Consider the following 245,000-nt stretch of genomic DNA (forward strand, 5'->3'; position numbering starts at 1 on the left):
AAAGTATTGCAAGTGATTTTTAGGCAAATAACAGATATATCGAAGATGAGGAGTTGAGTAATTGATTTGTTCGATTTTGATGGTTGAAATTACTTTTTTGAAATCTTAATGGTTTATAACAATTTTAATGCTGTCAAATTTAAAGAAGAATACATTGAATGAGATTTATTCTGAAATGTGCATGAAATTATATGCATTTAGTAAAATGATTGATACGACTTATTGGGTTAGGTTGAAAGGATGAATAGTTTATGATCTAATTTAGGGTCTAATATAAGGACAGTCTATGGACTAGTCTGTTGATTAGTCTATTAACTTCTCTACTGCTAAATATATTGAAAAGTCTACCTGCTAGTATATAGAATAATCTAGGAATAAACTATAGACTAGTCTAGTACCAGATAAATACCACCATTACATATTAGGTTAGGTATTAGATTATAGACTAGATTATGGACTATTGGATTAGGTTAGGTTGAATGAAGGAATAGTTTATGATCTAATTTAGGGTCTAATCGGCTAGTATATAGAATAGTCTAGGAGTAAACTATAGACTATGGTTTAGTTTAGTATCAGATAAATACCACCATGACATATTAGGTTATGTATTAGACTATAGACTAGATTATGGACTATTGGGTTAGGTTAGGTTGAATGAAGGAATTGTTTATGGTCTAATTTAGGGTCAAATATAAGTGCAGTATATGATCTGAGAAAAGTCTATTAACTTTTCTACTGATAAATATATTGACTGCTAAATATATTGACCAGTCTACCGGCTAGTATATAGAATATTCTAGGAATAAACTATAGACTATGAACTAGTCTAGTATCAGATAAATACCACTATGACATATTAGATAATGTATTAGACTATAGACTAGATTATGGACTATTGGGTTAGGTTAAGTTGAATGGAGGAATAGTTTATGATCTAATTTAGGGTCTAATCGGCTAGTATATAGAATAGTCTAGGAGTAAACTATAGACTATGGTTTAGTCTAGTACCAGATAAATACCACCATGGCATATTAGGTTATGTATTACACTATAGACTAGATTATGGACTAGTCTAGTACAAGGACAAAGGAGGATAAATATATATAGTATCAGATTCAAAAAAAGGTAGCTATAAAACCTGTTTTACTCTCTTCTACATGGAAAATGTTATTCGTAAAACTTTATAAAACGACTTATGATTGTATGTAATTATAGTATCAGATCCAAAAAAGGTAGCTATAGGACCAGTTTTGATCTCCTCTACGTGGAAAATGTTATTCGTAAAACCTTTCAAAGCGAGTTATGACAGTATGTAATTACCGTCTATTATTCTGAAACTCAGTTGCCTGTAGTTTTCCAATCATATATTTGTACATAATTACGACAAAAGCCAAAAAGCAGACAAAGTGTTCGAGCACTTCTCTGTTCTCTCAACAGTCCATTCTCCGTTCGTCTAATTTTGTATAGGTTTACATGTAAACCTGAACGTCTATTTAGTATTCGTATCATATTAAGAAACTCAGTTTCCTGTAGTTTTCCAATCAGATATTTTGACATATTTACGACGAAAGCCAAAGAGGCAGACAGAGTGTTCTAGCACTTCTCTGTTCTCTCCGCAGTCCATTCTCTGTTTTGTATAGTTTTTCGCGTAAACCTGCAAGTCTATTAGGTATTCCTACCATCATTCTATCCTCAATTGGGTCACCTCATAAGTTTTTAATGGTTCCTCTCATAATTCTAATATTCCAAGAGTCCTTATAGGTTCTCTCGTATGTATTTTCAGTTAATTACTAGTTACGTCGAAAGTTTTAGCTCCCTTACCTTTACAGCAAGTACATTTACTTTTTCGTTGCCTATTATCACCGAGTAGACTGAATGTAGACCTTACCACTACAGTGCACTGGAGAAGTATTCAGTTATGGTCCTCTTACAGCTTAATACAGTCTTAGATTTAACTAGACCTTACCACAGCTTACAGCTTACAGCTCATTACGGTCTTAGATTTAACATTATCAGTTAATATCTTCCTAAATGCTTCCTGGCTAACCTATGTTGGCACCATAAACAATCCAATCCAACATACTCCCCGATAGAATGGACTTCCACTGTAAGCTAGTGTTGTGATTAGGAAGACGATACTCAGACCTTATAGTAATCTGTTATGGTCCTCTTACAGTTTAATACGGTCTTAGATTTAATCTTATCTGTTCATATCTCCCTAAATGTTTTCTGACTACCAGAAAATGTGTTAACCTTTGATGGCGCCATAAATAATGCAATCCATTTTACATATTCCGTAATAGAATGGATTTCCACAGTAAGTTAGGGAAAACGATTTCCAGAAGCCTTTTGTCTCTTAATTTAAAGCCATCAGTGTAGCAACAGATTCAGGTATGTTTTCCGATTGTCCACAATCTATTATCAGTAGCAATCTCTCAATCTCTCCCAACAATTTCTGTATCCGTTTGAGACCGAGAGCCGTCCCGAATCATTCATGCGTTTTGAACAGAGGAATATTCTCTAATTTTTTTTAAAAATTTGGTCGATATAGTGCTCATTATCTCAATCAAATCTCAGTAATATGTACGCTAGGTTATGTCCACTAGGTTATAGAATCATAAGTTAAAATTTGTTAAATAACGCTTTTATAAAGTAATAGTTGGACTAAGAGCCAACCGTTTTTTGCATAGCGTCCAACATCAATACATTTTGTTGGTTCTATTGGCATCATAAACAATCCAATCCATTTCACATATTCCGTGATAGAATGGACTTCCACTGGATGCTAGTGTTGTGATTAAGAAGACGATTTCCAGACCATTGTTGTCTCTCACTTTATAGCCATACGTTAAGGTCCTCTTACAGTTCAATACGGTTTTAGATTTAACCTTATCTGTTTATATCACCCTTGACTATCGGAAAATATAGCTGATGGCGCCATAAATAATGCAATTCATTTCACACTGCATTTTTACTGGAAGCTAGTGTTGCGATTAAGAAGACGTTCCCCAGACCCTTTTTGTCTCTTAGTTTATAGGCATTCGTGTAGCAACAGATTCCCGCAGATGTTCCGATTGACCACAATCTATTATATGAAGCAATGTCTCAGAGTTCCCCACAATATCTGTATCCATCCGGTTGTGAAAGCCACACTGTATCTTATATTAGTTTTGAACTGAGGAGATTATAGAATCGTAAGTTATAATGGGTCTAATTATGTTTTTATAAAGCCACATTTAGACTAAGAGACAATTTTATTTGCATAGCGACCAGCATCGATAGGCTTTATTGGTTCTCTAATCTATGTGGTACTACGACGTATTAAATCTTATGGACTTGTCGGTAGAATAGCTATGTATATTGTTCAATAACTAATCAATAGACAAGTATTTAGACAACTAAATAGACCAGCCCATAGACTTGTCATTAAACTTGTCAGTGAATTAGTCTATAAACTAATCCATAGGCTAGGGCACATATTAGTTAATAGGCTAGTCTTCAGACTAATACATACACTAGTCCATGGTAGGCTAGTCTATATAGATAGCATCGAGTGGGAAGCAATAAATACCCTTTACAAATAGCTAATAACTTGCTTAATACTCATCCTACTTACTTGATATCGATCTACTATGTACCTAATTATGTGTCTATATTTCTAACACATTCTTCTATTGCCCCGAAACTTAACAAATCTCTCACCCCCATTTCGTAAAACTAAAATGTCCCATAAATCTTGTAAAACATATAAAAATTTTCTGTTTCATTTCTTTTTAAATACTTAAACATAAAATGTAGATTTGATGGATTATATTGTGTTAACTAATCGATATTATTTATATTACTTTAACATTGTCGTTCGTTTTATTATTCTACTAACAGCAACAACAAGAAAATAGTGTAACAAATATGTCTGAAGAAATTATTAAGTTAGCTGATTTATGTCTGCTGTAATGTCTGTTGACATTTACAGAATTTGTTTGTTGGTTTTGTAGTTTTTCTGTTTTTTTTTTTATTTATTTTATATTTTGTTAAATGAGTATCAAGTAGTATTTATTTGTTTTTAAAGCTGTTTTCTAAATAACTGAAAGAACAACCAACAAAAAGTCAGGGAAGTCCGATTTTGGAATACCCTACACTAGCTTTGAATGTATTCAAAGTGGTTTTTGAAAGCTGATCTATAATGAACATTACATAGTATAAGATTTACAAAGTTGGACAATTTCATTCTATTAATGAAATTGTTCATTGTATTAAAAGTTTAACATATTTCTAACAAAAAACTCTTAATGATCGCGTTTCATTATAAAAACGAAAGATTTTGCTTTTGGTGCAGTTTGATTAAAAAAATTTAACATTCTGTAGGGAATTTTAAGAGTCATCTTTTACTCATCCAAATTCGTCTTGTTTTTGCTTTTGTGTGTTTCTTGTTTTAAATTTAAATATCTTTCTGACGTCTGTCTGTAAATGAGACATGCATATAAACAAGAACAGAGCAACAAAAACAAAACAATATGTGTGTTCAACCTTCTTGTATTACGTTAAAAAAAAAAAAAAATTTATTTTAAAATTAAGAGTTGACCAAAATTTTTTTATTTAAACAGAAAAGACACACGCATACGCTCACGCCAAAAAATTAATGATTGTGTAAGACAAATGTTTGTATTGTTCTTAAAATTTTTTATAATTCTTTATAAATATTATTGTTGTTTATTTATTTAGTTTTGATAGATTTTGGCGGCTGTTAGTGTTTTGTACGAGATTTATTAAAAGAAATTTTAAATAAATGACATTTTCAAATATTAAATATTTTCATACATAAATACATATTATGTATGTTTGTGTGCACATATTTATGTATGTGCTATTTTCAAAATAAATATAATTTAAAACACATATTTTGTTAAATATTTATAACATTATATTGTGTTCAAGTTTAATTAGACATAAAATATCTGCTTGTTGTTAATGTTCCCAATTATATTTTTGTCATGTCAATAATTAATAAATTAAAAAAAATTGTTAAACTATCAAAAGTTTATAGCAAATTTGTATGAAGGGATTGCTTTTAAAAATAATTTTGTACTTCAAACCAGGCATGGAAACTATAGACTAGACTATAGTCTAGACTCTAGACTATAGATTAGGCTATAGACTAGACTATATACTAGACTATAGACTAGACTATAGACTAGACTATAGACTAGACTATAGACTAGACTATAGACTAGACTATAGACTAGACTATAGACTAGACTATAGACTAGACTATAGACTAGACTATAGACTAGACTATAGACTAGAATATAGACTAGACTATAGACTAGACAATAGACTAGACTATAGACTAGACAATAGACTAGACTATAGACTAGACAATAGACTAGACTATAGACTAGACAATAGACTAGACTATAGACTAGACTAGACTAGACTAGACTAGACTAGACTAGACTAGACTATAGACTAGACTAGACTAGACTAGACTAGACTATAGACTAGACTATAGACTAGACTATAGACTAGACTATAGACTAGACTATAGACTAGACTATAGACTAGACAATAGACTAGACTATAGACTAGACTAAACTATAGACTAGACTATAGACTAGACTAAACTATAGACTAGACTATAGACTAGACTATAGACTAGACTATAGACTAGACTATAGACTAGACTATAGACTAGACTATAGACTAGACTATAGACTAGACTATAGACTAGACTATAGACTAGACTAAACTATAGACTAGACTATAGACTAGACTATAGACTAGACTATAGACTAGACTATAGACTAGACTATAGACTAGACTATAGACTAGACTATAGACTAGACTATAGACTAGACTATAGACTAGACTATAGACTAGACTATAGACTAGACTATAGACTAAACTATAAACTAGACTAGACTATAGACTAGACTATAGACTAAACTATAAACTAGACTAACTAAACTACTAGACTAGACTATAGACTAGACTATAGACTAGACATAGACTAGACTATAGACTAGACTATAGACTAGACTATAGACTAGACTATAGACTAGACTATAGACTAGACTATAGACTAGACTATAGACTAGACTATAGACTAGACTATAGACTAGACTATAGACTAGACTATAGACTAGACTATAGACTAGACTATAGACTAGACTATAGACTAGACTATAGACTAGACTATAGACTAGACTATAGACTAGACTATAGACTAGACTATAGACTAGACTATAGACTAGACTATAGACTAGACTATAGACTAGACTATAGACTAGACTATAGACTAGACTATAGACTAGACTATAGACTAGACTATAGACTAGACTATAGACTAGACTATAGACTAGACTATAGACTAGACTAGACTAGACTATAGACTAGACTATAGACTAGAACTATAGACTAGACTATAGACTAGACTATAGACTAGACTATAGACTAGACTATAGACTAGACTATAGACTAGACTATAGACTAGACTATAGACTAGACTATAGACTAGACTATAGACTAGACTATAGACTATACTAGACTAGACTAGACTATAGACTAGACTATAGACTAGACTATAGACTAGACTATAGACTAGACTATAGACTAGACTATAGACTAGACTATAGACTATAGACTAGACTATAGACTAGACTATAGACTAGACTATAGACTAGACTATAGACTAGACTATAGACTAGACTATAGACTAGACTATAGACTAGACTATAGACTAGACTATAGACTAGACTATAGACTAGACTATAGACTAGACTATAGACTAGACTATAGACTAGACTATAGACTAGACTATAGACTAGACTATGACTAGACTATAGACTAGACTATAGACTAGACTATAGACTAGACTATGACTAGACTTAGACTAGACTATAGACTAGACTATAGACTAGACTATAGACTAGACTATAGACTAGACTATAGACTAGACTATAGACTAGACTATAGACTAGACTATAGACTAGACTATAGACTAGACTATAGACTAGACTATAGACTAGACTAGAGACTAGACTATAGACAAGACTATAGACTAGACTATAACTAGACTAGACATAGACTAGACTATAGACTAGACTATAGACTAGACTATAGACTAGACTATAGACTAGACTATAGACTAGACCATCATGTCTAGTCTATATTTCGGAAAAAATCGTGTAAGTTAGTTGTCTTTTAGAGGGTTTAAGTAGATTTGGACATGCGAATGCTCTGCTTTTTTGACGAATCCGCTGCTAGTTTTGCTTTCTAGAGAGATCTTGTAGAGTTTCACAATTCACCATAGACTGCGGTGAGAAATCGATATGGTTTAACGCCACTTTTTCAAATTAACAATATAAATCAAAAATCCCCATAAATGACGCTTTGTTATTACAAAAAAAAACCTTGTTGTTTACACAATAATTTTTAAAAACGAAGTTAGTCCACAATTTTATTCAATTATTTAACAAAACCTTCTTTGCTGAAGTCCACTAAAAAACTGTAATTAATTTGAAACGTTATTTTTTGTAATATTTAATTATAAAAAAATTTCTAAACAATTATTGTTCTTTAATTTTTAGCTAATATTAGATTGTTTCTTTTTTCACAATGTTGTCAATTTAATTAGCTTATTTTACACCAATTTTATTACGCACTAGCTATACCCAGTGTGCTTCGCTACCCTCATCGTAATGGAATAAAATAAATATTATTGTAAATGTATATATATCTGCAATATCAAAAAGTCCCCTATTTAAATTTATGTTTATATATTCAATATTTTAGAAAACTCAAAAAGTACCAATGAAGTACGAAAAAGTAACAAAAGACCTCTTTTATTTAATTTCATGTTCCTAAGTTCAATATTATAGAAAATTAAAAAAGTACCAGTTGAAGAACGAAAAATTAACAAAGGGTCCCCTTTTATAGATTCTCATTAACTCCGGGCTCCACATGGTTAATTTCATGTTATAAACAACACAAAAAGTGCCTTTTGAAGAACGAAAAATTACCAAAAAGTCCTCTTTTATATGTTCTCACTTACTCCGGGCTCTACGTACTTAATTTCATGTTTCTAGGTTCAATATAATAGAAAATTCAAAAAGTACCTTTTGAAGAACGAAAAAGTACCAAAAAGTCCCCTCTTATAGATTCTCATTTACTCCAGGCTCTTTATGCTTAATTTCATGCTCAAAAAGTACCAATGAAGTACGAAAAAGTAACAAAAGACCTCTTTTATTTAATTTCATGTTCCTAAGTTCAATATTATAGAAAATTAAAAAAGTACCAGTTGAAGAACGAAAAATTAACAAAGGGTCCCCTTTTATAGATTCTCATTTACTCCAGGCTCTACATGCTTAATTTCATGCTTCTAGGATCAATATTATAGAAAATTCAAAAAGTACTTTTTGAAGAACGAAAAAGTACCAAAAAGTCCCCTTTTATAGGTCCTCACTTAATTCGGGCTCTACATGTTTAATTTCATGTTTCTATTTTCAATATTATAGAAAATTCATAAAGTACCTTTTGAAGAACGAAAAAGTACCAAAAAGTCCCCTTTTATAGATTCTCATTTACTACGGGCTCTAAATGCTTATTTTCATGTTTCTAGGTTCAATTTAATAGAAAACTCAAAAAGTACCAGTCGAAAGACGAAAAAGTACCAAAAAGTCCCCTTTTATACATTCTCATTTACTAAGGGCTCTACATGCTTAATTTCATGTTTCTAGGTTAAATTTTATAGAAAACTCAAAAAGTACCAGTCGAAGGACGAAAAAGTACCAAAAAGTCCCCTTTTATAGATTCTCATTTACTAAGGGCTCTACATGCTTAATTTCATGTTTCTAGGTTAAATTTTATAGAAAACTCAAAAAGTATCAGTCGAAAGACGAAAAAGTACTAAAAAGTCCCCTTTTATAGATTCTCATTTACTAAGGGCTCTACATGCTTAATTTTATGTTTCTAGGTTAAATTTTATAGAAAACTCAAAAAGTACCAGTCGAAGGACGAAAAAGTACCAAAAAGTCCCCTTTTATAGATTCTCATTAACTAAGGCCTCCGCATGCTTAATTTCATGTTTCTAGGTTAAATTTTATAGAAAACTCAAAAAGTACCAGTCGAAGGACGAAAAAGTACCAAAAAGTCCCCTTTTATAGATTCTCATTTACTCCGGTCTCTACATGTTTAATTTCATGTTTCTAGGTTCAATATTATAGAAAATTCAAAAAGTACCTTTTGAAGAACGAAAAAGTACCAAAAAGTCCCATTTTATAGATTCTCATTTACTCCGAGCTCTACATGCTTAATTTTATGTTTCTAGGTTTAATTTTAAAGAAAACTCAAAAAGTACCTGTGTAGAACGAAAAAGTAGCGAAAAGTCCCTTTATTATTAATTTCATGTTTCTATTTCAATATCATAGAAAACTCAAAAAGGACCAGTTGGAGAATGAAAAGTACCAAAAAATATCACTTGGTACCGGGGTTCCAAATAACACCCCATTAGCTTATTTAGTATTTCTAAATCTAAAAATTCTATCTAAATTCGATCATTGTGGTTGAATAAAATCAAATTTCCCATTTTTACCCCTTTTGGTACTTTTTTCCTCCCCATTAACGAAATAAAAATTCTATTCCAAAAAGTTGCAACATCGTCGTGGGAGCCCGTTATTATGTATTCATATGTATAAGTTAATAAACCAAAAACAATGTTTTATGAAAAAAGTACCAAAAATAGGTACAATTTTAACCCCTTAAACGTCCGAATATCCAAAAAGTACTAAATTCATATTTTTATTTTTTCGTTAAGTTATGAAGGAGTCAAAAATATTTTTTGAATGTGCACTGGTTTAAAAGATACATGGGGTGCGAAAAAAGTACCAAAATACAGTTTTTACCCGTTTATTCCCTAAACGGGCCGAATTTTAAAAAAGTACCAGACACCTGTCCGTTTATTTTTTAAATGAACGGCGATAAGCTTTAAACTGTTTTTGTATCTTTTCTAGTTTAGGAGATATAAGGTTACCGAATTTACCCGTTTTTACCCTTTTTTACCCCCTAAACATTCGAATTTCTAAAAATCCCGTCTTAGTGGATCTATTTGGCGGGAGACCAACCTCCTGTCCAAATTTCAGCTCTTTAGCTTCAACCGTTTAGGCTGTGCGATGATGAATCAGTCAGTCAGTCAGTCAGTCAGTCAGTCAGTAACGTTAGAATTTTATATATATAGATTATTAATTATATTATAATGTACATATTTAAAAGTTAAACTATTTCTAATAAGTATATTAGGGAACTTTACTTAAAAAAAGTTTAGAAATTATCAAGTACCTAATCTGTGCTTTAAAAATCCTTCTATTTAAGGCGTTTCAATTATAGGTTTCCACGATGTAGCTTTGAATCAAACATTTGGAATTAACGCAAAGTTATTACAACAAATATTTCCTTATTTGGGTAGTATTTTTCAAGAATGAAGGATTTTTAATATATGGATCCAAATTTCAGTTATAGCCCTAATAGTTATATAACTACATTAATTCATATATATTTTCTACCTCTATAAAAACTATTTTATTTACAATTATAAATAAATTATGGAAAATAATTTATTATTGTTGTATTTTTTTCCAGCAGTTTTTATTATGTTGCTAATAAAATATTGATTTAATTTTTGTTTGTTTGCATTAAATATATAAAAAATTTTTAATTTATTCTATTAAAATCACTCCATAAATCATTGTTCAATATGTTTTTTTTTTTAATTATTTAAATTTTATTAAACAAATAAATATGTTTGTATAGGAATGAAAAAAAAAATAGTGTTAATTTAATCACAGATTTTTTTAATTTATAAAATAAAAATTAATTATAAAATTAAATGTATTTAATAATAAAAGTACTTTAGTTATTAATAAGTTGAGGCTATTAAATGGCCATATTATAAAGGTAAATTAAATTTTGTGAAATATTTAAGATTTGTTGTCATATTTAAACTTTATGTGACAGCCAATTAAAAAACTAAAGCTAGAAAATGGAGAAAAAAACAAATAGTAGTCGGCCGGGAGTGGTCTAATATATAAAGCGGATGAGACAAAGTTTCCCAAATACTTCTTTCTGAATTCCTTTACTTAGATCACAGGCAAACATGGGTTCGAGCATGGTCATAGTGGAATATTACGCATTCATGTCTGACCTCTTATTCTGGGTGATTTTCATCTGATTCTCGCTTTACAGTTCCTTCATATGGTCTGGTTTGACTTCAACGGCTTATAATAGATAAAACCCTTTTGATCTCATCAAATACGGAGCATTTTACCTTAGAACCATGGCTTTTATGTTGTTGGAACATTTCGAGTATGACTTGACTATGACTTTCAGACTTCAGCAGCTCATAGTAGATAACTATCTTGTGGTCCCATCAAATACCGAGCTTTTTATCTTAGTGTCATGGATATTTGAATTTAATGTTATTGCAACAATTCGACTATGACCGATAGTTCTTTTATCGGGAAAAAACTTTCGGACTTGAGACTTCAGCAACTCATAACAGATAAAATTTTTTTTGTTCCCTTCAAATACAGTGCATTTTATCTTAGTGCCATGGATAATTGGCTTTAATGTTGTTTTAACCGTTCGACTATGACCTATAGTTCTTTATTCGGGAAAAAACTTACGGACTTAAGACTTCAGCAGCTCATAATAGATAAAACCTATTTGGTCTCATCAAATACAGAGCATTTTATCTTAGTGCCATGAATATTTGGCCTTAATGTTGTTGTAACAGTTCGGCTATGTCCGATAGTTCTTTTCCAGGGAAAAACTTTCGTACTTGAGACTTTAGCAGCTCATAACAGATAAAACCCTTTTGGTTCTAGCAAATACAGAGCTTTAATGTTCTTATAACTGTACGACTTTGTCCGATAGTTCTTTTCTCGGGGAAAAACTTTAGGATTTGAGACTTCAGCAGCTCATAACAGTTAAAACCCTTTTGGTTCTAGTAAATATAGAGCTTTAATGTTGTTATAACTGTTCGACTACGATCGATAGTTCTTTTCTCGGGGAAAAACTATCGGACTTGAGACTTTGAGCCATTGATATTGTTGTTGTCATAGTTCGACTATGAATCATAGTTTTTATTTTTTTCGGGGACAAAAACTATCGGTCTTGAGACTTCAGCAGCTTTTAGTTCCACCAAATGAAGAGCATACCTTAGCGTCATGGATCTTTGGCTTTAATGTTATTGTATAGTTCTTTTCTCAGGAAAAAAACATTCGTTTGATAAAGCTATGGTTGTCTTGACCTATTATAACTCGAGTCGTTCCGATAATAATATCAAACTGTCAAGAGAAGGTAGCTTAAGTGTCGACTCGGCTGGTTGGCCGGACTTCACATACGATCTCTTATGTTTCGGGTTATCGTAAGTACTGATTGGGTGCAAGAATAAATAATTCGTTGGTATCCAATTTCCCTGATTTTGAATGAATCCAGATGCTTGAAATTGCTGCATGAGTAGGATCTAACGATTTTGCAAGATCAAACGTTTTTTGTTTAAACTAAACGATCTTTGTCTTTCCTATTTCCGCACAAAGAATCTTCTTTTCTCAGGAAAAAAAACTTTCGTTTGATAAAGCTATGGTTGACTTGACCTATTATAACTCGAGTCGTTCCGATACTAATATCAAACTGTCAAGAGAAGGTAGCTTAAGTGTCGACTAGGCTGCTTGACCGGACTTCACATACGATCTCTTATGTTTCGGGTTATCGTAACTAATGATTGGCTGCAAAAATTTAATTTATAGTGTTCAAATCTGCAAAATCGTCTTTAAAGTTTTCTCGATTGCGATTCGTTGGTACCCAATTGCAGTGCTTGTGAATGAATTTTGATGCTCGAAATTGCTGCTTAAGTAGCATCTAATGATTTTGCAAGCTCAAACGTTTTTGGTTAGCCTGAACGATCTTTGTCTTCCCTATCAAAATCACTACTTCTGAACATCGCACATTACAGCCGATGGAGTACATTTACGATAAGCTGCTGTGAGCAATAGGCGTGCTTTAGCGTCATTGCTTTTTTGTCAAATTAAAAAAGTAAAAAAATCTTCGATCTATAAATGAATGCCAGCTAATCAAAAATTTCTCTCAAGAGGAAAGAGATTTTCATTTCTTAAAATAAACAAATTTTTATCAAACTGTTGCTAAAATAATTAATAACTCTCGACATCAGTAGCAGCATAATGTTTGTGTTGCCAATAAAAATAAAATTCCAGTTGACGTCAAAAACCTTTAACAAACATTTTAACTAAAATAAAATCTAAAAATAATTTTGAAAAAAGAAAACAAAAACAAACTAAAATTATATTTCTATCTGACGCTGTCTGCACTAGTAGTGGGCTTTTACTTTTCAAATATTTTTGATTTAAAGTCATTTATTGTTTTTGTTCTGAAAATAATTTCAAAGTTAAAATAATTTATGTTTGTTTTCTCGGTGTGTAGGCGTTTTGAAATTTTGCACACACCACTTTCCTTTTTGCCAAATACTAGAAAACTGAATTTAATTTCTTCAAATTTTTAATATCTGTTTGCCGTTTAGCAAACAATTAGACAGTTTTTTTGTTAAATTTTTTTTTTTTTACTTTTAGGTTTCATAATGAACTTAAAATTATTTTGGCTTTTAGCAATTTATTTTTGTAATAAATTCCCATTTCTCATTTAATTATTTTTCTTGGCAAGTGTAAGGTTAGCTATTCCTATTACCGTGTAGTTTGCTAGAGCGTGTCTTTCAAGGTTAAGGGCACTTGAAATATATGTACATATTCAAATACTAATTAATGGCAATGAAATGTAAGGTAAAACAGCAACAATTGTAAAATAAACAAAATAATTAAACATAAATTTATTTAGATTTTTTTTCTAGTAGCAGAATAGAAATTGTTCAAAATTTCAATTTTTTAATACTTTAAGTTAAATTTATTTCAAATATGCTGCAAGAGAGCAAGAGGTGTTTTTTTGATCTACTTTTGCTTTAACGCTTACTCTCTCCCTTATCCAAGAAATAGGATAGCTTAAGCGTCCTGCTTGCTCTCCATTTGCTTAAGCGCTTACCATCAAGTTTGTTTTAAGTGCTTCGGGAACGTCTCTGAAATTGTCAATAAAACTGAATTATAATATATATGTATCTTGCATTTCTTATAAACTCCGTATATAAATTTTTAAAGCATCCATTCCATTTCCTACTTACTTATTGTTCATTTCGCTAATAAATTGTTTTCAAATAAATTTCAATTAAAATCGAAAAAAACAAATTACATACCATTTAGTTACCATGGATACACTTAAATATCGACATGCTAAAAACTTCTTTATCTCTTCACATTTTATGAATTTATTGTAAAACCAAAAAAAAAAACAGAAAAAATTTAAAGAAAAATAATATTCCCGATGAAAGTCATAATGAAAAATACCCCAGGCGTAAATCGCACAAAAAAATATTTTTATTGTTTTTTTCGAGTTGCAGTAATATTTGAAAACAATGATTAATTGCTGTACTAGACTACAACCATTGTATTGTATAACAATACATGAGAATACCTAAAAAGTATGCAATGAATTTTTGGCTTGCTAGCTAAAGTGAGAGTGGAAAAGTGGGGTTATAGTTGAAGGACTTTATGAAACACATATTTCTAAATATTTTAATATTAAATTTTAAGGAGCATAATTAATTGGAAAAACAAATTATTTAACCTTTATAAAATGTAAGCTTCCTGGAAATATGCTGCAGTTAATGTACGACTATATATCTGTTGTATATCAAGTTGTAGCGTAAACTTATAGGTTATAACTTAAATTTAAGGGAATTCAGAAAAATAAATTGATATCAAATATATAATGATTTTTTAAAATCTTTATATCGATAAGATAAACATTTTTAAAATATCCCAAAAAGTATGCAATATATATGGTATTTCAAATAAATCTTTTGGAAAGAGCGGGATGTTAGAACTTGGCTTATGGAAAAGTGTGTTTTTTAAGACACATTGTTCCAGTTCAGTTCTTGTTCAATTCTAGTTCAGTTCTAGTTCAGTTATACTTCAGAACTAGTTCAGTTCAGTTTAGTTCTAGTTCAGTTCTAGTTCAGTTTTAGTTCAATTCTAGTTCAGTTCTAGCTCAGTTCTAGTTCAATTCTAGTTCAGTTCTAGTTCAGTTGTAGTTCAGTTCTAGTTCAGTTCTAGTTTAGTTCTAGTTCAGTTCTAGTTCAGTTCTAGTTCAGTTCTAGTTCAGTTCTAGTTCAGTTCTAGTTCAGTTCTAGTTCAGTTCTAGTTCGGCTCTAGTTCAGTTCTAGTTCAGTTCTAGTTCAGTTCTAGTTCAGTTCTAGTTCAGTTCTAGTTCAGTTCTAGTTCAGTTCTAGTTCACGTTCTAGTTCAGTTCTAGTTCAGTTCTAGTTCAGTTCTAGTTCAGTTCTAGTTCAGTTCTAGTTCAGTTCTAGTTCAGTTCTAGTTCAGTTCTAGTTCAGTTCTAGTTCAGTTCTAGTTCAGTTCTAGTTCAGTTCTAGTTCAGTTCTAGTTCAGTTCTAGTTCAGTTCTAGTTCAGTTCTAGTTCAGTTCTAGTTCAGTTCTAGTTCAGTTCTAGTTCAGTTCTAGTTCAGTTCTAGTTCAGTTCTAGTTCAGTTCTAGTTCAGTTCTAGTTCAGTTCTAGTTCAGTTCTAGTTCAGTTCTAGTTCAGTTCTAGTTCAGTTCTAGTTCAGTTCTAGTTCAGTTCTAGTTCAGTTCTAGTTCAGTTCTAGTTCAGTTCTAGTTCAGTTCTAGTTCAGTTCTAGTTCAGTTCTAGTTCAGTTCTAGTTCAGTTCTAGTTCAGTTCTAGTTCGGTTCTAGTTCAGTTCTAGTTCAGTTCTAGTTCAGTTCTAGTTCAGTTCTACTTCAGTTCTAGTTCAGTTCTAGTTCAGTTCTAGTTCAGTTCTAGTTCAGTTCTAGTTCAGTTCTGGTTCAGTTCTAGTTCAGTTCTAGTTCAGTTCTAGTTCAGTTCTAGTTCAGTTCTAATTCAGGTCTAGTTCAGTTCTAGTTCAGTTCTAGTTCAGTTCTAGTTCAGTTCTAGTTCAGTTCTAGTTCAGTTCTAGTTCAGTTCTAGTTCAGTTCTAGTTCAGTTCTAGTTCAGATTTATTTCAGTTCTAGTTCAGTTTAGGTTTAGTTCTAGTTCCTTTTTACACACTGAATAATTTTTCTGACTTTTTATTTTATATACATATAAATTTGATTAATTTAAAATAATTTCCTTTACTATCAAAACAACAAATATCTTGCTGTTTTATAAAAAAACTCAAATTTAACTTAAGCCTCAAATTAACCTCATTTCAACTGCATTTAAAATGTTTAAAAAGAAGTCTACTTATTTGAGTGTGTCTATTGTAAGTATTTGCAATCAGCACAACCACAGCAAATAATTTTTAGTTTTTTTTTTCTCTTTTTTTGGTCTGTAAATCTTTCACAATAAAACCCAAGCAGACTTTTGAAATTACCTCACTTTAGTCACTTTGTGTAATCAAAATCTAAAAAATAACTTTTCTAAATTAAATGCAACAAATAAGAAAAATTGTTGAGCAGGCATTACAGATTAGAGAAATTCAGTACTTTATTTTTAGTTGAGCAGACAAAGTTTTTGTAATAGCAAATAATGAGAGCAGCTGACTCTGGTCGTAGGTTGTGTAATACTTATTAATTCAAGCAGTTGATTAAGAAATTTAATTGAGAACAAATTTATTTGTGATATGGATTTAAAGTACTGATTGAAAAATGGTTTCTTCAGAAAAATCTTTTAAAATCTCAATCATTATTTTTTGAACAAAAATCTCAAGAAACTTTTAGTACTTATAATATAAACTGTAGTTCACAGAGAAGAAAAAAATTGGGATTTATTGTCAAAGATTACCCAAAAAAAAAAAAAAAATCAACTAAAACTGAAAATCATTGTTAACCTAACAACAGACCTTAAATGTACAAATAATCACCCCACAAAATACTGAAAAAAGCACAAATAAAAGATTTAAGTTTCGACCACAAATTGACGCCTCTTAGTCTATTAAAAAGATTAAAATCTACGATTTTATGTTGGTAACAAAAGAAGTAAAAACATTTCGTCTGACATTAAATATGTATGTGCAATTTAAAAATTACAAAATGATTGCTATTATAGCAAGAGGAGACAAAAAAAAAAAAAAAAATTGCAGCCATATTTTCTAGGTTAGGAGTACCAAAAACAATTGTTAAGTACCACTTTTAATCTTGGCCAAAATCAAAATGACAGAGCTGAAGCTTTACTCTTAAAATGTAAATATAATTTTGTTTTAATTTAATGGTTGTAGATCAACACTTTTGCATGAATAAACATGCGTGGCTAGAAGTATAAGAAGAAATTTCCAAAGTTAGATTTGTGTTACATAACATTTGCTTAGAAGTCTATTTTTTAGAAATGAGTTAAAATTTTCAATTATTTGATATTTTTTTCTTTTATTTATTTGCAGGTAAGACTGAAATTTTGATATACGAAGAATTTTGATACTCACTGTAAGTAGTAAAATTTAAAAAAAAATGCAAGAGTATTAAGAAAGAACTGAATATATAAATTAGAAGACAAGACCTATACGTCTAGCATGATCATTATAGAACCAGTAACTGATATTAGAGTACCTAACTGAGGCCTATGAAGACCTCCAAGATAGGGTGTTTTAAAAATATCAATTCTAAGATAGCGCAAGAATAGTCTTGAGACCATTAGCCTTAAGTTTCCTTCAACATGTTTCCGTAATATGATTATTGACGCCTGAGAGGGGAACTCCATAAAACTGCTCTATCCAGTTCATTAGCAACATAGTTGCAGTAGTTATTTCCATATCCCTTGGTCCATATAAGGGTAATATTCAAATGTCTCACTGAAGAAAAAACTGAAAATAGAAATTAGAAGACAAGATCTACAAATACTCTGATGCCGCAGTACCTATATGAGGCCCATGAAGACCTACAAGATAGACTAAGGATCACAAGAAAACTCTTGAGACCATTAGCATGTTTCCGAAATAAGATTATTGACGGCTGAGCGGGGAACTTCATAATATTGGTGTAGCCAGTTCATCAACAGTTATAGTAGTTATTTTCGTATTACTTGGTCCATATAAGAGTAATATTCGAATATCTCACCATCTCATTTAAAGAAGCCCGGAATTAGTGAACTATAGAGAATGCTCACCGATCAGGGATTTTATAGCTGCTTGGCACTTAGTATAAATTCTGACATCCCTATCCATTAGTAGTTTATCCAATTCACTGCTTTCGTAATAGCTGATATTTTAGCTTAATCTTGTGTAGGCTGAGGGGAGAACTCCATAAAACTGGTCTAGTCAGTTCATTATAAATACAATTTCCGTAGTTATTCCCGTGTCTCTTGGTCCATATAAGGTTAATATTCGAATGTCTCATTTAAAGAAGCCCGGAATTCGTGAACTATATAGTTTAGATTTGGAATACACACCGATCTGAGATTTTACAACAGCATGGTTCTTGGTATAAATTCTGATATCCCTATCTGTTAGTCCTTTAGCCAATTCACTGCTTTCTTAATCGCTGATATTTTAGCTGGAAAACTTGTCTATCCAGTTCATTAGCAATACAGTTACCGTAGTTATCTCTATGTCACTTGGTCCATATAAGGGTAATATTCGAATGTCTCACTATCTCATTTAAAGAAGCCCGGAATTCGTGAACTACTTAGTTCAGAATGCACACCGATCAGAGATTATAAATTCTGATATCCACCACTGATATTCACTGCTTTCTTAATCGCTGATATTTCAGCTGGAAGAATACTGCAGTTATCATTTAGTCTAAATGAGATCTATTGTTCAAAATTACTCAATGATTATCACCAGTTCTAAAGAACAATTATCGAATGGACTAGGAAAAACCATGAACAAAACTAATAATTATTTTACAGCCGGTACGACCGACCTTTTCTGCTTCACGGAGCATATTGGGCCGAGATAAAGTGAAACGAAAGGCGTGAATAAAGACGTAGTGCTGTAAGTTTAGTAAGAATTTCAAATTCTGGAAAGTTACAAAGACAAAGGTTCTAAAGTACCTAATACTAGGGTGATATGCAGCTTGTACTCATGATAGTGCTCATGCGACCAATGTTCCTGAGCAGTGTATGACAAAATTCAAAAATGTGTCTTATGGCAAATAGGGGAACTCCCTACAGAACTGGAGAACTCCTATAGATTGTTTTATTTTTATTTTATTTGATTGTTCAATGAAATCTTGAGGACCTTGTTCACGAGCTGTATATAATTTGGAAACAGCTTGGTCTACAAGTGGACACTGGGCCTGCTACTCGTGTACGATGACATTTGAGCCAGAATTACACTAAATGAATATCCTTCAAGTTCTTATTTCATGCGCTCCCGCATAATCGTACTTAAAATGTTTATTTTTTTTTTTTGTCTGACAGTTCGATAAGAACCAGCATTAAGTGAGTCCATGTAAAAGTCTGCGAGATTTGAACTTTGTTTCCCAACTCTAAGAAGTTTGTAAGCCCCAAGGTCCCTCAGACCAAAACTTTGTAAACGTTGTTCTCTGAAGTTCTAAAATACAACACATTGTCATGTCGAATCACAGACTGATTCCGAGTATATTGGCATGACTAAAAACGAACGTAGACATTTCTTTTTAGGATCTGTTATATAGAATATTAATTCCCAATTCAACCACTCATATTAAATGGAAATAAATAACATTTGTACATATGACAGTACAACTACATAGACAACATGATATACATTTACGTATGTATACAAAAATGTCCTTTTTCTTTAACTAACACACATACTTACATATGTATAGTATGTATGAAGAGCTGTTTTTCTTTAAAGCGAAAACAAATTGTGCAATTTATGCCAACACTTATGACAACAACGGCAACGACTACATAACAGCAACAACAATAATAATGTCAACATCAACACTTGCAGCAAGAAGATACAAGCACATGTTGTAACTTTGTAAAAATACACAAACAAACATACATACATCCTCTTAAGCTCAAGAAAAAAGAAAACATGTTGTTAACATTAGATTTATACCTAAATATACTTTAGATTATAATTGTTGTTGCAGTCACTAGTGTGGCTGTTTGTCGTTGTTACAAATTGTTGTCAGTGTTGTTGTTGATGTTTTTCATTTTCTTGTTAAAGTTTCTGTTGTTGTTTGTTGCACACTTTAACACTTAATCAACATAAGTTTCGGTATGAGAAAATAGTAAAGAAGCCGACATTTAGAGTTTTCCATCTTATTGTTGTCAACGTTGTTGCTGTTGTTGTGGGGCGGCTGTTGCTGCTTCTGCTGTTGGCTAAGAAGGTGGTTTTTGTTGATCCTGGTTAACAGAGATTGCTTTCAATTGAGCTTTGTTAGCTAAAATTTTGCTGTTGTTGTTGTTTGTTGGTGATGATGTTTCTACACCCTTAAGCCAGGTTACACAGATACCAATGGGAACCTATGCATGTTTGTCTAAAGTATGTTTGTATGTGTATACTACAGATGCCCCAGCAGCTGTTCAATAACTCAAAGCATGATTCATGATTCTATAATATCCTTAAGGAACTAGGTATTTCAATAACCCTAAGTAATCTATTGTGTAGTCAATAGCACATTTATAAACAAAGTGAAGTGTGATAATTAGTTGTGTATGATCCAATATAATCAAAGGAAATGAATATGTTAATTATTATATGCAAAATAGTTATAATGGTAAAGCTACTCCCGAACTGCAGGGTTATGCAAACATACATTACATTTTACTCTTACAAAGTCTTTGATATTTGAAACATTTTGTATGAGTCGTCGCATGTATGTATGAAAGTAAAATATTACAACATATTTCAGTTTACAGTAAAAGGCTCTTTCCTTCTTTACTATTCATTATAATGAAGTCTCAACATAAACATCGATGTAAACTTTACATACATACATACATATGTAGATATACATATACATGGTAACAATTACAAACGACTCTATATATTCCATGAAGCTATTTTAAGATGCAGTATTTTTCCAAAATTTATAACTTGAATTTATATATTTTAACTAATTGATGAATAAAGTACTCTTGTTAATTCAAAGAGGAAATAGTCTATTATACACAACAGGTAATCTAGAGGGTAAACTATGTAATTTTTGTAAAAATAAAACAGCAGCTGTAAAGAATACGTATTCAATCAAGTTATTTTGCTAGCTAGCCAGATTTGCTGATAGATCAACCTTATTAGAAGCACCCTTTGAAGCAGTACTCTCCTAAATACATACCCATATATATTCACAGCGTTTGAGTTACAAGATTATTTCATATCCTACAACTTACACCATATTTTCTCAAGCTATGTGTTATTTCCCTGCAGTTCGGGGGAACTCTTCCGAACTAGCTATTTAACATACCACCTAGCCATCGAAGCCGAAGTGTCCTAAGAGTAAGTCAATCGGTTACCCATAGATTACAAAGAGACAGTCAAAAAGTTAGTCCAAAGGACTCAGTACAGTGCAAATGAACAATTCATATCATACAACTTACACCATATTTTATCAAACTACTTACTATTTCCCTGCAGTCCGGAGAACACTCCCGAACTAGCTAATTAACATACCACCTAGCCATCGAATCCGAAATGTCCTAATAGTAAGTCAGTACAGTGCAATGAACATTTTCGCTTAAGTTTGTTTTATAAGTGGCAACTCTCTAGATTACTTGGGCACAATAAAGTAACTACTGTTGCTTTTTTTGTAACTGGATGTTCTTCTTCTTCTTCCGGTTGATACAGCTGTTGCTGATTCGACAATCTTTGGCCAATTGGGAATCGGCTAGTTCCCGAGAGGAGATCCAATTGACTCCCCTCTCGCTAATAAAGGGAATTATGAAGTGACGACTGTTTTCATACTCATTTAAAAAGGAAACATTCATGACGAAAGACGATTAACTCTGTCATACTGCTGAGTTAAGTTTGTTGGTAGGATTTTTCTGTGTGTGTAACATATTACAAAGGCTTCATTTTAATGTACTCCATATTCCAACATTCAGATTGTAAGCATCATTATTAATTTGGCTATACACACTTTAGAGAGGGTCGTTTGAAATTTAAAATTAACTAAAATACATTTTATTCAGATTCAAACCAATATCTGGACCCAGTTTCCATTAAGTTAGTATGTTACATCAAATCCGAAGAAATACACCTATACCACTGTAGGGTCTCTTGTGGTAATCCTGACCTACGGACGGACAGACTAGAATATTACCAACTAACCCATCACCACGACAATAGGTTCTTAGCACTGGAACGACACGGAGTTTAACGAACAACGATCAAGGTTTGTCAACTCAGATGCACCGATTTTACAGGTTGCGCTTCATCAACAACAACCTACTAACCTATCTCTGGCACCCTTCCAGATATATGAAATTTAGTTTTTAATTCATTTGAGAGATACCATGCCCACACTATTGATAGTGCGCCCACTTTTTTATAGAAGTTCATGTGCATGTAGGTTTTGAGGATTCCAACTGTTGTATTTTCTCAGGTATACGGCTTTTAAACACATTAGGTTTTTCAAAAATCTGTAGACTAATCTATAGACTTTAATTGCTTACTTGCTTAATCAGCCCTCGAGTCTCTGTTTATATAGAAAATGTATCTTTTGAAACTTCCAAAGACTTCTTCTACTTTTTTTCACTTTTACTATTCATACTAAAAATTGTAGTTAAGTATCTACACATGCAGTTTATATCTTTAAATGTAAGAGTGTATGTGGCAATGTATAAGTGTATGCATTTATTTTGTTTCTTTCTTTCTTTGTATCAGTGTTAGACTCTTTTATTGTGACACTTTACAAAGTGCAGCAATTAGTATGACAAAGTACTGACTGTTACTATTTTAACAATTGCGTTAAAGGTTTCTATATATTTTCTAAGTGTGTGTGTGTGCATATAACTGAGCTTTTCCATATTGTTAATTTTATTTCCCACCACTCAACTTTCTTCGTCTTTTATATAACGTTTATATGAATAATATACAACCCTGCAGTTCAATAGGAGTCTTTCGCGTACTAGTGTTGTATAATTACCTACTATTATTATAAGGACTTGTTCTATGAAGGTGTCTAGTTTATAGTCAAATGAACAATTGACTCTGAATATAACAGTTCTGGAGGCTTAAATAACTACTTCCTAAGGACTACACAGAAGCGAAAAGTTTAAAGCGACATAAATAACATAGGAACACAATTGGCTTTCTATTTACATGTCAAATCACCCATTTGGAATGGTATACAGTGACTCATTCTAAAACTACTGGTAGTTTATAAACAATTTCTATGATTTTTTTTAGGAACATGCAGTAGTAGTATTTGGGGTGTTAAAAGGAAGTATTTGTTTATTTGTGAGCTTTTAAAAGTTTTTAGGGATTTTGAGATAAATTGCAGCACTTTGATATTGTGTGAAAGCCTTTTTAGAAATTTTAGTATCCATATACTTGACATATGTCCTAGGCATTGTAACACTTAGTTTACCCGAAGTTCTTTGCTAACGTAATATCAGAAAATATAAATGATGACTTCAAAAAGTACTTCCTATTGGATCCTTTTTTTAAATCACTTTCAATATAAGCAATGTTGTTTTGTTGTTGCTTTATTGTCAAATGAAAGGTTGTCTCGGATTTTTGCTCATATCTCCGTTATTTATGGAGGGATTTTTCTGAATTATTGAAGATTTCGATTCTAAAGATATCTAGATATATCTATATATTGATTTAAAATGGATAGACACACAGTCACACAGACATATTAAGTGCTTGAAGTCGGACACTGCTAGACCGATTTCCCTGAAATTTTCACAATGCCTTCCTGTATGTCTAAAAGGAATTATAGGTTAATTATACCCTACAGCAATATAGTGGGGAGGGTATTATGTGTTTGTGCTGATGTTAGGAACACCCAAAAATATTGGCCTTACACCCACATTAAAGTATACCAATCGGCTGAGAATAACTTTCTGAGTTTATTTAGCTTTGTCCGTCTATGTGCTCATATAAACCTTGGGCGCATTCTACAGGTCGCAGTTTTCAAGATAATTTGGTAAAATATGGCACATACTTCAAAAATCGGAAAAACTTAGTTTTGTATAAGTCTTAATGACATTGCTGATTTTCGTAATGATCGGGCCTCATTTGACCCTATCCCCCATACAAAGTTTTCTTCAGTCAAAATTCACTTATAAATACAAATATCATGATGATATTCTGCATCAATAACTAATGTACGCATAAATCCCTCTTCCATAGTGTATAAGGATAGGACCATATTAATTCTCTGTCCCCATATACATATGTAAGTCCTCTTTTAGAAAATCACTTTCTTGTCAACAAATTGTTAAAGTATTTCTGAATTAAGGTAAAAATATAATCACTGGTGTAGGGTATCATATGGTCGGTCATGCCCGACTATAAATTTTTACTTGTTTTCATTTTGAATTTCAAATAGTCCATTGCAATAAGGGTGTGTGAATTAAATAAAACAATTTGTCTGATTAATTATTACAGCTAGAAACCTGAAATTTTGCAAAAGTGGGCGTGGCACCTCCCATATGAATTAAATACGAAAATTTGTATATCTGGGAAACTATTAGAGCTAGAATCCTCAAATTTTACACAAACAACTTTTATATTCATATGAACATTTGGGAAAAAATAGAGGGACTTTCAATACGTTTGAAAGAAATGAGTGGACTTCAAATTGCAGGCGTGTGAAGTCAATAAAGAGAATATCTGGAAAACTAATCTAGCTAGAATTCTCAAAATATGCAAAGTAGCAAAGCACACTGGGTATAGCTGGTTTTATATAAAGCAACATCTTAACAAATTTGTATTTTTTAATAGATTTCTTTCAGATTTACATATATCTAATTTAAAGTATTAATTTTATATATTTTTATCTTTTCTTTGCAGGTAAAATTACAACTTTATTGTATACGAAATTTACTAACTTAATCTACTGTAAGTAGCACCATTTTAATACTTTTGCAAATATCATAAAATTTACTTTTCTCGAAAAAATACTTTCTGTAGAGTTCGGTCCATAACTAATTTGAGCCGATTCTTTGGAAAATTAAAAAAATTGCGGTATAACTGTAATTGAACTATACAAGATCAACCGAAAACCACAAGCATTAAGGTATATAATGGAATGTGATAGAGTTTCGTATTAGATTAATTATACTCTTTTGTAGTTCATCAATAAACTGTCAAGAATCTGACAAGTCATTACGCATTTATATCAGCAGCTTATTACATATAATCTGTATGTAGTTTCAATGCAGTAATTTATCTATTTAAATCTTTTAACTGACTTTATAGTTCGAATTTAGACATTAAATAACTTATCATGCTAATTTAAATAATGTTTGTTTTATTGAAAATTTATAAAATATAAGAACAACTTGTCCCACATCTTGGCATATATTTATATTACAAGTACAACAAGACAACATTTTAGTTGTATTTACACCTAAAAATATTTAAAAGTTTTTAATTTTCCCACACTAACGGCTAAAAAAGAAACTTATTTATAAGAATTTGTTTTATAGTTTTTTTTTGCTCGTTAGTATTGTTATTAAAAAAAATAAAATCGTAAATAAATAAATAATCATATTTCATCAAGATTTTTTTATACAATTTATGTTCACATACGCATTTTCGTTGATTTCAATAAAACGTATTGTACGAATGTGAACTCAACTCATAAGGTTTCTTTCTCCCTCAGGGGTTTTAGTAGCAGTGATTTTTGTTTTTATTCCAACAAAATCGTTTAATGAGTAGGGTATTAGTAGGGTAACCCCTAGATGAAAAATACATATATGTGTTTACACAATATTTCATCTTTATAGATGTTTCAATTCTCTCAGTTTTAGGCACATAATCTGTATTAAAATATTTGCCCCCAAGATTAAGAGCCTCCCTTATATTTTATACACACAATTACTATATGCAAACCCTGAGAGCATTAAACTATGTTTTTATACCCTACACCACTTTAGTAGCGCACAATAATATTGGCCCTATACCTATATAAACCTTGTAATCAAACTACAGGTCGCGATTTTGAAGATAATTCAATGAAATTTGGTACATGATCTTCTATTGTCCCAGGGACGAAGCCTATTGAAAATGGTTAAGATCGGTCGATTATTTTACCTAGCCCCCATACAACTAAACCTCCGAATAGGGCTTGTAAACTTTTTAATCAAACTACAGGTCGCAATTTTGAAGATAATTCAATGAAATTTGGTACACGATCTTCTATGGTATCGGACACGAAGCCTATTGAAAATGGTTAGCATCAGTCCATTATTTCATCTAGCCCCCATACAACTGAACCCCCAAATAGGGCTTGTAAACCTTGTAATCAAACTACAGGTCGCAATTTTGAAGATAATTCAATGAAATTTGGCACATGATCACTTAGCCCCCATATAAATGAACCCGCCGAATAAGGCTCTTAAGTTCATAATTATGTTTAATATACTCGTATCTCGTCAAAAAGCTGCAAAACCAAGTTCTATACTTGATGACTCTCATTAATTTTATAATTATAGGGTCTCATTTGACTATAGCCCCTATACAAAGCCCCCTTCAAAATTTGACTTAAATGTCCACAATTTTATTCAACAATAAATGGCTTAAATATATCTGAGACAAGGTACAACTAAAACTAAATCACATTTCAATTTTGTAACAAAAGTAGGGTATTGTAAGGTAGGCCTCGCCAGACTATAATTTCTTACTTGTTTTTTTTTTGTTTTTTGAAAACATTGAATTAATACCCCATTGATCTAGAAAGGAGAATGAAACTTAAAATAAAATATGTAAAAAAAAAATCTTTTAAAAAGGCATCAAGCATCAAAATTTGATGATGTCATGTTACTAATTTTCAAATATTTTTATAACAATCTTCTACAAGAATGAAGAAATGTGGCCCAAAGGTGTAATAATAAATTTTTTGATCAGCCAAAAAACAGAAAAAATATAAATAAGATATTTTTTGTTTTAATTACACACTTATTTAGGCGATTTTGTGTTGAGTCAGAACTTAGTTCATTTTGAAAATATCAAAGACTCAATGTTTATTTGTCAGATTATTCGATTACTCGCAGTGAATGGGAATTACGAGGGTAACGACAAAATATATTCTGAAAAAAAAAACAAGTAAGATTTGCATCGGATATAACCGAAGGCTTCTCTGACCATAGTCTACAGACTAGTCATTAGACTAGTCAAGACCCTAGCGGTCCTTAGACTTCTCCATAGGTAGGCCAATTAACCGATCAATTGACTATTCAAAAGAGTATTTAATAGACAAGTCCATAGACTAGTTCAAAGTTAAATCCTTAGACTGATCCATAGAATTTTCATTACAATAAATAGTCCATAGACTAGTCGATATAAAACTTTAGATGATAGTCAGCAAACTAATCGATAGATCAGTTTATAGACAAGCTTATAGACTAGTTAAATTAGTAGACTAATCACCGAAAAAATCCATAGACTTGTCATAGGACGCTTAAATAAGTAATAATTTTAGTAAAGTTTAGTATTATTTCAAAGTTTTAGTTTGTCATGCCAGATCAGTCTCTCAACCAGACAAATGTTCTCTTTTTTATGAGATCTACTGGCAAAAAATCTCATTAGAGATCTTCTTGCCTATTCCCAAACACTTTCCCAACAAGCCTCGTTATTCAGTTTCATATTGTGGTTCTTTAACCTTTAAAAAAACTTTTTTTGTTTACGTTTTCGAAAAAATGCAAAAATTTATAATATATTTAAATATTAATAAATAATAAACATGTACATTTAACACTTTTCTATATTTGCTTTAATATTTTAAATAAAATAAGTTTTTAAATATTGATTATTTAAAATTGAAATATTACATACTTATTTGCAAAAAAAATCGAACCCAATAGAAATTTATAAATAATGCGAATCTGGAAAGTGTACGGTTAACATATTCTTCCATCATCGGAGAGATTTGCCCTTGGAGTCGCTGCGGTGGACTCGGAAGAAGATCGTATCAAACCCATTGTAGATATTTCCCTTTGTTCTTCCCAGCGGCCTCAAAGATGCCTTATTAAGAAAAACTATTAAAGATCTTGAAAATCAATTAGCTTCTGAAACTCTTACCACTTTCTAATCGTGAGTTTGAAGCTGAGGGGTACACTACTGAAGGATTTCCAAGATCTCTACGGGGAGTGGAGGACTCAGATGATATTTTGGCAATTGACTTAGGCCAGCGTGGTATCTCCTCTGGAGTCACCATCTAAAGCTTTGATTTTGCCGATACCTCGCAAATAGTCGTTAATTTCACATTTCCCTGTTACCAGCCAACGTAATCGCATTGAAGAGCAGAACCTTTAGTTCTCTTTGAGAAGTTTTAACTTTGACCTGCGTGGTATCTCCTCAGACTCCACCACTCCAACTTCGATATCGCCCATACCTCAGCAACGCTGAGCGTTCGTCTGTACTCTCTTAGCGGCTTCAAAGTTTCCTTATTAAGGACAAAGATTAAATGTCTTGAAAATCCATCAGCTTCTAAAACTCTCACCACTTTCTAGTCGTGAGTTTGAGGCATACACTACTAAAGGTTTTCCAAGATCTCTACGGGGGTGGAGGACTTATATGATATTTTGACAATAGGCCTAGACATGCGTAATATCTCCTCTGAAGTCACGATCTAAGGCTTCAATCTCGCCCATACCTAGCCCAGTAATGCAACAGTAAACTCGATCCGTAAATCCGAGCATTCGTCTCCATTAATTTCATTCAAGCTTCAATAATGTCCATATCCAGAGCAGTAACGCTGACCATTCGTCTGCATAAGTAACTTATTTCACGTTAGTCTGGAACATAGCCAGCGTCATCGCATTGAGTAGGAATGTATGTTTAATATTTGTTTTATCACATCCCAGTTACTCTGGGATATGGATCCATTAACATTACTTCTGTCGATGACGGCCCACGCGATGCTGTCTTTAGCAACCTCAGTAAAGGGAGCGAGTCACCAATTGCTGGTTTGTTAAAACAGATTCCTCCTCTGACTGCTGCCGTTTAGAAGCCACTTATGTTTTGACTTTAGCAGTAGTTGGAACATTTTGTTGTGAGTTAACCAGCCTGCATCATCGCATTGAAAAGGAGAACATGTGTTCTCTTGAAGAAGTTTCCAGAATACATACAGGCAATTAACTTTGACCTGCATGGTATCTCCTCAGGAGTCACAACTTCAAGCTTCGCCGCCCATACCTTGAGCGTTCGTCTGCACAAATCATTAATTTCACGTTAGTATGGAACATAGCCAGCGTCATCCCATTGAGTAGGAATGTAAGTTTAACACTTCTGTTGATGACGGCCCATGCGATTCTGTGTTTAGGAACCTCCGTAAGACAGCAGGTCACCGATTGCTGCTTTGTTGAAGCAGTTTCCACCTTTGACTGCTGCCGTTTAGGCGCCACTTACGTTTTCACTTCGACAGAAGGAGGAACATTGTTCAAACCTGCTAAATGAACCTTCCAAGAAAGGAGTTTGCTTCAGTGTGAGTTCACCTGGCGGTTTAGAGCTGGTGGATGGTATAGCCCCATGATAGGAGGATTTTATCATTGAGTCTGGGGGTACAGAGGGAATACAGGAACCTGATTCATAGGAAGGCGAGCTTTGGAGGTATTTGAAGAGGGCACATCGCACTCTGGTGGAACAAATACAAATTGCACTAAACGGCATAAATACTAAGCTTTAATAAACTTTAGTTTTAGTACAACTTTAACGAAGTTCTATTAAGAGCTTTAGTTCTAATTAAACTTTGATAGTTTTTCTAAAGGTTTTTTAAAGCTTTTTTTCTTGCTTTAGATCTCAGTATAAAGTTTGATTTGAAGATTTATGTTTTACTACAACTTTAAGCTTTTAACCCCCTTATTCATAAACACAATTTTATTTTATAAACGATTAATAAATCAAATTTCGTATGGAAATTTTGTTTTATAAACCTTTTGTAAAATAAAATGTTGTTTATGAATAAGGGGGTAAAAGTTTAAAGTATATTTCCCATCGGGTCTTTTTGTTCGAGTTTAGTCATATTGTGTAAATTAATTGTGTAAATAATTAAATAATTTTATCTTTGCCAAACCATAAATTGTTGACAACTTGTTTGGGGTAATGATAAAATAATCGATGATTTAATCCCGTTCAATTGAAAGTACACACAAGTGTATGTATGTGGATTTGAATAAAATTTTAATCTAAATATTTGCTTAATTTTATAAAAGGAAAATATTACAAATATTTGTTTAAAATTCAATAAATTGTGTGTTAAGAAAAGATGAAAACGTAATGTGGTTTTGTTGTGGAAAATCCCTAAGTTTAATCAACTGAATAAATATGTTTAATATTAGGAGGGAGTCCTATAGATGTAATAGATGTTTCTAATGATGTATAAAGTTTTAGAACATGCCTTTTACAAATTTTTTTATAAAATATTAATAATATTAAATTGTTTAATAATAAAGCCCAGTATTGGCAAAAGTAATAAAATTTAATTTTGTAATAAACTACTAGACAGACATATGGAGTCAGACAGACTGGCAGTCATAACAACTGCCTACCTTCCTTCAGATTTTTATTAAAAATTATTTCATAATTAAAATTTTAATAAATCATAAGAAACTATACAATAAAATTATGGTAATAAAATTTTTATAAATAAAAAAATAGAAATAAATATTTATAAAAAAGGAATTAAAAAATATTTCTATAAATAGTTGTAAAAGGCCAAGGTGTGTATTTAGCATTAAATCCGTAAATAGTAAGGGTATTCATGTAAGTCAAACTTAATAATACTTAAAAATAAATACAAAAATCCTGGTTTTATTATTAAGCTTTTTTATTTTAACTTTATCTTATTTGTTTTTAATATAATTGATTTGTTTTAAGTTTTATCACCCACTATAACCTTTCCTTTTTTTCCAATGCACACCTTTATTGTTTTTTTATGGAGCTTAATGAAATATTTATCATTCGAAAGATTAACAGAAAAGTCAATATATTTTACAACTTTATTATAAAGATAAGAAAAATTATTAAGTCTACTTATAGCAGGGATTTAAAATATGAAAGGTCATGGTCGAAACAAAAGCATGTTATTGTTATAATAGACTTGGAAGAACTTTGAAATACCTGAGTCGCCTAAAGATGTAGTATATGTTATAGTGTTCGCTTACCCGGTAAGCAGTCAACTAATATTGGAGCAAACTGGAAGTACCTACTATATAAGTAAATAATTACTTATTTTTGTTCGAAGAAGTCTAATTTAAAACCGGCAGTACATTTTTTTCTCAATGCCCGATTATTAAGTGATTATCGCTATATTTGAAATGGACTAGGATTTAAAGCACTAAGTTCTTGTTTAGTGATTTAGAAATAATGTTATGGATAATTACCACACATTACCAAGTAATGTATGAAATAACTGCATTACCTATATGATACTGTAGCGCATTAACAAAATTGTATATAAAACTTATACAAGTCCAAGCTAAGTAAATCAATAATATTGATTTTTTTACTTTTTTGGCGCCTGGTAATTGTAAACAGTTTAAATTATACTTATTATATGCAGAAATAACACAGCAAACATTTTTTATGTATTTGGAGTATTTTCTATACTATAGTGATGAGAAGTTACAAAGAAATTAGCGGTATCTGAGGACCTGTTATGTCTTCCTGGTGGCGAGCGAATTCGGCTTACGGAATGCAACAAAAATGTTCGGGATGATAAATTCGCGACTCTATTTGCTCTATTTGCTAAGCAATCAATCCCGTTTATTGTCAGAGTGGCCATAGGAAGAAAAGAGTATTCCATAGGAAGAAATTTTCTATACGAAAGCAGTCTTCCATACGATTAAATTTTCATACGAAAAGAGACTTCAATAAGAAATCTTGTTTATATAAAAAGGATCTTCCATAGGAAGTCATTTCCGTACGAAAACAGTCTTCCATAGGAACACATTTTCTAAACGAAAACAGTCTTCCATTGGAAGATCTGTTCTATATGAAAATAGACTGCCATGGGAAGATCTTTTCTAAAAGATAAGAGTCTTCTATGGGAAGATCCTTTCTATATAAAAAGAGCCTTCCATGGGAAGATCCTTTCTATAAAAAAAGAGTCTTCCATGGGAAGATCTTTTCTATAAAAAAGATTCTTCTTTGGAACGATATTTTTTATATGAAAAGAGTCTTCCATGGGAAGATCTTTTCTATAAGAAAAGAGTCTTCCATTGGAAGATATTTTCTATAAGAAAGAGTCTTCCATGGGAAGATATTTTCTAGAAGAAAAAAGTCTTCCTTAGGAAGATCTTTTCTATAGAAAAAGAGTCTTCCATGGAAAGATCTTTACTATAAGAAAAGAGTCTTCCATGGGAAGATCTTTTCTATAAGAAAAAAATCTTCCATGAGAAGATCTTTTCTATCAGAAAAGACTCTTCCATGTTAAGATCTTTTCTATAAAAAAAGAGTCTTTCATGGGAAGATATTTTCTATAAGAAAAGAGTGTTCTATGGGAAGATCTTTTCTATAAGAAAAGAGTCTTCCATGGGATGATCTATTTAATAAGAGAAGAGTCTTCCATGTTAAGATCTTTTCTATAAGAAAAAAGTCTTCCATAGGAAGATCTTTTCTATAAGAAAAGAGTCTTTCATGGGAAGATATTTTCTATAAGAAAAATGTGTTCTATGGGAAGATCTTTTCTATAAGAAAAGAGTCTTCTTTAGGAAGATCTTTTCTATAAGAAAAGAGTCTTCCATGGGAAGATCTTTTCTATAAGAAAAGAGTCTTCCATGGGAAGATCTTTTCTATAAGAAAAGAGTCTTCCACGGGAAAATCTTTTCTATAAGAAAAGAGTTTTCTGTGGGATTATCTTTTCTATAAGAAAAGAGTCTTCCATGGGAAGATCTTTTCTATAATAAAAGAGTCTTCCATGGGAACATCTTTTCTATAAGAAAAGAGTTTTCTGTGGGATTATCTTTTCTATAAGAAAAGAGTCTTCCATGGGAAGATCTTTTCTATAATAAAAGAGTCTTCCATGGGAACATCTTTTCTATAAGAAAAGAGTCTTCCATGGGAACATCTTTTCTATAAGAAAAGAGTCTTCCATGGGAAGATCCTTTCTATAAGAAAAGAGTCTTCCATAGGAAGATTTTTTCTTTAAGAAAAAAGTCTTCCTTGGGAAGACATTTTCTATAGGAAAAGAGTTAAAATAAAAACGAATCTGATAAATTGGAGAATAAAGTCCTCAAATACTACAAAATATATTCTAGAGTATAGAAATTTAACAAATACCGTTTGGTCTGTTATGGAAACTTTTTTGACATTAAATTGTTTGCTGGGTTTTTATAATTTTTACGTTTTCCGCATTCAATTACACACTATATAAAAATTGTTTATGAAACAAACATTTTAAAGTGAATAATTTCTTTGTCACAGTCACTGCCACCTTAATCAATACACGTAAAATACGCAAAAAAAATACTCGTACAAAAATACTCGTACAAAGAAATAGATATGAAAAAAAACATCAAATATGCATGACAATAACAACCAGTATACATTCAGTAACAATAACAATTGACAGCAACAGAACAACAAAAAAAATATAGCTGTTCTAAAAAAAAAAAATATATATTATATTGCCAATAAAGAACAACTGAACTACCAATAAATTATGAATAATTGCAAATGTGTTGCAGTGTGTATGTGCGAAAGAATGTAAATTGTTGATTGGTGGTTTGTTCAAAAAAAAGAAAAAAATCACATTTAAAATCAGACTGGCAATGTGGCAAACGATGAAATTCAAAATAATCATTAAGGAAATTAAATAAATTATAACTACATACGTACGTACTTACACTGTAAATAATATATGCTTAATATTTACGACAAATATCGTACATTGTATGAAATTGTTTCGTAATATATACGAAATAGTATGAAATATTTTATTATTTTCCAACATAATTTTTAGAAAAAATTCTTTACAATAAAAATATGTCGTACATTGTACGAAATTCTTTCATTATATATACGAAATTTTTAGAAAAAAATTCCTTACAATAAAAAATATTACGAAAGGTTTTCAATTTTGCATAGATGTGCTCGTAGTCCTGTGTGTCCACTCAGAATACGTACCATCATACTATCTTCTGACTTGCTCATTTTGAGGAGATTTTTCGTCTTGCTCACATCAGGGTCACCCCATAGGATATTCGTGGTTCTACCCACTGTTTCATTATTCCAAGAGGCCATATAGGATTCTCTCACCCATATTTTTAGTTCAGCTTTTGTTGCGTCGAATGGTTTTGCGTTTGTCAGGGTAACTGCCTCGAGCTCCCTTCCCTTTAAAGCTGTTACATTCGCCCTTTCGTTACCGACTACTCCCGAGTGGGCTGATACCCATATGATGTGATCCTTACCTCTGGGAGAGTATTCAATTAAAGCTTTCTTACAATCCAATACGGTCTTTGATTTAGTTCTATCGCCTGATATCGCCCTAATTGCCTTCTGGCTATCGGTAAATATATTAAGCGCTGTGGGCGCCATATTTATTCTAATGCAATTTACGCATTCCGTTATTGCTCGTACTTCTGCCTGGAAGCTTGTGTTATGATTTGGTAAACGGTGGTATATTTCTGTTCATAAATATTACGAAAATTTACCAAGTTAAGCATGAATTATTTTCAGTGTACGTACAATTATTTTGTGTATATTTATGACTATAAGCGAAAATGTTGCTGGCAGTTTTTTTTATGATTTATAATAAATTTTAAGGTTGTTCAGAAATAGAATTGATTATTGACATGTTAATATTTATTAGTTATTGTTGTTGCTGCTATTTTTGGTTTTTTATTATAGAAAAACGTTAAAAATAATTGGTGTAACAAAATTTATGTAAAATTATTGACAATTTATGATGGGGACAATAAAATGCTTAAGTTATAGGTAAGAGTGTTGTATGTATTTGGCTTTGTAGTAAATGAACTGTAGAAACCCTCTAACTCCTTAATGTAGGAGCTAAATCCTATACAGGGACTGATAGGAACAAAAATTGCAAGAGTATAAAATGTTGATATTAAACTTGATAATAACATTGACTCAGAAAGCTATTTTAAATCGATAGGTTTAACAGCAAAAATTTGATAAAATGTAAATTAAAGTCCTTAGAATAAAATTTTAAACACAAATGTATTTTAATGTTTTTAACCCTTTTTAATTATATCTAAATAAAAAATATATTTTTTTTATAGAATACAATATTTTGACTAAAAACATTTTAAACATCAGCTACCACAAAATTTACGTTAATTAAACTTGTAAAGTTTTTCTTTGGCTTTTAAGCTATTCTATTTTCGACAACCCGCCTTTGTTTTTGAAACTGTACAAATATCTTTTATTTCTTCAAAAAACAACAACAAAAGTTACTTGGGGTTGCTCTAATAAAAACAGGGGAGTTGTTTCATATGTAATCACTGAACATGAAATACACGGGCTAAAACATGTTAACTCATATGACCGGGATGTGTGTGTTTTGTTGAGATAATCTTTTTATACCCTACACCACTATAGTGGGGAGTGTATTATGCGTTTGTGCTGATGTTTGTAACACCCAAAAATATTGGTCCTACACCCACCTTAAAGTCCTTCTGTATGTCTGTCTGTCTGTCTGTCTGTCTTTCTGTCTGTCTGTCTGTCTGTCTGTCTGTCTGTCTGTCTGTCTGTTTGTCTGTCTGTCTGTCTGTCTGTCTGTCTGTCTGTCTGTCTGTACGTCTGTATGTCCATGTAAACCTTGTGCGAACGCTACAAGACGCAATTTTCAATTTGATAAAATTTGGCTCTTTTTTGACTCTTCTTTTAACTCAAGGACTCAAGCCCATTGTTGTTGAAATCGGGCCATTATTTCTCCTATCCCCCATACAAACGTACCACCCCCAATAGGGGTTTTGAGCTTATAATAATGTTAAAGGAAATATTAATTCTATATAAGATTAAATGATACTGCCGATTTTCGTAATGATAGAACCTCATTTAACCCTAACCCCCATACAAAGTCCCCTTCTGAAAATGATTTGATGGTGGAAATTCTCCTTTAAACACTACTATCACATTGAAATTCTGCATAAATAAGTTTAATACCATCGTAAATCGCTCTACTAATATTTATACGAAAAGGACCATATTTACCTATGCCCCCATACAACCCCAGTTTCAGAAAATCATTTCTTTTGGTAACAAATTGTTAAAGTATTTCGGAATCAAGAAAAAATGGTTTACTATTAGCAAAATAATTAAAATTTGTAACAGAAGTAATCAATGGTGTAGGGTATCATATGGTCGGCCATGCCCGACTATAAATTCTTATTTATTTCTGACGCTTTTTTACATTTAGTCATATTTTTAATAGCTTAATGGTAAAAAAAGATAACTCAGTTACAAGATTTTAATATCCTTAATGTCAGAGGATGGAGGGTACATTTAGCAAATTTCTATAACTTGGTGCTGTTACGACAAAAAATTAAAAGTATTTTTTTTTCAACAATGACACTTTTACACACTTTGTATGTTTTAGTCATTTGGTACTTTTTGGGCTGCTAAGTTAATTATAAAAAATCTGGCAACATCCCACCCTCCCACAAACAAAATCCTTTTTATATAGAAGATATATTATCCTTAGTTCATAATATACATACTTACGGTTTGTTTTACAAAGAAAGATGATCCTATAGAAGGATCTATTGTTATACGAAGAGAATATTCTCTATAAAGAACTTTTCTATAGGAAAACTGTCTACACTAGAAAAAGCTTTCCTATACGAAAAGACCATTCTCACGATAGAACTATTCCATACTAAAAAAAACCCTTCTGTACCTTTTCTATAAGAAAATTATAATCTTATATAGGAACACTTTTTCTATACGTAAAGAGTGTTCCACAGAAAAATATTTTCTACAAGAAAAGAGTCTTCCACATTTTAAAGAGGAAGACATTTTCTATAAGAAACGAAAAGAATCTTCTTTAGGAAGATATTTTCTATACGAAAAGAGTCTTCCTTAGGAAGATCTTTTCTATACGAAAAGAGTCTTCATTAGGAAGATCTTTTCTATACGAAAAGAGTCTTCATTAGGAAGATCTTTTCTATACGAAAAGAGTCTTCATTAGGAAGATCTTTTCTATACGAAAAAAGTCTTCCTAAGGAAGATCTTTTCTATACGAAAAGAGTCTTCCTTAGGAAGATCTTTTCTATACGAAAAGAGTCTTCCTTAGGAAGATCTTTTCTATACGAAAAGAGTCTTCCTTAGGAAGATCTTTTCTATACGAAAAGAGTCTTCCTTAGGAAGATCTTTTCTATACGAAAAGAGTCTTCCTTAGGAAGATCTTTTCTATACGAAAAGAGTCTTCCTTAGGAAGATCTTTTCTATACGAAAAGAGTCTTCCTTAGGAAGATCTTTTCTATACGAAAAGAGTCTTCCTTAGGAAGATCTTTTCTATACGAAAAGAGTCTTCCTTAGGAAGATCTTTTCTATACGAAAAGAGTCTTCCTTAGGAAGATCTTTTCTATACGAAAAGAGTCTTCCTTAGGAAGATCTTTTCTATACGAAAAGAGTCTTCCTTAGGAAGATCTTTTCTATACGAAAAGAGTCTTCCTTAGGAAGATCTTTTCTATACGAAAAGAGTCTTCCTTAGGAAGATCTTTTCTATACGAAAAGAGTCTTCCTTAGGAAGATCTTTTCTATACGAAAAGAGTCTTCCATAGAAAGATCTTTTCTATACGAAAGGAGTCTTCCATAGGAAGATCTTTTCTATACGAAAAGAGTCTACCTTAGGAAGATCTTTTCTATACGAAAAGAGTCTTCCTTAGGAAGATCTTTTCTATACGAAAAGAGTCTTCCTTAGAAAGATCTTTTCTATACGAAAAGAGTCTTCCTTAGGAAGATCTCTCCTATACGATCTTTTCTATACGAAAAGAGTCTTCCTTAGGAAGATCTTTTCTATACGAAAAGAGTCTTCGTTAGGAAGATCTTTTCTATACGAAAAGAGTCTTCGTTAGGAAGATCTTTTCTATACGAAAAGAGTCTTCGTTAGGAAGATCTTTTCTATACGAAAAGAGTCTTCCTTAGGAAGATCTTTTCTATACGAAAAGAGTCTTCCTTAGGAAGATCTTTTCTATACGAAAAGAGTCTTCGTTAGGAAGATCTTTTCTATACGAAAAGAGTCTTCGTTAGGAAGATCTTTTCTATACGAAAAGAGTCTTCGTTAGGAAGATCTTTTCTATACGAAAAGAGTCTTCGTTAGGAAGATCTTTTCTATACGAAAAGAGTCTTCCTTAGGAAGATCTTTTCTATACGAAAAGAGTCTTCCTTAGGAAGATCTTTTCTATACGAAAAGAGTCTTCCTTAGGAAGATCTTTTCTATACGAAAAGAGTCTTCCTTAGGAAGATCTTTTCTATACGAAAAGAGTCTTCCTTAGGAAGATCTTTTCTATACGAAAAGAGTCTTCTTAGGAAGATCTTTTCTATACGAAAAGAGTCTTCCTTAGGAAGATCTTTTCTATACGAAAAGAGTCTTCCTTAGGAAGATCTTTTCTATACGAAAAGAGTCTTCCTTAGGAAGATCTTTTCTATACGAAAAGAGTCTTCCTTAGGAAGATCTTTTCTATACGAAAAGAGTCTTCCTTAGGAAGATCTTTTCTATACGAAAAGAGTCTTCCATAGGAAGATCTCTCTTTTCTACAGGAAGACCTTTCCTACAGGAAGACCTTCATTATTCTATAGGAAAAAAGTCTTCTTTAGGAAGATCTTTTCTGTACGATTTAGTATGATCTTTTAGTATAAGAACATCGTTTCTATATGGAAAGAGTCTTCCTTAGGAAGATCTCTTCTATATGAAAAGTGTCTCCCTCATGAAGATATTTTCTATACGAAAAGAGTCTTCTATTTGAAATCCCTTCTATTATATAAAATAATCCACCGCATTAAAGGAGTATAACCAGTTTCACATTTTATCTGTGCAGCAAAAACACTAACAATTTAAGCAAATATTTTGTTGCAAAAATGATAACAGACTCACATGCAACAAAGCATAAACACTTTTCACTTCATCTTTAAAATCCTTTACTGCTGCAGTATTAAAGTTTTTTCAGTTTTTTTTTTTCAGTCCTTGTTTTTTTAATTGTAGTAAAATTTTATTTTATAGTTTTAAAACGTGAGTGCATTATCATGGCAGAAACATGCATGAAAAACAGCAAATAAAAAAAATTAAGACAAAGAAAAACAAAATAGAAACATATACATACATGTGGCAGTATCTAAATGCTGCCACACACTTTTGTAACAACAATAAAAAAATACCACAATAGTTGATCCTTTTTAACACACTCTCTTGATTTTCTACGAAAAAAATATATATATAGAATCAACTAACTAGTACTGGTGTAGACTTTGTATTCTTTTTTGCTTGCAACATTTTGCGTGTTTAAGCAAAATATATGTAGATTTTTTTTGTGGCCTCCATAATAGAAGAAAAACAAAATCGACACAGGCAAACATTTAGTGGTAATATAATTCTAAGTTTTTTCTGTTTTGTTTGGCTTTTTGTACACACAAAGTATCCCATCACCCAGCAACAAAACACCTAATGCAACAAACTAGTATGAACATACTTACGGCTATAATGTCTTCATTATTGCAACGACAAAAATTGGTCCAAATGTAACAGAAATGAGAGGAAAAAACTATGACAAAAAAAAAATAACACACTGCTAAAATAGATTAACAAAAATGTGTGTAAGTAAAAGAGTGTGTCGGGTTTTTTCTCCAACTGACAAGTTATCGTTTTCATTGTGTGTTAAAAAACGAGGGTTGTTTGCTAATCAAACTTGCCACAATTTAAGGATTCACTTTTAAAACCGTCTTAAATTGTAAACTAAGCTAATTTAGTTAAAATTATAAAAACTTTAAGAATAAATTTCAAAATGTTGCAACTTGTTAAACCTGCCTCGTATGTTCATACGTATGTATGTTACTTAATAAACATTGTTGCATTTTCCAACAACATTTTCTATGTGTTGTCTTTTCTATAGTCTAGTTCTTTTTATTCCTCTATCTGCAAGTACCTACCAGCATTGCCTGCTTACGTGCATGTAGCATAGATAAACTTTAGTTAAATTTGCATTGCAAATGTGGCAACTAAAAACTGCATGTACAAGTGAGTAGTAGTAGTATACTATGTACTACATAGTATAGAAAACAATATCAACTTACTACACGTACTATCCACATAGAAAAAGAGCAAAGGCAGAGACACTTTTAAAAAGGAATACTATTATGAGATATGCATAAGTATGGTAGATATACAGAGAAGGATCAACTTTATTGTTCATAAAACATATAAGATTAGACACTATGGACCCAATTCTATATTTTTTTCGTCCAGAAAATATTTTCCCAAGGAAGTGTCTTTTTGTATAGAAACGATCTTCCTAAGAGAGACTCTTTTCATATAGAAAACATTTTTCCAAGGAAGACTCTTTTCATAGAGAAAAGATCTAACTTAAGAAAGACTCTTTTTATATCGAAAAGATTTTCGAAAGACTATTTTCGTATAGTAAAGATTCCTAAGATAGACTTTTTTCGTATAGAAATCATCTTCTAAAGAAAGACTCTTTTCATATAGAAAAGATCTTCCCTTGGAAGACTCTTCTCCCATAGAAAAGATCTTCTCTTGGAAAACTTTTTTCGTATAGAAAAGATTTTCATTTTGAAGACTTTTTTCGTATAGAAAAGATTTTCATTTTGAAGACTAGACTAGAAAAGATCTTGCTTTGGAAGAGACTTTTCATATAGAAAAGATCTTGCTTTGGAAGAGTCTTTTCGTATAGAAAAGATCTTGCTTTGGAAGACTCTTTTTGTATAGAAGAGATCTTCCTTTGGAAGACTCTTTTCATATAGAAAACATCTTCCTTTGGAAGACTCTTTTCATACAGAAAACATCTTCCTTTGGAAGTCTCTTTTCGCATAGAAAAGATCTTCCTTTGGAAGACTCTTTTCGGATAGAAAAGATCTTCCTTTTTAAGACTCTTTTCGTACAGAAGACTCTTCTCGTAGAAACGACCTTCCTTTGGAAGACTCTTTTCGTATAGAAAAGATCTTCCTTTGGAAGACTTTTTTCGTATAGAAGAGATCGTCCTTTAGAAGACTCTTTTCATATAGAAAAGAACTTCCTTTGGAAGACTCTTTTCGTATAGAAAAGGTCTTCCTTTGAAGACTCTTTTCGTATAGAAAAGATCTTCCTTTGGAAGACTCTTTTCGTATAGAAAAGATCTTCCTTTGGAAGACTCTTTTCGTATAGAAAAGATCTTCCTTTGGAAGACTCTTTTCGTATAGAAAAGATCTTCCTTTGGAAGACTCTTTTCGTATAGAAAAGATCTTCCTTTGGAAGACTCTTTTCGTATAGAAAAGATCTTCCTTTGGAAGACTCTTTTCGTATAGAAAAGATCTTCCTTTGGAAGACTCTTTTCGTATAGAAAAGATCTTCCTTTGGAAGACTCTTTTCGTATAGAAAAGATCTTCCTTTGGAAGACTCTTTTCGTATAGAAAAGATCTTCCTTTGGAAGACTCTTTTCGTATAGAAAAGATCTTCCTTTGGAAGACTCTTTTCGTATAGAAAAGATTTTCCTTTGGAAGACTCTTTTCGTATAGAAAAGATCTTCCTTTGGAAGACTCTTTTCGTATAGAAAAGATCTTCCTTTGGATGGCTCTTTTCGTATAGAAAAGATCTTCCTTTGGATGGCTCTTTTCGTATAGAAAAGATCTTCCTTTGGAAGACTCTTTTCGTATAGAAAAGATCTTCCTTTGGAAGACTCTTTTCGTATAGAAAAGATCTTCCTTTGGAAGACTCTTTTCGTATAGAAAAGATCTTCCTTTGGAAGACTCTTTTCGTATAGAAAAGATCTTCCTTTGGAAGACAATTTTCGTATAGAAAAGATCTTCGTTTTGGAAGACAATTTTCGTATAGAAAAGATCTTCGTTTTGGAAGACACGTTTCATATAGAAAAGATCTTCCTTTGCAAGACTCTTTTCGTATAGAAAAGATCTTGCTTTGGATGACTCTTTTTGTATAGAAAAGATCTTCCTTTGTAAGATATAGAAAAAATCTTGCTTTGAAAGACTCTTTTCGTATAGAAAAGATCTTGCTTTCGAAGACTCTTTTCGTATAGAAAAGATGTTGCTTTGGAAGACTCTTTTCGTATAGAAAAGATCTTCCTTGGGAAGTCTCTTTTCGTATAGAAAAGATCTTCCTTGGGAAGACTCTTTTCGTATAGAAAAGATCTTCCTTGGGAAGACTCTTTTCGTATAGAAAAGATCTTCCTTGGGAAGACTCTCTTCGTATAGAAAAGATCTTCCTTGGAAAGACTCTTTTCGTATAGAAAAGATCTTCCTTGGGAAGACTCTTTTCGTATAGAAAAGATCTTCATTAGAAGACTCTTTTGATATAGAAAAGATTTTCATTAGAAGACTCTTTTGATATAGAAAAGATCTTGCTTTGGAAGACTCTTTTCGTATAGAAAATATCTTGCTTTGGATGAGTCTTTTCGTATAGAAAAGATCTTGCTTTGGAAGGCTCCTTTCGTATAGAAAAAATCTTCCTTTGGTAGACTCTTCTCCCATAGAAAATAACTTCTTATGGAAGAATCTTTTCGATTAGAAAGGAGCTTTTTAAGGAAGACTATTTCGTATGAAAAACGTCTTTCTAAGGAAGTTCTTCTCTGTATGAAAAGGATCTTCACTGGGTCTTCTATTAGGGGGTGGAAAACTCATTTAGTATTGAAAAGTTCTTACGAAGACATATTATATCTCTCCCAAAAATAATCTTCTCTATACGAAAAGAGTCCGTTGGAAAGATTTCAGCAATTTTACTAAAATATAATTTAACTTCCATCCCTGACATCACACTCTACGAAACTGTCAACTTACAACTATTTTCAATTACTTGCACTCTCTTCTATGTACATTTTGCTGCAACAGAAACAACAACAAAAACTTTAATTCAAGAGTATTAAAAACTTATATTCAATTACTGGCATTTTTTTTTTCGTAAGTTTTGCAATGACTGCAGTATTCTGCACTTTTTTTTGTACTTTAACTACTTAATTAGTCATCAGAAACAATGATACAATTTGTGTGTAAGATATAGAGGAAGACAGGCTAAATAGTTATCTGTATTCGATAAATAATCAGTATTTTAGGAAAAAAATCGTTTTTTTTTTGAGAGTGGTTTTAACTTTATTTAAATAGAATTAGAACTTTTTTGAGTAAAAAAATAATTTTAATTTTCTTTTTCTTATTTTGCAGTTAACTACTAATTAAAATAGAAAAAAATGGCCCAACCACAATTGTTGCAAATTAAATTGTCCAGATTCGATGCTCAACCCTGGGGCTTTCGTCTACAAGGTGGCACTGATTTCGCTGCTCCACTTCTTGTACAAAAGGTAAGTTTTTTCTAATAAAAATTTTAATTAAAATTCTTTATAAAATAATGCTGAAAAGGAGTAACTTATTGAAGGTAAGAACAACAAAAGTTGCTTTGTAATAGCAACAAAAATTTATCTTTATTGAAGATAAGAACAACAAAAGTTGATTTGTAGTAGCAACAAAAATTTCTCTTTATTGCTCTGCTTTATGAATTAAAATTGTCTTGCGATTGCAATAAAATTTTTATTACAATAGCAGCAATATTTTTATGCTTACCACTAGCAACTAAAGTTGCTTTCTGGCAGCAACAAAAAAATCATTGAAAGTGGGAAAAATGTAGTATTTTACTAAATTAGCTTCCATTCCACTTTAGAGGTTAATTTATTTCACAGCCATACAGCTGTGTAAATAAAATCTTTCAAGTTAAAAAAAAAAACTGAAAATAAAAGTTTTACACAAAAACAATGGAAAATTCAATAATCATTTCATTTTCAATGAGAATTGGATGGAGTATTTAAGTCACAAAGTTTACAATGAAACTGAATTTGTTTATTTTGTATATTAAGTAATGTATACTGAAGTAAATAACATGACATGTTTATTTAACATTTAAAAGTAGAAATGTTAACGAAAAAGTAAAGAAAATTATTTGTAAAAATAAAAGAAGAATCATAAGTACCAAAGACTTAAGTATCTTTCGGGTTAAAAAATACTTCCTCTCTCTCTCTCTGTCATCGAATGGTCTTGAGAAAAAAGACACTTTTAGAATAGAAAAGAAACTCAACATAAACTCTTCTAATGGTAGTCTATTTTCGTAAAGTAATATAAAGTTTCTATATGAGAGATTCCTCCCATATAGGAACGGTTACGCCTGACATACTCCTTTCCCCAGAATACTCCTTTCACATTGGCTCTTTTCGTATAGAAAAGGTTTTCCCATGAGAGACTCTTTTTGGTATAGAAAAGGTCTTCCCATGAGAGACTCTTTTCTTGGAGAAAAGATTTTTCAATAAAAGACACTTTTCGTATAGAAAAGGGGATCCTCTGAGAGACTCTTCTCGTACAGAAAAATCTTTCCATGAGGGATTCTTTTCATATAGAAAAGGTCTTCACATGAGAGACTCCTTTAGTACAGCAAAGGCCTTCCCATAAGAGACTCCTTTCGTATAGAAAAGGTCTTCCCTTAGAAAACACTTTTCGTATAGAAAAGGTGTTCCTCTGAGAGACTCTCTTCGTATAATAAGGGTCTTCCTAGTACAGAAAAGGTATTCCAATAAGAGACTCCTTTCGTAAAGAAAGGGTCTTCCCATGAGGAAATCCTTTCATATACAAAAGGTTTGTTCATGAGAGACTAATTGCGTATAGAAAAGGTCTTCCCATTGTAGACTTTTTTCGTATAGAGAAGGTCTTCCTACGAAGGACTCTCTTCGTATATTAAGGTCTACTTTGAGAGACTCTTTTCATATAGAAAAAGGATTCCCATGGAAGACTCAGCTTCCCATGGAATACTTTTTAATATAGAAAAGGTGTTCCCATGAAAGACTCTTTTCTTATAAAAAGGTTTTCCCATGGAAGACCCTAATTATATAGAAATAGTCTTCCCATGAAAAACTTTTTTTATATAGAAAAAGTCTTACCATGAAAGACTCTTTTTATATAGAAAAAGTCTTCCCATGAAGGACTCTTTTTAAATAGAAAAAGTCTTCTCATGGAACACTCTTCGTATATAGAAAAAGTCTTTCCATTGAAGACTCTTTGTATATAGAAAAAGTTTTTCCATTGAAGACTCTTTTTGTATAGTAAAGGTCTTCCCATCGAAGACTCTTTCGTATAGAGAAGGACTTCCCATGGAAGACTCTTCTCATGAAAGACTCTTTTTATATAGAAAAAGTCTTCCCATGGAAGACTCTTTTTATATGGAAAAAGTCTTCCCATGGAAGACTCTTTTAATATAGAAAATGTCTCAACATGGAAGACTCGTTTTAAATAGTAAAAGTCTTCCCATGCACGTCTATTGTTATGTAGAAAAAGACCGCCCATGGGAAAGTCTTTTCATATAGAAAAGGTATTTCCATGGAATACACTTTTCATATACTAATGGTCGTCATGTCGAAGACTCTTTTAGTACAGTAAAGGTCCCATGGAGACACTTTTTGTGTAGAATACGTCTTTCTATGGAAGACTCTTTTCGTATGGAAGGGTGATACTTTCCATGGAAGACAACTTTCATATAGAAAGGGTCTTTCTATGGGAAGTCTCTTTTAGTTTAGAAAAGGTCTTCCAATAGGAAATATATTTTCCCATTTCTATAGGGTACCATTTACTCTTGTATATTCTTTAATTTGTTGCAAACAGCAAGAGCAACTAAACTTTTCTCTATAACTTTAAACAACATATAGAGTGTTCATAGCTGCTGGTAAACAAATTGCCAGCAACTGTTTAAACTCTAGTATCTAGAAATAACATACAAGTGTGTATATTTACAAAAAAAAAGAAAAACTAAATATGTCCATTATTTAAATATGAATTTATAATTAAACAAACAGAAACAACAATAATAAAGATGATAATAAAGTTAAAGTTTCTAAAGTTAAAACAGCTGTTGCTCTAGCTGAAGATGATAATGATGTTGGTGGGTTCTTCAAAAATAAATAAAGAAAACAACACCATGAGGGTAGAAGTGAAAGATTTTTTTCAAGGTTTTATTTTATATAAAAAAAAGCAAACGCAACAAAAAAAAGCTTAACAAATGTAAAACCTACTTGTTAAGGCGGCAAGAAGATGGACGGACGGACGGACATACAAACAGACATAATATGGCTGTCAAGCATAAAGATAGACAGACAGTCAACTTCTCAAACTAGCTGCAAGTCTGATAAAATAAAAAAAGAAGTACAACCTACTACAATACCCTCGTTGAAATTTTACATGGTTCACTGATGAATCAGCAAATTCTTGCTGCTGCTGCCACTTTTACACACTCTTTTAAATCAAAGAAATAAATAAAATTAATAATAATAATATAATTTTTCTGTTTACTCTGCACATATTTAGTTTTGTTTGATTTGTTTTTTTCTTATTATTCAAATATTTTTCATAATAATATTATGGTCAAAGTTACAAACTTTCAGTAGTTTTTAGTTTTTGCGCGGTGGTGTGTCAGAGAGATGGTCAAGTCAATTTGTGTGATTTTTTTTTTCAATTTTCGCTGGGAAGTGGGTTATAAATTTCTATACACATATATATGTTTTGTTTTTTAGTGAATCATATAAATAAATTTAAATAGAATTTGTTTATGACTAAATGATTTTAAAGTAGTTGCTTTAAATATATTCATACACATACATATTTATTTATGTATATGAATATCCAAATGAAATTTAAAAACAAAAAATGCTTGCAAATTTTATGGAAAAAATCACGTTTTTTTATATAGTATTTGATAGCTTAGGTAAATAAACATAGTTTATGGACTATTAAATATTTTGTTTATAAATAAATTTGTTTATTATTGATTGCTGAAATCTAAAGCTGCTTAAAGTTTGTAAGAGCAAGTTAGTCATAACTAGAGAGGGTTCTAAATATAAAAAGATTCTCTAAGTTATAGTTGTGATTTGAACTTGGCTGAAAAAATCCTTTTAATTTAATGTCAAACTTTAAAGCTCCTTTTATAAGCTATCATGGCTATTTGATTTTCCTCTTTTTTTTTTCCTCTCTTTTAAAGTTTCGTTTATAAAGCTTTCATTTGCACATATTTTTCATGGATATTGATTTCCCTTAGAATTTCATGGTAAGCTTTAAAGCTCATTTTAAAAGCTATCATAAAGTTTTCTAAACTGGAGTTTTTGGAACTTTAATTTAGTTTCATTAAAAGCTTTTACTTAGGAAAAGACTTTTAAAACATTCTTTCGAAAGGTTTGTTTGAAAAAGTTTTTATGTACACATACAAAACTTTACTTTTAGATTCATGAAAAGCTTATTTTATAAACTCTCATGGTTTTTGATTTTGACTTTTTATAATTTAATGAAAACTTTGTAGCTCATTTTAAAAGCTATCATTGCTTGTGATTGATTTACCTTAGAAAAAAGCATTTTAAAGTATCGATTATAAAGCATTCATTCCTATAAATGGGATATTCTAAAGCTTTTTTTGAAATAAGTTTTTATTTACACATACAGGATTATGGAAAGGTTTCCTAAAGTTTTATGGTAAGCTTTGAAACCCATTTTTTAAATTCCCTAGGGCTTTTAATTGATTTTCCGTAGTATTTCATTGAAGCTTTTTTCATAAAGTCTAACAGCTTTTGATAGATTTTTCTTAGAAAAAGACTTTTAAAGTATATGTATATTATAAAGCTTTCTGTCTAAAGAGGATATTTGCTTGCCATTTATAATAAAGCTTTTATTTATATAAAGCTTTGTTTCTAAAGAATATATTTTAAAGCTTCTATTTACACATACAGGACTAGGGGAGTTTTCTTTTAAGTTTCATGGTAAGCTTTGAAGCTCATTTTTTAAATTCTAAAGGACCTTAATTGATTTTCCTTAGAATTTCGTGGTAAGCTTTAAAGCGTATTTCATAAACTCAAGTTTATCCTTATAAAAAGACTTAAATTATGGGTTATAAAGCTTTACTTATAAAGAGGATATTTTAAAGCTTTTTGTTAAAAATTTTTGTATTCACACACTAATATTTTTTTTAGACTCATAGAAAGATTTGAAACTTATTTTTTAAGATTTTATGGAAAACACTGAAGCTCATTTTAAAAGCTCTAATAGCTTTTGATTGATTTTCTTTAGCAGAAGGCCTTTAAAGTATAGATTATAAAACTTTCTTTCGAAAGAAGATATTTTGAACCATTGTATGAAAAAGCTTTTTACACATATAGGATTATAGGAATTTTTTATTAAGGTGAAAAGCTTTAAAGCTTATTTCATAAACTCTCGTAGTTTTTTTTTTCCTCAGAAAAAGCCTCTTCCTTAGAAGAAGCACTACCTTTTCTTTTAGACTCATAGAAAGATATGAAATTTATTTTATGATTTACTTTTCTTATAATCTTAAGCTCATTTTATAAGCTCTAATGGCTTTTAATTGATTTACCTTAGAAGACGCCCTTTAAAGTATAGATTATAAAGCTTTCTTTCTAAACAATATAAAGAATATATGAAAAAGCTTTTTACACAAACAGGCTTATAGGAATTTTTCATTAAGTTAGAAAGCTTTAAAGCTCTAATCATAAACTGTCATAGTTTTTTTTTCCTCAGAAGCCTTTCAAAGTATTGGTTATAAAGCTTTCTTTCAAAACGTGATATTTTAAAGCTTTTTATGAAAAAGCTTAAATACTAGATAATGAAAAATTTCCTTTAAGTTTCATTGTAACCTGCGAAGTTCATGTTTTAAATTCTCATGGCTTTTAATTGATTTTTCTTGGAATGTTTTGTATTTTCCTAAGAAAAAGCTTTTTAAAGTATTAGCTATATATATTTTTAAACTTTTCTCATACGTTAGTTCAATTTAACAAAAATCTAAAAAATCTTTATTTAAATCTCTCTAAATTAAAACTAACTTTTATATTAAAACCCAAATCTTTTTTTTTTTTTTTTTTTTTTGCCACAATTATCTGCCATAAATCTAAGACTTAAAAAGTTTGAATCCATTTCTTTTTTTTTCAACTATTTCAACACCTTGCTGTAAGTTTAATCTCTATACATAGGAAAAACTTTAACACATCTTAGTTATTCATTTATATTTTTTCTCTATTCAACTAAGTTTTACACTTATGTATAATGTTTTAGTTCAACTTCATCCTTTTTTTTTCGAAAAATTCTTGCTGCTGCAGACATAAGCAAAAATTTTATATATTAGATAATTTTTGTGGCAACATACAGACATATTTCTATGTTAAAACTAATTTTTTAACATACAGACAACATATTTAAAAATCTTAAGGATAATATATTAAACAAACATGCAACACCGACACATACAGACACACACAAAATTATAACCAGCATTTACATACAGACAGTTTTACATTTGCAAATTATTTGCTTGAATACTCAACATATTTATTTTATTTCAGTTTTTTTTTTCTTTTTTGTTAACACAAAAAGTTTAAATAAAATAAAAAGTGAACAACTAGCAAATGTAATGTAAATGTGTTGTTAATGTTTATTTATGTAAAAGTTTAATACTCATCCTTTGTCTGCTGTTTGTTGTTATAGTATTCAGTTTTTTTTATTAAATCCCCCAGCAGACTCCCACTTATAAATACAGAAATGCTGCTTTTCTGTATTTTCTTTAGTAGTTAAGAAGGGGGGTTGTAAAAACAAAATACACCAAGTCAATATTGTAAATCTTGCAACAACAACAGCCTGTTTCCATTCAACAATTTCAACCTCTACCCACAAATCTACGTCTTAGTAACATGCATCTAGAAAAAACAAATACAACAACGTTAAAACAGACTTATAGAAAATACAACAAACCATAATGCCAAGAAGCTTAAGGCTTAAGCTATAAAAATCATATATACTTCATATGGATATCAGTGATCGTCATATAGAGAATATGCCGTAATTTTAATAATATCAAAAATGTATATTATAAACAGCTTTTTAAAATGCTTTAAAGCTCTTGGTTTCATTTGGTATTATTACCAACAACTTTCAAAAAGGAATCGGTAGACAACACCGAACAATTTAAGATTTTCTGAACCATCTAGCAAAAGTTTAAATCAAATGTTTAAAAACATGTAAAAGCTTTAAAGAGCTTTGTTACCAGATCACAAATTTATATCGATCTTGTAGATTTTTTATTATACCCTTCACCGCTATTGTAGGAATGGTATTATGCGTTTGTGCTGATGTTTGTAACACCCTAAAATATTGGTCCATCTTAAAGTATACCAATCTGCTCAGAATTACTTTCTGAGTCGATTTAGCTATGCCCGTCCGTCCTGTCTGTGTGTCCATGTAAACCTTGTGCGCACTCTAAAGGTCGCAATTTTCAAGATTATTAGATGAAATTCTCATACAACTCTTCTTCTGAACCAAGGTCGAAGCCTATTGAAAATCGTTAAAATCAGTCCATTATTACGTTTAGACCCCATACAACCGAACCCCCCGAATAAGGCTTTTGAGCTCATAACTTAGACAAAACATAGTTTTATATGATACTGCAGATTTTCGAAATGATCGTTCCACATTTGACCCTATACCCCACACTAAGTCCCCTTCAGAAAATGACTTGATGGTCAAAATTCACTTATAAACACTAATATCACGATGATATTCTGCATAAATAACTGATATAGGCGTACATCCCTCTACCAACATATATAAGGATAGGACCTTATTAACCCCCTGCCCCCCTATAACCCCTCTTTTAGAAAATCCCCTTTTTGTCAAAAAATTTTTAAAATATTTTTGAATTAAGGTAAAAATTAAAATTTGTAACATAATGACTGGTGTAGGGTATTATATGGCTATGTCCGACTGTAAATTCTAACCTTTATCGAACGACTTCCCTCCGAGTATATTATTAGGCAAAAAACCTACCTAGTTCCTTTCTTCGAATGACCTGTCATCACTCAGATGCGGTAATTCCATATTGCTCGATCATAAAATCTTTCCCCTCACGTCTAAAGACGCGCCTTAACGGCAACGTTAGGAAGAGGCTCTGGGTACATCACAGTAGCCCATATTATACGCCAACTGGAATACTGTGCGTAGAAAGCTGATGGGGATTTTTGGCGAGATCTCAATGAGAACCCAAGTTCCCCCATGAGTAAGATGATTTTGACGGGTCCCGTGTTAATGCTTGACCTACCTCGGCATAATCGGGCAGAATCGAAATTTTCTGGACTTAAATAGCTCTGGGTACATCACAGTAGCCTATATTCCACGTCAACTGGAATACAGCGCGTAGAAAGCTAATGGGGATTTTTGGCGATCTCTCCAAGAGAACCCAAGTGCCCAATCAGTACGACGATACTGGCTAGTACCGTGATCTGGTTTTTTATGCCCATTACATTACTAATACATGACCTACCTCGGCATAATCGAAATTTTCTGGACTTAACTGGCTCTGGGTACACCACCATATTCCACGCCAACTGGCAAGATCTCAAAGAGAACCCAAGTCCCCCAGCAGTACGACGATGCTGGCTGGTGCCATGATCGGGTTTTTCTTACGTCCATTACATTACTAATACATGACCTACCTCGTCATAATCGGGCAGAATCGTAATTTATTGGACCTAAATGTGACATGGCTATACAGCAGGTCCGATTGACATGGGAGTAGCCAAGGAGTATTCTAGTTCATATTTGAATAAATTGCCCTACAATTTCTCCAGAAGAGATCTCTAAGTGGGGCACGTTCGATATAAGAATCTTTTAAAAGAAGTGCCTTTGCAAAACTTTTTATATTTCCCAAAAAAGCTCTGGTAAATCTTGAAAAGACATGCTTGCGTTTGCTATTTATCACTCATAATTTCCAAGTTATAGAAATTTTTGTACATATCGGTCGAAGTTTTCTACAGATTTACCAATATTTTTTTAATGGACAAGAAATGTTTAATCACACACAAAAAGTATTTTATCTATAGTTTATAAATATTTCAACTATGGCCCACATGATTTAAAAATCCAATGCTGGGATTACAAAACAGAAAGCAGTGGACCCTATTGACAAAATTTAAAAAATAACAATTGAGGTATTCCCTTCGATCTTTTGATATGTTTTTTAAAGATAAATCATATGAAATTTGGGTATAGAGTTCCTTAGAGATCAGTCCATAACACTATTGCCGTTTCGACGCTTGCTGCTTTTCATTCGTTTAATTCGCATTTAAATTAGCAACCTAGCAAACACGAAAGTTTGAGTACATATTGAGTAAACTACTTCATAAATTTCAAAAGTTTGTAATGTCTTGAAATATTCTGAAGCGATCTTGAAAGTCTATCTGCATGTCTATTTAAAACACAATAGAATCCGAATTGAGAGTGCTAGAAGACTAAAAATGTATACCACCAATCCCTATTGATAAGGTTAATTTAGTAATGAAAATGGGTAATATCGGAATCCAATACAAATTCAGTAGAGCTCGGTCCATAATTAAACCAAGACCGGTTAAGGCCATATTCTGACATTCAACAAGATGTTTATATTAATATGGAAGTAGTTCTCAATGAAAGATATGGAACATCGCAGCACCAACAAGTGAGTTTTTGCCTGAAGTTTTAAATATAATCAGAATGTTTGCTGGGTTATACTACTGTCTTAAATGGCTATGCGTAATTTGGCTGCTGGTTTTTGTTGTTATTATGTAGCTATTTCCCCCTCTTTTTTTTTTTTGTTATTACATACATATTAGTTGTTGAATGAACAATAAATGATCTTTTTACATGCAACTTATAATGGGATTTATATGTTTTGTGTCATTGTTTGTGGATATATTTATTATTGTTTTTTTTTTAAATTTTGTTGTTGTTCTTATAATATTAAGTGTCTGTGTGAAGAAGTTGAAGACATATTGAAATTTTTTTCTGTTATAAAATTTAATTAAAATAAATATTTAATTAGAATTTAAACCTACACTACTTCGAAAAGGGAGTATTATGAGTTCGGGTTGACTTTTGATGCAAAACCCAGAAGAATTTTGAATTATCTATAAAAGTAATAAACAAACTATAGGTTGCATTTTGACTCCATGATAAACCCAATTAAAAATGGTCAAAGTTGGTCACATAACCTCTTCGCAAATAGGTTTGTTAATGGTGCCAATTACCTTTTAAATGGTGAAAATCTGAACACATTCAATTGTAGTCCTTCTTTAAAGCTCAATTCAGAACCTCTTACACTTTTTTCTGAAATTCATTCAAAAATCTTTAAAAGAAATTCTTATTTTAATATAATTAGAAGATTATAAAAATTTTAAACTAATTTATTAATTTAAGAAATATTTCATCTCCTCTATAACAATTTCTCAGTTTTCTCTTAATAAAATGACAAACTGCCTTTGGCGGCTAATTAAATTTAAGCCATTGAAATTTTTGTTCTTTAACAGCAAATGTAAAAAAAAAAGTAAAATTCAAAAGCTTTTCCTTTTTATTAACTTTTGCAATTTTTTATTATGTTCCATTTTCTTTTTTTGAAAGCTGTGTGTTTATACTTCATAATAATGCCATCTTAGAGAATCATATTTATAGGAAAAGGAAACAAAATCAACAATACCAGTCAAACTAGCGAAAAGAACGAAAAATATGGCTAACAAAGAGTTGTGAAAGAAAAGAGAGTGAAGAATTAAAAAACAAACAACAAATTCTTCGTTGACCTTAGTCATTCTTTCTACAGTTTCTCTCATTAAGCTTAATTTTTTCTTAGTATGAGTATTCCTTTTCTGAAATGTGAGGCAACCCTGTAGTCTAGGGCGTCTTTCCTCATTAATTATACATACTTAAGAAATCAGTTAGATCTTCATACTTGAATAGGTCACAAGCAGACTTCACATTAATTAGACGAATAACTTTGCGGAAATATCTCTGACAGTTAAAATCATTATTTTCTTAAGCAGAATACCAATAAAATGGATTCTATTAAGCACTTAGAGACAATAAAGTGAAGATTGACTTCTTGCTAGATTACCTGGGAACGATAAGGTAACCATTGAGTGAGAAAAAGAGTAATTGATTCAAAAGAGCTACATTATATAATTCCTTAAGAAACTGCTGGGTAATATTATTTTTTTATATTTACTTAAGCCGACCAGGCCAAAGTCCCCAGACACACTAGACCCAGTTGTTCCATTTTTGTTTCTTTCATACTTAATACACAAATATACATTCAAGTAATGAAATGAAAATTGTATAGATGTATTTAAGTGTATGTGTTTGGTAGCCAAAGTAAAGCTTTATTAAGGTTGCAAATAATAAAATAGAAAGAAAAATAATTTTTATAACAAATTTTTTTATTTATTTGTTTATTTTTCAAGTTCGTTACCAACGTTTCTTTGAATTGTCCAGCCCAAGCCCAATGTCTGCATGTGTATTTATCTGGTTGCTAAGGTCCACAGAACTTTGTCTATGGCAGTAGCCAAGAAAAAAAAAAAAAAAAAAAAAAAAAAACAGTAATGAAGCCAAGCCCTCTATACAAATAATTTCTTCACAAAAATAAGCTACTCATCCGCTTAAATAGGATTAATTTATGATTTTTTTCACTCTCCTTTACTTTGCTCATTTCAGTTTGTCGTTTTCAGTTATTTTATTTTCATCTTTATTATTTTTTCAACATTATTTATATTTTGTCTACCGAACATGTTTTATTCGTAGATTATAATAAAATTGAGAGTGGTATGGGTTGGCCAAAAATAAATGACGGTTACATAGATACATGTATAGATACGATATACATACATACACATATGTATATACATAGTTATAAGAGGTGTATAAACAAAGGCGGCAATCTCCATGTTTGTAATTTTCTAAATAAATAAGAATAATTTCCGAACACATTAGAACAGAACTAAAACTAGAACAGAACTAGAACAGAACTAGAACAGTACTAAAACAGTACTAGAACAGAACTAGAACAGAACTAGAACAGAACTAGAAGAGAACTAGAACAGAACTAGAACAGAACTAAAACAGAACTAGAACAGAACTAGAACAGAACTAGAACAGAACTAAAACAGAACTAGAACAGAACTAGAACAGAACTAGAACAGAACTAGAACAGAACTAGTACAGAACTAGAACAGAACTAAAACAGAACTAAAACAGAACTAGAACAGAACTAGAACAGAACTAAAATAGAACTAGAACAGAACTAGAACAGAACTAGAACAGAACTAGAACAGAACTAGAACAGAACTAGAACAGAACTAGAACAGAACTAGAACAGAACTAGAACAGAACTAGAGCAGAACTAGAACAGAACTAGAACAGAACTAGAACAGAACTAGAACAGAACTAGAACAGAACTAGAACAGAACTAGAACAGAACTAGAACAGAACTAGAACAGAACTAGAACAGAACTAGAACAGAACTAGAACAGAACTAGAACAGAACTAGAACAGAACTAGAACAGAACTAGAACAGAACTAGAACAGAACTAGAACTGAACTAGAACAGAACTAGAACATAACTAGAACAGAACTAAAACAGAACTAGAACAGAACTAGAACAGAACTAGAACAGAACTAGAACAGAACTAGAACAGAACTAGAACAGAACTAGAACAGAACTAGAACTAGAACAGAACTAGAACAGAACTAGAACAGAACTAGAACAGAACTAGAACAGAACTAGAACAGAACTGGAACAGAACTAGAACAGAACTAGAACAGAACTAGAACTAGAACAGAACTAGAACAGAACTAGAACAGAACTACAACAGAACTAGAACAGAACTAGAACAGAACTAGAACAGAACTAGAACAGAACTAGAACAGAACTAGAACAGAACTAGAACAGAACTAGAACAGAACTAGAACAGAACTAGAACAGAACTAGAACAGAACTAGAACAGAACTAGAACAGAACTAGAACAGAACTAGAACAGAACTAGAACAGAACTAGAACAGAACTAGAACAGAACTAGAACAGAACTAGAACAGAACTAGAACAGAACTAGAACAGAACTAGAACAGAACTAGAACAGAACTAGAACAGAACTAGAACTAAATTAGAACAGAACTAGAAGTGTACTCTAACATAACCATTCGATCCACTAAAACATCCCTTTTAGAACTGAACTGTAACAGAACTAGAAATAAACCCCTTTCGATCCCCACAAAAAGGACCCTTTCAAATTTTCACAATTATTTAAAGTCAACCAGCACATGAGTAAAATAAATCTTTCTCCAATTACTGCTGTCTAAGTTCGTTTTTTTTCACATATCATTCTGGTTATTAGCGCAATTTTACATTCAGACATTTGTAAATGTAAAGGATTTTTATATATTTCAGCATCCATTTAAATGAACCCAACAAACACAACATTAAGTAAATTTTAATACAACATTTTTCGGTAAAGTTAAAAAATTCTCAAAATTTACTCAAGCCTACTAACAGGCGTTCTTCTTTTGAGTTAGACACTTGATGTTTAGTTGACAATTAAGGTTGCGAAACTGGGAATAAAAAATCATTTATGAGTTAAAAATTATTACCAAACTTTAAATATTTATAAAGTAGTTAAAATTTTAAAAATTCCCCAACTTATGTTAAGTATGCAGCGTTTGCTGGGCTGACGCATATCCTTGTTAGCCTCTTAATGTTTGTTGATATGTGGGTTGGGTTTTTTCCCTATATTTGACTCACTTTTTGTGCTTCTTCCGTTTAGTACTCTATTTGTTTTTTGTTGATTTTCGGCACTATTTATTTGTCTGCGGTAACATTTTTCATTATCAGTAGCTTTAGCTCTACAGTTTACATTTGTTAGTAATTTAGCAAAAAGGACATTTGGTGATTTGTTTGCATTTTGCTATATATTTTTTGTTGTCTTTTTTGTATAAACACATGGATTTAAGTTAAATAAGTTGTGTGGCAGTTTGCATGTGTGTTGAAAGAGAAATAAAGAAAAAAATGATAAATAAATATACTTACCACACATGAATGAAAAAGGACTAAATTGGCAAACATCGTGCATATAAAACTCTTTGAGCTGTTAAGTTTGTAAAATAAAGTCTTTAATTTATTTAAATTTTTTCCAAAATCTCATAAAACATATAACCTTGTTCTTTTTGTAAGACATTTCATGCTGTTAACAGGCCCTTTATTTCATTAAAATATTTTACACAAAAATTTATTACTCATTAGTTCTTAATGACCTTCCATAAATATTACAAAATCATTAACAAAAGATACCAAATGAAAAAAAAAACTAAAATAGAAATCACTAAACACCTTCTGGTTTTTACAAGTAATTAACCCATGTTGTAAAGGTAACAATTTGCCACCACACAAACACACACCCAGACAAACAGACGGACAGACCAACAGTCGAAAAGACAGACACACTCCACTCTCACACATCCTCTAGAAAACATTGCAACACTTAAGAAACCATTAAAACCATAAACAAACAATATAACTTGAAAAAAATCTTAATCTTTGGAGGTTTCCACCAATAAAGTAAAGAAAAATTAAATTAATTGTTTTACATTTAGAAGGTGGAAGAAAGAATCACAAAAGATCCCATCATAAATAAAACTTTTAGTTTTTTTTTTCTCTTTTCAAAACAAAAACAACTAAATAGTGGCCTGATTGGTGTGCCTCATGTTGCACTGCAGCTATACGTAAAACATTTCAAGCATTTGGAACTATCAAGAGTGCTATTGATGTTCATTAGATGTTGTTTATGGCATTTTATTGTTTTTTTTATGTTGGAACAAAAATATTTAATAAAATTTCCTTCTTTATTTACGGTATGTTATACATAAAATTAATTTAAAGGGAAGAAAATATATCTGGAATTGCACTCTTTTGTTTCAAATGTTGAAGGGTAAAAAAAGTTGCTTTTATAGGGTAAGAAATTCAGATTAGTTCAAAATATTATAATTATTAGTTGTTAGGTGAGCGGATTTTAAAACAGGCCAAAAATATTTAAATAGACAAATGCGACCCAGTGGGAAGATCTTGCAGCAATAACTCACTTAATTTTAGGGTACTTTACTTTGAAAATATAAGATAAATTAATATTTTATTTAATACAAATTTATTATTAATATATTATTCTCTACTTTCAGGTAATTTAACATGAAATTATATACTAGTATGTAAGTACTGATTCATATTGTCAACAACTAGAACTGAACAAGAACAGAACCAGAACAGAGCTAGAAACGAAATAGAACAGAACTAAAACAGAACTGGAACAGAACTAGAACTGAACTAGAACTGAACTAGAACTGAACTAGAACTGAACTAGAACTGAACTAGAACTGAACTAGAACTGAACTAGAACTGAACTAGAACTGAACTAGAACTGAACTAGAACTGAACTAGAACTGAACTAGAACTGAACTGGAACTGAACTAGAACTGAACTAGAACTGAACTAGAACTGAACTAGAACTGAACTTGAACTGAACTTGAACTGAACTTGAACTGAACTAGAACTGAACTAGAACTGAACTAGAACTGAACTAGAACTGAACTACAACTGAACTACAACTGAACTACAACTGAACTACAACTGAACTACAACTGAACTACAACTGAACTACAACTGAACTACAACTGAACTACAACTGAACTACAACTGAACTACAACTGAACTAGAACTGAACTAGAACTGAACTAGAACTGAACTAGAACTGAACTAGAACTGAACTAGAACTGACTAACTAGAACTAGAACTGAACTAGAACTGAACTAGAACTGAACTAGAACTGAACTAGAACTGAACTAGAACTGAACTAGAACTGAACTAGAACTGAACTAGAACTGAACTAGAACTGAACTAGAACTGAACTAGAACTGAACTAGAACTGAACTAGAACTGAACTAGAACTGAACTAGAACTGAACTAGAACTGAACTAGAACTGAACTAGAACTGAACTAGAACTGAACTAGAACTGAACTAGAACTGAACTAGAACTGAACTAGAACTGAACTAGAACTGAACTAGAACTGAACTAGAACTGAACTAGAACTGAACTAGAACTGAACTAGAACTGAACTAGAACTGAACTAGAACTGAACTAGAACTGAACTAGAACTGAACTAGAACTGAACTAGAACTGAACTAGAACTGAACTAGAACTGAACTAGAACTGAACTAGAACTGAACTAGAACTGAACTAGAACTGAACTAGAACTGAACTAGAACTGAACTAGAACTGAACTAGAACTGAACTAGAACTGAACTGAACTAGAACTGAACTAGAACTGAACTAGAACTGAACTAGAACTGAACTAGAACTGAACTAGAACTGAACTAGAACTGAACTAGAACTGAACTAGAACTGAACTTGAACTGAACCTGAACTGAACTAGAACTGAACTGGAATTCCAACGCTCATAAATTTCACGTTAATTGCGATTTAATTCAATAAGGATCGGACATAGCCTCCACCATAGACCTTTTTTTAATATATAATTTTTAAAATCTTTATATTTAAATCTTTATAGCGTTATATATAATTATTTGAGTGCCATAGTAAATTGTTTGGACGGCATTTGGTTTTCTTTCCAAGCTCCATTAATTCATGCACTCTAAATAAAATTTTGAAGGTGTTTTCCTGAAAATAGCTGCGTAAAAGAGCTAAAAGAAGGAGAGCCTTCTCGTATTGTACATATGTTCAGTATCTTTAACACCTCTTTGGTTAATACATATGTTTAACAACACACACCCCTTTCTAACTATATTGAAAAATATTTTCTTTAAGAATCCGGCAGTTGTACAAGAAGTAGATGTATCGTCCTGTAGTCATTGCACTCTTTCTTGGTCGTATAATTTGAATCCTCTGGATTATTTAATAGGTGACATGAATTCTAGAGATCCATTGGTACTTTAAGTGTTGCCATTTAATGAAATGTAGTTTAGATTCATTGTTTATTTAACATATCATAGGTAATGTATCGTATAATCTAAGAAATCTTTTCAAAATTTGTTCACGGATTACTTCGAAAACGATCATTGCATATGAAATTATTGCTTTACAATATAGTGTGAGTGATAGTCACCCAGAAATACCGTGCTATGTAATTTACTCTCCTACAACACACTTACTCTTGAAATCGGTAAGAATGTATCTTCCTGCAACAAAGCCATTGATAGTGTTTGTTTTTCGTTGGTACGTGTGTTGCGTTAAAAGATTTATAGTATTTTAAGTGGCAACACATGTATTATCAGGTACATACAACGAAAATTAAAAACAAGTAAGAAATTATAGTCGGGCGAGGCCGACCATATGATACCCTACACCAATTGCGAATATTAAATGTGATTAATTTCAATAATGAAGCATTTCTGTTAATCTTATATAGGTTCCAAATAATGCCTGTTCATGTTCGGTTGTAAGCTGACTAGGAGAAATAAAAGACCGATTTCAATAGCCATCGTCAGTGGATCCAGAGAATAGTATGTGAACCATTTTAACAAATTATATTCAAAATTGCGATCTGTTGCGTGCACACAAGGTTTACTCGGTCACAAAGACGGACATAGCTTAATAAGGACAAATATTTTTGAGTGTTACAAACATCATCACATTGTGCCGACTTTTGGATAGATAGTAGTATATTAGACGTAGTTAAAAGATAAACGGCCGAAATCGGAAGGTCCGGATGTATGGAGGCTAAGGCAGAAATTGAACCGATCCTTATAAAATGTATTATTGGGAATTATCTATATACATATATAAAAATGAATGTGTGTTTGTTTGTATGTTTATATGTTTGTGTGTTTATATGTTTATATGTTTGAACGTTATAGACTACTAAACGGCTAAACCGATTTTCTTTAAATTTTCACAGCACATTCCTGTAAGTCTGGCAATAGGCTACTTTTTATTTCCGATCATGGCGAAAAATTACAGTGTTATTTATATTTATATCAAACTTGGTTGTGCCAATTTATGGGAAGATAGTAGTATATATATCGCGTTATGAGCTAAAAGGCTAAGGGTAAAAATTGGTCCGATCCTTATAAAATTTAATGTCGACATTTATGTTTATTTAAAATCTATTTGTGGCAAATTTCATCGTGATATTAGTGTTTATAAGTGAATTGTGGACATTCAAGTCATTTTCTGAAGGGGATTTTGTATGGGGGATAGGGTCAAATAATGCCCGATCATTATAAAAATCGACAGTGTTATTTATAATTGTATCAAACTTTGTTGTGCCGATTTTTGGAGAGATAGTAGTATATTTGACAAAGTTATGAGCTAAAAGGCCCAAATCGGAAGGTCCGCTTATATGGGGGCTAGGGTAGAACTTGGTCCGATCCCTATAAAATTTATTGTTGGAAATTATGTTTATATAAAACTCATTTGTGCCAAATTTCATCGTGATACTACTGTTTATAAGTGAATTGTGGACATTCAAGTCATTTTCTGAGGGGGACTTTGTATTAGGGCTAGGGTCAAATAATGCCCGATCTTTACGAAAATCACTAGCGTTATTAAAATGTATATAAAATTAAATTTTTTCAATTTTTGTAGAGATAGTAGATCATTTAACATAATTATGAGGTCAAAAGCCCTATTCGGGGGGTACGGTTGTATGGGGGCTAGGTGAAATAATGGACCGATTTCAACCATTTTCAATAGCGTTCGTCCTTGGACCAAGAGAAGTGTATGTTCCAAATTTCATCAAATTATCTCAAAAATTGCGACCTGTAGAGTGCGCACAAGGTTTACATGGACACACAGACAGACAGACAGACAGACAGACAGACAGACAGACGGACGGACGGACGGACAGACGGACGGACGGACGGACGGACGGACAGACGGACATAGCTTAATCGACTAAGGAAGCGATTCTGAGCCGATTGGTATACTTTAAGGTGGGTGTAGGACCAATATTTTTGGGTGTTACAAACATCAGCACAAACGCATAATACCCTCCCCACTATAGTGGTGTAGGGTATAAATATATATATACATTTTACTCGTCGTTATATGAAACAATTATGATTCATTTTAAATTATAATGGCTCAAGAGGGGTTTTAAATTTTCTTAATGCACGGGGTCATTTTTATAAGACGCTACTATGGAGCTGTGAATAACAACATTTCTGATTGTTTCGAGAGAGGGGAAGGGTTGGAATAAAAAGATTTATGTGTGAACAATTTGGTATATTGTGGAATGTTATTTAAAATATATGAATGAAAATAATATTACTCATTGTAAGCTATTTAGACATTAAAATTTATTTAGCGATAATAAAAGGGGTCGATATGAATGAAGTGTTTTTGAATTGAGCAAGGAAATGGAAAATGATAAACAAATATATATAAAAGTTCTGATAAGTTGAGAAAAGGTTAAGTTTTTTTCAAGAAACAAAATATTGCTAAAGAAATAAATTTTAATAACACGATATCGTGAAGAAATTTCAACTCAAATTACTCTGAAAAATATATAGTTTTTTTAAATATTTTTTGTATAAATTTAATTCTATACATTTTATTACTTTATTATAAACCTTTAAACTGTTTATTTTCTTTCTGAACTATTTCTTTCTTTTTTATTTGTTTATTTCATGCCAACAATAACAAATAAATTTGGTAGATTGTTGTATTTACAAATTGTTATAGCATCATTGACCAAAACAATGATGCTCTAACGTTGAATGGCTAAAAAAGGAAAAAAGAAATAAATAAAAAACAGAAAATAAAACAAATAATAAAACTAAATGACAATAGCCAAAAAACTAACATCCGTTAAAGAGTGTGTTTCCGGTTTCCGCTCTATAACACAAACATATACATAAATACTTACGTATGTATGTGTATTAGGAGGTGTCTGTTTAAATGATGAAAAAATGTTGTAAATTTTTTAAAAGAATACACAAAGGGAAAAAGAAATATACACGCCTGGTACCAAATTGACACCAAACTGTTTATAATTGTTCAATACAATCCGTTGTCAAAGTATATACACACATACGTACGACAACACTATGTAATGTTGACAACATTGCAACAATTCGTTGCCGAAATCTAAATTTTATACACATCCATTGTTTAAATGTTAACAAACGTGGTAAGCTTACTATTGACAAACAATGTGTTGCCAATAATGAGCTTACCACTTTTGTTACCATTTAGACAACGGATGTGTATAAAAATTAGATTTTGACAACAAATTGTTGCAATGTTGACAACGTTACGTTGTAATCTGGTATCGGTTATTATTGGGAACTGCAAATCTGGAATCTATGCTATAAGCATTGGCCCTCAAGTTGTCAAAATGAGAATGAAGATGAGAATTCTAGGGTCAGCCTTCTTCAAAGATCCACCTGATCTATTAAATGTTCAATTTGGATAACTCATTCATTCTTGCATCTGTCAAAATAGACTGAATGTAATCTGCATACCACGTCTTTATTCAACTACATGTTCATCGTTTCTTCCCTCTTATTACTTTTTCTTAACTTTTATCTCTCTCTCTCTGTACTTTTACAAAGAGATCAAATTGGACCCGAGTCAATTTCAAACATTATCGACACAATACTCCAGCAAAATTGTATTTTGATGTTTGCTATGACATGGAGATCTGTGCTCCGAAAGTACCCGAGATTCACATACTAAAATATTGGACTCATGAAATGAGTAGTATGAACTTTTATCAAAAAGAGTACTTTTTAAAGATTTAAAGTACTAATTTACTTTTCGGTATTTTTATAATCTATTAACTAGTTCACTGAATAATCTTTTGAGTAGACAAGTCTATGGACTAGTCTATTGACTAATCTAGAACTAGGCTATTGACAAGACCATTGACTTGCTTATTGACTACTCTATTCGCTATTCTATGGACTAGTCTAGTCTAGACTAGCCTATGAACTAGACTTTTCTATGGACTAGACTTTTCCATGGGCTAGTCTATGCTGTTCTCGGTCTATTGAGCAGCCCATTCTATGGACTAGTCGACTGACTAATTTATGAGCTTTATTCTAGTCTGTGGTTGATTCTGTGGTCATGTCTATGCTTTACTATATGGTCTAGCCTAGTCTATTGACTCTAACTCATGGACAAAAGTACATTAGTACTCAATCGCCCATACCTTGTCAATACCCACAACCATTAACTATAGTGATTTTGAGTTCTTTACAATATCCTTAAAGTATGCTAAGAAATTTACAGCTCCAGCACTAATAAAGTGTGAATTTCCTTCAAAGGTTTGAGAAAAACTTTTTGTTGTTGTACACAAAATACACAAAACAAATAAATACTTCACACCACTAGATTTCCTGGATCTTTGCTAGATGTTTCCGTTCGTAGTTTTTCTTTTGTAAATATCCTCACTGGCTTAGTGTTTTTGTTTTATTGTTCTTTTTTCGTGTATTTTTTTCAATTGACCACAAAGTACCAATACTATTTACCAAAAAAAAAAGAAGTTATAAAAACTGTTTATCCATTTTTCATGCAGGCACCTAAGAGGATTTTTCAACAACTGCATTCAATAAGTGGTGAGTGGTTAGCAGAAGTATTAGGTTAGAATTTTATAAGGGAATTTTTTTCTGTATACATGCAGTGAAAGATAAATATGTTGCTTTATTTTATAAATATCCTTCTGTGGGGCAAGTTGTATAAAAGCAAAAATTTCTAGAAATGAAAAGCTTCTTCCATATAAAGATATTTATTATAATGTTTCAAAATTCTCGAAATTATATTCCAAAAAAGAAAACTTTTATTTCCTGCACTGTTGTTAACTCTTACCACACATTAGATTGTTCCACATCCTTTAACTGAATCTTTGTCTAGGTGTATAAATACAATCACATAAATCTATGCATGTAGCTGTTGTTATTTAAAGTAATCCTTGTCTCAGCATGTGTTTTACAATTGTGGTTTTCTATTATAATCTAGAGCCAAAATATTTAAAGATATCTCTCTACAAAGTTGTAGTTTTTCAACACACCAACAACAAGGACGACAAAAATATACTTCGAATTATAAAAAAAAATTTAGATTGTGGTAAGAAAAACATTGTTTTTTTACTTGATTTCGTAGTTCTTTTCTTAAGAATAAGTAAAAAATAGGAAGAAAGTAACGTAAATCCTTCACTATTAAATTGCTGCTTCAATGAATACCGGTTTCACAACACTCATACATCTCCACTTATCTACTTCCTTTTTCACTCGAAATACAAACTCACACACACAGGAAAAGAAACGATTGCTCTATTCTTTATTATAAAAATGCATACATGTATAAAGTACATACTACCCAGCAGTTCTGGGGGACAGTCCCGAACTACCTATTTTGCTTTCTACTTAAGGTTAAACCTAGGCACTGACTTGTACGAGAAGGAAGTCAATCGTAACTCCATAGATTACAAAGAGACGGACGGAGAAATCTAGTCCAAAGGTGTCAATGCATGACAATGAATCTTTTCGCTTAAGACTGTTTTTAAAGTGTATATACCTTAGATTACTTGGTGACAGTAAAGTGAATACATTCGTGACGAAAAACGTATTAGAAGCTTTCGGATGGCATGACGGCGGCAATATATCTTTTTTAGATGGAATATTTTCTAAATATTAACTATTTGGTAGATTACTTTTTGTAATGGGGGCGAGAAAGTCAATAGTCAGTATAATCAGATATATAAACCTAGATCTACCAGGTAATATAAGGAAAGGGTATGAACTGTCTCTTTTACCATTCATTCTATATGTAATTTCCACTATTCAACACTATAAGACAGACGATTCAGGCAGTCTGAGTCCTTACTGATTATGAAATCGATTTAACTGTTTTTATCTAACTATAAGCATGTTTTTTGGAAACAATTTTATGTTTTTAATTTTATTTTTTTGCCATAGTTAGCTGATTATAACATTCTTAGTAAGTAGTTATTTCACCAATTAGAAGTAATCTATATCAGAGTTAATTATTTATTTGCAATCAAAATGTCATTTCTCTTCTAGTAGAAAGCTTCTAATACCAGAAAAGAATGTTTGGCCATCCCGAACTGCGGGGTTATTACTCTTATATACTAAGGTGTGTTGGTGTTAGTTAAACTTTACCTACAACTGTATGGAACTAGCATTGGTTATGGAAGTAGTTGTATTAAAGTTTATGGTTAAAATACATTTATTCTCTTATTTGTTTGTTCTTTTAAGAAGAGAAAAAAGCGGGAAGGTTTCCAATTAGAACGAACTAAGCTTACAATAAAGAGTGTATATTGAGAAGCTTTTGCACACTTTGAGATTCCCATAAGAATTCGCATATAAACTGAAGCAAGGACTTACCAGGTTCGCTTACAAATATGGAGTAAGGTAATCAGTAACTACGATCGCTTGCAAATGACAAGTTAAGTAAGTAGTTTTGATTTTGATGAAAAACGTGGAGGATACGTTCACTTCGTTTACGTTCACTTCGTTTGTGTAAGAAACAAAATTCGAAAACAATATGTCAACAAAACAATAGTATGTACTTTCATATTATATAATTTGTTAGTCATTACTAAACTCCTTCTAAGTAAAGCAGACGGTATGTAGTAGTCAATGAAAAGTTAGTTGTTGAGTAAGTAATCCTTACTCAACTATGTTACTGAGAATAAATAAATTAAAACAGGCTGCAATATTTTTTCTCTTTTAAACTCATGATTGATCTATAGTTCTATTATTAGTAGAATTTATTGGGAGACTGTCATCTTCTGCATTATTGTATTTTTCTTATATGCTTGAATAGAGTTGTTGTTTGCTTATTGATGATTGTTGTTGCTGTTGATATTTATATTTCTTTAAGCAGGTATAATAAGTTTATGTCATGGATTTGTGACATTTTAATGGTGTTATTATATAGTTTATATCACCGTGCTCATAAATTTGAAGTGAATGTCTGATGGGAGTCCTTAGGTTATTATTGATCGATCCTTTTGAAATTGATTACAGCATATATCGGTTTATAGCTGTAAGAGCTGCAGGGTGATTTCCAGAAAGATACCTTTGGTCAATTGTAAACAGAACTTTAAAGAATTGGAGATATTTTTAGGATTTTCTCTAAAAGGAGTTATATAAGAGGGATAGGTTCAAATATGGACCAATGGAGAAATTTAGTTTTCGGTAAACTTGTTTTTGTTAAATTTTATCGCTGTTCTAGTATTTTTAGAATCAAAGTTATTTGAGTTTGGACCTGTGCCTATTCTATGTATCTACTTTCGACATATTTGAGTTTAAGTTTTTTATAAAAGGGATAATTTACTTTATGGGGCCCATGAGCTAAATTTCAATGTGTTATTTACGGAATGACAAAATCATTATACCGCTTTCAGGTTTTGGTGCTGGCTATACAAATTGAACTACCTAGGGCTAATTAAGTGGGAACAAGGCATATAGTATAAAGTATCTAAAGATCCCAAATACACAATAAAATTTTTTGACGTCTAACACTTTCTAATAACAGAGGCCGACAAAATTTGAAAAAAGTCGAAACACTGAGACATTATTATACACTATTAAAGGATTGATTCACGCTTAATCCGAATCTGACTGGGTTTCTCCATCACATGTTGTTTATGACGAGCAATAAGGATGTGTTAATCGACTGAATATCACTTTCTGATTCGATTTAACGATGTCTGTCCAGTCGTCAACTTTAACTTATTTTAAAGCTGACAGAATATGGAATGTCTTGGCGTTGTTATAATGTCTCAAATAGGACCAACAATTTTTTTTTTTTTCAAATTTCCTGACACGATATCTCGAATCCCAGATGTGATGGAGAGATTCGTACACAGAGGGAAACTGTTTATAATTTTTCAATACCGTTATCTAAATGTAAACAAACGTGGTAAGCTCACTATTGACAAACAATCCGTTGCCAACAGTGAGCTTACCACGTTTGTTAACATTTAGACAACGGATGTGTATAAAATTTAGATTTCGACAACGAATTGTTGCAATGTTGACAACGTTGTCAACATTACATAGTGTTGTCGTACGTATGTATATACTTTGACAATGGATGTTAATGAAAAAGTATAAACTCTTTGGTACAAATTTGGTACCAGGTGTGTATATTACCTTTTCTCTCTACGTAGGTCATTTGTCGGCCTGTGTTATTGTAAATAATTCAGACATCTGTCAAATGATTTTCAAATTTTCCAAAAAAATTTATAGCCTTTCGCCTCTCCTATATATCTGAATATGTACCTCAGTTCATGATAAAGCAGTAACTTAGACAAGTTTCTGAAATACAATTGCGTATTAACCTTTATCTTATGAGATATTTGGTTTATTTTTAAACAATTATAAATAGTTCTTAAATATTTAATTCGATTTATATTTTTTAACCAATTTTTATTATTTTTATATTTTCAGGTAAGGAAATTTTGACTGTAATACTTATATTGCTGTAAGTAGATTGAATTTTCTTCGTTTAATTGAATTACCACCGAAATCGAGATTGGTGCTTTGCTAAGAAATTTCTTACAGAAAGAAGGTCGGACGTGCGTACATCGTTTAATCGAATCGCGTTTTTAGTATATCGGTGGTACCAATATTTGGCGGAGTACCTTCCCTACTATAGTGGTGCCTACGTACATCGTTTAATTAGATCATGTTCTGAGTACCTATATCTGAGTATACCTATATAGGGCAGTACCAATATTTGTTCTCCGTAGGTTAGTTGTTAGAGTTCATGGGTTCTTGTAAACGTGTGCTTAATGTGCCCGTTAGTGTCCTAACTCTCTCTATAGTAGCTGCTTTCAAAGTCGTTTTATATCAGAAATGTTTCTTGCACACCTACTACTTTTATTTACACTTAAGTCTAAATATAAATACAAATTTCCTTGCAGTTCTTAACGTCTTATTGTTATCTCCTTTTTTAACTTATTTTCTCCTTTTGATTCTTTAAAAAAGACGGAAAAAATATATAAATAACATCTTAAAGGCATATATACTACGTAATTTTCTTCCATTCTCCCACTCACCTCTTTCATACTTTATTATTTGTTATTGCTTCCAATGTTGATAGCTTTACTACTGATAGAGGTGTTCCACAGGAATAAATGTGTGTGAGTGTGTGTTTTTTTTCCTACAAATTGAAATTCTGTTATTTATACTCGTATTTGGTTTCCGGTTAAAAAGGAAGTAAAAAAAAAGAAAATCTCTATCAAGTGTAACATTATAATAAATTCACTTGCTTGAAATGTGTGAAAAGATCATGAGAGTGTAGAAATGAGCAATTATTTGTAATGTTTAAATGCAGTTTGTTAAAGCAAAAAGATGGCTGCAAGAGATGTATAATAAAACAAGTATAGTCGGGCATGGTCGACCATATAATACCCACCATTGAGTATATTAAAAATGTGGATTATTTTTAATAATAAAGCATTTAAGTTGTTTACCTTAATTCCGAAATATTTTAACAATTTGTTGAAAAAAGTGATTTTCTAAAAGAGGGATTACATATGTATATGGAGGCAAGGGTAAATATGGGTCTTTCCTTACAAATTTTGGTACATGGCTTTTCGTTTACATTAGAGTTATGTATGCTGGATTTCATCGTGATACTAGTGTTTAGAAGTGAATTATTGACCTTCAATCATTTTCTGAAGGGGACTTTGTATGGAGTCAAATAAAGTCCGATAATTACGAAAATCGGTAGTAGTATTATTAAGACGTATATAGAACTAAGTTTTGCCGATTTTTGAAGAGATACTACAATATTTAACATAATTATGAAATCAAAAGGCCTTTTCGGGGGGTAGGGTTGTATGGGGGCTAGGTGAAATAATGGACCGATTCCAACCATTTTCAATAGGCTTCGTCGTTGGGCCGTTCATCAAAATATCTTGAACATTTAGACTTGTACCTTGCGCACAAGGTTTACACGGACAACCAGCCGGACAGACGGACGGACGGACATAGCTTAATCGACTCTCGAAAGTGATTCTGAGTCGATCGGTATACTTTAAGGTGGGTGTAGGACCAATATTTTGGTGCGTTACAAACATCAGCACAAACGTATAATACCCTCCCCACCATGGTGGTGTAGGGTATAAATATGTATGTTGAGCAAAAGATAGCAAGAAAAGGTAATGTGAATACGAATGTTAATTTATGCAAAAGCTGAAATTGGATTAATTTTAAAGTTGAAAATTCTTTAAAGAGAATGATGATAGAAATACTTTTGGAACTATAAAATGTTTATTATAGGATTATAGTATTAATTTGATTCTGTCATATTAATATAGATCTCTTTAAAGATCAGTGCGAATAATTTGAAAATGTTCTAGCTTCGAACACAGTACAAGACGTTTATATGACAGAGATACAAGCCGATGCAAAATGATCGGCGACGGCGGCTTATTAAAGAAAATATCGGCAGCGAATAAATTGTCGGCACAATTTAACTTTATCTTCAGAAATTGACCTAATAAGCGTTTATTATATTGAAAAATCTCTGTATAATAGTCTGTTATATAGAAACTTGTTTCTATATAAGTTTTTTCTGCAGAAAATGGACATTTATAGTAGTTTTCACTCTTTTAATATTAGCACAATATTGTGTGGCAACTCTTTTCAATTTGCCATAAGAATTTAAAATAGTGGCAACTCCGTTCAAATTGGTGAAATTATTTTCGGAAATACATGTGCGATTCCAATCTTTATCAGCGGCTACGTTTAAGCCGGCTTAGCTTTTGAGCCGAAAGAAGTCGGCGGCCAGCCACCGCCGCTCTCTGTTACATGATCCTATCTTGAAAATATGAAAGAGACAGCTCTAAAACAAGTCCACTTATGAAATCATGCTTTGATTAAGATCGATTCTCCCAATTTCAAAACTTATTTCCATATTTCTTCTTCCATTTCTAAGTTTTTTTCTCTTTTAGCCAAAAACAAATCTATTTCATTTATAACAAAAAAATAAAAAAAAAATATTGCCAAAATACTTTTGTATATTATTTGGCTTTGATGACTTTTCCTGACTTGTGTTCAACCGCAATTGAACTCGTTTTGTTAATTTAGAAAAAAAATCTGTCTAGCTTTTGTGGTTTTCTCTTATGGTAAGTGACTAAAAGACAGACAGACGGACAGACATACAAACAGACCAAGCAGCTTAGTTTGATTCATTCATAGTCTGTTAGTAAAAACCGATATACTAAGCCATTTGTGACTCAATTATTAAGATGATACTTGTAGTATTTTTGTTTTTGTTAAGACCAAGTTGTCATTGCCTCAATTTTTATTGTACATATTTTTTTATTGTTTTTTAGTTTAGTTTAATTTATTACACAATGTTTGAAGAAAAAAGTAAATAAATATGATTTCAATAACTTTGACATATTTGTTGTGTAATCAATTGTTAAATTGCTAAACCACAAGTGTCTAGAAAATACACAAAAGAAGACAGAAAACAACTCTTTAATACATTTAATACAATTTTTTTATGGCAATAATATATGAAATAAGTAATATACTATGAAATTGATTTATTTTATAGATTTTTTTTTTAACATTTTCTTGAAAATATAAAAATTTTATAGGAAAATTCCTTTTTAAGTTCAAGTGTTTTAAAGTAATTTATATATCAGCTTTTTATATGATATTAAAAATAATTGAAATATAAAATAATAAAAAAAAATAATAATTTAAAAAAAACTGTATAAATGAAAAGGTTAATTTATTTATATCACTTATATTATTATGTTCGAAACGAAAAATATGAGATAATTAAAACAAACGACTTTTGCATCAAAAGATGATCTTTTTAGAACATTGGCGGCCAAACATGCCCCTGCGGGCATTGTGTTATTCTCACTTAATTTAGTTGCTCTCTTTATGAAATGATACACAGAGAATATTTTCAAAAGCCGTTACAAATAAATGTTTGTATAAATACTTTTGATAGATAGATTTATTATGTAAATAATTATTTACAATTATATTTGTATTGTCATTTATTCAAGTAATTAATCGCCAACATTTTATCGATTAACGGTTAATCATTTGAACACTTATAGACGGACATACATACATACATATGTACATGAATACATCAACATATGCATTAATACATTCTTACATCAATATATGCATCAATACTTCGTTTCGTCAATATATACATACATCGATGTATACATTCCCTCTGTTGTTCATTTATAATACAAATAATATGAATAACAGAAATAAGTACAAACATATAATTTTTTCAGTGCAAAGCACACATATTTTCATTTATGTACTCTTTCATATTTTACACTACACATATGCATTTTAAAAATTCTCTTTCTGGCCACCAATGTTTTAGAAGCAAAGTAAGCCATACTTGGTTCTTGGTACAGCTAAACTTAGAGTTCCAGTTGATACATACCACAAGAAGAGAGCCACAGAGTCCACCACAGTTTCTTCAAAAAAACATTTTTTAACGGCCAGTTTAGCATTTCGCTAAATAATAATTTCTAATATGCACCCTTTCGCCTTTCAAGTAGACTGTGGAGAGTGCTGGAAGATCAATCTTCTTGATCAGCTCATTCTCTCTGGAACGACGCTAACCAAGCACATTAATATGATAACAACCTCATGATAATTACACTCATGCTAACTCGCTACTCACTCTCTCTATTGCTTGTTTATTCGTAGAAGAGATTTCGTGATCCACTCTTTTATTGTTGACAATTTCTTCTACGCTACTGCACAGAAATTTTGTCCGTCCGGTCAGCACTATCTTATAGTGCATAGCAGAGCCGATCGTCCCGATATCATCTCTTGTCTTCTATGGCATAATATCACGGTTATATTCTCCTAAATGGATGTAACTTGTTCTTTCACGTTGATAGGCCCTTCTTTTCAGACAACCTTTCTTTTGAGGTTGAATCAGTTGACGTAATCGACTCGCTTTGCGTTATATCACCCATATATAGGATTCTCCTTTGAGAACGTTATCTCTTAACTTTTCCAGAATATTTAAAGACAGAGAACTCCATTTTATCAAGGGCATGTTCTCAGTGTTAAGCTCTTTGGAAGATCTAGTTCTCTTTGCCTTAAGGTGAGAGAGAATCCGATGTATCCTTCGGAGTATGCTGGAAATTTCAGCCTGAAATAGACCAAATATAATCATTTGAAACATTATATTAAACTTCCTTTTCTGTGCCTCAGGTAGTTGATATTATAGATATACTATCATTTACCGATTCCTCTTGCGTTCGCTCAACTTCGCTTTGAACGTGATGACCGCAACTTATACAGTGCATTGTGTTGGATCTAGAAAAATAGATTGTGAGAGATTGAGGATAAGGATAAGTATTGGTGAACATTTCATTTAAAACTTTTTACATTGAAAGTGTGGAAATACTACTGCAAGAAGTTTATTCCAGATACGAACAGTGCATTTTCCCTGTAATGTGTTTTGAGGTCCACTGGCCTATCTATCACAAATAGTTGTGTTCTTGACAAAAGATGTGTGTTGCTTATTGGGAACGATTTATCTAATTTTAGAGCAACATCATTCTAGTATCTATAAAACAGCGAAATACACAAGTTCAAGTGAATCAATAGAGTTGGATACCCCATTGTCACCCAGTAGTACCTATGGCTTCTTCTTTACGCAACTTATATATGAGAGTTGTATTCGATTTTCGTTCGGATATATGTAAGTGCTGTATATATGACTTACACCGTTTAAAATAACCGAGACACTTGAATGCTTCTTTCGGCACTTCAAAAACGGGTTTGGTTCTGCGGACATGATATTGTTGTCATTATCTGCTGAGGGTTCAGAGTCGAATACGGAGTCTTAATATCAAAAGGATAAGGTGTTTATAACTTCCTCGGAGTACATCCTGCTATTTTAAATCTAAATTTTTGACATGCTGTAGACTTCCCTGTTTGCCATGAATCCGAAGGTACCTCCATAGTAATCCTATGCTTAAGACTGTAGGATGACGTCGGCACATGACTCTGAACAGAACAACACTGTTATTTTAGGGAAACACCCTAGTACCCGCATTGAATACACGAATGTCGAAGAGCTTTACGTGAACACCTGCCATTTTGGCCTATTTCACGGTGGTCTTTTTCATCCACAGGGTAAGCTAAAATACCCTGTGGATTCACCGTTGGGGAAGGACAGGTGTCATGAGCATGCTCAATCTAACCCCGACAAGGAGAAGGCAATCACTGAGATGGCTTCTGTTGGTTTGGCAACAGCATCTGGAGACGTATTTGGTAGCCAGAAATACCCAAGATAATAAATCAGGATCCCTCTTCATGAACCGATCTGTAACAAAGGATGTAAGAATTTCCAAAGTCAACTGAACCCCATAATTGTCCCGACAAATAGTCGCGTAGCATAAATCAATATATCCCGAAGGTTAAAAAGGCATACTAAATAAGTACTAGTGTCCAATATATGGAGACTTTTCCAATCTTTCACCAATTTTTGCATCAGTTCCATTCCCATGATCATAAAGATCTTTTTACGGGATGACAGGCAACTACTGAACGCTAACCTGACAATTCCCCAGTATATACCGGCTCCCTACTACACGACCGCTAAGAAATACCGATCGGGTTCAGCAATCCAGCATATTGAAGACAATATCCCCTACGGTTGTCTACAATCTGAACTCTCTACCTTGAGTTGAAACCATTGGTGAGAGAGGAGAAGCAATTTCGATAGGAGATTTTCAAAACTACTATCGAGGACATTCCGTCCTCCTACCTATAGCATATATCAATATAGCCGATTTAAAGAAAAATAAATAAAAATCTTGGTTGATATCTAAATCTTTACAAAATTCTACTTATCTTGCAAGACTTTAAAAACTTTTAGCTTAAATCTTTAATAGTACAACTAAAGTATCCAAACAAAACAACAACAAAATCAAGTTTATGAAAATTTAAATTTAAACAACTTTCCTGCTAAAACAAATAGTCCAATTAACTTATTTTTGTTTCCTCTTAAATTCAGTCAATATCTAGAGAGATTAACATCTCTAAGGCTTCCAAAAACCTACAACAACAACAACACCCAAGTCTTAAAAACACTTATAAATTTTACACATTTGGCTTAAAAACCAAAAAGGAAGTAAAATAAAAAAGCTTAAAAAACTAACTTTTTCCCAAAGAATTTCCTTACAAAAAAAAAAAAAAAAACAACAACAAAACAGAAAATAAACGAAAAAAAATTGTAAAATAATCTCGAGCTTTGCAGAGCCTGTAGCTAAATGTTAATTCCTAACATTTTTTTTGTTGTTGTTATTTTTTGCGCCTTAAGCATATACGCACACAAATCAACACCTAGACAGTCTAAATACATTTTAGTTTTAGCCAAAAATAAAATGCCCTTTCCCACCCCTCGACCAATAAAACTGTTGTGTTGACTTTTTAGTGTTAGCAATACAGGTGAAGGTTATTATTACGGGCCTAGAGCTTAAAGTAGACATAAACAAAAACAACAAGGGCCAGTAGTAAGAGAAATTGCCTCAAGTATTTGAATTGAAATAGAGATAGAGAGCAACATATACATATAGAATGTAATGTGGGTGGGGGAAAAATCCCTATATTTGATAACCATTACTAGAAAAAATGGTATATTGGTATGAAAGAAAACAACATTTAATACTTACTTCTAAAGGCATTTGGGATTTACTTTTTGAGCTGTAGACATGGGGGTGGATGCTACTAAAATTTATCTATATCCTTTAGTATGCGTATAAGCTGGTTGGTTTTTCTTTATTAAAGTAAGGCTGTAAAGATTTTTAAAGGGATTTTGATTAATAGGAATACCCTACACTAAACAGGGGAACTTATTTACAAAATAGTTCAAAATTTCATACAAAGGTCAAAAAGCAAGTTAACGTCCTAATAGTATTACTTGTGATGTATTTGTACATCGTCCTTTAAACCTAAACTAGTTTCAAACTGAAAGTTTTATACAATACTCATATGAAAACTTACTCGTACTCTACCGATTTAGTCCTATACCTGCTCTCTTTTTAACAATCGCGTATTTCCAACAACGTAATAATAGGGTTCCACCTAATGCCTATAGTCTGTCTGAAATACTCTAGCTATTGTTTTAATATTTCAGTTACACAAACTATAGACAAACAGTCTAACTAAAATCATTGTTGTTTTATTTTCAAGGATGAAATTTTTTTAAATCTCTAAAATACCGAAAAAAATACTCTAATAAAGTAATTTTTTTCCGTTACGTAAACATCTCTTATTTTAACTTAGTAAACGTATCGGTGCGTAGTAAATTGTATTTGGACTGCAAAGGCTCTTCAAAAACAAATCTTTTTTTTCTTACAATTTTTTCAGATATTTTTTTATATTTATTGTTGGCCAAACGTTGATGTTCTGGTTATTTCCGTTTCTGTTCATGATGATGAAGATGTTCGACGAGTACAAGTTCAATTAGAAAAGAGCTTAAGTTTATTTTTGTTTTGTTGGAGGAGTTGTTGTTGAATGAGCAAAAAAAACGAGAAAAAATGTTAAATGTTTTCTCATCTAATCTGTCAAATTGGTTTTGAATTGAATTGCGAAGGATTTAAAGGAAAATGTAGGAAATATACGTTGAAACGTTTAGGGAAGCAACGAATTTTAAATATACTCTACAAAGAGCTACAATAGTCAAGGAATAAAAAGAGTTTGAAGATTGTCATAGAAAGAGAGTAAGAGAGAGAATTCATGAAATGATCTTCTAGCGATAATTTCATGAGAATGTTCTTTATAAATCGAGAGAATTGATATTGAATTTATTTGAAAAGATCAACAAAAACATGTTCAGTGTCTTTTAAAACCGGTATAAATCGAGAAAAACTAATAAGTTTTCTGATAGAAAGTTTAGCAAGTGGTTCTTAGAACAACGACAACTGCGGAAGCTGTACTGATTTCTGAACCAAATTTGACATTGTTATATACTCAAGGAAAGAGTACCATTTGTTCTATTAATGTTATAGGGTACCCAACTGATTGAAGGTAGAAGTTATAAAAAAACATTACCCTTGTACATGCTATGCTCAAGTTTAAAAATTTAAAAGTATATTAAATTTAAAATTTTGTTCGATTTATATTAAAGCTAAATTTAACTATAAAATTTGTGAGAATTAAGAACTCACACAAGAGATAATTTAGTGTAACTACTAAATCTATTTCTGGCCACCAGCGCCTTAAGTCTTCGGCTGACTAAACTCTCGATCGGAAATAATTTCAATATTATAAATATAACATTCAAGATGTAATAGTGTACATAACATTAGCTAAAGGAATAATTTTTGTACAAGGTGTTCCATAAAGCTCTTAAAAAGAAACAGAATATAGTCTATAGTAGTCTAGTCTATAGTCTAGTCTATAGTCTAGTCTATAGTCTAGTCTATAGTCTAGTCTATAGTCTAGTCTATAGTCTAGTCTATAGTCTAGTCTATAGTCTAGTCTATAGTCTAGTCTATAGTCTAGTCTATAGTCTAGTCTATAGTCTAGTCTATAGTCTAGTCTATAGTCTAGTCTATAGTCTAGTCTATAGTCTAGTCTATAGTCTAGTCTATAGTCTAGTCTATAGTCTAGTCTATAGTCTAGTCTATAGTCTAGTCTATAGTCTAGTCTATAGTCTAGTCTATAGTCTAGTCAATAGTCTAGTCTATAGTCTAGTCTATAGTCTAGTCAATAGTCTAGTCTATAGTCTAGTCTATAGTCTAGTCTATAGTCTAGTCTATAGTCTAGTCTATAGTCTAGTCTATAGTCTAGTCTATAGTCTAGTCTATAGTTAGTCTAGTCTAGTCTATAGTCTAGTCTATAGTCTAGTCTATAGTCTAGTCTATAGTCTAGTCTATAGTCTAGTCTATAGTCTAGTCTATAGTCTAGTCTATAGTCTAGTCTATAGTCTAGGTCTCTAGTCTAGTCTATAGTCTATTCTTAGTCTAGTCTATAGTCCTAGTCTATAGTCTAGTCTATAGTCTAGTCTATAGTCTAGTCTATAGTCTAGTCTATAGTCTAGTCTATAGTCTAGTCTATAGTCTAGTCTATAGTCTAGTCTATAGTCTAGTCTATAGTCTAGTCTATAGTCTAGTCTATAGTCTAGTCTATAGTCTAGTCTATAGTCTAGTCTATAGTCTAGTCTAGTCTAGTCTATAGTCTAGTCTATAGTCTAGTCTATAGTCTAGTCTATAGTCTAGTCTATAGTCTAGTCTATAGTCTAGTCTATAGTCTAGTCTATAGTCTAGTCTATAGTCTAGTCTATAGTCTAGTCTATAGTCTAGTCTATAGTCTAGTCTATAGTCTAGTTAGTCTAGCTATAGTCTAGTCTATAGTCTAGCTATAGTCTAGTCTATAGTCTAGTCTATAGTCTAGTCTATAGTCTAGTCTATAGTCTAGTCTATAGTCTAGTCTATAGTCTAGTCTATAGTCTAGTCTATAGTCTAGTCTATAGTCTAGTCTATAGTCTAGTCTATAGTCTAGTCTATAGTCTAGTCTATAGTCTAGTCTCTATAGTCTAGTCTATAGTCTAGTCTATAGTCTAGTCTATAGTCTAGTCTATAGTCTAGTCTATAGTCTAGTCTATAGTCTAGTCTATAGTCTAGTCTATAGTCTAGTCTATAGTCTAGTCTATAGTCTAGTCTATAGTCTAGTCTATAGTATAGTCATAGTCTAGTCTATAGTCTAGTCTATAGTCTAGTCTATAGTCTAGTCTATAGTCGAGTCTATAGTCGAGTCTATAGTCTAGTCTATAGTCTAGTCTATAGTCGAGTCTATAGTCGAGTCTATAGTCGAGTCTATAGTCGAGTCTATAGTCTAGTCTATAGTCGAGTCTATAGTCTAGTCTATAGTCTAGTCTATAGTCGAGTCTATAGTCTAGTCTATAGTCTAGTCTATAGTCGAGTCTATAGTCTAGTCTATAGTCTAGTCTATAGTCTAGTCTATAGTCTAGTCTATAGTCTAGTCTATAGTCTAGTCTATAGTCTAGTCTATAGTCTAGTCTATAGTCTAGTCTATAGTCTAGTCTATAGTCTAGTCTATAGTCTAGTCTATAGTCTAGTCTATAGTCTAGTCTATAGTCTAGTCTATAGTCTAGTCTATAGTCTAGTCTATAGTCTAGTCTATAGTCTAGTCTATAGTCTAGTCTATAGTCTAGTCTATAGTCTAGTCTATAGTCTAGTCTATAGTCTAGTCTATAGTCTAGTCTATAGTCTAGTCTATAGTCTAGTCTATAGTCTAGTCTATAGTCTAGTCTATAGTCTAGTCTATAGTCTAGTCTATAGTCTAGTCTATAGTCTAGTCTATAGTCTAGTCTATAGTCTAGTCTATAGTCTAGTCTATAGTCTAGTCTATAGTCTAGTCTATAGTCTAGTCTATAGTCTAGTCTATAGTCTAGTCTATAGTCTAGTCTATAGTCTAGTCTATAGTCTAGTCTATAGTCTAGTCTAGTCTGTCTATAGTCTAGTCTATAGTCTAGTCTATAGTCTAGTCTATAGTCTAGTCTATAGTCTAGTCTATAGTCTAGTCTATAGTCTAGTCTATAGTCTAGTCTATAGTCTAGTCTATAGTCTAGTCTAGTCTATAGTCTAGTCTATAGTCTAGTCTATAGTCTAGTCTAGTCTATAGTCTAGTCTAGTCTATAGTCTAGTCTAGTCTATAGTCTAGTCTAGTCTATAGTCTAGTCTAGTCTATAGTCTAGTCTAGTCTAGTCTATAGTCTAGTCTAGTCTATAGTCTAGTCTATAGTCTAGTCTAGTCTATAGTCTAGTCTATAGTCTAGTCTATAGTCTAGTCTATAGTCTAGTCTAGTCTATAGTCTTCTATAGTCTATTCTATAATCTAGTGTCTAGTCTAGTCTATAGTCTAGTCTATAGTCTAGTCTATAGTCTAGTCTATAGTCTAGTCTATAGTCTAGTCTATAGTCTAGTCTATAGTCTAGTCTATAGTCTAGTCTATAGTCTAGTCTATAGTCTAGTCTATAGTCTAGTCTATAGTCGAGTCTATCGTCTAGTCTATAGTCTAGTCTAATAGTCTAGTCTATAGTCTAGTCTATAGTCTAGTCTATAGTCTAGTCTATAGTCTAGTCTATAGTCTAGTCTATAGTCTAGTCTATAGTCTAGTCATAGTCTAGTCTATAGTCTAGGTCTATAGTCTAGTCTATAGTCTAGTCTATAGTCTAGTCTATAGTCTAGTCTATAGTCTAGTCTATAGTCTAGTCTATAGTCTAGTCTATAGTCTAGTCTATAGTCTAGTCTATAGTCTAGTCTATAGTCTAGTCTATAGTCTAGTCTATAGTCTAGTCTATAGTCTAGTCTATAGTCTAAGTCTATGTCTAGTCTATAGCTAGTCTATAGTCTAGTCTATAGTCTAGTCTATAGTCTAGTCTATAGTCTAGTCTATAGTCTAGTCTATAGTCTATTCTATAGTCTATTCTATAGTCTAGTCTATAGCTAGTCTATGTCTAGTCTATAGTCGAGTCTATAGTCTAGTCTATAGTCTAGTCTATAGTCTAGTCTATAGTCTAGTCTATAGTCTAGTCTATAGTCTAGTCTAGTCTATAGTCTAGTCTAGTCTATAGTCTAGTCGATAGTCTAGTCTATACGTCTCGTCTATAGTTAGTATTATAGTCTAGTCTATAGTCTAGTATATAGTCTAGTCTATAGTCTAGTTCTATAGTCTAGTCTATATATAGTCTATAGTTTAGTCTATAGTCTAGCTATAGTCTAGTCTATGTCTAGTCATAGTCTAGTCTATAGTCTAGTCTATAGTCTAGTCTATAGTCTAGTCTATAGTCTAGTCTATAGTCTAGTCTATAGTCTAGGTCCCTCCCATAGTCTAGTCTAGTCTATGTTAGTTATAGTCTAGTCTATAGTCTAGTATAGTCTATAAGTTCTAGTATAGTCTATAGTTAGTCTAGTCTATAGTCTAGTCTGTCTATAGTTAGTCTAGTCTATAGTCTAGTCTGTCTAGTCTATAGTCTAGTTAGTCTATAGTCTAGTCTATAGTCTAGTCTAGTCTATAGTCTAGTCTATAGTCTAGTCTATAGTCTAGTCTATAGTCTAGTTCTATAGTTAGTCTAGTCTATTCTATAATCTAGTGTCTAGTTAGTCTTAGTCTAGTCTATAGTCTAGTCTATTAGTCTAGTCTATAGTCTAGTCTATAGTCTAGTCTATAGTCTAGTCTATAGTCTAGTCTATAGTCTAGTCTATAGTCTAGTCTATAGTCTAGTCTATAGTCTAGTCTCTAGTCTAGTCTATAGTCTAGTCTATAGTCTAGTCTATAGTCTAGTCTATAGTCTAGTCTATAGTCTAGTCTATAGTCTAGTCTATAGTCTAGTCTATGTCTAGTCTATAGGTCTAGTCTATAGTCTAGTTCTATAGTCTAGTCTATAGTCTAGTCTATAGTCTAAGGTCTAAGTTAGTATCTAGTCTAGTAGTCAGTCTATAGTCTAGTCTATAGTCTAGGTCTATAGGTCTAGTCTTATAGTCTAGTCTATAGTCTAGTCTATAGTCTAGTTCTATAGTCTATCTTCGTTATAAGTCTAGTCTATAGCTTAGTCTATAGTCTAGTCTATAGTCTAGTCTATAGTTCTAGTCTATAGTCTAGTCTATAGTCTAGTCTATAGTCTAGTCTATAGTCTAGTCTACTAGGTCTTTAGGGTTCTTATAGTCTAGTTCATCGTCTAGTCTCTAGTCTAGTTCTATAGTCTAGTCTATAGTTCTTAGTCTATCACAGTCTAGTCTATAGGTCTAGTCTACTAGTCTAGTCTATAGTCTAGTCTATAGTCTCGTCTATAGTCTAGTTCTAGTCTAGTCTATAGTCTAGTCTATAGTCTAGTCTATAGTCTAGTCTATAGTCTAGTCTATAGTCTAGTCTATAGTCTAGTCTATAGTCTAGTCTATAGTCTAGTCTATAGTCTAGTCTATAGTCTAGTCTATAGTCTAGTCTATAGTCTAGTCTATAGTCTAGTCTATAGTCGTAGTCTATAGTCTAGTCTATAGTCTAGTCTATAGTCTAGTCTATAGTCTAGTCTATAGTCTAGTCTATAGTCTAGTCTATAGTCTAGTCTCTAGTCGTAGTCTAGTAGTCTAGTCTATAGTCTAGTATAGTCTAGTCTATAGTCTAGTCTATAGTCTAGTCTATAGTCTAGTCTATAGTCTAGTCTATAGTCTAGTCTATAGTCTAGTCTATAGTCTAGTCTATAGTCTATTCTATAGTCGTAGTCTATAGTCTAGTCTATAGTCTAGTCTATAGTCTAGTCTATAGCTATCTATAGTCTAGTAGTCTAGTCTATAGTCTAGTCTATAGTCTAGTCTATAGTCTAGTCTATAGTCTAGTCTATAGTCTAGTCTATAGTCTAGTCTATAGTCTAGTCTATGTCTAGTCTAGTCTTAGTATAGTCTATAGTCGAGTCTATAGTCTAGTCTATAGTCTAGTTATAGTCTAGTCTATAGTTCTAGTCTATAGTTCTAGTCTATAGTCTAGTCTATAGTCTAGTCTAAGTCTAGTCTATAGTCTAGTCTATAGTCTGTCTATAGTTAGTCTATAGTTCAGTCTATGGTCTAGTCTATAGTCTAGTCTATAGTCTAGTCTATTAGTCTAGTTCTATAGTCTTGTCTATAGTCTTAGTATATAGTTAGTCTATAGTTAGTCTATATCTAGTCTATAGTATAGTTCTATAGTTAGTCTAAAGTCTAGTCTATAGTCTAGTCTTAGTATAGTCTATAGTCTAGTGTCTATTAGTCTAGTCTAAAGTCTAGTCTATAGTCAGCTATAGTTAGTCTATAGTATAGTCTATAGTCTAGTCTATAGTCTAGGTCTATAGTCTAGTCTTATGTCTAGTCTATAGTCTAGTCTATAGTCTAGTCTAGTAGTCTAGGTCTATAGTCTAGTCTATAGTCTAGTCTATAGTCGAGTCTATAGTCTAGTCTATAGTCCTAGTAGTCTAGTCTAGTAGTCTAGTCTAGTCTATAGTCTAGTCTATAAGTCTAGTCTAGTCTATAGTCTAGTCTATAGTCTAGTCTATAGTCTAGTCTATAGTCTAGTCTATAGTCTAGTCTAGTCTAGTCTAGTCTATAGTCTAGTCTATAGTCTAGTCTATAGTCTAGTCTATAGTCTAGTCTATAGTCTAGTCTAGTCTATAGACTACTATATGGTCTAGTCTATACTCAAGTCTATAGTCTCGTCTACAGTCTAGTCTATAGTCTAGCCTATGTAACAATTTTCATTAAACGCATAAATATAACATTCTTCATTGTTGCGCAGGCATTTTTGGGCCACCTTGTACAAATAATGATTGTTATTGAAATGGAACTTTAACCACAGTAAATAAGTAATACAGACATACATAAATATGTAATGTTTATATAAATAGACATACTCACACATATCCGTGCATATAAAATTCTCACACTATCTCTCTCTTGAATAAGTTTATACTCCAGGGCATTGAATATGTTCGGTATCCTTTTTCCGGTTTTATTGTTTGTGCCATTAGTTTGTATGTATAGAGCGAAATGAAAAAGTATTAGGGGGTTGGTAAACCTGAGAACTAAGTAGTCCATAGACTAGTCAAAAGATAATTAATTTGGACTAGTTTAATGGATAGTGTATATAATTCTTGGAAGTGGAAGGTATATCTGCATTTTATCCAGTCATAGTTGGTCTCCTTGTCCTTGTGCTTGATCCCTTTAAAAGTTGTCGAGGAACTTGTGGCCTTTCCAATTTCGTTCTGTACCACTCTAATGTACATGCATATTTTGCTCTTCAGCAACTCATACATAAACAATACAATAAAAACGAAATAAAAATATTAAATAATATTATTCATACGCATGAGTGCTTATTGCAACGATTAGAATGTACTTATGTCTAGATATGTATGTGTATGTTTCAACATATAAACATTTTACTAACAAAAGTTGTTTGTCTATAAACATGTCTGTTGATTTTTGCTATTTTCTCTGGGTCACGCAAAAGATTTTGCTATTTTTGTTTATTTTCGGTATATTTTCCTAAGAAAATAACACGTAAATATTATTTTATTTATTAAAATACACTTTCATTTATACTGTCGTTTAGGAGGAAACGGAAATAGAATAAAAAAACAATTGTTTTCGATAAAGCTTTAAGGTATGCAGGACTTTTGGCTTGAATGTTTTGGGTAAAACAGATAGAAATAGAAACTAGTTTCTATAAAAAAAGTTGCGTTGCTGACCCACTGATCATCGCAAAGCCTAAACGGCTGAACCTAGAATCTTCGTAATATTTAGACAGTAGGGTCTAAAAACGAGTAAATTTAGTAGCATAATATCTCCTAAACTAAACTAGATAGAACAAAAATGTTACACTTATCGTTGTTTATTCATAAAATAAGCGGTTAGCTGTCTCGTACTTTTTCGATTCTTTTTAAGAGTAAACGAGTAATAAGTAACTGCATTTTGGTACTTTTTTTGGAACTCGTGTATCTTTTAAACCTCTTAACACAAAAAGAAAATTTATATCACATTTTTAGCTTATTGAAGAACTACGAATATAAGTTTGGTACTTTTGGCAAATTCGTACGTATAGGATGTTAAAATCGTACTTAGTTTGGTACTTTTTTATAAAGTATTATACTTTAATGTAAATTTTACACGAACCCAGGGAATGCTAGCCTAAGTGTAATATAATAGTGGATTTTTTGAAAATTTTAGCTTTTATTTTGAAACTAAATCCAGGAAACTAAAATTCTGAACATGGGACTTAATATATACATATATTCATAGACTACTACACAGAGGGAAAAAGAAATATACTCGCCTGGTACCAAATTGACACCAAACTGTTTATAATTGTTCAATACCATCCGTTGTCAAAGTATATACATACGTATGACAACACTATGTAATGTTGACAACGCGACGTTGTCAAATTTGCAACAATTCGTTGTCGAAATCTAAATTTTATACACATCCATTGTCTAAATGTTAACAAACGTGGAAAGTTCCCTATAGGCAACGGATTGTTATACACATCCGTTGTCTAAATGATAACAAACGTGGTAAGCTCTCTATAGGCAACGGATTGTTTGTCAATAGTGAGCTTACATCTGTGTACATTTTGAATATAAAGAAGTGCAAAACAAGCCCAGGTCTAGCTGTGTTATAACGATATAGTTTACTTACATCCACCTTTCAACCTAACCTATAGACGGCCTACTTTGGAAAACAATCTTCAGACTTTTATCTCTTAGTTTCTATTATTTAGGTATCCCTCAATTTTCCTTTCTTCAATGCTATATTTTATCCAAAAATTGTCCTTTATTGACACTTAGGAAAATTCCATAACTATTATTTTTATTTCTATATACAATAAACTAAACAAAACATTTATTTTTTGTTGTCCTTTCTCAAATTGCTTTCAAATCTGCTGTTAATGTTTTTCTAACTTCTTAATCCAAATAGACAATTTCATCACGTTTTCTCTAGCAATAGTTTTATGGCCACTTTATAACACCCAAGCAGAGAAAAACAAAAATAAAAAATAAAACAACTACAAAAACAGAGCAAATGAAAATTTATGTATCATAAATCCTGGGCACGCAAAGAGATTTAAAAACAACAACAACAAAACAACATGCATATATAAATAAAAATCATTATAATCCTTTTGTAGCCTCTTTGAAAGCTCTTAATTTCTTTCTTTGTTGGAATCAAATATCAGAGGATTTGCCAACAAATTGTTTTTGTTGCAGTAAATTATTAACATTGTAAGGTTATGGATGTGTGTGTATATGAAACAAAGAGTTTGTATGTGAGTACAAACATATACATATCTACAAACAATTATCACTTAAATCTGTGTGTGCGTGGCTTAAATACAGCTTTTGGTATTTAGCAAGTATTGCGAAAATGTTTGTGGTTTTTTACACACACACACATATATACACTCTCTTTGTTTTCCTCTTCCTATATCCTTATTCCGCAAATTGGGTGCGTGTGTAAAATTATGTTGAACTAAAATGGTTTTTGTTTGAAATGGCATGTGAAATAAACAAGTTTGTGCAAACCCAGCAAACATTAAGGTTAGCTCACAAATGTAAGCTTCTCTTGAATATAAAGCTTTAAGAATTTTTCTTGCCCATAGCTTTCTTAAATTTTATTAAAGATTTAAATTACATATTTTGACAACTCACTTGCATGAATGTTTGCTGGGTTATTTAATTTCCTTTAAATGTATTTATAAATGTAGGTATCTATGTGTGTAATGAAGCCGTGTGCTTTTCTCTAAGTGTTTTAAATTGTTTTCTGCTATTTTCACTTGAGTATCTATATATGTGTCTATGTTAGAGTCTTTTACTAATAAATAGTAATTTATCTTAAGTGTTCCCTGTACAAAAATAAATGTGTGGTTGTTTTCATTTTTTTTGTTTCTTAAAAATAAATTCTATTTTCTACAATTAAGCTTAAGTAATTGTAGCTTATTGTTTTCTGGTGTTCTTGTTTTTCTCTCTCTCTCTCTCTCTTAAATGAAAATTCTAAGGTAACATTGCTAAGGATTATTTATGGGTTTTAATGTAATAGAGTCAAATCCTTTTAAGACTCAACTATAAATTGTAAAACAGCAGATTTTAAGGCAAATAATAAAGTGGATCATGAAACGTCATTTAATTTTAATAAAATAAACTTAATTGTTATTAAACATTCATGATATTTTCATATTAAATTTTGCCTATTTTTGGAGAGATATTAGTATTGGCTCTTAAGCCCAATTTAGGAGGTCTGGTTGTTGAGGGCTACATGAAATAATGGACTGGTATCTACCAAAATCAATAGGGTTCGGCCTTGTGTAGTATTATATACCAAATTTCATAGAATTATCTTCAAAATTGCGAACTGTAGTATGATTACAAGGTTTACATAGACAGACAGACAGACATACAGATAGACAGATAGACAGACAGACAGACAAACAGACAGACAGACATACGGTCTTAATCGACTAAGAAAATGACTCTGAGCCGATTGGTGTACTTTAATGTAGATATACATATGTATAGAAAATCACAACTTATATTTACTCGTCATTATGTAGAGCAATGAAACTAAACATTTAAATGAAATGGAACTTAAATGTTAGGAATTTTTCAATTGAATTGTACTTACAGTTTTATTGCTTAAATACACATACATACATATTTATGTACATAATATACCCGGTAGGCTGAAAGTGGCCCCTCTACTTTCAGCCTAAGTTATTGTGGCCTTCTTTCAATGAGAAACGTACAGGACACGTACAAGACATGCAAGTCTGAGTAAATACCGTCACAGTTGCAAAGACAGGGAAAAAAAGAGACAGTCGTCTATCTTCTCTGCGATTGCTTTGCTCTCGATAAGAGAAACAGTTCCTTGGCAGTTACTTTATATCTAACCTTGGTGAGATATCTGGGTCTAAACTTAAAGACCTCCTGAGATTTCTCACTACTACAGGCTGGATTTAGTACTATGCAATGCAATATCTGTCGAGTAAAGTCCCTTCGACTCTACTTAACTGTTCGCACGCAGTGGACTAATAATAAAATATTAATAAGAATAAGAAGAATAAAATTTGACATAGGCCAAGTAGTATTCTAGTTTAAAATGGACCCAACAAATGCTCCAAGGGCCAAGCTATGAGAGCTAAAAGTAGGGAACCTTCGACAAGTATGATTTTTAAACGTGTACCAATTTCAAAAGTTTTTTAATTTTTGTATGGTTTCCCATCTTGTCTTATCCAATAAGCCACAATTAGTCGATGATAATTGTAGGAGAAAACCCCTCAGATTGCAACCGAAGTTTCATAAGGCGACCCAGAGCCGAAGTGTTTATCATGCCGAATTGGCTTCAATGGCTTACAGTTCTCACTCACTTGTCTATTGACTAGTAAAGTCTGAGGGTGCCTCCGCGTGTTAGTGTTTCTGTCCGTATGCAGACGGTAAGCAGTCGGTACGCAACGCATAACAGACCCGATAGTACCATATTATTTCTTCGGATCTGATGAAATATACATCCTATTTTCAAACTAACGAAATAACTAGTAGATATTATGAACTAGTAAATTGATTATTCTGTGGACTATAAACAAGTCTATGCAGATATCATTGGACTAAACTACGGATTAGTCCAATGACTGATCTATTGATTATTCTATTGACTAGTGTGTTAGATATTGTATGGACTCGTTTATTGGTAAGTTTATATAGATGTCTTTGGACTAGTCACTAGTATATAAATTAGTCTATGAACTAATTTACAAACTACAGACCTTTCTTCTATAGACTAATAAATTAAGACTAAGATTATCCTAGGGAGTAGGCTACTGAAATGTCCTTTGGACTACGCGAAGGGTTTTGCTTGTGTATCGAAAATGCTATCAAAAACGGGTAAATTTGACGCCTTGTAAAACTACTGGGAGCAGAAAACAACACAATTTTTAGCTTACATTGTTGTATATGTCTCCTCTTTAGCTTCATGTCTGTATAGAGAATAATCCTATACTTACACAGTTCCACTGTATCATTCCTGTAGACACCCAACAGTTTCAGGAGTAGTAAATATATCCCTTTAAGAGACTCATTTCAATATAACAAATTCATATGATATATACAAATAAAGCAATTTCAATGAAAAGTGAAATCATTTTTATTGTTTAACCTAATTTGGAATCAATCTAGTTTGGAATCAATCATTACTTTCGGGACCCTAAGTAATCTAGAAAGTAATAATTTTAAAAGTTTTTTACATTTCACTTTAATAATACAACTTATGATTAAGTTTCATTAAGTAACTTAAACCCATTCTTTTATCAGAGTTAGTTCGGCATGTTCACCCAGAACTTTGGGGTTTATATACACAAATATATATTGATCTAAATATAAAAAAATATTAAGAATTTTGTAGTTGTTTGTTTGTTTATTTTGACATATTTATGTAAACAGGATATTAAGGACTCACTCATGTTAAAGTAGATAAAATTTTTGTGTTCATAGAGGTTGATGATGAGCACAACGATGAGAGTACATATCGAAAGCATCGTACAAATTCTGAACTTAACATAAGTACTTTTATATATAGTTTTTTTTATACACATAACATTTGTGTACATATATTGATAAAGTACCTATAAACAAAAAGAATGAAAGAGGAGAGAGAGAGGAAAGAAAAAATACCAGGGAACAGGATTAATGTCATCAATTCATTTCGAGCAAAGAATTTGAACAAATATTTAATGTTCAATGCATTTTTAGGTCATATTACAAGGATTGAAATTGTGGGACAATAATATAAAAAAAGGAAAAATTTTGCTAAAAGAGAATATATAAAAAAATTAAAAACGAAAGGATTTATGAAGGAATTAAGTTATTTATGATATTCAATACTACGATTTCGTATGAAATTATTTTTGTTTTTTAGAGCTTCATATGTAGTAAAAAAAAGAAAGAATTTTCTTTTAGGAATTTAATAAATAAATTGTAAAGGATTTTAATTAAATATGAAAAGAAGGGAAGATAAATTTTATTTAGATTTTTTATAGAATTTTTTGGACATTATAGAAATATTTTACAAAATTTGTGGGAAAAGAGTTCAATAGCATCCCAGTAAATACTTTAATTACCATGTAAGAGGTTAAAATCCTAAAATTTACTTATACACTAGCATTTTAAGTCATTATTTTAATACGGTGATGTCATTGATGGCAAGTACTTACCACAAACGATTACAAGTAATTAGAAAAAGTAGTCATTGTAAATCGTATGAAAAAACGTATACAGCTTCTATATCTTTACTGGCAAGATGACTAATTAGTAAGATATGTAGTAGTCACTGAAAAGTATGTTGTTAGGTTAGTAATTACAATTGAAAGCCATTACCCAGTTTTTGCTGGGATAATATCAAAAAGAGAAAGTATGTCATGTAATTCCAAATAAAAAGTGTTTATAAGACCCAGTACATAAAATGGTGCTTACTTGTCATTCATAATTCATAAGAGAGTGAGTGTATTAGCGCTGCTTTTGCTCTCCTTTTGTTCAAGTGCTTACTCTCTAGCTTAAAGATATCATGATTTTTGGATTAATTTCCTATGTTATATTCACTTACAATTCTACATCTAAGAAGCTGTTTTTTTTAAGTACATTATTACTGTATAAATATTTTAAATCTGATATTAAATATGTTTTCCTTTCTTTCTATTTTCAGGTAAGATATTGATGATATATATTTCTCTAATATTTTACAAATGTAAGTAGCACTACTGCTAAAGTTATATTAAAAACATTAGTTCTATTTCCTCTTTAATAATCTATATTACTTCCTTCATTGTCCTATTTACAAAAACTTTGTTGTAAAGAAAACTGACAGTAATTTTTCTTTACAACATTTTTGTTAATAAATCTATCAATTTCAATTATTACAGCTTAAACTATTCAATATATAAATTATATTGTCTTACTGTTATACATGAACCAGAAATAAATAAAAATCTATATTTATCGAAAATATTTTCTTCCTTTTACTGATTTCATTGTTCGTTCAACAATATTTGCCCATAAAAATTCTATCCTGCAATGCGTGTAGTATTGAAATAATAGGAAAAAAAATATATAACCATAAATATACAACATAAATCATTATTATCGATTATTTGTTACATAGTACTAAGTATGAGTTTGATTGTCATATTTAAAGGCCTGATAGCCATCCCCCTTTTTCTGGTCCTATAGTTTGTAGCCCTTTTGTTGAATGTTCAATATCAATTGCCGGTTGCTTTTTGTATGTAATTCATTTCATTTATTTTAATAATTTTACTGCAATGAATCATCATTTATTGGTTTTGGCAATCAAATAAATAATTATAACAAATGATGCTTGTTTAAGTTAATACTTACTGCTGCATGCATGTAATAGTGCAAATTAATTTGTTATGAATATATTTTTCAAACAATGTTTATAAGTTAAAGGGAGTAGAAAAATTTGGAGCAATTAAGGCTAGAATATTGAAAATAAAATCGATACAATCTTGTAAAAATATGATTGAAAATATCGTTCAGTTAAAGATCTTCTAAATGCCTCTCATTTTATGGAAATAGGTCCAATACATATTTTGAATTTATTTTATTTATATACTTAGTTAGTTAGTTAGTTAGGTAGTTAGTTAGTTAGTTAGTTAGTTAGTTAGTTAGTTAGTTAGGTAGTTAGTTAGTTAGTTAGTTAGTTAGTTAGTTAGTTAGTTAGTTAGTTAGTTAGGTAGTTAGTTAGTTAGTTAGTTAGTTAGTAGTTAGTTAGTTAGTTAGTTAGTTAGTTAGTTAGTTAGTTAGTTAGTTAGTTAGTTAGTTAGTTAGTTAGGTAGTAGTTAGTTAGTTAGTTAGTTAGTTAGTTAGTTAGTTAGTTAGTTAGGTAGTTAGTTAGTTAGTTAGTTAGTTAGTTAGTTAGTTAGTTAGTAGTTAGTTAGTAGTTAGTTAGTTAGTTAGTTAGTTAGTTAGTTAGTTAGTTAGTTGTTAGTTAGTTAGTTAGTTAGTTAGTTAGTTAGTTAGTTAGTTAGTTAGTTAGTTAGTTAGTTAGTTAGTTAGTTAGTTAGTTAGTTAGTTAGTTAGTTAGTTAGTAGTTAGTTAGTTAGTTAGTTAGTTAGTTAGTTAGTAGTTAGTTAGTTAGTTAGTTAGTTAGTTAGTTAGTTAGTTAGTAGTAGTTAGTTAGTTAGTTAGTTAGTTAGTTAGTTAGTTAGTTAGTTAGTTAGTTAGTTAGTTAGTTAGTTAGTTAGTTAGTTAGTTAGTTAGTTAGTTAGTTAGTTAGTTAGTAGTTAGTTAGTTAGTTAGTAGTTAGTTAGTTAGTTAGTTAGTTAGTTAGTTAGTTAGTAGTTAGTTAGTTAGTTAGTTAGTTAGTTAGTTAGTTAGTTAGTTAGTTAGTTAGTTAGTTAGTAGTTAGTTAGTTAGTAGTAGTAGTTAGTTAGTTAGTTAGTTAGTTAGTTAGTTAGTTAGTTAGTTAGTTAGTTAGTTAGTTAGTTAGTTAGTTAGTTAGTTAGTAGTTAGTTAGTTAGTTAGTTAGTTAGTTAGTTAGTTAGTAGTTAGTTAGTTAGTTAGTTAGTTAGTTAGTTAGTTAGTTAGTTAGTTAGTTAGTTAGTTAGTTAGTTAGTTAGTTAGTTAGTTAGTTAGTTAGTTAGTTAGTTAGTTAGTTAGTTAGTAGTTAGTTAGTTAGTTAGTTAGTTAGTTAGTTAGTTAGTTAGTTAGTAGTTAGTTAGTTAGTAGTTAGTAGTTAGTTAGTTAGTTAGTTAGTTAGTTAGTTAGTTAGTTAGTTAGTTAGTTAGTTAGTTAGTTAGTTAGTTAGTTAGTTAGTTAGTTAGTTAGTTAGTTAGTTAGTTAGTTAGTTAGTTAGTTAGTTAGTTAGTTAGTTAGTTAGTTAGTTAGTTAGTTAGTTAGTAGTTAGTTAGTTAGTTAGTTAGTTAGTTAGTTAGTTAGTTAGTTAGTTAGTTAGTTAGTTAGTTAGTTAGTTAGTTAGTTAGTTAGTTAGTTAGTTAGTTAGTTAGTTAGTAGTTAGTTAGTTAGTTAGTTAGTTAGTTAGTTAGTTAGTTAGTTAGTTAGTTAGTTAATGATTCATTTGATATATGCTGAATTGTATTTTTTGCATGAATTCAGAATAGGACCTTAATGGGCGTTAGAGACATTTATAGACCAAGCTTTGCAAAATTTAAAAGAGTAAATAATTTATCATGGTTCTCAGGTAAACTGATAGTAAGTTATTGAATCATATGTTCAAGTCGAATTTAGTTCTTTTTTTTAAAGGGGGCTTTATATGGAGATTAGAGTAAAATGTGTCCCGATGTTCCTTATACTTTACAGTAGAATTTCTTAATACATAAAACTAACTTGTGTAAAGTTGTATAACGATATTTGAACAACCAATCGGAAGTCCATTTGTATTGGGCCTAGATGAAATAGTGGACCAATACGCATGGAAGGACATTGCTAGACCGTCTTTGAAGTTAATAAGGACCCTTGATATACATACATATACATTTGTGGTTTCACTACCAATATACCCTCCATCGTGGTTGATTATTAAAAGTGGACTTTATGTAGGTATTTCGACTATTTTTTATACTTCTAATCGTTCAAAACCAGTTTCGAAAGGAAAATTTCTTGCGAGATTTAAGTATGATCGTAATGAACGTAGACAAAATTATTTTTATCTGTAGACAAAAATTATTTTGAAAGATACTTCATAAAAACTATTCAGTGAGAGTTATTTATACCCCGAGATGAATATATCTCGAAGAATAATGAAGATATGTCAGCTGTTCAGTCTTTATTTTAAAGATGATAGATAGGACTTTCAGATGATATACAACATTTTATAAATAAAGTCGTTTTTTCAAACTTCAGGACACGATATCTGGAAATCCAGACGTGATGAAGAAATTCGGAGGCCTGATTCTGAGTTCAAAACTTATCGCAATAAATTTTCTTTACAAACAAGTTTTATAAAAACCTTTATATCTTCTGAAAATTTTATGAGAATCGATCCCCAACCCCCATATAAACCCTACTTTAGAAATATGTTTGTAGCTCTGTATATTTTAGTTCAAAAATTACCCAAGTCCCGATATAGTATCTCCTCTAGATCGTTCGCATTGTCATAAATTTCAAATGAAAATTAATTTGTAATAAAATTCAATATCAATATGTGGAAAAAATCATTACCAGGGGTCGCTTTTAAATTATTTGAATTCGACCTATGATCATATGAAGATTTCGAAACCGAACGATATCTCTTATGACTTCCGAAATGAATTTGACAAAGAACTAAACACTTGTTAGGTTCGTTGATTGTAGTAACCGATTCTTACTATACTTAAGGTGATGGATCAAGAGTCAAACAACTTTTGGGTTAGATTTGGAAGAAAACAACATATAGGTATGTATATGTAACAAACTATTTCAAAAGATATGTTCTTCTTTTTAAATTTTTACCTAAAATAATTCATCAATTTGTTACGCCACCCGAACGTAATGAATCACTTTAAAATTTAAATCAAATTCTCTTTAAAGATCTAACATTGAAGAATTATAGTTGAATGAATGATTGAAAAATGTTTCCTTTAATTACCCCCATTAATCTCTAAAGTAAAATGATTCTTTTTAAAAACTCAAACAAAAAAACTCAAGAAAATTAATTAAAAATTTAATTTGTTTAGTGTTGGTGGGCATTAGATTTTCTTAAATAAATATTTGTTGTATGCAGTTTGTTGCATTCATTCACAGCTAATGGCCTGTGTGTGAGCTGGGCCACAAAATCAAGGTGTTTAAACGTTTAAATGATTTTAACATGTTGTGTGTTGTATACATTTTTCCTTACAACCATGCATTAGCAGTTGGCGTACCTGCTCTGATTTTTTTTTTTTTTTTGGTGTCAGTTGGTAGAACCATACGAAAAAAGATAACGACAGAAACAGAGCAACAAATTATAGAGGAAAAAAATTCTAATGTAAATAAAATAATGTCTAAATTGCATGTTACAAACAGTTTTGCGACAATGATTATGCACAGAGATTAAGAGGGTTTTTAACGAAAATAGGCAGGAGTTTAGTCGTAATAAAATTCATTTTCATGAGTCTATCATTTAAAACTAATAGCTTACAGTCTTGGGAAATCTTTTACAATGTTTATTTCTTTTATAAGTTAATTTAATTTCATATGTGAATACCCCTAATGTTATAGCAAGTACACACACATTTGCTGCATTCTGCTGGTTCTCTAGTTCTGGGAGTTTGTATAAATGTGGCAGTTGTATAATTAGTATTTAATGTTTTCTTCTACTAAATATTATTATAAAAACACACAAAAGTAATAATAATAGTTGTACACTCTAAACTAAATGTCTCTACAAGTTAATGTTTTCTACTACAATACTACTTAGTACTTTCAATGTAGAATTTTATTATTTGTTTACAAAATGTATATTTAATACCAGCACGCACGTGTTATAATAATTGTGCATGTGTTTACCTACAAATACGAATATTTTAATTTCCATCTACTACTTCTGGTATTTATTTAGAAATTATCAAAGAGAAACTGTGTATATAGTAAACCAAAAGATTTTCTTTATAATTAATTCATTATTTTGGGATTTTAAACATTTTAAGTTTTAAATGAAGCTGCAAGATGTTAGACAAATAAATGGAAAAATTTATGGAACTGGGTTAAAGTATTGTTTGGGAGAAAAATTTATATAGAAATCATTAACATAGTTTCTCGGTTGTTTATTCTATGTCAATTGTTTACAATTGCCTTTTGTACATATGGAGCTCCATATAATTAATATAAATATTCGATCCACATCTGTATTTTTAAATTTTAATAAGTTATGATCATCATAATTTAAAAGCTTTTAGACTTATTGTTTAAGAAGAGCAAAATCGAGTAAAATTAGTACTTTGAAGGGATTTATTCTGAAACATTTGAAAAATAATTTATTCAAAATATTGGCTAATTCGCAAATTTCAGGCAACATTTGAATTTCGCTCCAAAAGAACTGTTTCTTTATTTGTTGAGTACAAGAATGAATCAAACTAATTTCGGATATCCAGTTCTAAAGTGAATCTTATCCTAGAGCGTTCTTCATTGATCGAAACAAATAGTATTCGTATAGGACAAGGTCTGAACTATACGGCAGGAGAGACAAAATAAACCGACCATTACATGTCTGGCCGCATATTCTGGGAGATTCGGGCAAAGTTCTCTTAAAAAAAAAAAACAGTTTGTTACAGGTTGCCTGTGATGGCGTACCACATTTCTGTACTTAGAGTTATTGATATTTTGCCTTTATGTCGATTCGGCTGATAGGTTGGTCACATTTAATTTCTTAAATCGAGTTATGGAGTGGATCGAATTTTCATCCCAGGTTACGAACCTGTTCAAAATTTATATTGTTTTATAGCGTTTTAGCAGCATTTCACAAGGTTTCAAGATTTATTGGCTTGTCATAGTACATAGACTAGTCCATATACTAAATAGTAGACTAGCCCATAGGCCAGTCAACAGACTAGTCCATAGACTAGTAAATAGACTAGTCCACAGACTAGTCCATAGGCTAGTCCATAGGCTAGACCATAGACAAGTCCATAGGCTGGTCCATAGACTAGTCCATAGGCTAAACCATATACTAGTCAATCGACTGGTCTATGGACTAGTTTATAGATTAGTTCATGGATAATTGATTAGTATATGGACAAGCCTATGGTCTAGCCTATTGCGTAGACTATGGACTAGACTAAGGACCAATCTATGGACTAGCTTATGGAATAGTCTATGGACTAGTCTACTGACTGGCCTATGAACTAGTCTATTGACTGGTCTATGGACTAGATTAGAATGTAGTCTAGTCAATAGACTAGTGCATAGTCTAGTCCATAGACTAGTCAGTAGGTTAGTCCACAGACTAGTCAATAGGGTAGTCAAACTACTGGTCCATAAACTAATCAATAGTCTATGAACTAACCCATAAACTAGTCTATAGACTAGTTAATAGATTAGTGCATAGTCTAGTCTATAGCCTAGTCAATAAGCTAAACCATATACAAGTCAATCGACTGATCTATGAATTAGTTCATGGATTATTGATTAGTATATGGACAAGACTATGGTTTAGCCTATTGACAAAACTATGGACTAGCTTATGGACTAGTCTATGGACTTGCGTATGGACTAGTCTATTGACTAGCCTATGGACTAGTAGTCTATTTACTAGTCTATTGCCTAGTCTGTTGACTCGCCTATGGACTAGTCTATGGACAAGATTAGTATATAGACTAGTGCATAGTCTACTCCATAGACTAGTCAATAGGTTAGTCCATAGACTAGTCAATAAGCTAGTCAAACGACTGATCCATAGACTAATCAATAGTCTATGAACAAATCCATAAGCTAGTCTATAGATTAGTACATGGACTAGTCAATAGATTAGTGCCTAGTCTAGTCCATAAACTAGTCAGTAGGTTATTTCATAGATTAGTCAATAGGCAAATCCATAGATTAGTCAATAAGTTAGTCCATAGACTAGTCAATAGGTTAGTTCATACACTAGTCAATAGACTCGTCTTTAGACAACTTTGATGTTGTTAAAATTTATTGAATTATCAATGAATTACTTTTCTATGGCGGAATAGAGTTAATATCGGATCCGACTCAATAGAATCGTTTATTTTGGTTTAATAAACAAATACACAGATGAACATCGATATATCGACTCAGAAAATTAGCATTTTGCACTTATGAACTCGTCTTTCAAGGTTTATTGGCTTCGATTCGTTTGTTACCCAATTTACCTGCTTTTGGATCAATCCTATTGCCGAAAGCAAATCGTCCAGTATGTGACGCTATGTTGACAAAAATTTCGACATTTTTGTAGCAAGAGAAAATTTTGCAAAATTTTCAAATTCGAAGTTATGTATAAACAAAATATTTTCTAAAGTCCACCTCCAGATTTCTTATGCATATCTAATGACCGTCTATAAATCTTCTACTAATGTAAATCAAAAGTTATTAAATTCCCTAAGTAACAAAATTTTCCTACAATTATTTTCTTTTCTTACTACTCCTTCAAAAACAATCACTTCCAATTCAATGGTTATGTTAAAAACCAACCATTCATAATCTTTGTTTCTCGAACAATTAAATTCTTTTGGTTTTGTTATTTTTCTCCAGAATCAAACCTTTCGAATTTCAAGTAAAAAAAAAAACAATAAAATCAAACAATTCAAAGCGGCTTGTTTTTTTTTCTACTGTACAAACAGGAGGTTCTTTGTTGCTGTTGTTGCCTGTAAATGACTTAACCAACAATTTATCAATTACACTTCTTATTGTTTGCCGTCTGTCCGTCCGTCTGTCTGTTTGTTCTATTCATAGTAAAATTAATGAATTGTAGAGAAGATGATTTTTTTTTGTATTTGTTTCTTCTTTTCACCAACTCTAAACCAGACAAACAATATTTTTAGTCGAAAACATCAGAAAAATCTAAAAATCCTTTTTTTCTTTTAAATATTCCTGTATTTTGGGTATAAAAATTTCCATCATTGTTTCTTGGCCACTAGAGAATTCCTTTGCTTTGCTTCATTTCTTTCTTTAGACTTCTTCTTGTACGTTATTGAACATGCAACATTTTGGAAAACAATTGAAATCAAGAAATCTATGATATTTTTATTGTTGTTGCTTTATTTAATCTTGTTACTGTCTGCAACAAATAACAACTACTACAGTCATAAGCCAGTTGTAGCACCATCACCACTACCTTTAACACTCTATTGTTTATGGCCAACTAACAACGAAATGCAAAAAAATAGTAAGAAATTTTCAGCCGGTAATGTTTGAACATATGACACCCTATAGATTGTGATTTTTGGAGGTTAGGCCAATAGACAAGTCTATAGACTTATGGTCCATAAAATAGTCATTAGACTACTCAATAGATTAGGCAATATATTAGTCATAAGACTAGTACTTAGTCTAGTCAATACACTAGTACATAGACTAGTCAATAGACTAGGCCAAAGACTAGTCAATAGGCTAGTCCAAAGACTACTCAATAGACTAGTCTCTAGACTATGGTCTATTGAACTAGTCTATGGATAAGTCTATGAACCAGTCTATGGAACAGTCCACTGAGTAGTCAATAGGCTAGTCCATAAACCACTCAATAGGCTAGTCCATAGACTAGTCAATATGCTAGTCCATATCATATTGACTAGTCAATTGGCTAGTCCATGGCATATTAACTAGTCAATAGGCTAGTCCATAGACTAGGCTAGTCCATAAAGTAGACAATAGGCTAGTTCATAGACTAGTCATTAGGCTAGTCCATAGACTAGTCAATAAGCTAGTCCATAGACTAGTAAATAGGCTAGTCCATAGACTAGACAATAGGCTAGTTCATAGACTAGTCATTAGGCTAGTCCATAGACTAGTCAATAGGCTAGTCCATAGACTAGTCAATAGGCTAGTCCATAGACTAGTCAATAAGCTGGTCCATAGAATAGTCAATAGGCTAGTCCACAGACTAGCCAATAGGCTAGTCCATAGACTAATCCACAGGTTAGTCCATAGACTAGTCAATCGGCTAGTCCATAGAATAGTCAATAGGCTAGTCCAACCAGTCCATAGACTAGTCAATAGGCTTGGCCATAGACTAGTCATTAGGCTAGTCCATAGACTAGTCAATAAGCTAGTCCATAGACTAGTAAATAGGCTAGTCCATAGACTAGACAATAGGCTAGTTCATAGACTAGTCATTAGGCTAGTCCATAGACTAGTCAATAGGCTAGTCCATAGACTAGTCAATAGGCTAGTCCATAGACTAGTCAATAAGCTGGTCCATAGAATAGTCAATAGGCTAGTCCACAGACTAGCCAATAGGCTAGTCCATAGACTAATCCACAGGTTAGTCCATAGACTAGTCAATCGGCTAGTCCATAGAATAGTCAATAGGCTAGTCCAACCAGTCCATAGACTAGTCAATAGGCTTGGCCATAGACTAGTCAATAGGCTTGGCCATAGACTAGTCAATAGGCTAGTCTATAGACTAGTCAATAGGGTTGTCCATAGACTAGTCAATAGGCTATTCCAAAGACTTGTCAAAAGGCTAGTCTGTAGACTAGTCAATAGGACAGTACATAGACTAGTCAATAGGTTAGTCCATAAACTAGGCAATAAGCTAGTCTATAGACTAATCAATAGGCTAGTCCATAGACTAGTCAATAGGCTAGTCCATAGACTAGTCAATAAGCTAGTCCATAGACTAGTCAATAGGCTAGTCCATAGACTGGTCAATATGCTAGTCCATAGACTAGTCAATAGGCTAGTCCATAGACTAGTCAATAGGCCAGTCCATAAAGTAGTCAATGGGCAAGTTCATAGACTAGTCGATAGGCTTGTCCACAGACCAGTCAATAGGCTTGTCCATAGTCTAGTCAATAGGCTAGTCCGTAGACCTGTCAATAGGCTAGTCCATAGACTAGTCAATAGGCTTTTTTATAGACTAGTCAATAGGCTAGTCCATAAACTAGTCAATAGGATAGTTCATAGACTAGTCATTAGGCTAGTCCATAGACTAGTCAATAAGCTAGTCCATAGACTAGTAAATAGGCTAGTCCATAGACTAGACAATAGGCTAGTTCATAGACTAGTCATTAGGCTAGTCCATAGACTAGTCAATAGGCTAGTCCATAGACTAGTCAATAGGCTAGTCCATAGACTAGTCAATAAGCTGGTCCATAGAATAGTCAATAGGCTAGTCCACAGACTAGCCAATAGGCTAGTCCATAGACTAATCCACAGGTTAGTCCATAGACTAGTCAATCGGCTAGTCCATAGAATAGTCAATAGGCTAGTCCAACCAGTCCATAGACTAGTCAATAGGCTTGGCCATAGACTAGTCATTAGGCTAGTCCATAGACTAGTCAATAAGCTAGTCCATAGACTAGTAAATAGGCTAGTCCATAGACTAGACAATAGGCTAGTTCATAGACTAGTCATTAGGCTAGTCCATAGACTAGTCAATAGGCTAGTCCATAGACTAGTCAATAGGCTAGTCCATAGACTAGTCAATAAGCTGGTCCATAGAATAGTCAATAGGCTAGTCCACAGACTAGCCAATAGGCTAGTCCATAGACTAATCCACAGGTTAGTCCATAGACTAGTCAATCGGCTAGTCCATAGAATAGTCAATAGGCTAGTCCAACCAGTCCATAGACTAGTCAATAGGCTTGGCCATAGACTAGTCGATAGGCTTGGCCATAGACTAGTCAATAGGCTAGTCTATAGACTAGTCAATAGGGTTGTCCATAGACTAGTCAATAGGCTATTCCAAAGACTTGTCAAAAGGCTAGTCTGTAGACTAGTCAATAGGACAGTACATAGACTAGTCAATAGGTTAGTCCATAAACTAGGCAATAAGCTAGTCTATAGACTAATCAATAGGCTAGTCCATAGACTAGTCAATAGGCTAGTCCATAGACTAGTCAATAAGCTAGTCCATAGACTAGTCAATAGGCTAGTCCATAGACTGGTCAATATGCTAGTCCATAGACTAGTCAATAGGCTAGTCCATAGACTAGTCAATAGGCCAGTCCATAAAGTAGTCAATGGGCAAGTTCATAGACTAGTCGATAGGCTTGTCCACAGACCAGTCAATAGGCTTGTCCATAGTCTAGTCAATAGGCTAGTCCGTAGACCTGTCAATAGGCTAGTCCATAGACTAGTCAATAGGCTTTTTTATAGACTAGTCAATAGGCTAGTCCATAAACTAGTCAATAGGATAGTTCATAGACAAGTCAATAGGCTAGTCCATAAACCAGTCAGTAGGCTATTCTATAGACTAATAGGTAGACTAGTCAACTCTAATGTTTTCTAAATTTATACAGATTTGGGATTTTTAAATTTAATTTTGGATGAGTTACTTTTCTGTGGCGGAATAGAGTTAATAATGGATCCACCACAATAGAATCATTCACTTTGGTATGATTAACAAATATACAGATTTACATCGATAAATCGACTCAGAAAATAATATTGAGATAAACACAAACTACCCCAAATTATACCATTATCTATTAGAGTAGTGTAGGGTACAATAAACAAGTAATATAATTTTCAGTAAATATTTTTATTTGCAGTTTCGGCTGCTGCTGCCTCTTAGAGTATTTGTTAATGCCATTTGCACAATTTTATTATTGTTACTGCCGCTGTTTAACTTGGCCTTTGCCTATGAAAAACCAAACATTTCATGGCCACATAATTTGTATCTGGCGTATATATTCCTCCGTTGTTTTCGGAATATCTATCTGTCTGTGTGATCTTGTAGTTAGTTGCTGTCTGTATAGTTATTGAACAGCAAAATTTCCTTATTTCGTTTTATTTTTTTGGTTAGTATGCAAGTAGTGAAGTCAAGCATTCATATTATTCTTGTTATTTGTTCTTTGGCTGCTTCTCATAGTCTTTGGGGAGTCTGTCTGTTGTTGATTTTCCAAACAGTATTGCAAATTTTCATTCATTTGTTACTTCATTTCTTTTTATATGTATTTGCCAAGTTCAGAACCCAAAAGAGTTATAATTTTATTATTTTACGACTGCATTGGAAATTAAGCAACGACAGCCGGGAGGGTATGGCAGCATATTTAAAAGATAATAGCTGAATGTGGAGAAAGAAGAAAATTAATTTTTAAAGTTTGCAGTAAACAAATTGTTTTCAGAAATGATAGAGAATTTATATTTATGATTATTTAATCAATTCATCATAGTTTTTTATTTCCAAATATGCATTTTAAACTCTTATGATCGCCTGACAGAGCAATTTTCTTGCGATATCCATGTAATAATATCTATCCCAGTACAGTTCCTTCTAATAACCAAAAATTCTAGTAATATTCCTGACAAAACGTAACACCGAATAATTTCTAACCAGTACAATTTCTATTCTATAAACTAGTGGACGGTCTAGTCTATTTACTAGTGTGTTGTCTAATCTATTGACTATTCTATAGACATGTCTATTAACTATTCTGCTGGCTAATATATGGAACAGTCTATGAACCAGCCTGTTTACTCTATGGACTCTACTGAGTAGTATATTGACTGGTCTATTGATTAGTCTAAGGACTAAGTTAATGACTATTTTATGGACTAGTCTATTAACTATTCTACTGGATAACTTTTGGAATAGTTTATGGACCCTAGTATTGACTATTCTATGGTCGCGACTATTGACTAGTCCATGGACCAGCCTATGGTCTATGGACTAGTTCATTCACTAGTATATGGATTAAACTATTGTCAAGTTTAAAGACTAGTCCTAACTATTGCACTGGCAATTGACTAGTATGTTTACTAGCCTGTGGTCTAGTCTATTGACTAGTATATCGAGCAGCCTTTTAACAATTCAGTTTAGTAGTCTATTGACTACTATTAACTAGTTTATTGACTACTATTAACTAGTTTATTGACAAGTATATTAACTAGTTTACTTACTAGTCTATGGACAAGTTCATCGACTAGTCTAAGGAATAGTCAATGGACTAGTCTATAGACTAGTCTATTTTCTAGTTTATTGACTAATCCATGGACTAGTCTATTTAATGGTCTATTGACTAATCTGTTGACAAGTCTTTGGACTAGTATATGGGCTTGTCTATGTCCTTGTCTAAGGACTAGTTTATGGATTAGTCTATGAATTAGTCTATGGGCTTGTCTATGGAATAGTTAATGGATTAGTCTATGGACTAGTCAGTTGACTAGTTTATTTACTAGTCAGTTTACTCGTCTATGGACTAATCTATTGACTAGTCTATGGACTAGTCTATTGACTAGTCTATGGACTAGTCTATTGACTAGTCTATGGACTAGTCTATTGACTAGTCTATGGACTAGTCTATTGACTAGTCTATGGACTAGTATATTGACTAGTCTATGGACTAGTCCTTTGACTATTACATGGACTCGTCTACAGTCTAGCCTATATACTAGTCTATTTTTGAATATTTTATCAATTGGTCGATTGACTGGTGTATGGACTAGTCAGTAGTCTAATGATATGTCTACGAATTAGTCTATGAACTAGTGTATACTCTAGTCTATATACTAGTCTAATGACAAGTCTATTTGCTAGTTTATTGATTAGTCTATGAACTAATGTATCGTCTAATGACAAGTCTATTTGCTAGTTCATTTATTAGTCTATGAACTATCAGCTAGTCGATTGATTCGACTATACCTGTTGATAATTTTTCTTGTGCTTATATGTTTTCTTTAAATCTTGTCACTATTATTATCTTTATTTGTTTCTGATTATTATTTCAAAGTTTAATCCTCATAAACTCTTTGTTTTCTTTATTTCTTTTCAAAATTAATTCAAAGTTTATACACTTTTTTTAATATTTTTCATATTCATTCGACAATAAACATACATCTGCATTATATTTACCTAGTTTTACTCTAATCTAAATAAATCTGCAAGATAAAAAGTTAATCTAACAACTAAAGTTTAGATGCATATGTATTATTAAGTATGTTTTTATTTGAAGTTGAAAATGTGGAAAATACAAAGGTATTTAAAGTACCCTAAATGTATATGAAAGAAATTTTTTACTAAAAAGCCTGAAATTATGCTTTAATTACTATATAATAACTAAGCCTAAAAGTATGCCTGTTAAGCCTGGATGTTTACATGATATTGCTAATAGGCAATATTAAGACTATTATAACATCTGTAGAGTATTTTAACCACAACTAAGTAAGGTAAATTAGAGCCAACATATCAGAATAGTATCTGCCAGTCTTGCCAGATGTTAGCATATTTGGCAATAACAACTAAAATTTTAATATATATTAAAAAATAATAGCTAAGACAAAATTTTCTATCCAAATCGTCTTCTCAGTTTTCACGAATTCCCTGTTACTATGAGAACAGATCATATCTGGTCACCTTTTTTTAAAGTATTACAACATTAAGAGTCTTACTGCAGTTTATTACCAGATTTTCATGTTTTTCTCTCTGTTCTCTGTGACAAGTCTGTATGTAAAATACGAAAACAAAATAAACTATTTTTTTCTTTCGGAGAAATAAAAAATTGTAGTTTTATTGTCATATTAAGGAAGAAAAGTACTGCAGTTACCATCATCGTCAACGTAGTCATCATCAACTTGAATATCATTTGCAACTGACATTACAGTAAAAGATACAAATCTAGGTAAACTTCATTTAAGAGGGGGAGGGGGGAGTTTTCTTTCATTTGTATATTCCTTACAATATATAATGATGTATGACAAATACAAAAGAAAAGTTTTTTGGAAAATATGAATACACAGAAAGAACCATTTTAGTTGCCATAATCAATGTCATTACATAACTTTAGTTGTGACAACTAAAATATTATATAAAGTTAGTTTTGTTTACATAATTTCTAAATCTTCATTAATCTTACCAAAGTCATTTCATTTTCATACAAATTCTATTGTCACAACAAAATTGTTTTGTCTGTATAACGAAAGTTTACCTTGATGATTGTTTACTTTTTTTGTTTTCTTTTTACTGCAATAACATACTTATTTTTACTACACTACTACTACTATCATTTTATCTCTATCTTTTTTTTTACTGCATATTTTTACAATTTTCCAAATACTGCTGCATTTGAAGATAGCATGTGTGTGTATGTGTAAAAATAGTTTTTCATATGAAAATTTTGCATTTTCTCAACTTTTAATAATGAAATTGAAGTTTATCATATTACTGTCATTATATAACTTCACATGATGTAAGAGATTGTCTCATTTGTAATATATGAAGTTTATTATTGTCATAATATGATGCAGGGAACAATACGATTTCGAAATATGTAGTACGGAAAAAAAAAAACAAATAAATACTCATATTACCAGCTTAATTGAAAAATAAATTCTTTATGAACTGTAGCAATTTTTTGATAGTTTTTCTTTTTTTAAAGAATTTTTACACTTTCTATATAATTGTGTCATTTTGTTTAAAATTGTTTAATGAAATTGTATTAGTTCCACAACTAGTTGTAGAACAAACGATTATAATCTAAAATTTTATTTTAATTTGTTACCTTCGGAACTAGTTTTGTAGAAAGGTCTTTGAGTCGGATCTTGCTCTATGCAAAAGTTTTGGAACCAGTTCATTAATCAATTACTTTAATTGATGTAATTTTTTGAAAAAGTTTCAACTGGTTTGATGAGATTGTAGTCTACGGACTAGTCTATGGACTAGTCTATTTATCAGTCTACGGATTAGGCTATTGACCAGTCTATTTATTAGTCTATGGACTAGTCTATTGAGTAGTCTACGTACTAGTATATTGACTAGTCTATGGACAAGTCTATTGACTAGTCTGCGGACTAGTATATTGACTAGCCTATGGACTAGTCTACGTCCTAGTCTTTGGACTAGTCTATTGACTTGTCTTTTCACAAGTCTATTTAGTAGTCTATGGACTAGTCTTTTGACTAGTCTATGGACTAGTCTATTGACTAGTTTATGGAGTAGTCTATTTACTAGACTATGGACTAGTCTACGGACTAGTCTATTGATCGGCCTACGGACTAGGCTACTGACCAGTCTATTTACTAGTCTATGGAATTGTTTATTGACTAGTCTACGTACTAGTCTACGTACTAGTCTATTGACTAGTCTCTGCACTAGTTTATTGACTAGTCTACGTACTAGTCTATTGACTAGTCTCTGCACTAGTCCATTGACTAGTATATGCACTAGTCTATTGACTAGTCTACGGACTAGTCTATTGACTAGCCTATGGACTAGTCTATGTCCTAGTCTATTGACTTGTATTTTGACAAGCCTATTTAGTAGTCTATGGACTAGTCTATTGACTAGTCTATGCACTAGTTGATGGACTAGTCTATTGAAATAGTCTATTGACTAGTCTATTGAAATAGTCTATTGACTAGTCTATGGACTAGTCTATTGATTAGTCTATGCACTAGCCTCTGGACTAGTCTATGCACTAATCGATGGACTAGTCTATTGACGAGTTTACGGACTAGTCTATTGACTACTAGTCAATAGACTAGTCTCTTAAGTCTATTGACTAGTCTGTTGAATAGTCTATTGACTAGTCTATGGACTAGTCTATCGGTTAGTCTATGCACTAGTCTCTGGACTGGTCTATGCACTAGTCGATGGACTAGTCTACGAACAAGTCAATTGACTAGTTTATTGACTAGTATCTTAAGTCTATTGACTGGTCTATGGACTAGTCTATTGACTATTGACTAGTGTATGGACTAATCTATTGATGATTCTATTGAATAGTCTGTTGACTAGACTATGGGCTACTCAATTGACTATTATATTGACTAGTCTAATGACTAGTCTAACGACTAGTCTATGGACTAGTCTTTTTACTAGTATATTGACTAGTATTTTGACTAATCTATTCACTAGTCTATGGATTGTTCTATTGACTAGCCTATTGACTAGTCTATGGTCTAATCTTTTGACTAAGCTATGAACTATTCTATTGACTAGTCTTTTAAGTAGTCTATTACATGTCTACAAACTGATCTACTATTCTAGGGAGAAGTGTATTGTCTAGTGTATGGTCTAGTCTGATAACAAGTCTTTTTGCAAGTTTATTGACTAGTCTACTACTTGACTATTTTATCAATTAATCGATTCTATTTTTGAAATAATTTCAACAATATTTTTTTATAAAAATTATTAAACATTTTAATTAAATTTTAAAATTCTAACAAATTTCCCGATTAAAATTTTTAATTCCACCACAATTATTCTACTATTTACGATAAGTATCAACAATAAAATAAATTTACTCTTAAGCTAAACTAAACTCATTTTAGCTAAAAAATTTCCATTTTACTAATTTCATTTATATCTTCTTTATTTCCAGGTAATTTTCTTCTAACAAAAAATATAAAATTTTATATACAACAAAATTGAATATTAAGTGTAAGTTTATGTTAAAACAACTCCACAATCAAAAACCACCTTCAAGGCTGAAAAAAACCGAAAACCTTTTAATTAAATCCTTCATTCACCAGTTAATTTATTTTATATATTTGTATGAGTTTGTTTCTTTATTATTTTCATTATGGTATAGCGGAGTTTGAGTGAATTGTATAGAGTTGCTGGTTGTTTGTATGTTAATCATCAGCAGCGTTACATGAACAGTCAACACTAGAACAACATTCAAATTTCAAATATCAACAACCCGTAACATGTACTTTACAATTACTGCATAAATTATCTCATCCTTCTAACACTCCCCTCTCAATTCAATGTCTGTTTTTCCGTTTTTTTAGGGAATTTAAGAACATTGATGACTTTGTTAGTATTAGAGGTTTTGAAGGCTTAAATACACGCAAATTCTTAGAAGATTTTTGTTGTTGTTTTGCTGACTGACATATCCCTTTAAAATAGAGTGAGAAAGAGAAAAAATTAAACTGGCATAATTTATGAAAAATGTTGAAGAGACAGTGGGACAAAAAAGGCATTTGAAAACAATGGAAAGTACAGGATAATTTGGTTCCTTAGAAGTTAAAGTTTTAACACTTTATGTAAAAAGGTCTTACAAATGGACTAACTGATTGGCATCTAGACTAACACCATTTCCCCCTGGTATAAATTTTACAAACACTTCCAAGAGAATACAATATCACTTTCTCCAATAACAAGTCGTTTACCAAAAAAGTGGCCACTTAGCTTAAAAATAACAATTTTAATTTTGTTTAGCATATATTTAGGCTGTTAATATTCTAAACTTTATCTTTAGCCTACATTTAGTCGGCCATTAAACTCAATATTTCAAAGCATACCTTTAGGCGTAACTTATTTTAAAATTATCATTAATTTTACTATTTTTTCATTTAAGAGTTTTCTTATTACTCCGTTCCACTGTTCATTACATTTTCAATTTATTCCCTTAAATCCACCTTCAATTACTTTTTCATACGGTTATGCTTTTTTTGGTTGTTATTCTTGTAAGCCCGTTTTTTCTTCTCTACTTTGGCAAAGAAAATTTACATACTTTAATTAATCTTGTTTGTGTTGTGTGGTACCATGAGCTAGAATTTAGTTGGAAAAAAATATGAAAATCGCATCACACATTACCTCCTTGATTTACAAAACAAAATTTTGGTTCAAAAAACCAAAGAGAGAAACGAAAATACACACATACACGTGGCATTAAATAAATTTTATTTTAAAATGCTAAAGAAGTATTTTTAGATTAAATAGAAAAAGGTGGGGGATTGGTAGATATGGGTGAGTTTTGAATTTGATCTGAAGTACCCTACAAAGGACTAGATATTAATATAGATCTGTTAATTCGATCTATATAATGATCAGGAGACTAAGGACCACTTAGGTCCTTAATAATCTTATTTTCGTACGTCTCCTAGGAGAATGTCTTATTCGTTTGATTGTTCAAATATTATAACTGAAAGTTTCACCTTCGTGAGAGGGGTTTATATGTATATGTTTGTCGATCCATTTGAAATTTGAACATTTTAATTTTGCGACCCTGTAAACATATAACGATGTCCGTCTGTCCGTCCGTCCATCCGTCTGTCTCACTGTCTATCCGCTTCTTCGTTAAAAACGAATTTTCTGGAGACCCCAGATATCCTCGGGTTGTTTAAACATATGCCATTTTATGGAAACATTTTGTTATTGACTCCTTATAAAACTGCTGGAATACTACTTGCCTACACTCGTCTTAACATTAACAATACTATTTTAAGTCTTAGCAATTACCGCCAGCCCAAACACTTTAAATTTACACAAGTATTACAAAGTTATAATAAAAATCTGCCAGTTTGTTTCTTATTAAATGTAATGAGTGTATAAGGAGCATGAGGACTCGTACAACAACAATAACAACTACCACTACTCCTATTATGTGAAAAGCTATAAGTTGTCTCATTTTTCTTTTTATTTTTTAGCCTTATAAAAATTGCTTTCATATGCTTAAGCATAAGAAAAAGTAGAATCCAGGAACCTGGAAACCTAAACTTGCTTATATAATGGCATACTTAACCTAGTTTGACTAACAAACACTCACATATAAAGATGTAATGTGTATGTAAATGTTAAGGAGCAAAATAGGACTTTTTTTCCTTATCATATGTTTTTTTCTCATATCCAAGCAAGTATAACCTGGTAATTTTGTAAGGAGACATTGATCCTTTATCTCCTCAAGCAATCTGAATAGAAGTCATTTTATACTTTTTTCTAAACTATAGTACGATTTGTGTTCTATTTGTAATCGAATAATATCTAAAGCTAATTACATACTTCATTCTAAATGATCGATTAAATAATTATTTCAGTATCTGCTTGCTGCACTGCCATCTACTGCAGATCCTCGAAAAGATCCTAAATTACCTCTATTAGCTAATTACATACTTAATTTTTAATGATCAATCAAATAATTATTTCAGGATCTTTTTGCAGCACAGCAGGACAGGGCAAAAGAAACACATACACACTCACTTACTTAGTTTGTTTATGTGTTAATTTTACCATTATCATGTCAACATGTTTGTTTTGCATTTCCCAGTTTTCCTCTCCAGCGTTACTGCTGTTGTCTTTTTGTTGAACAAATTTTTTTTTTGTCAAATTTGAAATTGTCAGCAACTCCATCCTGCAAATGGTACCAACCAAAAAAAGTATACACATACATATGTACATTTGTAGTACAAGTTAACTGCTGTTATTATTTCCAGCTTATATAGACAGTGTTAATGTTAGATATGTTTTCAGTGAAGTTAAGCAGGATTTTAATTGTTTACATTAAAATGCAGAAAAAAGGTAAAATTGAAATAATACACACACACACATACATACACATACATACATGTGTATGCAAATTACTCAGATCAGTGGGGAGGTTATTGTAGTGCTTATGTAAGTATGTAATGTCTTGCCATCGAATAAGAATCACTTTCTGATTCGATTTAGCCTTGTCCGTCTCTCCATACATGAAATCAAACTACAGGTCTCAATTTTGAAGATCAACTTAGACCAAACTTGGCATATACCACTCTTTTAGACCAAGAATGAAGCTTATTGACAATATTTTTAATCGGTCATTAATCTATTGCTACGTATGTATATGTTCACATGGATATCAGAGTTCCTTGTGCTAAACTTGAGGATTCTAGCTTTAATAGCTTCCCAGATATACAAACTTTTGCTAGTCAATTTATTACCCAAATGTTCATATGTATGTCAAAGTTCTATGTGCAACATTTGAAGATTTTATCTCTGATAGTTTCTTAGATATACGAATTTTTGTATTTGATATATGGGAGATGTTCCAAGCCCCCCCTAATGAAAGCCCGCCCATTTTCCCCAAAATCTTCTGATAAATGTTATAGCTCTTCGTTTAAAGCTTCTACTGCTAATAGTTTTCCAAATATACGAATTTTTGCCACGCCCCCTACTGCTAGTCTGCATAATGTATTACCCAAATTATTACATAGATGTTTAAGTTGTTTGTGCTAATCTGAGGATCTTAGCTCTAATAGTTTCTCAGATTATTTGTATTTAATTCATGTGAGAGGTACCAAGATCCCCTAATTAAAGTTCGCCCATTTTCCTCAAAATGTTCAGACGGATGATAAAGTTCTTCGTTTAAAATTTAAAGATTCTACTGCTAATAGTTTTCCAGATACACGAATTTTTGTATCTGGATCTTAGCTGTAATAGTTTCTCAGATATACGAATTTTTGTATTTAACTCTTATGAGAGGTACCAAGCCCCCCTAATTAAAGTACGCCCATTTTCCCAAAATATTCAGATGAATGATAAAGTTCTTCGTTAAAAATGTTAAGTTTCTAGTTGTAATAGTTTCCCAGATATAGGAATTTTTGTATTTAATTCATATGCGAGGTGCCACGCCCCTTACTGCTGGTCTGCATAATGTATTACCCAAATTTTTACATGATGCCGAAGTAGTTTGTGCTAAATTTGTGAATTTAAGCTCTAATAGTTTCTTAGATATATGAATTTTGTGTATTTAATTCATATGGTAGATGACACGCCCCTATTGCTAGCCTATTGTTTCTTATATACTTATATTGACACTAATGGGGTGCCAACAAAAGTTGAGAACTCTAACTGGTATAGTTTCTCAGATATATAAGTTTATATTCATATAGGAGATGTCACGCCTACTACAGCTTGGCTGCTCATTTTTTCTCTGCTTGATATTTCGAAATTAAAACTAGCCTATAGTTCCTTCCATGAACATAGCTTCTTTAGCACAGCATAAGACTTTTCTCAGCCTTTGAAAGAAATTTTTATAAACTGCAGTGGATTTAATTTAAAAACTTCGAATCCATCTGTCGGATACATTTGAAACTCCTCAAGATCCCTGTTTATTTGAATGTTTGTCTACATAGTCGGTAATTTTAGAGTTTATCGATTAGGAGCACACATAACATTTTTATATTCATAGAGAATTTCAAATATTTCTCCCTAAGGGGGAAATTTTCTAAACTTTCTGCTGTTAGTATGTTCCTTTACATTAGTAAAACATATTTCAGTTAATTTAGAAACTTAAATTAAAATGTAAATACAAGTTTTTAATATTTAAACTAGTAAAGTATACCTTTAGGGGTTTAAAAAGTAAATTTTATACAGTATACTCTCAAGGCTAAGCATTTAATATACAATTTTGTAAGCATATTTATAGGCTTTACATAAAAAACTTTTCAGAAGACATTTACATACTAAAGGCATATACATATTATAGGCTATGGGCTGTAGGAAAAATAAATCAACCAAATAGGCAACAAGTTGTTGATGAATAGCAAACTAAAATATTAAAAACTGTTACTTCAGTATGTAACGACACCACAATAATTTGCAAATATGTATTTTGAAACTCTTTAAAAATAAGAAAAATTTTAAAATTAAAATTTTAAAAATCAAGTGAAGCATGAATATAACAAAATTTTTACCATATCTTGCCTAAAGGTATTTAGTTTAACAGCAATTTGTTTTGCCTAACTTTAGGCATAAATTGTTTGTATTTTCTTTAGCCTAGCATAAGGCTTTAGACTGCCTTTGAAAGAAATCTTTATAAACTCAACACTAATCTAAACATTCATCATTTCCTTTATTTTGTCAAGCCTCTACTAGACTTACTCTTAGTACTCATTATTAATATCAAGGCAACAAGTTGTTAATGAAAATCTATTGTAAATGTTCATCACTCAACTTACCAGAGACTTAAATGTTATGAAAATGAAAAGTACTTTTGCTGCAGGTCAACAAAATGACAGTATATACGTCAAACAAAAACTACTGACATTAACATTTATAAACTAAAGCACATGGAGGACAAACAAATACAATGTGTCAGTGTATGACCAACTAGAATGGTTAAAGAGAAACAGAACTGCAACAGTATAAATTCATATCAAAACTAACTACCTGTAACATCATTGAGTTTACCAGATGTTGATGTGTCTAGTAAAATAACCAAATGCCAAAAGAAAAACTAAGTATAACAGACATTTTTGTATGTAAGTAAGAGAAAATTGTAAATTCTATGTTACAAATAAACTAAATTTTACTGCCAGCACGTAGTAAATATACACATACTCATACATACTTACGTTTACATACATACATATGTACTATATGCTATACTTTGTAGTAAATTCACATTTATAGAGATAAGGAGCAAATCACAGGATATCATCTAATCTACTTTGGGGGGTTTTAACTTACAACATCTATGAAGTAAGTAGTAGTAAGAGCAACACAACATAGTAAAAATGATGCGTTATGCACGTGTTGGTTATTTGGTCGTTTAACCATGTTATTGTTGGTTAAAATAACTCTTAGTTTAAACTACACACCATATACATTTTCTTGTACAAAATCTTTATATTTGTTGCAAACATAAAAAAATATATATTATGTTGCAAGAGAAGGTGTGGTATTCATACATCTACTATTTTAGAGTTTATCTATTTCTACTGTCAGTTTTATAGACTTTGGACAAATGATGCCACTGGCATTTTACTTTTGTCTATATGTTACTATAAATGAATTTAAAGGAAGTTGTTTGCCATACAAGTTCTGTATAAGTTGAAAAGGAGTTTTGGTTATAGTCGATTGTAAGTTTCATATAATCCCAGCACATTTACAAGGAGTTAATGTATAACTTTTGGATAGTGTTTTACCTTAATGTCTAATAACTTGGTTAACTTGAATTTTTATATTTTAGGCTTATGTGCATTTTGTATTGGGTGTATAATTTAATTTTGGGGAGTTTATGGCGAATATTGTTTATTTATTGCAAAAGATTGCTACAATATAAATTAATTCACAATTCATCTTTCTGACAACATATGGATTCTGAAGACATTTTCTCATATTCGGAGCAACATATGGATTCCACTATATGGCGGTTAAGACAAAACTTAACAGCTGCTATTTTCTGGTCGTGTATATCAGGCGTTATTCCACCAATTTTTGTGTCAGACTTATCTAATGTGCTCGATACAAGTCCCCTATGATCGTTTGATCCGATTTTAGTAGTTGATAATAGATGATTCAGTTTGTTGACCAGGTTTCATATACAGGTTTTGGATAGATGTATTGGATCTGTTTTCATCATCAGGTACATGTCCCCTAGGATCGTTAGATACGATTTTAGTAGTTGATTATAGATGATCGATCATTCGATTTGTTGACCAGGTTTCATATACAGGTTTCGAATAAATGTATTGGTATAAATGTATAAGCGTTTTTTTCTGAAGGGGACCTTATATAGGGGGGTAGGGTCAATTATGGGTCGATCCTCATAAAATTTGGTAGACAGAATTTGGTTCGTATTAAATTTATTTGTGTCGAATTTCATCGCTACACTCGTATTTTTATGCCATTAATGAGCGTTGCAGTCATTTTCTGAAGGGGACCTTATATGGGGGGTAGGGTCAATCATGGACCGATCAACACAAAATTTTTAGATAGATTTTGACTCATATGAAACTTACTTATGTCGAATTTCATTTTCGTTAAAGTCATTTTCTGAAGGGGACCTTATATGGGGGGTAGGGTCAATTATGGACCGAACAACACAAAATTTTTAGATAGATTTTGACTCATATGAAACTTACTTATGTCGAATTTCATCGCTATATTAGTATTTTTAAACAAGTTATGGCTGTTAATGCTGCTTTTCGAGGGGCCACTTGTATGGGGGCTATCCGAAAACGTGGACCGATATTGCCCATTTTCAATACCAAGCAAACCTTACCTATAAGAAATATTTATGTGAAATTTCAACCGACAGGACCCAGAATATATATACTTTTGTGGGTCTATGACCAATATTTCGATGTGTTACAAACGGAATGACAAAATCAATACACCAACCATCTCTTTTGATGGTGGGTATAAAAACAATTCGATTCAGAATCTGAATCGTTTTAACGATATCTGACCGAGTATATCAAAGTACAATTCGCAAATTTCCCAGATAAATTAGAAATTAAATGATTTGTCCTGCCATGACAAATCATATACCCCACCACATGAATATATTAACGAGTCTATTGTGAAAACTATGTGGTCTGATCTATGGTCTATTATGGCTTTAACAGACACATGTCAAAATCGTTTTAAAATCTAATAAGGATCAAGAACCTATATATGTACATTTATGGGCCTACGATTAATATTTCGAAGATTTACATCCATTGTTTTGATGATGAATATATCAATTTGACAACAACAATTAACTTTAAAGTACCTTTCGGAACGGTTCAATGTATGAATTAAAGAAAAGTCAAATCCGAATATATCACTTCCCTTTTCTTAGATTACCCGGTAATACATTCAAACTTCCTATTTGTATTAAAACGAAGTATGAGTCAAACTAATACATATTTCCATATAAATCAGATAAAATTATAAAATATCGAATAAATCGTACCGACATACAAAAAAAATTATACTTCATTTTTATTCAGCAGTTGTTTGTAACAAACAATTTATATTACATGTAGTCAAAGAAAAATGATCAAATGTAACAGTTGCAGCAGCATCTTTATTTCCACAAGAAGTTTAATGTATATTTTATACATTTGTCTGGTCATGTGTCTGCCAAAGAAGCTTGTACAATATTGGAAATGATAAAATGTTAAGACATGGTATAGTGGTGGTGGTGATGATGTTGGCTATAGCTGAAATAAATGCATAGCTAAAGTGTAGGTGTCTGCTATATAGAAAAGCAAATAAATGAAGACCTTTTTGTAAACCATTCATATATTCTGTATTTATACGCCTACCAAAAAAAAAGAGTATATATGACTATTTGTACAATTGTTTGGCATTTCCTGACAATTCTCGATTACACCTTTTCTGTTGCTGCTGCTCATGATGATGATGCGACTGCTGCTGGTCATATATACTGTATATTGTGGTTTTAATTTATATGAATGTGAAAAAAAAAAAAAACCAAGAATCTGTGTCTGTATTTATTACAACTGCCCGGTATCATCAACCATTTTTTTCTCTTGCCTTCTGAATTTTTATTTAAAGTCATCACTGTATGGTTTGCTTAATACAAACATTCAAATATTTATGTTTGTAGCAAATCAAATAAAAGATAGAGACAAAAAAAGAACTGCTATTCTGTAATATTTACTGAAACAGCCGAAAATATACAAAGTCATAGTAGGATATTATTATATATACCACATACCTAGAGTCATAGTGGGTCGGTCAATAGCAAAGAACTTGTGAAATATATAAAACAGTTTAATTGTTAAAAAAAGCTTTTAAATAAAACAACAAGAGACATAATATAGTTATAGGCTGATTTCTGTGACAGAATTCTTAAATTAAACTTTAAAATATAACTTTCAAAAGCTTTTTTTTTCTGAAGACTAAATAAAGCTTTCGGTAAAAGAAGTCTAGAAAAATATTTCTTTAATTAAAAATTAATTAAAAATGTTAATAAAACTATTTTTATGTTTATATAGTTATAATAAAGCTTTAAGAACTTTGCAAGTTTTTTTTGAAAAAAGCTTTTGTTAAAAAAATTCTCTAAAGTTCTTTTTTTGAAAGCCTCTTTTATTTTTTAATCTGAAAGAATTAAAAAATAGCTTCTAATAATTTTTTTGCTTTCAAATAACTTAAGAAAACTTTCATTGGAAAAAGAGCTTTTAATGCATTTTTTGCATTCAAATAACTTTAGAAAACTTTCATTGAATGCGAAAGCTTTTCTAGGTTTTGTATTATAAAAAAGCTTTTTGAAGAACTTTAAGACTTTTGGTAAAAAATATTAAAGGTTCTTTTAAAAAAGCTTTTTTCATTTCTAATTTTAAATCTGAAAGAATTAAAAACTAATATTAAGTACAAAATTTTCGATTCAATAACTTTAGGAAACTTTCTTTGAATAAAGCTTTTGTAATTTGTGAATTATAGAAAAGCCCTTTTAAAGAACTTTGAGGGGTTTTTATTAAAAAACATAACTTTCAATAAAAAAAGATTAAAAGTTCTGTTAAAAAAGCTTTCTACATTTCTAATTTTAATCTAAAAAAATTTAAAAAATAACTTTAAATACAACTTTTTTAATTCAAATAACTTTAGAAAACTTTCGCAAAAAAAACTTTAGCTTTTATAAGTTTAAAGTTATAATAAAGCTTTCCTAACAAACTTTGAAGGACCTTTATTGAAAACGCTAAACTTTTAGTTGTTTTAAAAAAGCTTTTTTCATTTCTAAATTTTAATCTGAAAAAAAATAAAAGAATAATAATAAAAAAACTTTCGTTGAAAAAAGCGTTTCTTGAGAAAATTGTGCTAAAATTACTTTTAAGCTTTTTTAACAAAATGGTTTTATTAAAAGCTGTTTCCTATCTGAAAGAAACTTAGAAAAGCTTTTTTTTACAAAAGTTAATCTTTACTTCAGAAAAAGCTTTTAAACATACGTGAAAAAAAATCCTAAAAAAAATACAAAGTTTTAACAAACTTTATGGTTTTCTGCAAGCCTAATATATAATGAACTTTAAAAGGTCATTGTTTATTGTTATTCAAACCCACTGTCATGTTCCAAACGTATTTAGTTTATAAACTTCATGGGAGGCATTTTCATTAGTTAACCATTTATCAATTACAATTTTATTTCTCATTTTGTTTGTCCATGACTCAAACTATTTAATACAGATCATTTGTTTGCAGATTCATAGATATCATATGGATTTGCTGTTAAACGAGAATTTTTTATTGGTCACAAACTATTTGATGTTTGTGTGAAAGCAAATAAATAATTGATTTCGACTCCAGCTGGAGTAATTAAAATGGTCATGTAATGGTTTATTTAAGGAATTTATTATAGTATGCTTTCTAAATTATATGGGACAATTGGAAGTAGGCTTTGGATTTTGTTTTTAAAGTTAAGCCTAAATGTAGGCAATAGCAAATAGATGGCAGCTTAAGTATGCAATAACTGTGTATTAACAATTAACAAATTAATGTAATATTCGTTAATTTACTTAAAACATAAAGATTATTGTACATATTTTCTCTTCAAACTTTAAAATCTTAATTTATTTATTTAATACTAATCTATATATGTAATTTACTTTAATAGCTTTTTAAATTAAATTTTATAGATTCAATTAAGTTTTCTATTAATCATAAATATCTTTTAAGCTCTACAAAATCAATTATTTTAATTATAAACTTAAAGCAATAAATCCCAAAGTGTTATTTTAATTAAAAGTCTAAATGCATTTATTTTGCTCTCTTTTTCAAGAAATTATTTGTTCGAAAACTTTAAAAAAGAAATTTAAGTTTCCTTAATTTAACTTTCTATATAAAACATATACACTCTATGTAAATAATTTATCTATTATTAAAGAAAAATACATTTATTTAAATAGTTTTCTTTTTTATCTAACATGTATAAAATTTAATATTTACTATCTGGTAAATTATGACATAACAAGATATGTAGGATCCTATTGAAACAGATGAAAAGGAAGTGAAATATTTGAACATGAAGCATATAAATACATGTACAGAAGTGCTATAAACAAATTTGCAATATAAACATATTGCAAAAGACTTATGTGTGAACCCAGCAAATCCAAAATTTTTGAGCAAGTAGGGTTAAATCCACTCATGTTACAGGAAATTAATAAATAACACAAAAACGGATAATTAAAGAAAATCATTTATAAAAGTTTTGTCAATCTTTGAGATTTTAGAAAAGCTTTATTTTTAAAATTAGTTAAATTCGAGTTTGTATAATTGTTTGCTGGGAAGGTATTTATGCATAAGTGAGTTAACTATAACTGTGTTTGTATATAATAAGTATACATAATTAAATTAAATTTATGGTATTAAATTAAATCCTCACGAATAGCTCTCTACGGAACAATAAACATATATATCCATCTACATGACTAGACTATAGAATGATCTATTGAACATACCAAGCTATTGAATAGTCTATAGAAAAGTCTAAAGACTGACTATAGTCAAGACTATAGGCTAATCTATATATAGAATTATCTATACTCAAGACCATAGACTAATCTATAGTCAAGACTGTAGACTGTTCTATAGACTGATTTCTAGGCTGATCTATAGTCACAACTACAGACTGATCAATAGTCAAGACTATAGACTGATCTTTAGTCTAGACTGTAGACTGATTTATAGTCAAGATTATAGACTAGACTACAGTAAAGACTATAGATTGAACTAGTCAAGACTATAGACTGAACTATAGTCAGGACTATAGACAGTTCTATAGTCAAGACTATAGACTGTTCTACAGTCAAGACTATAGACTGACCGATCTATATTCAAGACTATAAACTGACCTATGGTCAAGAATGATCTATAGACAAGACTATAGTCTGATCTATGTTCAAGACTATAGATTGATCTCTAGTCAAGACTATAGATTGATCTATAGACAAGACCAAAGACTGATATATAGTCAAGACTATAAAATGATCTATAGTCAAGACTAGAGAATGATCTATAGTCAAGACCATAGAATGATCTATAGTCAAGACTATAGACTGATCTATAGTCAAGACTATAGAATGATCTATAGTCAAGACTATAGAATGATCTATAGTCAAGACTATAGAATGATCTATAGTCAAGACTATAGTCTGCTCTATAGTCAAGATTATAGACTGATCTACAGTCAAGAATATAGATTGATTTATAGTCAAGACTATAGATTAATCTATAGTCAAGACTATAGATTAATCTATAGTCAAGACTATAGATTAATCTATAGTCAAGACTATTGATAGATCTATAGTCAAGACTATAAACTGCTCTGTACTCAAGACTATAGACTGATCTATAGCCAAGACTATAGACTAATCTGTCAATGCTATAGAATGATCTATACTCAAGACTATAGACTGATCTATAGACAAGACTATGGAATGATCTATAGTCAAGACTATAGACTGATTTATAGCTAAGACTGCATACTGATCTATAGACAAGACTATAGACTGATCCATAGTAAAGACTACAGACTGATCTATAGTCAAGACTATAGACAGATCTATATACTGAGCTATAGTCAAGACTATAGAATGATCTATAGTCAAGACTACAGATTGATTTATTGCCAAGACTATACACTTATCTATAGTCAAGACTATACACTTATCTAACCCTAACCTAAGACTGGTGTATAGTCAAGAATTTAGACTAGTCAATACTGTAGAATGATCTACATTTATGACTATAGTCTGATCTATATTCATGACTATAGTCTGATCTATAGTCATGATTGTAGACTGATCTATAGCCATGACTATAGATTGATCTATGGTCAAGACTAGAGACTGATCTATAGTCAAGACTATAAACTGATCTGTACTCAAGACTATAAACTGATCTGTACTCAAGACTATAGACTGTTCTATAGTCAAAACTATAGACTGTTCTATAGTCAAGACTATAGACTGTTCTAATCAAGACTATAGACTGTTCTATAGTCAAGACTATAGACTGTTCTATAGTCAAGACTATAGATTGTTCTATAGTCAAGACTATAGACTGTTCTATAGTCAAAACTATATACTATTCTATAGTCAAGACTATGGATTGTTCAATAGTCAAGACTATAGATTGTTCTATATTCAAGACTACAGATTGTTCTATAGTCAAGACTATAAACTGTGTTTGGAGGTATTTTTTGGTCTACAAGTTTCCATAGTCTCAGTCCTTAAATCCCGTAAAGAAAAATCATACCCTCTAGTAAATGTTTCCCTAAAATTTATCTATTAATTTACAATATTTAAGCATGTATTTATTTACATTCTGCTGTATATGTATATACACACATATATATGTGTATTTTACATAACTGTCTATGTCTACATTTTCAAGATCTATATATTCATGATAAACAAATATTTACATTATAATTTATAAGTAAATTTAAATTTACAAGCATATAAATATTTATTTATAACATCTGAATACAGTCACATAAAATTTAAGTGTAAATGTATGTATTGTAGTGTTATTGTAATGTTATATTGTAAAGGGATGTGTTAAATAATCCTTTAAATTGTATTTACTATAAATTATTGTAAAATTATATGAAAATAAATAGAATTTACATTTAAGCAAATATATGCAAATGAAATTGTTTTCACCTTGCGCCTTAAAATATGCTTCACATTTTTACATACTACTTTATGTAAACAGCTTATTTATGTTTTATTTTCAAAAAATATTCTGTTAATGTTATTTAGGCAAATATTAATTTAATATAAATTAATTTCATAAAGTAAATAAGTACTTGTATATGTATGTGTGTGTAATATATATTTTAATAACTATAGGACAAAGTTAAATTTTGCCTTATTTGTAAGCCTTAAATTGTGCTTTAACTAAATGTTTATTAAACTTCTTATTTATGCAATAACTTGCTTACGGCATTTATACATTCAAACATAGTTATTTGAAATAATTCCACTTAAAATTAGTTTTTTTTTTGTCTGTTATTAATCTAATAATGGAAAACTACTGCATGTGGTTGTTTTAGGAAAACATGTTTTTGCTTTGTATATAGAATTAACAAACATTTATAATTCTTCATAATTATAACATTAATTTTAACATTTTATTTTTGAATGTAAATTTCTGTTATGAAGCTTCATTAAATTAATTACTTTTTACATTGAAAATATTAGCATTTTTAAGCAAATTCAATATCTATAGAAACTTATTCTATAGCAGTATTAAAAACATGTTGAAAATGTATACATTTAATTATTAAAAAAATACGCCTGTAAATATGCCCTACATAATGTATAAAAACAAAAAGTTTGCCTACATTTTAGGCTATGGCAAGAGTGGTGGTAGCTTTAATAACAATATACATACTGGTATAAAAGAACATTACCTAATTTGAAAGATAAGTTTCAAACAGTTTTAGTTTTTTTTTTCATCCTCATCATCATCTAGCAAACTTTTCAATATGCACTAAGCCCTGTTATATACAGAGCTTTTTTTGTGAGAAAATATATAACAAGCAAGAAAATAAGTTTCCTTTTTAAGGATTTTATCACACATACACTCTAGTTTAGATGTTTGTGTACTACATAAGCCAATATTTATGATAAGAATTTTTGTGTTTTTCAAAGTATTGCTTCATCGTTATATAGTTTTTTTTTAATTCTAGTGGCGAAGGATAAAGTTTTGCCGTTTTGCTGGGAAATTAAGTCAGTAGTGGCTGAACTAGGAATATAACGTAATTAATTGAATATAAGGCAAGAAATGGGAAAAAAGAGGGAGCCTAAGACATACTAAACTATATTTTAAAAGACTTATTTTAAGTTAGTAGTTTATAGGATAGTTATGTAAATTTTTAGAGGCAAACTTAAGGACTTGGTTGGAAAATATAAAATAAACTTTAATCAATGAAATTTAAAGCCTTCTTAAAGTTTCTGCTGTAAGATAAACTTAACCTTTAAACTTGACTTTATAATTGGTTGGCGTAATAAACCTAAAAGAAGCGATTAATATCTTTATAAATACGGGGGTTAGTTCCTTTCTAATGGGAACGTATAACTTTTATATTCTCTTACTTACAGTTAACCGATTATTTACTTACCTTGCAGCATCTAAGAAGCACATTTGAAAACACATGAAATGTACACAGAGGGAAAAGAAAATATACACGCCTGGTACCAAATTGACACCAACGAGTTCATAATTTTTCAATAACAACCGTTGTCAAAGTATATACATGCGTGCGGCAACACTATGTAATGTTGACAACGCAACGTTGTCTAAATTTTATACACATCTGTTGTCTAAATGTTAACAAACGTGGTAAGCTCACTATTGTCAACGGATTGTTTGTCAATAGTGAGCTAACCACGTTTGTTAACATATAGACAACGGATGTGTATAAAATTCAGATTTCGACAAAGAATTGTTGCAATGTTGTCAACTTTACATTGTGATGTCGTACGTATGTATATACATTCACAACGGATGGTATTGAAAAATCATAAATCATGATTATGATTGTTTTTTGATTGTTTTTTTAATAATAAAGTATTTCATTTCATTTTTATCTTAATTTAGGAATTTTTTAAAAATTTATTGCAAAAAAGAGATTTTCCAAAAGAGGGGTTATATGGGGGAAGGGGGTTAATATGATCCTATCCTTATAAAGCTTGGTAGAGAGATTTACGTCTACATCTGTTATCTATACAGAATATCATCGTGATAGTTATTAGTGTTTATAAGTGAATTTTGACCATCAAGTCATTTTCTGAAGGGGACTTTGTATGGGGGATAGGATCAAATGAGGCCCGATCATTATGAAAATCAGCAGTATCATTAAGACATATATATAACTAAGTTTTACTTATTTTTGAAGTGATACAAGAACATTTAACATTTTTATGAGCTCAAAAGCCCTTTTCGGAGGGCTATACGAAATAATGGACCGATTTTAACCATTTTCAATAGGCTTCGTCCTTGGGTCCAAAATTATCTTAAAAATTGCGACCTGTAAACTGCGTATAAGATTAACATGGATACACAGACGGACATACAGACAGACATAGCTAAATAGACTCAGAAAGTTCTGACCCTACACCCACCTATAAAGTATACAGAACAACTTTCTGAGTCGATTAAGACATGTCCGTCCGTCTGTTCGGCTGGCTGTTCATGTAAACCTTGTGCTCAAGCTGTAGGCCACAATTTTCAAGATATTTTCACAAGGACGATGTCTATTGAAAATGGTTGATTCGGTCCATTATTTCACCTAGCCCCCATACAACCTGACCTTCCGATTTGAGGGTTTTAACTAATAACTACGTCAAATATACTACTATTTCCTCAAAAATTGGCACAACTAAGTTTTATATAGTCATAAATGAACATGCCGATTTCTATAATGATCGGCCCCCATACAAACCCCCCTTTAAGAAATATCTTAAACGTCCAAAAATGTACTTATAACCCTTAGTATAACGATGAAATTCAGCATAACAAACCTTTATATAAAAATACATCCGTCCTCCCAATTTGTTGAGGATCGGTCCATATTTGAGCCTAACTTCCATAAAATGCTCTTTTAAAAGTTTTGTTTTTCATCAATAAATTATTTTAATAAACCGGAATTAAGGTTAAATTCAACATAAAAGTTTCTTTACGAAAAATATAAAATTTTTAAAATATATTCATGTTGTAGGGTATCATAATGTTGGTCATGCCCGACTATACTTTCCTACTTGTTGTAGTTTTAGATTTAATACACAGTCAACTTATTGCCCTAGATCCCTTCCTCAGGCTCCTACGGATGAAGAGATATTTTGTTCTAGGTTTGTTTCCGGTCGAGATGTTCGACCCAATCTCAATATCAAAAGTTTCTGATCATCACACAATATATTGGGAAGATTATAGCACCACCGTCTTGGCCCCGCAGATGGGCAGATATTTTGTTCTAAATTTGTTTACGATTCAGATATTTGGATGGACAGACATTTTGTTCTAAATTTGTTTCATGTTCAGCTATTAGACCCCTTTTCAACATCAAACATTTCTGATTAGTACAGAAAATATTGGGCAGATTTTATCCCCTTATGTTCTGGCTTGGACCCCACAGATGGACAGACATTTTTTTCTATATGTTTTCTGATTCAACTGTTTGGCTCATTTTTAATATTAAACATTTCTGATAATTACAGAATATATTGGAAAGATTTATATATCTATAGGTCCTCTCCTATGGGTCCTATATGACTTTAACATACAAACAAGTGGGCAGATGGACATATATACATATGTATGTATCTAGAACGTTTTGGTATGAACAAACAGACATATGAAGATTTCTATATTGAATCAGAATATTATAGAGTTCTGAACTCTCAAGATTTCTGACAAAATTTCCCTAAAAATTTGTCTTGGTACAAAAACCCTAGTCTAGAATGGATTTTTTTGCAATACAAACTAACTAAATTAAAATGTTTTGTTGGTCAACTATGTATATAATGGTTTCAGCTTAGTTATTCTGTTATTTATACGAATATTTTTTTTTCGAATGGTATGTCACAACTTTAGTTGGGGGTTTGAAAAAACACATTTTTATTTGTCTGGTTAAATTGCACCACCATGACAATGAATATAATTTGAAGAGTTTTCTAACAGTTTGCTTGTGTTTATTTAACAAAAACTGCTATAAATTTAACTAGAAAAAAGTTGATGTGATATAATTAATAGCATAACATTAAATTTGCTTAATGAAATTGGTTGAATCATTAAAAGAGTCTTGATTAAATGTCTTGTGAATCAGGCGACAAATTCAGTTGCATTTATAATATTTGTAAAAATGGTCTTGAATCAATATTACTTTTTATTTTGTTAATACTCAAGTTAAAGTATTTTTTATTCATGGAATTTTGAAAAAAAGATTCTTGAACTTTTTTTTAACTATTTTTCACATATTGTAGTATATTGTTAGGCTTACTCTTGCAAATAGTTATAAACATTAGGGCGGCTCTTTTTTAGGGTGATTTTCAAAGAAAATTTAAATCTTAAAACTATGAAAGCATATCTATCTTCCCTTTATATCTAGTTCTCTGAAATTCCCCAAAAAAATTGGAAATTTTTACACTTGTTAGTGTTGTGGAGCCTATATAATACATATGAATGCTTTACTAAATCCGTAACTCTTATCATTCACAAAGGCTGGAAAATGCATATAAAAAAACACGATACGAAAAATGCACTTTATTTCAACACACGCATACTCTTAAAATGAACAAAACAATAAACAAATACTTTGAAAAAAATATTCCACTTATACAATATCAGCGCTCATAACATCTAAAAAACAAACAAATTCTGCAACAACACCACTTGGCAACACTTTTTCCCCCAAACACACATACACATCCATACAACGAGAAAAGCAGCCCAACAAACGTAATGTGGAAGTTTTGATACATGAGATTGATTTGAGAATATCAAATTATGTAATTATACTTTGCAACACTATAGTGGGGAGGGTATTATGCGATTTTATACCCTACACTACTATAGTAGCGAGGGTATTATGCGTTTGTTCTGATGTTTGTAACACCCAAAAATATTGGTCCTACACCCACCAATCGGCTCAGAATCACTTTCTGTGTCGATTTAGCTATGTCCATCTGTACGTCCGTCTGTATGTATGTCTGTCTGTCTGTCTGTCTGTCTGTCTGTCTGTCTGTCTGTCTGTCTGTCTGTCTGTCTGTCTTTCTATCTGTCTGGACTAGGCATACTGAAAATGTTTAAAGTCGGTCCATTATTTCGTATAGCCCCCATACAACCGTACCCCCCGAATAGGGCTTTTGAGCTCATAAATATGATAAATGTTTTTGTATCACTTCATAAATAGGCAAAACTTAGTTTTATATAAGTCTTAATGATACTGCTGATTTTCGTAATGATCGGGCCTCATTTGATCCTAGTCCCCATACAAAGTCCCCTTCAGAATATGACTTGTTGATCAAAATTCTCTTACAAATACTAATATCTAGATGATATTCTGTATAAATAACTGATGTAGACGTAAATTCCTCTACCCAAGTTTATAATAATAGGACCATATTAACCCCATGCCCCCATATAACCCCTCATTTGAAAAATCTCTTTTTGTCAATAAATGTTTAAAAAATTCCTGAATTAAGGTAAAAATGAAATTAAATACTTTATTATTAAAAAACTATAAAAATTTGTAACATAATCACTGGCGTAGGGTATCATATGGTCGACCATGACCAACTATAAATTCTTATTTGTTTTTTTCTTCTGAAATTAAAAGTTCTTTTTCTAAGTTCTGACTTAAATTTAGCTTCAGCAATGATTTGCAAATTTACAGCAACTCCTTAAAACTCTGTTCATGTGTCAAATTTATTTAAAACATTAGAATTTTTGTTTGCTGGGTATGAATAAAATGTTGTGTTACCTGCTTCATTGCCATAACACTAGACTACACACACACACAACACGGCCATTAAAGGAATCCTCTAAAGAAAAACTGATAAATTTTCAAAACAAACACTCACACACACCCACAGAACTCACCTGAAAACTAAATTGTAAAATGTTTTTATGAAAACTGGGGGGTTTGTTGTATGTGTGCAACGGATATTGAGTTCATGCTTAAATTGACAATTTAATGAAAAATTTTCAAAACTGTGTACATATTCTTTTTTTCTACTTTTTTATTACGAACAATACTTTTTCGGTCATGTCGTTCTAAAAATCGCAAATAATAAATTGTTAATAAAAAAAAACACACAAAAACCATTGAGAGTTAGGGGACACAATATAAAAGATTCAAACATTTTTTTTTTGTGTTTCTGTTATTTGGTATTTTAGGCAACACACGACAAACAACAATGAAAAACTTTTAATAAATAAAAAATGTATAAATGTGTGAAAATTGTATAGCGTATACACCATCAATAAAATTTTCAATTTTTCATTTAAAATCAAAGGTATAATAAACAAAATAAAACTTAGAAAAAAATCAAAATTTCAAATAGCGAAATATTTTAAAATGTTTTTAGTAATTGCTATTTAGTTTGCTGTCTAGATATATAAGCAAATTTAAATATTTTTCTTCTTAACTTAATTTTTTTAATTTTTTTCTTTTCTTCTCTTTTTAGGTAATATTTGTGTATACCCTCTATAGTAAGAATTAATTTATGAGTATGTATTTCAATACTTTAATAATTTAAATTTAGAAATTATTCCTATTCTGTGTTTAAATTTACTTTTTTATATTTTTAATACATTTTCCCTAAAGTATGCTTCTAATAATTCAAGAAATATATACATTTAGTTTATTTCTCCATTTATACATATAAACCTTGAATACGACAGCTAATTTATTTTAACATCAACTCCCATAAGTATGCTGCAAAATTAAAAGAGAATTATTTGATTTGCTTAAGAATAGCAGAAAAGATTTAATATTAACTTAATAATTTGCAAACAAATATATAATTTTTTTTTAAATTTATTTAAATACAATTGCGATTAAATTTTCTTAACTAGAATTAAAAAGTGTTTGAATTTCAAAACCCAAGATCAGACATACTAAATTTTCAGACTCTTTGTTATCTGTCGACTTGTAGATAAACTGTTTCAAGAACTAGTCTAACGACTAATCTTTTGACTATTCTATGCACTAGTGGCTGTACTACTCTTTGATCTAGTCCCTGTACTAGAGCCTGTACTATTCTACGGACTAATCTCGGTACTAATCTATTGACCAGTCTTTGTACTAGTAATTGTACTAGTCTCTGAACTGTGCTAGTTTCTGGACTCATCTTTGGAGTAGTCTTTTGACTAGTATCTGGACATGTGTCTGTACTAATCTACGGTCTAGTTTCTGTTCTAATCTATGTAGTCGTCTAGCCTCTCTACTAATCTAAGGACTAGTCTCTGAACTATACTCTAGACTAGTCCCTGAAGTAGTCCCTGAGCTAATCCCTGAACTAGTATTTGTACTAATTTATGCACTAGTCTCCGGACTATTATCTAGTCATCGTATTAGTCCCATAAAGTAGTCCAGTAGTTCAATAAATAGTCTGTTGAATATTCCCTTAATTGGTCAGTTGAGTGCACTCTTGTCTAGTACATAGATAGGACAATCTGATGAGCAGTCTATGACCTAGTCAACGTACTAGTCCATTAAGTAGTTCATCACTAGTCCCTTAACGAATCCGTTGAATAGTTCATTAACTGGTATGTTGAATATACTTAGACGGTTGAGTACACATAAGTCTATTGGCTAGTCTTAAGAGTCTGTGTACTAGTCTATGGACAAGTCTATTGTCTAGTATATTGACATGTCTATGGACTAGCATATGGACTAGTCTATTGATAAGTCTAGGGGCTAGTTTAATGATTAATCTATGGAATGTCTATTGAATATTCTATTTATTATTCTATGGACTAGTCTTTTGACTAGTCTATGGGCTAGAGTATTGACTAGTATATAGATAATTCTATGGGGTAGTTCATTGATTAGTATATGAACCTGTCTATTGATTAGTCTATTGACTATTCTATAGACTAGTCTATTGACTAGTCTATGGTCTATTGATTAGTATATGGACCAGTCTATTGATTAATCTATTGATTATTCTATAGACTAGTCTATTGACTAGTCCATTGACTACTATGAACTAGTATATAGTCTATTGAATAGGTTTAGGACAAGTCTATAGCCTGGTCTATGACTGACCTGAGGACCAGTGAATGTTTTATATAGTTTGTTGACGATACTAGTAATGGTCGTTGAACTAGTATAAGGACTAGTTTACTGATTAGTCTATGGGATGTCTGTTGAATAGTCTATTGACTATTCTATAGATTAATCTATGGGCTAGAGTATTGACTATTATATAGTCCATAGACTTGACTATTATATTGATTAATCTATGGGCTAGTTTATTGATTAGTATACTGACCTGTCTATTGATTAGTCTATTGACTATTCTATGGACTAGTCTTTTGACTAGTCTATGGTCTATTGATTAGTATATAGGCTAGTCTATTGATTAATCTATTGACTATTCTACAGACTATTCCATAGACTAGTCTATTGACTAGTCCATTGACTACTATGAACTAGTATATAGTCTATTGAATAGATTTAGGACAAGTCTATAGCCTGGTCTATAACTGACCTAAGGATCAGTGAATATTTTATATAGTTTATTGACAATACTATCAATGGTCGTTGAACTAGTTTAAGGGCTAGTCCATGAACTATGCTATAGACTAGACAATGGCAATTCTTTGGATAAGCCTTTGGTTAGTCTACTCTCTGTATCATTGACTTTTCTATGGACTAGTCTACTGCCTATTCTAAGCTCTGGCCAATTTACTTATGGACTAAATTCTTATGTAGTTTTTTAGCATATTTACTTACTCTACATTATGTTATTTACTCAAAAGTTGACTATTAAATGGTCGTTGGACTAATGTACTAATGGACTCTTAAATAGTCGTTGGGCTAATGTCAGGGCTACTCCATAGACTATGCTATGTCATGGAATAGACTATGGTATACCTTTGGATAAGTCTTTGGTCTTTTCATTTCTGCTCAAAATCCAAATCTTCTTGTTATGAACAACTAAAGTTATATTGCCTACATTTAGGCGAGTTTTGTTAATAGAAACTAAAGCCAGAAATTTTAATAGTAAAACTTTAAAACTTCTTCTATTCATGATTAGTACTTATAAATTTAAATACCTGTCAAAAACATAATTTTAATTAAATTTGTTTGATTAAATTTAAACTCACACACACACACATTCAACAACAAAACATACATGTATCTCTGACTCACTACACTCGCACTACACGTTTAAAATATCAATATGTAATGAAGTATGTAAAATATGTAAATAAATATACGCACAATTACTCCTACTACTGTCAAATAGTTTGAAAATTTCCTTTTGAAATGAACAACAAAGATGTTGGAAAATATATAAATTTTAAATTTAATAATATGAAACACTACACTCATATGTACACATACATATAAAGTGTAATAAGTACTGAAACTGAATGGTCATTAAAATTTTCAATGCTGAAATTTGCAGTTAAATTCTAGAATGTAAATTGTGTATGTGTGTTAAAGGTAAACTTAATAAAGTAAATTTTTAAATTACTGTAAAAACGGGAAGAGAGAAAATAAATAAGATATAAACACACAATTGTAGTAGAGAAGAAGCAGTAGTAGTAGTAGTGGTGGTGGTAGTAGTAACCATAAATTCCAAGCCACTAACTTTAATAACTTAAACAAACAAATAAGGTTGAGAATAACCAGCTGTTTTGAAAGGAATCAATGTATCCCTTGTAGGCTGAAGGGTAACTAGTCGAATAAATCGATTTTATATCAGATGTAGTCTTCGTAATAAAGAGAAAATGAGAGAGAGAGAGTTAATCGTTGGTTATGTGTGTCACCACGAATTGCAGGGCAGATATATGTTTATAAGAGAGAATCTGTGTGTAAGTAAATGCGTGTATTTGTATAATATTTTCTACTCCACCTACATACATCTCATTACTTTCAACATATAAACTAAAATGTGTTTAAACAGTGAATAACAAAATTAGTTAAACTTTAAATTAAATCAATTTCAAGAAATTGATTCTTAGGAACAATAACGCTTGAAACAATTTAAATTTGACTACTTTGCCAAAAAAATGGTTTTAGTAAAAGATCTCAATAATTCTTCATCTTCTATTAATTCCCCCTCTACTGTATACATAAATATGATTATACACAGTCATATACACAAAATGAATATAATACTTTGAAATTTAATAGTGTGTGTAACACATCATCACCCAACATCCTTTTACATTTACACACACGCACACACATATAGTATTTTAAACTTACACACAAAACCTAAGACTCCTATGTGTTTACAAACATATCAACTAAACATTGTACACACATATTTACGCACATAGAATGTCTACTCAAGTTAGACCTAAATAAATTTTCTTCAACAATTTTGCCACAGTAAATCATCATTTACATTATTATTAACAGGAGGTCAACACATGTACTATATACGAGTAGACGCCAAGATGTAGGCAAACATATAAACATAACATAATATATGTACAGACTTACATATAATGACTTTGGTCTTGATGTAGTATATGGATGTATGTAAGTGTTTAAAAATACCCTGCAGTTTGCGATTGTGTTAGATGACTACTTTTCTCGCTAGTTGTATATATTGTAACGGGGTAGTAATTATCTTTCCATAATTCTATATTACTCATTCGCCCCCCTATGCGAATAAACTTTTAATCAAATTTATTGTAACGGTGTCGTATTACTTATAATTAATCTTCCCATAATTCTATATTTATCATTCGCCCCCTATTTACAACATTTTTTATAAGTTGTCAAATACTAAAGTTATAGTACATTGTCACTTCAAAAACTATCGGTTATATTTTATATGTATGCAAATATATTTACTAATATACATATCTACAATTTATTTAGAAAGTTTCCTAGTAATACAATTTACAGTGTTTATGCACATGGGCTGTATTTTATTACACTTAGACACACAACAACAGGAGATGAAAAATAATGAAAAAAAATATCAACACGATGTTGTAACAACTCGCCTCATTTCCTTAACTCTGGGGAAATATAAAATATTCTATGACATTGCCAACACTATGAAAATATTCCATCTATATGTATGGATATGTCATGAAATCAAAAAGAAAAAAATATATAAAATGAGACCAAAAATATATTGAAGGGACAACAAATATAACAAATATACATAGAAAAATTTGTAAAATTTCTGTAAACAGTAAAGTTATTAAAATTTTCCTAAAAAACTAGAACTAAACTAAAACTAAACTAGAACTGAACTAGAACTGTACTAGAACCGAACTAGAACTGAACTAGAACTGAACTAGAACTGAACTAGAACTGAACTAGAACTGAACTAGAACTGAACCTAGAAATGAACTAGAAACTGAACTAGAACTGAACTAGAACTGAACTAGAACTGAAACTAGAACTGAACTAGAACTGAACTAGAACTGAACTAGAACTGAACTAGAACTGACTAGAACTGAACTAGAACTGAACTAGAACTGAACTAGAACTGAACTAGAACTGAACTAGAACTGACTAGAACTGAACTAGAACTGAACTAGAACTGAACTAGAACTGAACTAGAACTGAACTAGAACTGAACTAGAACTGAACTAGAACTGAACTAGAACTGAACTAGAACTGAACTAGAACTGAACTAGAACTGAACTAGAACTGAACTAGAACTGAACTAGAACTGAACTAGAACTGAACTAGAACTGAACTAGAACTGAACTAGAACTGAACTAGAACTGAACTGAACTAGAACTGAACTAGAACTGAACTAGAACTGAACTAGAACTGAACTAGAACTGAACTAGAACTGAACTTGAACTGAACTAGAACTGAACTGAACTAGAACTGAACTAGAACTGAACTAGAACTGAACTGAACTGAACTAGAACTGAACTAGAACTGAACTAGAACTGAACTAGAACTGAACTGAACTAGAACTGAACTAGAACTGAACTAGAACTGAACTAGAACTGAACTAGAAGTGAACTAGAACTGAACTAGAACTGAACTAGAACTGAACTAGAACTGAACTAGAACTGAACTAGAACTTAACTAGAACTGAACTAGAACTGAACTAGAACTGAACTAGAACTGAACTAGAACTGAACTAGAACTGAACTAGAACTGAACTAGAACTGAACTAGAACTGAACTAGAACTGAACTAGAACTGAACTAGAACTGAACTAGAACTGAACTAGAACTGAACTAGAACTGAACTAGAACTGAACTAGAACTGAACTAGAACTGAACTAGAACTGAACTAGAACTGAACTAGAACTGAACTAGAACTGAACTAGAACTGAACTAGAACTGAACTAGAACTGAACTAGAACTGAACTAGAACTGAACTAGAACTGAACTAGAACTGAACTAGAACTGAACTAGAACTGAACTAGAACTGAACTAGAACTGAACTAGAACTGAACTAGAACGAACTAGAACTGAACTAGAACTGAACTAGAACTGAACTAGAACTGAACTAGAACTGAACTAGAACTGAACTAGAACTGAACTAGAAACTGAACTAGAACTGAACTAGAACTGAACTAGAACTGAACTAGAACTGAACTAGAACTGACCTAGAACTGAACTAGAACTGAACTAGAACTGAACTAGAACTGAACTAGAACTGAACTAGAACTGAACTAGAACTGAACTAGAACTGAACTAGAACTGAACTAGAACTGAACTAGAACTGAACTAGAACTGAACTAGAACTGAACTAGAACTGAACTAGAACTGAACTAGAACTGAACTAGAACTGAACTGAACTAGAACTGAACTAGAACTGAACTAGAACTGAACTAGAACTGAACTAGAACTGAACTAGAACTGAACTAGAACTGAACTAGAACTGAACTAGAACTGAACTAGAACTGAACTAGAACTGAACTAGAACTGAACTAGAACTGAACTAGAACTGAACTAGAACTGAACTAGAACCGACGGACGGACAGACAAACAGACATATAGATTGACGGACGACTAGTTCGTTTTAGAATCTAAATCCTAATCCCTTTAATAGCTTTTATTCTTAGTAAAAATACCATACTTTTTTTATAAAATTGTTTTTTGAATTGGTCACATTTACATCAGCCCTAAGTTAAGTAGATATCAAAATAAATTGGAAAACCTGATGAACACTAAATTAAATTCAACACATACTCATAATGTTCTCTTTACGAACAACAACATTCAAATAATTTGGGAAAAAAGTAATTTCAACAATTTTTTCAAATCCTTAAACACACGCATAAACTTGACACTAACATCCAAAAAAAAAAAAAAAAAAAAAAAACAAACCATAAGGACCAAACACATGTTCATTTTAGACACAAAACTTATTTCTTAGCTAAACTTATGAGTGTGTGGGAAAAGAGAGAACTTTTTTTGGTGTATTTTAAAATTATAACCTTCTTTCCTGGATTTGTTTTCGGTTAAATTTGTTTATGAGTGTGTGTTTTCATCTAACATGTTTTAAGGATTTAAGCTTAACTAGGATTTTAAAGTTTCTTGTTTTTAGATGAGTATTTTAGTTATATATTTCACTTTTCTAAGCTTTACATGTTTATTTTTCAACACTTTATTGTTGTTAGTTTTTTTGCTTTCGTACTCTGGTTTCTTTCATTTTGACCTTATTGGGCTAAGTATACAATTTGTTATAATCACAACTATAAAGTTCGTAGAGTGGTTGAGAAATTTTAGCTTTCTTTCTAAATATATGTATATTTGGTATCTACAATAATAGGAACTGAAACAGAACTAATCACATGCTAAGTTTTAGAGATCAGAACCAGAACCTGTTATTTTAAAATGAAAATAAACTAAATATAGTTCATATAACCACTATACAGACTCTGATCTCTACTTCAAAATTATGACCCTACCCACATGCATATTTATGTAGATAAAGTATGGACTAGAGTTATTTCCTATATACACTCGACTTTTTGATGTTGTTTTTATCCTAATTTTCATCATGTCATATTGTGCGAAGTTTATTGTTTTTGTAGTTTTTCAGGTGTTTTTGTCAAATACCGGCAGTTTTGCAGAAAGCAAATATGCCCTTTTTATAACCTACCTCACTATTATATAGAGAGTTCCATTTTAAAGTATATTAATCGCCATATTCGATTTAGCCATGTCCAGCAGTCCATCGCTATGTCTGCTAGTATTTCGGTCCGTCTGTCTGTTTGTCCGTCTTTCAGTCTGTCCGTCCGCCTTTCTGTCTTTCTCACCGTCTGTTATACATGTTCCTCCATTTGTTCTGGACTCTACAGGTTAAAGACAAAATTAAGATCTCCATATCTACTTCAAACTGCTGGAATATTTTCATTAAATATCCACATATGTATGTATGCATGTGTAGTTACAATGTAGGGGTACGTGTGATAATCTATTTTAAGCTTCTTTATTTTAATTATAACTAACAAAAGGACTTTCGGAAGACAGAGGAATATAGAGAGCAAATCAACAAAGGGATTTAAACAGGTTTTCACTAGAGATTCCTATGTGTGGTTGAATATTAAAGAAAATATTTGCAAAATGCTGTGTAAGCAATTCTGTTATACCTTAAAACACACAAGAGGATTTTGAGTTATAATAAATATTGGGTTTTTTGATGATTTGTAACATATTTTTCATCTAGAAAAATAAAATAGGAAATAAATTGAAAAATCCTTAAGAAGTTATAATGCAGTTCAAATTATTTTTAATCTTTCAAAACACTGTTTTTGTTTTATAATCTTAACAAAACAATCCATAACTATTAAACATAATTAATTACACATTTTCTCTATACAAATATCAATAACAATTTCATTCATTTGATTTAAAGTTTCAAATTCAAATGCTAATACCATTTCGAACATAATTTACTTGATATATTTTAGTTTAAATTAAATTTTTCCCATTAAATTATATTTAAACAAACAATATTTTATAACAATTCCTTAAAGTTATTTAAAACAAAAAGCAATAAATAACCTGACAATCGATACATGACAAATTTGTAAGACAATTAGTTAGCGTTAAATATATGTATGTTTGTAAGTATATGTGTATGTGTTTATTTGTGAAAACAAATTGACATTTTGGCACGATTGCCAACACTTGACATGTATCTAAACAGACTTTAAATTACTTTAAACTACCGCCTCCTTCTACTATTTCAAAGACTAATACTAAGAGTATTATGTGTCACCTCCACCGCCATTTGCTCTCAATCAATTGAAGCAAAATAAACACACTTTAAATCGAAATCAAAATCAAATTTAAATAAAGCTAAAATACACCGAAAAGTTAATAGAGTAGTGAAAATTAATCTGAATTTGAACTGAACTAGATCTAGAACTGGAACCAGAACTGAACTAGAACTGAACTAGAACTGAACTAGAACTGAACTAGAACTGAACTAGAACTGAACTAGAACTGAATTACAACTGAACTAGAACTGAACTAGAACTGAACTAGAACTGAACTAGAACTGAACTAGAACTGAACTAGAACTAAACTAGAACTGAACTGGAACTGAACTAGAACTGAACTAGAACTGAACTAGAACTGAACTAGAACTGAACTAGAACTGAACTAGAACTGAACTAGAACTGAACTAGAACTGAACTAGAACTGAACTAGAACTGAACTAGAACTGAACTAGAACTGAACTAGAACTGAACTAGAACTGAACTAGAACTGAACTAGAACTGAACTAGAACTGAACTAGAACTGAACTAGAACTGAACTAGAACTGAACTAGAACTGAACTAGAACTGAACTAGAACTGAACTAGAACTGAACTAGAACTGAACTAGAACTGAACTAGAACTGAACTAGAACTGAACTAGAACTGAACTAGAACTGAACTAGAACTGAACTAGAACTGAACTAGAACTGAACTAGAACTGAACTAGAACTGAACTAGAACTGAACTAGAACTGAACTAGAACTGAACTAGAACTGAACTAGAACTGAACTAGAACTGAACTAGAACTGAACTAGAACTGAACTAGAACTGAACTAGAACTGAACTAGAACTGAACTAGAACTGAACTAGAACTGAACTAGAACTGAACTAGAACTGAACTAGAACTGAACTAGAACTGAACTAGAACTGAACTAGAACTGAACTAGAACTGAACTAGAACTGAACTAGAACTGAACTAGAACTGAACTAGAACTGAACTAGAACTGAACTAGAACTGAACTAGAACTGAACTAGAACTGAACTAGAACTGAACTAGAACTGACTAGAACTGAACTAGAACTGAACTAGAACTGAACTAGAACTGAACTAGAACTGAACTAGAACTGAACTAGAACTGAACTAGAACTGAACTAGAACTGAACTAGAACTGAACTAGAACTGAACTAGAACTGAATTAGAACTGAACTAGAACTGAACTAGAACAGAACTAGAACTGAAATAGAACTGAACTAGAGCTGAACTCAAACTGAACTAGATTTGAAATAAAACTAATATAGATAGAGTCAAAATATTTGGATACTATAGCTTCCTTCTTTCGATATCAAAAGGTATAATTTTGGAAATCATACGAATATTTTTCTCTTAGTGCTTCCAATTGCTGTTAAATCCGACTACACATGGGCTAAACTTTAAATTTGTCTTGTCTTACACTCTGGACATAAAACATACATACACAGACGCTCACATGAACAGCTCTAAACCCGAGGTGGTCATAAAACTGTCGATTGAAAATATATTATTGACTTGATAAATGTTCCCCTGTGGTTTAAAAACATTTTTTGTCTGTGGAAAATTACTCGTACTACCTCAAACTGCACTTATACTCTCTACAGCTAGAAAATGCTACCAAATTGCCAGTGAACAATGAATGATTTAGTTGTGCCACTAGAAAGAAATGGAGAGAAAACAAAATCGAAAAATAAACCCCGAAATAGTGTAATAAAACAAAGGAATATGGTAATTTTCATGTTGTTTTTTGGTGTTTGTTTTTTTTCGTTTATTTTTATTATTGTAAAATTTATATAAAGATTTTTATCAATCACAAACTGACATAGTTGGCAAGAAATGTAGCATGGCTTAAGTTGTGTATGGTACATGTGTCCCATACAGGTCTGAGTACATTTTTTGTTGTGGGTCTGTTAATGTTTCCTTGTGCTAGCTAGAGAGTTTTGTTTGGTCTAACAATAACAATGCACAAAGACAAAAAAACGCAAACAAATAATTTAATTTTGTGTTTTACCATTTTAACCAAATAAGCTTCCTTCCGTTTGTTGTACAGAGATTTCAATTTAAAACATTTTTTCTATCTAGCTGTGTTGCTTTATATGTTTGTTGGTTAGTTTTTTTGCATTGGTCTTATATAGGAGGGTAGTTCGGGAAGGATCTTTCTTATAAACGAATAACAGAAGGATTGATGGATAACCAAGATCGAGCGAAAATATTTACTTTTTGGATCCACGCTTGGAATTTGTTTATTTAACATTTTTTCTAAGAAATAACTTTACAGATTGCTCTCGTAATTATGAATCTAAGTATATATTTACATATGTATGTGTTGTATGCAAGTTTGTGGCAAAGTCATACAGTAGTGTTGCTCGCAGCCCCAGCTACTGTACTGAGGCACGAGCCAAAAAGGACCGCTAGTAGTGGAAAATACAATTAGTGTTGTTGGTTTAGCTGTTGTCATTGCAGACACGTAAGTATGTACATATGTATGTATTCATTTGTTGTATATGTATAACAATATATTATTGTATACATACAACTATATACATACATATATACATACCGACTAACATTGTTTTTTTTAATGTTTGTGTACCTACACCAATATTAAAGGTGAAAAAATTGTGCCAAACTCTATGCATACAAACACTGTAAGAAACAGATAAACACGTATAGTCGAACATGGTCGAATATTTGTTAGCCTACAGCAGATATCACTTAATTTAAAGTGATTTTTGAAAAGTGGCCCTCATATATGGATTTGGATCAATTATGAACCGAACATCGAGAATGTATTTTTAACTGAATTTCGAAATAACACATAATGTGGGGTCTTGGTCTATGACCCAGTCTGTTGACTAGTTTGTGGACCAGTCTACTGACTAGTGTAAGGATGAGTACACTGACATATCTATTGGCCTGTCTATTGGCTAGTCTATGGACTACTCTATTGACTAGCCTGAGGACTACTCTATTGACTAGTCTATGGACTACTCTATTGACTAGTCTATGGACTACTCTAGACTCTATTGACTAGTCTTTGGACTACTCTATTGAGTAGTCTATGGACTACTCTATAGACTCGTCTATGGACTACTCTATTGACTAGTCTATGGAGAACTCTATTGACTAGTCTATGGACCAGTCTGTTAAATAGTGTACTGACCAGTCTGTGAATGAGTCTATTGACAAGTCTGTGAACCAGTCTATTGTCTTTTCTAGACCCGTCTATAGCCTGGTCAATGGATGCTCTATTAACCAATCTATTGTCTAGTCTAGGGACCAGTCTGTTGACTAGTCTATTGACTGGAGTATGTATCACTATATTGACTAGTCTATGGACTAGTCTATATGCCTTTTCTATAGACCAGTCAATGGATGAACCGGTCTATTGTCTAATCTAGTTACCAGTCTGTTGACTAGTCAATTGAGTAGTCTATGGACTACTCTAGGGACCAGTCTGGTGACTAGTAAATTGTTAGTCTATGGACTACTATATTGACCAGTCTGTGGACCAGTCTATTGCCTGGCCAATGGATGCTCTATAAACCGGTCTATTATCTACTCTAGGGACCTGTCTATTGACTGGTCTATGGATCAATCTGTTGACTAGTATATACATATCTACTGAATAGTCTATGAAGCATTCTGTTGATTAGTCTATAGATAAGTCCATTGACTAGTCTATATACCAGTCTATTGAATAGTCTACTAACTCCCCCCCATTATAATGGTGCAGGGTATAAACAAAAACAAAAAACTCCAGCACATTAAAATTGGGTGTACAAAATTTGTTAACGTGCTTGGCTCATTGCACCTGGGTACCCATAACATGATAAATTGCCATATACAATCTACATACAAACCTTAACTATTTTTGAACATAACGTAAAGCTGTATATTCTCCTCTATTTGTTGTTGTTATATTGGACTTTATGTTATTCCGTTTGTTTTCGTTTTCGATTTCTTTTTTTTTGCGAATATTTTGCAAAAATATATTTTTATTAAAATCCCTAAAGGATTTAAACAGTATTAAAAATTTTACATAAAAATTAATTCTATTTTTTTGCGCGCTCTTGTTTATAAAACAATATAATGCCGCCATACAAATGTTTTGAAAATAATTCAAATATTCAAATAAATAACGTTATTATTTTAAAATGCAAAACAGGCCGGCTTTAACAATGACAGACGAACACATGTAGCCAATTTGTAAATATTTTTTAATTAAAAAAATAAATATGTATGTAAATAAAATATTACATAATTTATTATACACAAAGGGAAAATAAGTTGTTAAAATCAGCGCAAAGAGGATTTGAAAATGTATTTTGAATAATTTTGAAAATAATTACCCAAATCAAATGAAATATGTACATATATTTTGAACAGTTAATCAAAAATGGGGAAATATAGCGACTGGAACTGCGCTCGATGAAAACACTAATATAAACAAACTTATTTATATAGACCAAAAAACTAACGGTGTTCTTCAGGTATTAACTTCGAACTTTATAAAAATCATAGAAAAAATCTTCACTTAATGGTCATTTAGAATCTCAAGCGATATATTTTTCCACATATTTAATTGTAAAATCCTTAGGAAAGAAATGCCTACGCTGATTTAAAATACATATGTTTTAATTGGAAAAATTTGTTTTGTAAAAATATTCAATTATTTTTTTCAAAAACTAGTGAATTTATGTAAATACACAAATAAAGTCAAAAACAACTTTGTTTAAATTTAGACAACACTTAGTATATATCTAAATGTGTTAGCATCACTAAAAATGTATTTGCTGAAAACAAATAAATCTGCATTTGTATATGTATGTATTTTAGTTATTCCAATTGTTTAATTTTTATGATTTTAATCGGACAAATTTATATGACTCTCTATAGGAAACTCCAAAAATTGCACAAAACAACAACAAAACAATCAAGGTACAAACAATTTACCCAACAACAAAAAAAAAATCAAATATATTTAACAAAAACTAGTAAACAGAAGACAGACGGACACAAAAACCAACATAAAACTATGGAGAATAAATAATAGGAACTCTCCAGACAGACAAACAAAAAATCTAAATAGATTTGTCTTCAGACCCGGCAGTTCAAGTCGAATCAAAGCTCAAAGTACATAGTGGGACTTACTAGATTTTGGACTATAGTCTGAATTATAGTCTGGTCTATAGACTGACTATAGTCTGGACTATAGACTGACTATATTCTGGACTATAGACTGACTATAGTCTGGACTATAGACAGACTATAGACTGATTATAGTCTGGATTATATACTGACTATATTCTGACTATAGACCGACTATAGTCTAGACTATAGAATGACTATAGTTTGGACTATAGACTGACTATAATCTGGACTATAGACTGACTATAATCTGGACTATAGACTGACTATAGTCTGGACTATAGACTGACTATAGTCCGGACTATAGACTGGCTATAGTCTGGACTATAGACTGACTATAATCTGGACTATAGACTGACTATAGTCTGGACTATAGACTGACTATAGACTGACTATAGTCTGGACTATAGACTGACTATAGTCTGGACTATAGACTGACTATAGTCTGGACTATAGACTGACTATAGTCTGGACTATAGACTGACTATAGTCTGGAATATAGACTGACTATAGTCTGGACTATAGACTGACTATAGACTGACTATAGTCTGGACTATAGACTGACTATAGACTGACTATAGTCTGGACTATAGACTGACTATACTCTGGACTATAGACTGACTATAGTCTGGACTATAGACTGACTATAGTCTGGACTATAGACTGACTATAGTCTGGACTATAGACTGACTATAGTCTGGACTATAGACTGACTATAGTCTGGACTATAGACTGACTATAGTCGGGACTATAGACTGACTATAGTCGGGACTATAGACTGACTATAGTCTGGACTATAGATTTACTATAGTCTGGACTATAGATTTTCTACAGTCTGGACTATAGACTTACTATAGTCTGGACTATAGACTCAATATTGTTTGGATTATAGTCTTGACTATAGATTAACTATAGCCTGGACTATATAGTGACCATAGTCTGGACTATAGACTGACTATAGTCTGAACTCTAGTCTGATTATAGTCTATAGTCTGACTATAGTCTTGATTATAGTCTATAGTCTGACTATAGTCTTGACTATAGACTGACTATAGTCTGGACTATAGACTGACTATAGTCTGCACTATAGACTAACTTTAGTCTGGACTATAGACTGACTATAGTCTAGACTTTAGTCTGGACTATAGACTAACTATAGTCTGTACTATAGACTACCTATAGTCTGTACTATAGACTACCTATAAACTGGACTATAGACTGACTATGTTCTGGACTATAGACTGACTTTTGTCTGGACTATAGACTGACTATAGTCTAGACTATAGTCTGGACTATAGACTGACTATAGTCTTTACTATAGACTACCTATAGTCTGGACTATAGACTGACTATAGTCCGGACTATAGACTGACTATAGTCTGAACTATAGAGTGACTATAGTTTGGACTATAGACTGACTATAGTCTAGACTCTTTACTGAGTATAGGTCGGACTATAATCAGAACTATAGTGCGGACTATAGTTAATGTACAGGCTAGACTTTAGTCAATCTATGGTCAAAACCATAGTTAATCCATAGTCCAGACTATAGTTAATTTACAGACCAGATTGTAGTGGTGTCCGTAGTCAAGACTATAGTCCAAATTATAGTCAGTCTATGCACCAGAGTATAGTCAATCTAAGGAGCAGACTATAGTCCAGAATGTAGTCAGTCCTTAGTCTTGACTATAGTGCAGTCAGTTTATAGTGCAGATTATACTCAGCCAATATATAGCTCAGAGTAAAGTCAATCTAAAGAGCAGACTATAGTCCAGAATGTAGTCAGTCCTTAGTCCTGACTGTAGTGCAAATTATACTCAGTCTATGGACTTGTCGATAATCCAGACAATGCGGACCCATGCCTGCTGTCCCAAGGTTTACCTAGTATATTTTTGAATACTCAATCTACGTTTATATAACACATACATTTAAACCATTACAACCGCCACATGCAATAGATTTGATTTCTGTCGCTGTTGTTTTCGACCCTTTGGTTTAAGTTTGTTTTTGGCAACTGCTATGCCGAGCATCATTTGTTTGTTGCATGAACACAAAATAAAAAAGAAATCAACATCAACTGAGTTAGATAGACATGAAGACACAGAGAGAGACAGCCGGACGGACAGACAGACAGTCTAAAAGTTAGTTAGATGGATGGATGATTGGTCGGGCCTATGTACATATAGATAGTCAAAGGCTTAAATAAATAAACCAAATTTGTCGTTTGTTAAAATTTTACAAAATGTTGATGGTGTTGGTCAACAAAAACGAAAATCAGCAAAAAAAATAGACAAGCAAAAAAAAAACAAAAACATTGGCAATAGTACAATGGCAGCAATCACGGCCAACTCAAATGCAGACAAATAATCAAACAAACACACACAGTAGCAATAGAAACAGCATCAGCATCTGGGTTGATTCATAATTTTAACGCTAGTTGCAATAATAAATTCATTTGTGACTTTGTGGAAATGTTGTATATTTGTTATTGGTATTTGCCATGTTGCATTGTTTGTTTGTTGGCTGGTTGGTTGGTTCCAGAGAGTTTGTTTTGTGGGACCTGTATGTAAACTCTTGACAGTCGATTTTTTGTGTGTTTGGTGTTCATGTTGCCATTGTTGACTAAAATGTTGATGCACATATGCATTTAAATACTGACTACTATTATTAGGGCTGTTTAGGTATTTCAGCAAAATCTCTCTAAACTAGCGTATTCATTTTGCTTTTGGTGCAATTTGTCTTATTTGACTGTAATTAGTCTTTTTTTTCTTTTTGGTTACTCCTATTTCTTTTAAATGTTAATGTGTATCATGATTACCCTTATTATTTAACTCCCCATTAGACCACAATTGGTTTGCTTTAGTTTCCCTTGTAATATCCCTCACTCTTTGGAATGGCAGGAGTTAAAGCAAAAATGCTTTTGTGCATATTTTCAACTAAAATGTTTTATTGAATTGTTTATTTGAAACCATTGTTGTTTGTCTGTTTGTTTGTTCGTTTTAACGTTTGTTTTTAAATAGAAAGACCCTCAGGCTGTTTTTCGGTCTTTAAACCAAAAAAATATATGTATAACAAACGACCAGAAAAAACATCATGATTTATTTTAAGCATAATTGAGTTGTTAACGGATTTTGTTTTAAATATTTGCGTTTATAAATTGCTACACATTTAGATTTGTTTGAGAAAGTATTTAAATGGGAAAAAAATACTTTTTTTTAAAGGGAGTAAAAATAAAACGATTTAAAAATACAATCATTTCAAAATTAAATGAAAATTTTTAACAAAAATACCTAAAATTCTGAACAAAGTTAAAAGATTTAAGAAAAAATTTAATGCTTTAGTTAGGAAAACTTCAGTGAATCACATAGGAAAGTCGTCAAAAGTTCCTTTCATATGATATATTACAAACAAATAAATTGAGTATGCGAGATATATCCAAAAGTCGTGGTTGTGCATGTACTACAATTTCGCCGATCTAAGCCATCGATATAGTAAAACAGGATTTGGTGCCGTGAAATATTTAGGCCGAACCGACGGACATCACTAGACCGAGTGCACTAACCACAAGCATTCAAAATACTTAAACATTTATGTTATATTTAGTCGCTACTGAAAACTGTGGATATTTATTATATTTAACGCCTTTTTTAATTAATTTCCTATGAATTTTCAGTTTGTAAATTTCATATTAATTTATTATTTAAAATACACATAAAAATCCGTTTTAAATTGATTTTAATTTAATTGTTTCAATTTGTTTTTATTATTTATAGGTCAATGGTGGCAGTTTAGCTGAACAAGCTGGCTTAATGCCCGGTGATGCTGTAATTAAAATTAACGATGTCGATGTTTTCAATCTACGCCACAAAGATGCCCAAGATATTGTTGTACGTTCCGGCAATAACTTTGTTATTACTGTACAAAGGTAACTAAATGAAATAATTTATGCAAACAAAAATTTAATTGAATGTTTAAGCAAGGAATTATAGGAAATAATCTAGTTTATAGTGTAGTCCGTAGTCTAGTCTATCTATAGTCTAGTCTATAGTCTAGGCTATAATCTGGTCTATAGTCTAGTCTATAGTCTAGTCTATAGTCTGGTTTATAGTCTAGTCTATAGTCTAGTCTATAGTCTAGTCTATAGTCTAGTCTATAGTCTAGTCTATAGTCTAGTCTATAGTCTAGTCTATAGTCTAGTCTATAGTCTAGTCTATATTCTAGTCTATAGTCTAGTCTATAGTCTAGTCTATAGTCTAGTCTATAGTCTGTTCTATAGTCTGGTCTATAGTCTGGTCTATAGTCTAGTCTATAGTCTGGTCTATAGTCTAATCTATAGTCTAGTCTATAGTCTAGGCTATAATCTGGTCTATTGTATAGTCTATAGTCTAGTCTATAGTCTAGTCTATAGTCTAGTCTATAGTCTAGTCTATAGTCTAGTCTATAGTCTAGTCTATAGTCTAGTCTATAGTCTAGTCTATAGTCTAGTCTATAGTCTAGTCTATAGTCTAGTCTATTGTCTAGTCTATAGTCTAGTCTATAGTCTAGTCTATAGTCTAGTCTATAGTCTAGTCTATAGTCTAGTCTATAGTCTAGTCTATAGTCTAGTCTATAGTCTAGTCTATAGTCTAGTCTATAGTCTAGTCTATAGTCTAGTCTATAGTCTAGTCTATAGTCTAGTCTATAGTCTAGTCTATAGTCTAGTCTATAGTCTAGTCTATAGTCTAGTCTATAGTCCAGTCTATAGTCTAGTCTATAGTCTAGTCTATAGTCTAGTCTATAGTCTAGTCTATAGTCTAGTCTATTCTATAGTCTAGTCTATAGTCTAGTCTGTAGTCTAGTCTATAGTCTAGTCTATAGTCAATTCTATAGTCAATTCTTTAGTCAATTCTTTAGTCAATTCTATAGTCAAATCTATAGTCAAGTCCATAGTCTAGTCTATAGTCTATAATCTAGTCTATAGTCTAGTCTATAGTCTAGTCTATAGTCTACTCTATAGTCTAGTTTATAGTCTAGTCTATAGTCTAGTCTATAGTCTAGTCTATAGTCTAGTCTATAGTCTAGTCTATAGTCTAGTCTATAGTCTAGTCTATAGTCTAGTCTATAGTCTAGTCTATAGTCTAGTCTATAGTCTAGTCTATAGTCTAGTCTATAGGCTAGTCTATAGTCTAGTCTATAGTCTAGTCTATAGTCTAGTCTATAGTCTAGTCTATAGTCTAGTCTATAGTCTAGTCTATAGTCTAGTCTATAGTCTAGTCTATAGTCTAGTCTAGTCTATGTCTAGTCTATAGTCTAGTCTATAGTCTAGTCTATAGTCTAGTCTATAGTCTAGTCTATAGTCTAGTCTATAGTCTAGTCTATAGTCTAGTCTATAGTCTAGTCTATAGTCTAGTCTATAGTCTAGTCTATAGTCTAGTCTATAGTCTAGTCTATAGGTCTAGTCTATAGTCTAGTCTATAGTCTAGTCTATAGTCTAGTCTATAGTCTAGTCTATAGTCTAGTCTATAGTCTAGTCTATAGTCTAGTCTATAGTCTAGTCTAGTCTAGTCTATAGTCTAGTCTATAGTCTAGTCTATAGTCTAGTCTATAGTCTAGTCTATAGTCTAGGTCTATAGTCTAGTCTATAGTCTAGTCTATAGTCTAGTCTATAGTCTACTCTATAGTCTAGTCTATAGTCTAGTCTATAGTCTAGTCTATAGTCTAGTCTATAGTCTAGTCTATAGTCTAGTCTATAGTCAATTCTATAGTCAATTCTTTAGTCAATTCTTTAGTCAATTCTATAGTCAAATCTATAGTCAAGTCCATAGTCTAGTCTATAGTCTAGTCTATAATCTAGTCTATAGTCTAGTCTATAGTCTAGTCTATAGTCTACTCTATAGTCTAGTTTATAGTCTAGTCTATAGTCTAGTCTATAGTCTAGTCTATAGTCTAGTCTATAGTCTAGTCTATAGTCTAGTCTATAGTCTAGTCTATAGTCTAGTCTATAGTCTAGTCTATAGTCTAGTCTATAGGCTAGTCTATAGGCTAGTCTATAGTCTAGTCTATAGTCTAGTCTATAGTCTAGTCTATAGTCTAGTCTATAGTCTAGTCTATAGTCTAGTCTATAGTCTAGTCTATAGTCTAGTCTATAGTCTAGTCTATAGTCTAGTCTATAGTCTAGTCTATAGTCTAGTCTATAGTCTAGTCTATAGTCTAGTCTATAGTCTAGTCTATAGTCTAGTCTATAGTCTAGTCTATAGTCTAGTCTATAGTCTAGTCTATAGTCTAGTCTATAGTCTATTCTATAGTCTAGTCTATTCTATAGTCTAGTCTATAGTCTAGTCTATAGTCTAGTCTATAGTCTAGTCTATAGTCTAGTCTATAGTCTGGTCTATAGTCTAGTCTATAGTCTAATCTATAGTCTAGTCTATAGTCTAATCTATAGTCTAGTCTATAGTCTAGTCTATAGTCTGGTCTATAGTCTAGTCTATAGTCCAGTCTATAGTCTAGTCTATAGTCCAGTCTATAGTCTGTTCTATAGTCTGGTCTATAGTCTTGTCTATAGTCTGGTGTATAGTCTAGTCTATAGTCTAGTCTATAGTCTAATCTATAGTCTAGTCTATAGTCTAGTCTATAGTCTGGTCTATAGTCTAGTCTATAGTTTAGTCTATAGTCTGGTCTATAGTCTAGTCTATAGTCTAGTCTATAGTCTAGTATATACTCTAGCCTATGGCCTAGTCTAGTACAATGTTATACTATACATTCTAATCTATTGTCTAGTCTATAATCTAGAGCATGGCGTATTCCATAGTCTAGTCTATTATCTAGTGCATGGTGTTGTCTATGGTATTGTGGATAGTTTAGTCTATAGTCTATACTATAGTCTAGTCCATAATTCATATGGGAGGTGTCAAGTCTCTATTAAATGTCCGTAAATTTATCACCCAAATGTTCACATGGATATCAAAGAAGTTCCTGCAAAATTTTAACTTTTAGCTCTAAGAGTATCTCAGATATACAAATTTTTATATTTAATTCATATGGAGGTGCAAAGACCCCCTTGTGAAAGTTCACCGATTTTTCTTCTAAATATTCATAGGAATGTTGAATTTCTATATGCAAAATGTTAAGATTATAATTTTGATAGTTTTCCAGATAAACGAATTTTATAGTTTAATTCATATGCCTTCTATTGCAAGTCCGCTATTTTTTTATCCTAAACATTTATGTTTATACTAAAGTCCCCCCGAAAAACATGAGAACAATTGCTGCTATAATTTCTCAGATAAATTAATTGAAGATTTTTTTAGATGGGATATGACATTGCACTGTAGCTATGCATTCATATGGTTTTTGATGTTGTCCACGCAAAATTTGTGGACTCTGTCTCTTGCAGTTTCTGAGATATTATTTTTATAGGATTTTCCACTTAATCCCTAACCTTTTTCTTAATTTCACCAGTCACAAATAATTTCTTTCCAAATTATCCTTCAAATTATCCCTTTTCCTTTATTTATTCATTCTATTATATAACTAAAATCAAATACCTCTAAAGTAAACGATTAGTTTAAATTTATTTACACTTAAAAATAAACTATATAAATTATAACTTAATTTTAATGCAAATTTTCTTTATTTTCACAGAGGTGGTTCTACCTGGCGTCCACATGTTCAACCCACTGGCCAAATGCCCCAACCCAATTCACCTTATTTGCAAACAGTGACGAAAACTTCTTTGGCTCACAAACAGCAAGAGTCCCAACATATCGGCTGTGGCTACAATAATGCGGCCAAACCTTTTGTAAGTTCATATTAATGATAATGCGAAAGCTAACCAAACAAATAATAAATTTAAAACATACCCCCTTCCCTTGGAACATTAAAGCAAGACTAACAATCAACCCTTTTTTGTGGTGCTGGACTTTAGCACAACACAATATTCATTATACTAATCCTTTTTGTGTAGTCCAAAAAATGTATTATACTTTTCATATACATATTTTTCTGCTGACTGACCTCTTAGTCCTTTTTAGTGTTTATACTGTTTTGACCTTTTTCCCCTCGCTTTTTTCTTTTTTTTTTGCAAATATAATCATGTAAATTAGCTTTAGCTGTTTTTTTGCTGTTTTCTTCATAAAGTGCTAAAAATCTCTCTTTCACATTTGAAAAGGGTTTCAAAATATAGACAAAGATATTTATGTATGTATGTATGTGTGTGTTTTTGTAATATATACATTTCCATAAATACCCTTAAGGATTAAATAAATGTATATAAGAGTGTTATTTCCTTCCTGACTTCCTTCACCTAACATCATTATCTTTGTACTTTGAAAACAATTCCAATATATTATGACATTTTAATAAAATTACATGACAAATGATTGAAATTTTCTATAACATTTTTGTTTGATTTACTTATCATATGTCCTTTTCTTGACTATTTCTTCCTTAGGTCCTTAGTAGTTTCCCTTTTTTTCAAGGATATCACTCAATATCCCTGTAGTATTTATTGTTTTTCTTTGTTTTCCTTTCATTTATTGTCTTACAGCAGCCGTTACTACTACATGGTTTGGTTGACAGATATTTGTATTCATTGTTTATTTTCTTTTTTTTTATGTTTGAAAAGTGTCAAAATATGAAATATGCATTATATCCCTTTGGGGCCAGCAAATAATACTTAAATATTTAATGTATTGGGATTTGTTTGTGTATTTAAAGGATTATTAATATTACTGTTATTATTAGTTTTATTTAAAAAGGGATATTGAATAAATATGAAAATAAATTGTTTTTTCTTTCAATTTACATAAATAGTTTTCAATAATTTAATATATAAAGAAGTTTCAATTCAACAATCCAATATTAATCCAACACTAATAGTGTTGCTCCTCTATAAGTATATTATTGAGTATTAACAGTTTCAACACTCACACACTCCTGCTACTTATACTCTTCAAAACTCCTAATTATTTATTGAGCACAATAATTGATTACTTACCTCGCTTGCGGCTGGCTAACGACTGTTTATCTTTTTCGTTTGGCTATTGTTTAAATACAAAAAAACCGCTCTCGTTTTAAACTACACTCTTCTTTTTTAAGCTTCACTATGCATTCAATTAAATCGAGTAAAGTTACTCATACCACTTAAAGCTTTCAGAGTAAAACTATTTAAAGTACTTATCAGCAGCAATTACTTAAAACTTTCAATCTCAAGTTTTAAATCCCTTTATAGTTCAACATTTATTAACTTTAGAAAAAAAAAGTTAAATAAAATAAACATAAATACGAGTAAATATCAAAAAGAGTATGAAATAATAATTTTATCACTTTACAAAAGCAATGTAGTACAGAGTCAAACAGAAACTTGTAACTTTATTTTCATGCTGTTGATTACTTTGCTCTTGGGCATATTTCATTTTCATATATTTCCTTTTTCTCTTTTATACGCTTTCAGTTTAAGTTAAAATACTTTATGACCTCATTTCTTTAGAGAGCAAAAGAAAATAAACAGAAACCAAATCATCATCTAATAAACTTTTAACATTATAAAGGGCTGTCTTTTTTATTTTATTTTATAAAAATTTTACTGATTTTATTCCTGTTTATCTTTTTGAATTTTATTTATCATTTATTTTACTTAACTTTCATTTACTCTCATCTAGGGCAATGGCGTTGATGGCAACGTTAAGAGTATTGTCAATAAACAATACAACAGCCCAGTTGGCATTTATAGCGATGAATCTATTGCAGAAACCCTCTCGGCTCAGGCTGAAGTATTGGCTGGTGGTGTCCTTGGGTAAGTTAAAAAAAAAAAGAATATCGAAAAGAAAAAGTTATAGTAAATTTTATATAGTTTTTGCTAAAGTTTATATAAAACTTGCACACTTGTTAATAATTTTCAATTTGTGTTAGAGAAGTCTTTAAAGTATTGTAAGTTATTTTGGAAATTTTGTTACATCAGAAAACTTCAAAAATTTTACTTTAAATTGTTGTGTATTATTTTGTTGCAACAGTTTAAGTTTAGTAGGAAGTTGATTTTTAGAAGGGGGGTTAAATTGTGGGAGAATTGCTTTCCCCATTAAATAGAAATATCATATATTATGAATATGTAACGAAAACAGCTTACGATTCGATCAATTTATTCGATCAGGGCCCACATTAGGGCATAAGGAGATAAGATATCGATACAACTACTGAAAGAGAAGTGTCATTAGCTAGACTGTGAATCGAATTGCGTTTGTTCTCAGATGAAACAGTCTTCTCTGAAGGAATGAATGGGACTACAAATGATTGATGGTTGGTCGTTCAGGAATATTAAAGAGGAAGGTTAGACAGAGTACTGAGGAATACCTGAATTCAAGATATAGTCATTGGAACAAATTCCTTATATTATATATTTTTAGAACGATCGTGGAGAAAGAAGTCAAAGTGATTATTAGAAGCGAGCTTGTTAGATGAGACACCTCCGACTATTTTAAAATTTTTGTTTATAGTTCTGCCGTTCGATGTACAAGGACTTTGCTCGAGTACTCGAGCTGTCTAATCTTAGACCACTGCTGCCCTGTTACTTAATTTCCGAGATATATAAACATCGTTTCCAATAACAACCTCGCCTATGTGATGACCTCTGTTGATTCGGCAACAACACCTAGAGATGTAATCGGTAAACCGAATTACGAATCTATTAAATAAGCCAAGAATTTGTTCTTACTCACAGGGAACACAATGCCGGACAAGGGAGAAACATTCAATGATATCACTTGTATAATATATCCTATAGCCATCATCATTCAATCCTACACACTTCATCCGACACTCTCTTTGAGAAAAACTTATATCACACTAGATATACGGGTGGGTGAGGCCCATTTCCTACATTTATTCCATATCATAAACATTTCACACCAACTTATCCCCAATGCTTAGTCCCAAAGTCACTCCTCTGTGGGATCTCTGTTGTCTCGGCAACAGCACCGAACTTATCTCGAATTATAGACTTTACCGTGCTTCAGTTTTTTAACCAACACTCCCTTGCCGCGAGTTTGGGTTAAAACCACAGCTACCATGTGCACCCTGAAGGGAACTCCCCAACAATCGTGACAAGACAAAGTCCGAAAATCTGTCCTATGGGCTACCGGTACCCGTGGTACCAGATTATAAGAATCCCTGGTTCGAAATAATGTCAAATAATTCCAAGAAAAGGCCGCGGATACATTTAATCAGCAACAGTTTGTAGTACCGGCATAGTCCCAAACTCTGCCCTATGGCCTACCGGATCCCCTGGTATCCTCGGTTCAAAGCCATGTCAAATAATTCCAAGATTATCAACAGTTTATATTCCCGGCAGACTAGAGGTATGGGTAGCACCTATTTTCTCCGGGATGTCAATAACATCAAGATGGGGGTCTTTCATCAAGGTAACATGCCCCCGGTGGATCTCAGAAGTATCAGTCTATCTCGAAGCAATGGATTAGAGGTGATTGATAGTAGGTCGTTCATGAAAATTAAAAAGAGAATTGTACATTGAACAGACATTGGAGCAAATTCCTTATATTACTACTCTCATAGAACGTTCGCGGAGAAAATCCGAAAGAAAAGGGGAAAACTATTTTCAGCTCCCGAAGAGATTAGCTTAAAGATTTTATAACGACATAACTACTGAAAGAGAAGTGCCATTAGGTCCAAATAGATTAGGGATTGACTCCACTACACCAAGATTAGTGTCATTATGTCAAGTTTGGACCAGACCAGAGCGAAAGCCTTATTTTCTCTCATATAAAGTTTCTTGGTATCCAAAAAGCTTAAGAGTTACACCCATAACTTTCGAGAGTACAAAACAACTTGCAGTTGATCGGGACTTTCTGGATATTTGGTTGAGTGATTGTCACATTTCATCAAAGGTTTCTAAGCAGCTGTAAATTTGACTCGTAAGTCCTTCTTCAACATATAATAGGTGTCAAGATACCAAATTGAAATGAATTGAGTTCGAAGCAACTTTGTTCCAAACAACACCTCATAAAACATCCCCTTTCTAATATGAAATCTGATATCAATATTGTGGTAGCAAGTCCCGTGAGAATCGGTGCATTATAAGCATTATCTGGTTAAATGTCATATACAAAATTGGCTTGATAACTCTATTATTTAATATTAACCCTTTTATTTTTACAATTTCTCTATAAACCTGGGTTCCACATTACGTCAGTTCGTATTGTTCTCTCAATTTCATATCGCGTATTTGCACTTTTGCACCCGCAAGTTGTTACAAAAAAAATGTTTATCTTCTATACAAAAGGGCCAAAGTTAAAATGTTGCTAAAGTTTGTTTTCATTTTGAAAAGCACCCAGGAAAATACGGCAAAAAAAAAACACTAAAACTTTCTCTCACTTTCTGTGTTGGCTGGTAAGGGACTCTAATGTATGTTTGTTAGCAATGTTGGCATTGTTGTTTTTCTTCTAAATTTTACTCTAAGGATTTTCAAATATGAAAGTGAAGTTCCCCTAAGTTTTTACTCTCAACAAATTTTAACCAACAACAATACCGCCAACTACAGCAACAATAGAAACAATAGCAATAACTAAAGCTTAACCTAGAAAACTCGACAAAAAAACAACAACAAAAAGAAAATAAATTGCAGCAATAACAACATATTGTTTTAGTACGAGTAACTAGGTTCATAGTTAGTATATTCGACTACCGCACTCACTCATACAGATACTAAACAGTAGTATTTATTTAGCAAGGATATACACATACATATGTATGTATGTATATAAGTGTTGCATTGTATCTCATTGTTTTCTCGCTGTAGTGTACTATTTGCAACCTCATGGAACATGGTTTTAAAGTCTTTTTGTGTAAATGTTGTTGGTTTCGTTTTTTTTTTTGTTTCCAAACCATAAACTTAAATTAATTTTCTTAATGCCTTTAAGCTCGTTCTCTTGTAGATGGGATAGAGTATGCATGTTTGCGGTAGTGAGTGCACCCGTAGTATCCTCTTTAGGTTTTGTTGCCGATTCAGAGGGAAAAAAACGTAAAAAGTGAAATAAATTGTTACAAACAAAACAAAAAGTAGGCTACAACAAATATGCAAACTAATGTTATTTGCATTTCGAGGGTAGTTGGAATAACAGCAACACAAAAATATGTGCGTACCTTAAAGTATGCTATATAATTTTTTGCATTTAAAGTGCTTGTTAAATAAATTTCTACAGTGTATTACAAAATTTGTTTTGCGGCAAATTAGAGGGGGTAAAATAATAAAATTGGCTTTAAATGTAGAGCAAATAAAATTAAAATTTTAAAGAATTACATTGAAAGCATTAAATTTGTTTATTTTACTGAAAACTCAAATTTTTGTTTATTTTTTTGTTAATAGAAAAAATGGCAAAAATATTTAAATTGAACTGTTTTTATAGAATATTTTTTGGGAATTTTTTTGCAGAATTTTTCTCTGTAAAGAATATTTCTATAAAATATTTTGCATTTAACTGTTCTACAGATACGACCTAAAACTTTGAGCTTGGATATTAATTCGATCATTCGGGGTTTTTTGATCGATTCGGGGGTTTTTGTGTGGGCTTGTGTCAATTATAGCAGAAGTCTGTAGACTTTAATACAATAAATGAGAAATAAATACAATTAGAAATTCAGTATAATAGTCCTTTCCAGTACTTTTTAACATCGAAAAATACCGCACTATACTTACTTACCGTAGAACTTTTTTGTTTTACACATTTATGCTAAATAGTCCATAGACTAGTACAAATATTAATCAAAATCTAGTCCGTATACTAGTAAATAGGCAATAGACTTTTCTATAGATATGTGTATAAACTAGTCAATAAATAGTATGTGGATTAATTGACACAGTCATTTCGAAAAGAGCACGAGTCACAGTTTTTTAGGATTTCATATTTTGATGTTATTTCATTTATTGCACGGTTTTATATATGTATTCCCAATATTCAATTCGGTATTTTTGTAAAAGTTGAAAATAATGTTGTTGTAATTCGGGCTGTAAAAACAAATTTTGTAGAGATAGGGCAATCGGACTTGGTTGCGCTGAGTCTCTTAATTTTGATAACTATTTACCACTAAATTAATATTTTTTGATTATTACGATGAAAAAATTGTAACAATTATGCAATTATCATTCCAACAATATTTAAAACACAGAAATCGGTTGAAAATTTCAAAAGTTATTGTAAATTCTGTTTGAAAATTATGAAACACAATTGAAAAATTCTGAAATACAATTAGAAATATCTGAAATTAGATATATTTTGGAATATTTTGAAAATAGTTTTTTTTAATTATATTTGCACTAACGAAAATTCATCAACTATTTCTAAAATTAATACAAAACTTAACCATTTCAAACAAAAATCGCTGGAAACTATTCCACAATGGTTCTAAAGATGGTATATATCGTTGGACTATATTCAATAGTCTATATCTAAAATAATACAAGTTAAATCCTTATATAAAAAGAATTTAAAATTTTGCATTATTTCCAAAATTATTCGCAAATTTATATCAGATATACAAGGTTCAGATAGATAGTTTTTCATAGAATTATAATTTTTTTTATTTGATTTAATATCAATAAATATTATATTTTATGCAATTTAATGAAGTATAGTAGAAACCAAATTTTTGAGAAAGCAACAGATTATAAGGTTTTGGTCCAAAATCAATGTTATATGGTCAAACATAATCAAATTATTATCATAATGATCGATATCTCGAAAACTAATAAACCGATTTTAAATATTTTGGCGGATTTGTTGTCAGAATTATCAAATTAGTAAAAACACTTGTTTTGTAACAGAAAATTATCCAAAATAATAGAGTTTGAAAAAATTTTTGGATATGATAGAGAGTTTTGCATTCAGAATTTTTCTTTTTTTAAGATAGAGAAATTTAAAAATTGCTACAAAATTGTCAAAAAAAATTTCGTTTAAATTTATATCACTGATGCGGAATAGTTTGCTGGATATTTTGCCATCAAAATCTCATATTCATAAAAATTACAAATAGGGACTATTGAATATAGTCCCTCGATATGTTCTCTTTAGCTTCCCTAGATCTGAGAGTGATAAATTTAATCACAAACAAGTAAGAGTTCTAAATTCGGATGTGCCGAATCGTATATATCCTTAGAAAAAACAGTCAGTATGAATTTTATTACAAAAAATCAAAATATAATAAAAATATAAAAGTACCAGAATGTACCCTTCCATTAAATCATTGCGCTGAGTGTTTTATTCTAAGTCTTAAGCTTTAAGATGAATAACGAAAAAGTACCAAAAAATACATTCTTGTAGATTTTCATTCCATTAAGATACATGTATTCTGATTCTATGTTGAATATTTCATAAAAACCAAAAAGTACCAGTCAAATAAAGAAAATGTACCAAAAATTCTTTCCTACAGATTTTCAATCACATAGGACTCTGAATGTTTAATTTTATGTTTCTAGGTTCAAAGTTATAGAAAATTCGAGAAAACCATTTGAAGAACGAAAAATTACCTTTTGTAGGATTTCCTTTCCTCCGGGCTTTACATGCTTAGTTTCATGTTTCAAGATATTCGTGTGTTTGTTGAGTATGAATGTTTCAGACAAATTCTTTACAGTCTGAAATGTATTTCGAACAAATTATTGAAATATTTAAATACCTTTAATTTCCTTAAATGGTTAGCTGTATTTAATTGTAAATTCTAATTCGTATCAGCACCTTATATCAACAACATTTTGACTTTTGTAGACCTCTAGTAAACAAATAAAAATTATAAGGTGTTTAAATTTTTATTTATATGTAATCCACTAGAAGATTATGTTGTTAGAACGGAAAATTACGAAGAACTTTGGTTTTAACAAATTTTTCAAATTCTTGTTCTAATTTGGCTAATTATTTTGATATTGGATTTAATCCAATATAAATCAAACAGATGCTTATTTTGGCACAATGTTTGAAAATAAAAATACTTGATTTCTAAAGGAATTTAAAAACATTTCTATAGTTCTAGATTTGTTAAACATTATAGGAAAAATAACTTAAATGTTTTATAACAATTACATATTTCTATTTAATTAATTAATAAAGATATAAAGATATTATATAGTAGTTTATTGCTTAAATGGTACCACAACTTATGCACTTCACTGTAGTTATTAAGTAAAATAGCATAGCATACGTTAGGGATGTAGTTGTTTAATAAACTAGAAAAAAACTATAAACTACTTTAGGGATGTTATATTTAATGATTAATTTTTCTTTATTTTTTATTTCTCCCCACAGTGTTAACTTCAAGAAAAACGAAAAGGAATACCAGGCCGATAAGTCTGAAGTATTGAAATTCTTGCGTGAAGAAGAATCTGGCCCCTCTACACCAGGTAATATAAGCGATTACTATAATTTAGCCATAATTTTATATTGCATTAATAATGGACAGAACCTATTTAAATTAGATGAGGGAGCAGAATTATAAAGAATAGTTAATTAATTTAAATTATACCAAAAGAATATTAGATTTGTTTAGTAAATATTAATGTTAAAGATTTTTTGTAGCTTTTCTGTGATTTTAAGGTAAATATTTTTTTAAAATTTCCACAAGAAGACCTTGAAAATATTGACAGTTATAGAAAATAATTATATATATTAAATTATATTTCATGCATTTAGATATTTTTAGCGCAATTTTCTTACTTATTATACATTTTTCTTTTCTTTTTATGTCTGTGTGTGTTATTTTCGTTTTTTTTGTTTTGTTTATCATACAAAAATTGTTTATTCATGTTCAAATCATGCGACCAAATAATGATGTCTCTCTGCACAAAATAAAAACACAAACAAATACTTTGGCTGTGCGCTGCATTTTGTTTAAACAATTAACAATGACACATAATACTTTTCGACATGAAAAAAAATTAACAAAATAAAAAATCGCACACAAACAACAGCATTCAACAATCATCCATATCAAGAACCTCAACAACACCACCAACAACATCAACACCAACAACCTCAACAACAGCACCATCACCACCAACAACAACAACAATATCATCAACAACAACAATCAACCACTAGACACGTTAGTGCACCAGTAACCCAACCAAAACCCCCAAGCACTGGTGGTTTGCCAACTGGTCAAAATATCTGTGTTGAATGTGAACGTCTCATTACGTAAGTTTACTATTTCTTTCTTTTCCTATCTCTCTCTATCACTTTTTCTTTTTAACTAAATTTTAACTAAAAATACATTTTTAAAAAAAGTTTATGTTTAAAAACGAACAAACAGCAAAACAACAATTAAAATTTGAAATCAAACAAATTCATTCGTCATTAATGCAGCAAAAAATACTTCTATAGCTCTGTCGTCATCGAAAGTATCATTTGTTAGGGTCTCTTGTATGCAAATTTAAAATCTTTAGGGATGTAATGGAACTTGGTTGGCAAGAAGAAACTTTAGACTAAGACAGAACTTTGGAAGCCGTGATGTATTTGGAAAATGTGAAGTCAGAGAAATATTTCCAGAAAAGTCCCAGTGTTACACAATTATTGGCATAGATATGTACTCCAGTCTATAATCCAGATTATGGTCTTATTAACAGTCTGGACTATAATCTAGTCTATAGTCAGGTTAATAGTCTAAAATCTGGCTTATAGTCTAGTATACAGTCTATGCTTTAGTCTGATCTATATTCTGGTCTATAGTCGCCTCGATAATCTTATCTATAGTCGGGACCATAGTATGGTCAATAGTCTGGTTTACAATCGGTTCAAAAGTTTAAACTATTGTCTGGTCAATGGTCTGGTTTATAGTCTGGTCTATAGACTGGTCTAAAGTCTGGACTATGTATAATCTGATTATTAGTTCTGTTTATAGTCCGGTCTATATTCTGCACAATATTGTAGGTCTATTGTTCTGAAGACTATGGTATATAATCAGGCCTATCTGGTTTTGAATATTGTCTGATTTATAGTCTGGTCAAAAGTCTGGACTATAGTCTGGTCAATGGTCTGTTTTATAGTCAGGTCTATAGACTGGTCTAAAGTCTGGACTATAATCTGGTCAATAGTTCTGTTTATAGTATGGTCTATATTCTAGACTATTCTATAATCGTCTTTATAATCTGATCTATCGGGTTTGGTTTATAGTCTGGTCTAAAGTCTGAACTATAGTTTGGTAAATGGTCTGGTTTATAGTCTGATCTATTGATTAATCTAAAGTCTGTACTATAGTCTGGTCAATAGTTCTGTTTATAGTCCGGACTATAGTTTGAACTATATTCTAGACAATAATAGGTATATTGTTTTGACTGCAGTCTTGACTACATTCTGGTATATAGTCTGGCCTAAAGCTTTGATTATTGCTGTATTATCTGGTTTATATTATGAACTAGATTCAGGTCTATACTCTCAGTTATAATTTAGTTATAATCTTGACAAAAGACTGGACTATAGTCTTGCCTATAATATAGTCTATAGTATTAGCTATATTTTTGATTACAGTCTGGTCTTTATTCTAGTCTAAAGATCTGATCATATAATGAATATATTTCTTAGCATTAGAAGCCGATCTCGTTTTGAATACCCTAACAAATGATACTTATCAAGTCAATCATATGTTTTGTAACTTGACTAATTTTGCAATATCATAGTGATCTCATATTAGAACTGTTTACACATGTATTCCATTGCTATTTAGATTTATAGGTGGGAATCGGATATAGGTACTCAAAATTAAAGAAAGTATCCAGAACCCATTTTTGCATTATAAAATCTGCAAAACACTGTAGTAATGTGATACATATTTATGTCTAAATGTTTCCCTAACTATAATATACTATATTATACACCTATATTTCAAACATTATCTATTTAAAGAACATCCTGGTCATGAGAAAAGGAACGTGTCTTAAGTGTTACCCTGAACTAGTATTGAAATCCAAATAAGGTTTTTCATTAAGAACGATGTTTTTTTCAATTAAACGTCCTATGAGGAGGTTATAGAAATGATTTTCATTACTTATGGAATACGAAATCGAATTTCGTAAAGCAAAGTTAGCGTAACGAGAACTTTGATAGTAAAGCCAATATCTCTATTATTCGATAATTATCAGAAAACACAACGTTCTTAATGAAAAACCCTTTAGCAATCATTATTTGTTTTAAAAACATCGCAAACTTTTTTGATCCTTTCTTTTGTCTATCTATTAAATATAACTTTTGTAATCATAATTGTCCAAAAATATCATTTAAATATAATATAATTTAGTTTAGTATAGTTTCAATAGAAAGTTTTATAATTTTAAAATACAATAGAGAATACTTATTATGCAAAAACAACTGCTAAAATATTTACAGCTAATTTGCATACTTTCAGGTGCGAAATATAAATTAGTTGTTAGGACAAACAAATGTGTGAAATAATTTAAATTGTCCCAAAAGGAAAATAATATTTATTTATAACAAACAGTATTTAGTTAAAGTTATAGGAAATCTGTCTGAGTTTAAATATTTTATTTAGCATAAAATTTAAAAATTGACAAATCCTTAAATCTAGAGCCACACAGCACATCAAACTACTATTGGACACGAAGTCATGCCATTGGCGGCCATCACAAGCAGGATAGTGATGATGAGCGTATTGGTACACCATTACAACAGAATACATTGGCACCAGCCGCCACACATCGCCCCAGTTTGCCAACTCCCAAATCAACAGCCAACACAGAACCACCAAAACCCGCCGTTGCTGCCGTACCAGAAATACCTGATCCCAGACTAATTGTTATGCCAGTATGTCCGGCTCTACAGACACCGGAGTATAAGGAAGAAATGGAGGCAGCTGCAAAGGCAGCAGCATTAGGACCGGATGGACAACCTAGACCATTATCAGCTAGCGGACATCCGCCATGTGCAATGTGTGGTGTTGGCATTGTGTAAGGAAATTATGCATATAAAAATTCATATATGTATATGTACAATGAAATCACACAGACATATACTTATACATATACATAGTATGTATGTATGTGTGACTTTATGTATTATTGTTGCACTGTGCTGTGTTCAATATTAAACTTTGTTGCTTGAAAATCATGTCTTTTGCACATTCTACAAAAATAAAAAAAAAAATCATATACGCACATACAAATGAAAAATTCCAATGATTTTAATTTTTATACACATACTTTTGTACTCTGTGTTGAACAGCTCAACTTGTTGTATGATGTTCTTACTATTGTTGCTACTGTTGTTGATTGCATCACAGTCAACACTAATACGACATATAGTCGAACAAACGTGCAACCAACTGTAGTTGCAACAACAAAGCCACTCAACAAATTATCATTTAAATTGAAATATTCATAATACGTACTTTGTATGTATGTAGGTATGAAATCTCTCTCACACACACACCCCCATAGACTGCTGCACTTAGCCCGGCAAACACTATGGTTTGAAATTGATTTAAGAATGATTTGAAAACTACAATTTTCTCAATCGTTTTATTAAACTTAGCAATGGAACTTTAAAATATCAATCTTTCCATCCTTTTTTAAAGATTAAATGTGCAAAAAAGTCTAAATTTCAGACTATGAGGAAATCTATTGTTCAGCCTATGCTATGGACTAGTCTACGGATCAGTCTATTAACTATTCTAAAAACCAGTTTATAAACAAGTCTATTGACTAGTACATGGACTAAACCATGTTTCTGTGGACAATTCTACTGGCTAATATGAAGATAAATTACTCACTAGCCTTAAGACTTATCTATTGACTAATTCGTTGACTAGTATATGGTCCTGTCTACTGACTAAGTGATCTCTTTATCAGTCAAATGAACAATTCAAACCTTTGCTTTAAACTTCAGAAAACTTTGAGAAAAGCCTTTGATATAATTGATATGATTGCTGGGTAAATCTGTTTACAATCGGTAACACAGACACCGTTTGAGTTTACAGTTTGTACTGTTTATTGTACATGTATACATATAGTACAACTATAAATAAATACATGTTTAAGTAATTGTGTATATTCATTGTACTCGCATTATACTGTAAACAGTGTTTTATGGCCGTGTTGTGTACTGTTTGTTTGTGTGCAATTGTGTACAATTTAAACACATACATTAACTTATACCTATGTGCTATTGACAGTGGGTGACAAAAGTTGGCAGAAAATTGTTTTAGGTAAGACTCCCTATAATAATCTGGAATAAAGCTTTGTCTATTGTCTGGTCCATAAACTACACTTGTCTATGGACTGAACTAAGTATAGTATTGTCTATAGTCTAGACTATAGTCTCGTCTATAGTCTGGACTATAGTATCATCTATAGTCTGAATTATAGTCTCGTCTATAGTCTGGTGTGCACTATAGTCTGCACTACTATAGTCTCGTCTATATTCTGGACTATAGTCTCGTCTATAGTCTGGACTATGGTCTCGTCTATAGTCTGGACTATAGTCTCATTTATAATCTGGACTATAGTCTTGTCTATAGTCTAGACTATAGTATGGACTATAGTCTCGTCTATAGTATGGACTATAGTCTCGTCTATAGTATGGACTATAGTCTCGTCTATAGTCTGGACTATAGTCTCGTCTATAGCCTGGACTATTGTCTCGTCTATAGTCTCGACTATAATGTCGATTACAATCTCATCTTTAGTCTCGACTATAGTCTCTTGTATACTCTGCACTATAGCTTCGTCGATAGTCTTGTCTATAGTCTGCACTATAGTCTCGTCTATAGTCTGTACTACAGTCTGCACTATAGTATCGTCTACAGTTTAGACTATAGTAATGTCTATAGTGTGACTATAGTCTCGTCTATAGTCTGGACTATAGTCTCGTCTATAGTCTGGACTATAGTCTCGTCTATAGCCTGGACTATTGTCTTATCTATAGTCTGGACTATAGTCATATCTATAGTCTGGACTATAGTCACATCTATAGTCTGGACTATAGTATCGTCTGTAGTCTCGTCTATAGTCTGGACTATAGTATCGTCTATAGTCTGGACTATAGTATCGTCTATAGTCTCATTTATAGTCTGGACTATAGTATCGTCTATAGTCTCGACTATAGTCTTTTTATAGTTTGGACTATAGACTGGTCTATAATCTGCACTATAGCTTTGTCTAATGTCTGAAATATACTTTCGAATATAGTCTGTGCTACAGACTGATCCATATATATAGTCTCCTTTGTAGTTCTAGTATTTGACTGGTATTTAAAATACTGAACAGAGGACAGAATATATTTGCTTTGAGCATCAAATATCGATACCATTTGTGCTTGGTATACTAATATTGGTATACTAATATTTGTTGCTCACTGTTACGCTTTATAAGTATGTATAGTTATGTATGTATGCATATAAATATACATATTAATGCATATACACAAATTGTGTATTTTATACTGCATACTTTGTTTATTGGTTGGTGGTCATTTTGTTTATTATTTATTAAGGTTTTAATATTTAATTGATAAATTTTCATATTTTTCAGTTTTTTTTTTGTTCTTTTCATTTAATCTCCGTATTTTGTTTTAATAATTTTTTGTTTTATTTTCACTCTTGATATGTGCAAAAACATGCTTAACCATGTACAAACATGTCTGCAAACATATCAAGCAAATTTTCAATACTCATTATGATTAATAAACCGTAAATTAATGGCTGGTGAGAACAGTTTTCAATCATTTTTATTTTTATTAAAAATTATAAAAATATTAAATTATAAAATATGTATACATATGGTATATGTATATGTATAAATATTTATGTAAGTATTTACATAAGTAAAATGTTTATGGCAAATTACATTTTTAAAATTAACCACAAATTAAGAAAATAAATGTGGTCTGATTTGCGGCATATGTTTTAAATTGAACATATAAATATGGAGAAAATACACTTTTTGGAGGCATAAAAATTCGTATTAATGAATTTAAATAAAGTTTTATAGAGTGAAAAAGAATTTAAAATTAATGAACATGTATTGTAAAAAAAAAATTCTATAAACTATTTTAAAACTGTAAGCATTTAATTAAAATGGTTTAAGTGGTTTACAAGGTTTTGTTTGAAGGGAAAATAAATAATTTAAAATTTAAATATTTTATTAAGGGCTATTTCGTAATGATTAAACAAATTCAGTACAATTATACCTTTTGACGATTAATACCGCAGTTTACATATTAATCCCCGTATTCATAAAGATAATAATCGTTTATTTTAGGTTTATTCCACACATTTTCCGGTTTACATATTATCTCCCGTATTCATAAAGATATTAATCGTTTATTTTAGGTTTATTACACACATTTTCCATATAAAATTCCCACAATAAATCATCAATAACTTTATAATGTGGTTTTGAATATGGGGGTTTGACTATAGATTAGTCCATTGACTAGCTCACAGACTAATCAATACACGTGTCTAGTCTGTAGACTAGTACGCACTCCAGTCTATAGACTAGTCTATATACAAGTCAAGAGACCAGTCGGAAGACTGGTCAATACACTAGATTGTCAATAGACTAGTCCACATGTCAATAGATTAGTCCACATGTCAATAGATTAGTCCACAGAATAGTCCAAAAAGAACTCAGTAGATTTGTTGAAAGACAAGTCAGAAGATTAGTCAACTTACTAGTCAATAGCTTAACTCAAAGACTAGTCAATACAGTAGTCTATATACACATCAATCATTAGTTCGTAGACTAGTCCATAGACCAGTCTATAGACCCTTAAATAAAGAATTCCAAAGCCAAAGTCAATAAGACCTTACCCCAATCAATAGACTAGTCCATAGACGAGTTAATAAACTAGTCAATAAAACAGTCAGTAGACTAGTGCATAGAACAGTCAGAAGACGGGTCAATACAATACACTGGTCAACAGAGAACAGATAACTACATTGACTAGTACATTGACCAGTTAATAGAGCATTCCATAGACTAGTGTATAGACCTGTTAGTGGGCTGATCATAACACTAGCCAATATATTTGTCCCTAGAATAGTCCATAGAGTACTCAATAGTCTAGTCCATTAGTCAACGTACTAGTCCATAGACGAGTTAATAGTTTAGTAAATAGACCAGTCAACGGACCGTAAACTACACTAAAGATCGGATAATTATTTTACGTTAATGGATCATTTCATAGACTAGTGTATAGACCTGTCAGAGGACTGGTCTAGTCCCTAGGGATTAGTCTACTCTATACCACTCTATACCAACCATAGTCTAGCCCATAGACTATTCAATACACTAGTCCATAGACAAGTCGAAATATTTGACAACAGATAACTGCATAGACTAGTTAATCAGTTAATATAGCATGCCATAGACTAGTCTATAGACCTGTCAGAGGATGGGTCATAATACTAGCCAATAAATTAGTCCATAGAGTACTCCATAGTCTAGGACTGATCATAACACTAGCAATAGAATAGTCCATAGAGTACTCAATAGTCTCGTCCATTAGTCATCGTATTAGTCCATAGACGAGTTAATAGTTTAGTTAGTAGACCAGTCAACAGACCGGAAACTACACTAAAGATCGGATAATTATTTTACGTTAATTGTGCATTTCATATACTGGTGTATAGACCTGTGAGAGGACTAGCCTAGTCCCTAGGGACCACTCCCTAGACCAGCCCATAGTCTAGCCCATAGACTATAGATCATTTCATTTACTAGTGTTGACCTGTTAGAGGACTGGTCTAGCCCCTAGGGACTAGTCCCTAGACTAGCCTATAGTCTAGCCCATAGACTACTCAATACACCGGTCCATAGACAAGTCGAAATATTTGACAACAGATAACTAAATTGACTAGTACAGGGATCAGTTAAAAGACCATTCCATAGACTAGTCTATAGACCTGTCAGAGGACTGGTCATAACACTAGCCAATAGATTTGTCCCTAGAATAGTCCATTAGCCAACGTACTAGTCCATACACGTGTTAATAGTTTAATTAATAGACCAGTCAACAGATCGGGAACTACACTAACATTCGGATAATTATTTTACAACTTATTTACAATTTTAAGGTGTTGAAGACTTTGTAACAGCTTTTCCAAAGTTTTGTACTTTCAAACCTAAAAAAAGTACTTTTTTGTTAAAAATTGCATAATTTTTTTTCATAATTTTTTATTAAATCAAAGTAATTTTATAAATTTATTTTCCGTAATTACCGTTCTATGATAAAATATGTTATGTCTTAATATTTGTTTTACACTTTTTTTTTAAAGCAAACAAATTTTAATTGTTGTTGTTATTGTTCATTTTGTTTTTTCTGTAGTTTAATTAAAATTTCATCAATTATTTTATTTTCTACTTTTAAACAATTTAATTAATACATATTATTTATTTATTTATTTATTTTTGTTGCATTCTTCTATCAATTATAGTGGTGTTTTTGTACGCATCAAGGATAGAAATTTACATGTTGAATGTTTCAAGTGTGCCACTTGTGGTACTTCATTGAAAAATCAAGGTTACTACAATTTCAATAATAAATTGTACTGTGACATCCATGCTAAATTGGCTGCTATGCAAAATCCTCCATCTGGCACTGAGGGCTATGTACCCATACCCATTAAACCGTAAGTACTTTTTATATGAAATTCTCTTTGTTTTTTTTTTTTTTTGTATAAATAATTTTGTATTGAAATATTAAAAAATACATATAAAAAAATCCATAAAAGGTATCATTTAACTGTAAATGCATAAATCAAATTTGTTTAAATACAACGGACATGTTTTTCAATTTAAATTGCAAAAAAAAAAATACTATATTCAATATTGATATTTAATTTTTGCATTAAACACGTTCGAAGGCTGGTCTTAATGACTGGCATATTAATTTAACTCTATAAAGGATTTATTTCAAATGTACCGAATCATTTTATTTATAATATTGTTGGCATGTAATTTAGATTGTGAGTGAGTGATTGATGTTAAAATGAAATGGATTTTAGATTAATTAAGTTTTCAAGTGTGTAGTTATAAATGATATGATTCACAGGAAATATTTGATATGAATTAATACATAAATTAAATGCTTAAATTCTTGTTAAAAATATTAGTAACTTTTTTAAGTCACCCTTAAAGATCTGCCTCTAAGAAGCAGCAGTGTAAAGCAAAGAGTAATTTGTGGAAACCTGTTTCCAGTGTTGCCAATTTGACGTTTTTGAAATGACAATTGCGGGAAAAATGCGTTTTAGCAGTTAGTCTAGTCTATAGACTAGACTATAGACTAGACTATAGACTAGACTATGGACTAGACTATAGACTAGACTATAGACTAGACTATAGACTAGACTATAGACTAGACTATAGACTAGACTACAGACTAGACTATAGACTAGACTATAGACTAGACTATAGACTAGACTATAGACTAGACTATAGACTAGACTATAGACTAGACTATAGACTAGACTATAGACTAGACTACAGACTAGACTATAGACTAGACTATAGACTAGACTATAGACTAGACTATAGACTAGACTATAGACTAGACTATAGACTAGACTATAGACTAGACTATAGACTAGACTATAGACTAGACTATAGACTAGACTAGACTATAGACTAGACTATAGACTAGACTATAGACTAGACTATAGACTAGACTATAGACTAGACTATAGACTAGACTATAGACTAGACTATAGACTAGACTATAGACTAGACTATAGACTAGACTATAGACTAGACTATAGACTAGACTATAGACTAGACTATAGACTAGACTATAGACTAGACTATAGACTAGACTATAGACTAGACTATAGACTAGACTATAGACTAGACTATAGACTAGACTATGACAGACTATAGAGACTAGACTATAGACTAGACTATAGACTAGACTATAGGACTAGACTATAGACTAGACTATAGACTAGACTATAGACTAGACTATAGACTAGACTATAGACTAGACTATAGACTAGACTATAGAACTAGACTATAGACTAGACTATAGACTAGACTATAGACTAGACTATAGACTAACTATAGACTAGACTATAGACTAGACTAATAGACTAGACTATATACTAGACTATAGACTAGACTATAGACTAGACTATAGACTAGACTATAGACTAGACTATAGACTAGACTATAGACTAGACTATAGACTAGACTATAGACTAGACTATAGACTAGACTATAGACTAGACTATAGACTAGACTATAGACTAGACTATAGACTAGACTATAGACTAGACTATAGACTAGACTATAGACAACTAGAGCAGACTAGAGACTAGACTATAGACTAGGACTATAACTAGACGATAGACTAGACTATAGACTAGACTATAGACAGACTATAGACTACTATAGACTAGACTATAGAACTAGACTATAGACTAGACTATAGACTAGACTATAGACTAGACTATAGACTAGACTATAGACTAGACTATAGACTAGACTATAGACTAGACTATAGACCAGACTATAGACTAGACTATAGACTAGACTATAGACTAGACTATAGACTAGACTATAGACTAGACTATAGACTAGACTATAGACTAAACTATAGACTAGACTATAGACTAGACTATAGACTAGACTATTAACTAGACTATAGACTAGACTATAGACTAGACTATAGACTAGACTATAGACTAGACTATAGACTAGACTATAGACTAGACTATAGACTAGACTATAGACCAGACTATAGACTAGACTATAGACTAGACTATAGACTAGACTATAGACTAGACTATAGACTAGACTATAGACTAGACTATAGACTAGACTATAGACTAGACTATAACTAGACTATAGACTAGACTATAGACTAGACTATAGACTAGACTATAGACTAGACTATAGACTAGACTATTAACTAGACTATAGACTAGACTATAGACTAGACTATAGACTAGACTATAGACTAGACTATAGACTAGACTATAGACTAGACTATAGACTAGACTATAGACAAGACTATAGACTATAGACAAGACTAAAGACTAGACTATAGACTAGACTATAGACTAGACTATAGACTAGACTATAGACTAGACTATAGACTAGACTATAGACTAGACTATTAACTAGACCATAGACTAGACTATAGACTAGACTATAGACTAGACTATAGACTAGACTATAGACTAGACTATAGACTAGACTATAGACTAGACTATAGACTAGACTATAGACTAGACTATAGACTAGACTATAGACTAGACTATAGACTAGACTATAGACTAGACTATAGACTAGACTATAGACTAGACTATAGACTAGACTATAGACTAGACTATAGACTAGACTATAGACTAGACTAAAGACAAGACTATAGACTAGACTATAGACAAGACTATAGACTAGACTAGACTATAGACTAGACTATAGACTAGACTATACACTAGACTATAGACTAGACTATAGACTTGACTATAGACTTGACTATAGACCTGACTATAGACTAGACTATAGACTTGACTATAGACTATACTATAAACTAGACTATAGGCTAGAGTATAGACTGGACTATACACTAGATTATAGACTATACTATACACTAGAGTATACACTGGAATATACACTAGACTATACACTTGACTAAAGACTAGACTATACACTTGACTATAGACTAGACTATAGAATAGACTATACACTAGACTATAGACTATACCATAGATTAGACTATAGACTAGACAAGTCTATACTATGGACTAGACTATAGACTAGACTATAGACTAAACTATATACTAGATTATGGACTGGACTTTAGACTAGATTATGGACTAGACTATACTATATACTAGAATTACACACATTAGAATTAAGATTAGACATACATTTACGTTTATACGTGAGAAAAAATTTTGTCAACACTGCCTGCTTCACATCTTTTGGCTACAAAAGAGTAATTGTTATGCTAGTTCTCCGTTTGCTGCGGCGTATATTCTATATCCTACCGAAGTCATTATTTTTATGTGATCAATTCTTGTTTTGAATCATTTATAATATTGTTGTTGAAACCATTATTTATTTAGGAAATTAAATTTTTTTTAGTTTAAATTTGATTTAAAGTCGAAATTATATTATTTTCTATTAAAAATTTGTAAATTTTTTTCTATTACATAAAATATTTATGATATAATTTACAATATATCATTGGAATATTTACAAAACTTTCTATCTTAAAGTACTCAAGATTACAGCAGACTAAAGAAGACAATATTTTTATAATTCGTCAAATATAAAAAATTTTGATTCTAGAATATTTTTTTCAGGAACACTGTTAAAGCGTTCATTTTTCTAAAATTTGTCCAAAAATTAAGCAACGATAGGGAAACTACAGCATTTATGAAAGCGAAAAAATAAATTTATTATTTTTTTATCATTTTTTCATCAAACTGTAAAATTCATATAAATCTAAGATAGAGAGTATTGTAAATAATATATCAATAAACTTTTTCTATCAACTACAGTCTATTTAATATTATAAACTAAAATTTGTTTAACAAACTAATCGAACTAAAAGCAGAAAAACGAAAACTGCTACTAAAATGTTTTACAAAAATATTTGTCCAATATAAATTAAATTTATGAAAAAACTAACAAAAACCTATGAATATTAAGTTCGACTATGACGAATGTTAAAAGTTCTATAACAGAACTTTATAATACCTTGCATTGATTTGAGCTTTTTATAACAAACTGTAACGATCGTGATGAAATCGGATAAAACGCTTTCTATAATAAGAAAACTATTTGTTTAAATTTTAAACTTTAAAATAACATCTTGATCAAGCCATTATATGTCGATCGTTATAACTGCTATGTAGGGTATTAAGAAAATGTCATATACACATACATATGTATATACATAAATGTGTAATAAATATTTCACACAGAAAAACTAACAAAAATTAAATAAAATATTTTGCCAAAATGATTGTGAAATGGTTTTTCTGTTAAATCCAAATTGAAAACAGCCAATGAAGCAAAACATTATAAATTCATATAATTCTGTCAATAGGAATAAATGTACAATTTTCGGTGTATGTGTGTGTGTATTTTTGTAAATATGTATTTAAAATAAATAAATACATATAACTAATAGACAAAATAAAATATATTTAAGAGAATTCATGACATGATTTAAACAAATAAAAAACAACTAACAACTTTCCAATGAAATATTTATAAATGCTTTAATTCTATGTTAGTATTAGTAAAGTAAATATTTTATGATTAGACCCTATATACATTCTACTGATCTAAATGCCTGAAATTATGGAAACTGATTTCATTTGAAATAAGAAATTTTCAAAATTTAATAATAATTGGTAATGATCCATAAAGTATAATGTTTTACTCAAGTTTTGTGAACACTCCCTTAGAAAAAGTAATATTTAATTCAAAATTTTTAAGTCCCACAAAAGGGCTTTGGACCTCTATATCAAATCTGCTAACTTTTATGGAAACTATTGATATATAGCGATCTGTAAAAGGAAAGGTTTAGAAACTTAGTTTTTTTTTTTTTTTTTTTTGATGTAGTTCCTTAAAATTGTCCAATCAATGCTGCTGAGGGATATAATATCTGAAATAACTATGCTCCCAAGGTATTTGGATCTAATCTCGAAGAAAGTCTGGCAATGACAGAGAAAGTGTTCCACCACAATGATAAATTAATTGACTGGTTCATTTCTAAAATCTTGTGAACATACCGTTTGATAATTGCTTAAAACTGGATCCAAGGGAGTAGCTACGCCTCAAGTGGTTGCCAGTATAAAGTTTTACTCTATCTACCTTATTCTAAAACAATATCGGAAGATATTTATGTGATCTGGATTGGTAACAGTTTTCCAATTCAGTTGATAATTCAGAGGCCGATAAAAGCGCTGCAGCATGGTATTTCCGGTTCAAATATTTACTTAAAGAACCCAGCAGTTCTAGGGACCATCTGGAAGTAGCGGTTTAACATACCACTTAGGGTTACCCGTAGGCATCCCTTTGTAAGTGAGAGCGGAATAAACAGTCGTCACTTTATAGTCGCGAAATAATCTAGAGCAACAAACGAGAGCAAAAAGATCATGGCTATGCAATGACTACTTTGAACCAGCTTTTTGACTAGCTCTTTGTAATCAATAAATGGGTAATTTCGTGTCAAGTTAGGTTAGTATCTGCAGACTGCTTACCGCCATGAGTATAGCTTTACTTGGGTCGTATTAGGTCCCTTTGTAATGTCTGGAAAGAAACAAGACAAGGAAAAATATTTTGAAGGAAAAAAATGCGATAGAGAGTCTATAGAAGAGTAGAGAACATAGTGTGTGATTAATAACATAACACCCACCCACTTCGACAATTTTTGGAATGCAAGAATACGTTCAGGTTGAACAGTTGACAGATCAGTTAGATCGGAAAAGTATGGCGACCCTATCGCCTGGTGACGAAACGATTCTTCATTTTGACAGCTCCTACAAAAGTAATTGTATGGAAGACCAATGCATCTTATATGTTTTCCGAACTTGGAATGACTAGTAAGAACTGATAACAGAGCGCTCTAAGGCTATCAACATTTACAGGTGTCGATTCATTATAATCAGAGATTATACTATACCAAAAGTTTCTCGTAGTAGTAGTCATTGGCATGGTGTAAATTTGGGAGAAAATCTACAGTCTTTGGAACTAAAGTTCCATCTATTAGTAATACCTAATCTGGCTGCAGAACTCATTGCCAGTTGTTTAGCAAGAAGATCGGTAGCCAGTTCAGCATAGCAAACAAAGCTTTACTAAGCGTATTCCTAAGAACACCTGTTAAGAGAAGAGCCAATCGTGTCACGTGACCCAACTCAAAAAATTCGTTTGGATGAAATTTGCACTAAAGTTAGTACTACTGGATAGTAGGCAAGACACAAATTTTTAGCTCTATCTTTCAAAGTTGTTTATTTTTGCCATACAGGGGTTTTTGTAAGTGTAACTTTTCAAGTATTGGTCCTAGGAAAAACTGTCCAATGGCGTTTAGATAGCTACTTCTTCAATGTTTTAACATAGTACTATATTTTCAATTGTATTATCCTTGATGAAAATGTCATCCAAATCGATTTTTTGGGTTGGGTCACTTGACACGAAATTGTCCAAATATGTATTTACTTGTAAATGCTGTTTTATAGTTCACTTATTGAATAAATGGCGTTAAAAATTCTTTGACATTTTTTCCAACAAACATAAATATTTGTTTGTAATAAATAAATTTAAAGATTGAAATTTAAAAGTACTTCAGTAAAACATTTGTACTTTCAATGCAAAATTTTATTTACAAAAATGTTTGGTAAAAATTTACAAACAAAAATATGTATGCAAATTTTATGATATTTTTTGTTTAAATCCAATAAAATTACCTATAAAAGAATTTATATTATTTATCATACCTTTAACATCTCTTTTTCCTTATTTACAGTAACACCAAATTGAGTGCTTCGACCATTACTTCAGCCTTGAATGCTCATGGCTACAATAATGGTGTATCCAATGGTAGCTCTACTCCAGCTCCGGTAAGTTTTAAACAAAATATATAAAAACAAACACTTTTTTTATGCAAATAAATGTTTTATGTTATAAAAGAAAAGAAACATAAACAAAGCAAAGCTGATAAAAAAAAATAAACGTCCTACTAACATAAACTCTTCAAATTCATATTCTTACTCATCTCAGAAATCAGCAATGAAATTCTTTTTTCTTTACAAATACAACAAATATAAACACACACACACTTTTACATACGCAAATAGTGATATGTATACAGGAAACAGCAATTGTTAAAAAGTAAATAAAAAGTTGTTGATAAACGGGGGAGATTGTGAAAGAGAAAGAAATTAAATTTGCATTTTTGTTGGGATAAGACGAAATTTAAATACTTTATAGGATTTTTTTTTGTGTTGTTAATATACAAATGGGGATATTCAAGTCTCCTTAAGATAGGCAACATTATTCTAGGAATCATGATAGGTAACAGTGATGGCCAAAACTTAAACTATCACAGTAGGTTAAAAAAGAAGGGACAACTATCATATTAGATAGGGAATATAGTTCCTAAGTGACCAAATCCTACTGTGGTCTTTTTCAACCACAGGGGAAAAAGGAGTCAGTCCACCTATCGCCCTGGAATGACTTACGAGGTAATTTTTGTGCAATTTGCTTAATTGCGGAGTTTCAGACAACATTAAAGCAATTCCAAAGAATATTCACACAAAGAAGAGGAATTTGTCAGTATTTAAATCGAAAGAGATTCCTTAATCCAACATGACGTCAGTGCGTCACTATGTCACAGAAGGGGACCATAAACACCAAATCATTCCTGAACTTCTTAATATCGCCAAAAGTTCGTTGTTTCGGTAATAGCACCTAGAGTATATAGTATATAGTACACGAAACGAGTGCTTATTTGTACATGGCTGAGCCGGTCCACGTACAAGCACTTTGCTGAAGAACTCAGCAAAGGGGCAACAAACCCCAACATCAGGTGAAATCAATCTTCCGGTATGCCGGAAGGTGACCACCCTTATGATGTCATGCAATGCAATCCCCATCAACTAATGACCCATTCCAGTGCATTCCTTAACCTCTTTATTTGCCACGACAAGTTGAGGGAATGGACCTCAACCATATGTCGCGTAGCATGAAACAATATGAATCCTGTTGAGATGGCAACAACACCGAGAACTTCCCTGAAGTAAAAGGTCTACTTCCTTTCCTGTCGGGCAGAGTAGTCTTTCCCGATCGTTCACCAATTACATCAGTTCCATTCTCAGACCGCAAGTAACGATCTATGGAATAACTGGCAACTATCAAGTATCAACCTGAAAATTCCCCAACATATAGTGGCGCCCTACTACCCGAAGAATAAGAGATACTCAACGGGTTTAGGAATCCAGCATAAGTTCCTCTGTAACATCACCCAGTGACATCTGTTGAGATGGCAACAGCACCGGAGAGAGACTCCAGACATAATTGGCATTTGGATATATTGTCCTTAAACCAACATTCTCTCCCCGCGAATTTGGGTATAAACCACAGTCACTACGTGGATCCCGAAGGAACCTCAACCAATTGACCGGTCAGGACTAAGTCCTCTGGGCAACCGGTCAGCCGTAGTGCCAGATTAAATGGTACTCTGGTTAGACCCCATGTCAAATCATTTCAAGGAAAGGCCGAGGATACATTTGATCATCACCAGTTTATAGCCCTGGCAGACTGGAGGTATTGGTAGGACCTCTATACCCCGGGATTGCAATACACCAAGATGGAGTTTATCATCAAGGAAACATGACCCGGGGCGGACGTATATAGTAAAGTTCGAAGCGCAAATCGGGACCAGGTCATGGAAGCAACAAGATCCTTATGACTCCACTATTATCATCAGCGTTGATGTTTTCCATCGCCGTTAGTGCGTCCACTTTTCTCGCAATCACATCTGCGATACGTTGAGACCACAATAGACTTGTTGGATCTACGTTCCATGAATTGCTGAAGGTTGATAATATGTTGTGATAGATAGTTTAATTCCGCTTGTATCAGCAAAAACCATTCCGTTCCTAGTTAAGTACGTCGTACAGTTAGAAATCAGAGCCTTCATGATACCTTCGATACTAAACTTTCTTGCTAAGCCCTACTTCAGTGGTTTTATAGAGTAAATCGATAGAATTATTCCATTTTCTGGGCCTCTCATATCTCGAGTCCTACGGATGTTATTTCGATTAGATTTGTCTGTCCATTCCTCTGGATATAGTTCAAATTTATAGATTGTATATGAAAATCAGTTGTTACAGCTGTCAATCTTTGGCCGTTCACAGTTAAGTACGTACAGTTTGAAATCAGAGCCTGTACCTTCGATACAGAACCTTCTTGCTAAACCCTACTCCAGTTCGTTAGTTTTATGGATTAATTAAATCTCTCATTTCTGGAGTCCTACGGACGTTATTTAGATTTCTAAGACTATATATAGTTCTAAAACATAAACAAATCAGTTTATATAGCTATCGCTAAGTTGTCAATCTTTGGTCGAATATAACTCGGATCATTCCGCTAAAAAATCCTATTGTTGTGGGATATGAACTTCCTCGGGTCTAAAGAAAAGTATGTTAAGACAGTTAAGTCATCCTTAACATTTCCCACACAATCTCATCTTAACAATTGTGACAAATGCTTTAACCACACCAACACCCATCCAATGTGTAGCGCCAAGCTTTCTTAAACACAAGGAAAACTAAAAAAACACTTGTATGGCCACTAAAGAATAACACTTAAAGCATTTTTATAACTGCGTGTTTAAAAAAAAACAGCTGCAACAGCAACACATGTTGGACTTTAAGGAGCGAGCGAAATGAAACCAACAATGGCTTTGTATTGCCTTTAGTATATATAAAAAATCAGTGGTTGGCATACCAAGCTAATAGGGAGTGTTTGAGAAAATTTAGCTATTTATCTGTAAATAACAAGAAATCTAATAAATAACCATTAAAAGCTAGTTTTTTAGATTTTATTCTCTTTGTGCGCACCACTGCAGTGTATATACATTGTAATATATTATATGTGCTTTTAGAGAATGTTGCTAAATCAGCAGAATATGTTGCATTGTTGTAACAATGTTATATAGAGCCACAAAAAACAAAAGTGCAACAACAGCAACAAATATTATGTTAAAAATAACGTATGAAGGCAAAACAAAAATGAAATACATATGCAACAGAATGCAAATCCATATATAAAATACAAACAAACAAATACACAGGGTAGAGAATTTCAAAACAAATACCAGGGGAACAAACAAACAAAAACAGCAAACTTTTTTTTCTCCCTCTTTACAACAAACACATATAGAAATAACAATTTTGCATTTAAAAACAAGTAAGAAATTATAGTCGGGCGAGGCCGACCATATAATACCCTACACCTTTGACAAAAATATAATGTGATTTATTTGCCATAATAAAGCATTTAAATTGAATTGTACCTTGCCTCAGATATACATACTTAAGCCGTTTATTGTTAAATAAAATTGTGGACATTTAAGTGAAATTTTGATGGGGGCTTTTCACAGGGGCTAGGATCATATGAGGACCTATTATTATGGAATTCGTGAGGGTCATCAAATCTTGTATAGAACTTGGTTTTTGCAGCTTTTTTTCGAGATATGAGTATATTAAACATAATTATGAACTTAAAAGCCCTATTCGGCGGGTTCAGTTGTATGGGGGCTAGGTGAAATAATGCACCGATGTAAACCATTTTCAACAGGCTTCGTTCACGGTACCATAAAAGATCATGTGCCAAATTTCATTGAATTATCTCCGAAATTGCGACCTGTAGTTTGATTACAAAGTTTAAAAGCCCTATTCGGGGGTTCAGTTGTATGGGGGCTAGGTGAAATAATGGACCGATGTTAACCATTTTCAATAGGCTTCGTCTACGGTACTATAAAAGATCATGTGCCAAATTTCATTGAATTATCTCCAAAATTGCGACTTGTAGTTTGATTACAAGGTTTACAAGCCCTATTGGGGGGTTCAGTTGTATGGGGGCTAGGTGAAATAATGGAAAGATCTTAACCATTTTCAATAGGCTTCGTCCCTGGGACAATAGAAGATCATGTACCAAATTTCATTGAATTATCTTCAAAATTGCGACCTGTAGTTTGATTACAAGGTTTACATGAACGGACGGACAGACGGACACCCACTGAAGTGGTGTAGGGTATAAAAACGAAAAGAAATATATAAAAACTTCTTATGGCAAAACGATTAACTCCAATTTTTTATTTAAAAATATTTGAAAATACAAATATAGTTATACATAGTTGGTATACTTAATTGTTTATTATAAAAATGTTCCATTTTGCAATATGGAGTTAATCGTTTTGCCACTTAAGCTGTTTTTTGACACTGCTTGTAAATAATGCAAAAATCTGTTTGCGTTTGGCTAAAAGCTTTTTTTCGTTATTTCTTAATTTTTTTGCTGATTTTTTATTTAATTTCATATCGTATGAGTTTTTTTACAAGTGTTTTGAAAAAAAAAAGAAAAGTAGAAAAAATTCAAGTAAAATATTTAACTGTGTGTTTTTGTTTGTGATATGAGATGTTGATGACGCTGATGAGTAAGAATATACAATTTGAATAATACATAAATTAACTTTAGTGTTGATTTTGATTATAATTTTTTTTACTTTTGGCTTTGTTGTTATATTTTTTGTTAAAATAAGTTATCATTATGCGATTTTTTATTAAAATTTTTCTTTAAGTTTGAAATGTGTGTTTAGTTTAATAAAGATTTTTAAAAAAATTTTTTCTTTTAAAATCTGTTACAAATTGTTTAGTAACTCTGCAACATGTTGCTTGAATTTGTATTTATTAGCACATGATTATGTCCTACAAACACTATTGTTTCAGCAACCATCACAAAAGATAACAAATAATTAAATCATTTTCTGAAACCAGTTAGCTATAACCGTCACTCTGACCACAGACATATTTAACTAAACATGTTGCTAGCAACATTTTATTCAATGGAACATTTTAAACATCTTACATACCTACTATGATTCATAATGTTTATAACAAAACCAAACTGCTTGTTAAATTTTTACTTACAAAAAAAAGAAAAAAAACATTTTTAATAATTGGTTTCAATATATTACGCATTTTTTTCTGTTGATTTATTTTTATTGATTGGTCAATGTTTACATACTCTTACTGATAATTTTACTGATAACTTTTTGTTAAACAATTAAAACAAAAAAAATAATTTAACTTTAGACCTAACAAAATTAAATTGTTAAATTGTAAACATTTACTTCCTACTTCTATATACTTTTATAAAATATAAAGTATATTTACTCCGTTATTTGTTCTACAACAATGGCTAACTTTGTATTCGCAATTCTCAACTATTTTTGTAGAATAACATTTTCAATTTTTATACATACATTGACAAGTATATGTATGTATGTATGTATGTAGGTATTCTGTTTATAAACTGCAACATTAATAAAGTAATGGTATTTGCATTTCCTGGTACATTTAAATTCTTGTAAAGAATGCCAAAATTGTAGGTGTGTAGTTGATTTGATTTATAAATTTAAAATAATTTTAATTAACCTTGTCAATGTTGCGCTACATTAGCCAATGCAACTTATTTAATGCTTAATAAATATTGGAATTGAACTAAAACTGAACTAGAGCTGAACTAGAGCTGAACTAGGACTGAACTAGAACTGAACTAGAACTGAACTAGAACTGAACTAAAACTGAACTAGAACTGAACTAGAACTGAACTAGAACTAAACTAGAACTGAACTAGAACTAGAACTGAACTAGAACTAGAACTGAACTAGAACTGAACTAGAACTGAACTAGAACTGAACTAGAACTGAACTAGAATTGAACTAGAACTGAACTAGAACTGAACTAGAACCAGAACTGAAGTAGAACTGAACTAGAACTGAACTAGAACTGAACTAGAACTGAACTAGAACTGAACTAGAACTGAACTAGAACTGAACTAGAACTGAACTAGAACTGAACTAGAACTGAACTAGAACTGAACTAGAACTGAACTAGAACTGAACTAGAACTGAACTAGAACTGAACTAGAACTGAACTAGAACTGAACTAGAACTGAACTAGAACTGAACTAGAACTGAACTAGAACTGAACTAGAACTGAACTAGAAATGAACTAGAACTGAACTAGAACTGAACTAGAACTGAACTAGAACTGAACTAGAACTGAACTAGAACTGAACTAGAACTGAACTAGAACTGAACTAGAACTGAACTAGAACTGAACTAGAACTGAACTAGAACTGAACTAGAACTGAACTAGAACTGAACTAGAACTGAACTAGAACTGAACTAGAACTGAACTAGAACTAGAACTGAACTAGAACTGAAATAGAACTGAACTAGAACTGAACAAGAACTGAACTAGAACTGAACTAGAATTGAACTAGAACTGCACTAGAGTTGAACTAGAAATTAACCAGAACGGAAAAGTTGTTAAAAATGTTTTCAACTGAAAATTCATTATTCATTACCTTTGACTCTTAAAATCTGACTCATGAAAATTTCAATGCTGATGAAAGTGTTAAATGTGTTGCAACATTGTTGCTTTATACATTTATTGTATTAATACTTAGCAAGAAAGGACTCTAGATAATTGCAAAATCGTAGGTAGTGTTAATTAAATTTACCTATTTAGACTGTACCGACTTCTAAAATCTTATTGATCATTTTATACTATGTAAATATATTTCAATTATTTTTCTTCAAATTATATTCATTTTACTTTTACTCATTCACAAAGTATGCATTTCTAAATTTAGCAAAAATTTGCACTGATTTTTTATCAATCGTTTTTTCTTTTTTGCACTTCTGAAAATAAATAAAGAAAAAAAAAACAAAGTAAATTTAAACTTAAGGTGTGTAGGTATTTATACAAACAACTCATGCTACACGCCATGAGATTTTGATTTTATTTTTATTTATTTAGAAAATTTAATTGATTTTTTTCGATTTTTTTGCTACAACTGTTGACAAAAAATTACAAAAAAAAAGTATTTTCTATGGACAGCTGTTTTATAAAACAGCACATAATATTAAACAATTTATAAAACTTGTATATGCCCTACAATAACAATTAGGGGTTTTAAAAAAATTTTCTGGGATTCCAAGTATTAAAAGCATGACTCAGTGACCAAAATATGTTTGTATATGCATTGAAAGAGGTTCGATTGATAAAATTTATTGAATGTAAACAAAAAATGTTTAAATTATTTTAAAGTTTGAAGCCAACTTTCAAACCTATGGTAATTTTGATAATACCCGTAGGGTTACTAATTGATCAAGTAGGTTGGATCGTTCATACCACTTACTCACTTCGTTACTTATCTTTGCTTGAGTATGTGTAGATATTTATGTATGTATATATAAACAGACAGACGGACGGACTAACAGACATCGTTTGCACGTACAACATGTCTGAGTGAATGAGTATGTCGAACTTAATGTTGCCACTTGATAATTTCGTTAATTTAGTGTGATTTCTTAGTTTCTTTATAGTCAACGTATACAGTTCGGTTGGTGTTCGTTAAGACAAAGAAACGGATTTATATATTTTTTTAATAATTTTTTTATTTTTTGAATATTATTTTTTATACGACTTTTTTCTTAAAACTCGAATATTTTATTTGAAAAAATATTAAAGTGGTGTTGAAATAAAAATATAAAACAAATATTGAATTAAACCTTTTTGGAATCTAAAAGTATAAGATCATTTAAACCTACTTATTACACATTACATAATACATTTAAAAATATATCACAAGAGAAATCCTTAACTCCTTGTTAGAGTAATATTGAAATCTTTATTGTGTGTGTGAAAAGGAAAAAATTTTTTAAAACTTTTTTTAATAAATAAAAATTTAATAAAATTTTTCAAAATGACCTTGACCTATTACTAAATTTAGCAACTCTGTGCAAATCAAATAAAAATAATTAAATATCCTAAAAATAACAAATTTAGGTTAAGTGTAATTTCAGAGCAACATTTCAAGAAAAAAATTTATACATAACTTGTTCTGAAAACTAAAAATACTTTAAGAAAATAAAAATAAATTTAAAATTGGAAAAAATGTTGTTAAATATATAAAATTTAGTTATTTAAAGTGTACTAGCAACATACACCATGTTGCTGCAAGATGTTGCTAAGAAAAATATGTATTAAAAAATGCTAGAAAAGACAGTGATAATGTGAAATTTTAAATTAAATTGTAGAATAATAAATTGGTTATACAAAATGTTTAAGCAACATGTTGCTAACAATATATTTAAATTATTTCAAAAAGTATAGAAACTGTTTACCAAAATCAACTAAGATTTTCCTAAATCTGGTCGATTTTGAATTGTAGCAGTATTTTTAATTCAGAAGTCTTCATCTAAATTGAAAATTTATAAAAAATATTTCTTCCTCTTAATCTAAACACACATTTCAAAATCATATATTATTTAATTGATGTTTTTAATTTGTACTAAATTTGTTTATTATTTAATTTGTTTTAATGCTTTTGCCATAAATCGCTTGCCTGGCACTGCTAACTAATTAACCACAATTGCTAAACCAAAAAAATCCAAAAAATACTCCACAACAACAAATACCAAATCTGAAGCAAGAAGAAAATATGAACGATTTACCATTGCCACCACCACCATCACCCACACAACTACAACAATTTGAAATATACAACAACAATAATATTAATAATAACAATAATGACAATCAACATACACGTACATTAAGTAGCCTGTCATCAATGTCAACTGGTTCGAATACAACACATTCCTCTACACAATCCCTGTCACCAACACCCTACAATTATCATCACAATAACACAATGGTGCAGCAACAACAGCAGCAACAACAACAACAAATGACCTACTATCCAACACAAAATGAATCGAGTCATTCTAGTTTGTCATTGGATCAGTATGGTTCCACCTCACCCCTACACTCGCGTCAGGCCTCTTCATCATCGTCTTCGCTAAATTATGGCTGTAATAATGATAATAATGGCAACGTAACAACAATAGCAATACCACCACCACCGCCACCACCACTGCCAGAGGACAATAATCAGGATTTGTATATAAATAAAATGAAACAGCTGCACAATGCAAACAATAGAAAATTGTTGATGACAAAACAAAATGAGAACGATATGAATACGTACAATAAAACTAATGTGTCATCATTAACGCCAGCAACAGCAACTCCTGTAGGTGGAGGGGCTGCAGCTGCAACAACAACAACAACGCCCATTGTGCCCACCACACAAAAAGTGTATAATAAGTTTTTAAAAGAGTATTCCAATAAGTTGTTGACCCAGGGTAACAATAACAACAACAATTCCCATTCCACTACCAACACTATGAAACATTCCGATAATATAAGCAACAACATTCATTCATTTATAAATAATGGTTCCCCCAAACCCTTCATTGCTAATCAAAATACAAACTCCAATTCCAAACAAACACAACAGCAACATAATCATTATCTCCAGCAACAGCAACAACAAACTAACAATAATAACAATAATATTAGCAACAACAACAGCAACATTATTAATAACAGTTTACCCAGTGTTGCTGCCATCACAGCAACACTAAATAATCAATTGAAATTTGATTCATGTCAGGTTGCACCACCTCTACCAACAGCAACAACAACAACAACCACACCTTCTAGTAGCAATTTATCATTTGTAGATAAGAGTCCTTTTAATAATAGTAGCAACAGTCAAATAATCAACGACAACTGCAACACCACAACTAACGAAATGTCCGCGACTACGGCCACGGGGCCAAGTGGTGACAAACCATTTGAATATGTTACATTAACCGGTAATGTTATACGTAGTGTTGTGCCACCCGGTAAGGGTAATGTTAATTACAAGGTAAGTGGTATCAAGCTACGCGCCCCACTAGCAAAACCATCTTTAACTTTGGAATTTCAAAGTTATCTTTTTTTTTTCCACCAACTGTAGCACATAGTAAATTGCATGTTAGTTATTGCTTTGCTAAAGCATGTTGCAATCATTTGTTTGTTTATTGTTTAGATACAAGTTAATATGTTGCTAAACATTTGTGTTTCCTTTTGGAAACGAGAGAATGTTTAGCGGAATTTGAGCTTAAATTTATTTTTGAGAAAATATGAGTAGTAATTTATTGTGGAAATGTAAAGTTTACACAGAAACTGTTTGTTTACATTACATTCATCGAATGTAAATTTTTCATTAATTTAATGAACATTTTACAGCGAAATAATAAAAAAACATATAGTTTAAAGCTAGACTATAGTGCAGACTGGTAGAGATTAGACTAGAATAGAATTCAGACCATGGACTATACTATAGCAAGGACTATAGACTAAACTATAGTCTAGACTATAGACTAAACTATAGTTCAGACTATAGAGTAAACTATCGTCCAGACTATAGACTAAACTACAGTCCAGACTGTAGACTAAACTATAATTCAACCTATAGACTAAACTATAGCCCAGACTATAGACTAAACTAGAGTACAGACTATAGACAGAAATATAATCCAGACTATAGACTAAACTATAGTCCAGACTGTAGACTAAACTATAGTCCAAACTACAGACTAAACTAGAGTCCAGACTATAGACAGAAATATTATCCAGACTATAGACTAAAATATAGTCCAGACAATATACTTAACTATAGGCCAGACTATAGACTAAGCTATAGCCCGGACTATAGTCTAAGCTATAGTCCAGACTTTATACTCAACTATAGTCCAGACTGTAGACTAAACTATAGTCCAGCCTATAGATTAAACCATAGCCCAGACTATAGACTAAACTATAGTCCAGACTATAGCTTAACTATAGTCCAAACTATAGACTAAACTATAGTCCAGACTATAGACTATAGTCCAGACTATAGACTAAACTATAGTCCAGACTATAGACTAAACTATAGTCCAGACTACAAACTAAACTATAGTCCAGACTACAGACTAAACTATAGTCCAGACTATACACTAAACAATAGTCCATACTATAGACTAAACTATAGCCCAGACTAAAGACTGAAGTAGAGTTAAGGCTATTGACAGACACTAAAATGTCATTCTTTTGTTTAAAATGTACGATTTAACAAACTTTAAATTTTACTCATAAATGTAAATTTTACACTGAAATATAAATATTACACTGAAATGTAAATTTTACACTAAACTGTAAATTTTACACTAAAATATAAATTTTACGCTGAAATGTAATTTTTACACTAAAATGAAAATTTTACACTAAAATGTGAATTTTACACTGAAATGTAATTTTTACACAGGAATGTAATTATTACACAAAATAAAAAATTTAACTTTAAGATTTAAATTTTACAAATGTAAATTTTACATTAAAATGTAAATTTTATACTAAAATGTAAATTTTACACTTAAATGTATATTTTACACTAAAATGTATATTTTACACTAAAGTGTAAATTTTTCACAAAAATGTAAATTTTACACTAAAATGTAGATCTTATACAAAAATTTAAATTTTACACTTAAATGTACATTTACACACATTTTACACTAAAATGTACATTTACACTAAAATGTTAGTTTTACACTAATATGTAAATTTTACAATAAAGTGTTAGTTTTACACTAAAATGTACATTTACACTAAAATGTACATTTACACTAAAATGCACATTTACATTAAAATGTACATTTTACACTAAGATATAAATTTTACACTAAAGTCTTAGGTTTACACTAAAATGTTAATTTTACAATAAAGTTTAGTTTTACCCCAGAATGCAAATCTTACAATTCAGTGTAAATTTTACACTAAAATATAAATTTTACACTAAAATGTAAATTTTACACTATAATGTAAATTTTACATTAAAGGGTTAGTTTCCCTAAAATGTAAACTATACACTAAAATGTAAATTTTACACTAAAATGTAAATATTACACTAAAATGTAAATTTTACACAAAAAGGTAAATTTTACACTTAAATGTAAATTTTACACAAAAATGTAAATTTTACACTAAAATGTAAATTTTACACTAAAATGTAAATTTTACACTAAAATGTAAATTTTACGCTAAAATGTAAATTTTAAACTGAAATAGAAACTTTACACTTAAATGTGAATTTTACACTAAAATGTAAATTTTACTCCATCAGTTAGATTTTAAACCAAAATGTAACGTTTACATGAAAATTTTAAATTTCACAGTAAAATTTTACATTACTGTGTAAATTTTACACTAAAATGTAAGTTTTGTATTAAAATATAAATTTTACATTAGTATGTAAACTTTATACTAAAATGTAAATGTTATGCTAAATCGTTTAATATTTAAATTTTACACACTTTGTACTTAAACAAATTTTACATTAATATGTAAAACTTTTAGTGTAAACTACAAATTTTTGAGCTTAAAATTTAAACTAAGTTGTAATTTTGAAAAATTATACAAAAATGTAAATTTTACACTAAAATTTATATTTTTCCACTAAAATGTAAAAAACATTAGTGTAAAAGTGTAAAAAGTTAAGTTTTCCACAAAATACTACTCATATTTTAGATACAAAAATGGAAACCAAAAAACAAAAGTCCCTTCTAATGCCAAACATTTCCGTTTACAGGTTAACCAGGGAGGTTATGCTCGTCCTTATGGTGCTGCTCCACCAGCTGCTGCTCCCAAGTCGCCTGTCTCTTATCCACCACAACAACAACAATGGAATCAACCACCACCAACTCAACCCAAGCCAACTGGTGGTAATGCCTACGCAACTTTGCCACGCAGCAATGTTGGCCAACAAGGTAAGATTAATGAACAGCTTCACAAAGAAGTTATAGATTATTTACAAAATCAAGGCGATTGGGTTTAAAAGCTCAAATCGGACAAAAAAAGAATAGCAAAACATATTAAAAAATATACCTCAATATTGTTGTGACTATATATTGATGTGATAAATATATATATATATTTTGTTAATAATATTTAAAGAAAATTATAATTATTAATAATAAAAATAAAACAAATTTATGCTTAAATCTAAATTATTTTAACCCAAATTTTAAAGAAATTGCCTTTTTTAAATAAGCAAAACCACAAAATTCACTAACTCTAACCAACTCCCCCAAAAAACAAAATAATACTTGAAAACACATTTGGCCCAGCTTCTAGTTTGATTTTCTCTAAAAATTAAAAATTTAACCCAAAATATTTAGACATAATGTCAACTTATATTTCTTATTATATCAAAACAAAATCACTTACACTTTTTTGTAAATGTAACACAAACAACAACAAAAGGTCGTAAACCCCAGTCTATGTACAACAGTTATCACAACAATTATAGCAGCAATTATACCACATCTACACAATACAATAAAAAATATCCCAGTGTTGTCGGTGGATCCAATAGGTACTCGACTATGCCTTCTTCCTTAAATACAACTTCCTATAACAACTACAGTAATTACTACAGCAATCAAGGTAAAAATGAAATCTCTCTCTCAACGAAATGTTAAGAAAATGAAAGTTGTTAATTTCTACTGCAGCATACACACTGCAAGAAAAACTAAATGAGTTTGAGTTTTTTTTTTCAATGAAAATTTAAGTTTTGCAATTGAAGCTTTTCTTTCATTTAATTATAAATACAAACATCACAGCTTTTGTAGTTTTAAAAGTTTTTACTATAAAACTATTAACCTAGATTTACAAAAAAAAAAAAAATGGAAAATAAAACAACAATTTTGGAAATAATTTAAAGCATTTAAGTGGAAAGAACGAACCAACACATGCTAAATTTAAAAATTTTTTCTTTTGTCAACTTAAATATGTTATTTTTGTTTTAAACATTTTCATAAAACAATTCTTCTCTTTAGAGTATCTGAAATTACTTTATTTGTATTGATCGGTTTTATACGCAGACATATAATTTCTTATGAAAATATTTATGTTTGTATGGATGGATGGATGAGTAAAAATACACACAATCATAAATAATTTACATACTCAAACATATACTCGTGGTCTCTATATCTCAACATACATACATATATACATACATACGTACTCAACATTTAACAACAATCGACAATAATAACAAAGTGAAAAAATAAAGAAATAATACGTACATATTTGCCAGACAGGAAACGGAAACTGAAAACAGCAATATGTTAAATATTTATGTATGTGTATGTGTAAAAGCTTATAAATATATTACAAGGATCCATTTTTATGGAAAAATAGTTTGACTCTCTTAGGCAATATTAAAGCTTATTTGAAATTTTAGACTAAATTTTACACCAAAATAACAATTTTACACCAAAATGTAAATCTTACAAATGTAAATTTTACAATAAAGTGTAAATTTTACACTAAAATGAAAACTTTAATATACAAATGTAAATTTTTGCTTAAAATTGCTAAGTTTACATAAAAATGTAATTTTTACACTAAATGTAAATTATACTCCAAAATGTTAATTTTACACTAAATTATAAATTTTACACTAAAATATAAATTTTAAGATAAAATGTAAATTTTACACCAAAATGTAACTTTGACACTAAAATGTAAATTTTACACTAAAATGTAAATTTTACTAAAATGTAAATTTTACAATAAAATGTAAATTTTACACCAAAATGTTAATTTTACACTAAATTATAAATTTTACACTAAAATGTAAACTTTTGTAAACTTTTCTTATAAATGTAACTTTTACAATAAAAAGTAAATTTTGCACTAAAAGTAGATTTTACACTAAAATGTAAATTTGACACTATAAAGTAAATATTACACTAAAATGTAAATTTGAAACTGTAAAGTAAATATTACACCAAAATGTAAATTTTACACTAAAATGTAAATCTTACACTAAAATGTAAATTTTACACTAAAATGTAAATTTTACACTAAATTGTAAATTTACACTAAAATGTAATTTTACTTTACAATGAACTTTGACACTAAAATGTAAATTTTACACTAAATTGTAAATTTTACACTAAATTGTAAATTTTACACTAAAATGTAAATTTTACACTAAATTGTAAATTTACACTAAAATGTAATTTTACTTTACAATGAACATTTTACAATAAAAAGTAAATTTGGCACTTAAAGGTAAATTTTACACTAAAATGTAATTTGTACACTAAATTGTAAATTTTACACTCAAATGTAAATTTTACACTCAAATGTAAATTTTTCAAAATAACGTAAATTTTAACTTTTAAATGTTTAATTTTCACTGTAATATAGGTAGGTGGTTGATAGGAGGCCACTATCGGGCCTGTTGTGTTGTCAGGAATGTTATTTCCGGAATAACATCACTTCCAAGATACTTGGACCTAATTTCGACGAATGCCTGTCAGTGGCAAAGAAAGTGCTCCAGACTTTCACTGTCCTCTCCACATGCTCTACATTCATCTCAATCCGCACGTCCAATTTTGCAGAGATGTGCTCGTAATCCTGTGTATCCACTCAGAATACGTACCATCATACTAACTTCAGACTTGCCCATTTTGACGAGATTTTTCGTCTTGCTCTCATCAGGGTCACCACATAGGATCTTCGTGGTTCTACCCACTGTTTCTTTATTCCAAGAGGCCTTATGGGATTCTCTCGCCCATATTTTTAGTTCAGCTTTTGTTGCGTCGAATGGTTTTGCGTTTGTCAGGTTAACTGCCTCGAGCTGCCTTCTCTTTAAAGCTATTACAGTCGATCTTTCGTTACCGACTACTCCCGAATGGGCTGGTAACCATATGATGTGAACCTTACCTCTGGGAGAGTATTCAGTTAAAGTTTTCTTATAATCCAATACTGTCTTAGATTTAGTTCTATCGCCTGATATTGCCCTAATTGCCTTCTGGCTGTCGGTAAATATATTAAGAGCTGTGGGCGCCATATTTATTCTAATCCAATTTACGCATTCCGTTATTGCTCGTACTTCTGCCTAGAAGCTTGTGTTATGATTTGGTAAACGGTGATATATTTTTGTTTCTGGGTCTTCAATATAGAACCCCAGCCCCACTTTGTCACAAAATTTAGAACCATCCGTGTAATAACGGATTCCTACTGGTATTTGTAATAATGTTCCGCTTGACCAAGACATTCTATCTAGGATCAGCGTTTCAAAGTTTCCGACATATTCTGTGTCTGGTATACGATCAGGCAAGTCCGATGATTGTTTATAACCTTCCAATGTGTCCAGAATACATTGATGACGTGTCCTATAACCGCTTTTGGCCAGTTCGCCTAAAGTAAAGAGCCGTTCGGCTGTAAGCTTTTACATTTTTCGGATCCATCCTAATTTACATAGATATTTTTATATACATAGAGTGTAAGTACGTACATAACAACAACAATAATTGTATGTGTATTTATATTGTAATAATTTTTATTTTGTTGTTTTCTTCATTTGTTTATTAACATATGAAACTTGATAAATTTCAATAATATTTTTACTAGCCGACATGATGTTTCCCTAAATAAAGGGCGTAGCCTTAAAAGGGGTTAAACGAAAAAGTTAATTTTTTAAATAAAACTTTGGGTTTTTCATAACAACTGTTAAACGAAATAATTTACACCTTTTTAAGCTAGATTATTTTACGGCCCTGCTTTAGATGGTTCACACATACACACTTTTATAACATAAATGTAAGTTTCCTTTACGAATTGTTAGTCATAAAAAACAACTTATAGAGTAGACATGGTTTTCATGTTGTTTTTCTTACTTCTTTTATGATTCCATCCGTATTTATCTGTAAATAAAAGCGGAAATTCCTGTAAATTTTTATATATACATATCGAACGTATGTATATGTAAAATTATATATCTTTGTATGTATGTAAAGTATTGTGTTAAAAGCAATAATCATAAATATCAGGACAACAGTAAGAAATTACAAAGAATATGTATAGTTATACTGAAATATACATACACATACATATGTACATGTGTATGTATGTATTTTTATGTAAGATCCTTTCAATCATATAGAAAATATGAATAAACATAGTTAGACCTTACAGTGAGAAACAATTCAAGAATAAAATTAAATTTGCAAAATGTTTTCTAGAAAGTTTTAAATGCTTTTGTCTGTTTTATCCTTCACTGTTTAGGGATGTTTCTATAGATAATAACAAAGAAAATTAACCAGCAACAAAGTATTTCTATCTTTTTTTATGTTTTTATTTCCTTTCAATAAGTATAACTCGAAGTTATTGGAAAAAGTGCTTTATATTCGTAAATATTTTTCCTGTTTTTCTTTTATTGCAATATATGTATTGTGTATTATAATAATAAAAGCTTATTACCATAAACAAATTATGAAAATATGTATGTATCAAAAGAAAATACATGAGACATTTGTTTATTATAGTATGAAAGGACATGAGAGGTATTATACATACATATGTACATACGTATGTATGTATGAGTATGATATTGGCGAAACTTTATCTGTTATTTTTGTAATATGTACAATATGATATCAATATGTGCTCAAATGTATCAATAACCCAGTGAATGTTTTTGTTTTTGTCATTCCGTTTGAACACATCAAAATATTCGTCTAAGACCCATAAAAGTATATGTATATATTCTGGGTCCTTATTAGAGATCTAGCCATGTCCGTCCGTCTGTCTGTTAAAATCACGATAGGGATATTCTCTATTGATAAGATTTGTTTGGTATTCAATAGATAGTCAAAATCGGTCCATGTTTTCGCATAGCCTCCATACAAGTGTCTCTTCGGAAAACAGTTTTAACAGTTATAACTGGTTTAAAAATACCAGTATAACAATGAAATTCTACATAAATAAGTCTTATGGGAACGTAAATCTCTTAAACAAATTTTATGAGGATCGGTCCATAATTGACCATATCCCCCATATAAGGTCCACTTCAGAAAATGTCTTTAACGCTCATTACTGGCTCAGAAATGTGAGTACAGCGATGAAATTCGACATAAACAAGTTTTGGAATGAGTTAAAACCTCTCTACAAACTTTTGTGAGGTTCAGTCCATTATTGATCCTACCCCCTATATAAGGTAGGGGACAATTTTGAACATAATTCGATAAAATTTGTTACACGTTTTACTTTTGTTTGTACCCTACGCCATTGTGAGGATTATAGACAGGACAATAGTCTAGACTGATCTATAGTAACGACTAGGGAATGATCTATGGTCAAGACTGTAGACTGATCTATAGTCAATACTATAGAATGAACTATAGTCAATACTATAGAGTGATCTATAGACAAGACTATAGACTTACCTATAGTCAGGACGATAGTCTTACTGATCTGTTGTCAATACTATAAACTGATGTATAGTCAAGACTATAGAGTGGTCAATAGCCTCGACTATAGAGTGATCTATAGTCAAGTCTATAGAGTGATCTATAGTCAAGACTATAGAGTGATCTATGATCAAGGCTAGAGTGATATATATTCAAGACTATAGAGTGATCTATGATCAAGGCTATATAGTGATCTATAATCAAGACAATAGAGTTATCGATAGTCTCGACTGTAGAGTGATCTATAGTCAAGATTATAGACTGATCTATAGTCAAGACTTTAGAATGATCTATAGTCAAGACTATAGACTGATATATGATCAAGGCTATAGAGTAATCTATGATCAAGGCTATAGAGTGATCTATAATCAAGACAATAGAGTCATCAATAGTCTCGACTATAGAGTGATCTATAGTCAAGACTATAAACTGATCTATAGTCAAGACTATAGACTGATCTATAGTCAAAACTATATACTGATCTATAGTCAAGATTATAGACTGATCTATAGTCAAGACTAGAGAATGATCTATAGTCAAGACTATAGAATGATCTATAGTCAAGACTATAGAATGATCTATAGTCAAGACTATAGAATGATCTATAGTCAAGACTATAGAATGATCTATATTCAAGACTATAGAATGATAGACTGAGCCATAGTTAAGATTGTAGACTGATCCATAGTCAAGACTATGGAGTGATCTATAGTCTCGACTATAGAGTGATCTATAGTCTCGACTATAGTCTGATCTATAGTCAAGACTAAGGGGTGGTTTATAGTCATGACTTCCTTATTCTTCAAAACAAAACTTGATTCGTAGTCAATACTATAGAGTGATCTATAGTCTCGACTATAAACTGATCTATAGTCAAGACTAAGAGGGATCTATAGTTAAGACTTCCCTATTCTTCAAAACCAAATTTGATCCATAGTCAATACTACAGTGTGATCTATAGTCTCGACTATAGACTGATCTATAGTCGAGACTAAGTGGTGATCTATAGTCAAGACTTCCTTATTCTTCAAAACTATTTGCTATTGAATATGTGCAAAAAAAATGTTTCTTATTATATGTTTTGCTAATAAAGTTGTTTGCTGGGTTATAATTTGGCCGGAATAAAATAGCAATTTGTAGGCATACGGCATACATATTTATGTATTTGTACTTTTCGACTACAACAATTCTCTTATTGTTAAAAATGTTAATCAGAATACAAGTGACAGTCATTGCTGGAAATATTTTATACATATGATGAAAAGGACTGTATTATTACGAATTCAATGATTGTTCTTTAGAAAAGTCTCTGCCTTCTTTTTTTGAAGATACATATCTCCATTTGACAATATGTATATAAGAAAAGGAAATCCGTTTTACAATACTTATTATTGAAATAAAAATGTGTACAGTATTGTATAAATTGCTATAGTTTGCAATGAGACAAAGGAAATCAATTCTAGAAACAATTTCAACAGATTTGTTTTAATTTCTTTAATTAGTTGAGGAGTTTAAAGTCGAATGTATTTATTGTGAAAACTAGAATTTGGCCAAAAAGATGTACGTTATTGATTCTAATAAATCTTGATTCTTAATAAATCTTTTACAAAATTTCTTTGTAATGGCCCTAAGTTTTCAACTACCACATCTACTAAACATCTGTGCTTCAAAAATTTTCTTCTACTAACTGTTTCAATAATGTGAAAATAAACTAAACCCGTTATTTTCTTTCTACATCTCCCTTTTCCAGGTTATTATAACTATTAAACTTCCCAAAAATCTAGTCCCCGCGACATGTTATACTTGGTCCTGTTAACATATATCAGGACTACAAGGATTCTTTAATCAGTTATAGTCTTAAACAAAATGTGTGTTATTATGTCAAGAACTTTTTAATGTTTTAAAATATTTAGCAAATTATCTTTTGTTTTCTTATAATAAAAAAAAGAATATCGGAAAACTGAAAAATCCCTATAATATATATCTTTGGAAATATCTGTATATTTCATCCACCAGTTTGTATACATTTTTAATATTTTAGTTTTGATTTTTTTTTTTTAATTTTGTTTAATTTATAACAAAACTATCTATTAACTTCTATCTTTGAACACTTTCCTGTACAGCGGATGGTGTGAAAATAAATTTCAAATTTACTAATTTTTTTCTTTATAAAATTTATTCACACATACATATATATAAATATTGTTTTTGTTATGTACTGTCTTTATGCATGTGTTGTCTGTCTGTCTAGCCAATTTTTTAAATCAAATTGGTTTGAAGCTTAGCTAAAGGATTACTCTCCTTTAACTCAGAGGGTTGTGTGCAATATGACACAGAATTATGAAAATAGATTTATAATTTTTAATTGGAAAATTTTTAAAAATATACTTTTATTAACTTTCAAATGAATTGTTCTTGAGTTATTATAAAAAATTGGTATATAACATGAAACATTTTTACAGTGGGATTATTGTTTAATTGGATTTTTGAAAAATTTTTCTAAAAATTCTTTTTATTCCACTAAATTGCTTAAATTATTTCCAAATAATTGAAAATCTTTAAAAGCTTACACATCATATCATACATATCTTAAAGTAGATAAACGAAAAGAAACACTTCGAAAAAAGGGTCCATTTGTGTTGCACTCAGATTACTCAACTAATTACACTTACTAAACATACGGCCAAACAACACCTTTTAAGCTTTAAGCTGTTTATAGTTAGATAGAATATCTGCACTGCTGCTTGCTACAAATCTAACATGTATCAACATTTTTTATCTTTCTTCTTTTTCTTAAAACAACAACGCAAACAAACAAATAAACCAACATACAAAAATGTACTCTTGTTTGCCAAAAAAATAAAAACTAAAACTAAAAACTTTTTCTTCGAAAAAAAAAAAAAAATAACCACTAACCTTCTTAATCTAACCACAAAACACTCGAAAATCCCATAAAATTATCAACCACCCAAACTTATATACACATACATACCTACACACACACCCACACACATTATCCATTATCAACATTTTCCATCAAACCTGTTGTTGTAACTTTTGTAATCAACCGTACGTATGGTGTGCTGATGTATTGAATTCCTTAAAAACTTGGTTGGTTAATAATGGCTTTTAATAGAAGCCAATGAGGAAAGCTTGCAACCGCAATATGCCGAATGTTATTTCGAGGAGGACTATGAGGTGGAGCAGACTAATAGACAGCAACGTTCGAACTTTTGTTGGCCACCTGCTGAGGATGATAGTAGTCGTGCTCCTACAGCAGCTCCTTTGTATATACCTCCACCTGAAACACAGCACGTGGTGGCAAAGCCATTAGAAAATCCTCCGCCTCCTCCACCGGGTAATACAGCTGCAGTCTGCGGTCAATGTCAGTGTAGTGGTGAAACTGAGCAACAGCAACAGCAGCAGCAACAACAACAACAACAGCAGCAGCAACAACAAGCTCAATGGCAAAGTCGTTCTGCTCCTCAATTGACCAGTGGCGTGACCCAACAGGAATGTGAATCTGGTTCCGATTCTTATACCTCTACCAGCACTACTACCACCACCACTTCGGATGGCTATCAACGCATGTATGCGGCCCAAGTTCAGGCCTATCAAATGCAACAAGCTTACGAACAGTCTGGTTCTGAATTTGACTATCACATGGATATGGAAGTGGCCGCTATGCAGCAACAAGATCACTTACAACTCTCTTCTTCGCATTATTCCGAGAGTGGCCGTCGTAGTGCTCAAGAATGTATAGAAACTTTAGTGCCTCCCTTAAGCACCTATAGACTAGTAGATATGGTAAGAGAGGTAACTCCCAGTCCTGTACCCGAACCTTCTCAGGGATCACGTCATGTGGTATTTTTAGAAGATCCCGAAGTAAAAGAAGTCGACTCATATCATCAGCAAGAAGAACAAGGTAATGAAGATGACGAAAAACAACAAGAACAAAAACACACCACAGAAACACATGAATCCTCGTATGAGGAAGAAACTGAAGAGAAAGGTTTCATTAAAGATGATCGTTCTCATATTCTGGAAAGTCAGCGTATTTTCCAACCTACTCCAGAAATAAAAATCGAAATAGCCCCTGTCAAACAAATTCCTCCCACCAAAATTCCCAATCCTTGCCCTAAAGAGTGGATAAACCCTATGGTACGTGTTCTAACCACAGCTCCCGAGACTCCCTTTCATATGGTAGGTTGTTTGTGTCCCAAACCCTGCGAATGTACATGTCAAGTTGATCCTGAGGCAGAAATTGCCCAGGAAATACCTGAGGAACCTCCCAAAGAACCTATACCAGAACCTTACGAAAGACCACTTTCACCAGAACCCGAAGAGCCAGTACATATAAATACTATATGGGATACCCCCACGCTCACCAGCGCCATGACTATTGCTCCAGAGTTTCAATTGAAATTTGCTCCACCTGCCTCTGAGGGCATACCTTTGCCCGAGGAAACTGAACCTTATATGCCTCCACCCATTGAAGTTAAACCTTATGTTCGGGAGGATTATCGCCCAAAAACTCCCTTATTACGTGCTCTAACCACTGCTCCTGAAAAACCTTTTGAAGGACACTTTGATCGTGATGTTCCCATACATATTCTCGATTTGCCTACACCCAAAGAACATCTAACAATGAAGGACGCCTTACGCACAGCGCCCGAACGTCCTTACACTCCTCTCGATCCTGAAAATGCTACACACATGTTTGAAGAGCAGCAAAAGGAAGAAGAGAAGAAAAAGAAAGAATTTCAGGTTTTGGACAGAGAAGAAGAATTGGGTTTGTCTAAGGAAGCATTGGAACAGGTGGAGTATTATACCACAGAAAAACGTAAATCATCAACATCAGCATTTGCGGCCATGCAAGCATTCCAACCATCCTCACAACCTTTATCCTCTTCAACGACACCTCGCCACTCCATTTCCTACACTAAAGAAGAAAATGATCTCGAATATAGAAAATATTATGATGCTCATGAGCGTTATCAGAAAAGACGTAGCTATTTTTCACAAAAGGAGCAAGAGCTTCTACAACAACAGCAAACCAACACTTCCTCACAACTACAAGAACAACATCAACAACAACAACAGACTAATACACGTGAAGAGTCCTCATTGTATTCCTCTACCAAAGCTAGCTCTTCTTCCTCTAAATCCTCTTCCGCAGTCCAACAACAACAGCAAATTACCTCATCAACATATGCTTCGAACTTAACACAAGCTACCAAATCATCCCAATCAATGGCTTATTCTGGTTCCGCAACTACCTCCACCAAAGTCGATGTACATGAAGTTATCGAAGAAGTAACCGACGAACTTGAACACTCTGAGGTTATATTTCCACCACCCTCACCCCTTAGTCACTTGAAACAGAAAACCTCATCGGGTCTCCACAGACCAGAGTCCATACCAAAATATCAGCGCAATTGGACAGTGCTGCCGACACAAAGCCCTGTACGCACACCCGAACCACCAGAATTACGTGAGAATGTTCCTTTGGCTTTTGTAGATACTCCCAAAACACCCACTACCACTAATGGCTCCAATGGCAATAATATACACAAACCTGTGGCTCAAATGTCTGCACGCTCTGTCAGTCAACAGCAATCACAATCACACCAACAGCAGACAACTGCTTCTGCCTACAGTTCCTCTGTAATGAGTTCTAAAACTGAACAAAGGCAGCAGCAGCTGTCTTCGACAGTCAGTTCCTCCACTACAACCGCTACCGATTCGGCTAAACAGCAGCTACAGTTAACTAAACCCACTATACCAATTATTATTGAAGATCGCTCGGGACCAGTTACCATGGCTTTTCAAGCTTTAGATGAGCATATGGTGAGAGATCAATCTCAAACACCCTCGCGGCCTTATACGCCTTCCATGATAAATAAACCAGCTCCCATTACTCCATATTATCAGACGCCTGAAAAATTATGCTTTGATGAATGTCCAGCTACTCATGCTCGCGATTACGATCGTCGCTCAGCTTCTCCTTTTCCAGATCGCGCTAGATCTCCAGCTCCTGGACCACCACCAAATCCCTTGGCTGCCATACGAGCTCCTCGCATGAAGGAATCGGAAGTCTCTCCATTAAGTCCACGAGTGCTACAAGCTGGCTCTATTACCACTGGACAAAGCTATTTGGGAGCACAACAGGCCCAACAACAAGAGAGATTGCTCTCACATACCGCCACAGGCACCCAATCGGCCATGCAAAGTTTCACCCAAGAGCCGGAGAAAAGAGAAAAAATGCAAATCGGCAATATGACTGTGGAAAGGAGTGAAAAGGCTTCCCGTTTAGAGGAACAAAAACAAAGTCAAATGCAATCACACACTACCACACAAGTGGGTAACACTCAGATTGAACGCAGACGCAAAGTCACTGAAGAATTTGAACACACTTCATCGGCCAAGACTGTGGAGATACGTACTGGTTCACAATCTTCTTCCACAGAAAGAAGACAATCTTATGGAAAAACTGGTTATGTGGCCAATCAAGCAAGACGTTTGTCAGGTCTCGAACAAGAGATCACAAACTTGACAAGCCAGTCACAGGCCATTAGTGCTCGAGCGGCCACATTGACGGAAACGAAATTTCCCGAACTGCATAGTCAGGGCGGTCAATCGCAATTCCCCACAAAGCCAGTGCTTCCTTCTCACGATGAATCTCAGCCACCGAGCTATTACGTTTCTGGAGCCACTACTAAAAAATTGGATGAACCGGCTTGCACGATTTTCCCACCAGCCCAACAAAAACCATCTTCAACTTCGTACGGAGCATCATTGGTTTCTTCGCAGCAATCACAATCACAATCGCAACAACAGCAACAACAACTGAAATCATTAACTACATTATCAACAACATCATCTTCACATCAACAAAAACAACAACAACAAGCTAACACTGTTAGCTGTAGTCTAACCAAAGCTTCTGCTACTACTTGTACTAATAATCAAGCTTATCAATCGATCACAGCTGGCTCTAACCTTAATGCTACTTCTACTTCTACCACTACTTCATCTGCAACTGGCACTGCACCCTCGGGTGTTTGCCCAGTAACGGGTACATTCTGTCGTCCCGGTCATACATGCTGCAAGCAGCAACAATTGCAACAATCAAATAATAATGGCTCACGACCGACTGCTTCTTTAGGTTCAGCTGGCTCTAAGCCATCACAAGCTGCAGCTTCTTCTAATATTACAGCTAATATGCAATCGCAATCTTCTGCAGCACCAAGCGCCGCACCAACACCATCTGCTTCCAAAAGACCAAGTGTTTCAGCACCTTCTAATAATACCAATAATGATTCTGCTACAGGTGGAATGGCTCCTAAGGGTGGTGCTTATGGTGCTACTACAGCTCCCAAACGTGGTCGCGGTATTTTGAACAAGGCCGTCAGCTCCGGTGTACGTGTACCAACTTGCAATAGCTGCAGCACCCACATCAGGTTAGACAACTGAATAAACGTTACGCTGAGATTCTGGAAAATTGTCAACGTTTTAAATGTTTTTTTTTTTTAATTTTTTGTTTTTTTTGAGATTACAAGATCTAAATAAAGTGTTAAAAGATCTTGAGTTATTTGCATGAGCATGAAGTTGTTTTCCAGCTGTTTGTTTATTTTCAGTCCCTAAGAGGGTCATATTTGGCCACAAATTTTTACTAAGAAAATATTATTGATTTGTTTAATTAAGTTAAGATACCTTTAATTGTTTATCCCTAATTTTTAATTAATTTTGTTCCAGTGTTTGCTTTAATTTTGTTTTTAACTAACAATTGTTGTTCATTTTTTGCTTTGTCTCTTGTGTTAATGCCTTTCCAGAATCCTTAATAAAACCATCCATGTTAAATGATACCTTGCCTCGCAAAACTAATGCTAAGCCAAAAACCAATGCTTCCTTTGCCAATGCTAATGCCTCCTTACAGCAGACTGACTTACCCAACGATGATCCCACTGCCATGCTGAACGAATCGATTGGCAAAATAAATATGGGCCATAAAATGGACAATTTCATGGCCGAAGCCGGTAAAGTTATATCAAATATGTTGGAGGCCCGTTTGGCCAACAACGGTAACGGTATGCCTTCGCCGCACAGCAGCAGTTCTTTGAGTTTGCGCAGCAACAGCAGTTCAAATCTTTCACGAAGTCCCATGGTGGTACGCAAACGTTTGGACTTGGATGATTTTAAAGATATTAATCCCTCTCAGCCGGCTGCCCTAAAGCCGGTCATTGCGGTGCATCAAAATGTTGAACTTAAACCAGATTACAAAGCACAACCTCAAGTACCAAAAGGAGTACATACTACAGATTTGCCCGTAAACCATCCCATGGGAAAAGTTTTGGAATTATGTGATAATAAGGCAAAACCCCAATCGCCTTTGGCTGTGCCCGTCAAGCCCGAGGTTATTGGTAGTAACTTGCCACCCTCTGAAACTGTGATATATCGTAATAATGATCGTTCTAATAGAAGAGCCAGTCATGCCACCGATAGACGTTCGTACATTGAAACAAACACACAAAATGAACAACCCAAAGATGGGCCAGTATTTAGTATAAGTGTTAAGGCCTTGGGCAAACCAGGCGAAGATCCCAATAAACCCATGTCACCGGAAAACGAGGAGGTAGTAAGTCAGTTGCTTAAGGATGGTAAGAAACCCATATGTTGTCAGTGCAATGTTGAAATAACCTCGTAAGTGTATATATATGTATATCTTAAACTAATAATTTCAATCATTTCAAAGCTCCGAAACTAACGTAATATTGTTGTAATATTTACTTAGGGGTCCTTTCATTACCGCTTTGGGTAAGATCTGGTGTCCCGAACACTTCCACTGTGTCAATGGCAACTGCCGTCGTCCCTTGCAGGACATTGGCTTCGTTGAAGAGAAGGGTGACCTTTACTGTGAATATTGCTTCGAGAAATATTTGGCTCCCACTTGCAGCAAGTGTGCTGGTAAAATCAAGGTAAGTTGGTGCATCCTTATTTTTTTGGTTATTTCCATTTTCTAATGTTTTATTCCTGTAAAATTTTAGGGTGATTGTTTGAATGCCATTGGCAAACACTTCCATCCTGAATGCTTTGCCTGTGGTCATTGCGGCAAATTGTTCGGCAATACTCCCTTCTTCCTAGAGGATGGTATGCCCTACTGTGAAGCTGATTGGAATGAATTGTTCACCACTAAATGTTTCGCTTGCGGTTTCCCCGTTGAAGCTGGCGATAGATGGGTTGAGGCCTTGAACCACAACTATCATAGCCAATGTTTCAATTGCACTGTGAGTATTTTTTTTTTTTTTAATTTTTATTTGAGAAACACAAATTTTAAATTTCTGAAATATAATTTTCGTTCCCATGATCGTTAGGTTTACAATAAGTCATTCCAGTACCGAAGATTTCAATACATGTTGTTGTTTTTCTGGCAAGTTCTGGTCTATAGTTTGGTTCAAAATCTGTACTACAGATTATTCTATAGTGAGGGCTATAATTTAGTCTATAGCCTGGACTATAGACCAGTCTATAGCCTGGACTATAGACCAGTCTATAGCCTGGACTATAGACCAGTCTATAGCCTGAACTATAGACCAGTCTATAGCCTGGACTATAGACCAGTCTATAGCCTGGACTATAGACCAGTCTATAGCCTGGACTATAGACCAGTCTATAGCCTGGACTATAGTTTAGACTATAGTTAAGTCTATAGTTTAGACTATAGTTAAGTCTATAGTCTGGACTATAGTTTAGTCTATAGTCTGGACTATAGTTTAGTCTATAGTCTGGACTATAGTTTAGTCTATAGTCTGGACTATAGTTTAGTCTATAGTCTGGCCTATAGTTTAGTCTATAGTCTGGCCTATAGTTTAGTCTATAGTCTGGACTATAGTTTAGTCTATAGTCTGGACTATAGTTTAGTCTATAGTCTGGCCTATAGTTTAGTCTATAGTCTGGCCTATAGTTTAGTCTATAGACTGGACTATAGTTTAGTCTACAGTCTGGACTATAGTTTAGTCTATAGTCTGGCCTATACTATAGTTTAGTCTATAGTCTGGACTATAGTTTAGTCTATAGTCTGGACTATAGTTTAGTCTATAGTCTGGACTATAGTTTAGTCTATAATCTAGACTATAGTTTAGTCTAGGCCAGTCTATTGTCTGGACTATAGTTTAGACTATAGTTAAGTCTATAGTTTAGACTATAGCTAAGTCTATAGTTTAGACTATAGTTAAGTCTATAGTCAGGACTATAGTGTAGTCTATAGTCTGGACTGTAGTTTAGTCTTTAGTCTGGACTATAGTTTAGTCTTTAGTCTGGACTATAGTTTAGTCTATAGTCTGGCCTATAGTTTAGTCTATAGTCTGGACTATAGTTTAGTCTATAGACTGGACTATAGTTTAGTCTATAGTCTGGACTATAGTTTAGTCTATAATCTAGACTATAGTTTAGTCTGTATTATAGTTTAGTCTATAGTCTGGAGTATAGTTTAGTCCATAATCTGGATTATAGTTTAGTCTATAGTCTGTCCTATAGTTTAGTCTGTAGTCTGGACTATAGTTTAGTCTATAGTCTGGACTCTGATTTAGTCTGGACTATAGTTTAGTCTATAGTCTGGACTCTGGTTTAGTCTGGACTATGGTTTAGTCTATAGTCTGGACTATAGTTTAGTCTGTAGTCTAGTTTAGTCTATAGACCGGAATATAATTTAGTCTATAGACTGGACTATACCTTAGTCTATAGTCTGAACTATAGCTTAGTCTATTGTCTGGACTATAGCTTAGTCTATAGTCTGGACTATAGTTTAGTCTATAGTCTGGATTATAGTTTATTCTATAGTCTGGACTATAGTTTAGTCTATAATCTGTACTCTGGTTTAGTCTATAGTCTGTACTCTGGTTTAGTCTATAATCTGGACTATAGTTTAGTCTATAATCTGGACTATAGTTTAGTCTATAGTCTGGACTATAATTTAGCCCACGGTCTGTACTTAAATGTAATAATATTAGTCTGCTCTATAATTTAGTCTATAGTTTGATCTATCGTCTAAACTATAGTCTAGTCTATAGTCAGAACTATACTCTTTTCTATAATCTGGACTATACTTTATTCTATAGTCTGGACTATACTCTTGTCTATAGTCTGGATTACATATTATCTAGTCTATAGTCTGGACTATTATCTATTCTATGACGAGTATAGAAACATACTTTAAAATTAAAATTATTACTGTTAATTCCGAAATTAAGATAAACTTCTGTTGATCAACAATTATTAATAAATCGCCATTTTGTCCATTTCCTTTTCAGTACTGCAAACAAAACTTGGAAGGTCAAAGCTTCTACAACAAGGGCGGTCGTCCCTTCTGCAAGAATCATGCTCGTTAAGGTTTGAAGTTGTTTGCAACCGAAAGACTGCAACAACTGCAACCTAAAACAGCAGCAGCAATATATTAATATCTACAACAACAAAAAAACATTAACGCTAAACCACGCACCTTTTCATCAGGGATCATTTAATGCATAAAAACATTGATTTTAATTAAAACAAAACAAAAAATAAAAACACAAGTATATATTTCTTTTATTTAGTTAATCATAATAAAACTCAACATAAAAAACTATTAATATTAATTTAATGAAACAAAAAAAAAAAAACAAGCTTAGCTTATAATTTTAATTATCAACAATTATTAATACTTTGTTTTTTGAAAACTTTTACTCTCTTCCCCCTATTATTGCGTTTAAAGTTAAAACTGAAATTTTGATTAAATTTTAATATTTTCCCTCAACTACTTAATTTTGCTTTTTTGTATAATTTTAACGAACTACAACGATCAACGATCGATCCTTCCTATAACTTTCTCAAAAATCTCCCCTGTTGCAATGAAAACCTAACAAATTATATTTAATTTATGTAATAATTCTATAAAAAAACGCGTTAAGATTTCATTTGTAATTAATTTGAAATTGAAATTTTTGAAATAACTTGTTAGGTTTGTTGTAATTATTATTTTATTTAAAATTTCCTCTCAAGTAATTTTTGTGTTTTTCTTTTTGAAAATTGTATGACCCCTGTCTTATTCTCATTTATTCTCCTAGTTTTGGCTTTAAATATTTTATTTTATTATAAATATCTTAAATATTTATTATTATATATGTTATATAAAAAAAACATTATTATCTGTATAAAAATAACTTGCAATTATATTTAATGATGATTTAAACTACAACAAAATTTTAATAATATTATGTAATATTTTCAACATTTTTTGCTGGTATCAATAAAATTTTAATGAAATCTTTCTTTTCGCGTTAAATTCTTGTTATTTATATGGAAAGTGGTGAATATTGGACTGAAATGTAAGTATTCTTATTTTCATTATAAAGGTGGAAAGTGACAATAAAAGTCAAAAACCTACAATAGTAATTTTTTGATCTGTTTTGCATATTTTTTTTAAATTTATGGAATTTAGTCTTAGTTTACCAATTTCGCTATAACTTTGAAATAAAAAACTATAGATTTGTAAATCGAATTTCAAGATATAATATATATTTTGAATATTAGTAGTAGTACTATGTGGGTTTTCACAAAGTTTTCAGTAAAGCAAAAACAACAAAGAGATTAATTTTGCATCGAAATATTGATCATAGACCCAAATTCAGGGTCCTTATTAAATTCTAAAACGATCTAGCCGTATGTCCGTCCGTCCGTCTGTCTGTCTGTTGAAAGCACGATAGAGTCCCAACGGAATGAGCTAAAGCATTAAACTCTTCCACAGATATTCTCTATAGGTAAGGTTTCTTTGGTATTGAAAATGGGCAATATCGGTCCACGTTTTCGGATAACGCCCATAAAAGTTGGCCTCCGAAAAACAGCTTTAACGGGCATATCAGTTTTAAAAGTACGAGTATAGCGATGAATTTCGACATATATAAGTTTTATATGATCCAAAATCTCCCAAGCCCTCATATAAGGTCCCCTTAATTAAATGACTATAACGCTTATTACTGGATTAAAAATACGAATATAGCGATGAATTTCGACACACATAACCTTCGTGCAAGCCAAAATCTCACTATCAAATTTAATATGGATCGGTATATAATTGACCCTACCCGCCATATAAGGTCCCCTTCAGAAAATGACTTTAACGCTCATTACTGACTTAAAAATATGAGTATAGTAAAGAAATTCGACACACATACGTTTCAATGGAGCTAAAATCTCTCTATTAAATTTTGTGTGAATCGGTCCATAATTGACCCTACCCCTCATATAAGGTCCCCTTCAGAAAATTACTTTAAAGATCATTACTGGCTTTAAAATACGAGTATAGCGATGCAATTTGACTGACATAAGTTTAATGCAAGCCAAAATCTCTTTATAAAACTATATGTGGATCGGTACATAGTTGACCCTACACCCCATATAAGGTCCCCTTCAAAAAATTACTTTAACGATCATTACTGGCTTAAAATACGAGTATAGCAATGAAATTTGACATAAGTAAGTCTTTTATGAGCCAAAACCTCTCTACCAAATTTTATGTGGATCGGTCCATAATTGTCTCTACCCCCCATCTAAGGTTCCCCTCAGAAAATTACTTTAAAGCTCATTAATGGCTTAAAAATACGAGTACCTAAAGCAATGAAATTCGACCCAAGTAAGTTCCATGCGAATCAAAATCAAAATTTTATGCGGATTGGTCCATAATTGATCTTACCCCCTATAACACTCACTCCAGATAATTAATTTAACACTCATTACTGGCTTAAAAGTACGAGTAGCTATAGAGATGAAATTCGACATAAGTAATTATCTTCTGAACCAGAACCTCTCTACTGAGTTTTATGAGAATCTGCATATGAATGACCTGCATATGATATAAGCTCGATATAGCTATGACCGTCCAGGTCAGACAGGCAGACCTGTCTGTCTGTCCGTAAACCTTGTGCACACGATAGAGGTCGCAATTTTAAAGAGAGTTTAATGAAATTTACTCTTCTTTTGACCAAAGGCATTAAATATAGTTGAAATCGATCCACTATTTCGCCTAGCCCCCATACAACCATACCTCCGAATAGGTCTTTTGTATCTCTACTAAAATCAGCAAGGCTTAGTTTTATATATGGGTCATTTCGTGTCAAGTGATCCAACTTTAAAAATCGATGTCTTCCGATTTAGATTTGGAAACAATAAAGAAATTGCTAACTGAACTCCTTTGGACAATTTTTGCTAGGACCAATAAGTGAAAAGTTGCACTCATTTGAATAAAACTCTGTATGACCAAAATGTCCAACTTTGACCCCCTCTAAGTCCGGCAGTTCTGGTCCAATAGCGCTGGCCTACTATCCAATATACTAATCTTGATGTAAATTTCGTCAAAATCGATTTTTTGAGTTGGATCACTTGATATGAATTGACGAATTGACTGACGATTTTCGTAATGATCGGGCCACATTTTACCATAGCCCCCGTACTCACTGATGTTGGGAATCATATAGTCGACCATGCCCTACTATACATTCCTACTTGTTTTTTAAATGTAAGACGACGACACATTACAATTTGATATCTCTCTTGGTTTAGAAGATCCGAGATTACCGAAACATTTTTTGCAAACTTCGTCCATTAAACGTTTAACAAAACCAGAAACATTGAATAAGTTTATTTTTAAATTATAGACAATAGTATGTAAGACTATTATTAATTTTTTATACAGTTTCTAAAACTATGCATTTATAATATTACACTTGTAATATTGTACTTATTATTTTTGACACATTCGCTTAATTGAATAGCATCAGTGTCAAAAGTTTTATTTCAAACTGTAATACCCAGCAGTTCGGAGGGATAGTCCCGAAATGCCTATCTATTTAACCGATCACTTAGGGTTAACCCTGGCTCTACCGATGACTAGCTATTTTTTTTATTGTTGCTGGGGTTGACAGTCCTTGGCCGAATAATTCCGGTCATTCCGGTACGTAGAACCGGCTGTCGGGGAATGACAAGGAACACAATGTCATGTTGACTAAACAGTTCCTCCTGGGATGTCATCGGAGAAGTCATCCCAATTTTAACATCACACAATTGGATACTCCCCCGAGGCATGTCAGGAAAGATCTTCGTGAATACGAGGAAAACATATGCAGATATGTGAGTGATCCACTGGATCAGTCCTCGTATTCGGCAGCTTTGAACGACATTCATAGAGACGCCATAAATTCCGCGGTCGCATGATACCGCATGAATGTCGTACTTGGAGGTCGCCCACCGCCCATAGCAGACACGAAAGAAAACCTGCCGTGGAAAACAAGAGTAGTTCTGGCACAACTAAGATCGGGATGGAGCAACAGGCTCAATGCCTACTGGTCACGTATAGACCGTGCCGTCCGCAACGAATATCCTGCATGTGGTCAGGGTCCTCATGATACCCACCACATATTCATCTGCTCAGCCAACCCTACTTCACTCTATCCAATGGATTTATGGACGAATCCAGTTGAAGTAGCCCAATTTTTAAGCCTGGACAACCCCCCAACTAGATTATTGTATAGTTTTGGCTGTTACAACAACAACAACTAGCTTTTTTAACAAGTGCTTGTCCTAGAAGGAAATCAATCGTCACTCCATAGATTATAACGAGATAACAAACTTGTTTTTTGAGGGGCTACTATCTAGATTGCTTGGGGATTGTAAAATAACGACTGTCTCCACTCTCGCTTAAAAAATGGACTCTAAATTGCGACTTTTTTCACATTCGTCGCGAAAGACGAATTACTGCCAACCAAGCTGTTAGACGTTACTGAAAATTTAATATTTTTCGGATGCATTGAATCTTTGCCGAACTGCTGGGTTTTATTTTAACGTTTTTTTTTTTTTGCTATTAAAACAATTTTTTTCTTTTCAATTTCATAAAAACCACAAAGTCATTAAAAGGGTCAATAATTTGTGGTATTCCGATATACATGCACAAGTACGTGTAATTCCGGGATTGTCATGTAAACAAAGAAAAAAGAATGTACAAAAAAAAAAAAAAAACAAAAGTATTTGAACAAAATCGAAAATCAATATTAATACCATTTAAGTGATTTCATGCTTAACCAAATTTTCGTTTCATTTGTGATTTTGCTTTAATTTTATCAGAACTTATTTTTTATATAGCTGTTTTTAGTCTAAAGGCTTTTTTTGCATTATTTCTTATATTGGTATTTGAAATTTGATACCAATTTCATTGAAGCTTTTGTGGGGATTTGAAACAAAAACTACTATTTATTGGTATTATTGGTTTAGATGAAATGTTTGCTGCAGGAAATGTCAAGAACCCAGATGTTTTGTTTTTAGCTTTCAGACTATATCGCGCAAGAACTTTTGTATGGGAACCGATTCAACAATTTTTAATATAGTTCATATATGATCCAAGTAAAGAAGTTTGTAGGCAACCAGACAGATGTTTGTTCAATTTTAATTGACTTAGATAATGATTTTAAACCGGTAGTTGTACCTCCGCTGGTTTTAGAAACACAAAGTTCTGGTGTAACAAACACCAATACAAACGCATAATACCCTATCCTCTGTAGAGGTTACAGGCTATATAAACTAAAGCTCCCACTTCTTTTGGTCAGCATTAATGGTGTTAATCGATTTTAACACTTGTTTTTTTATGAATGGATTTTCTGTCCGGCACACAGGACATAACCCAACAATTGGTAAAAAAAGGTTAAACTACACTTACTCATAATCAAAAAAAGAAAAAAGCAAAATGAGAAAAAAAAGGTTTCCACTAGATTAGGCTTAACAACAATAACCATAAAAAAGGAACCAATAAAAAAAACATACAAGAAAATATACAAAAAAGGATATTGAATTACCACTAAAATTGTTATGTTTTTATTAAGTTAAGAAAATTTAAAAATCACTTCACTACAAACATAAGAAGTCATTTGAGAAGAAGGTTCATCTTAATAACTTCGGACTTTGCAATGTAATTTATTGTGCTTTTTTTATAGATCAATCGAAAAATATAATTTAAATAATAGGTTTAGTTTTATTTTCATATAAAGTTGACCTTTTCTAAATTGTAAATGGATTCTATTTAATTGAGATGGAATAGAAAAATTTTATGTGATAGAAAGTTTAAATTTTATTGTAAATTGAAATTTAGGCAATTTAAATGAATACGAAAAATTATTTTAATCCAGTCGTGGTTATTTATAAATATAAAATATATATGAATGTATATAAAATATATGTACATATTTTATAAACTTTTGAAATGCATATGAAGTGAAACTACTAACTGTCAAATATTTCTGCATAGTTTTAGGCATTCAAATTGACAATATTTCAATGCTGCCACGATTTTGTTTGAAATGAAGGTAGTGCTGCCACTGATCTAATTGGAGTAACATAAGACCTATAATCTAAAAGATGGATATACTAAACTTAAATACATATTTATACCCTACATCACTATAATGGGGAGGGTATTATGCGTTTGTGCTGATGTTAACGTATACCAATCGGGTCAGAATCACTTTCTGAGTCGATTTAGTTATGTCCGTCTGTCTGTCTTTCTGTCCGTCTGTGTGTACATTTCATCAAAGATAATTTGATGAAATTTGGCACATACTCTTCTTTTGACTCAAGGAAAATGGTTAAAATCGGTCCATTATTTCGTCTAGCACCCATACAACCTTATCCCCGAATAGAGCTTAAATGATACTGTCGATTTTCGTAATGATAAGGCCTCATTAGTCCCCTTCAGAAAATTACTTGAAGGTGGAAAGTATCACATTGTAATTCTGCATAAATAACTTTAATGTCATCGTAAATCGCTCTACCAAAATGTATACGTATAGGACCATATTTACTTTTGCCCCCATATAACCCCTTTTTCAGAAAATCACTTTTTTTGGTAACAGATTGTTAAAATATTTCTGAATTAAGGAAAAATGCTTTATTACTTATTAGAAAAATAATCCACATTTGTGTAGGGTATCATACGGTCGGCCATGCCCGTCTATACATTCTTACTTATTTTTATATGGAACCAAAATAACTGTAAACAAATTTAATGATGATTGATCTAAAATTGAGATAACTTTTTTTTAAAGGATTTTGGGATTATTGCAAAGTCTTGATTCGTCTCACTCTTGATCTTGGATCATTAATGAATCGAACTGTGGTGCACTATTTGAAAAAGTGATTAATTTTACTAGAACAAATATTTTTAGAAAATTATATCGTAAAACTATTTATAAGATTTCTACAAGAGGAGTTATGTGGTGGTAGGAAGAATTGTGAGCCAATCATCTGGAAATTTGATAGATAAATGTTGTTTCTTAAAAAAAAATGTATATATGTCGAGTTTTTTGTGAAGTTTAAAACTGGTAAACCCCAAACCAATGATCTATACATACCCTAAAGTATTATAATCGGATCAAAATAATTTTTAGAGTCCCTCTGTCATGTAAACCTGAAACTTGAGGCTAATTACTTTTGGGCCCAGAATTGTTTGAACTTTGCAAAATCTCTTAATTAATCATAATAACATTTATGTATATAAAATCGTATTAAAGAATTTGGTGAAATTCACATCTTTTTCATCATCTAATTAGACATGCCACATATTAAATAGTAAAGACCTCGTATTCATAATCTATTTTTAGTTTAAGAGTCTTATTAATAAACATTTATTAATGCCTTAAGGTATGCTTTATAATTTGTCGATCATCATGAATATCATCATCTAAAATTACGATCAGTTTTACTCGATCACTACATTTAAGAGGTCATAAACATTGTCCCAGAACGATATAATTCGTGCTTAGGTTATGTTTAAATATGTTAGATTGGATTGATAGGAGGATGTATGCTGTTGTGATCACCTTTTTAAGGAACCTCAGTGTTCTGGGAGTAATTCCTAAGAATTTTCGAATGTTTCACTGTTCTCTCTACATGTTCTACAATCGCCTGAATCCGCACGTTCAATTTTCAGAATATGTACCATCATACTAATCTTAGACTAGCTCATTTTAAGGCGGCAAATCGTCCTGTTCTCGTTAGGGTTACTCCATAGTATCTTTTTGCTTCTATCCATCATTATTCAACACGCCTTATGTAATTTTCTCGTCCATATTTTTAATTCAGACCTCGTTGCGTCGTCAGCTTCAAGTTCAAGTTCAATTTATTTCCAAAAATTTCCTTTTTACATATGTTTCATTAAAACTAAATTATAAATAATATTTTTTCCCAAATACTATAGTATCCTTAAGGGACTTATCAACTAATTAAATATATATGTTTAATAGTACTGTTACCAATAAATCTAATTTAAATGAATAATTTTCACATTCTATGGAACATTCAATAAGATTCTCCGAAAAAAAGGAAAAAAAAAGGAGATATAAAAAAAGGAGATATTACGCGTCGTCAGCTTAATCACTTAAATATGCTTAAAAATTTACTAGTATGTAAATATAACCATGAAATTCGACATAATCAAGTTTTATAGGAACCGAAACCTATCTACTAAATTTCTCGACAATCAGGCTATATTATGTAAAAGACTTTAATGCTTAAAATAATTGACCGGCGATTAAATTTGACTTAAAGAAGTTTTATAACGAAAAAACGTACGATTTTTGATATTTTTTCGTTCTGCATCTTGTACCTTGGAATATTTTATTATATTGAAAATAGAAGCTTTTCAATGGTAATTTATAAAAAAGCACTGTATGGTACTTTTGAGTTTATAGCTGGTACTTTTTGACTGAACCTAGAAACATAAAAGCTGACCTATAGAATCTTGATGTAATGAAAATGTATAAGAATAAACTTTTGGGTACATTTTATACCCACCGGTATATTGATTTTGTCATTCCATTTGTAACACATCGAAATACTGGTCCACAAAAGTATGTATATTCTGGGTCCTTATTAAATTCTATGACGATTTAGCCATGTCTGTCTGTCTGCCCGTTGAAAACACGATAGAGTCCGAAAGGAATGTGCTAGAGGGTTGAAATTTTCCACAAATATTCTTTATAGGTAAGGTTTCTTTAGTATTGAAAATGGATATCGGTGCACGTTTTCGGATAGCCCCCATACAAGTGGACCCCCTAAAAACAGCATTAACGGGCATATATGTTTCAAAAGTGTTAGTATAGCGATGAAATTCAATAGAAATAAGTTTCATATTAGCCAAAATCTCCCTACCGAATTTTATCAGGATCAGTCCCTAATTGATCCTACCCCCCATAAAGGATCCGCTTCAGAAAATGACTTTAACGCTCATTACTAGCTTAAAAATATGAGTATAGCTATGAAATTTGCCGTAAATAAATTTGCCGTAGCCAAAATCTCTCTACCGTATTTTATGTCGATCGATCCATAATTGAACCTACCCCCCATATAAGGTCCCCATCTACTGATTGGGACCTTATATGACTTTAACGCTCATTACCGGCTTAAAAATACGAGTACAATTGATGAAATTTAATATAAGTAAGTTTCTTACGATCCAAAATTGTTCTACTAAATCATCCGTATATAATTGACCATACGCACCTATAAGGTCCCCTTCAGAAACTTACTCTAACGCTCATAACTGGTTTAAAAGCAATATCGATGAAATTTGACATAAGTAAATTTAACCTCTCTGCTGACTTTTATGAGAATCGGCATATGATTGAACCCCGTATAAGCTCGATTCAGAATATGACTTTAAAGCACATTACTGGCTTAAAAATACGAGTAAAGCGATGAAATTCGACACACAAAAGTTGTATACGAGTTAAAAGGTTAGGTTACGTGGGTTGCTCGCTAGCAAGCGAGTTCACTCGAAGGCCTTGTGGCCCATTGTGATACCATTAGAATTACCATTCCCTAGCGATGAGAGAATGGTTATCCTCCCTAATTTCGTTGACTACTTGGTTCGTTCGGTCTCATTGTAAACCAGACGGTGCTTTTAATAAAATCGATCATGTTTATCAGTGACGCATCTCTGAGACAGTCTATATCATGGAAAAGAGCTCTACCCAAATAGGGTAGTCTGTGCTCTTGTAAGGCTGGACAGTCACATAGAAGGTGTTGTACCGATTCTGACATATGTCCAATCATACAGTGCCCAGTAATTATACTATATGAGTTAAAAACTCTCTACCAAATTTATTGAGGATCAGTCCGTAATTGACCCTACCCGCATATAGAGTCCCTTCAGAAAATTACTTTAATCATCATTTCAGGCTTAAAAATACGTGTACACTGTACAGTTATGAACTTTTTATATAATAAACTTTTATAGAAACTTAAATCTTCCTACCGAATTTCATGCGGAAAGTGTCGGTAAAAATTTTATCAAAAACGGTCAGTTAATTTGATGAGTGATTCTGATATTTATAGGGGAGCATTCCTTTTATGGCATACGGTTTGATGGTGCTTATATGAGCCGTGTCGAATATAACACTCTCACTTGTTCGATCTACAGAGGAGTTTTTAAAAATGGACTTATTGGTACTTTATCGCAACAACTGTTATGAGAAACATATAGAACTTGTAACTTTGTGAAAAATGTTTGTAAAAAAATGATTAGGAATCAATTTTGGCCTATAAGATCTTACTCATCATACTTACAAGTATCTTGCGGATTTGTTTTCCAAATAAATAATAAAAATAATTTCTTTGTTTTTTTTTTCTAACAATTTTTATACATTTATTTATTTAAGATTTAAATTGTTGATTATTTTTCTTTTTATTGATTTTTTTGTTATTGTTTATATACAGACAATACAATTTGACTTATAAATTACATAAAAACATTTATACATAATTATTTAATGAATATATAATTTTGTGTTTTTTACGTTTAACTTTTGTTTTTTTTTGTTAAATTTATTGTTTATATTTTATATAGATTATTTACAAAAAGTTAAATTTATATATTGTTTTGTTATATATGTATGTATGTATTACAGTATAAATTCTTAACAAATAATATAAAAAATTAACAATGTTTTTTTGTGTTTTTTTCTTAATTTTGTAAATATATAAAAATAAATACCTTTGGATTAATAATGAGAAGGAAAAATATTTAATTGTAAGTGTTTATTTTATTTTAATCTTTTAAATTAAGATTATTTTAAGAATATAGAAACAAATTAAATTAGTAAAAAGTTTCACAAAATTTGAGGCAAATTTTTCATCATACAAAATATGAAGAGGTATGACTTTTTAAAAGTTTTAGGGTTTATAAAGTAGGGAACTGATCTACGGATATATGTAAGTAGAAATTTAGGAGAGGAAGAATTCCTTTCATAATAGGAGGATCCAGTAGAGCCTTTAAAGTCTACAAGTTTGGTAACGACCCGATATAAACAATAAATAAATCATACCCCCCAACTTCCGTATCTACCAAAACTGAAATATTTTCATCAAAATTGAATTTTATATAAAACCGATATATAAAATAATACAAATAACCACATCTAAGCTAATGGCTTATATTTCAAAACAATTTTCTTATAATTTTATTTATAATAAATATTATTTTTTCTTTAACAAACAATTTTCTTTTTCTATTTACAAATGAGCCAATATTTCAATTTGTTCTCTTGACTCGGTGCCTACTATGACGTTATTTTCATTATTATTGCGATTTTCGTTCGCCTCTAAATTCTCATTGTTCTGTGGTGTTATAGTGACAATAGTCACTAAATCATCTTTTTTATCACTATTCAAATTATTGAGATTAGTATCGGTTTTCGATATTAAAATATTTGTATCCATTTGTACAGAATTTCTTTTCTGTTCCGTTTTTTGGGCATTACCACCGTTATTGTTATTGCAGCGTTGTTGTAGCGAATTATATTCGGATAATTGTTCAACACTCAAGGGTTCGGGTATGTCTTCGTTGGCTAAAAGACGTCCTGAGGGTTCGGTTTCAATGCTACGTTCACTGCTAATTGTTCCAGGTGTTGTGTTGCGTGAACGATAACTGGGCGGGAAACTGTATTCGGAACCGCCTATGCTGCTTTCGCAACGTGTGCCCGAGTGTGCACCACTAGTGCCGCGTATTGTTGATGTTAAGGGAGCTCTAAAAAAAAAAATAAATAAATCTTTGTTAATTTTCTTTATTAAATACATATAGGAAATCATTAGTCAAAATTTTTGGTTTAAACATATTCAATTTCCTTCAACTCAATTTTCTTTATTTTTCCTATATTTTTTGTTTAACCTTTTTTTTGCCAATTTAATCTACAGTCCAACACCTTTTTCTGTGTTTTGTTTTAATTTACATATTGATTGATTATATTTACTTAAGCCAATCTGTAAACCAAGATATGTAGATACTTGTAGCAAAATAAAAAAAAAAATCGATTCAATCCAATTTGCTAGAGTAGATTTACCCTTATTGAGTGACTGTGTGTTTACTCCTAGTTGATTTTGTACATTTTTTTGTGGAAAAATTCAAAGTTTGTATTTGACAAGTTTATAATACTCATTCCACTTCCAAATGGTTGTTTTATAAACAAAATTCTATTTGCATTTGTTTATTAAAAAAAGTTTTAGAACGAATAGAAATAATATTCCATGTGGCAAAATATATTCATATTAGACCTGATTCACTTTTGTGGGGATAAAGTTCATATTGGAAAATGTTGACGACTGAAGAGGAATTCAGGTAGAACTGTACTAGAACTGAACTAGAAATATAACTGAAAAAGAACTGAAATAGAACTGAACAAGAACAGAACTAGAACTGAACTAGAACTGAACTAGAACTGAACTAGAACTGAACTAGAACTGAACTAGAACTGAACTAGAACTGAACTAGAACTGAACTAGAACTGAACTAGAACTGAACTAGAACTGAACTAGAACTGAACTAGAACTGAACTAGAACTGAACTAGAACTGAACTAGAACTGAACTAGAACTGAACTAGAACTGAACTAGAACTGAACTAGAACTGAACTAGAACTGTACTAGATCTGAACTAGAACTGAACTAGAACTGAACTAGAACTGAACTAGAACTGAACTAGACTGAACTAGAACTGAACTAGAACTGAACTAGAACTGAACTAGAACTGACTAGAACTGAACTAGAACTGAACTAGAACTGAACTAGAACTGAACTAGAACTGAACTAGAACTGAACTAGAACTGAACTGAACTAGAACTGAACTAGAACTGAACTAGAACTGAACTAGAACTGAACTAGAACTGAACTAGAACTGAACTAGAACTGAACTAGAACTGAACTAGAACTGAACTAGAACTGAACTAGAACTGAACTAGAACTGTAACTAGAATCTGAACTAGAACTGAACTAGAACTGAACTAGAACTGAACTAGAACTGAACTAGAACTGAACTAGACTGAACTAGAACTGAACTAGAACTGAACTAGAACTGAACTAGAACTGAACTAGAACTGAACTAGAACTGAACTAGAACTGAACTAGAACTGAACTAACTAGAACTGAACTAGAACTGAACTAGAACTGAACTAGAACTGAACTAGAACGAACTAGAATGACTAGAACTGAACTAGGAACTGAACTAGAACTGAACTAGACTGAACATGAACTGAACTAGAACTGTAACTAGAACTGACTAGAACTACTAGATCTGAACTAGAACTAACTAGAACTGAAACTAGAACTGAACTAGAACTGAACTAGAACTGAACTAGAACTGAACCTAGAACTGAACTAGAACTGAACTCGAACTGAACTAGAAACTGAACTCGAACTGAACTAGAACTGAACTAGGAACTGAACTAGAACTGAACTAGAATGAACTAGAACTGAACTAGAACTAGAACTGAACTAGGAACTGAACTAGAACTGAACTAGAACTAAACTAGAAGCTGGAACTAGTACTGAACTAGAATTGAACTAGAACTGAACTAGAATTGAACTAGACATAACCTTAAACTTGAAAATCTTTAAAAACACTACAGTTTTTTTCCTACCAAAGCTATTGTATTCCGAAAAATTTCCATATTTCATAATTCTCCTTTTATTTAAGTAATTTTTCTTTAAAAGGATTAAAATTAACTTCTTTTTGCAAAAAGCTCATTTACTTATAATAACATTAAACATTTTAATACATTCCCTTGCCTGACCTATAATTTACAACACACACATATCAATGTGCAAAAGAAAGGAAACCCCAATTTTTGTGCAAAAGTAAAATTATCTTCCAATTTTCCACTAAAAGTTAAAGACAACAGCAGACAAAGTTTTCGCATCATTATAATCATCAGCGCGTGGTAGCATTATCAACAATCAACTTTTAGCATCAATATACAGCAAAAGGAATATCCAGCTTATATAAAAGGAACACCCACAGAACCAGACTAAAGATAATATAAACTTTTTTTTTTTAATTACTACTCATTATTGTAAGAGATCAAAGTGGCAATTATGAGTTAAATGAGCCTAAACTTAATCATTTAATAGGACTAAAAGTATATTACCAAAAATAAAGACAAAAGTACTCTGTAGAAAAGGAAAGTTTGAAATGAGAAGGGAAGGGTAGGAGGTGTATACAACTTATAAAGGCACAAACACACACACAAGTCATTGGCCTAAAGACAAAGTCGATTTGTTGAAAAAGAATCAGAGTTAAATATTTGTATTAGTATGCTAAATAAAAGAAACGAAAACGTAAAAAAAACAAAAAGGATCCGTTTTTAAACGTTTTAACCATAATCGGATTATAAGAAAAACAAAAATATATTTGGGTTAAAATTTTAAAGGACGATTTAGTTGTGTTTTTCAAAAGAAAATATTATATTATGAAAATCTATATAATGCTTAGTCGTTTATGTGGTCAATGACATCTGTTTAGTTTGTATGTGATTTATTAGGAATGTATTTCTTGATAGTTATAATAAGTTTAAAGTATAATGATGTCATTCAAAATATGGTTAAAGTTGAGAGAAATATGCTAAATAACACAGGGCGACAAACTTTTAACCCAAAGGATTGATCTTTGCTGAATTCAGAATTTCTCTTTCACATCTGGGATTTGTGATATCGTATCTTTAAGTTTGACACTTTTTGAGACCTTATAACAGGGCTAATAAAACATATAATATATAAAATGTTCTTTGCCATCTGAAAGTCCATTCTTCCAGCTTTAACTGTCTTACTTTTTCTTCCAGTTATCTTCACCTCAAGCGATAAAACAACAACAAATTAACAAAAACTTAATTTTTCTGTACATTCATCCGTTGAAGTTGAGGGACGGATGGACAGACATCGTTAAATCGAATTGAAAAGTGGTTTTGAGTCGATTGAAATATCCTCAGGAAGGTGTGGATCCAATATTTTTGCTCGTTATAAACAATACTTACAAAGCATAATACCCTCCGTACTATAGTAGTGGAGGTTATAAATACCATGAACATACCGAAAGCCATGAGTTTTCCAGCTTTTGGTGAAGATATCTCGAAGAAGAAAGAGTATATGTCAGATGTTAAGCTTTTATTTTAAAGTTGACACAATGGAGATATCTTCACCGAAAGCCTGATATAACAATAATTTAACAAAAACTTATTTTTTTCGTACATTGTTTAAATATGCTGCAATTGCTGAGATATCATCCGTTGAAGTTAAAGGACGGACGGACATACATCGTTAAATCAAATCAGAAAGTGATTTTGAGACGATTCAAAACATCCTCAGGTAGGTGTGGATTTAATATTTTTGCTCGTTATAAACAAAGCATAATACCCCGCATGCTATAGTAGTATAGGATGTAAATACCATGAATATACCAAAAATTATGAATTTTCAAGCTTTAGATGAAGATATCTCGTAGTATAAAGAAGATATTTCATATAATAAGCTTTAATTTTAAAGTTGATACAATGGACTTTCAGACTTTTTAAATAAAGTTGTCTTGGCGCTGTTTTAATGTATCAAATATGCTAGAAATAGCGGTTTTTTTTTCAAATTTCACGACACGATATCTCAAATGCCAGATGTGATGAAGAAAATCTGAGGCCAGTTTTGAATCCTAATCTGGGCTCAGATTCTCAATCCTTTAGAAAATAACATGGTCTCAGGGTTTCAACTTTTTTCAAATTTTGTCAGCCTGTGTCATTTAATAGAAGGACGGACGGATTGCATGAGAACCTCATAAAGATCAGAAATATACACTTTTGTTGCACTATAACCAATATTTCGGAGTGTTATAAATTAAATAAAAATTACAAAATTAAATTAAGAAATTTTTTAAATTTCTTTTCATTTAGAACAGATAATACATAGAAGCATGTCCAATAAATTACATATTTATTTATTGTATTTCTAAATGCATTTCAGAACTTTTAAATTGTTTCTATCACATTTGTGGGGGGAGAGCTTCAAAATTCGTTCCATCTTATAAAGAAAATAATAAATTTCTTACATTTTATTTATTAAATTTTGTTCAAGAAAAGCATTCATTCGATTCAACCCAATGATACATAAACACTTTACAAAAGTCATAAATTTAACCGGAAATAAAATCTTTAAATTTTTCACAAATATTTTCAACACACACACACATGTTCAGTTGTGTCTTTTCTCAACATGTGTGCCAATGTATGTAAGAGTGTTGTTGATGGGGGGGCTGGTTTTATACATCCTTTCTTTTATACCAACTACAATGAAGAGAAATTATTGTGGTTATTGTATTGTTGTTGTAGTTTTTGGTCTGTTGGTTTGTTGGTTACATGCTGATGTCGCTTTTAGTGTTGTTGTTGTTCTTGTTTATATGAAAATGTAAATTTATGGCCTGTTTTTTGGGAGCGAGTAAGTATGTTTGTCTATGTTATGACATTGTATTTTGCCAACCCATACCCAGCAGTTTTAGAAAGGAGTTATTGTTAATCATTCAGTAAAACATTCTGAATTAAATGTTTTTCTTCTATATTAACTAGAATTTAAAGATCCCTATTGCTGGGTCTTAAAAATACTCTTTTTAAATCACCAAATATATCTATTACAAAGTCCATTGTCCCTTTGTATTCAAAGTGTGAGAATTGTCTGGGTCGAGTCAATTAAGTTTGTTTAAGGATATGAGTGCCACTAAATGTTAGGTAAAATCACTAATTCGAAATAGCCACGCCGAACTTCCGGGATATTGAACTAAAAACAGTCTACAAAGTTCAACGACAAAGTTTTTACATGTATTTAATGTGTTTTTCTGGCAAAAAATATATATTCAAGAAAAAAAAAACGTCCTGTCTGTCTGAGTTGTGTTATTGTTGTTATTCTGAAGAGAATTAACTATAACAACAACAACAATAGCCACGAATTGGCTTAACTGTAAAAGAGTTTTAGGGGTACTTTTGAATATTTTGTTTTTGGGTGTTTTAAAAAGTTTTGGAAAAAGTTTTTTTCTGGCTTTTTGCAGCGATTTCAGTTTTTGAAGGGCAAAGTTGTCAATTGTAACACTATAAAAACCACTAAGTTTTCGTTCTATTGCTATGCAAATGCATATACCATGTATATGAATATACGAGGGCAGTGAGAAAAGTTTTTTTCTATAAACACAAAAAGAAACTAAACTTTGCCTTAGTAGGCCTACTAGATACTTATCTTTCAGGGTTAATATTTGGATCTAAAACACTGTTCAAACTAACCTCGCCTATGCCTCACATATTCATATAAAAATATATTTTTTAAACAACAGCTAAATTGCCTGGCTGTCGTTTTTTCTGGTGCTATTATATAAAAGAAAATGGGGTTGCTTGTTTATAAATGTTCAAAAAATAGTTTATATGGTGTTTGATAATACATTTTATTAACATTTTTATTTTTTTGTATTTTCTTTTTAATTTCTATGCAAATTTATTTTCTAAATAAAATTTTGCATATAAAAACTACTACCAACACCCTGCATACATGTCCTTACCTTAGCAAACTTCCGGCATGTGAACGATAAGTGGGTGGTGGTGAACTTCCTCTGACTACACCATTCTGACGATCTCTATCCAGTAAAAGTAGTCTGTGAAAAGAACATAAATTAAACATGAGAAATAAATTAATTGTTTTTTTATTTTGGTAGTTTGCTAAAACAAGAATAGCAATCCCTTGTAAAATAGATTAATAAAACTTTGTGTATTTTGCCATATAAATGACACTGGGACATGCAATCTTTAAATTTATAGACTTTCAATTATTTTCAGTTGCCACTGGTAAGTGGTGCCTATTATTATTATCTTGTATAACATTATAAAACTTTTGTTAGTTGTAAAATAAAACATGCAATTTTACAAGCTTTGGATACTCATTTCTTAAAAATATAAGAGACTGATTGGATACAAAAAGGTGGTCAATGGTCACGATTCTTTATATATATTTTGAACAGAACTAGAACTGAACTAGAACAGAACTAAAACAGAACTAGAACTGAACTAGAACTGAACTAGAACTGAACTAGAACTGAACTAGAACTGAACTAGAACTGAACTAGAACTGAACTAGAACTGAACTAGAACTGAACTAGAACTGAACTAGAACTGAACTAGAACTGAACTAGAACTGAACTAGAACTGAACTAGAACTGAACTAGAACTGAACTAGAACTGAACTAGAACTGAACTAGAACTGAACTAGAACTGAACTAGAACTGAACTAGAACTGAACTAGAACTGAACTAGAACTGAACTAGAACTGAACTAGAACTGAACTAGAACTGAACTAGAACTGAACTAGAACTGAACTAGAACTGAACTAGAACTGAACTAGAACTGAACTAGAACTGAACTAGAACTGAACTAGAACTGAACTAGAACTGAACTAGAACTGAACTAGAACTGAACTAGAACTGAACTAGAACTGAACTAGAACTGAACTAGAACTGAACTAGAACTGAACTAGAACTGAACTAGAACTGAACTAGAACTGAACTAGAACTGAACTAGAACTGAACTAGAACTGAACTAGAACTGAACTAGAACTGAACTAGAACTGAACTAGAACTGAACTAGAACTGAACTAGAACTGAACTAGAACTGAACTAGAACTGAACTGAACTAGAACTGAACTAGAACTGAACTAGAACTGAACTAGAACTGAACTAGAACTGAACTAGAACTGAACTAGAACTGAACTAGAACTGAACTAGAACTGAACTAGAACTGAACTAGAACTGAACTAGAACTGAACTAGAACTGAACTAGAACTGAACTAGAACTGAACTAGAACTGAACTAGAACTGAACTAGAACTAGAACTGAACTAGAACTGAACTAGAACTGAACTAGAACTGAACTAGAACTGAACTAGAACTGAACTAGAACTGAACTAGAACTGAACTAGAACTGAACTAGAACTGAACTAGAACTGAACTAGAACTGAACTAGAACTGAACTAGAACTGAACTAGAACTGAACTAGAACTGAACTAGAACTGAACTAGAACTGAACTAGAACTGAACTAGAACTGAACTAGAACTGAACTAGAACTGAACTAGAACTGAACTAGAACTGAACTAGAACTGAACTAGAACTGAACTAGAACTGAACTAGAACTGAACTAGAACTGAACTAGAACTGAACTAGAACTGAACTAGAACTGAACTAGAACTGAACTAGAACTGAACTAGAACTGAACTAGAACTGAACTAGAACTGAACTAGAACTGAACTAGAACTGAACTAGAACTGAACTAGAACTGAATTAGAACTGAACTAGAACTGAACTAGAACTGAACTAGAACAGAACTAGAACTGAACTAGAACTGAACTAGAACAGAACTAGAACTGAACTAGAACTGAACTAGAGCTGAACTAGAACTGAACTGAACTAGATTTGAACAGCTACTGGTCTATAAAGGAAAAATTTCTTATAAAGGAAAAATTTATAAAAAATATAAAGTCGTAAGTGAGGATATACCAACCTTAAACGATATTCCTGCATACTGGCTTGATATGAGGGTGGTGGTGGCCTGTGCTGAAATTCCGGATAAAGTAAGCCTTGTGGGGCTCCGCCTCCTCTACTGCAGGGTCGACGACCACATCTGCCTAAATCAACACTTGAACCCAGGCCTAGACAGGGTGGACCACCCGGTGCTGTCATACGCCAGGCAGCACCACTAACAGTAACCAAGACTACACCAACACCTGGAAAAGAAATATAAAAAATTGAGTTTTACAATGTGGTTTAAAACAATTTTTTATATATTTTACGCCTTTTTAAACACCGCTATTAACAAATTTTATTTTATTTTTTTTTTTTTTTTGCTCTCAAAACCTAAACAAAAAGCTAATTAAATGATTAAACAATTTTAAACAAACAATTGTATTTCTTTATTAAATTTTAAATTCATTAAAGTGTGCTGTGATGAAATAATACAGATAATCTTCTACTTAAAGACATGACAAAACAAAAAATGAAAATAAAAAAATAAATGAAACATTTTGAAATCCCAGAAAAAATACAAAAGAAATTTAGTTTTTTTAAAGAAATATTTAACAATTGTTATTGGGAATGAAAGAGAAAGTATTTTAAAAATATCTATCTTATAGGGTTACTAACAATATATTGTACTTTTAAGTTTAGACATAAATTTGGTACGCAATGCAAAAACTTGAATAGCTAAGAAAACACAAAAAACTGTCTATAAAAACGACCTCAAGCGTTACCATTTTTACGCCCACTAAGTGGGTTAATTTTCAATTATCTATTAGTTTTTTCTTTTGTATTATTAAAAGTGACGATGGCAACAATAAAAGAAATAGTCATAATGAATAAAAATAGAAGCTGAAGAAAAAAAAAAACATAAATATAATTAAAACACTTTAACAACATGACATTACAAAAAAAGTACTTAAAAGTTAAATGCAAGAAGAAATCTTACAAAAGAAACAATTGTTTCAACAAAAAGTAGCAGAAACAACTGAACAAAAGTAGAAAATAATTGCAAAGATTTCATTAGCAGTTTTTCAACAAATTATATTCTTGCAAAAATATTTATTGACTTTAGATAAGGAAAGAATAAGTCTGAAAGAGAATGAAAGAATTAGAAAATATTTATTGCAAATTAAAATAATTAAACTAATTAAATACTTTTGTGCTTTTTAAGACCAACAGAATACACAAAAGGGATAGCTATCAAACCAATAGTCTAGTCTATCGTCTAGACTATACTCTAGTCTATAGTCTTGACTATAGTATAGTCTATTCTGGCCAATAGTCTAGCCTATAGGCAAAATACTGGACTATATTCTTGTTAATAGACTGTAGTAAAGTCTAGTTAATAGACTGGACTATAGTCTAGTCTATAGTTAATATACTAGACTATAGTCTAGTTAATAGACTGGTCTATAGTCTAGTCTACAGTCCACAATATAGTTTAGTCTAGTCTATACTCTGGACCATAGTATAGTCTATATTCTGAACTATAGTCTAGGCTTTAGTCTGGACTATAGTCTTGTCCATACTCTGGACTATAGTCTATAGTGTGGACTTTAGTTTATAGTCTGGACTATGGTATAGTCTACCATCTGGACTATAGGTTAGTCTTCCACCTGGACTATGGTATAGTTTCCCTTCTGAGCTATAGTTTAATCCCCCATCTGTACTAGTCTATAGTCTGGACTATAGTCTAGTCTATAGTCTGGACTATAGTCTAGTCTATAGTCTGGACTATAGTCTAGTCTATAGTCTGGACTATAGTCTAGTCTATAGTTTGGACTATAGTCTAGTCTATAGTCTGGACTATAGTCTAGTCTATAGTCTGGTCTATAGTCTAGTCTATAGTCTGGACTATAGTCTAGTCTATAGTCTGGACTATAGTCTAGTCTATAGTCTGGTCTATAGTCTAGTCTATAGTCTTGACTATAGTCTAGTCTTGACTATAGTCTAGTCTTGACTATAGTCTAGTCTTGACTATAGTCTAGTCTTGACTATAGTCTAGTCTTGACTATAGTCTAGTCTTGACTATAGTCTAGTCTTGACTATAGTCTAGTCTATAGTCTGGACTATAGTCTAATCTATAGTCTAATCTATAGTCTGGACTATAGTCTAGTCTATAGTCTGGACTATAGTCTAGTCTATAGTCTGGACTATAGTCTAGTCTATAGTCTGGACTATAGTCTAGTCTATACTCTGGACTATAGTCTAGTCTATAGTATGGACTATAGTCTAGTCTATAGTATGGACTATAGTCTAGTCTATAGTATGGACTATAGTCTAGTCTATAGTATGGACTATAGTCTAGTCTATAGTATGGACTATAGTCTAGTCTATAGTATGGACTATAGTCTAGTCTACAGTCTGGACTATAGTCTAGTCTATACTCTGGACTATAGTCTAGTCTATAGTCTGGACTATAGTCTAGTCAATAGTCTGGACTATAGTCTAGTCTATAGTCTGGACTATGGTCTAGTCTATACTCTGGATTAGTTTGTAGTTTAGTTTGTAGTTTAGAGCTTGGACTATATTAAAGTCTAAAATCCAGTCTATTATCTGGATTATAATCTATTCCGTATTCTGAATTATAATCTATTATAAATTATAATTAAATTATAATCATTGGACTGGATTAAGTTAGAATTTTAGTGGGGTATATAGTCTGAACAATAAACTAGTCTACTGTCTGGTGATCGTTATCGCACTGTGGTCAGTGTTTTTTATGATTTTAACAAGGTGGTGGTACGTTCAGAAATGGGTCTGTTAATTGATAACTAAAATCGAACAATTTAACATCCCTCTGTTATTAACAATTGGTGTCTTTCAGCGCAACATATTCGTGATATACGACCAGTTACGCTCGAAAATGGTGACACGGTAATGGTATCTTCGATATTTGAAAGATCTTCGTGCTATTTCTAAGATTTCATTTATCTCTTTCTATTATTTTTACATCAAGTTTATCTTTAAAGCTATTTAAATAGCTTTTAATTAAAGTTATGTAATTCTGTTTTATGTAAAATAAAGAAACAACGCACAAAAAGTATTATTTCATTTTAATTAATGTTTTATTTTGTTTTCAGTTTTACTCTTCAGACTTAATTGTAATTAAGTTTAAGGTTTTCCATATCATGTTCGGCATGTTTGACCATATAAATGTTCAAGTAGAAATATATCTATTTAGTAAATTGTAACTACCGGATAGTGTATATATGTATGTGTCTACATTCATACATGTTTAAATCTGTTTATTTGTTTGTTTCTCTGTCTGTTTTTCTGTTCTGTTGGTTGTATGTTCGGTAATAAATATTTAAAAAAATTATAATACTTTTACCTTGTTTTGTTTCTGCACGTTTGTATGTATGTATATTTACAACCATTAAGTACCCACTTAATTACGCTTTTTGCAGAATATTTTACAAAAAAAAAAAAAGGAATACATGACATGGAAATTAACACACAGCTTTACTTACACAAACAATTTCATTTTGTATGTTTTTTACACACAATGTCACTTAAATTGGTCATCATCATTCTCTGGCTAAATGACGCATGTAACATTATTTAAATATTCCTTTATGTGTTAAATACAAATTTTTAAATACATGTACATACATATGTATGTACATATGTATTATACATATTTACTATAGGTATGTAAGCTATGTATATTAAAACTTTGTTCATAAAAAGGAAGACTCTTACTTTACTGTAAAAAAATTTTGCAATATACTGGCTTTTACATCTATAGTCTAGTCTATAGTCTAGTCTATAGTCTAGTCTATAGTCTAGTCTATAGTCTAGTCTATAGTCTAGTCTATAGTCTAGTCTATAGTCTAGTCTATAGTCTAGTCTATAGTCTAGTCTATAGTCTAGTCTATAGTCTAGTCTATAGTCTAGTCTATAGTCTAGTCTATAGTCTAGTCTATAGTCTAGTCTATAGTCTAGTCTATAGTCTAGTCTATAGTCTAGTCTATAGTCTAGTCTATAGTCTAGTCTATAGTCTAGTCTAGTCTATAGTCTAGTCTATAGTCTAGTCTATAGTCTAGTCTATAGTCTAGTCTATAGTCTAGTCTATAGTCTAGTCTATAGTCTAGTCTATAGTCTAGTCTATAGTCTAGTCTATAGTCTAGTCTATAGTCTAGTCTATAGTCTAGTCTATAGTCTAGTATATAGTCTAGTCTATAGTCTAGTCTATAGTCTTGTCTATAGTCTAGTCTATAGTCTAGTCTATAGTCTAGTCTATAGTCTAGTCTAGTCTATAGTCTAGTCTAGTCTATAGTCTAGTTTAGTCTAGTCTATAGTCTAGTCTATAGTCTAGTCTAGTCTAGTCTAGTCTAGTCTATAGTCTAGTCTATAGTCTAGTCTATAGTCTAGTCTATAGTCTAGTCTATACTCTATTCTATAGTCTAGTCTAGTCTATAGTCTATTCTATAGTCTAGTCTAGTCTATAGTCTAGTCTATAGTCTAGTCTATAGCCTAGTCTATAGTATAGTCTATTCTATCCTCTAGTCTATAGTCAAGTCTAGTCTATAGTCCAGCCTATAGTCTAGTCTATAGTGTAGTCTATGTGCTAGTCTATAGTCTAGTCTATAATCCAGTCTGTAGTATAGTCTAGAATGTAGAATATATTCTACTCTATAGTCTAGTGTATAATATATTCTATATTCCAGTCTATAGTCTAGTCCATAATCTATTCCAGTTTACTTAATATTTTCTAAAACTCCTTTTTAAATATGTGCGAAAAAGCTAAAAATGTATTTACTACGTTTAGTTCCATAAAATTACTCTTATTAGTATAAGTAGAACAGCAAAAACACTTGGCAACCCTGCACTACATATGAAACAGACATAAATTATGAATTTTGTTGTTTATTTCTGCTGTTAATATTGTTATTAGTCGCTACTGTTTTTAACTTGGTCGTTTTGCTGTTGTTTAAATTTGCTTAAAAAAAGTCATAAAAGGAGAAAGACAAAAAAATAATTTATCTAAAAAAAAAATGTTGTAAACAAATTAAGCGTAATGCACAATATTCACACGCCATTTTTCATGTCGCAAAATACAAACAAATAAACACATTGTTTTGTGAATATGTAAAAAAACGTAATATTTTTTATTCGTTTAATTTTAAATATCTTTCTATTAACAGGTATTTTTTAGTGTAAATTTGTGTAAAAACAATAACCGTAATGCTAATGCTAACAATAAAAACAAAAATTACAGGTGTAGGGCGAGTTATTACGTTTTGTATTGTATCGAGTGTTACAAAAAAAGACAATGAATGCCCTTGTCTGTCATGTTAAAGACAATCAATGTGTGTGATATAAGGTGTCATATTTAGGCTTAGTATTTTGTGTGTGTATATTTGTACATCTGACTTTGAACTCTTTAGTACCCAGCAGTTTGTTTTAAAGATTGTTTATAATGCAGAACTCTTCATTTCAGTTATCCTAAGTAATCTAAAAAATAACCCTTTATATCTTGATTTCATACAATTCTTTAATGAATAGATGTACAAAAGTAGTTTTGGACAGTTACAACGAACTGCAGGGTTGTACAGATTGTGTACATGATTTAATGGGAAATATCCAAAAATATTACTACCAGAATTGTGTTATTCATGTTAGCAGATGACATATTTTGCCTGCATGTATTTTTTTCTGTTTAACACTAAACAGGAAGTTGTTTACAATAGAAAATTGCAAATTTCCGCCATAAGTTTCCTTTTTGCTTTAGCTGTAACAAGGGGTGTGGGAAAATACAAGTAAGTAAAAAAGGAAGAAGGTATATTATCGTGCTAGATCGCCTTCATATAGCCAAGAATGGTGACAACAAGTACATAAGTACATTAATGCTGATTTTACATCATATCTCAAACATTTAACGCGACCTATTATAGATCTTAGTCTAGTCTATACTATACTAGACCTATAGACTAGACTATAAGACTAGACCATAGACTAACTATCGACTAGACTATAGACCAGACTTAGACTAGACTAGAGACTAGAACCATGACTAGACTATAGACTAACTATAGCTAGACTATAGACAGACTATAGACTAAGACTATATGACTAGACTATAGGACTATAGACTAGACTATAGACTAGACTATAGACTAGACTATAGACTAGACTATAGACTAGACTATAGACTAGACTATAGACTAGACTATAGACTAGACTATAGACTAGACTATAGACTAGACTATAGACTAGACTATAGACTAGACTATAGACCTAGACTAATAGACTAGACTAGATAGACTAGACTATAGACTAGACTATAGACTAGACTATAGACTAGACTATAGACTAGACTATAGATAGACTATAGACTAGACTATAGACTAGACCATAGACTAGACTATAGACTAGACTATAGACTAGCTATAGACTAGACTATAGACTAGACTATAGACTAGACTATAGACTAGAATAGACTATAGACTAGACTATAGACTAGAACTATAGACTAGACTATATACTAGACTATAGACTAGACTATAGACTAGACTATAGACTAGACTATAGACTAGACTATAGACTAGACTATAGACTAGACTATAGACTAGACTATAGACTAGACTATAGACTAGACTATAGACTAGACTATAGACTAGACTATAGACTAGACTATAGACTAGACTATAGACTAGACTATAGACTAGACTATAGACTAGACTATAGACTAGACTATAGACTAGACTATAGACTAGACTATAGACTAGACTATAGACTAGACTATAGACTAGACTATAGACTAGACTATAGACTAGACTATAGACTAGACTATAGACTAGACTATAGACTAGACTATAGACTAGACTATAGACTAGACTATAGACTAGACTATAGACTAGACTATAGACTAGACTATAGACTAGACTATAGACTAGACTATAGACTAGACTATAGACTAGACTATAGACTAGACTATAGACTAGACTATAGACTAGACTATAGACTAGACTATAGACTAGACTATAGACTAGACTATAGACTAGACTATAGACTAGACTATAGACTAGACTATAGACTAGACTATAGACTAGACTATAGACTAGACTATAGACTAGACTATAGACTAGACTAGACTATAGACTAGACTATAGACTAGACTATAGACTAGACTATAGACTAGACTATAGACTAGACTATAGACTAGACTATAGACTAGACTATAGACTAGACTATAGACTAGACTATAGACTAGACTATAGACTAGACTATAGACTAGACTATAGACTAGACTATAGACTAGACTATAGACTAGACTATAGACTAGACTATAGACTAGACTATAGACTAGACTATAGACTAGACTATAGACTAGACTATAGACTAGACTATAGACTAGACTATAGACTAGACTATAGACTAGACTATAGACTAGACTATAGACTAGACTATAGACTAGACTATAGACTAGACTATAGACTAGACTATAGACTAGACTATAGACTAGACTATAGACTAGACTATAGACTAGACTATAGACTAGACTATAGACTAGACTATAGACTAGACTATAGACTAGACTATAGACTAGACTATAGACTAGACTATAGACTAGACTAGACTAGACTATACTATAGACTAGACTATAGACTAGACTATAGACTAGACTATAGACTAGACTAGACTATAGACTAGACTATAGACTAGACTATAGACTAGACTATAGACTAGACTATAGACTAGACCATAGACTAGACTATAGACTAGACTATAGACTAGACTATAGACTAGATTATAGACTAGACTATAGACTAGACTATAGACTAGTCTATTCCCTAGTGCATTTTCATCGAAAGGAAACCAAATTATATTCAACCTCTAATAATTGTCTAGAGGAGCTTCAACAAAACCAACGTTAGATGCATTCAAAGCAGATCTCGTTCCTTTTAGCTCTTCTGCCTGTTCATTTTCATAGCAGTCTCTACGTTCAGAGACACATTATAAGGATAATGCATTTTTCTGATGATATATTTAAAAGACACATTCCCAACTGCTTTTAAAAGAGGTTTTCCAAAATATATTATCTCTCTAAATAGATTTCTAGACAGACACCTTTGTCTGAGACAAAATGAGAAAAAATGAAGAGATTTTAAAAATTCTATCTCTTGATAAAACTTTTAGGAAGTCATCATATTAAATACCTAGAAGACTATAATATAATTTATTGTTTTTAAACATTCTAATAAATAACAGGAAATTGTAGTGTAAATGTTTACTTAATAATTAACATTTATTTACCAGACTAATTATTCAAATTTAATATAATAAAAACAAAATATTAAGTACCTTTCCCTTAAATACCTCAAAAAGGTCAACAGTTGAATTACTTAGGCCTGGTTGCGACCTTAAGTAAATGGATTTACCATTTAAATTGTTTACTTGTTGTTAATGGTTGAAGAACATAAAATTTATTAAATGTTTATTTTTTTTTCTAAGCCCAACCCATAAAAGTACGTAAAAGTAAAACATATAAATGGTTGGCCTAGCCGAAACACATTTTTCACACCTTTAAGATGATTAAAACTAAAACAGTTGATTACAATTGTAACAGTTTTTTTTTGTAAATGTTAAACATTAATTGACAAAAAAACATCACAATCAAAATACAATAACTTTAATTAACAAGAAAAAATGTCAACTTTTATACAATAAAAAGTACTTTTTAAGGTACTTGAAGTTATACTTATAATTGGTTCCAACTAAGTTAATGGATGTCGGTATATTGTGTTAACTATGTTGGCTATTGTTATTAAATTGTATTTAAATGTAGGTCAATATTTATGTTTAAAGTAGGTTTATTTAATTTTATATTTATTCCATTGTTGTAGTTTAATTTTTCTGTTTTGTATGTGTAAATATAAATAAACGGGCCCATTTTGCGTACATTTTTAATGTGACATTAAATTTTATGAAAATTTTCAAATAAAAAACCATGAAAATAAAATAAACATTAACGTAATACTAATAACAAATAGCCAAGGGATATTATTAGTGTGCGAAAATGTTGGGGGACTTTTAAGTACCCTATAGTAGGTAAACATTATTTTGCGAAGCTTTTTTATAGAAAGTCTGGACTATCGATTCTTTATATTGTGGACTATAGATTCTTTATAGTCTGGACTGTAGGTTCTCCATAGTCTGGACTATTGATTCTCAATAGTCTGGACAATAGATTCTCCATAATCTGGACTATAGATTCTCTATAGTCTGGAGTATAGATTCTCCATAATCTGGACTATTGATTCTCAATAGTCAGGACTATAGATTTGCCATAGTCTGGACTATATAGTCTTAAGATTCTCCTTAGTTTGGACTATAGATTCTCTATAGTCTGGACTATAGATTTTCTATAGTCTGGACTATAGATTTTCTATAGTCTGGACTAGAAATTCTCTATGGTCTGAACTACAAATTCTCTATAGTCTCGACTATAGATTCTCTATGGTCTGAACTATAGATTCTCTATAGTCTCGACTATAGATTCTCTATGGTCTGAACTATAGATTCTATATAGTCTGGACTATATATTCTCTATAGTCTGGACTATAGCTTCTTTATAGTCTGTGTAGTACGAACTATGGACTCTATGTAGGCCAGACCATATATTCTCTATAGTCTGGACCATAGATTCTCTGGACTATATATTCTATAAACTCTGAACTATAGATACTCAAAAGTCTGGACAATATATTCTCCATAAACTATAAATAATCTAAATAGACTCTCTATAGTCTGGATTATATATTCTCTATAGTCTGGCAGAGATTCTCAATAGTTTGGACTGTAGATCCTCTATAGTCTTGTGTATAGATTCTATATAGACTGGATTATAGATTCTCTATAGTCTGGATTATAGACTCTCTATAGTTTGGATTATAGATTATCTATAGTCTGGACTATAGATTATCTATAGTATATCATGTAGAGTAATAACTAAGTCCATCTAAAATCTAAAACAAATTTTTAAACACTCATAAAACTTGTTGCCAAAAAACACAAAATAACAAAAGAAATAAAAAAATAAAAAAATAAATAAAAAAACGTGTCATTACAATTATGATGTTTTTTTGCTGCAAAAATGATGAGGTAATTTTATTTAAACACCTAAAAAGTAAATTTAAGAAATACAACATATGATGTAACCTAACCAAACTAAATCTTACCACACCAAACTTTACTTTAACTTTCTCCCATAAACCTAGCAATTGAAAAATATAAACAATGGCCCTAAAACAACACACACACACACAACTTACCAATCATTAATAAAGCGGCTGTAAAGTGGGAACTAGGAGGTCCTGCCAAACCTGTAGCCCCCAAAGCAGCACCACCCAAAGCACAAGCAACACCACCCAAAGCAACAACCGCTATTAAGGCACGTAGAGGAGGACCAGCAAACCATTGACCACAACAACCTTTGCCAGAACGTTCAGAAGGCGATCTGTAAGAAGAGAAAGAAAGAATGACACAAACAATAAAGTCAACAATTTATTATTAATTTGTTAAAAGTGTTCGGTAAATAAAAGACAAAACAAAAGGAGGCCCAGGACCTAAAAGAATTAACAGGAAATTTATATTTCGAAAAAAAAAAATATAAAATACAGAATTATGATTTATAGTCGAAATAAAATTTGTAAACAATTGTTGGGATGTGTTCGTATTGCAAAACGTACAATAAACACCTGTGTCTCATCTATTGTTTATTTTATATGGCAAATGCTTTGCTACTACCTTGATTAACCCTCTGATGGACGTAAGGGGTATGAAAAGACATTTGAACAACAATTTTAGACTATCTATAGTCTGAATTACAGATTCTTCTTAGCTTTGACTATAGATACTCTACTACAGGCTTTAAATTCTTTAGAATCTGCTCTACTGATTCCTTATAGTTTAAACTATAGATTCCATAAGGTCTGAACTATGGTTTATTCATAATTTTGATTATAAATTCTTTATAGTCCAGACAGTTGATTCTCTATACTACGGACAAATGAACTATAGATCCCTTAGAGTCTGGATTATAGATTCTCTACAGATTGAACTATAGACTCTATATAGGCTGGACTATGACACTTTATTATCTGAACTATAGTTCCTCTAAAGTCTACCCAATATATTGTCTATGGTCTGGACTGTAGATTGTCTATTGTCTGGACTATAGATGGTCTATAGTCTGGAATAGATTGTCTTTAGTCTGGATAATATATTGTTTTTAGTCTAGACTATAGATTGTCCATAGTCTGGACTATAGATTGTCTATAGTCTGGGCTAAAGAATGTCTATAGTCTGGTCTATAGATTGTCTATAGTCTGGACTATAGATTGTCTGTAGTTTGGAGTATATATTGTCAACAGTCTAAACTATAGATTGTCTACAGTATAGGCATTAGACTGCCTATAGTCTGGACTATAGATTGTCTATAGTCTGTACTATAGATTGTCTATAGTCTGGACTATAGTTTGTTTATAGTCTGGACTATAGATTGTCTACAGTCTAGACTATAGATTGCCTATAGTCTGAACTATAGATTGTCTATAGTCTAGACTATAGATTGTTTATAGTCTGGATAATAGAGTGTCTATATTCCGCACTATAGAGTGTCTATAGTCTGAACTAAAGGCTGTCTATAGTCTGGACTATAGATTGTCTATGGTATGGACTTTAGATTGTCTATAGTCTTGACTATAGATTGTCTGTAGTTTGGAGTATATATTGTCAACAGTCTAGACTATAGATTGTCTACAGTCTAGGCAATAGATTGCCTATAGTCTGGACTATATATTGTCTATAGTCTGTACTACAAATTGTCTATAGTCTGGACTATAGATTGTTTATAGTCTGGACTATAGATTGTCTATAGTCTGGACTATAGAGTGTCTATAGTCTGGACTATATAGTGTCTATATTCTGGACTATATAGTGTATATAGTCTGGACAATAGAGTGTCTATAGTATGGACTATAAAGTGTCTATAGTCTGAACTACAGATTGGCTATAGTCTGCACTATAGGGTGTCTATAGTCTGGACTATAGATTGTCTATAGTATGGACTTTAGATTGTCTATAGTCTGGACTATAGATTGTCTATAGTCTGTAATATAGATTGTCCATAGTCTGGACTATAGATTGTCCATAGTCTGGACTATGGATTCTCTATAGTCTGGAGTATATATTGTCTACAGTCTAGACTATAGATTGCCTATAGTCGGAACTATAGATTGTCTATTGACTAAAGAGTGTCTATATTCTGTCTATAGTCTGAACTATAGATTGGCTATAGTCTGCACTATAGATTGTCTATAGTCTGGGCTATACAGTGTCTATATTCTGAACTATAGAGTGTCTATAGCCTGGACTATAGAGTATCTATAGTCTGAAATACAGAGTGTATATAGTCTGGATTATAGAGTCTTTATAGTCTGGACTATAGATTGTCTATTGTCTGGACTATATATTGCCTATAGCTTGTCTATAGTCTAGACTAAAATTTGTCTATACTCTGGATTGGACTATAGATTGTCTTTAGTCTGGACTATAGATTGTCTATATTCTGGTCTATAGATTGTCTATAGTCTGAATTATAGATTGTCTATAGTCTGGACTATAGATTGTCTATAGATTATGTATTGTCCGAACTGTAGATTGTCTTTAGTCTGTACTATATATTGTCCATATTCTGGACTATACATTGGTTATAGGCAGGATTATATGTAGTCTATATTCAGGACTCTGTAACACTCTGTACTATAGATTCTATGTGGTCAAGGCTATAGATTGTCTATGGTCGGGACTATAGATACTGCATGGTCTGAACCGTACTTTATCTATGTACTAAAAGTTATCTGAATCTTTATTTTCTTACTAAAGACTCTTTATTATTAGAACTATAGATTCCCTATTTCTTAGTTCGCTGAATAAAAAAAAAACTTTACAACCTCTCACGGGTTAAAAACAAACACATAAACAAAATTATTATGCATCACGCTCAGTCTGTTGTGTGTGCGTCTGTGTGTGTGTGTGTGTATGTAGTTATTTATGCAAGGTGTGAATTCATTCAGAAATAGCCAACAACAACAGCAAACAAACAGCAGTAGCAACAATTGTAAACAATAAACTAAACTATAGAATATTTTTTTTTTAGATTTCTGCACCGTTAGTTTTCCTGTCAAGGATAAAATACATTGAAAACACCAACTCTAATTCATACTCTCACCCACTCCTGGCGTTAAGTATGTATAGTATTGTAGGTACAAGGATGTTTCTTTACTATTTAGACAGTCTAGAATTTCTTCATTTTGTAGTTGTTGCCGTCGCAACAACTTTATTTTTGTCGTAGTCAAAAATATGTTTGTATGTATGTATGTACCTGTAAAAAACTAAACATCTGTGACAATGATTTTAATGTTTTTATGCTCGTTATTTTTGTTTTCTGTTTGTCTAGTTTTTGCTCGAAAGTCTGGCAAAAAGATGTTTTTTTTTTCTTGTCTATTGTAAAGTTTGTTTTTTTGTCGTCTGTATTAAGAGACAAAAACAAAATTAAAGAACAAACGAACACCTTGCAGATGAAGTATAAGGAAAAAAACACCTACAGACAGTTTGAAGTAGGGCGATGGAGAAAAATAGTAAACTTTTCAAATAAACATTAAAGCCTTAGATGGAACTTTTCTATTATTCTGCTTTCGCCAGAAATTTCGTTTAAAATAATATTTACTTTTTTTTGAGTTTGGCATCAGCTATTCATAAATTATCTAAAGATGTAGATGGGTGACAACTAAGGCACGAGGAAAGGAACAAAAATGTCTTAAGTATTGTAAAAATTCTGTAAAGTTTTGAGAAATATTCAGATATGATTGTGATAAAATCCGAGTTCATCAAGATTTATCATATTTATACCCTACACCACTTTAGTGTGGAGGGTATATTGGATTTGTGCTAGACCCTCTTTAAAGTATACCAATCGGCTTAGAATCGTGTGTCGGTTAAGCTATGTCCGTCCGTCCGTCCGTCTGGCTGTCCATGTAAACCTTGTGCGCAAGGTACAGGTCGCAATTTTCAAGATAATTGGATGAAATTTGGCACGCACGTTTTATTTGACCCAAGGACGAAGCCTATTGAAAATGGGTAAAATCGGTCCATTATTTCACCTAGCCCCCATAGAACAGAACCCCCCGAAAAGGGCTTCTGAGCTCATAATTATGTTAAATATACAGATATATCGATAAAATACGGCACAACTAAGTTTTATAAAAGTCTTGATGACCCTGCCAAATTTCATAAAGATCGGGCCCCATTTGACCCTAGCTCCCATACAAAGTCCCCTTCAGAAAATTACTTGAATGTCCCAAATTAACTTATAAACACAAATATCGCGATGAAATTCAGCACAATAAAATATTATATAAATATAAATATTTTCACAAAATTTTATCGGGCTTGGTCCATATTTGCCCCTAGCCCCCATATAAAGCCTCTTTCAGAAAATTAGTTTTTCATCCATAAATTGCTTAAATGTATCGGAACAAGGGAATATTGAAGATAAATGCTTTATTATGAAAAATAAATCACATTTAATATTCATAACTGGTGTAGGGTATCATATGGTCGGCCACGCCCGACTATACTTTCTTAATTGTTTGATATTTATTCTTTTAAATAGAAAGTCATATTTTCTTGATCCTTTCAAATCGATTTCCAAATTTTCTCTTATAATCCTTAATGCTTCTACTCTGCTATTTCCTTTCATAACCATCGCCTTCATAAAATAAAACATGGCCACCGGAAATAAATTTTAAATACCAAAAAAATATAACAGCAAAAATATATACTTAAAGTAAAATGTTAAACAGAATAACCAAAAAACTAAATTTTATGATTAATGTAAAAAAGAAACACTTTACGTTTCTGCAATATTTTATACAAAATCATAAATATTCAAATTGTATATTGTTATAAAAGACAACAGCAACAACAACAACATTAACATAATCATAAATGAAAACAATTATATATTGTTCCAAATTCTACCTCTCTGGTTCATGCAAACGGCAATCTTTTTCGAAACTTTATTCTATTAGAAAAGATGGGAAAAACTTTAAAAGCAAAGAAAATTTTCATGAATAAAATTTTACACAGACATAACTTATCCTTGTTTTAGAATTTTCATTTGTCAACCGTGTGGCACGAAGACAACAAACGTCATTGTTTATTTATTTTTTTTTTGTTGGTGTCTTTGATAAATGGTAATTTTTACATAGAGCTCCAAGAGAATAAGGAGCCTTCTTTGGTTTGGCTTTTAGGAGTTTCTTTCTTTTTTTGCCATGGCTCTACATGACTGAATTCTATCATTAATATTCTGTTTTTTTTGGCCAATGTTGACACTTTGGGGAGCAAGTGTCAACATACTAACATAAATATAGAGAAAAATATTATTCTTTTTTTTTTTTGAGTTATAAATTAATAAATGAAAACCATAGAAATGGAAAATAATAATAAATATTTTGTGGAAATTAGGAAATTAAACTTTAAATATTAGACATCTAGATCGTAGAACGAAGGATAATTACACTGCGCTGAATTTTTCTTTCACATCAAGTTTTCGAGAATTTTCCACCATATTTGTGACGTATAAAACCATATCTTAAAATTAAGGTTTAAACCCATTTACATCTTCTAACAAACTTCTAAAGTACAGGCGTACAGGTGCCTCAAAAATCTCCAAAGTTGCAAACCGCGTTACACTACAAGACGTGGTACTGTTGACAAGGTGATACAAGATTTATAAAATAGTCTGATAGTGCTATATACTTGGTATTAATATTGGACTGCAAACTTAATTGGAATCTGAACACTCTTAATAGGAACTTCAAAAGCAGCTATTGCACTGTACTGCTGCAAAAAGATAATTGGGGTATAAACACTAACAACATACATACACTGGACATATCAAACAGTCATTAAACAGATTCTTTTTATACCCACTATCAAAAAAGGCGGACGATCTAGCCATGCTCGTCCGTCTGTCTGCCTGTCCGTTAGTCTGTATGTTGAAAGCACGATAGAGGCCGAACGGTAAGAGCTAGGGAACTCAAATTTTGCACAAATATTTTCAATTACAGCAGTTTGTTTGGTATTGAAAATGGGTTTGTTTTCCGGGAGACCCCCCATAACTGAATTATAAGTACGAACATTTGACATAATCTTATGACCAAAAACCTCTATAGCAAATTCTATGAGGATCGGTTCATAATTGCTCCTACTCCCCATATAAGGTCTCCTTCAGATACAGACTTTTACGCTCAACTCTGAATGAGAACTACGAATAAAGCAACGAAATTCGACATAAATAAGTTCCATATAACCCAAAATCTCTCCAGCAAATTTTATGTTGATCGGTCCATAATTGACCCTACTCCCCATATAAGATTTGCTTAAGAAAATGTCTTTAACACTTATAACTGACTTAAAAATACGAGTATAAAAAATTCGACATAAATACGTTTCTTACGATAAAGCCACTTTCAGAAAAGTACGAATACAGCGATGAAAATCGACAAAAAAAGTTTTATAGGAACATAATTCTTCATTCCGAATTTGATGAGGATTGATTTATTACTGACCATAGCCTCTATATAAGGTTCCCATCAGGAATGGGTTTCAGAATTGACCCTATTCGCATATGAAGCCCCATTCAGGAAATTACTTTTATGCTTATGACTACACGAATGAAATTCGAAACAAATAATTATACGAATTAAAATATTTTAACCAAATTTTACGACAATCGGTCCATAATTGATCTTACCGCCCATATACATATGTTGATGGTTTAAAAATTCGGTCCATAATTGACTTAAGTACTATTCCAATTATCACCCAGATGTTTATAGGGAAGTATTCCTTTAGGTATGTAAGATTCGGCATAGCCGAATATAACACTCTTACTTGTTTATGGTGCGATTGTCTGGTGTTTGGCTTTAGAAAAGTATAATCACCAGAGCAAATTCGAACGTATCATGAGAATGGTTGCAATTTGGGTTACAGGTGCACTTAGGACCACAAATAATGTGTACACCACGTCGACAATTGTCTAAGAATGACGGACGTCTCGGTGATAACGAGACTTACATCGGTTACCCCTACATGAATTCCAGTACACGGAGACATAGAAGGTAATAACCCTGAGGACGCCTTAGCGAAAGACGCAAGTACTCAACAAGCTAATGAGTACGCTGCAACATCGACTTAACTTACGTAAAAGGAAAATATCTAAAAACGCTAACAGAAGCTGGGAAAATGAACTCGCCTGCTAGGAAACCAAAAAGAAATCTGGCCTAATATAGAACTCATTGGGGTCATAACAGGACACTGTCCACTGGGTATATACATATGCGCAGAGACTACAACTTCCTTCTTATGGAAATGTCTTAGTTCTAATGACAAAGAGGCAAATGAAAGCACCGAGCATATTCTCAGACATTGCCCCGCTTTTGCTGACTTAAGTTAGGAATTGTTTGGTCGACGGACAATAACGGATATAAGCTGTTTATCAAATGATCATCGAACAGAAATCCTTCATTTTGAAGACCAAAAATCTGAAATAATAAACCCATTCGCTTAAAGACAATTGGTAAGATGAAACAACACGGTAACACAATGTGACCTACTTGGACCTAAGTGAGCTTTGCTTTATGCGGCAGCCAAATTAACCAAACCTAATCTAGTTTCTCGTTCCTTTAGAGTAACATTGAAGCGTATTTTCAATTCAACTTTATCTACTGCAGCAATTCCCCTTAATATATTCCATTATATCGTACAAAGCAGGGGATCATTAAAATAATAAAAAAGAAAAGAAAAACACACCAAAATCTTTACTAATTGTTGGCTCAACAGAACAAAGAATAATGACAAAACAGCTACAATAGGCAGGTTCACTAAAATAACTTGTAATAACCGATCTTAATAATAGACATTTTTCCATCATATTGTTTCTTTACGATTTGAATTCTATAAATCTGCTGTTGAGGGTTCAATTCCGTACTGTTTTACAGCTATAGATTTTTATTCAAAATTATTACGCTTGATAAATTGTGTGGACCACCCTAATCTACAATAAAAGAAAATTTTATTGGCTAAAATTTATGAGACACAAGAGGCCAGGTTTATTATTTAAATTAAATGTAATTTTCAACACCTTTTTTTTTTTTTTTTTGTTTATAAGAAATCATGCTGAACAAAATTCTCAAAATAATTTTACAGATTTTTCGCCAGAGATATGACGAACATTTACAAAAATAATTGCGTGTAGTTTTTGTGTGTGTGGTTTGGGTAATTTGTTTGGTGGATTTGTTGTCTTTTTTATGGTCACATTGAAATACAGTGAGTGTCAATAGAAAATAGGAAATATATGAAAATATTCTTTAGAAAACTTCTGTTCATGGACCGATTTGAATAGACTCCCTCCCCAAATCTAAAGAAAATTGATATGAAGCTGTAAGAATTCGTGGACCGTCCAAATTATCAGTGTTGCCAACATTGGTCAAGCAAAACGCGCGCAAAAAATATAAAAAGGGGTAAAAAAGCGTAATTTTCTAACTGAAAATGGGTAAAAAAGCACTAACGTTTTTTTTAGTCAAATATTGTTTATTTTAATAAAAATTGCACATTATTTCGCTCATTTCCTACAAGACTCCAAAATTCGTATTTTAGAACATTGGGCAAAACAAAACAAAACATGTGTCATACTAAAGTCTTTCATCTGTGTGAGTTAGATTTTTAGTAACGTAAGAACTAAAACTAATGTTTGACGAATATTAGATAAATAAGATGAGAATTTTAAAAGTTATTTTAAAAATAGTAAAATGTCATTAAACATTCAAACTGACAGGCACACTACCAACTGGCCAACCGATGTACCCACACCCAAATTGTAAAATTGTACAAAACTTATGAAATATATTTTTTTTGCAAAATCTATATATGTTATTTTTAAGTTTTTTGAGTTCTGGAAAAATTGTTAATTTCACTGATAGTGAATAACATAACTTATTGTAAAGTATTTTGAATATTTTGTTTTTTGTTTTTGAAGAATATTTGCTTTTAAAACTTAACACAAATAAAAAAAAACTTTGGAGCACCCGTGTAAAAAAATTTAAAACAGTTTTTAAGAAAAATTTAGTCCTTAGTGTAAACTGATCGTATTCTAATAAACAACAAAAAGTGGTACAAATAGAAAGATCAAAGAATGATCCCTCAGTTTTCTTAACATTATAGAGAAAATGTTTAATATTAATTAAATAAATTACCTCCTGAAATTCACAAATATTTTAACAAGAGTGTTATATTCGGCTGTGCCGAATCTTATATACCCACCATCAAATCTTATGCCGTAAAAGGAATGCTCCTCTGTAAACATCAGGGAGATAAGGCTTAATTCAATTATGTACGTGATCTCCAAATTAACAAAATATTAATTTTTAAAAACAAAATATTTTTGTCCAATTTTTTAACCATGAACATATATCAGAGGTAGTGTCAATTATGAACTGTTTGTCGTAAAATTTGGTAGAAAGATTTCGTATAACACTTATTCGTTTCGAATTTCATTGCTGTTCTCGAATTTTTAATTCAGTCATAAGCGTAAAAGTTATTATCTAAAGGGGAACTTATATGGGGTTGGGACAATTATATATCGATACCCATAAAATTTTGTACATAGATTTTGTTTTGTTGGTCAGTTATAGACCAATCGTCATAAAATTCGGCATAAAGAATTATAATAAAAATCTTTTTATTGCGAGTACAACGATGAAGTAATCATGGAGGCTTTATATATGAGGGATAGGTTCAATTGTGTAAAAAAATTATATAAAACTTATTTTTTGTCAATTTTCATCGCTGTACTCATATTTTTAAGGGGACCTTAATAGGGGGTAGGGTACGCTACCGACAAATCCGAATTAAATTCGAATTTCTCCGCTATACTCGTATTTTTAAGTCAGTAATGAGCGTTAAAATCAATTTTTGAAGGTGACCATATGCGGGGGTAGGGTCAATTATGGACCGATTGCCGTAAAATTTGCTAGAGAGATTTTGGCTTATATAAAACATATTTATGTCGAATATTTTTAAGTCGATAATGAGTATTAATGTCATTTGGTAGAGAAATTTTGATGCATATAAAAGTTACTTATGTTGAATTTCAACGCTGCACTCATAGGGGGACCTTATTTGGGGGTAGGGTCAGTTATGGACCGATTCCCATAAAATTTGGTAGAGACATTTTGACTTATATAAAACTTATTTATGCCGAATTTCATCGCTATAACGTATTTTTAAGTCAGTAATGACCGTTTAAATCATTTTCTGAAGGAGACCTTATATGGGGGGTAGGGTCAATTATAGACCAATTTCTATAAAATTTAGTAGAGATTTTGGCATATATAAAACTTACTTATGTTGAATTTCATCGCTATACTCGTATGGGGGGTAGGGTCAATTTTGGACCGAATCCCATAAAATTTGGTACAGAGATTTTGGCGCATATAAAACTTATTTATGCCAAATTTTATCGCTATACTCGTATGTTTAAAACAGTTGTGACTGTTAAAGCTGTTTTTCGGGGGGCCACTTGTATGGGGGATATGCGAAATTGTGGACCCATATTGTCCATTTGCAATACCAAACAAACCTTACCTATAAGAAATATTTGTGGAAAAATTTAACTCCCTTGCTCTTTCCGTTCTAACCCTATCGTGCTTTCAACAGACGGACGGACAGATGAACAGACGGATGGACATGGTTAGATCGCCTTAGAATTTAATACTTTTGTGGGTCTACGACCAATGTGTTACAAACGGAGTGACAAAATCAATATACCCCACTCATCTTTTTTGATGGTGGGTATAAAAAGCACTAAATGCACTGTCATAAAATTAGAAAGCACCACTGTAGTGCCTTTTTGAAAAAAGGCACCATGAGCAAAATTTTCCGCGTTTGGCACACCAAAAAGCACCGCAAATAGTGCTAAAAGCACTAAGTTGGCAACACTGCAAATTATGGCCCTATTTTAGTCTGAACTCTGGATATTTCCATATCAGTCCTTGAGTTTTTTGCTTGAATCAGTCATGGCCATCATAATCTATATAATTGTGAGTGAGGCAAGAGAAAATGTATTCTTTAAAGACTTGCACAACGAGGCCCTTCCCGAACAAGTGCTGAAAAACATTTGTTGACGT

General features: G+C 31.6%; 2 protein-coding genes across 36 annotated transcripts; one reads left to right on the plus strand and one right to left on the minus strand.

The window, feature by feature from the left end:
• Positions 1-25,025: 25,025 nt before the first annotated feature.
• Positions 25,026-205,124, plus strand: LOC119606397 (PDZ and LIM domain protein Zasp). 35 transcript variants are annotated; one of them, XM_037959893.1, is made up of 15 exons: positions 25,026-25,075; positions 43,520-43,656; positions 145,660-145,811; positions 149,507-149,663; positions 151,525-151,658; positions 158,167-158,261; positions 158,829-159,054; positions 167,306-167,500; positions 174,349-174,442; positions 187,140-187,317; positions 187,814-187,996; positions 199,988-200,282; positions 201,614-201,797; positions 201,867-202,106; positions 204,129-205,124. In XM_037959893.1, exons 2-15 carry the CDS (start codon positions 43,546-43,548, stop codon positions 204,204-204,206), a joined length of 2,322 nt encoding a protein of 773 aa, XP_037815821.1. In that variant the 5' UTR covers positions 25,026-25,075; positions 43,520-43,545; the 3' UTR covers positions 204,207-205,124. The 35 variants fall into 35 exon arrangements, with proteins under 35 accessions (XP_037815821.1, XP_037815824.1, XP_037815803.1 ...); XM_037959896.1 differs by having other exon boundaries at positions 200,153-200,282; XM_037959875.1 differs by having other exon boundaries at positions 25,031-25,075; positions 198,620-200,282.
• Positions 205,125-214,891: 9,767 nt separating this feature from the next.
• LOC119606400 lies at positions 214,892-234,205 on the minus strand (the record flags this gene model as incomplete). Its single annotated transcript, XM_037959905.1, has 4 exons — positions 214,892-215,917; positions 221,740-221,832; positions 223,727-223,949; positions 234,021-234,205. Coding segments are annotated over 4 exons (1,015 nt in total), but the record flags the coding sequence as incomplete, so codon positions are not given.
• Between the last annotated feature and the right edge of the window lie 10,795 nt (positions 234,206-245,000).

Source organism: Lucilia sericata, unplaced genomic scaffold (assembly GCF_015586225.1).
Source record: "Lucilia sericata isolate MDLA Ls3-8-SP2 unplaced genomic scaffold, ASM1558622v1 Contig000578F_arrow, whole genome shotgun sequence".
NCBI classification, from domain to species: domain Eukaryota; kingdom Metazoa; phylum Arthropoda; class Insecta; order Diptera; family Calliphoridae; genus Lucilia; species Lucilia sericata.

What these genes read in the sequence shown, in the direction of transcription:
- LOC119606397 (XM_037959868.1), top strand. Translation starts at nt 43,546, where the DNA reads ATGGCCCAACCACAATTGTTGCAAATTAAATTGTCCAGATTCGATGCT. An exon ending in CAGCAATGTTGGCCAACAAG is followed by an intron (nt 187,318 to 195,955) that starts GTAAGATTAATG and finishes GGCTTTTAATAG; the next exon opens with AAGCCAATGAGGAAAGCTTG. An exon ending in AGTGTGCTGGTAAAATCAAG is followed by an intron (nt 201,798 to 201,866) that starts GTAAGTTGGTGC and finishes GTAAAATTTTAG; the next exon opens with GGTGATTGTTTGAATGCCAT.